Source organism: Coregonus clupeaformis, chromosome 3, assembly GCF_020615455.1.
Source record: "Coregonus clupeaformis isolate EN_2021a chromosome 3, ASM2061545v1, whole genome shotgun sequence".
NCBI classification, from domain to species: Eukaryota; Metazoa; Chordata; class Actinopteri; order Salmoniformes; family Salmonidae; genus Coregonus; species Coregonus clupeaformis.
In genome coordinates this window covers 30154749-30403357 of record NC_059194.1, presented here as the reverse complement: position 1 = coordinate 30403357, position 248609 = coordinate 30154749, and the positions used below count along the sequence as shown (strand labels likewise).

At 44.1% G+C, this 248609-nt stretch overlaps 11 protein-coding genes and 1 long non-coding RNA gene across 18 annotated transcripts; 5 read left to right on the top strand and 7 right to left on the bottom strand.

Annotated features, from left to right (window-relative positions):
- Positions 1 to 1443: 1443 nt before the first annotated feature.
- On the bottom strand, positions 1444 to 18495 carry LOC121546842. Of its 2 annotated transcripts, XR_005996442.2 has the most exons (6): positions 18389 to 18495; positions 18143 to 18172; positions 2923 to 3034; positions 2670 to 2747; positions 2503 to 2553; positions 1444 to 2335 (listed from the first exon to the last, which is right to left on the bottom strand). It is a non-coding gene; the product is annotated as an uncharacterized LOC121546842 (long non-coding RNA). The 2 variants fall into 2 exon arrangements; XR_005996437.2 differs by lacking the exon at positions 18143 to 18172.
- Positions 18496 to 19239: 744 nt separating this feature from the next.
- On the bottom strand, positions 19240 to 46201 carry LOC121544661 (regulator of G-protein signaling 14). 2 transcript variants are annotated; one of them, XM_041854698.2, is made up of 15 exons: positions 46116 to 46201; positions 44876 to 44897; positions 44532 to 44680; positions 44302 to 44394; positions 43957 to 44100; positions 29204 to 29383; positions 28497 to 28536; positions 28265 to 28359; positions 24860 to 25078; positions 24650 to 24726; positions 22057 to 22183; positions 21803 to 21884; positions 20747 to 20787; positions 20538 to 20631; positions 19240 to 20364 (listed from the first exon to the last, which is right to left on the bottom strand). In XM_041854698.2, exons 1-15 carry the CDS (start codon positions 46161 to 46163, stop codon positions 20093 to 20095), a joined length of 1683 nt encoding a protein of 560 aa, XP_041710632.1. In that variant the 5' UTR covers positions 46164 to 46201; the 3' UTR covers positions 19240 to 20092. The 2 variants fall into 2 exon arrangements, with proteins under 2 accessions (XP_041710632.1, XP_041710641.1); XM_041854707.2 differs by having other exon boundaries at positions 28265 to 28356.
- Positions 46202 to 64376: 18175 nt separating this feature from the next.
- LOC121546834 (ADP-ribosylation factor-like protein 3) lies at positions 64377 to 68863 on the top strand. The gene is made up of 6 exons (XM_041858080.2): positions 64377 to 64617; positions 65851 to 65997; positions 67295 to 67411; positions 67646 to 67696; positions 67922 to 68107; positions 68323 to 68863. Exons 1-6 carry the CDS (start codon positions 64600 to 64602, stop codon positions 68368 to 68370), a joined length of 567 nt encoding a protein of 188 aa, XP_041714014.1. The 5' UTR covers positions 64377 to 64599; the 3' UTR covers positions 68371 to 68863.
- A 509-nt stretch (positions 68864 to 69372) lies between these two features.
- LOC121546826 (profilin-3) lies at positions 69373 to 69994 on the bottom strand. Its single transcript, XM_041858072.1, has one exon. The coding sequence runs from the start codon at positions 69876 to 69878 to the stop codon at positions 69459 to 69461; it is 420 nt and encodes a 139-aa protein (XP_041714006.1). The 5' UTR covers positions 69879 to 69994; the 3' UTR covers positions 69373 to 69458.
- Positions 69995 to 79214: 9220 nt separating this feature from the next.
- LOC121544647 (soluble guanylate cyclase 88E) lies at positions 79215 to 87072 on the bottom strand. Of its 4 annotated transcripts, none has more exons than XM_041854657.2 (19): positions 87011 to 87072; positions 86546 to 86768; positions 86116 to 86256; positions 85838 to 85977; positions 85407 to 85541; positions 84867 to 84990; positions 84553 to 84672; positions 84337 to 84421; positions 84035 to 84175; positions 83559 to 83676; positions 83330 to 83459; positions 82978 to 83124; positions 82616 to 82762; positions 82386 to 82542; positions 82153 to 82262; positions 81797 to 81886; positions 80774 to 80932; positions 80231 to 80380; positions 79215 to 80025 (listed from the first exon to the last, which is right to left on the bottom strand). In XM_041854657.2, the coding sequence occupies exons 2-19, from the start codon at positions 86666 to 86668 to the stop codon at positions 79864 to 79866; spliced, it is 2379 nt and encodes a 792-aa protein (XP_041710591.1). In that variant the 5' UTR covers positions 86669 to 86768; positions 87011 to 87072; the 3' UTR covers positions 79215 to 79863. The 4 variants fall into 4 exon arrangements, with proteins under 4 accessions (XP_041710591.1, XP_041710599.1, XP_041710610.1 ...); XM_041854665.2 differs by having other exon boundaries at positions 86546 to 86701; positions 87011 to 87044; XM_041854676.2 differs by lacking the exon at positions 87011 to 87072 and having other exon boundaries at positions 80240 to 80380.
- Positions 87073 to 89865: 2793 nt separating this feature from the next.
- LOC121544639 (myozenin-2) lies at positions 89866 to 98261 on the top strand. 2 transcript variants are annotated; one of them, XM_041854639.2, is made up of 6 exons: positions 89866 to 90083; positions 90666 to 90750; positions 94485 to 94642; positions 95487 to 95637; positions 96158 to 96341; positions 97365 to 98261. In XM_041854639.2, exons 2-6 carry the CDS (start codon positions 90672 to 90674, stop codon positions 97549 to 97551), a joined length of 759 nt encoding a protein of 252 aa, XP_041710573.1. In that variant the 5' UTR covers positions 89866 to 90083; positions 90666 to 90671; the 3' UTR covers positions 97552 to 98261. The 2 variants fall into 2 exon arrangements, with proteins under 2 accessions (XP_041710573.1, XP_041710583.1); XM_041854649.2 differs by having other exon boundaries at positions 90617 to 90750.
- LOC121544633 (pre-mRNA-splicing factor RBM22) lies at positions 98162 to 121587 on the bottom strand. Its single transcript, XM_041854626.1, has 11 exons — positions 121482 to 121587; positions 115385 to 115438; positions 115256 to 115285; positions 114345 to 114477; positions 102029 to 102129; positions 101742 to 101914; positions 99770 to 99970; positions 99446 to 99610; positions 99214 to 99302; positions 99017 to 99145; positions 98162 to 98897 (listed from the first exon to the last, which is right to left on the bottom strand). The coding sequence occupies exons 1-11, from the start codon at positions 121533 to 121535 to the stop codon at positions 98761 to 98763; spliced, it is 1266 nt and encodes a 421-aa protein (XP_041710560.1). The 5' UTR covers positions 121536 to 121587; the 3' UTR covers positions 98162 to 98760.
- A 2032-nt stretch (positions 121588 to 123619) lies between these two features.
- LOC121544624 (bifunctional heparan sulfate N-deacetylase/N-sulfotransferase 1) lies at positions 123620 to 208521 on the top strand. Its single transcript, XM_041854613.2, has 14 exons — positions 123620 to 123754; positions 195708 to 196753; positions 197337 to 197819; positions 201103 to 201190; positions 201462 to 201616; positions 201977 to 202162; positions 203056 to 203184; positions 203321 to 203503; positions 203944 to 204040; positions 204579 to 204702; positions 205070 to 205244; positions 205506 to 205786; positions 205918 to 206020; positions 206300 to 208521. The coding sequence occupies exons 2-14, from the start codon at positions 196199 to 196201 to the stop codon at positions 206417 to 206419; spliced, it is 2679 nt and encodes an 892-aa protein (XP_041710547.2). The 5' UTR covers positions 123620 to 123754; positions 195708 to 196198; the 3' UTR covers positions 206420 to 208521.
- A 1473-nt stretch (positions 208522 to 209994) lies between these two features.
- Positions 209995 to 214723, top strand: LOC121544615 (HLA class II histocompatibility antigen gamma chain). The gene is made up of 9 exons (XM_041854602.2): positions 209995 to 210222; positions 211142 to 211311; positions 211564 to 211661; positions 211898 to 211954; positions 212086 to 212169; positions 213032 to 213113; positions 213358 to 213558; positions 213750 to 213803; positions 214094 to 214723. Exons 1-9 carry the CDS (start codon positions 210137 to 210139, stop codon positions 214099 to 214101), a joined length of 840 nt encoding a protein of 279 aa, XP_041710536.1. The 5' UTR covers positions 209995 to 210136; the 3' UTR covers positions 214102 to 214723.
- A 4943-nt stretch (positions 214724 to 219666) lies between these two features.
- On the top strand, positions 219667 to 226501 carry si:dkey-201i24.3 (trichohyalin). Its single transcript, XM_041854577.2, has 7 exons — positions 219667 to 219777; positions 219892 to 220033; positions 224920 to 225044; positions 225134 to 225253; positions 225360 to 225527; positions 225752 to 225902; positions 226084 to 226501. Exons 1-7 carry the CDS (start codon positions 219712 to 219714, stop codon positions 226149 to 226151), a joined length of 840 nt encoding a protein of 279 aa, XP_041710511.1. The 5' UTR covers positions 219667 to 219711; the 3' UTR covers positions 226152 to 226501.
- On the bottom strand, positions 226244 to 227853 carry slc35a4 (solute carrier family 35 member A4). Its single transcript, XM_041854564.2, has one exon. It carries the CDS (start codon positions 227838 to 227840, stop codon positions 226869 to 226871), a length of 972 nt encoding a protein of 323 aa, XP_041710498.1. The 5' UTR covers positions 227841 to 227853; the 3' UTR covers positions 226244 to 226868.
- Positions 227854 to 228460: 607 nt separating this feature from the next.
- LOC121544608 (SLC35A4 upstream open reading frame protein-like) lies at positions 228461 to 232707 on the bottom strand. The gene is made up of 3 exons (XM_041854589.2): positions 232526 to 232707; positions 228881 to 228979; positions 228461 to 228661 (listed from the first exon to the last, which is right to left on the bottom strand). Exons 1-3 carry the CDS (start codon positions 232538 to 232540, stop codon positions 228464 to 228466), a joined length of 312 nt encoding a protein of 103 aa, XP_041710523.1. The 5' UTR covers positions 232541 to 232707; the 3' UTR covers positions 228461 to 228463.
- Between the last annotated feature and the right edge of the window lie 15902 nt (positions 232708 to 248609).

Sequence of the window (248609 nt, the reverse complement as noted above, 5' to 3'; positions counted from 1 at the left end):
AGGTTTTCTCCACATTATGAATATAGGAGGCACAATGCCCATCATGTATTACTCACACACAGTATTGTTGACCAGAGAAGACTATGCTTTAATCAGAAATGGAATAGGTACGCCTACTGAAGATGCTCTGAACACACACACACACACACACACACACACACACAGTGTCACACACAAACAGAGAGAGAGAGTGAGTGAGTGGGGAGAGAGAGAGAGAGAGAGAGAGAGAGAGAGAGAGAGAGAGAGAGAGAGAGAGAGAGAGAGAGAGAGAGAGAGAGAAAATGTGAATGAGTGAGTAAGTGAGTGAGTGAGAGAGAGAGAGCGAGAGAGAGAGAAAGAGTGAGTGAGAGAGAGAGAGAGAGAGAGAGAGAGAGAGAGAGAGAGAGAGAGAGAGAGAGAGAGAGAGAGAGAGAGAGAGAGAGAGAGAGAGGGAGAGAGAGAGAACACTCAGGACCACCCGTAAGTCTTGTAAGTAAATGCCTTCAGACAGAGGGTAGTCGAAAGTTAATTATTACTCTTTGCACAGAACTTTCGTGTCAGCAGTATTTTCACCCAGATCTGCTGAACCAAGACAAATAACCCCTGACAAACAAGCAACTGAGTTCAGTGATCGCATTCCTCCTCCTTGGACCACCTGGGAAATACCACCTGGTAAGGACCACCTGGGAAGATGCAGGAACAGAGTCATGATACAGTATTTGTACTTCTTCAGCTGGTGTGGAATATAGATGAACATGGAGGTAATAGCAGGTGGGAGACCAATCCTGGATTTTAGCACCACACACACCTGCACGCACACACAGACACGCAGGCACGCGCTCACGCGCACACATACACACACTGAGAGAGGCTGTCTGGCAAAGGTCCAGGATCCCCTGGTGGACTTCAGGTAGTAGCAGTACCAGCACCAGGGCATTGTCTCTGCTGCCACTACTGCTGCCAGTGCTGCCCAGCGTGGCACAGGGATAAACAACATAGAGCACCAGAAACACTGGGCCAGCCATAATGCATGCCAGCTCATCGCGCTCTAGCGACTCCTTGTGGCTGGCTGGGTGCCTGCAGGCTGACTTCGGCTGAACGGTGTTTCCTCTGACACATTGGTGCAGCTGGCTTCCGGGTTAAGCGGGCGGGTGTTAAGAATCGCGGTTTGGCGGGTCATGTTTCAGAGGACGCATGATTTGACCTTCACCTCTCCTGAGCCTGTCGGGGAGTTGCAGCGATGAAACAAGATCGTAATTGGATCGCAATTGGATATCACGATATTGGAGAGAAAAAGGGGGGTAAAAAAACATTCCCTCCCTCCTCGTAAACCATGATGTTGACAGCCACATATTCTCCCTCAGAAATGTCCACGTCCCAGTTCCTACTGTAAATCACATCAACATTTGAATGATATATATTCTCAGTATTTTGAACAATTCCAAGGGAAGATATAGAGATGGGTCCACTCAACAGCATTGCTTTATTGTGAAGCATGCACATTCAGTTTGGTATGAAAACTCACAGTACAATGATACAGCATCATCACAGCCCCTTTCTTGTGTGATTGTCATTATGTGTGTGTCTGTGTGTCTGTGTGTCTGTGTGTGTGTGTAGGCAGATCGCTCAAGATTGATTTCAAAATTTGAGGACGTCGGGAAATGCCTTCAAAACTGACCACTAGGGGCAACAGTGCGCAATTACTATCAAGTAGGCTTGGGTTTTGCTAGGGCGGTGTGGACCGGGGTGGTGGATGGACATAATCCCATTACTCTGAATCCGAAGGTCACGTTAAATCCCAGTGGTAGAGACAGATTTTTAATTTTTTGTTTTAACCCTATCCCAAACCCTAACCCTTAACTTAACCATTGAAAATGAATGCCTAAACGTAATATTGTAACCCTAACCCTTACCTTAAATTTGATGTTTGGAGAAACTGAACGATACTGAACAGGAGTCAACCCATGGTGTCAAAAACACTTCGAAAGTTGACGTTTGGAGCAACGTCGAAATTTGATGTTTTGAGAAACGTGGATAAATGTCAGAATCTGAAGTCAAATTGGTAAAACCATGAGATCTTGTTGGTGTGTGTGTGTGTGTGCGTGTGTGTTTCTGTCTAACTGATCACATTACTTTCCACCAAATCAGTTTATCAGTTCAGTTTTTGCATTTAAACAAATGTGTAAGTGTGTGTAGGTATGTGACTGTGTGTGTATGTGAGTCTATGTGTGTGTATGTGTTCATGTTTAATGAGCAGGTGGAAGGTTCATGGCCTTATTTCCCTGAGGGACCCCAGCCGTCATCACTTCAGCTCCTCTGTGGAGGACGAGAGCGTCTCGGAACCTTCTGGGCCCTCCTGAAAGGTGCACACAGAGTTTGTGACATAGCAGTGAAAAGCAACTTACACACACAAAATTCACTGTGTATTAGCTACTATTAATTCTGATAATCCTATTAGTGGAAATAAGGAGTCCAAAGCACGCACACATGCACACGCACAAACACACACACACACAGACACACCTTGACTTTGTCCAGATCCGGCCCACCGGGAAGGGATTTCTGTGATGAAAGCTGTGAGGAGAAATTTGGAATGGAGAGATTAGGCTAAAGATGAGTCACAGGAAGAAGTACAGAATGATGAAAAAGTGAATACAGGTAACGTAAGGCACGGCGAGGTGGCTGCTCACCCTTTTGGTGTGCTGGATCTCATCGGTGGATTTGGACCTGCTCTTCATCTGTTTCTGGGAGGAGGTGGTGGTGGGGCACTGGACACAAAACACAGAGAGATGGTGTCAATCACAGTTACATCAGACAACGTCACCTAGGGGCAATGGTTCTTCTGGAAAGGGGATTTGGATGGTATGTTTTCAAATCCTGGATGGTTTGTGCTTGTACTGCTGTTTTGCCACCACTAGCTAAGATGCTACATATGGGACTCACATCATTGATTTTCTGATCCATGGTTGGGCTGTCCTTACTGAGGTTCACAGTTATGACAACGCTGGGGTTGAGGTTGCAGCTGTACACAAAGGATCACACTCTTTTTGTCAATCTGAGGAGGATAAGAGAAGAGTAGCTCATTAGTTCATAGTTCATGCAGTGATCGTCAAAGTCCAGCAGGTGGCGACACTGACCAAGGGAGAGCATTACACGTTCAGTCTGCTCCTTTGCACCAAATTTGTTTTTATCTGATTGCTTGTTAGAGTGACAAGTGATTGGCCCCCTTGAAGTATAAAAAAATATACACCAAAATTATTTGATGAAAAAAATGTGTTTGGCCTTACTGCTATTAGCCCATACAAACGCATTGAATAAAATATTAACTACATGGAACAACAGATAGTCCCACTCAAAAAACTCTAAAGGAAGTTTGTTCTGAAATGTCTGTCCTACAGCTGAGAGATATAAGAAAGATGAGGAAACGTTTGTTATTTTTTAAATATGTATTCAACCCCTTATTTTTGGCACTAAACAGTCGCCATATATACAGTACTTCCATTCATTTTTTTTCAACTGGACCTTCAAATGAGTCTTGTGAGGCCTGTAGGCATTCTAGTGCAACCGCGGAATGAGGAAGAGCTCAGATTTGTTGTTTTGAAAAGTTTGTTGTTTTGAAAGTGTATTGGGAAGTTCTCAGTTGCTGGGATTGCTAATCTTTGTCCAGTGATCCTGCCGACCAAGGACGGGTCTGAGGAGCTATTTGGCGTTGCTGCTAGCTAGCAGCATATCAAGCTAGCTGGGTTTTCTTGAGGGCTTGAACGCAGCCTGCGACGCGGTTAGCCATTGTGGCTGGGACCGCAGATTGTCCCGGGTTTGTGGCTGTCTAGAACCCTGCTGTTTGTTGCTTTCAACGGGAGTACCGTTGTCGAGGACGGTGGTGTCTCTATATCACACGTGAAGGATCTTTTAAATGAACAGAAAGAGTTCTACAACCAGTTGTTCCAACAACAAGAAAACAGCTTCAAGTCCTTTGTCCATATACTGGTGGATTCGACTAATAAAAGAATGGACCTGACCAGAGAGGTCCTGGACCTAAAGAACAGTTTGCAGTTCTCCCAGGGTCAGCTTGATGAGTTAAAACAGGAGAACGGCAAGATTACAGCAATCTGTAAGTCATTGAGAGAGGACATTAGTTCTGTGTGTGAATCCATGATAACAATGATGGATAAATCAGACAATCAAGGCGTAACAACATGGTTGTGGACAGAATTGCAGAACCTCCACATGAGACCTGGACGGAGTCTGAGGACAAAGTGAGGGAAATTATCTCTGAGAAATTGAAGATGGACCACAGGAAGATTGAGGTGGAGCGCGCCCTCAGGACTCGAAAACCCACCACCGGCCCAGGTGACAGGCCCAGGCCGATAGTGGTCAAGTTCCTGAGGTTCAAGGACAAAGAAGCTGTTCTGGAAAGAGCCAAGAACTTGAGAGGAACGTATATCTTTCTCAATGAGGACTATCCTGAAGCTGTGCACCAGAAGAGGAAAGAACTTATCCCAGCCATGAAAGCTGCCAGAGCGCATGGGGACGTTGCTTACATCCGCTATGACAGGCTCATTGTCCATCCTCCCTCCCAGAAGCCTGGAAGGGATGAGAGAGCCAAGCCTATGGGTTCGTAACTTCAACCCCGCAGCACACACACACACACACACACATACACCAATTGATTAATGGACTGCTGAATGTATCTTTTTTTTCTCTTGCTTTGTTTGCTCTTTTCAATATTATGTCTATCTCTGATAAGCTACCCAGGAAAGGGCTGAAAATAGCCCATATTAATATATGTAGCCTTAGAAATAAGGTTAATGAAATCAATAACTTGCTAACATCAGATAACATTCATATATTAGCAATTTCTGAGACTCACTTAGATAATTCATTTGATGATACAGCAGTAGCAATACAAGAATATAACATCTATAGAAGAGACAGAAATGCTTATGGGGGAGGTGTTGCTGTATATATTCAGAGCCATATCCCTGTAATGCTTAGAGAAGATCTTATGTCAAGTGTTATTGAAGTTTTGTGGTTGCAGGTTCACTTGCAACATCTAAAGCCTTTTCTTTTGGGGTGTTGCTATAGACCACCAAGTGCGAACAGTCAGTATCTAAATAATATGATACTTGTTAGTGTATGTGATGTACTTTCTTGGGGACCAGAATATTGACTGGTTTTCATCAAGCTGTCTGCTCAAGAGGAAGCTTCTTACTGTAACCAGTGCCTGTAATAATATAATAATAATAATAATAATATAATATAATAATATAATAATATAATATAAATAATAACAATAAAATATGCCATTTAGCAGACGCTTTTATCCAAAGCGACTTACAGTCATGCGTGCATACATTTTTGTGTATGGGTGGTCCCGGGGATCGAACCCACTACCTTGGCGTTACAAGCGCCGTGCTCTACCAGCTGAGCTACAGAGGAGTAATCTGGTTCAGGTTATTAATCAACCTACCAGGGTGTTTACACACACTACAGGAACAAGAGCATCCATGTGTATCGATCACATTTTTACTAATACTGTAGAACTTTGTTCTAAAGCTGTATCCGTACCCATTGGATGCAGTGATCACAATATATTGGCTATATCCAGGAAAGCCAAAGTTCCAACAGCTGGGCCTAAAATAGTGTATAAGATTTTGCTGTGACTCATATGTGGATGATGTAAAAAATATGTGTTGGTCTAATGTGATTAATAAGGAGCATCCAGACGCTGCACTTGATTCATTTATGAAATTGCTTCTTCCAATTATTGATAAACATGCACCTGTTAGGAAACTGACCGTTAGAACTGTTAAGACTCCATGGATTGATGAGGAATTGAAAAACTGTATGGTTGAAAGAGATGGGGCAAAAGGAGTGGCTAATAAGTCTGGCTGCACATCTGACTGGTTGACTTACTGCAAATTGAGAAATTATGTGACTAAACTCAACAAAAAGAAGAAGAAACTGTATTATAAAGCCAAGATCAGTAATATAAAGAATTATGAAAAAAAACTTTGGAGTACTTTTTAATGGAATTATGGGCAAAAAGACAAATTCAATTATTTTAATGATTACTTCATTGGCAAAGTGGGCAAACTTAGGCAGGAAATGCCAACAATGAACAGTGAGACATCGTATTCATGCATAAAAAAACAAATAATGAAAGAAAAGCATTGCAAGTTTGAAATGTGTAAAGTTAGTGTAGGAGAGGTGGGAAAATTATTGTTATTGATCAATAATGACAAACCTCCTGGCATTGACAACATAGATGGAAAGCTACTGAGGATGGTAGCTGACTCTGTAGCCATTCCTATCTGTCATATCTTTAATCTGAGCCTAGAGGAAAGTCTTTGTCCTCAGGCCTGGAGGGAAGCCAAAGTCATTCCGCTACCCAAGAATGGTTCTAACAGCAGACCTATAAGCTTGCTGCCAGCTCTTAGCAAACTGTTGGAAAGAATTGTGTTTGACCAAATACAATGCTATTTCTCAGTAAACAAATTAACAACAGACCTTCAGCTTGCTTATTGGGAAGGGCACTCAACATGTACTGAACTGACACAAATGACTGATGATTGGTTGAAAGAAATTGATAATAAGAAGATTGTGGGAGCTGTACTGTTAGATTTCAGTGCAGCCTTTGATATTATTGACCATAACCTGTTGTTGAAAAAACTTACTGTATGTGTTATGGCTTTTCAATCTCTGCCATATCGTGGATTCAGAGCTATCTATCTAATAGAACTCAAAGGGTTTTCTTTAATGGAGGCTTCTCTAATGTCAAACATGTAAAGTGTGGTGTACCACAGGGCAGCTCTCTAGGACCTCTACTCTTTTCTATTTTTACCAATGACCTGCCACTGGCATTAAACAAAGCATGTGTGTCCATGTATGCTGATGATTCAACCATATACGCATCAGCAACCACAGCTAATGAAGTCACTGAAACCCTTAACAAAGAGTTGCAGTCTGTTTTGGAATGAGTGACCACGAATAAACTGGTCCTGAACATCTCTAAAACTAAGAGCATTGTATTTGGTACAAATCATTCCTTAAGTTTTAGACCTCGGCTGAATCTGGTAATGAATGGTGTGGCTGTTGAACAAGTTGAGGAGACTAAATCAACTTAGATAGTAAACGATCATGGTCAAAACATATAGATTCAATGGTTGTAAAGATGGGGAGAGGTCTGTCCGTAATAAAGAGATGCTCTGCTTTTTTGACACCACACTCCAAAAGCAAGTTCTACAGGCTCTAGTTTTGTTTAATCTTGATTATTGTCCAGTCGTGTGGTCCAGTGCTGCAAGGAAATACCTAGTTAAGCTGCAGCTGGCCCAAAACAGAGCGGCACGTCTTGCTCTTCATTGTAATCAGAGGGCTGATATAAATACTATGCATGCCAGTCTCTCTTGGCTAAGAGTTGAGGAGAGACTGACTGCATCACTTCTTTTTATAAGAAACATTAATGTGTTGAAAATCCCTAATTGTTTGCGTAGACACACACACTTACCCCACCAGACATGTCACAGGGGTCTTTTCACAGTCCCCAAATCCAGAACAAATTCAAGAAAGCGTACATTATTATATAGAGCCATTGTTGCATGGAACTCCGTTCCATCTCATATTGCTCAAATAAACAACAAACCTGGTTTAAAAAAAATTTAAAGCAACAACTCACGGCACAACGCCTCTCCCCTATTTGACCTAGATAGTTTGTGTGTATGTATTGATATGTAGGCTACGTGTGCCTTTAAAACATTTTTTATGTAGTTCTGTCCTTGAGCTGTTCTTGTCTATAAATGTTCTGTATTATGTAATGTTTCATGTTTTGAGTGGACCCCAGGAAGAGTAGCTGCTGCTTTTGCAACAGCTAATGGGGATCCTAATAAAATACCAATACCAAAACCGACATGTACGTGTTCGTGAGAGTCACACCTTTCCACAGAGGGGTCATATTAGTGTGTAGCCCAAACTGTTCGGACGCTACAGACATAAGTTGGCAGATCAGCTGTACCGACTTCAGACGAGTTCCAAGGGTCGTAGAGCAAAACGGAGAACACCATCGTGTTCGTGAGAGTCTCATCTTTCCATAGAGGGGTCATAATAGCCAAACCGTTTGGACGCTACAGACAGTTTTATGAGAAGATAGATTTTTGGGATCTCATGGTCTGATAAACACCGCTCTAGCTCTGTCACCTTTCACCGCAGATGCAGAAGTGCGACATCGGTGGATGCGGTTGATTGAGATGCATCCACCGCAAAAAAAAAAAGATATCTCTAGCTTAAACTTAATGGGAATTATTGTATTATGCTAATTATATTCCCGGAGGCGCGGACATCGACTCTAGGGGTTTTGATAGACCCTGAGTTTAAAAGTAATCCAGAACACTGAATATAAATGTCCTCCAAAAGAGGAACAATGTATAACAACAGCATATATCATATTGTATGTACAGTACATTTCAACACTATATTGCAAAACTGAATCCCTGGTAAAAGCATCTCTCCCTCACCAGGACTGAGTGTTCTGTGGTAGTCAGTCACTCTCTGAGGGAAATGACCTAGATGTTGTTGATTTGAGGCCTGGCTGACTGGACTCTCCCTCTCCTCTCCTCCTCATTCCTCCATTCCAGGGCCTATCTCTCTATAAGGGAATAATTTGTTCCCTGTGTTATAGGAGTGCTATTCTAAACAAGGGCCTGTATAATAAGGGTCTGTAGACTGGAGTGTCTCCTGTGTTGCCACAATGGAACACCCTGTGGCTCAGAGAAAACACTTCCCATCGATTAGTCCACATGACTGACTCAACGACAGCCAAGGTGACACATCCAAATAGGACACTTTGATGTGTTTATTACCCACACACATAATCATGGACACATACACACACACATACACTACTAAAAAAAATAAAGGGAACACTTAAACAACACAATGTAACTCCAAGTCAATCACACTTCTGTGAAATCAAACTGTCCACTTAGGAAGCAACACTGATTGACAATACATTTCACATGCTGTTGTGCAAATGGAATAGACAACAGGTGGAAATTATAGGCAATTAGCAAGACACCCCCAATAAAGAAGTGGTTCTGCAGGTGGTGACCACAGACCACTTCTCAGTTCCTATGCTTCCTGGCTGATGTTTTGGTCACTTTTGAATGCTGGCGGTGCTTTCACTCTAGTGGTAGCATGAGACGGAGTCTACAACCCACACAAGTGGCTCAGGTAGTGCAGCTCATCCAGGATGGCACATCAATGCGAGCTGTGGCAAGAAGGTTTGCTGTGTCTGTCAGCGTAGTGTCCAGAGCATGGAGGCGCTACCAGGAGACAGGCCAGTACATCAGGAGACGTGGAGGAGGCCGTAGGAGGGCAACAACCCAGCAGCAGGACCGCTACCTCCGCCTTTGTGCAAGGAGGAGCAGGAGGAGCACTGCCAGAGCCCTGCAAAATGACCTCCAGCAGGCCACAAATGTGCATGTGTCTGCTCAAACGGTCAGAAACAGACTCCATGAGGGTGGTATGAGGGCCCGACAACCACAGGTGGGGGTTGTGCTTACAGCCCAACACCGTGCAGGACGTTTGGCATTTGCCAGAGAACACCAAGATTGGCAAATTCGCCACTGGCGCCCTGTGCTCTTCACAGATGAAAGCAGGTTCACACTGATCACATGTGACAGACGTGACAGAGTCTGGAGACGCCGTGGAGAACATTCTGCTGCCTGCAACATCCTCCAGCATGACCGGTTTGGCGGTGGGTCAGTCATGGTGTGGGGTGGCATTTCTTTGGGGGGCCGCACAGCCCTCCATGTGCTCGCCAGAGGTAGCCTGACTGCCATTAGGTACCGAGATGAGATCCTCAGACCCCTTGTGAGACCATATGCTGGTGCGGTTGGCCCTGGGTTCCTCCTAATGCAAGACAATGCTAGACCTCATGTGGCTGGAGTGTGTCAGCAGTTCCTGCAAGAGGAAGGCATTGATGCTATGGACTGGCCCGCCCGTTCCCCAGACCTGAATCCAATTGAGCACATCTGGGACATCATGTCTCGCTCCATCCACCAACGCCACGTTGCACCACAGACTGTCCAGGAGTTGGCGGATGCCTTAGTCCAGGTCTGGGAGGAGATCCCTCAGGAGACCATCCGCCACCTCATCAGGAGCATGCCCAGGCGTTGTAGGGAGGTCATACAGGCACGTGGAGGCCACACACACTACTGAGCCTCATTTTGACTTGTTTTAAGGACATTACATCAATGTTGGATCAGCCTGTAGTGTGGTTTTCCACTTTAATTTTGAGGGTGACTCCAAATCCAGACCTCCATGGGTTGATACATTTGATTTCCATTGATAATTGTTGTGTGATTTTGTTGTCAGCACATTCAACTATGTAAAGAAAAAAGTATTTAATAAGAATATTTCATTCATTCAGATCTAGGATGTGTTGTTTAGGTGTTCCCTTTATTTTTTTGAGCAGTGTATATAGCAGGACAATATAGCAGGACACATACACACATAGCATAACTCACATAAGCACAAAAACACACACACACACACAGCAAGAGGAATGTCCCCTTACACAGACTTCTGCAATGGTAGGAAAAATCACCCTGGCAGCAACTCAAGTCTCTCTTTTTCTCTCCTTTCACTATCCTTGTTTCATCCCTCCATCATAATGATTTAGAGACTGGAAGAACGGGTAGCTCTCACAGAATAGGGTTTAAAAGCAGTAGTAATGAGGATTAATAATCCCTGTGTGAGTTATGATGTGAACAGGTTATGATGTGAACAGGTGTGTTATGTAATGTTTGAGTCTCCCAGTAAGAGGCCAACACCTGCTTTTGCTGGGTGACCGAGTTTTGCAGGCTTAAAATGTATGGTCTCCATATGTAATTAACTTTCTCACTGAGAGTAGAACGTGATAAGATGCTCTGTGTGATGAGAGAGAAAGCCAGAGAGAAAAAGAGAGAGAGACTGAGAAAGAGAGAATACAACCTCCTATGGGGTGGCATTTGCTTACAGTAGCGGAGTGTTAGAGTGGGTAGAAAACCCCACAGTTCTGTCTCCGACTGTCACTCATGTGGTTCCAAACACCTATTAAGTGTTTCCCACATTTAATGGACAACTCATACCCTATAAACAGGCAGAAACTTGGAGGGCGGAGTGAAGCCTAGCCACCTAACTAGCATATGTGCTGGTGACAATTATTTTAGAGAGGAGAGGTAGGAAACATACACCGGTGGCGGTCGGTGCCGTTTAAGATGAGGGAGGACAATATTTTTTTAAATGAGAATGGCCTTATTTATTTTACAGCATATTGGATGACTGTCATTTATAGTCCATTCACCCAGCTCAATGTAACATCGATAGGTTTAGGCTACTACATGATACTAAAATGTTCCCTATACCCATCATGAGGTTGCTACAACCTAGCCTATGAATGAAAGTTTACAATGTAGGTGCACAGGTCGAAAAATGTGAGTTATCAATGTGACAGACAGTGACACATTCAATACCACCTTAAACACTCTTGCCTGCATCTAGCTCAGGGGTGTCAAACTCATTTTAGCTCAGGGGCCACATGGAGGAAAATCTATTCCCAAGTGGGCCGGACCGGAAAAATCATGGTATACTGTATATAACTTAAAAACAACAACTTCAGATTGTTTTCTTTGTTTTAATACGATCAACATACAACATAAAGCTGGAGCCTGAGGACAGTGTGTCCAAAATAGTACAAGCACAACATCACTATTAATCATAAAACACGTCAAGTTTATTTGAAAATTCTAAAGAAAAAGAACACACAAACACACAATGCCTCAGTGATTAACAGAACTGTTTCACAGATCACAGAACTATATCAGGGTGTCATTTCTCAGGCAGAAATGTAGATAAAAATAATGAAATCCTGTTCCCCAAACAAGTGCAAGAACCACAGAGTCAAGAATAGGTTAAATATACAAATAAAATAAAAACAATTAAAAACAATAGCACATCAACATAAAAACATATAAACATAAAGCTGGAGCCTGAGGACAGTGTCCAAAAGCACAACATCACTATTAATCATAAAATACCTCAAGTTATTTGAAAGTTCTGAGGACAAAGAACACACAAACACACAATGCCTCAGTGATTCACAGAAGTATATCACAGATCACAGAACTATATCAGGGTGTCATTTCTCAGGCAGAAATGTAGATAAAAATAATGAAATCCTGTTCCCCAAACAAGTGCAAGAACCACAGAGTCAAGAATAGGTTAAATATACAAATAAAATAAAATCAATTAAAAACAATAGCACATCAACATAAAAACATATAAACATAAATCTGAAAGCGTTGCTCAAACTCCCGTAACAGTCCCGTTATTTTATCTTTGAACCGCTTCATGTCTGCCACATGTTGGGTCGCGCACACATTTTTCAGACAGGAGAAGTGAGCTGCATCACCACCGGCAAGTTGCGTCTCCCACAATGACAGCTTCAACTTGAAAGAGCGTATGCTGTCATAATACTGCGTGACAACTTTGTTGCGCCCTTGCAGCTGGTTTTTCAAGTTATTCAGGTGCTCTGTAACATCCACCATAAATGCAAGGTCCTGCATCCATTCTGCAGAATGAAATTCTAACACTGGTTTGCCCTTTTCTTCCATGAACTGTTCAATTTATTCTCATAAATCAAAGAAACGCCTCAGCACAGCACCTCGGCTTAACCATCTTACCTCAGTGTGGTATGGCAGGCCATAGATGTGGTCTTTCTCTCTGAGAAGGCTGTCAAACTGACGGTGATTCAGGCTTCTGGATCGGATGAAATTAACAGTTTGGATGACCACCTTCATGACGTTATCCATCTTTAATGACTTGCAACACAAAGCCTCCTGGTGCAAAATACAGTGAAAAGTCAAAAATCACGTCCTCCATTTGCAGATTGCACTTTCTCTCTGAACTTTGTCACAACGCCTGCTTTTTTCCCCGATCATTGAGGGCGCACCATCTGTAGCCAGGCTGACAGCGCGGGACCAGTCCACTCCGACCCTGTCCAGCGCGCCGACGAGTGCAGAAAAATATCAGCTGCTGTCGTTGTATCTGTCATCGGCACCAACTCCACGAACTCCTCGGTGACGGTCAATGTGTCATCAACTCCGCGGATGAAAATGGCCAGTTGTGCAACATCTGTAATGTCTGTGCTTTCATCAATTGCAACCGAAAACGCAATAAATGACTTTACTTTTTGCTTCAACTGGCTGTCCAAATCCACTGAAAGATCGGAAATCCTGTCTGCAACTGTGTTTCTTGTCAGGCTGATATTTGCAAAAGCCTGCCGCTTTTCAGGGCACACAATCTCCGCTGCCTTCATCATGCATGTTTTTACAAATTCACCCTCACTAAATGGTTTTGAAGCCACTGCGATTTCATTAGCAATGAGGTAGCTAGCTTTCACTGCAGCGTCACTGATGTCTCGGCTGTGAGTAAACACAGACTGCTGTTTCTTCAGACCCGCCAACAGTTCATTCACCTTCTCTCATCTCCGCTGTCCTTGAAAGTTGTCATATTTGTCGGCATGAAGACTCACATAGTGGCGACGAAGGTTATATTCTTTCAGCACTGCAACATGCTCTGAACACACCAAACATACAGCTTTCCCATTCAATTCCGTGAATAAATAGAAGGATGACAATTTTTCTTGGAACACTCTGCGTCCACTTTTCTCCTTTTTGACAGAGACATATTGGGGCAATGAGAGTGCCAAAGCACATAATGTTAAAAGTAGAAGCCGTAATAAATATCGCGGGCAAAACAAAGTAGCTCATTGGCTGCACGTGCTTGACCTACTTGCTCTGCCCCGGTATAAACAGTTTGCTTGCTTAACACAATTGCTATTGCGCCATCCAGTGGACGCAATTGGAACAGCAGTTTATTTTATAGAAGAATTGCAGCGCATTTTTATACTTGACAAAATTAGAATATTTTTTTTTTTTTTTTTTTTTTATAAATAAAATAAAAATCATCTCGCGGGCCGGATTAAACCCGTTTGCGGGCCTGATCCGGCCCGCGGGCCGGACGTTTGACACCCCTGATCTAGCTGATCTAGGGTGTAATCATTAGTCCAACAGTTGCAAACTAGAGTTTATATTGGACACATTCAGATATGTCTATCCCCGTTTCGTTCCGTTTGCTTCCGTTTAAGACACGTTTTTCAACAGAATCGGCGGAATGAGTATAACACCCAAACGCAATTCACTTTTTAGTGAGTTATCAATGTGACAGACAGTGACACATTCAATACCGCCTTGTACACTCTTGCCTGCATCTAGCTACACTCTTGCCTGCATCTAACCTTCCGAATCGGTGAGGGAATATGTGGCTGAGTTGAGAAAACTAGCACTGGACCTGTGGGAATACATTATCGCAAATGCTACATGATCGGCTGGTGTGTGGGATTAATGATGACAGGATACAAATACACTTGTTATCAGAGCCTAATCTCACCTTTGAGAATGCACTCAAACTGGCCCAGGCCATGGAGTCTGCGAATAGAAATGCACTGGATTTGCAGGCAAGGGGCGCAACTGCTTGCCATACAGTAAAAGAGAGCTGCTCTGAGCGCGCTGAGTTTCAAAGAAGGGAAAGCCGCTGGGCAGCAGCCAATAGAGACTGTTATCGTTGCACAGGCAAACACGTAGCGTTTGACTGTAAATTCAAACATGAAAAGTGTTATGCATGTGGGATAATAGGACACATTGCGAGGGCGTGCCGCAATAAGAAAAAACAAGGGGCTAAAGAAAACCGAATACCTCACGACGCTCTAACTACCGCTCAAATCAAGCAATAGAAAGTGAAAGTGAGTACACAGAGCAAGCGCTCTCAATGTACAGTGTACAGGGGGCGAATATGAAAAAGGTGAAGCCTTTCATTGTGGAAATGGGAATAAATTGACTTAAGGTAAGGTTTGAAATAGACACAGGATGTAGCGTCAAACTGATGAACAGGTCCCAATTCAATGAGAAGTAGAAAAAGGTGAAGTGCCTAAACTGAGAGACACCCCCATTAAACTCAAAATGTACATGGAGGAAATCACTGTGATTGGAGTTGCTGATGTGGAATATCAAGGACAAAATAAAAGTCTGCCTCTCTTAGTAGTGGAAGGTACTGGCCCCAGTTTACTAGGGAGATGGTGGTTGGCGGAAATAAAATTGAACTGGGATGAAATCAAACATGTCACCACAGAGACATTGACACTGCAGCAGGTGCTTTCAAAGCACGAGTGTGTTTTCAAAGAAGAGCTAGGGACATTAAAAGGGGTCCAAGCTACCATTCATGCTGCTGCAGATGCTACTCCCAGATTCTATAGGCCAAGATCAGTTCCATATGCCATGAAGCCTAACGACAGACAGACTCTTAGCAGAGGATATCATTATTCCTGTCAAGTTCTCTGAGTGGGCAGCACCAGTTGTTCCCATACTCAAACCAGATGGTTCAATCAGATTATGCGGTGACTACAAACTGACTGTAAATAGAGTTTAGTCACTGGAGCAGTACCCCATACCCAAAGTGGAGGATTTGCTTGGAACGTTAACCGGAGGGCAACAGTTCACAAAACTGGAAATAAGTCAAGCATATCAGCAAGTGCTAATGGATGAAGCTTCACAGAAGTACCTGACCATAAACACCCACAGTGGGATGTTTACCTACAAATGCTTACATTTCGGGGTGTCCTCCGCACCAGCTATCTTCCAAAGAACAATGGAGGGAGTTCTGCAGGGGATACCCAAGGTAGCGGTTAACCTCAACGACATTCTTGTGAAAGGAGTCATGAAGGAGGAGCATCTCAGAAACTTGGGTGAAGTTTTGAGGAGGATGGAAGAGGCCGGTCTCCGGCTGAAGAGGAGCAAGTGTACACTGTTAGCTGATGAAGTGCAGTACTTGGGTCACAAGGTGGACGGCAAGGGGTTACACACTGTCAAAGCTAAAGTGAGGGTTGTTGTGGAAGCTCCAGCTCCGACAAGCATTACAGAGCTGAAAGCCTATCTAGGCTTACTGAACTATTACAATCGATTCCTCCCTAACCTCTCTACCTTCTTAGCTCCACTGCATCAACTGTTAAGGAAGGATGTGGCCTGGAAATGGTCAGAAAGACAGGAAGAAGCTTTGACAAAGTCAAAGGAGTTACTGAAATCAACAGAAGTGCTGGTGCACTACTCAGCATACAGAGACCTCATCTTATCGTGTGACGCCTCATCGTATGGTGTGGGGGCAGTTCTATCACATCAGATGGAGAATGTCGCAGAGAAACCTATCGGGTTCATGTCAAGAACATTGTTGCCAGCAGAGAAAAAATACTCCCAGCTGGACAAGGAAGGACTGGCTGTCATATTCGGAATACAGAGATTCCACAAGTACTTTATATGGGAGAACATTCACTATTGTGATTGTGATCTCTCTGTTCCATGAACAAAAGCCAGTACCACAAATGGTCTCTCCAAGAGTTAAATGTTGGGCTGTGTGGCTCAGGGCCTATGAGTACAGAATAGTCTACAAGCTAGGTAGATACCATGGGAATACTGATGCTCTGAGTAGGCTGCCTGTTCCAGAAACCATTGCTCAGGAAGGAGAAAATGACCAAGTCTTGATGATCGATGTGTTGGATGATGCACCGGTGAACACAGCACAAATCAGGCAATGGACGCTATCACAACTTCACTTATTTATCCTGAAAGGATGGCCTACAGTGACAGAGCCTTAGATCATGCTTACTACGCTCGCCGCTTGGCCTTAAGTGTTCGAGATGGGTGTGTTCTGTGGGGTTCAAGAGTAGTTATACCACCACAAGAGCGGGTATGCTACTGAAGTTGTTGCACCAGTCGCATCCAGATATGTCGAGAATGAAAGGCCTAGCGAGGTCATACGTCTGGTGGCCAAAGATGGACCAGGATGTGGAAAATTAGGTTAGCCTGTGTGTAGATTGTCAGAGTAACAGGAAGTCACCCCCCACCGCGCCATTACATCCATGGGAATGGCCCGGAAAAACCATGGACACGACTACTGTTCCTTGTGCTGATTGATTCTCATTAAAAGTGGATGGATGTTTACCCCATGAACACGTCAACATCGCATGCTATGATTGAGAAGTTGAGACAAAGTTTTAGTGTCATGGGATTGCCTCAAATGTTGGTTAGCGACAATGCTACTTGTTTTACAAGCACTCCTAGGTTTTGTACTGAAGTCAATGTACCCAGAGGAGGACGTAAACTAGCTATGTACCCAGAGGAGGACGTAAACTGCCTGTCCTCCGGCTACACCATGGTGCTACCCTACAGAGTGCTGTTGAGGCCACTGTAGACCTTCATTGCAAAACAGTGTGTTTTAATCAATTATTTGGTGATCTGAATATATTTAGTATTGTTTTATCAAAAAATTATAACTTTTTAATGTTTCACTATTTTAATTAAATTCACTGAGGAGGATGGTCCTCCCCTTCCTCCTCTGACGAGCCTCCACTGACATACGCACACGAAAAAAATAGATGAAACCAAGAAAGATACAGGTGAACATGAGACGACAAGAATAGAATAATCACACAACGTCACACTGAATAACACACCGATTCCAAGGACGTGACCTATACAGTACACAACCACTGGCCATCAGCTTTCCCACACTCAGCCATATCCACTGTCTCTACCGTCTACTAATCCTGAAACAGTTGCCATTGCTGCGGCACTCTCCCTGGCATTGTCACAGCTCAGCCAAGCACATCTCACCTGATCCCGAATCAGTTCCTTACATTATGCTTCCCACCATCTCGCTCATTTCAGTTTTACCATACAGAACACATCCTCTTTGCCCTTCACTGGCTAAGCACACTCCCTATAGTGATTCACTCACCAAGCGTTTTACAAGCACTTCTTATCTAATGGATGGGTACAGCTTTACACAACCCATGCATTCTAATGCATAGCCTAATGCCTGCTGGCAAAATGAGTATCTCAGCACCCATTAACAAAGGATCGAGTTCAGAAGATATAGAACAAATGTGATATTCTACCTCCATACAAATAGGCCGGGATAATGTTCCGTAAGAGCTCGAATTTGGATCACATTTTAACCACAATAGGTATTGTTTTCAAATTACTAAATCTCTCACACGCACACACATTAAGCTTACCTTTTCACTTGCCTCGTTCTATGGCGCCACCTGAATATTACATATATGAGGGTCTGAATGAGGATATAAGACAATTTGGTCTAGATCCTCAATAGCTCACAGCATTAAATACAGCTAAGCATTTCATCCCAGAGAGGGAGAGATAGAGAGAAACAGACAGAGTGAGAATGAAAATAACTGAACACATCCAGAAATCACAAGAAAATGACAGATTATTGCAAAACCGAGGGACAAAATGATACACACCTGTTCCTTATTTCTCCTTCCTTTATTCTCTCTCTCTCTCTCTCTCTCTCTCTCTCTCTCAGTGGAGATGTGCTGGTAGGGAGATAGTGCTCCTCATTTCACTGGTGTACTGCTGCCTCTGACAGTGCACACCCCTCTCAGCCCATTCATAGTTCCACTGACGCACCAGGCATGCATGGACGCACACACACACACCACACCATAACACGTTTCTATTTCAAATTGTTTTGCAAGCATTTACATACATGATTGATAACAAAGAGTTACATTGTGTGTGCAGTCAAAGCATGACAATCCTTTAGTACCAGGAATGTCAGAGTTGATCGTTTACCGTTCCTTTATTTATATTACACACACACACACACACACTCACACAAACACACACATCAGACTTCCCAGACTACATCCTTCAATCAATCAGTCTGGGAAGTCTGGCATTTACATGCCCTTCACTGTATGTAAATACTTGCAAAACTATTTCATTAGAGTGTAAAAGTGTTATGATGCAGGTGTTTTCCAGCTAACCAGCCATAGACTGCCTCGCATTGTAATGTCAGCTTGTCGGTGTAGTCTAGTGAAAGATTCTATCATAATCATTTAATCTCTGATTGACAGATACGTAACCCCCAAAACCTGCCCCCATCCGAGAGAAGCATCTTCAAAGAGGGAGCACCTTCCAGCAACAACTTTATGGAGGTGAAGGACAGTCAGAGCCAATCAGAGTGTAGCCCCATTGACATGTTCAATTCGGATGACAACACTGCTATTAATCTCCGAGACCATTAACTAAAATCTTGCGTAATAGCATCAGATTACTCTGCAATGGATGTGAGAGAGTAAACAGTCAGCTACCGAGGTAAATTAGATCAATAACACCTAATTTATTAATGTACTGTACAATACATGAGAACATTATAGGTTAATACTGAAGTTTGACCCTGAGTAGCACTCTGAGAACACAGTGAAAAAAGGATTAACAGTCACAGAAGACCTGGCATTCAAAGTGCAAATACAGCAAAGAAATAAAATGTGCTCATAAGTATTAAATGTCAACTAATCAATTAAATTAAATATCAAACTTTCACAAGAGAGAAAAGTACTCAAAATGCAAAATATCAAACACCTTAGTTAAATATCAAATCACACACTAAAGAAAATTGACTAAAAGTACTATTAGTTACAAAGAAATATGAAAGACCCTTTTGAAAGTCATTCCTCCATTGAAAAACAGAACTGTGTTTTTTATAAATCAGACTTCGGGGGAGGAATTGGAAGCTATTACAGATTCTTCATATCATAACATTTCATGACATATTGTACCTTTGACATTGGGGATTAAAACAAACAATAGAGTTAATAAAGTTTCGTACCAGAGACAGTGATAACACATTGGTCGCTGACCTTATTCAGACAATCATAAGCAAAAGTGCTTGACTAGGTCTCTTAATAGTTGTGGTCTTCCTGTGCACAACTTGTGCTAGACAACATACTTCAACACACTCTAGGAGCAAAAGACAGTGTTGTCTTTTGTAGTAGTTATATAATCTTTGATAATCAATCTTTAAACAGGATGAATTGCTACATGTGTCAACATCCCTTTGACCAAACCTGACCTCAGCATGTTGACACACACACTCTCGCACTTACACCAGGCACACAAAGTAAAAGTTACACTTATAAAAGCGTTCTCTCTCAGACACTTGTTTATTGTGAGCCTATGTGTTTGGAACCTGATGAGTCTGTTACACACTCTCCTGACTCTGCTTCTCCAACAGGGGTGGGAGTGGAGGAGGTGGTGGGTTGGTTATCTGACTCCTTCTTAGTGTCTGTGGGCGCTCCATCCCCCTGTTGGGTCTCCTGGTCCTGGGTAGGGGGTTTCAGGAGGAACTGGGGCAGCTCTAGGTGTTCCTTGGTCAGCAGGCCTCTCTGGTCATCCACCCTACAGGCCTGAGCTCTGGACAACAGCTCTATCATCGCTGAGAGAGAGACAGAGGGATTGGAAAAGGGGAGAGAGAAAGTATTCAGTTTGTCTCAGACTAGGGCTAAGGTGAGACTAAATGGTTATTGTTACAGCTATTAGGAAGTCTATGGGGTTTAGTCTTAGACAGGTGCAGTAAATAAGCCATGACCCCATTGTTCTGACTCGTACCATCCATCTCTTGGTTCTTCTTGACCCTGGGCTTGGGGTTGGCTGCCTGAGGGGACACACGGACCTCTGGGCCTACTGGAGATGTAGCTCGCTCCTGGAAATGTTTCAGAAGAACACACAAATACTTCACATGCTAAGCTCTGGACACATGAGTAGGGCCAGGAGTTTTTCCTTACCATGCAAACTGGCCATCACCATGCAGGACTCACCTGTGTGACTGGAGTTGAGCCACTGACCCTGGAACTGCTAACTGTAAAGACAACACAACAACAATAGTCAGTTATAGGCAGGCTAGTGTACATGTTATGGAGTTTGACATAAGGCAAAACCCTGACATCAGTCACCTAAAAGGCACTTTTCCCAGAAGAAGCTAGATAAAAAAAGCCCCCCCCCTTCCCCCAGTCCCTTTCTCCTCAGTATATCCTAGTCCCTCTCTCTCAGTAATGAGTAGGCCTCAGGGAGTGACCACTTATCCAACGTGAAGGCAGTTCTGGTCCCAGAGCAGTAGAGAGAGAAGATGAGTGAACTCACAGTGACACAGCACTCAACAAGCCAAATGTACTCAGACATCTACTAGAGAGAGAGTGCGAGAGAGAGAGCGTAGAGAGAGAGAGAGAGAGAGAGAGAGAGAGAGAGAGAGCATGGGGGGGAGTGCATAATAGTGTACGGGCAGGCAGAATAGAAAGAGCCAGAGAAGGATGTCTTCTCCATTAGAGAAACAGAGAATGAAATAAAACGCTGATAATATAACACTTGAAATGTCTATCTTAAAAAATAAATAAAGGATATTTTCAGTTAAATTCTAAACGTTTTTTGTTGATGTTGTTTTGTGTCTTCTCACTTTTGTTTATTTAACTTGCTTTGGCAATGTAAACATGTTTCCCATGCCAATAAAGCCCCTTTGAATTGAATTGAAATAGAGAGAGAGAGAGAGAGAGAGAGAGAGAGAGAGAGAGAGAGAGAGAGAGAGAGAGAGAGAGAGAGAGAGAGAGAGAGAGAGAGAGAGAGAGAGAGAGAGAGAGAGAGAGAGAGAGAAGAGAAGAGAAGAGAAGAGAAGAGAAGAGAAGAGAAGAGAGAGAGAGAGAGAGAGAGAGAGAGAGAGAGAGAGAGAGAGAGAGGTAGTAGTGTGAGGGTTCATGGACTGGAACACCAGTGAGGTTACACAACCCCAGCACTACAATGCCCTGAATCCTGTCCATTATTATTATTTTCATCATGGGACAAAGCACTAGTTAACATGTGTGGGCTAATCACTATGTATTCACCTTTGACCTTGTAGAGCTGCAGCTTCTTATTGGCCAGTTTGAACACGTTGGTGCTCATGCTCAGTGGCACATCACTCCCACTCTGCAAAACAGGACATATGATCACACACAGACACTCTCTCACACACACACTTTCTCTCACACACACACACATATTCACTCAGAATTTCTAGAACACACACACATTCCCTCAAGACGTTCTATAACACACACACACACACGCACACGCACACACACACAGACACAGTCCTCACCATTGTGACCATGGCCTCGTGTGTTCTGAGTTGGTGTTTCTGTAGTACCACAGAGAGGGCATCTTGCAGAGTCTTACTGGACTTCACCATGATGCCCACTGTCTTACCAGTGAACACCACCTCCAACCTGAAACACACACACAGCAATATACAATACATATTCACACAAAGTACACAAATCAAATCAAATGTTATTGGTCGCATACACATATTTAGCAGATGTTATTGCAGGTGTAGCAAAATGCTTGTGTTCCTAGCTCCAGCAGGCAGTAATATCTAACAATTCACAACAATACACACAGATCTAAAAGTAAAATAATGGAATTAAGAAATATATAAATATTAGGACGAGCAATGTCGGAGTCCGGAGTATAAATATATATATATGATGGGATGTATAGACATTATGGACAGTATGTGGATAGAGTATTTAGTATATATGTAGAATACGCAGGATATAATTGTATATATATATACAGCAATAGTTTAATAGGATGGCATTGACTAGAATACAGTATATACATATGAAGTGGGTAAAACATCATGTAAACATTATTAGACCGCACCACCCCCTGAAGAGCCCTGCGGTTGCAAGCAGTGCAGTTGCCGTACCAGGCGGTGATACAGCCCGACAGGATGCTCTCAATGGTACATCTGTAAAAGTTTGTGAGGGTCTTAGGGGCCAAGCCACATTTCTTCAGACTCCTGAGGTTGAAGAGGCACTGTTGCGCCTTCTTCACCACAATGTCTGTGTGGGTGGACCATTTCAGATTGTCAGTGATGAGTACGCAGAGGAACTTTTCACCTTCTCCACTGCAGCCCCGTCGATGTGGATGGGGGGTGTGCTCCCTCTGCTGTCTCCTGAAGTCCACGATCAACTCCTTCGTTTTGTTGACGTTGAGGGAGGGGTTATTTTCCTGGCACCACTCCGCCAGGGCCCTCACCTCCTCCCTGTAGGCTGTCTTGTCATTGTTGGTAATCAGGCCTACTACTGTTGTGTCGTCTGCAAACTTGATGGTTGAGTTGGAGGCGTGCGTGGCCACGCAGTCATGGGTGAACAGGGAGTATAGGAGGGGGCTGAGCACGCACCCTTGTGGGGCCCCTGTGTTGAGGATCAGCATAATGGAAGTGTTGTTTCCAGGTATTGCTCTTGTCCAGATGGGATGGGGCAGTGTGCAGTGCGATGGCGATTGCATCATCTGTGGATCTATTGGGGTAGTATGCAAATGGAAGTGAATCTAACTAGGCTCTCAAAGCACGTCATGATGACAGAAGTGAGTGCTACGGGGCGATAGTCATTTAGTTCAGTTACCTTTGCTTTCTTGGGTACAGGAACAATGGTGGACATCTTGAAGCAAGTGGGGACAGCAGAATGGGATAGGGGAGAGATTGAATATATCCATAAACACTCTAGCCAGCTGGTCTGCGCATGCTCTGAGGACGGGGCTAGGAATGCCGTCTGGGCCGGGAGCCTTGCGAGGTTTAACACGCTTAAATGTCTTACTCACATCGGCCACGGAGAACGAGAGCCCACAGTCCTTGGGAGCGGCCCGCATCGGTGGCAATGTGTTATCCTCAAAGTGGGCAAAGAAGGTGTTTAGCTTGTCCGGGAGCAAGACATCGGTGTCCGCGGCATGGCTGGTTTTCTTTTTGAAATCCGTCTCGAGTCCCTGCCACATACGTCTCGTGTCTGAGGCGTTGAATTGCGACTCCACATTGTCTCTGTACTGACATTTTGCCTGTTTGATTGACTTACGGAGGGCATAACTGCAATGAACGTATTCAACCATATTCCCAGTCACCTTGCCGTGGTTAAATGTGGGGGTTCGTGCTTTCAGTTTTGCGCGAATGCTGCCATCTAGCCACGTTTTTGGTTTGGGTAGGTTTTAATAGTCACAGTGATTCCGTGAAAGAGAGGATGTTACAGTCCCTGATGTCTCTTTGGAAGGAGATCCTCGCCCTGAGCTCGTCTACTTTATTGTCCAGGGACTGAACATTAGCGAGTAATATAGTCGGAACTGGTGGATGGTGTGCACACCTCCTGATCGGACTAGAAGTCCACTCCGAATACCTCTTCTCCGCCGGGGGCGTCTTGGAGCAGCCTCTGGGATAAGTTTAGCCCTGTGTAGCTCAGTTGGTAGAGCATAGTGCTTGCAATGCCAGGGTTGTGGGTTCGATTCCCACGGGGGGCCAGTATGAAAAACAACGACAAAAAAACAATGTATGCACTCACTAACTGTAAGTTGCTCTGGATAAGAGCGTCTGCTAAATTACTAAAATGTAAATGTGAATAAGTTAAATTGCCTTGGGCGGGTACGAACAAAGGACCCAATTCAGGAAAGTCGTATTTCTGGTCGGAATGCTGGTGAGTTACCGTCACTCTGATATCCAAAAGTTATTTCCGGCTTTATGTAATAACACCAAAACATTTTTTGGGGTATTAATTAAAGAAATAACACCTAAAAAAAATATACTGCAAAGTTGCTTAGGAACTAGAAGCAGAGTGCCATCTTACTTATTCATCACACACATACATACCCTGGGTACATTAACACATAAACCCACAAACACATTGAGGCTGAGTGAGACTTACGCGAACGTCACCCTCAGCTCCAGCGAGAGCTGCTGGTCCCTCAGTACTGAACAGTCCTGCTCCAGAGATAGTGGCTGCTGTAGGGAGAGCAGATACACTGACAATAGGTAACGTCACTATAGAATAGAATAGAACTTTAAAAACAGAGCTCAGTCCCTGAAATGGGGTGATAAAGTGGGACTTGAGCTGAAAGTGCAGGCCTGGGCTCACCCTGTCATTGCTGTGAAGGTAGATGAGGATGTCTTTGAGGGGGAAGCCTCTCTTCTCACAGAGGCCTGACAGCATTTCTCTGAGGGGGAGGCTGGGCCGTGTAGGGGCCAGAGAGGCACTACCGTCAGGCAGGTAGACACAGCAGTAACCCCCCTCCACACTACCACCACCTCCATCACCCTGCCCCTGGTCTGAGGGACGGGGACTGGAGCGACCGTTCTGGACCAGAGAGGGAGGGAGAGAAGGGAGAGAGAGTGGGAGTGGGGGAGCGCAAAAGAGGGAGAGAGGGAAGGAAAGAGATGGGAGCAGGAGGAGAGGAAGTAAATAAGTGAATACACTTAATCATACAAGTCTATATTTTTCTACATACAACATATGGTATGCCACCTTATTCTCCTCCCACAGCCCAGATGACCGAGTCAAGCCCAGTATGATGCATTTATCAGCATTATCAGAAAGCACAGGATTGATTTTTACTGCTATGCAGACGATACACAACTTCATATTTCTGTGTCATCAGAGGATTTTAGCTCCACGGATAAATTATTAGAGTGTATTAGTGATTTAACTACTTGGATGGCTCACAACTTCCTCCAGCTACAGATGAAGTCGGAAGTTTATTTACACTTAGGTTGGAGTCTTTAAAACTCGATTTTTTCAAACACTCCACAAATTTCTTGTTAACAAACTATAGTTTTGGCAGGTCGGTTAGGACATCTACTTTGTGCATGACACAAGTAATTTTTCCAACAATTGTTTACAGACAGATTATTTCACTTATAATTCACTGTATCACAATTCCAGTGGGTCAGAGGTTTACATACACTAAGTTGACTGTGCCTTTAAACAGCTTGGAAAATTCCAGAAAATGATGACATGGCTTTAGAAGCTTCTGATAGGCTAATTGACATAATTTGAGTCAATTGGAGGTGTTCCTGTGGATGTATTTCAAGGGCTACCTTCAAACTCAGTCCCTCTTTGCTTGACATCATGGGAAAATCAAAAGAAATCAGCCAAGACCTCAGAAAAATAATTGTAGACCTCCACAAGTCTGGTTCATCCTTGGGAGCAATTTCCAAACGCCTGAAGGTACCATGTTCATCTGTACAAACAATAGTACGCAAGTATAAACACCATGGGACCACGCAGCCGTCATACCGCTCAGGAAGGAGACGCGTTCTGTCTCCTAGAGATTAACGTACTTTGGTGCAAAAAGTGCAACTCAATCCCAGAACAACAGCAAAGGACCTTGTGAAGATGCTGGAGGAAACAGGTACAAAAGTATCAATATCCACAGTAAAACGAGTCCTATATCGACATAACCTGAAAGGCCGCTCAGCAAGGAAGAAGCCACTGCTCCAAAACCGCCATAAAAAAGCCAGACTACGGTTTGCAACTGCACATGGGGACAAAGATCGTACTTTTTGGAGAAATGGACTCTGGTCTGATGAAACAAAAATATTACTGTTTGGCCATAATGACCATCGTTATGTTTGGAGGAAAAAGGGGGTTGCTTGCAAGCCGAAGAACACCATCCCAACCGTGAAGCACGGGGGTGGCAGCATCATGCTGTGGGGGTGCTTTGCTGCAGGAGGGACTGGTGCACTTCACAAAATAGATGGCATCATGAGGAAGGAAAATGATGTGGATATATTGAAGCAACATATCAAGACATCAGTCAGGAAGTTAAAGCTTGGTCGCAAATGGGTCTTCCAAATGAACAATGACCCCAAGCATACTTCCAAAGTTGTGGCAAAATGGCTTAAGGACAACAAAGTCAAGGTATTGGAGTGGCCATCACAAAGCCCTGACCTCAATCCTATAGAAAATGTGTGGGCAGAACTGAAAAAGCGTGTGTGAGCAAGGAGGCCTACAAACCTGACTCAGTTACACCAGCTCTGTCAGGAGGAATGGGCCAAAATTCACCCAACTTATTGTGGGAAGCTTTTGGAAGGCTACCCGAAACGTTTGACCCAAGTTAAACAATTTAAAGGCAATGCTACCAAATACTAATTGAGTGTATGTAAACTTCTGACCCACTGGGAATGTGATGAAATAAATAAAAGCTGAAATAAATAATTATCTCTATTATTCTGACATTTCAAATTCTTAAAACAAAGTGGTGATCCTAACTGACCTAAAACAGGGAATTTTTACTAGGATTAAATGTCAGGAATTGTGGAAAAAAAACTGAGTTGAAACGTATTTTGCTAAGGTGTATGTAAACTTCTGACTTCAACTGTAAATCAAAACAAGACCGAGGTACTTATTGTTGGAGCCAAACCACAGAGAGAGAATATGGCAGCACATTTTAATTCACGGTAAATAAAGATAAGACACCAGGTAAAAAAACTAGGTGTCATTTTAGATTCTGAACTCAATTTCGAATCACACATTAGGAATGTGACTAAAATAGCTTTTTACCACCTGAGGAACATTGCGAAGGTGCGGACGATTCTCTCTCAGGCTGATACAGAGAGACTCATCCATAACTTTATTACAAGCAGGCTTGACTACTGTAATGCTCTCCTGTCTGGTCTACCCAACAAAGCCATTGGTCAACTGTATAACTTACAGAATGCTGCAGCTGGGTACTGACCAAGACCAGACGGAGAGCACACATTACACCGGTTTTAAGGTCTCTGCCCTGGCTGCCTGTGAGTTTTAGAATTAATTTTAAGATTCTTCGATTCGTTTTTAAATCAATGCACGGTTGTGCACCCCAATACATGTCATTAAAAAAAATTTACAACATTTTTTAGTCATTTAGCAGACTCTCTTATCCAGAGTGACTTACTGGCCCCCCGTGGGAAACAAACCCACATCCCTGCCGGCCAAACCCTCCCCTACCTTGGACGACGCTGGACCAATTGTGCGCCGCCCATGGGTCTCCCGGTTGCGGCCGGCTGCGACAGAGCCTGGACTCGAACCAGGACCTCTAGTGGCACAGCTAGCACTGCGATGCAGTGCCTTAGACCACTGCGCATGTCAGACATGCTTTTAAGTTATGTACCCAGTAGGTCCCTCAGGTCCTCTGGTACTGGCCTTTTAACTATCCCAAAGCCTAGGACCAAGAGGCATGGAGATGCAGCCTTTAGTTATTATGCCCCCAGCCTCTGGAATAGCCTGCCAGAGAATCTGAGGGGGGCCAAAACTGTGGACATTTAAAATAAATCTTAAAACACACCTTTTTAGCTTTGCTTTTCCTTAGGGTGCTTTTTAATCATTCAGTTTTTATTGATATTCTTTTGTTTTTTATCCTCTTATGTTTGTTCTGTAGTAAATATTTCAGTTTTAATTTTCATTGTTTTCTATTAGTTTTTTTCCTGTGAAGCACATTGCATTGCACTACATGTCTGAAATGTGCTGTATAAATAAAGCTACATTTGATTTGATCTGATTTACCTCTATCTGCCTGTAGAAGGAGCCCAACTCCACACTGCTGTTGGATATCTGAGACTCCTTACGAGACACATTCAGCTTGGGGTACGTCACCTCTACTGAGAAGGGAGGGGAGGAGAGAGAAAGGGAGGGAGAAAGGATGAGGGAGAAACAGACAAGAGTGTGTGGAGTGGTAAACATTTACCAGAGAATACCATGGGAAGAGAATAGGTATTACAGATGAGCGGAAGCCTACCTCCCCATGATCCCCTCTTCTCCCGTTGCTTGTCCTTCTTCTGCTGAACACAGGTTACAAGCTATTACTCATACCCATGCAATGGATTACACCAGAGATAGTGGATATAATGACGAGATGCTTTTGTCTCCACCCTAACAATGGGTTTCGTTGTCCACAGAGCGGAACAGCGGGCTGTCAAGCTCCCGCCTATTCCTCTCTTTGGATTGGTGGATACATCTCATTATTTTAATACTTTTTGGAATATTCATTGATGTTGAATTTAACCACCTGTATTCAATGGAGAGTGAGATGCTATGCTAGCCTCATGAATATGCATATACAGTCTCAAAAGTCAACAGGGACAACTCCGATATAAAGTGTTTCTTCTCAAAGTTGCCGGGATGTCACATGCATCACACTTATATCAGTACACTCATAACAACCTAAGCATTATGAAACTTCTATTAGATCAAATAAGCCTCACGTATCAAAATACAGTAGCAATTCATTTTTATCTTTACTAAATTCGACAGTCTCTCATACCAAAACGATTCACTTGCTTAATAATGAATGATCTGCTTAATGTGGACAGATTTTGGGGCGGAGTAAACCCTGTTGCTTCGCCTTTTCCTCTGTGATTACACACATCCAAATAGAAACATTTCAACAATCTTCAACAATGATCAAAACATTACTTCCATAGTTATTATTAAAACACATCCCACCTTCTTGCTGTCGTTGAGGGAGGGGCTGGCGGTGGCCATGTTCTCCCATGATCCTGTGCTGGTGGGCTCAGGGGCGATTCTGGGTAGTGGCGTGCCTTCCACGCTGGCCAGGGTACACTTCTGGTAGAGAGGGGAGCGGACGAAACGCCTGTAGCTGTCCATCTTCATCAGCTTAAAGATCTGACCCAGGGGAGGAAGCGGGACAAACAGACACAGACACGTAGACACACCAGATCAGGTCATGGCACTGCATAGGCCTCACTTTTACACCTGTGTTGGTAATGAGTTTGAGTTGCTCTACTTTCTTGCTTTAAAGAGAAATTTCACCGCTGCTCTTTCACTGTATATGTCCATTAATATGTTATTAACATATAATGCATCGTTACAATTGAGAATTTCCCCACTACACGCAAATATGTGTATTTCTGCATCTCACCGGAAGAAACGGGCCATCTACATTTCCTGGTTGTAAGCAAACCACAATATCCGGAATTCATAGGGATTTCAGGATGTAGTACTACCCCGGGCGAGGTGGATTCAGTTGAGAATGGGCATCAACAGATATCTAACGTTATTCACTAGACCAGCCACTCGTTCATAGAACATCAGATTTGTTTTTATTTTTGTGTCAACAACAATTGTAAAGTTTAGTCATGGTGTGGTGCTCAGTACCTGTAGCTCAGTTGGTAGAGCATGGCACTTGCAACACCAGGGTTGTGGGTTCGATTCCCACGGGGGACCAGTATGAAAATGTATGCACTCACTAACTGTAAGTCGCTCTGGATAAGAGCGTCTGCTAAATGACTAAAATGTAAATGTAATGTGCAAACTACAAGCAAGCACAGGCTGCTGGGGTAACATTTCAGCGCTTACCTACCAGAGATATTCCTCGGAGCCAACAGTGGCTGGCGGCAATAAAGAATGCTGCCTATGATGTGAATACTCCTGTGGAGAAATATCCAAATGTCTGTGGCACTTTCAGCCAGAGGATTTTGAAACGAACCTGAAGTCTCAACTGATGGGGTTGCCAGGTTGTCGAAAGTTGAAAAGGGAAGCTATTCCAAGGATTTTCCCCTTCACTTCAAAGAAGGAAGCATCCAATCAGCCAACATCAGCGCAGCAGAAAATAAGTTGAGCAGAGGTAATGTAGCTAACTTAGCTAACTAGCTAGCGAACTACATTTGTTAATCTAAACCAAAATCTAGTTTGTTAGCTTTCATAATACGCTGGCTAGACATTCCAAAGCAAATTAATGTTATTAGCCAGCTGCTATCTTGCAATGTGATTTGTAGCTTTTAAAGCTAACGTTAGGTTAGCTACAGCCTATCAGACCACATCTAACACAGAGGCTAACATTTTTGTCATTTAGCATACGCTCTTATGCAGAGCAACTAGGGTTAAGTGCTTTGCTCAAGGGAACATCGACAGATTTTTCACCTAGTCAGCTTGGGGATTCAAACCAGCAACCTGTCGGTTATTGGCCGAACCTCTTAACCGCTAGGCTACCTGCCGCCGTAACGTGACTGGCCTATGTGTTCTATTTACATAGTCCGATACCATCAACATCTGCAGCGCCATCAACATCAAGCTCAGCACCAGGAACTAGTGTAAGTCACCTTTGCTAAATATTTCCATGACCATGATGAGCAAATAAATATACTGGAGCTAGGCATAAACTTGGTCCATGTCTTGTTGTCATAATTGGCATGTTTATAAGTCGTTTTTTTCTCTGTGTTCTGGAGGCTTAATTGATTGCTTATGCAAAGCTTGAAGTCTAAATTGAAGAAAAGCAGAGGTATTAGTAAGGAGGAGATGATGTAGGTGAATGATTGGTGTCTGTTGGTATTGGGTATTGTGTGTGAAGGTTAGTATTCATGATCTATTGACACGAGGGGGATGGGTGGGTATTGTACCTTGTTTGAGTGTGCATTGATTGGGACAAAGTAGTAAAATGTTGGCTAATCACTGACTAGTGTGGGTCCTACAGACTAATCCTGCTGCAGACACATCTTGCTATCCTGGAGCCAGGACAGCCAAAGGTATTGAAAGCACAATCCCCTCTTGAGAAAACAAAATCACCAATACACAAGCCGAGTGCTCCTCAAAATGTTCACACCCGGGGCCTCCCGAGTGGCGCAGCTGTCTAATGCACTGCATCGCAGTGCTTGAGGTGTCACTACAGACCTGGGTTCTATCCCAGGCTATGTCGTGACCGGGAGTCCCATAGGGCGGCGCACAATTGGCCGAGCGTTGTCCGGGTTAGGGGGCACCTGTAGGCTGACTTCGGTCGTCAGTTGAACGGTGTTTCCTCCAACACATTGTTTAAGCGGGCGGATGTTAGCCTCTCCTGATCCCATCCAATTGCAATGAGACTGGATCGCAATTGGATATCACGAAATTGGTGGTAAAATACCAACAACAAAAAAATCACACCCTTGCAGTCAGTTCTTTGGCATGGGGGAGAGGGACTGTTAGTATCCTATTCACTATTGTTGGCAGTGCTTGTCTACTCAACAGCACAGCTGTAGGTGCTCATACACGACTAGACTGTCTACAAGTCAAGCCACCACTCAAACATTTCACACCTTTGCTAACAGACCATTTCAATGCCCCATCAATGACTCTGAGTGTAACAAAACGCGTACCAGTCTACCGTACCCTTTTTTGTTTACAGATGAACATGGTTCTTGTACGATTACACATCCTCATGATCAGTCTTCATATCTATCCAGGAGACTTGCAGTACAACCAAATCTTCTGCAAGAGGTTGAAGCAGTCGGTGGTGAAGAATGTGATACGAGCCCAGACCCTACCACTTCAGGGAGAAGCTTGTCCACCTGGCTGTGGAGCACAGAAAGGACAAGACAGTGGTCTACAAGTAGCCAGAGTCACAGCTCCCCAAACCCAACATCCCTGCCAACATCACCTAAGCCTGCTAAACCAGCTGCCATTGCCCAGCACAATACGAGGTTCATCAGCTGAAGAACATTCAGGACCCTGCCTGGAACATTCAGCTAACACAACATCCATATTCAGTTAGACTGATGTTTCAATATAATATAGAAAACCTAGTATGCTAACAACTGCATTGTTGTATAGATATAGCTGGAGTTTGATCAAATGTTTTATATAATATTTTTTACAAGTGTACTGACAAGTGACTCAATTATTCCAGCTGCACCAGAAACCAATAAAGTGTTGACCTCAACTTCTCGATTAATTCATTGTGACATTCATGAAATGTATTTGGAAGTAACTAGCTACAATCTTAATGCTAAAACAAATGATGCAGGGACTTGGTGTATCATTTCAACTTTCATTTGTTGGCAAGTAAACGTTTCAATGAAACAGTAAATTAGTCTATTTGCTCTGGAGACCGTGAGTATACACAGCAGTATGCAGGAACAGTTATGGCAATGTATGACATATATACTGTAGAAGAAAAATATACTACTAACGCCTATAATAAATACTAAAGTCAATACTTAAGATAAGTGAGGTGTTCGGAGTCACTTTGATACAAGGGGAGATTGTTGTTATGGGACCTTTCACAAATCCTCCTGAGAGTCATCAACTTCTTTGTATCCAACATACTGTCCATTGTGTCAGGAATAAATTACTCGAATGGCCCCAACAACACACACAGGCAAGGGGATTCGGTGTCCTGTGTCTAGCTTCTCCCAACAAATAACAAACTCCAAAAATAATCTATAGGCCACCAAGCGGTATGGTCAACTGTTGTGTACTGTCTGTATTTCTACTGTAGCAGCAGGATACAGAATATTACACACCTCACAGACACACGTTAGCTAGCTACAACACAAGTGTAGTTACTCAAAGATTACTGTGAGTCATAAAGCCAAAGTCATTCCTTTACTCTTCGTCATCATCATCAAACATTTTTTTGCTCCTAATGACATGCATTTTTGCTCCAGTTTTGCTCCTAATGACATGCACTGAGCTAGTTATAACAATAGGCTACAGTACATTTTGGGTACATTTTGGGTATAGTAAACAAAGCTAGCTAGCTAAACTTAGTGGTACTAGCATGCCCCGTTATGGCCAAATCGATCGTGTAATTGTGCTGTACTGAACAACACTGCCTTGTGTAAAAAGATAGCTTATATTGCTAGTTATTTACCAACAGCAAAACCAAAAACGTCTCCAGCACCCCTCTATCCATATGTGTGTCGAAACTTCGATGGTCTGTCACACACACACACGATCCATGGGGTGTGCAGTGACCCTCTCCAGTAAGAACTGTCTGCAATCGAATTCGCTGCAGCACAGACATTCCTCTTCTGTCGACATACCTGGACAGCACCCACATAGGCACCACCAGTCTTAGTCTGACCGTGGCTCTCCAGGATCAGGATCAGGAGTGGCGGAGGTGGCTGCAGTGGCCACTGCTTGCTGGTCTCACAATTTTAGTTGTCGCTGTCTCAACTCCTCTTCAGTGTATTGAGAATGCAATTAGTTTAATTAGCTAAGTTTGCTAGGGATGGGGAAAAAGTGTGACACCACTCCGGCCCCCGAGGACTGGAGTTGCCCATCCCTGCTTTAAATGTATCTCCATCAAACAGAGAACTGAATTCCAAGTGTATTATACAGGGTTGTGGTCAATTTCAATTTAATTTGAAATTCCAATTTGTCGTAGTAAATATTAAAATGTTATAGCTTGGTCTGACTAAAATCTTGTGCATGACCCATTTTAATGTTAGGAGCTTGTTTTCAATCAATGCTGTTCCTATGCAAGAACAATGGACAGAGCCAATATCTTCTCAAGGACAACTCCCACGCCACAGGCCACAATCTGGTTGCTCCCCACGAGACTTTCCTTTGAGAACATACACACATTCACACACACATCTCCATGCATACGCACACTCATCCTCATGCCTCACGAGTTACGCACACACACACACTGCACTTTTTCTACTGGTCGGGTGCCTAGGGCAGAGGACTCTGCCCTGCACAAAATGGGGCTTCTACTCTGGACAGAGCAGACCCGCCTCCTACGCCTCCGGAACCAATCAAGGGACTAGAAGAAGGACCCCTTCCTTTGTGTTGCATTGTATAAAGTAATGCTGAAAACTCTGTTTTTGATCCCTTCTCAACTGTCTCCATAAGAGGCAACTGAAATGGGTCCATGCATTGGGCCCATGCATGTAGCTTGAGCAGTACCAGCTATCTCTGTGTTTAATAAACTGCCTTTTGCTTAAATATATTCCTCTCCGTCTAGCGTCGTTGGTTCTGAACTTCCTCTCCTGTATGGTTTCACCAACAAAAATGGTAGCAGAGGATGGTTTTTAATTCGATCTAAAAAGTTGGTGCGAGAGGAAAAGGCAAATCATCGATCTAAAAACAGACGGAAGAGTGACCTGAAAATCCAGGAGACATCAACTATTCTGTCTTGCCTCAGGAAACCTGATCAGAGCGCTCATCTAAAAAGGTATGCAGAGCCTGTTAAAACGAAATCTTGCATATTGTATTATAGACCAATACCAAATTTTGATCAGAAGTACTGAGTGTGAGTATGAATACTTGTTAAATAATTTTCCATCCTAATGAATTAAGGCATACATGAGATATCTGGTACTGTGTTTTATACTAAGGAATTAAGGAATAAGGAATAAGGAATAAGGAATAAAGATAAACGTATCCAGAATGTGTCAAACTACGGATTGACGCATTGGTGGATAAGATTTGACCCATAATCTAGATTCCTAAAGGGACCCAGTTTGAACTGAGACCTTATGCATGTTAAACTGTGGCAGAGTTCTAGACATTAGGTGGGGGAGAATCAACGAAATTGACCAGAGGTACTGAATTCCCATTCCCGGGGGTGCCAGTTATTTCTGTAATTTCACATTTAAAACGTTCCATTTAAATGGTTGTGTGAAAGGTGCAGTTAAACTGAAGACACGAGTCTCTGAGTGATCAGTTGGCTTCTGTTGAACTGAGACTATGTTTTAGGACGCTCTGGTAACCTACATTTTTTAAGGTATTGAATTCTAATTGGCAGTTTTGTTTTGCTGTGTTTATATTTTAACGTGTCTGTGTTTTTATGTATTATAACGTGTGATGGAGGATGGAAAGTTATAGTGAGACTTATGAAACTGAATACTAATCTGTGGAATTGAGTAAATTTGACCTAGGGTTTCAGGAACCAGGGACTGGGGGGGCTGATATTGAAATTGTGCATGATTCTAGAACAAGTGTGAGATAACTAAGGCGTGGTGTGTGCTGTGGGTGGAAATTACTGCATTGGTATATGTGACTGGAATTCTGATTTTTATGATAATGATTGCATTACACATAATATAAAAACAATCAGCCTCTTTATATACAAGGGTGTCTACATGAGATACGTCTGTATTGAGGCAAAACATAACCAAACCCAAATTTAATGAATACTTAGAACAATGAATGACAGACAGAGCAAGGGGAAAAGTACAGTATAGGAAAGTTTTTAAAAAGTGGCGTTAGAGAGCAGGAGGGTGCAACCAAAGAAATCAGATGTGTGTGTGGCCACTGAAGCAGCTTCCCCAGAGGCCAGTACCAGCACCACTCCTGGCCCCACCTCACTATACAGCCTAAAAGGCACCATGACTTTTGGCCCACAACCACAACCATGGCCTCAGCAAGGCACTCCACCAGGTCCTCCTAGAAGAGGGAACTACCTGTGCTACCATTGTGGAAGAACTGGACACTTCAAGCGTGATTGCTGGGATCTGCAGAAATCTAACCATCAACACCCAGGGGAGGGGAAGAGACAGTGGTAAACCACAATGGAGAGGTAGAGGAAGGGGTGGACCCCCACAACAACCATAAACCCACCAGTCTGAACTCCAGGTGCCGAAGGCGTGATCCTCATCCGATACCACCGACATTACAGACTGAACTCAACCAAGGCGATATAGCAGAAGGAAACTATGAACATTCAGTCTGGGCCCAGGAGGGGGCGGCAGAGGACAGGAAGAACTCTGGAGGTGCCAGGATGGAAGACTATTTGCACCAGCTAGACTCTGCCCTGAACTGTTGAGTTTGAGACCCTCCAAAAGGTTTCACACATCTGGTGGCACCCTCGCATGACAGAAACTGTAGACAGGTTTTCAAAATGGGTAGAGGAAATTCCTACAGAAAACTACAGAATTAGAGGATGATAGGTCAGTTATTAAGTGGCTACAAACTGAATTAATATCCAGGTACGGTATACCAAGGCAGATGAGATCTGACAACCACACATTTTAGCAAAAAAAACACCTGAAAAAGGTGGAGGTAAGATTCGGAATCATGCACAGATTCGGTTCAGTGTACATTCCTCAGTCCTAGGGACTCGTGGAACGCGCCAACCTAGTCAAGGGAGGGAGGTCATATGCCCGCCCTTGATGTACAACAGATAGAAATGACTGATTATGATATGAAATTGACTGAGTTTTCTGCAGCACTCTCTTCTCAGGTGCGGAAGGCCAAAGAGGGGGAGCTGACAGGAAACACGCTGCCACTAAAGGTAAAAGTGGGGGACTGGGTGAGGGTGAAGGTCCACAAGAGAAAGTGGCTGGAACCCAGGTGGACTGGACCGTACGAAGTGAAGGAGGTTACTTCACACTCAGTCCAGGTCAGAGGTAAATCAGGCGCACCCTGGCACCATCTAACTCATTGTACACCAGCCCCCACTCCTTCTAGATCACTGACAGAAGTCAGGGCTGATTTGAGCAGCCAAAACCAAAATTTGACACCAAAATGAAGATGAAATAGAATTTGAACAACAGCTTTGATGTATTTAATCGTGCACTAGAGGGGGACTAACATTGTTTAATTAACTGCCCATATAATTTGTATGCTAGAGGGGGATTGAATGTTTTTTACCATTGCATTATGCGTTATCATGTTTTGTTTTCTTTCCTGCATTATTGTTTTTCTTTTAAGACTGATTCAACTATGCTTCATGCCACCATGATTAATGGGTCACGTCTCTTGTGAGACGTGAAGAGGGGGAATGTAAAACTTTATCTTCTGATAAAGTTTTCCCTATTTTGCCAATTACACTGTTAGCTTGTGTCACGTCTCAAGTTTTCCTTCTTTACTGTTACTTGGTCACGTCTCTGGGGAGACGTGAAGAGGGGGTTTGTCGTAGTAAATATTAAAATGTTATAGCTTGGTCTGACTAAAATCTTGTGCATGACCCATTTTAATGTTAGGAGCTTGTTTTCAATCAATGCTGTTCCTATGCAAGAACAATGGACAGAGCCAATATCTTCTCAAGGACAACTCCCACGCCACAGGCCACAATCTGGTTGCTCCCCACGAGACTTTCCTTTGAGAACATACACACATTCACACACACATCTCCATGCATACGCACACTCATCCTCATGCCTCACGAGTTACGCACACACACACACTGCACTTTTTTCTACTGGTCGGGTGCCTAGGGCAGAGGACTCTGCCCTGCACAAAATGGGGCTTCTACTCTGGACAGAGCAGACCCGCCTCCTACGCCTCCGGAACCAATCAAGGGACTAGAAGAAGGACCCCTTCCTTTGTGTTGCATTGTATAAAGTAATGCTGAAAACTCTGTTTTTGATCCCTTCTCAACTGTCTCCATAAGAGGCAACTGAAATGGGTCCATGCATTGGGCCCATGCATGTAGCTTGAGCAGTACCAGCTATCTCTGTGTTTAATAAACTGCCTTTTGCTTAAATATATTCCTCTCCGTCTAGCGTCGTTGGTTCTGAACTTCCTCTCCTCATAAATTGGAGAATTACGTTGAATAAAATTCTAATGTTTAAAATCTTCAAGTTATGGAATTGGAAATTGAAATTGAATTAGATTGTTGGGACTTTTTGAATTGGAATTATAAAAAAGTTTAATCTTTGGAATTGAATTGAATTGGAATGAAATATTTTTACATTTCCCAGTTAATGGAATTAATGCACATAGTATACTAAATTGGCTGTAGGATTTGTTTAAAAAAAATTCTACCTGTGTTTCCATATTTTCAATATAGCTAGTGTAACGATCCCGGCAGTCTGAGTCGGGTCCTGTCTGGTGACTAGTTTTTCCTGTTCGTGATCTCCAGTTTCCCGAGGGTTCGGGAACGCTCCGGGGAGCTCTCTTGTTTTCCGCACCTGCATCCCATCAGCAATCTGCACACCTGGTCCTGATCATCACCCCTTCTTAGGCTCTGGCCAAACATCCAGTTCCTGCCGGATCGTTAGCCATGAACAGTATGTTTGTCAGCGTTTCAGCCTTGAGTTCTAGCGTTAGTTTTTGTTGTTTTGCACCTTGTTGAATTGCTGTGTACTCACCTCCGTTTTGTTCTGTCTGCAGTCTCTCACCCGGAACCTTCACCCAACCTCTGCCTGATGGTGGCGGCTGCCGAGCCATGTCTGGACCTACCCCTGCACCCTCAACAACCCATCCACGCCACCCGCTCTGTCCCTGGATTATTCAGCCTACTCGGGAGTCAATTAATAAACACTCACCTTTTCCTCTAAGTACCTTGTCCTGGTCTGCTTCGGGTTCTGGCGTAGTATACCGTGACAGAACGATCCGGCCAGTATGAACCCAGCGGACCTGGACTCTGTTCCGGCCATGCCATTACCCATCAGGAGAAGATGTTGGGCCATCATAGCACGGTACTACAGGAGATCGCGTTGTCAGTTCGGAACCTTTCTACCTGTCTGACGGAGGTCCAGAACCAACGCAAGTTTCGGTGGAGGATCCACTACCGGTTTCCCCCATCTCGCCTGCCGCCGGGAGCTGTGTCCTTCCGTGAGCCCGAGGTTCCGACGCCGGATAGATATGAGGGGGAGCTGGGAAGATGCCGTTCCTTCCTTATGCAGTGTGGATTAGTGTTCGATCTACAGCCCTACTCTTATGCCACAGACAAGGCTAGGATAGCCTTTGTGATTGCGTTGCTGCGTGGTCGAGCGCTGGAGTGGGCTTCAGCCGTTTGGGAACGACAAGACCCCTGCATGGCTTCATACCAGGGGTTCACGGCCGAGATGAGGAAGCTCTTCGACCATTCCGTCCGAGGGAGGGACGCAGCTAGGCGCCTGTTTTCGCTTCACCAAGGAACTCGCAGCGTGGCCGACTCGTGATCGAGTTCAAGACGTTGGCTGTGGAGAGTGGGTGGAACGAGGAGTCTCTGCAAGCGGCCTTTTACCAGGGTCTGTCGGAGCAGCTCAAGGATGAGTTGATCTCCTATCGGAGCCTAGTGACCTGGACAGCTTGGTAGCCTTGTCTATTCGGGTGGATAATCGAGTCCGAGAGCGAAGGAGGGAGAAGCAATGGGGTCCGTCCAATCGATCAGCTTCTCAGTTCCCAGTCGGGTCGGGTGGTGGACCAGAACACGCCGAATCATTCTCCTCCACAATGGATTAGTGGAGAGGTCCTCTCTCCCGATTCTGAACCCATGCAAGTGGGGGCGGCACGGGTTAACCAAGGAGGAGCGTCAACATAGACGTCAGACCAACTGCTGCCTCTACTGTGGTAGCTCGGGACATTACATCTCCACCTGTTCCCCGGCGGTCGTCAAACTGCCCGGCTCGCTAAAGTTGGGAGGACTTTTAGCGAGCCAGTTTCAACCTCTCAGTACCTCTGTCAGACCCCCGTTTTCGGCTACCCTTGTGAACAGGAATCAGAGCTTAGCGCTTAACGCTTTTATCGATTCAGGTGCCGATGGAAGCTTTCTTTGATGCCGAGTTGGTGGAACAGCTGGGGCTTTCCAAGGAGCAATTGCCGGAAGCCATTGAAGCGACCACTCTGAACGGCAGTAGTCTGGCACGTATCACGATGAGGACTGAACCGGTTAAGATGCGGTTGTCGGGGAATCATTCTGAGATGATTTCATTCTTCATTCTGCCGTCTTCCCATGTTCCTCTGGTCCTTGGATACCCTGGCTGAAGGAACACAATCCCACGTCTGATTGGGTGACGGGCAAGGTAACGAGTTGGAGCCTTGATTGTCATGCTAACTGTCTCAAGACTGCCTGCCCCCATTCGGTTCCCAGTCAGGTGATTGAGGCTAAACCCCCAGATTTGTCCCTGGTTCCCGAGACATATCACGATTTGGGGGAAGTTTTCAGTAAGCAGAAGGCTCTGTCACTCCCTCCCCACCGACCATATGATTGTGCCATCAACCTGGTCCCTGGAGCTGTCTACCCCAAGGGAAGGTTATACAGTATCTCCCGACCTGAACGTGAGGCGTTGGAGACCTACATCAAGGAGTCCCTAGCTGCTGGTCTCGTTCGCCCCTCGTCATCACCCCTGGGGGCAGGATTCTTCTTTGTGGGTAAGAAGGATGGCTCTCTTCGACCGTGTATTGATTATCGGGGGTTGAATGACATCACGATCAAGAACAAGTATCCCCTGCCCTTGATGAGTTCTGCCTTCGACTCCTTACAGGGTGCTACGGTGTTCACTAAGCTAGACCTACGCAATGCGTATCACCTGGTCCGGATCAGAGAGGGGGACGAGTGGTTGACGGGTTTCAATACACCGATGGGTCACTTCGAGTATCAGGTGATGCCGTTTGGACTGACCAATGCTCCAGCGGTATTCCAGAGTATGGTGAACGACGTCCTGAGAGATATGATCGGTCTCTTTGTGTTTGTTTACCTGGATGACATTCTGATCTTCTCGAAGGAACCTTCCGACCACGTCCAGCATGTCCGGCAGGTTCTGCAGCGATTGTTGGAGAATCGCCTGTTCGTGAAGGCCGAGAAGTGCGAGTTTCACGCCCACACGACATCCTTTCTCGGGTACATCATCTCCAGGGGAGAGATTAGGATGGACCAGGAGAAGGTTAGAGCGGTTCTGGAATGGGTCCAGCCCGGTACGAGATTGCAGCTCCAGAGATTTTTGGGGTTTGCGAATTTCTACCGCAGATTCATCCGGGATTACAGCCGTGTGGCCGCCTCGTTAACTGCCTTGACTTCCAGTATCAGGACCCTTCAAGTGGAATCCGAGGCGGATCGAGCGTTTCTGGATTTGAAGAGGCGATTCACCAACGCACCGATTCTCTCTCAACCGGACACGGCCCGCCAGTTCGCTGCTGAAGTGGACGCGTCTGATGTGGGAGTTGGCGCCATCCTGTCGCAGCGATGCTCCACGGACAGTAAACTCCATCCCTGCGCCTACTACTCTCACTGCCTTCGCCTGCGGAGAGGAATTACGATGTGGGTAACCGGGAGCTTCTCGCGGTGAAACTTGCCTTGGAGGAGTGGCGCCACTGGTTGGAGGGGCGGAGCAACCGTTTATTGTCTGGACTGACCACAAGAATCTTGCTTACGTGCAATCGGCTAAACGTCTCAACTCCCGCCAGGCCAGGTGGGCGTTGTTTTTCGGACGATTCAAGTTTGCCCTGACGTTCCGACCTGGATCTAAGAACGGCAAGGCGGACGCCTTGTCCCGGATGTTCTCCAAGACGGAGGAGAGTGGGTCCAAGACCGAGACAATCCTCCCCGGAACTGCGTCGTGGGAGCAGTTATGCGGAAGATTGAGGAGGAGGTGCTGGCGGCCCTTCGGACTCAGCCCGGTCCCGGTAACGGTCCACCCGGTCGGTTGTTTGTGCCTGAGTCGGTTCGTCCTGCTGTCCTCAAATGGTCCCACGCCAGCAAGATGGCTTGTCACCCTGGCGTGGCTCGGACAATGGCGTTTCTTCGAGACGCTTTTGGTGGCCTGCCATGGCCGAGGATACTCGGGGTTTTGTTGCTGCCTGTCCAGTGTGTGCGCAGAATAAGAGTACCAATCGGCCCAGCTCTGGACTACTTCACCCCCTTCCTATTCCCCGCGACCATGGTCGCATCTGGCCCTGGACTTCGTCACTGGGTTGCCCGCTTCTGAGGGGGAACACGGTCGTTCTGACGATCGTGGACAGATTCAGCAAGTTCGCCCACTTTGTGCCTATTGCCAAGCTTCCTCTGCCTCGGAGACGTCCGAGATCCTGGTTAGGGAGGTTTTCAGGTCCACGGGTTGCCCAGTGATATCGTTTCCGACCGTGGCCCTCAGTTTACCTCTGCTGTCTGGAAGTCCTTCTGTTTGGCCATTGAGCTACAGTCAGTCTCACATCTGGTTTTCACCCCCAATCCAATGGTCAGGCGGAGAGAGCCAACCAGAAGATGGAATCCACGCCACGCTGTCTGGTCTCTTCCAACCCCACCTCCTGGGTCTCTCAGTTGCCTTGGGTTGAGTATGCCTCACAATACTCTCCCTACATCTGCCACTGGGATGTCTCCCTTCCAGTGCCTGTATGGCTACCAACCTCCCTTGTTCCCTTCTCAGGAGAAGGAGCTCTCAGTGCCTTCTGTTCAGGCCCATATTCGTCGTTGCCACCGGACCTGGCATCGGGCCAGAAAGGCACTCTTAGAGTTTCGGACCGGTATCAGCTCCAGGCGATCGTCGCCGGATCCCCGCTCCCACCTACACCATCGGAGATAGGGTCTGGTTGGCCACACGGGATCTTCCTTTACGGACTGAGTCTAGGAAGTTGTTACCGAAGTTCATTGGTCCGTTTGTGGTGGAGAAGGTGATCAATCCAGTGGCAGTTCGACTCAAACTACCGAGGACGCTCAGAGTCCATCCCACCTTTCATGTCTCCTGCCTCAAGCCTGTCTTCCTCAGTCCTCTGTTGCCTCCTCCGCCTCCTCCTCCTCCTCCTCGGATGATCGGAGGTGGTCCTGCCTACACGGTGCGTCGCATCATGGATTCCAGACGGCGGGGCCGGGGTTTCCAGTATCTCGTGGACTGGGAGGGGTATGGTCCTGAAGAGAGGAGTTGGATTCCGCGGCGACAGGTCCTAGATGCTGACCTCATCAGTGATTTCACCGCCTCCATCCTGGCGCTCCGGGAGGTCCGCCCCGGTGGCGTTCGGCCGGAGGGGGGTACTGTAACGATCCCGGCAGTCTGAGTCGGGTCCTGTCTGGTGACTAGTTTTTCCTGTTCGTGATCTCCAGTTTCCCGAGGGTTCGGGAACGCTCCGGGGAGCTCTCTTGTTTTCCGCACCTGCATCCCATCAGCAATCTGCACACCTGGTCCTGATCATCACCCTTCTTAGGCTCTGGCCAAACATCCAGTTCCTGCCGGATCGTTAGCCATGAACAGTATGTTTGTCAGCGTTTCAGCCTTGAGTTCTAGCGTTAGTTTTTGTTGTTTTGCACCTTGTTGAATTGCTGTGTACTCACCTCCGTTTTGTTCTGTCTGCAGTCTCTCACCCGGAACCTTCACCCAACCTCTGCCTGATGGTCGGCGGCTGCCGAGCCATGTCTGGACCTACCCCTGCACCCTCAACAACCCATCCACGCCACCCGCTCTGTCCCTGGATTATTCAGCCTCACTCGGGAGTCAATTAATAAACACTCACCTTTTCCTCTAAGTACCTTGTCCTGGTCTGCTTCTGGGTTCTGGCGTAGTATACCGTGACAGCTAGGCTGTCTGAACAGTGACATGAACAGCCTGAAAGCCTAAGGGAATTGAATTTGAATTTGAATTTGTGGAATTGTTGGGGATAATATTGAATTCTAAATGGAATTATTGGAATTTACCTAACATTGCAATTCAGAGGAATTTAATTATATTTGAATTCAATGACTGACCTGGAATTTTAATTGAATTCAATGGAATTTACAGGGAGAGAGAATTGAATTAGAATTGAATTTGTGGTATTATATGAGGTACAGTAGCCTGGTGTAGCTGGTCTGTGTGAGATGTGTGTGTATGCGGAAGGCAGGTGGCAGCAAAGCAGACCTGTGTCTGGGCCTTGTCGAACATTTCAGCTGTAGGTTTCTGCAGGTCCTTCTCCTCTATGCGAGCTGTGTCATCGATGTTCACAGAGTAGGGAGCGTGGTCAGACAGGTACGTCTGGAAGATGGAGCGAGCCTCCTCAGCAAACTACAGGACCAGAATCAAACACAGTCATCAGACCACCTGTAACCTCAGCTCCATCAATCTACCCTAACTCCACACACTCATTCAGGTAGAAGTTGTCTCATAGCACATAGATAACAGTCAACATGGAAAATGTATACCACAAATACAGTCAAACACATAGCTAGGATTCATTAAAGAGAAGACAGAGGAATCCCACCATACCTCTTTCATCCTGCTGGGAGGAATCTTCCGGAACTTCTCACAGGCCTGATAGAACAGGATGTTCTCCGCACTCACCTCTGACCTCAGGAAGGCCTGCATGACACAACACAGAGCATACCTGATAAACAGATCACCTACAATACAGCTCCCATCAGACCTGATCAGCAGAGTGTGTGTGTGTGTGTGTGTGTGTGTGTGTGTGTGTTTGTGTGTGTGCATATATGGCTCACTGTGAAGTAGCGTATTCCCATGGGATCTTCCAGCAGCTTCTCAAAGCACACGGCCCAGCTGACGACACCGCTGGCCTGGGCATCTCCCCCCTGGACCCCTGGTAGACTTGTACGACTGCCCCCACAGCCACGACCAGACATGTTCAGCTCTGAAAAATCACACACACATGAACTATTAACGCCCCATGTACACACCCTAAAGCCTCAGGGTAGCAAACAAGCGCTACTGCCCACACAGGCATGTTCAGCTCTGAGAAACAGCCTTCAGACAGACACACACGTGCGAGTGAGCGAGTGAACACACACACACACACACACACACACACACACCATCAATGACTTACCTCCATCTGACACTGCCTGGCTCTGCAGAGACAAGTAAGGGGAATGTGTGTCAGTCTCAGTTAAGTACAATATCACATGATGCATACCATACAGATCACAGTTATACAGACATTAAAATACATTCTAATCTGAAGTCAGAAACAAACATAAGTGCAGACCAACTTTACAAATCAGAATACCATACAAAACAGGAAAGATCATACAATCATCCAACCAGATCTCTCAGGCAGTGAGTGAATGAAGGATGCTTTCAAAAACACAACAACACAGCATCAGGAAGTGGAGAGTAAAGAGAACAGCTGCATAGCTTTGTTGTTCTGACAGCTCTCCTCTACGTTAAAGCACTCAAGCAGGCAAGGCCCAAGCTCACACAGGAAGAGGATGTCACTCTACTGCTCTCGTTCTCTCTCTCATTCATCTTTCAAGACAGAGAATGTTTTTTATTCAGCTCTAGTGAAGCTTAGCCTTCACCTCTGTGGTGAGAGTAGTAATAGTTAATGTTCCTTCACAAGGAAACGTGAAGTCGGTTCAAGAATGTGCATGCTGTATTCAATGCAAACACAAAGACAGACACAGGCACACATATTCTTGTTTTTAGAGCGCACATGAGACAGACCCAAGTAAAGCCTACGGCCTCACGCATACAGTGCATGCTAACTGCTAAGATGAGAATCTGATGAAACGTTTTATGCAACTCTGTGATTCCACTGACTGTACTTAGGTTCTGATGAATGATAAAACCCTTAGAACTCACTGTCGTTTAAAACAGCGATGACAATGACACCTCAAATTATGACACTTCCATGACGCCAACATATGCGTGTATTGCTTTGAGCATTGGGGACTCCACTCACACCACAGGAGGCATCCTGGGAATCCAGTCACCATGACAACCATGGGGAAGAGGGACAGAACTTTTACTCTATCCGTGGTTCATTCCTTGTATCTACACTGACTCGCTTTAAAGATTTCTCAACAGCCTCCTCTGAGGACATGAGGCACATCACCCAACACACACTGTAATATGACTCAATGCACCACATAGAAGACAGGGCATCAACACATGATGCTATAGATTAGTGACAGGATGTAGCAGCTTACCAAGGGGTGGTGGAGGGCATCTGTAGGCCTATACTGAGAACATCTGTATACTAACTGTATATTTGCACATACATTTTATTCACACGTCTAGTAACTCACTGAATTCAACCCAAGTCTACAGAGAAACCGACAACTTACCATGTGACCAACACCAGGAACACTCAGAGTCTTCATATTCTTCGACATGGCCGAAGCACCGGTGGGAATGCGAAACGATGCTCACACACTGGATGGTCACAGCAAAGTGATCCGCCCTGCACTGACACACACACTTGGGTCCTCCTCATTTAGGACTTCCTGTCTGAAAGGGAAGTGTCGCTGTGGCAACAGTCCGCAAAAGGGGAAATGTGGTTACAGTGATCACACTGCTCTTGTGTTGCCTCCAGAGAAACTCTCTTATGTGGATGCTTGGGTTGTGTGTTTCTGCCCTACTGTAATTCTTGAACAGACTAGGCAGTGTAGGCTGTAAGGCATATGAGGATGAAAACACACACCTGGCCTGAAAGGATGCAGGTGAAAACTCATCCAAGCAAATAAGGCTACTGTACTTGATGTACAGTAGCACCAACCACAAGAGCTGTGGCTCGGCTTCCCACCCCATCAGAGATAGGGCTGGTGAAAACACTGTAGGCCTATGTATGATTTTCAATGTTTCATAGGCTACTCAAGATAGACAAACATTTCTGAAAGAAATGTATTTATTTGAGTTGGTGGGCGGGTATGGTTGTAGGTGCTCGGTTTCCCAAACTTGTACTGGGGGTCCCCTTCACCATGAGGGAGAAACTTTGGAAGAGCCCGCTGAAAGCCCCCATTCTCCTGGAGAAAAGCTTTTGGGACGGAATTAAATGTTGTTTTTACGTAGTGCTAGAGGAGAGAAAAGAGAAGAGTTTGATAACAAAGCAGCGGTTTAAAGTGAACGCTAAGCTACTCCTTGAAGAGTCAGTGAATTTGAAGATACAAAATGCATTTGAAGACATGCGATTTGGAAACGCAAGCATAACAATAAATTGTATAATACAAATGTAGACCTATATCTACAATTACATTTTGGTATCCTCAACTTCTTTCACCTTGCCTCTTGCCTGTCAAAGTCGTGGGCGGGGTGTGAGACTTTGCATGCTCAAAACAAAGAATATAGCCATGGTAATTTGTACCAGTTTGTCTTTTTGCTTACCAAACCAAAGTTTACAGAACAAATGCGGCAGTTTTATGCCCTTATACGGTATCAAACACCAGTGCCATAATCTCTCAGGCCAGTGAAATGCCATTCCATCAGCAGAGGAGAGCAGAGCAAGCAGTGCTTAATTTGAGCCGGATCCTGCCGGAACAGGATCTGGGCACCTATTTGCCCGGATCTGGTACCTCTCGCGGCATGATTTATTGATTGTTTCACTGTTCGCACTGTAGACATTCTAATAAAAGCGATCAGCGTTAAATCAAGTTGCCTCCTCGTTATTTCTCCCACCCCCCTGAAAGACCATCATGTAAAAGCACAGTGATCCTTCTGTGTAATCATCCTATCCTGCCACACTGATTCCAGACCTGCTCTCTTATTTGTACATAGAGGTTATGGGGAGGGCCGGTGGAGTAAGTAACTGATCTTGACACAGGTCTTGGTAGCGGTGGTCAGCTAGTGAAGAGGTCCCTACGTATTGACATCACGTAGCCTAGGCTAGTCGTCTCCCTACTGAATTTGAATCGTGGGAAAACCAAATAAAAAATGAATAAGAAAAGGCAATCGAGTTTGATTCCATTTTTCAAGTCCAAAAATCCAGAGAAAGATGGTGAATCGAACCCAGAACGAGCCAGAGAACTGTCAGTGCCGGAGGAGAGGAGTGAGGGGCAAACTGTTACTGATGGTGATGCCTTAGCTAGCAGCGCTGCTAATCTCTCCAGTTCAGCATCACCACCGGCACCTCCACTAGCTAGTAGGCCTACTAGCGAGTCAGACTCAGCGGGAGAGGGAGATGGGGATCAGTGCATCCACCGACGAAGTGCCCGGAGCAGGTGCAATTTGCAGGCCTGGCCTGCTGAGGAGTGACGGACTCCATCCTAGCTGGAGGGGTGCTCTCATCTTATCTATCAACATAGACAGGGCTCTAACTCCTCTAGCTCCACAATGAGATAGGGTGCAGGCCAGGCAGCAGGCTGTTAGCCAGCTTGCCAGCTTAGTGGAGTCTGCCACTAGCACAGTCAATGTAGTCAGCTCAGCAATTCCCATTGAGACCGTGTCTGTGCCTCGATGTAGATTGAGCAAAACTAAACATAGCGGTGTTCGCCTTAGCAAGCACACTGGAATAAAGACCTCCTCCATTCCTGTCATTATTGAAAGAGATTGTGATATCTCACATCTCAAAATAGGGATACTTAATGTTAGATCCCTGACTTCCAAGGCAGTCATAGTCAATGAACTAATCACTGATCATAATCTTGATGTGATTGGCCTGACTGAAACATGGCTCAAGTGTGATGAATTTACTTTGTTAAATGAGGCCTCTCCTCCTGGTTACACTAGTGACCATATCCCCTGCGCATCCCGCAAAGGCGGAGGTGTTGCTAACATTTACGACAGCAACATTTTAAAAATGACTGCTTTTCTTGTCTTTTGAGCTTCTAGTCATGAAATCTGTGCAGCCTGCTTAATCACTCTTTATAGCTACTGTTTACAGGCCTACTGCACCGTATACAGTGTTCCTCACTGAGTTCCCTGAATTCCTATCGAACCTGGCAGATAATATTGTAATTTTTGGTGACGTTAATATTCAGATGGAAAAGTCCACAGACCCACTCCAAAAGGCTTTCAGAGCCATCATCAACTCAGTGGGTTTTGTCCAGCATGTCTCCGGACCTACTCATTGCCACAGTCATACCCTGGAACTAGTTTTGTCCCGTGGAATAAATATTGTGGATCTAAATGATCCTTGGTCGGACCAGCATCTTATTACGTTTGCAATCGCAACAAATATTCTGCTCAGACCCCAACCAAGGATCATCAAAAGCCGTGCTATAGATTCTAGGACAACCAAAAGATTCCTAGATGCCCTTCCAGACTCCTTCCACCTACCCAAGGATGTCGGAGTACAAAAGTTGGTTAACCACCTAACTGAGGATCAAAATTGTACCTTGCGTAATACCCTAGATGCAGTCGCACGCCTAAAAACAAAAAACATTTGTCACAATAACTTTGCTCCCTGGTATATAGAAAATACCCGAGCCCTGAAGCAAGCTTCCAGAAAATTGGAATGGAAATGGTGCTCCACCAAACTGGAAGTCTTCCGACTAGTTTGGAAAGACAGTACCGTGCAATATCGAAGAGCCCTCACTGCTGCTCGATCATCTTATTTTTCCAACGTCATTGAAGACAATAAGAACAATCCAACTTTTATTTTTGATACTGTTGCAAAGTTAACTAAAAAACAGCATTCCCCAAGAGATGATGACTTTCACTTCAGCAGTGATGAATTCATGAACTTCTTCAATGAAAATATTATGATCATAAGAAAGCAAATTACGGACTCCTCTTTGAATCTGTGTATTTCTCCAAAACTCAGTTGTCCAGAATCTGCACAGAACTGCCAGGACCTAGGATCAATGGAGACACTCAAGTTTTTTTATCCTGTATCTCTTGACACATTCGTGGAAATAGTCATGGCCTCTAAAACTTCAAGCTGCATCTCTCGGCCTACAGTATATCGAATCTCCAATTCCTCTCAAAATGTTTAGAAAAAGCTGTTGTGCAGCAACTCACTGCCATCCTGAAGACAAATAATGTATACGAAAAGCTTCAGTCTGGTTTTAGACCCCATCATAGCACTGAGACTACACTCGTGAAGGTTGTAAATTACCTTTTAATGGCGTCAGATCAAGGCTCTGCATCTGTCCTCATGCTCCTAGACCTTAGTTCTGCGTTTGACACCATCGATCACCACATTCTTTTGGAGAGATTGGAAACCCTAATTGGTCTACATGGACAAGTTCTTGCCTGGTTTAGATCTTATCTGTTGGAAAGATATCAGTTCGGCTCTGTGGATGGTTTGTCCTCTGACAAATCAATTGTAATTTTCGGCATTCCTCAAGGTTACGTTTTAGGACCACTATTGTTTTCACTATATATTCTACCTCTTGGTGATGTAATTCAGAAACACAATGTCAACTTTCATTGCTATGTGGACTACACACAGCTGTATATTTCAATGAAACATGGTGAAGCCCAACATTGCCTAACCTGGAAGCCTGTGTTTCAGACATAAGGAGGTGGATGACGGCAAATGTTTTACTTTTAAACTCTGACAAAACAGAGATGCTAGTTCTAGGTCCAAAGAAACAAAGAAATCTGCTGTTGGATCTGACAATTAATCTTGATGGTTGTACAGTAGTCTCAAATAAAACTGTGAAGGACTTGGCATTACTCTGGACCCTGATCTCTCTTTTGACAAACACATCAATTATATTTTCCATCTTCGTAACATTGCAAAAATCAGAAACCTTTTGTCCAACAATGATGCAGAAAAGCTAATCCATGCTTTTGTCACTTCTAGATTAGACTACTGCAATGCTCTACTCCCCAGCTACCCGGGAAAAGCACTAAATTAACTTCAGTTAGTGCTAAACAAGCCTGCTAGAATCTTGACTAGATTACTTCAGTGCTAGCATCTCTACACTGGCTTCCTGTTAAGGCTAGGGCTGATTTCAAGGTTTTACTGCTAACCTACAAAGCATTACATGGGCTTGCTCCTACCTATCTCTCCGATTTGGTCCTGCCATACATACCTACATGTACGCTATGGTCACAAGACGCAGGCCTCCTTATTGTCCCTAGAATTTCTAAGCAAACAGCTGGAGGCAGGGCTTTCTCCTATAGAGCTAAATTTTTATGGAATGGTCTGCCTATCCATGTGATAGACGCAGACTCGGTCTCGACCTTTAAGTCTTTACTGAAGACTCATCAATCGTAGGTCCTACAATTGAGTGTAGTCTGGCCCAGGGGTGCGAAGGTGAACGGCAAGGCACTGTAGTGACGAACCGCTCTTGCTGACTCTGCCTGGCCAGCTCCCTTCTCTCCACTGGGATTCTCTGCCTTTGACCCTATTACGGGGGCTGAGTCACTGGCTTACTAGTGCTCTTCCATGCTGTCCCTAGTAGGGGTGGGTTGAGTCACAGACATGATCTTCCTGTCCAGTTGTGCGTCCCCTCGGGCTTGTGCGGTAGAGGAGATCTTCGTGGGCTATACTCAGCCTTGTCTCAGAGTAATACGTTGGTGGTCTGTTGACATCCCTCTAGTGGTGTGGGGGCTGTGCTTTGGCAAAGTGGGTGGGGTTATATCCTGCCTGGTTGGCCCTGTCCGGGAATATCGTCGCACAGGGCCACAGTGTCCCCCGATTTGATTGATGAAGACACAGTGATTGAATAAATTCAACCACACATTTGTTTCATCACAAAGCCGGAGAGCAACCTCTGTCTGGTGAAGTCCACAAAGCATATTGCATGTAACAAACAGTTACATGACCTACAGCATGGTCAAGCAAGTTAATGTTTCTGACATTTTTGGACTACTAAACAACTATTGATTTAGAACCACGGAGAGTTATCTCAAGTTGCAACGTAAGCTTAATATGATGTGGCTGTTCATGGTTCTGATTTGTGTGTGTGTGTGTGTGCGTTCGTTCGTGCAAGTAGAACACATGTTGACTCACCCTACTTGTAGAGAAACACCAATGCCATCCTCCTCTTTCATGTTGATGAAACGGTCTATCACTGTTCTACAGTACACGCTTTAATTTGTTGTTGTCCTAGGCTACCTGGCTAAAATGCTTGCTCGCTAGCCTAACTTCCTTTCATGGGCAACCTTAGGTATTTTACATTAGCCTTCTACATCTAGCTACATATTGAACTTCCATCCTCTCATGCCAGGGGCACAATGTATGAATTTATGGTTGGATCAGAATCGCCATTATAATCATTGGCCAGTACGGAGAATTAAGTAAAACCACAAGTCCAAATCTCTATCCATGGCTAATTTAGGAAAGGGCCAATTTTAGCTAACTAACTAGCCACCGGTGGACAACAACACAACGAGATTCAACAATTCAAGTTGTTTCTGTCAATGACGTATTTATTTTAATGCAATGTGATCAGAGTGAAGCCAAATCCAACTGACTTCCCTTGACACTTTATTTTGGTGCGCCAGGACCATTCACAGTTGAGATGACTCAGTTTAGCGCAATGCTGATTGGCTATTATGTTAAACTTTTTTTCATCAAGGGAGGCCAAATGCTCGCTGGCTTCCCTTGCATTCAATGCTACGGGCAGCAACAATGTCATACTCTTTATTACCAGACAGCATCAGATAGATGGCCTACACATTATTTTTTTCTAGGTACATGTTTTGAGGAAGCCTGGCTTCCCTTGGCATCCATGAATACACTCCACTGCCTTTTATTCTCCTGCCCAGAGACTAATAGGAATTGATTTGTTTGAGCTCTTTGAGAGGAGAAAAATTACAGTTTATCCTCATTTAGGCAGGCCTGAATCAATGAGGTGAAAGCACTGCAAGCTAAATGGCATAGAGGGAGAAAGTAATTAAAGGAGAGAGAGAGAGAGAGAGAGAGAGAGAGAGAGAGAGAGAGAGAGAGAGAGAGAGAGAGAGAGAGAGAGAGAGAGAGAGAGAGAGAGAGAGAGAGGAAAAAAAGTGTGGTACTGTGTTAGTATATTTGTTTGATCAACAGCACTATCTGGTGGCCATAGAGGAAGTGAAGCTGAAGACTTCAGAGAACGGACCTGAATGGCTTCAGAGTCAGACTGGCAGGTAGTTGGGAAAGATTAACTTCATATCCCATGATGCATTGTACTGTACTTTTGTACTGCTCCTCATGTTTTAAATGTGCCGTCTGTGGAAAAAGTGCTCCTGATACTTTGGAAGTCAACACACAATTTGCATGGGTCAACTTTGATGTCTGTAATTCATTCTGATAACAGGTGCATTGACGCCACAGTCATTTCTGAGTCAGTGCCAGCGTGCATGTGCACATATATGTTTGAGGTAGATATGAAGCCAAAATATTAAATATTATAGCCAAGTCCAGGTTTGACCATTTGACCACTGGCATTTTGTTCTGACCAACTCAGTGGCCTTGTTGTTTGAGTGTCCGCCCTGAGATTGGAAGGTTGGGAGTTAGATGCCCTACCGAGTCATACCAAAGACTTTAAAAATGGGACCCAATGCGGCTCTGCTTGGCACTCAGCATTAAGGAGATTGGGGCTAAGGCCCTTCGATACACTAGCGTGCAGGGGGTCCATCAAGCTGCCTCATGCTACTGTTCCTATGAGCTGTTCCAGCTTGCACACGCCAAGGCTTGTGCAAGGTTAATGACTAATTACGTACTGATTGTGTTCTGAATCCTGTTAAATAGCACCAAGGACAGTCTTAGTGCACCAATTCAGTAACAAACTCCAGGCACCAAGTAGTGCGCAAACACGGTCTTGTGTTACTTGCGTATTTTTTTTGTTATTGTCTAGGAACTGTGGGTGATGAGGTGAATTGCATTGATATCAGTCCTTCTCCAGAAACAAAGGTAATTCTATATGTTAGGCAAAGTAAAGACGGTCACTCACTCCTCGCCCATGGAACTCAGTGCATGACCAGAGAGACTCAGCACAAGAGGTAAAATACTTTATTCAATTCAATAATGTAATGTTATAGGCTAATGTATTTCATTATACTAACAACAGGTTAAACAAGTGTTATTAAATGCTTTGAGTAAAGTTTCTAGGTTTTTGACAATATTGAGAATGCCCTGAAGTAAATATTGTTTTTAGGTTTCCTTTACATTTGAACCCATTTCGATTAACCTTTTTGATTAATAGAAACTGAATGACGTCTCTTGTCTCTTTGTCAGATGGTACCTCTGAAAACGATGACAGGGACAGGCCTGTCTTCGCTCGCTTACCTTCTCATGATCAGTAAGGAACAATCCTATTTCCATTTAAAAAAATCAAGTTGTTTGATATTACCCCCTGTTGAATGCTCTATCTATACCTCTCTCTCTTTCCCTTTATTCCGGCTCTCACTCTTCCATCCCTCTTTCTCTCCTCACCCTCCACACTCCCTCTCCCTCTCCCTCTATCCGCCTCACTCTTCTCTCTCTATCTCTCTCTCCTTTCGCTCTCTCTCACTTAAGGTAGTGTCTGTTCTACCTGTGTTCCTTTGGAGTGTCTGAGGTGTGACATAATCCCCTCACCTGAAGTGTCTGGGAATCACACATCAGATGAGGGTAAACCCTTCACTTTATATATTATCCTGACTTTTTATCTTTCACTTCAGACCATTTCAGTATTCTAGTTTAGTGTTCCTGTGTTAACTTGATCTTTCTTGAAACTCCAACAAACTCTAACTATGGCTGCTCTGAAAATATCCCATTTTTTTTCTATCTCTCCCTCAGCCATCTGTGAGCACCTGTGCTCAAACACTACCCAATGCCTCAATACCACTGGTCAGTATTAATTTAATATCAGTCAGTATACTCACTACCTCCAATACATAGTTGAGTTCTCCATTTTGATATGGTGGTTGTAGAAATGTTAATTGAATATGAGTGTATATATATACACTACCAGTCAAAAGTTTGGACACCTACTCATTCAAGGGTTTTTCTATATTTTCTACTATTTTCTACAATGTAGAAAAATAGTGAAGACATCAAAACTATGAAATAACACATATGGAATCATGTAGTAACCAGAAAATGGTTAAACAAATCAAAATATATTTTATATTTGAGATTCTTCAAATAGCCACCCTTTGCCTTGATGACAGCTTTGCACACTATTGGCATTCTCTCAACCAGCTTCATGTGGTAGTCACCTGGAATGCATTTCCATTAACAGGTGTGCCTTCTTAAAAGTTAATTTGTGGAATTTCTTTCCTTCTTAATGCGTTTGAGCCAATCAGTTGTGTTGTGACTAGGAAGGGGGGGTATACAGAAGATAGCCTATTTGGTAACATACCAAGTCCATATTATGGCAAGAACAGCTCAAATAAGCAAAGAGAAAGGACAGTCCATTATTACTTTAAGACATGAAGGTCAGTCAATACGGAAAATGTCAAGAACTTTGAAACGTTTCTTCAAGTGCAGTCGCAAAAACCATCAAGCACTATGATGAAACTGGCTCTCATGAGGACCGCCACATCAATGGGCAACCCAGAGTTACCTCTGCTGCATAGGATACGTTCATTAGAGTTACCAGCCTCAGAAATTGCAGCCCAAATAAATGCTTCACAGAGTTCAAGTAACAGACACATCTCAACATCAACTGTTCAGAGGGGACTGTGTGAATCAGGCTTTCATGGTCGAATTGCTGCAAAGAAACCACTACTAAAGGACAACAATAATAAGAAGAGACCTGCTTGGGCCAAGAAACACGAGCAATGGACATTAGAGAGAGTACTGTATTTCTGTCTCTCTCTGACCATATGTCTCTGAGATAACATTTAGGAGGAGATGAAGAGGATGTATTGTACAACAGAGACAGGGACTCTGTGCTGTCCTGATTTGTTTCTCTCTGATATTCTCTCCTTCCTTTTTTGCCTCTTTCAGATGTAGAGAATTGCATAAAAGGTATTGTATAGAAAGTGACCTGGTGGAATGAGACAACCAAAAAATCACAAAACTCTGGGCCCTATCTATGACATACAATATCTGTATTTTGTCCAACTCTTTTTAACCCATCTTTAACCTGTCTTCGACTCAACAGATTTTGAAGTGTTTCTGAACACCAGTTATGGGTTCGAAGTGGAGGAGGGTGATGACCTCACAATGGAGTGTGCCCACGACCTACCGGTGAGAGATCACGACCTGCTGGTGTTTGTCTGGCTGAAGGATGGGCTTCCCCTGGAGGGCGAGAACAATAGCACGCTCACCTTGGAGAGGATAGGCATAGATACCCCTTCCAAGGGGAAATACACCTGCACCATCCAGAGTCCCTGTGGCAACTTCACTTCAGATCCAGAAGAACTTGAATTTAAAGGTAGACACACTCGCTGGTCATGTTTGAGACTTGAGAAGTTTATACTCATAACTGGATCAGGCGATGTCAAGGTATTTCTTTTTAGTTACTACTCAGCAAATGAGCCTATTGTGTGAAAGGGACAAAAAAAATCTCCAACCAATTACATGTTCAATAGAATTCCTGAATTGGAATAACACCCTGTGTTACTTCCTCTGTCTCCCACTGGGCTTTCGCTCTGTCTGTCCCTCTGTGCGGTCCCTCTGCCTGTCAGACCTGACAGTGGTGATCATTGTGATCTGTGGTGTGTCTGCTGTGGTGCTGGTCCTGGGCATGGGCCTCAAGATCATGCTGAAGAAGAACTTTGGTGAGTGATTCACAATAAGAGAAACAAGGAATAAAACAACAGTAAATGTGTAACTTTCCATGTGACGTAAGCTCCTTTGCTCTCGATCCATCTCTCTCTCTCTCTCTCTCTCTCTCTCTCTCTCTCTCTCTCTCTCTCTCTCTCTCTCTCTCTCTCTCTCTCTCTCACACTCTATATTTCTCTTTCTCTCTCTACAGTGAAGACCAAGACCAGGATGCAGCAGAATACTCCAAACCTACGGAGCACCGCCACCACAACAGAGTAGGGTTTCATTTTTTTTTTTAAACTACCCATTTTCCTTCCCAAGAAAATTGCAAGCTCTTCCCGGACATCCATGTATTCCCATTCAAACCGGAAATGCTATTTAAAAGCATATAATATCAGCAAAGAAAATCGGATTCACTGTAAATGGAGAAACATACACATGTATCTAATGGTTTCTTGTTCTTTTTGTTGCAATTTAAAGGTCCAATGCAGCCATTTTTATCTCAATATCAAATCAGTTCTGGGTAAGAATTAAGTACCTTACTGTGATTACTTTCAATTAAAATGGTCAAAAAGAAACAAAAATAGCTTCTTAGCAAAGAGGAATTTTGCTAGGACTGTCTTGGAGTGGTATGAGTTGTGAGGGGAAAATGGAAAATTTGCTGTTATTGGTGATGTCACCAGGCAGGCCAAAACTCCATCCCTAAAAAACTGGCTGAAATTTCACGTGGTCCTTTGAAACAGCTCTTACACTAAAAGGGAATTATCATAATTTTCACAAATTCACAGTATTATTCCAACCTCTTGGTGTGGAAATATATTTAAAACACAGGAAAATCACGTTTTTGACAGCACTGGGCCTTCAATCAACATAAAGTTCTCTCAAAGTCACCACACTATTTTGTTGATATTGTCTACTTTTAATGTAGGTCTATGAAGCACTGTTGGCCAACTGGTAAAATGTTGTTACAGCCTAGTGAAAATTATGTTAACACTTTATTTGACACCCAGCCTCATAACACGTTATGTCACGGTCATAAACATGTCAAAATATATCATAATAGCTGACATGACTTGTCATACCCTGTTATAATATGGTCATAACACTGTCATGACACATATATTTAGACCTGTTGTGACATATATTGCGTTATTTTATGGCTGGTTATGACACCTACAAAAGAGTGTCAAAACCCACAAAATCTACCACACAAGGCAAAACATTCCATTGCACCATAGCCTACATGTCAACAGTATGTTTATGTTATATTTTTGTTGTTGAAATAGACCATATTAAGTTATCATTATAATTACACACACATTGATGTCAAGACATACACCTACCCCAATGCTCTGTTGTTGATGACTGGGATGAATGCAGGAGCAGATTTCAGGAACAGGACACGACACCCTCTTTTTGACTGATGATATAAGGGCATGTACGTGATAGGCCTATCTGGCTTATCTTTGATATTTGGTATTTATTAGGATCCCCATTAGCCACTGCAAAAGCAGCAGCTACTCTTCCTGGGATCCACATGAAACATGACATAATACATAGTACAGAACATTATTAGTCAAGGACTTAACTACATACATTTTAAACATCACACATAGCCTACATATCAGTACATACACACAATATCTAGGTCTAATACATAATACGGTGCAAATTACATTACAACATATATAAAATGGCTGTGTCTCTTCACAGTACCCTTTGTGTAGTAAGGTGTTCTTTTATCTGTTTTTTTTTAATCAGTTTTTATTGCTAGCTTGAGCTATATGATTAAGATGGTCATAATGCTTCTTGACAGAGTCATACATTATTATTATTATTTAATTTTTTTAAGGGGGTATATCAGCTTTAATACTGCAGATAGATTGTAGCTTCCATCAATGTAATTGTCTGCATCATTTCCAATACCCCATATACATTTTTTTTTTTAAATATAAAGTGTATTTTCTTAGTCCAAGTAAAGTGACACAGGATGGTCATAATATAAGTTATTTAAAATATTATGAAAAAAACATGACTGTAACAAATTCATTATAACAAAAACAAACAACAAACAAACTTTCAAATGAAAGGAAACTTCTTGGCAGGGAAAAAACTAATTTGAATAAATTTGTGTTTTAACATTTACATTTACATTTTAGTCATTTAGCAGACGCTCTTATCCAGAGCGACTTACAGTTAGTGAATACATATATATATATATATGATTATTTTTTATACTGGCCCCCCGTGGGAAACGAACCCACAACCCTGGCGTTGCAAACGCCATGCTCTATCAACTGAGCTACATCCCTGCCGGCCATTCCCTCCCCTACCCTGGACGACGCTGGGTCAATTGTGCGCCGCCCATGAGTCTCCCGGTCGCTGCCGGCTGCGACAGAGCCTGGATTCGAACCAGGATCTCTAGTGGCACAGTTAGCACTGCGATGCAGTGCCTTAGACCACTGCGACACTCAGGAGTATGACACTTGGTGTCATAACCAGCCATATAATAACGCAATATATGTCACAACAGCTGTAAATATATGGATCATGACAGTGTTATGACCTCATTATGACAAGTAATGACAAGTTATGTCAGCTGTTATGACATATTATGACATGGTTATGTCCGTGTCATAACGTGTTATGACACTGGGTGTCAAGTAAAGTGTTACCAAAATTGCATTAGTCTTAGCCTACCTTTGACTGAAAGATGTCAGCCAGCTTTTTGGGACGGTTGTGGCTGTTTGCACTTTATGATACCTTTGGCACAACATATCCAATTCTCCGCTAAACAAACAAGGATTCAGAACCATGGATAGCAAACAAAAATTTCCTTGAGCGCTTTTGTGGACACAATGTAGAGTTATCAGCTGTTTTGTGAGTACCCACAATTTATATTTTCAGCCTCTGCCAGTGCCACACAGCTAATTCGAAGATTAGCCCTATAAATAATATGCCAAATTCATGATATTAGGCTAATAATAAACATTTACATTTGGATATTGTCTTTTGTATGTAATGAATGTGGCCGAAATTACTTTAACTGGGTCAATGTGTCGCGTGTAGCCTACACATGTTAGTCAGCATTTACATTTATAGAAGCCATGCAAGTAAGTGATGTTTTCTATTGGGGACTTTACAGTATTTTCAGTAGCCTAAACATGGTAGGCTAGCTAGCATTGTGGTGACTTGTCAATGTAGCCTATGAATCAAGCCAGATTGCAGCTATTCGCACGTGCATATTTTGTATTTTTGCATTAGTGCGGCATAAAAGTTATATATTATTGGTCCCGAGTTCCCCTTTTGAGCTTGGTCGGGAAATCTCATGATATTGGTTACCGGTATTAAACCCTACAACAGAGGTATTTGGCTACGGACCAGGCCCAGAGAAACATACATACCCATTCAGTTTTCACTTGTTTATGCATCTGTATCTGCGCATGTAGTAGACTGTACCTTGAGCCAAAAAGTCCTCAAACGAACCTGGATATTTATATCTGTTTGTCCCATTCCAGACTTTCAAAGTACTTTAAAAAAGGAATAACAATGTTTATTTTCTTGTAAATGTATTAAATTCCAGAATAGTTTATTTTCACCATCCACAACGATCTCTAATATGTGTGTTTGTTCCATCACTGTAGTATGGACTGTGAGAAATTGCATTCCATTTAATAAATAAGTAAAGATTTGGAAAGATGACTATCAGAGTTTTCTAAGTAAGTGTGTCTGTGTGTGTGTGTGTGTGTGTGTGTGTGTGTGTGTGTGTGTGTATGTGTGTGTGTGTGTGTGTGTGTATAAGAGGCCAGGCCTGTCATGAGCCCTCTCACTCCACCGGGTTACCACCTTAATTGGTTTCCACTATCTTCCACTCTGCTCACCTCCCTCTCTCTACTCAGCCTAACTAGCTCCACCTGTCCCTGCTCTGCTCGGCTCTAATTACTCTGCCAGCTGCGCTGCATTACCCACTAACCTCTCCCAGTATTTTAGGCCCTGTCTTTCAGCTCTCCGGTGTCAGATCGTCTGCAAAGCTCACACCCGGAACCTGTTTGCTCGCGCTTCTGGCTCACCCTGGTTTTGTGACCCCCGGACCTGCCTGGTTTTTGGATACTCTTCTGCCTCAGGAGATCCAGACCTGCTTCTGCCATTACGACTCCTGACTACTCTTCAATCCCGGTAACTCTGACCAGCCTTCTGCCTTGCTACTACGTATTTTGGATTTCCCTTGAACTGTACTGCTGCCTGGTTTCATTTCGCCCCGTTGTGTCTGTGTTTCCTCCCCCAGGACTTCTGGACCACCAACCACCGGGCGTCATCGGACGTTATCGCTGCCACTGGGGGAGGCACAGACCCAGCACATCGGACGGGATAACCCCTGGAGCCTTCACTCACTCCCTACATCCCTTTCCCCTTAAGTTTAAATAAACTTTCTGGTGTGACGCAATTGTGGTCCTCTTGTCGTCTGTCTGAACCGTGACAGTACGATCTGACCATCATGGACTCAGCGCACACTTCCCCGACATGGAAACCGAAGAGCCTGAGCAACCCACCGCCATGCTACGCCTGGAACACACTGAGAGAGAGCTAGGCCGCATGAGCGGGCGTCATCTCCTCTCTGCTTCAGGTCGGCCACCAACAGCATCAGCAGTTCCAGCAGCACCAGCAGCAGTCCCAGCAGCAGCAACAACAACTCGCCATGATCATTCAACTCCTCACCAACCTGACCCCAGCCAGTCTGCCCACCAGCCCTGCCCCCGGAGTTACCTGCCCCGGTCATTGCAGCCGCTGCTCCGGGAACCCAAGATTGGAAACCCCGAGCGGTTCAACGGGCGATTCAACCCAGGTCCGGCCATTCCTGACTAGCTGCCGACTTCAGTTCTCCTTGCAGCCAAGGACCTTCGCCACGGAGGGGGCTAAAGTTGGGTATGCCATCACTCACCTGACGGGCCGGGCTCGACTCTGGGGAACAGCAGAGTTCGAACGTCAAACCCCCGCATGTGCAACCTTCGACCTGTTTGCTGAGGAGATGCTGGAAGGTGTTTGACCTGGATTCCCCCAACCGCAGAGGCGTCTCGTGAACTGTTCAGTATTCGACAAGGCAGACGATACAGTCGCAGACCATTCCATCGACTTCCGAACCCTGGCTAGACGAAGTTCTTGGAACACACCATCGTTGGTGGACGCGTTCTTCCATAGTTTGGCTGACTATATCAAGGGGACGAGTTGGTCTCCCATGAACTGCCTTCCACTCTTGATGAAGCCATCGCACTGACTGTCAGGATCGACAGAGGGATACAGACCCGTCGTCGTGAGAGGGGGCGCCAAGGTCCACCTACTACCGGCATTCGGAGAGATCCGACTGGGCTCCTGTCATCTACTGCCACTCACCCAGGTCAGCTTGATCAGTCTGAGCCTATGGAGATTGGGCGAGCCTCTCTCACTCCTGCAGAGCGCCAGCGACAGCTCACCTCAAACCTCTGTCTCTATTGTGGAGGTGACGGACATCGTGTGGTAACCTGCCCTTTAAAGGGCCGAAGCTCACCCGGGCATAGGGGAGTCCGGTTGAGTTCAATGACCATCCAGTCCTCCGACCGCAAAACCCCTGCTGCAAGTTCACCTCCGCCTCTCTGACTCAACTCACACCCTGGCTGCTCTGGTGGATTCTGGCGCGAAGCCAACATAATGGACATCAAGCTGGCACGCCAACTGGGACTGGAGAACCTCCGTTTGACACCTCCTATTCCTGCCCGGGCACTGGACGGACACTTCTCGGATCGGTCACTCATGTCACGGCCCCGGTCTCGATGGGTCTGTCCGGAAACCATCAAGAAACTATCCAGTTTCACCTGCTCCCCTCTCCAGGCCAACCCTCATCCTGGGTTACCCATGGCTCCGCCCGGCACAACCCTCAGCTCGACTGGGTGACCGGGGGTGATCAGGGAGTGGGGAGAGGACTGCCACCGAACCTGCCTGCTTGCCGCGCACTGCACCCTCGGCCAGTACCTACTAACTCCGCTCTGACCCTCCAAGGACCCTGTGTCGATTCTGCCAAGTCCCTGCATCGTTGCAGCTCTGACCTGGGCTGTTGAGGAACAGGTGCTGGGAGGCTCTCCGTAACCAGCCAGGTCCCAGCACTTGCCCAGCTGACCGCCTTTTTGTCCCCGAAGACCTGAGGTCCCAGGTCGTTCAGTGGGGACATGACTCCCGCCTAGCTTGTCACCCTGGCTCCACCCGCACCCACAACCTGCTCGCCCAGAGGTTCTGGTGGCCCTCTCTGAGGAAGGATGTACGGGAGTCGTCCAAGCCTGCCCCATCTGCAACCAACACAAGTCGTCCTGCCAGCCCCCAGCCGGATTGCTGCAGCCCCTGCCTGTGCCCAGGAGTCCGCTGGTCCCTGCTGCGCCTTGTCCTCCTCCTCCACGGCTCAGTCGATGGTGGTCTGGTTACACCGTCCGCCGCCTGCTTCGGTCCAGACGGAGGGGTAGGGGTCTCCAGTACCTCATTGACTGGGAGGGCTATGGACCTGAGGAAAGGACCTGGGTGCCAGCTAGTCGGATTGTGGATAGGACTCTCATCACCGCTTTCCATGCGGCATCCTGATCAACCTGCAATCCGTAGGGCCGCCCCAGAGGGTCCCTAACCGTCCGGCCCGCTCGGCTTCCTGTCCTGTGCCGATCCTGTCTCCGGACCTGTCCCATCTCCCGACCACGGCCCTCCGGCTTCCTCCGAGGATGAGGGACGTTCACTCGGACCGTTCGGAGGGAGTTCCTAGCCCTCCTCCGGCTCCCTCCTCCCGCCCGGCGTGGTGTTGCTCTTGGGACTTCTGGGGCCGTCCCTTGGGGGTTCTGTCATGAGCCCTCTCACTCCACCGGGTTACCACCTTAATTGGTTTCACTATCTTCCACTCTGCTCACCTCCCTCTCTCTACTCAGCCTAACTAGCTCCACCTGTCCCTGCTCTGCTCGGCTCTAATTACTCTGCCAGCTGCGCTGCATTACCCACTAACCTCTCCCAGTATTTTAGGCCCTGTCTTTCAGCTCTCCGGTGTCAGATCGTCTGCAAAGCTCACACCCCGGAACCTGTTTGCTCGCGCTTCTGGCTCACCTGGTTTTGTGACCCCGGACCTGCCTGGTTTTTGGATACTCTTCTGCCTCAGGAGATCCAGACCTGCTTCTGCCATTACGACTCCTGACTACTCTTCAATCCCGGTAACTCTGACCAGCCTTCTGCCTTGCTACTACGTATTTTGGATTTCCCTTGAACTGTACTGCTGCCTGGTTTCATTTGCCCCCGTTGTGTCTGTGTTTCCTCCCCCAGGACTTCTGGACCACCAACCACCGGCGTCATCGGACGCATCGCTGCCACTGGGGGAGGCACAGACCCAGCACATCGGACGGGATAACCCCTGGAGCCTTCACTCACTCCCTCTCCCTTTCCCCTTAAGTTTAAATAAACTTTCTGGTGGGGAGCAATGGGGGCCCTCTGGGTGTCTGTCGGAGTCGTGAAAGGCCAGGGTGGCTCTATTGTGTAACCAGGCGACAGGCTCTTAGAAACCAGATTAGCCACTCCTACTGCACAGCGTCTCCATTCAGTGGAGTAAAAGCACCAGGAAATGCTGTAATCCTCGCTCGGGCCTACTCCATGTAATCCTACTGCCTGAATAAAGGGACACTGTGTGTGCTCTCTTTATTTATATGGGTGTTGGTGTGAGTGTGTATACTGTATGTGTTTGTGTGCGGGAACAGAGGGAACAGTGGGTTTGTGTTTGCAGTACCATATGGTAGTGTCAGGCTTAATTTCGAAATGTGTGTGTGGTGTTATGTGTGTGTGTGTGTGTGTGTGTGTGTGTGATGGAGTGTCAGTAAGGCTGTTTCTTCAGTTTCCTTACTAGCAGGTGGCTCAGAGATAATCCAAGTAAAGCTCCAAGTGGGGATGGAGGGATGGACGGAGGGAGGGAGGGAGAGGGGGTTGAGGGTGACTGTGGACAGAAGACGAGGGCTAATTCTGGTCTCATAATCCTAGTCCCAACCCCCTCTCCCTCTTTGACTTTTCTTCTTCGCCTACCCAACAGTTGTGAGCAAGCTAACGTAGGGAGACAACACTCAGTCATACACACAGGTTTTTTTAAGAGGAAGAGGTAAAAGCAGGTACCTTGTTTTCACCCTAACTAACAGGTGACCTGTCCTGGATAGCAGTTAGCGTACCTGTTGGGTTTAGCAGAGAATGTAGCTGCAGCCTTTTGGCTACACCACACAACACACGCCACCATGGGAGAAGCTACAAAGGTATGTGGCTTAATATGGAGGCTTCTATGGCTCATCATGTGTTTGTGTGACCGATGGGAAATAATTGGAGTCTTCACTTGATAGGAGTGAGCTCCACAAGTTATTTTTTAAAGAATGTTTTATCTCATCTGTATGTACAACTCAACAAATTGGGCTCTGGTTGGTAAAAATGTCACTGGTTGAATAAGTGGAACCTTAACTGTACATTTCATTGTATATGTAATGTTACAAGTAAAAGCGCTGGTTGTCAGGAAATAATCTCTTACTAGTAATATTGGTAAACATTCTTTGTGTGTGGTTGTCCTTGTTGTGTATGTTTTTTTATATGTGCATATTTGTGATATTCTTTTCAGTAGTCAGAGAGTGTGTTTGTGCAACATGCATTAATCTTATTATATTAATCAGTAGGCTATTACATGAATGAGGCCGAAATAAACGCTACTGCTTTTCTAAATGAAGTGGCAGATTAAAGCTTACACAAGAGAGATAGGGAAAGAGAGGGACGAAGAGAGAGAGAGAGAGACATTGTGAGAGCAAGCAAGAGGGATAGATAGAAAGGGAGGGCGAGAAAGGGTCATCGTGTCATCGTGCTGTAAGTCAACTGTTTCAAAGAGACAAGGCTTTGACAACATGCCCTCGTTTCTTAGGTCAGGGGCTTACTAAGGTTCTAAACATAAAGTTAGTGTGTGTCATAACAAGGTGTTTATTATACTGTACCCTACTGGGAAATAACTGTGCAATTTGGTTTCTGTTGGTTGGCTCATAAACCACACAGCATGTCATTAAGTGAATGGAAATGATCTGAATGGAAATGAGGCAAGTCATTCCCTCCATCCATACTTCCTGTTTTCTCTCTCTGATGATTATGTAAATGATGTGGGACATAATCTACTTGGGGCCACTAGAAAGGGGGCTACTAGGGCCTACCCATGAGATCAGAATGGACCTACCTACACTCTGGGCACAAAACCTGTGGCTGGAAGCTTTTGTCATCAGCTACCAATCAGATGGATGGATGGATGGATGGATGCATGCATACCTTTCATTCAACACCTTGAAATTGATTTGATCACATTATAGTAAATAGTAACTTTTCCAAGCTTATAGCTTCACTATAGGCCTGATGACCATAGTCAAGTGTGTTGGGATTGTTATGTTATGGTAAATGAACTATCGTGTCAAGCAGTAATAAAATGGACGGAATTTTACTGAATTGTAATATGTCTTCCTCAGGGCTTGCTCTCGGTCCTTCAGAAGTTGAAGGGGACCACAGAGAGTGTGGAGCTGAGGATAGTTTTACTGGGTCTGGATAATGCAGGCAAGACCACCCTACTGAAGAGCCTCGCCTCAGAAGATATCAACACTATCACACCCACACAGGTCAGAGGGCATCACACACAGACATACACACAGACATACAATACACACACAACTATGTCTTACTATACTTGTGAGGACTTTCTGGGGACCAAACATTTATTCCCATTCAAAATCCAATTTTCCCTAACCCTAACCATAACCTTAACCCTAATTCTAACCCTAACCCTAAACCTAACCCCTAAGCCTAAAATAGCCTTTTTACAAGTGAGGAGCAGTAAAATGTCCTCACTTCTCTGAATTTTTGTTGGTTTACTATTCTTGTGAGGACTCTGCTACTCACAAGTATAGTAAAACGTGTACACACACACACATACACTCTCTCTCCCTCTCTCTCGCTCTCTCGCTCTCTCGCTCTCTCGCTCTCACAGCATGTAAGACACCATCACATTCACACCTATACATAGCTATAGTATTACACCACACTTGCACCTGACTTTTCCTACTAGCACTGACTTTGCTGATAGCTTCTTTATTGAGGAAAAATGTAACTACTATGTGGTTGTCTCACTTAGCTATCTTAAGATGAATGTATTACCTGTAAGTCGCTCTGGATAAGAGTGTCTGCTAAATGACTCAAATGTAATGTAAATGTACTATCAACAATCAGGTGAAGGAACATAACATCACGTCACCCTGACACAGACAAAACAAAATGACTCCAATGTAGACGTAGCCGTAACCTCTGGGTTAGGGTTGCAAAATTCTGGGAACTTTCAATAAATTCCCTGGTTTTCCAGAAATCCTGGTTGGAGGACTCTGGATGTCCCTCCTGACTCCAGCAATCCTCCAACCGGGATTTTGAGAAAACCAGGGAATTTATTGAAAGTTCCCGGAATTTTGCAACCTTATTCAGGGTTAGAAATAAGGTAAAGGAAAGGTGAAAGGGCAGGGCGGACTTCAGTGAGAAAGCAGGATGGTAAGGATTGGCTCAGCAAGTAGCATGCAGGTAGCATGAGGCTGAGGCCTATCTCTACTGAGGGATCATGTTGTTACACAACCTCTCACTGCTGAGCCAGATAGAGACAGTGTTATGAAAAAGGCTGCGGCCCATGTCAGGACAACACTTCCTCTTAGACATGAAAAGCACAACCCTGGTTGAGCAAAGTTGTTGTTGTTGTCCCATGTTCATAGGAATATGTTTAACTGTAAGTCTTAAGTGTCATTCAGATTTTTTTGGTTGAGATCACAGTGATGAATGGTGGGCTTGACTTGACTTTATTTAATCATTTTAGCTGCTGGCTCTCTAATGAAATGCCCTGACATAGAGTACTAACCCATGGTTTGTGTTTGACACCAGGGCTTTAACATTAAGAGTGTGGCTTCACATGGCATGAAGCTGAATGTATGGGATATCGGAGGACAGAGGAAGATCCGTCCCTTCTGGAAGAAATACCTTGAAAATACAGATTTACTGGTGAGCACCTAACAGGGTCATTCAGATCCGCTGCATTCTGTCATATGATATGTTTAGATCCATAGTAGCTCATTAAGGTAAGGAGAACAACTATGCCCAACAATCCTATGATATGAATGTTGTGGGCCTAGAGGATGATATTGCATGTAGTAAATATGGCAAAATAATACTTTTGACAACTATATGGATCCTGGATCTTTTAGATGTTTATAGTTCATTATTTTCGATTTCCAGATCTATGTCATAGACAGTGCAGACAAGAAGCGGTTTGAGGAGACGGGACTGGTAAGGATGGCACACCTCAGATCTGTCTGTAATAGCTATCTAGCAGATGTGATCTGTATCTGTGCGTTGAGTTCTCTCTCTCTCTCTCTCTCTCTCTCTCTCTCTCTCTCTCTCTCTCTCTCTCTCTCTCTCTCTCTCTCTCTCTCTCTCTCTCTCTCTCTCTCTCTCTCTCTCTCTCTCTCTCTCTCTCTCTCTCTCTCTCTCTCTCTCTCTCTCTCTCTTTAGGAGCTGGAAGAACTGATCGATGAGGAGAACTTAAAGGGTGTGCCAGTGCTCATCTTTGCCAATAAGCAGGACCTGGCCACGGCCTCGCCCGCCAGTGAGATCGCTGAGGGACTCAACCTGCACACGTACCGGGACCGCCAGTGGCAGATCCAGGCCTGCTCAGCAGTGTCCGGGGAGGGAGTACAGGTCAGTACTGTTAAACTGGAATTAGACCAAATGATTGACTGGTTGAGGTGCACTTTAGTTAGAATCAGGAAATCAATACATTCTTCCTGATGGTTTAGGTAGCACTAATCAGAATGGCCTAAAACACCTGAACATGTACCAAAATGTCCTTGTTGATGAGATTTGAATTTGACCCTATTTTCCTCCTCACTCTGCTCCATTTTCGATCACCCCAGGATGGCATGAACTGGATTTGCAACAACATTGTAAATAAGAAGAAATAAACTACCAGCCCTACTGTACCAATCCTCCTTTTTACCAGAGAGAAACATACCCACCTCTTGAATTTTTACACTGTCTGGTTATTTTATTACTGCAATGTGTATGTGAGATACCTTATTTTAAATGGTGCTCCAATGAAAGAATAATATTGGCCCTAGAAATTGAAGGAATGTTTTGTTTTTTATATTTACAAATATGCCCTATGTGAATATGTTGTAATAAAATGATCTAATTTAATTAAATTAGCATTATGTCCATATCCTGTAATTTATGTTTTACCCCGTATCTGGAAGCTTCCAATGGCAAGTCTCTGTGTTTTCTTATTTATAATATTTAAAAAATGAGAGAATTGACATAAACATATAGTCATATTGTTTGAGTCAGTCAGTCAGTTCGGTAAACACCAGAGTAGGTTATGTGTAAAGTATCTGTGTAATGTAAAAGTATTTGTGTTTTGAGATTTTGAGATTTTTTACATTAAAAGTGTTAGTCATATTTGCTTCTCAGTCTGTTTGGTTTTAAACCCTCGGTCAAGTGGTAAAAGCATCAAAATCATATTCATATCATATTCTGCTCATGGAACACCTCCGTTTTTAAAGGCCCAGTGCAGTCAAAAGCATGATTTCCCTGTGTTTAATATTTCCCACACTATGACGTTGGAATAATACTGTGAAATTGTTCGAATTATGATAACACCATTTTAGTGTAAGAACTGCTTGAAAAGACCGCCTGAAATTTCATCCTGTTTTGGTGGGATGGAGTTTTGGCCTGCCTGGTGAAGAACGGGTTCTTCGAATAACTTATAGGGGTTCCCCCACAGTTTCAATTTGAAGAACCCCTAAAGGATACTCCAGGAACCTTTTCTTTTTAGAGTGTAGCTAAATTCTTGCTTTGCTAAGAAGCTATTTTTGTTTCTTTTTGACCATTTTAATCGAAAACAATCAAAGTAAGGTATTAAATTGTTACCCAGAAATGATTTGATATTGCGATAAAAACGGCTGCGTTGGACCTTTAATGAAGGATATTTTGAAGGCAGGAAAATCCATCCACTGCCCCCTGATATACTGGTCCAGTATTTGGATGGAGGTCATCACACACCCCTCTCATGGAGGTACTTGGCCATGTCACACACCTTCTTGTTGACTATCCCGCCATGCACCCCTCGTTTGCCCATCACAAACACCAGAGCCTTGGTCATCATGGCAACCGTGAGAGCCAAACTCTCGCTGCCTTTGGTCCGGAGGTCAATGAATAGGATCTCTGTCTCAGGGCCTGTCATGTGGTCTCGTATCACTGCCACCTTCCGACCTCCAACGGTGACCCCCTCCTGCAGGAGACTTCCTCTGTCTTTGCCCACCAGAGCCTCCACTTCCTGTGGGCAGATGGCAGCCAGGACACCCCCAGGCTTGGAGGCCCACACGGCCTTGTTGTCGTACAGGCCAACGATGGCTACGTCCTCCACAAACTTCTCCTTCAGAGTGGCTTTAATATAGTCCCTCCACTCTGCCATCTTTGTTCAATCAAGCAGCAGACAGATGGATTGTTTGCTGACAGTTGTTTTGACTGTTCAGCTGTATTTGGCTTTGTCGTGTTGACCAGCTACACTAAGTACAAAGCAAAGCTTGATTGCTAGCAAAACGGCTAATTCTGTGTTACCATAGCAATAGAATCTTTTGATCAAGGAATTTCCATAGCAACCTGTATGCAGATCAAAGCCTACAGCTAACGAAAGATGCTGTGGCTGACTAATATCTATTTCTGCAACAACAACATCATCCTTGGCCAACAGATAGCATTATTGGAGAGGATGAAAATAAAGTCATGCTATCAGAACCTGTGATTTGAACCATTGATATGCAGGGAGAGACTTTGGTTGTGACACATAATCACAAACTGAACCATCACAAGATTAGCCTCTTAAATCACGCATGAAGCTTGGCTAGCCTTCATGGTGATGACTCTGTAGGAGATGAGTCAATACAAAAATATCTTAACACCTTTTCCCTACCCTACACAGTCCTCTAGTCTAAGCCTCATCCCATATCAATTGATTGAACAGTCCATTCTACTATATGAACGTGGGTTTGACTTAATTGGAAGGGAAATGGGTAGAACTTTATTTCCAGTCTGTCTTCTCCAAATTTAGGTGATTGTGTCGGCAGGATGATTTTTCCCAACATGTGTTCGAATGGTGGTGATGTCACGCCGCTTAGCGAGGAATGGCTGTCATGGTAACCTTCCCTGTTGGCCCCTTCACTTCATCTGCCTCCTTCTTTCTATCCCCCATCCCCATCCCCACCTCCCCTTATCTTATTTTTCATCTTTCTTTTTCTTTTTTTGCTCCACACATGAAAACAAAACAGTACTAGCCTCCCACACAAAGAGATTGGACTCCTCTGCAGACGAGCCCATGATGTGAAGTGGACATGCTGGTAAGAACAGAGGGAGACAGAGAGAGAGATAATTATTGTGAATGTAAGGGCGTGTCTTTTCTCTGTCCATTGAGAAAAGTGAATCCCCCCTGCTAGAGGAGAGAGATGGCAGAGTGCATCAGGTACTTCAGGGATTCTTGTTTTATGTCTGCTTCTATATTTAGGGCTGGATTCAATCTGTATCACGGAAGGTCCGCGTGAAAATGTAAAGGTAATTACGATTGAGCCGACATATGCAGCATTTACCGTGAATACAGTTTCCGCGAAAGCAGGAGCATTGCCTTTACATTTAAATTGAGCTATAACGCGGATCTTTCGCGATACTCCTGCGACACAGAGTGAATCCAGCCCTTAGTCCAGATATAGTGTGCAGTACAGTACTTTTCCACAGTTCACACCTGTTGCTGATTCTGAATTGCATTAGAGATCTTTCTAAAAATGGATGGCATTGATATTTGCTCATCATCGTCATCTGTTGTAGAACATTAAAGAGGTAGAAGGGATGAGCCTCCTGTAGCTCAGTTGGTAGAGCATGGTGCTTGCAACGCCAAGGTTGTGGGTTTGATTCCCACGGGGGGCCAGTATGAAACATTTATGCACTCACTAACTGTAAGTCACTCTGGATAAGAGTGTCTGTAAAATGTAAATGTAATGAGTGTGGCTCAACAGGCTGAAGCGCTAACTGTTGAGATGTTTGAAGCCACAGATGCATGTAGAATAGCAAACACTCTCTCCCTCAGGTGGCAATAGCTGCGTTATCATTGACACTGTAACTCTGACAGCCAAGACACACTGTTCAAATGAAGTGCTTTGTAACACCAAAACGAGTGGCAACTGAGCTGCCACCAACGCAAAGGAGACTAAACTTTGCTGGAGTATAGAAACATCATCCTGAGATGTTTTGAAACATTACATGGTGTGTTGTAACACCACTTAATCAAGTGTTCTGCAACACCTTGCCAGGGACTGGGAGCACTACCAGAAAAGGTTGAAAACACTATTTTAATGTTTCGAGTTCTGTTTACGGCAGAATTAGGTACCTTCACTTTCGGTGTCGTTTCCTTTCTCTAAAGCTTCTAAACACTATGATGGTGTTTCACATCCTGTCTAGTGCAGAATTAGATCACTTCTTCAGGAGTATTTTCATATTTAACACTGATTTATGTATCTGATCATTTGCCAGTTTAACCCGTTTTGGCAGGCATTGTTGAGCACAGTGCTCAATCCACCATCAGATATTTTATAGCCAGCATTGCAGGATCCTGTATTTGCCTCTACCATTAAAAGTTGGATATGTGGGAATGGGTCATCTCATCATTGAACGTCATTTTGCCTGACTGTTTTGATATCCATTCAACATGATCCATTACACCTCATGACAACCCACTGGGCTCATCACATCATTTCAACATGGATAATTGGGTAATATTTGGTTGAGACGTTGATCAATGAGATTACAACTTAAATTCACCAACTCAAAAAGACACCCAAAAGTTAATTGAATGTCCAATGTGTTATCACTATCAACCATCTAAAAGCAAAACCAAATTCCAATGATTTTTGGTTTAGTTGTCACGCAAATGTCTTCTCACTGTGCTTTCAACCATTTAAAAGCTAATCAAAGTTGAAATGGGAATACAATTTCAGATATTTAGTTTCTTTATACAACAGATTCATGTTTGATCACTGTGTTTCATCAAATAGCAGAACCAAATGTCCTGAATTGCAGTTGAAATTACATTCAAAGTACATTGGTGCAAGTGATCAATGCCATTTGAGATTCAGCTCAGACGTGAATCCAACATATCAATTATTAATTTGTATACAAACTGAATTAAAGCCAGATTAAGTCAGTGGCACAGATGAAACTATCCAAGCAGAAGATGCATTTCCTTCAAATGTTGATATTTGGTTGCGTTGACAACCAAACACAATTCAATATTACTAAATATCATTACAATTTAAATCAACCAGAGCTTGAAACCCTAGGCCTATGTAGGCCTATGGTGTACTTTTAGTTGAATCCTGGGTTGAATTGAAACAATGGCTGTTTTTTTACTTTGCAAATGCTATATAGGCCTTAATAGCATCATTAATGATATATGCATGATAAAGAATGGCCATATTTCATTTGCTCTGTTAAACCTACCCTTTGGAATGACTTTGACAGCAACAGTGAATCCATTTCGTTTTTAATTGGAGATATCTCAAACTGTCACGACTTCCGCCGAGGCTGAGTTGTATTTCTCCAGCATCAGGCCGGCGACCCGGGAGCGGGAAAAGGTATCCCGTCCTCGTTTCCTGCCTTTGTGGGAGAGCCCTGGAGTGGGCCAACGTGGTGTGGAACGAGGGAGGTACCGCATTGGAGGACTACGGGGAGTTTGCTCGCCTCTTTCGGGCCGGTTTTGATCACCCGTCTGAGGGTCGAGAGGCGGGCGAACGACTGGTTAATCTGAGGCAGGGGACGAGGACCGCTCAGGACTACGCGCTGGAGTTCCGGACGCTGGCAGCGGGTTCCGGGTGGAACGAGCGGGCCCTGATCGGCCATTTCCGGTGCCACCTAAGGGAGGACGTCCGACGGGAGCTAGCCTGTCGGGATGCCATGCTATTGTTCTCCCAACTGGTGGACATGGCCATCCGGCTGGACAATCTGCTAGTAGCCAGAGGACATCCTGGTAGGGGTCTGCCCGTTCCCACTCCGGACGTCTCTGACCCCGAGCAGATGGAGTGGGGGGAGCCGCTGGTCGAGAGAGCGCAGGAGGACAGCGACAGTGCCACTCTGGTGGCACGAAGGGACAATCCACCTCACGTCGCAGTCAACGTTCTTTTGGGTCTGGAGGCGGTAGGCAGACCCAAAGACTGCTTACCCTGTAGTCTTGGGTATCCCGTGGTTAGCCCTTCACAACCCCAATTTCTCATGGCCGCAGAGGGTTCTTACGGGGTGGTCGCGTGAGTGTCCGGGTAGGTGTCTAGGTGTTTCCGTTGGTGTGACCACGGTGGAAAGTCCAGACGGTACTCCCACCGTGCGCATTCCCCCTGAATACCATGATCTGGCGCTCGCGTTTTCCAAGACGCAAGCGACTAAATTACCACCTCATCGGGAGGGGGATTGCGCGATAAACCTTCGGGTAGATGCTGTACCTCCCAGGAGTCATGTGTATCCCCTGTCGCAGGCTGAAACGGAGGCTATGGAAACATACGTCACCGAGTCCCTGCGCCAGGGGAATATACGTCCCTCCACTTCACTTGTCTCCTCGAGTTTCTTCTTTGTGAAGAAGAAAGATGGCGGATTAGCCCGTGCATTGATTATCGACCACTGAATAATGTGACGGTACGATTTAGTTATCCTCTTCCCCTCATTCCTTTAGTGATTGAGTCAATGCATGGGGCCCGCTGTTTCACCAAATTAGACCTCAGGAGTGCCTACAACCTGGTGCATATTCGGGAAGGGGATGAGTGGAAAACAGCATTCAGCACAACCTCGGGGCATTATGAATACCTGGTGATGCCCTACGGTTGATGAATGCTCCATCCGTTTTCCAGTCCTTTCTGAACGAGGTGTTTCGGGACATGCTCGGTCGCGGTGTGGTGGTCTACATCGATGACATCCTGGTGTATTCCGCTACGTGCGCCGAGCATGTGTACCTGGTTCGCAAGGTACTGGTCCAACTGCTGGAAAATGATCTTTATGCCAAGGCAGAGATGTGTGAGTTTTTCCAGCAGTCAATCTCCTTCCTCGGATATCGCATTACCACCACAGGTGTGGAGATGGAGGGAGACCGCATTGCAGCCGTGCGTAGTTGGCTGACTCCAACCACGGTAAAGGAGGTGCAGCGCTTCCTTGGCTTTGCCAACTACTATCGAAGGTTTATTCGGGGCATTGGCAAGGTCGCAGCTCCCATTACCTCCTTGTTGAAGGGTGTGCCATCCCGGCTCCGCTGGTCTGCTGAGGCTGATTTGGCCTTCAGTAGATTGCGGGGTCTGTTCACCTCAGCCCCGGTACTGGCTCACCCTGATCCATCACTACCATTCGTAGTGGAGGTGGATGCGTCCGAGGTAGGGATAGGAGCTGTCTTATCCCAACACTCGGGCACCCCACTCAAGCTCCGCCCCTGTGCCTTCTTTTCTAAGAAGCTCAGCTCGGCGGAGCAGAACTGCGGCGTTGGTGATCGGGAGCTGCTGGCTGTTGTACGAGCTTTGACGGTGTGGAGACATTGGCTCAAAGGGGCGAAACACCCTTTCCTCGTCTGGACAGACCACCATAACCTGGAGTACATTCGGGCAGCGAGGAGGCTGAATCCTCGCCAGGCCAGGTGGGCCCTCTTCTTCACCCGGTTTGATTTCACACTCTCATACATTCCGGGTACGAAGAACGTGAAGGCAGATGCACTGTCTCGGCTGTATGACACAGATGAGAGGCCCAGAGACAACACCCCCATACTCCCGGCCTCATGCATTGTGGCGCCGGTAGTATGGGCGATGGACGCAGATATAGTGCAGGCATTACGCACAGATCCATCTCCACCGCAGTGTCCAGCTGGGCTGCAGAATGTGCCTGCACTTATCCGTGATCGTCTGATCTACTGGGCACACACATCACCCTCCTCTGGTCATCCAGGTATCGGTCGTACAATGCGCTGCCTGACCGAGAAGTACTGGTGGCCTACCTTGGCTAAGGACGTGAGGGTGTATGTTTCCTCATGCTCAGTGTGCGCCCAGAGTAAGGCACCTAGGCACCTCCCAGTGGGTAAGCTACAACCTTTACCAGTTCCACAACGACCATGGTCTCAACTGAGTATTGATTTTCTCACTGATCTTCCCCCCTCCCAAGGTAACACCACTATCCTGGTCATTGTGGACCGCTTTTCAAAGTCCTGCCGCCTCCTTCCTCTGCCCGGTGTCCCCACGGCCCTACAAACTGCGGAGGCTCTGTTTACTCACGTCTTCCGGCACTACGGGGTACCAGAGGATATAGTGTCTGACCGAGGTCCCCAGTTCACGTCTAGAGTCTGGAAGGCGTTCATGGAACGTCTGGGGGTCTTGGTCAGCCTGACCTCTGGATTTCACCCCAAGAGTAATGGGCAGGTGGAAAGGGTGAATCAAGATGTGGGTAGGTTTCTGCGGACCTATAGTCAGGACCGGCCGGGGGAGTGGTCGGTGTTCCTGCCATGGGCAGAATATGCTCAGAACTCTCTCCGCTACTCCTCCACTATCCTAACACCCTTCCAATGTGTTTTAGGTTACCAACCGGTCCTGGCACCGTGGCACCAGAGCCAGACCGAGGCTCCTGCGGTGAATGACTGGTTTTGGTGTGTGGAGGAGACTTGGGCCGCTGCCCACGTTCGCCTCCAGCGCGCTGTGCGTCGTCAGAAGGCCAACGCTGAACACCACCGCAGGGAGGCCCCGGTGTTCGTACCGGGGGATCGGGTCTGGCTCTCGACCCGGAATCTGCCCCTCCGCCTGCCCTACCGGAAGCTGAGCCCGCGGTTTGTGGGGCCGTTTAAAGTCCTGAGGAGAATAAACGAGGTGACATACAGGTTGTTACTCCCCCCTGATTACCGTATTAACCCCTCGATTCATGTGTCTCTCCTCAAGCCGGTGGTAGCTGGTCCGCTCCAGGAGTTTGAGGTGCGGGAGGTTCCTCCACCTCCTCTGGACATTGAGGGGCCCCGGCGTACTTGGTCCGTTCCATCCTGGATTCGAGGCGTCGGGTGGGGGGCCTTCAGTATCTCGTGGAGTGGGAGGGGTACGGTCCGGAGGAACGGTGCTGGGTCCCAAGGCGGGACATCCTCGATCCCTCCCTGTTGAGGGATTTCCACCGTCGCCATCCGACTCGCCCTGCTCCGCGTCCTCCTGGCCAGGATCGGCGCACTGCTGGAGCTGCGCGTCGGGGGGTACTGTTACGACTTCCGCCGAGGCTGCCCCCCCCCTCCTGGTTCGGGCAGGCTTCGGCGTTCGTCGTCACCGGAGTACTAGCTACTGCCGATCCCATTCTCATCACTCCACTTGTCATGTTTTGTCAAATGTCAATCACACACACCTGGTGCTCATTCCCCTAATTAGTATGTGTATAAGTGTTCCCTCTGTTCCCCTTGTCTTTGTGAGTGATTGTTTGTTGTGAGAGCGTGTAGCTCGGTTGAGCTACTATTCACTGTGTTTATGCCAAGGTGGATGTTTTCCCTTGTAATAGTTTCGTTTGACGCTTTGGGCGTTTGATTTATACAAACGGATTAAACTCTAGACTTCAGTATTTTACCTCCTGCGCCTGAATCCTTCATTCACACCTCGTCACACAAACAATAATTCTTACGATAGCACATTAGTAAGTCAGTGACAAATGTCATAGCTAAGCAAGGCTTGGTTAAAGGCCTGGATGGGAGACCAAATTGTAGCTGTAGATAGATTCATTCTCCAGTAGGACTGAAGCCCAGCCTATTGTATTTTTTCTGATAGTGGATATAACATTGACGTTGTTTTAAAGGTACCAATTCAACATATTTATACAAGGTTTGTCTATGTTGACATTTGGTTACCATGATGACATTATCCTGCAGTTGAAATGTCACCCTCAAAACAACTTTTTTCAAATCCAATGTATTTTCCACATAGATTCCACGTCACAATACATTGACAAATTACATTGAAACATTGTTGATTCAGCCAGTGTGTGCCCAGTGGGAAGCTGCTTAATACTAATATGCAGTAAAAGTATACTTTTTTAAAACATGCATACAACATTGTGTAAAATTCTAAAAATGTTGAATTACCCACAATCCTCTAAAAACAGAGCCATGTGGCAAAATAGCAAGTGCAACTAGCTTAAAACCAGACTTCCAATGAGTTCAAGCACAATATTTTCTTAATCTTTGGTTATCCTCATTAAAGATACTTACAATTTGAGCAACATATTAAGTTGGATTTAATCTGAATTATTTTGTTAATTTGAAATGAACAAATCATTGAAACGGCTTGCATTCATTTTTAGTAAGTATATGTTGGTTGTTTATTTTTAGTCAATTTCAATTCACAACAGAATAATTATTTTAGAGTGTGGCTGTGTGGTTGAGTGTGTAAAATTCCAATGAAATGCCAATTAAATGTACCATCTTACTGCCCCAGAAGTCGGGGGTTCAATTCCTGCTTCTGCCTGTCACACTTTCACTTCTTCTCTGTCTCCTCCTGTTTCTAATCTGTTTTAATAAAGCACTGAAAAAATCTAGGTGGAATTCCACCCCAAAATAATATTCTCTATAGGCCCTTATCATCAATATTTAGGCTATAAACTATTTGCATTTCTTAACCATTTGATTGTGAGAGACAGTCTGCAAAAAAAAATTGTTTTCTTTGTTTTGATGTTGCCTTTTACATGCACTGAAACCCCAAAAGGTATTCTCACGAGACTCTCTTAGAAACACCAACATTGAGATTGAAGAACCCCTTTGGGTGTTTCAGAGTACTTCTATTCTGTTTTAAAACACTTTATGTGTATCATAACGCTTACATTGGGTTTACATTCAAACTCCCTCCAAACGCCTGATCTCAGGTTAGGTGCACTACTTTTCATGGATTCATTACAAAATCATGGTGTTTTGAGTCTTTCTACTTTTACAGTGCAACAAACCGACCAATCAGCCATGACAGCCGTCCCCTACCTCACTTCCAGCGACCCTCGGCCACCTGCCATGACCTCTAACCCCGACTTGACCCCGGCAATGCCCGCGACCCTGACCCCTTACCACTGGTTTGAGGAGGAGCACATGCAGCTGATCATCATCTTCTGCGTGGTCTACTTCCTGCTCCTGGTGGCCTACTTCTACACTTTTTGCTCCCGCTGCGGCCTGGAGCTGTCCCCCAAGGACTCCCGGCCCGCACACGGCTGCAGTCTGGATCGCGACGCCACCTTCTGTGGCGCTCCTCCGACTGCCAGTCGGTTGGGAACGTGGTCTGAATGGAGGCAAGGACATGAGAGAACTAGAGAGGCATGCAGACAGGAGAGGAAGGCAACAAGTCCTCTCTCACTTTCTATGATGTTTCCATGCTTCTATATTAATTTCTCGTATTATGCTACCCAGCATGCAACAGTGTTCAGGAAGTATGGAAGGCATAGACCTGTTTGGGCGTGTCATGGAGGAGCAGTAGGATGTTACACTACTGTGCATAACTTTTGAGTGCATGCGCACAGGACTCCCTGACGTGAATAAATGAATGTATATACCATACACATTGTATTGCCCTTATCTGGGAATCTGTCTGTCATGTGTTGTGTGTTCTTTATGTTACCATTTCATGAATAATATAATGCAGAACAAATGGACTGTTCATCTATATTGACTTGTCTGTTCTGTGCGTTCCAATTCCATGGATTATGCAACTATTTCCACTAAAGCACACACACACACAGATACACACACATACTCAGTGTATGTTTGACCTTTATTGACTTGCCTGTAAGTGGTCTCTATTGTAACCCAAATGCCAATGCAGTATATGTGTGCATGTCAATGAAAACAAGCTCCATTAGACTTGCTCTAGCTATGCTGTCACCTTGTTTTATTTCCACAGTGTTGACATGGTGTTCTGTTCTGTTAGTGCAGTAGGCTATGCGTGAGAAAGGCTGACACAGCGGAGTGGACTCAGTCATGCAGCGGGAGCTAACAGTGAAAGGCAGAATACAGTTAGTATGTGTTACGAAGTAACTATGTGTTACAAAGTAACTATATGTGCTCTATTCAATGTGTAGGAATATATTATTAAACATATATGACTAATCTTTATACAGATAAAACATTTCTGGTGTTATCACACGTTGGCCTGGACTACTTTAATCGTACATAGATTGCCATAACATGGACACATTGGACAAATAAGGCACAACAGCGCTCTGTAATAAAACAATGTTCATGGTTAAATGTTACCCGAGCTTTCAGCGTTTTGTAACGAATGAAACAAATATATAAAAGCATGTTTTTTTCAATAAAGTTATTATAGTGTAACTTTCATTATTATCAGCCACAGCTTGAGCCTTCGCCCTAAGTGGCCTATATCGCCATGGTGACTAAGGGTTCACGACACGGAGCACATGGCGCTCTTCTCTGAGCAGTGGGAGTCAATGGAGCCGTCTGGAGATGCCATGATGGAATCATGCACGTCAAACTCTGGAGAGTCCAGCTCAATGTGACTGTCCTGTAGACCGTTGTTATGGTGGAGGGCATCCTTATAGTGAGACTGGGAGAGAGGGGGGAGAGGGAGAAAGAGAAAGGAGGACAGAAGGAAAGAGGGGAGTGAGAGGCGAGAGGACAAAAAGAGAGGAATAGGTGAAAAAAGCAGAGAGAGAGAGAGAGAGAGAGACGAAATGTGTCAGAGTAAAATCTGAACTCTATCCTTCAGTCTAAGTGAACTCCATAGGTAACAATCCAGCAGTGTGTCTCACCCTTCTCACCTTGCTGACAGACATTTCCTCAGCACGACATTCCTCCAGAGACTCCACCAGGGAGTGATGGCCCGAAATATCCATCTTGATACGGTGGGAACGTATGGACTTCATATCATCCTCATCCTCCCTTGCCACCGACGGGAACACCTGGTTCAAGGAGAGAGGGATAGAGCCATGATACCATGATGAGGGATAAATCGACGATATGAAAATAAAGATTCTCAAGATTTAGCAAGGCATTTGAGGTAACAGTTAAGCTAAGCCATGAGCAGTCCAGGCACAAAGCTCATTTCATAAGATTTTGATATGGGCTGAGAGTGGAAATATTATTATATTGACTATCTGCTACAAGGAGTTGTGTTGTTTCATTTGATTTCTTCACAACAAAACTGTTACCATTTAAAATCCAATTAATTAATATGTGCCCTCAGGGCAGCCAATCACAATATATCTCCTCATTCTGCCCTGGGGGCATCTCTTTCCTTAGAGCAGAGTTATTGACAGAAAGCACCAGACCAGAGATACAGTAGGTTACATTACCAGTCTGTCTTGGTCTCCGCTGGCTTCAGGGGCTGAGATAGTAGCCTTACTGATGGCCTTGCTGATGGTCTGGGTCTCAAACTGGGGACAGGCAGCCTGGGCATTCCCGTCCTTATCCCTCTTTCCCTTCAGCCAGTATGTCTCTATCTCTACATTACCCTGGGAGGGAGGTTTCAGTTAAGATTTCATTTAAGAAAGAGGATGACACATCACAAAAATACAGGCACAGCTCATATACACACAGGATGCATAAGCATGCATACAGACACACACACATACACATACACACACACACACACACACACGCTGTGTGAGTAAGTGATAAGGAGGGTCGGGTTTAATGGACAGCTGTGATGTTGATCATTAAAGTTGCAGGGAGCAGACGGGCAGAGAGCCTTTGATGACAAAGTGAGTCACTGCTACCTCCTGATAATCAGCTGGCTGGCTCACAAACCTTTAGCATTTCTTTAGACTCAAAGACAGACCCAGTGATGGCATTTAGACCCCCAACACCAAGCTATGGTTTGCGAATACCAGTATAGGGTGATGTTGATTGTTTAAAATAGTTTACACACTCATAATAAAACAGTTGGTCTCTCGTTCTCAGATTCTCCCAGAATGCTTTAAAAACAGCTTGGAGCAACAGCAGGGAGAATTATGTTATACAAACATCTGATTACAGAACAGCTGTTTCTGAGGGCGAAAATGAGAATGTTTTGATGACATCGATTGGGAAACAATAGCATACATTTCAGTAATTATGAACTTAGCCCTCCAGCTGTGTTGTAAGTGAGAGGGCCATAACATAGAAATATAATCATTGTAATGATATGGGTCATAATTACTTCTATTCTTGAATGGGAAGACTGAGAGTCCATGCTGGCTTCAAATTTCAAAAGACCTCATGCTGCGGACATGATGACCAGTTGGTCTCTCGCTGCGGAGATGATGACCAACCTTACCGACCCCCGTATAGTTACGGAGGTCGGTAAGGTTGCCATTGTGACATTGGTGACCCCTGACCTTGATGGTGATAGTGCCTCTCCTCTCGAATATGAAGTGGCTTCCCTTCAGGTGCTCATAGGTGGCGCTGCTGAGCTGGATGTGCATCTCCTGAACGGGACAGAGAGAGAGAGAGAGAGAGAGAGAGAGAGAGAGAGAGAGAGAGAGAGAGAGAGAGAGAGAGAGAGAGAGAGAGAAGAGTCAGATATGTCATATCATGATCAGCCATATCAGTCATAGAACACCTGGCTCAATAGAAGCTGTTAGAAATGTATCTTCATTTATCTTCTCCTCTCATCACCCTTCCTTTTCTTTGACTTTCTTGCTCTCTCTCTCACACACACTCTCACACTCTCACACTCTCACACTCTCCTTACCTTGCCGTTGCTCTCCATGGCTGATGCGGTGTGGACTGTGTCGCCATGAAGACCGTAGCGTGGCATCTTATGGCCCACCACCCCGGCCACCACCATGCCAGAGTGGATCCCTGCAACACAAACCTGTTTCTGACCCAACTAAACACACATCTGCTTCACCAACATGTGTATACGCACAGCACACAGACACTGAGATTCAGTATGAGAGTGGTTCCCATTGCGTCTCCACTCACCCACTCTGATCTGTATGTTGTTGCCATTGGAGGGGTCTTTGAGGTGGTCTATGGAGCGCACCATGTCCAGGGCCATGTCGCAGATGTTGTGGGCGTGGTATTTAGTCTTCTCTGGGGCCCCCGCCACCACCATGTACGCATCACCTATGGTCTCAACCTAGGAGGAGAGCATTGGGTTAACGTATTACACACACACGCCAGACGATCAGTTGTCTCACACACACACACACCTTGAAGACACGATGCTTCTCGCTGAGTGTGTCGAAGAGTGTGTACATGGTGTTGAGCATGGAGACCACCTGCATGGGCGTGATGTGGCTGCAGATACGGGTGAAGCCCACCACATCACTGAACAGGATGGTCACGTCTGGAAACACCTGCAGGTGACACGGGGAGACAGGTTGGACAGGGAGACAGGTGAGACAGGTTGGCCAGGGAGACAGGTGGGAAAGGTTGGACAGGGAGACAGGTGGGACAGGTTAGACAGGGAGACAGGTGGGACAGGTTGGACAGGGAGACAGGGAGAGGTGGGACAGGTGAGACAGGTACACACACCACCCCACCCTTGGCCATGCTATCAGTTAGTCCTGACCTCACAGGTGTTGACGGCAGGCTCTCCCTTGCGTAGTCTCTTGGCCACAGGTTTAGGGATCATCCTGTAGAGCAGATCATCTGTCTTCTTCATCTCATAGTCTAGCATCTTCATACTCTCCTCCAGTTTACTGGACTTCTTCTGTTCCTGCACTCACCACAGGGCGGCGATAGAGAGGTGTCACAGCACTGAGTCAATCTGATCATAGACATGTTGCATCCCAAATAGCACCCTATTCCCTTTATAGTGCACTCTGGTTAAAGGTAGTGCACAATAGAGGTAATAGGGTGCTATTAGGGACGCTTCAGCACAAATCAGTAACTACAGACAAACAGTATCATATGATACATACCTGTATGAGAGCTCTCTTGAGTTCCTCCGACTGCTGGGTTCCTGCCAGTACCAGGTCTCTACTGGAGTCATGCATACTCAGGTCGTTGATATAGAGACCGGTTTTAAACATGGCACTCAGACTCTCCATCCTGTAGAAACACACACACACAAGCACACACATAATGCTATTCAACAGAACAGGACAAACCACCAATGAGTGCGTGTGTGTGTGTGTGTGTGTGTCTTACACAGGGGTTCCCAGAAAGATGATGGACTCCCACTCAGGCATGTATCTCATCTGTCCTTTCAGTTTCAGACAGCGACTGCCATCACCCCAGCTCTCCATAGCATTAGCACTGTTGCCATCTGAGAGGGGAGAAAAAGAGCGTCAAACACACACACACACGCACGCACGCAATCATGCGCACGCACGCACACACACACGCACGCACACACACACACACACACACACACACACAAACACACACACACACACACACACAGACACACACACACACACACAGACAGACAGACAGTGGTCAGGTCAGTGTTGGTGTGAGGGTTCTAAAGCAGTGTATCTCAATCCTGGTGCCGGGGACCCAAAGGGGTGTACATTTTTGTTTTTGCCCTAGCACTAACACAGTCGATTCAACTAATCAACTCATCATCAGGCATTTTATTTGAATCATGTGTGTAGTGCTAGGGCAAAAACAAAAATGTGCACCCCTTTGGATCCCTGGGACCAGGATTGAGAAACACCGTTCTAAAGGATCTTGACCTTTGTAGTCATCGCCAATGATGGACTGGAAGGCCATGAGCTCTACGTCTACGTCAGCTGTACGGTTAGCATTCTCATAGTCCGAATCTGAGGGAGAGAGAACATACAGCTCTGTCAATCTTCGAAAACCCTACGAGTTGGAGGGGATAGAAGGTACCATCAGAAAAAAAAGAACAAAGACATCCATTTCAAGTTTTTCCCACACACACAGTTATGTGTTGCCCCTTTTAAATGGGTCCCTCTCTTACTCTGGACTCTGTTATGAAGGTTCCTCTCTCTCTTCACTGGCTCCTTGGACATGATCTCAAACAGGTTGTTGGGGTGGGAGATGATCTGTGTGGATTTAAACCAGATAATACGTTCAATGTCAGTACGTGACATTGAAAAGAAGAAGTGAATAGTAAATCTGTGTGATGTGTTAAGGGGTAGGAACTACAATTGTATGGGAACAGAAGAGGTCTCACCATGTTCCAGGTGAACTCCACCAGGGGGCGCGCCAGCAGGAAGGCATCATTTATCTTTTTCCCATCCAGGTCAGGGAAGACTGTGGCCAGGCCAGAGCCCACGTTGTGCACCACCATGTCCTACATAGAGCACAGAGAAGATTCATGAAAAATTGTATGTCTGGATTGCTACGTTTTTAGTGTGGATTTAGCACACTTATACAGCTTCACATGTTCCTTTCCTTTGCTGAAGCAATGTTGATGATAACGAATATCCAGATGATATCAGAGTGGTCTTCATGGGAGGAGGAGAAGTGGAGAGACTGATGGTTTACCTGTCTGAAAACGATGTTGAAGGGGAAGACTTCGAAGAAGAAGTCGCTGGTGATGGGCAGAATCTCCTGCTCCTCCTCGTCCTCCTTCATGATGTAACGGTAGGCAGAGTTGTCAAAGTTCAGCCTGCAGAAAACAGAAAACGCAGGCAACACAGAGAGGCCATTTTGAAAACCTCACATTAGCTAACTTACACCACTTACTGATGCACTGTATACATGACTTCTACATGGTGGATAAGGTTACCCCACCCCCTTCCCAAACAATGTAAACAATGAGACTTTCTGAAAAGCTGTACATAGATACACTCCATGATTATCCATTTTATCATGACTTCAGTGCTATTAAGCAAACGTTTCAGAGTCTAATGCACATGATACAAATGGAGGTTGATTTGTTTAGAGAGTGCTGAGTCCAAATAGCATTCTATTTTACTGCACTACTTTTGACCAGAGCACTATGGGCCCTGGTCAAAAGTAATGCACAATGAGAATAGGGTGCCATTTGGGACGCAGGGAGTGTTCGTGTAGTCTGACTCTGACCTCATGGTGACGTGTGAGTAATCTCCCACCAGTTGTTCAGACAGCACCTCCACGTGGATGTCTGTGTCGTAGAACTGTTTCCCCATCTGTCTCAACTGGCCCATGGCATAGTGCAGGTAACCCTTACGCTTACTCCTACAGGACACAGAGGGGAGGGAGGAGAGTGTCTTTGGTGAATGGGTGGTGGAGTTATTCATCTCTCCCTCTCTCTCTCTCTCTCTCTCTCTCTCTCTCTCTCTCTCTCTCTCTCTCTCTCTCTCTCTCTCTCTCTCTCTCTCTCTCTCTCTCTCTCTCTCTCTCTCTCTCTCTCTCTCTCTCTCTCTCTCTCTCTCTCTCTCTCTCTCTCTCTCTCTCTCTCTCTCTCTCTCTCTCTCTCTATATATATATATATATATATATTTATCTCTCTCTCTCATCCTCTCCTCTCAGACCTGTAGTGGAGGGTGACTCCGGTAGCTGATTCCTCCTGACAGAAGAAGGTAGGGGGCTGGACCTTGGGGTAGCTGAAGCGCAGGTACTCATGGAGGTTATCCAGCCCATTCACAAAGTCACGCACATGACGACCCAACACCTGGGACACGCAGACACCGAAACAAGAGCTCAACACAGACACAATACAGATAAATAATGCTGAAAAGCAATAATCAAACCATCAATCAAAAACACAATAACATGTTTATGACAATTCCAGTGTAAGCGCTAGTCCCACCTTGAGGATCCTGTCGTAACCGTACTTCCCTACGAAGCCCAGGAAATAGACCCCCCAGGAGTTCATGAGCTCGTTGTAGGGGGTTCCTGTCACTCCGCTTGCTGCCTTAGCAATACGCGGGATGACACTCTCACTGTACACCTGCAAACACACACAGGTATTCACAGACAGAACTACAGACACTTTCACTGTACACCTTCAGAGAGACACATATACTGACAGAGATCATCCACAGCAACAGACAGAGCTACAGACACTTTCACTGTAGACCTGCAGAGAGACATCTCTACTGATGGCAATCTATAGAGCTCAAGGTAGAAACAGAACTACATACACACATTTCTAAATACTGTATCAATTGGCATATCAGGACCCCTTGGAACATAAATACACAACGGTTTTATTTTGTGAACAACATGTCCAAATCTACCTGGTGGGTGACAAAGGAGTGTAGCCTGACATCTGCCCTCTCTCTGACCAGTTTCCACACATCATCTCCATACGACTCCTTGATGAAGTCATGCAGAGACTCACACAGCAGTCCGTACATCATTCACCCTGCTTCAGTCTGTACTGGGACCAAGACCTAGGAACAGAACAGGCTCAGCCCACAGAAACACAGTAGGGAAAAAGAGATTCAGTGGTCCAAGCACCTGCAACACAAGAGCCAATGAGATGGAGGTTAGCCAAAGCCGAGCTCAAAGCCTGTGTTCCTCATACGGTTCGGTCCATTTGACTGATGACTTGTTCAAACTAAAATCCTTAGTTGAATCCTTGTTACCAAGGTCTAAAAGCCACAGTGTGTGTGTGGCGCTGCTCTGTATGGCTTTCTACTGCATTTGCCAGAAAGCCACGGCACTGTCTAATTCTCTTTCGAATGATCCTATAAGACTACCTTGTGTTAAGGACAGCTAGATTCCTTCCTTCCCTCCTTCTAGCCACTGTCTTATCTGCAGGTCCTCTAGACAATCAGTTTTAAAGGAACCTTCATTACAAAAACCCTTAGCTTCAATGGGCTCGTATTGTCCTGTTGTCAGCTGTCACTACCTGGTGGTCCTGCAGCCTGCTCCACATGACAGCAACACACTGTATATGAGGCCAGAGGGCCAGCTCTCACTAGCAGATGACACCAGTCAAGTGGGTCTCCCCCTCCCCCTCTATGTTCCGTGCTAAAGAGTTTGATACCAAATGGTGTCTCACTGTCCTATTTTTCAGGGAAGATGATAGTTATCTGATGAAAAACATCAAAATGTGTCACTTTATACATTCAGTGGTGCTAAATTAGCAGGTACAGGGTAACTACACTGCGCAAAAAAATAAGCGCAACGTGCAACAATTTTAAGGATTTTACTAAGTTACATTTATATAAGGAAATCACTCAATTTCAATAAATTCATTAGGCCCTAATATATGGATTTCACATGACTGGTAATACAGAAAAGCATCTGTTGGTCACAGATACCTTTTAAAAAAGGTAAGGGCGTGGACCAGAAAACCAGTCAGTATCTGGTGTGACCACCATTTGCCTCATGCAGCAACACATTTCCTTTGTATAGAGTGAATCAGGCTGTTGATTGTGGCCTGTAGAATGTTGCCCCACTCCTCTTCAATGGCTGTGCGAAGTTGTCGAACATGGTGTCGTACACGTCGAACACAGAGCAACCCAAACATGCTCAATGGGTGACATGTCTGGTGTGTATGCATGCCATGGAAGAACTGGGACATTTACAACTTCCAGGAATTGTGCACAAATCCTGGGGCCGTGCATTATCATGATAAAACATGAGGTGATGGTAGTGGATGAATGGTCGACAATGGGCCTCAGGATCTCGTCACGGTATCTCTGTGCATTCAAATTGCCATCGATAAAATGCAAATGTGTTCGTTGTCCGTAGCTTATGCCTGCCCCTTCCATAACCCCACAGCCACCATGGGGCACTCTGTTCACAACATTGACATCAGCAAACCACCTGCCCACACGTTGACATCTGCCCGGTACAGTTGAAACTGGGATTCATCCGTGAAGAGCACACTTCTCCAGCGTGCCAGTGGCCATTGAACGTGAGCATTTGCCCACTGAAGTCGATTACGATGCCGAACTGCAGTCAGGTCAAGACCCTGGTGAGGACAACGAGGACTTTGGTGAGCTTCCCTGAGATGGTTTCTGACAGTTTGTGCAGAAATTCTTCGGTTGAAACCTACAGTTTCATCAGTTGTCCGGGTGGCTGGTCTCAGATGATCCCGCAGGTGAAGAAGCAGGATGTGGAGGTCCAGGGCTGGCGTCGTTACACGTGGTCTGCGGTTGTGAGGCCGGTTGGACATACTGGCAAATTCTTTAAAATGACGTTGGAGGCGGCTTATGGTGGAGAAATTAACATTAAATTATCTGGCAACAGCTCTGGTGGACATTCCTGCAGTCAGCATGCAATTTGCACACTCCCTCAAAACTTGGGACATTTGTGGCATTGTGTTGTGTGACAAAACTGCACATTTTAGAGTGGCCTTTTATTGTCCCCAGCACAAGGTGCACCTGTGTGTAATGATCATGCTGTTTAATCAGCTTCTTGATATGCCACATCTGTCATATGGATGGATTATCTTGGCAAAGGATAAATGCTAACTAACAGGGATCTAAACAAATTTGTGCACAAAATTTGAGAGAAATAAGCTTTTGTGTGAATGGAAAGTTTCTGGGATCTTTTATTTCAGCTCATGAAACATGGGACCAACACTTTACATGTTGTGTTCATATTTTTGTTCAGAATACATTGTTTAACATTGTTACATAAACTCTAGATTTTGTATGATTTATTAGGACAGACTGTCTGGCCTCTATGAGTCAGGATGACTGGGCTGTTTTCTGACAGGACAGAGAAGGGACTATAGAGCCTTTTGAATGATGAGAAAATCGATACGCAATCTCAGCTGTGATGAGAAAACATCCTTATCAGATAAAAACTCTGATATTGATCAGTCTCTAAACAGCCTTTGGATTACATAGTTTATGGCTTTAAAAAAAAAATGGGATAACATAATGAGTCAAACGTTTTGATTTTGTTTTATAAAACAATAAGCAAGCATTTCACGGTTACCTCAATGGTGGTGATCAGCTAGACAAGAAAAATTAAATTAATTCCTGAGCAATTATTGCTCACTACAGTGAATGGAACAACACTAAAAGTAAATCAGTATGAAAGCACAAGCTCTACAATGCCTCAATGGTCTTCTGTAAATGTAAAGTGGGGCCCCAGAAAGCAAGAGCAGCACAGAGAATGTGTCCGGGCATATCTCACAGATGTAAAAATAAAACTCTGCCAGGCGCTGACCCCTAACCCTTGAACCCGCCTACGCCCTCTCCACCCCAATGACCTCAACTCTTTGACTAGCACTTCACGCATTCTGTGAAACACAGGTGGGCATCCTGATGATGTCATCCTGTGTGTGTGTGTGTGTGTGTGTGTGTGTGTGTGTGTGTGTGTGTGTGTGTCTGTGTGTGTGTGTCTATCCGTTCATCATGCCAAGGAGCAGCTAAATGCTTGGCCTCTGCGTCTGAGGGCTCAGTGTCACTGTCTGGACGGAGTCAGCAGCTGTTCTGTCAGAACACACACACACAGAGGGGATCAGATTTTTATTATCAGGGACACAGGAGGGCAGGGATGTAAATCCTTACACCCCTACACCCCCCTCCCAACCAGCCCTCTCAATTTACCCCCTTGCCCCCTCACCCCCTAGCTCTCTCACTCCTCGTCTCTGCTAAAATAACCCTGTGAGGTAAGCACCCAGAGCATCCAGGGATCACTGGTATACAAACTGTTCCCTTGCAGATGAGAAGCATCAGAGTGGGATAGGGTGGCATCCCAGATTCAGAGAGGATAACTCACACAGCGATATACTCACCTCATATCCCCTCATTTCACCTCACGTCACCTCTACTGCTGAACCTGTCAGAGGAGAGACAAGAGAGACAGGTAAGACTGAATAACAGGCAGGATCTGGGGTTGAGCTAGGAAACCTACAAGATCTTACTCTAACTTGGCTATTGTCCAGCACAGTGCAGTGTGAATATGTCAACAGATGTGTGTGAAGATGGAATCTACAGGTCTTACAGGAGGAAACACAGATCTAACTTTCTGTTTATACATGCTATTGGTTATCCATCTGCCAGCCATGCTGATGGGGCTACAGCATATGTCTGGAGGACTCATCTTATTGTAGTGTTCAGAGTTAATGATAGCATACAGACAAAAGCTCATCTCTAAGGGACTTTCTAAATAAGATCGAGAGAATATATTACTCTCAAACAACACATTCATGAGTTATATTCATGTTTACATACACAACAGATTATTTGTGTAGAACTGTTAAAATGATACTATGATTAATTCATATCTATGTGCATGTTTTTGGTGGGGTGCTGTTTAAGTGACACACTGTAGCCAACTACTGTAGCCATCTTGTAAAAGATCTGAAAGGTGTATTTGAGCGTGTATTTCCAAACCAGAGCCTAACGTGAGCGCTCTTCATCCATTCACCTCATCCGCCCCCACCAGAGGAAGATGATGCAATCAGTGTATGATAACCTGTCCAAGCAGAGGATGCAGCAGGCCAAGGCTCTGCGTACAGAGGCCAGGGGAGGTAAGACCATAGAGATACAGTTGAAGTTGGAAGTTTACATACACCTTAGCCAAATACATTTAAACTCAGTTTTTCACAATTCCTGACATTTAATCCTAGTAACAAATCCCTGTCTTAGGTCAGTTAGGATCACCACTTTATTTTAAGAATGTGAAATGTCAGAATAATAGTAGAGAGAATGATTTATTTCAGCTTTTATTTCTTTCATCACATTCCCAGTGGGTCAGAAGTTTACATACACAGTATTTGGTAGCATTGCCTTTAAATTGTTTAACTTGGGTCAAACGTTTCGGGTAGCCTTCCACAAGCTTCCCACAATAAGTTGGGTGAATTTTGGCCCATTCCTCCTGACAGAGCTGGTGTAACTGAGTCAAGTTTGTAGGCCTCCTTGCTCGCACACGCTTTTTCAGTTCTGCCCACAAATGTTCTATAGGATTGAGGTCAGGGCTTTGTGATGGCCACTCAAATACCTTGACTTTGTTGTCCTTAAGCCATTTTGCCACAACTTTGGAAGTATGCTTAGGGTCATTGTCCATTTGGAAGACCCATTTGCGACCAAGCTTTAACTTCCTGACTGATGTCTTGAGATGTTGCTTCAATATATACACATAATTTTCCTTCCTCATGATGCCATCTATTTTGTGAAGTGCACCAGTCCCTCCTGCAGCAAAGCACCCCCACAGCATGAAGCTGCCACCCACGTGCTTCACGGTTGGGATGGTGTTCTTCGGCTTGCAAGCAACCCCCTTTTTCCTCCAAACATAATGATTGTCATTATGGCCAAACAGTTCTATTTTTGTTTCATCAGACCAGAGGACATTTCTCCAAAATGTACGATCTTTGTCCCCATGTGCAGTTGCAAACTGTAGTCTGGCTTTTTTATGGCGGTTTTGGAGCAGTGGCTTCTTCCTTGCTGAGCGGCCTTTCAGGTTATGTCGATATAGGACTTGTTTTACTGTGAATATAGATACTTTTGTACCTGTTTCCTCCAGCATCTTCACATGGTCCTTTGCTGTTGTTCTGGGATTGATTTGCACTTTTCGCACCAAAGTACGTTCATCTCTAGGAGGCAGAACGCGTCTCCTTCCTGAGCGGTATGACGACTGCGCGGTCCCATGGTGTTTATACTTGCGTACTATTGTTTGTACAGATTAACGTGGTACCTTCAGGCGTTTGGAAATTGCTCCCAAGGATGAACCAGACTTGGAGGTCTACAATTATTTTTCTGAGGTCTTGGCTGATTTCTTTAGATTTTCCCATGATGTCAAGCAAAGAGGCACTGAGTTTGTCCAACTGTCTGTAAACAATTGTTGGAAAAATTACTTGTGTCATTCACAAACTAGATGTCCTAACCGACTTGCCAAAACTATAGTTTGTTAAAAATATATTTTGTGGAGTGGTTGAAAAACGAGTTTTAATGACTCCAACCTAAGTGTATGTAAACTTCCGACTTCAACTGTATATTCAATTACTATTCCATTTAATTCTATGGTTACATTCAACTGAATATACTTTATTGATCTCCCGAGGGGGAAATCAGCTCTGAGAACAGCAGAGTTCAAATCTGTCAGCCTAGAGATGGAATTGAATAAACTTGACTAAACTCCAGAGCGGGGACATTAGGTTTGACTTAGACAGCAGTAGCAAACAGTTCAGACTCACAGGCATAGGCTACAGAGTACAGTTATTAATCACACATAGCAACACATTAGTACTCACAACCGTAGATATATGTTAATGGATTAAAGGTTAAAGGTAGTGCACAACAGAGGTAATAGGGTGCTATTAGGGACGCTTCAGCACAAATCAGTAACTACAGACAAACAGTATCATATGATACATACCTGTATGAGAGCTCTCTTGAGTTCCTCCGACTGCTGGGTTCCTGCCAGTACCAGGTCTCTACTGGAGTCATGCATACTCAGGTTGTTGATATAGAGACCGGTTTTAATCATGGCACTCAGACTCTCCATCCTGTAGAAACACACACACACAAGCACACACATAATGCTATTCAACCGAACAATGAGTGTGTGCTTGCGTGTGCGTGTGCGTGTGTGTGTGCGTGTGTGCGTGCAAGTGTGTGTATGTGTCTTACACAGGGGTGTTAGACACACACTTACATATGTTACTTACTTATGTTAACAAGTTAAGATGTTATTACTCACTTACTCATACCTATAAGTATATGGATAATATAGGCCAGAAACGGCTCTGTCATCACAGCTCAGCTCTTCATCAGTAATACAGCCAAGCATCAAAGCATTCTCCTCAGCTAAGAGCACGTGGGGGGGAAAGCCCTAAACCCAGGGGATTTAGAATTCTCAGCGGGCCGAACAATACAGTACTCAGGAGGCATTCCGTGTGGTTCTGTTTGTTTGTTTTCCGATGGTCTCAGCCAGCAGCAGGTGCTGGCATCAGGCCCATCTGACTCAGCATAATGTGACCTCCCAGTTGGTGCGTTTTAAACAGGCACGTCAAAAGGCAAGTCCTGTCGACAATGCAACTGGCATAAGGCAGGAATTCACATAAACCATTACTGAGAGAGAGAGCGAGAAAGAGAGAGAGGAGAGAGAGAGAGAGAGAGAGAGAGAGAGAGAGAGAGAGAGAGAGAGAGAGAGAGAGTAATGTTTACTGTTAATATTTATTGTTTATTTCACTTTTGTTTATTATCTACTTCACTTGCTTTGGCAATGTTAACATATGTTTCCCATGCCAATAAAGCCCTTAAATTGAATTGAATTGAATTGAGAGAGAGTGAGCGAGCGAGAGAGAGACAGAGAGAGAGACAGAGAGAGAGAGACAGAGTTCCTATAAGAGCTACTTCTTCCAAACATCATATTTATACACCCAGTTACCCATGCAACACTGCACCTCAACAAACATTACAAACCCTCAGCCTGCATCTCTCAGGGCTATTCCAAAATTATAGTGTAATGCTACAATCTGGTGGCAATGCATGGGGCCACATTGTAAACTCAACACTAGGCTTTGTGGATTACTGATGATATGATAGTTGAGTTTATGGGTTATGGGTCAGGTCAGTTGATCCTCAGTAAATAGTTGGGAGCTGAGAGGAGCCAGAGACCTTAATCTCCTACATACTGAAAAAGAACACTTCAGGGGGCATGAGTCATGAGGCAACCCCTGTTGCTGGGGGAACCCGGGTTCTCTCTTTGTGTTTCATCATTCACTGGGTTTCTCTGACTGACACAGGCCAGCAGATATAGATGCTACTGTGCAAGTCAAAGACTTAGATATAGTAAATCAGATTCTATCCTCAGATCTGAGTCCCTGTCACTGTCACTGTCTTGGTCTCTGTAAGTATCTGTCTGTTTGTGTCTGCAGTTCATGTCTTTCCCTGCTTACTTGTCTTAGTTTTTAAAATTGTTTAATTACATTTACATTTACATTTTAGTCATTTAGCAGACGCTCTTACCCAGAGCGACTTACAGTTAGTGAATACATATTTTTTTATACTGGCCCCCCGTGGGAATCGAACCCACAACCCTGGCGTTGCAAACGCCATGCTCTATCAACTGAGCTACATCCCTGCCGGCCATTCCCTCCCCTACCCTGGACGACGCTGGGCCAATTGTGCGCCGCCCATGATTACTTCTACTTAGTGGAAAATGGAGTGACTTACCCCCATATAATGGAAAGCACTTTGAGACCTAGTGAAAGACAAATATAATACTTTCTATTTATTCTGTGCTTTTGTTTGTGTGTGCCAGGAGGTCTGAACTTGGGGAAGAAAATCAGTGTTCCCAAGGATGTGATGATGGAGGAATTGAACCTTCCGTCAAACCGCGGCTCCCGCATGTTCCAGGAGAGACTGAGACGGGTGGAGAGATTCACACTGGAGAACCAAGTCCATGACCATTACAGCAATGTAAGAACACACACGCATGTATGCACGAACGCACGCACACACACACAGACATTCTCACACACACACATTTTCACATTTCAAACACACACACCCCGGCTCTCTCCGCTACAGATGCCATGACATTTCAATGCAGAACAGAATGCTCAATTAATGTTAAAAGACATTCTGTTTCTATGGAAACACAATAAGGCAATACTGTACGTATACAGACATATCCACTGAGCTATCCACACTGTTAGACCCACGGACTTGTCATCCTGATGTGCAGTATTGCGCAAGCAGCTTGTTAGCCTGTTGGATTTATGGCAGAGCTGTTTGATGAGGCAATGAAACCTTGGCCGTCCCCTCTCACTTTCTGCTTTGCTGTACTCTGTTCCACTGGAGCACGAGAACTTGGCCAAGGTTATTGGTAGAAATAAGAGGGCCACACTTTAGAAAAAAAGGTTCCAAAGGGGCTATTCGGCTGTCCCCATAAAATAACCATTTTTGGTTCCAGGTAGAACTCTTTTTGGTTCCAGGTAGAACTTTTTTGTGGAAGGGGTTCTACATGGAACGCAAAAGGGTTCTACCTGGAACCCAAAAGGGTTCTTCAAAGGGTTATCCTATGGGGACAGCCGAAGAACCCTTTTAGGTTCTAGATAGCATCTGTCAGGTGGTAACATGGAAATTCTAGGCGAAATCTACTGTAATGAGTGGATATCATTGGCATGTAGGATGGAGAGATGGAGGCAGTGTAACTGTCCACAAAATTGGTTGTTATTCCATGGTGGTTATTTCCCCATGATAATGCACACAACTGAGTTTGCATGGAGCTAATCCAGAATGTTATTGTGTCCCTGCCCAGGGCCTTCCAGAGCCCATGCCCCCCCAGACTATAGAGGAGCCCCAGGGGGGTAAAGAGAACCAGGCATACCTGATGCCTGGCAAACACAGCCTGATCACCACCCTACAGAAGACTGTGGCCAAGAAGGGCAGCCCTAACGTCATCGCCCCAGGTAGCTGGTAACACAGGAGGGATTAGCACACATGGTTTAAAGGGATAGGTCACCCCTAAATTCAGAGGTTGGAATATTGGCTCAGCTTTACTTCAGATTACTTTTGAGCTATGGAAATGACAAACTTTGATTTTGGGATGAACTATCCATTTGAGTATGCTGTTATGACAAAAGGGGGCTTTACCACCCATTTTGGTAACGTTACATTTTGGAAGGATAAGGTGAAACAAAACACTACTGAATGACAGTTTGTTTTTAAGGCTGTGCTTGAGAACAGCTGATGACACTCTGGATGCTAGTGTGTTGAGTGTATCAGTGTCCTGACCTGACAGTAGGTTCGTTTTTGAGTCTGAGTGACAGCCAGCTAAGCCTTGTTTATTGTGCTGGAGTTACACCAAGTTTAACACTTTCTATTGTAGCCAGGACTGACATCAGATCAAACAATCTGCTCTAAATGTGTAAGCACTAAAAGCTTTCAGGGACTGTCTGAGTCTGGGACTTAACTGACCTTTGACCCCAGGCTACGGGGGACCCCTGAAGGAGATCCCCTGTGAGAAGTTCAACCTGACAACCAGGTCCTACTGTTCCCCTTGGAGGGAAGCCCTGGGTGACAGTGACAACCTCCTGTCCTCCCTCAGCGCCCAGCTCCCCCAGCCCCCACAGAGGGCCACACTACTGCCTGCCAACTACAGGTGCTTCAACAGGTGAGGAACTGACATCACATTGAATCCTGACAGGTGAAGCCAGGTCACAAACAAAGAGGCCCTCTAACTAGAAGACCTCTGAGGACTTCACAGTACAAAGGCAGGACCATATTATGCATGATGTTTTGGAAAGACAACAAATTCAAGACCCCACTCATCAAAGTAAGCGAACACGGCTCAGGCTGAGGCTTAAAGCACATATAGCGATCGCTCATCTCACCCATCATCAAATAGAGCCGCAGATGACCAAAGCATGCTATCAAATTAAGATCACAATTATCTCTTAAATTAGCTTCCCACGGCACCGTGCATGTTTCCACTCCGTTTGAAAAGCAATCCCACCTCTGGCTCACATCTCCTTGGACTGTGGCCGTCAGGCGGGCGGCTATTTTAACACAGGCTCTAGAAAAATGATACTCCGGGGGGTTATGCGTGCCTTTCAGCCCCTTAAAGACTGATGGCGCACGAAGGGGCTCATTTAACCTGGCACACGCAACGTTGCGTCACACCGATGAAGCAACTGCCAGAACAAAGGCTAAACTTGGTCTGAGCGACTCTCCTCTCCACACAACTTTATTAGTCCACTGTCAGTCATTTTGGTGCCAATCATTCAGTAACTGACGCACACATGGATGCATTGGTTTACTCCTTTAATTAACAAGGTATGTGGGGTTAATTAAGTCTAAGTTTAAAGTGAGGCAATCAAACTGTGTGGGGCAACTGGGAAGAAGCTCCATCTGTAGTCAGATGATTCCTTAAGGTTTCTTCCTGAATTCCCAACGGATGTTGATTATTTCTGACCTAAAAGGTTGTTAAAACAGGCCAGGCAGGGTCATTAGTGGAGAGCTCTGTGTGGGTGACTGGGTATCACATAACATCTAAAAGCTTCTTCTTTCTACCCACCTGTTGAGTGAGAAAGATTTGATACCCAGAGAATGTATTTGGTGTTATGTAAGGTTGGATATACTGAGTCATTCTCTTCCTCAAATATACACTTCTAACACATGCATCCCTCTCCCTCAGAGTGGCCATGCCATTCGGAGGCCCACAGCAGAAGAGTAAGAGGGTGATCCCAGTGATGGGGTTGGAGCTGTTGGACTCCCAGCGCCTCCCTGGTACGACCCTGGACCGCATGTGTAAACGGCCCAACTTCAACAGAGCACCACGGGGATGGGGTCACGACTACTCCCCTGAATCCACCGACCTGTGAGAGGACCTCCACTCACCTATGACCTTCAAACTTCCTGTGACCTTTGTGAAATCACAGCCTGAAAGACTGAAGCATTGATTTGCTCTTATTACCCTTCCTCGTCCCTCTCGATTCAAAGATGACCCCCTCTGGAGTAGGTAGAAGTTGACCCAAACTATTTTTACATTAAGATGCTTTAATCTATTTAATGGTTATATTAGGATAAGGGCAGATCTGTGGTTAGGGGCGACTTCTACCTTGATCCCTCTGTTATTCAGTCAGTGCCATAGGGAAAAGACTGAATGATAAGATTGTTTCCTGATGAGAGCTCTGTGGATAGGCCTGTGTGGAGGCCAACTGAGGACTTCTGAATCAATCAACAGTTCATTATGAGAGCGGAGCCCAGGCCAACGAAGGCCAGTTGAGGGGAGAGGTGATTTGTCACTCTTCTTTCCGCCTCTAACAAAACGCCCTCTTCCTTAACCCCCCCCATTTCTCTCATTTCTCCCATCACTACATGACCTTTCCTTTGGCTCCCTTCCCTCTCTCCTAACATCACACTTCCCTCCCTCCGTCTGACTTCCCCTCTGTTCATAAAGGATTGATAGTGAGATATTGATTGCTTTAAATGTAAATGAGAGTACTTGTTTTAATGGCAGAAGTGGACAAAACATTACAATAATAAACCAAATCATTTTGTGGAAAATGAACATTGTATCAAAAAACAAATCCATAATATGAATGAAAATCAACAGGTCTAAAAATTGTCCTTTCAAGAAGCTGCTCTGCAGGATGCTTTGTACATTTAAACAATTCCTCCATTATGACGTTGTAAATCTCGAATACACTGATCCATGACAGGTGCGTCTACAGATTATATTATGCACCACCAAACACAAAACACAGAAGCCCTTAAAACTCATAAGAATCCTCTTATGATACTAAATTCCCAGATTTCACATCTTTAGTCATTTACCGTTAACTCAGGTCCACTGCTGAGAGATGCTTAAACTGAGAAAGAGGCAGCCATTTTCTAACACCCTGGTGAAACTCAAAAAGTAAGATGACGTTGCCCCTGATGCAAGGTCAGTTTTGCATTCCCCCCCTAATTACTATGGTGAGGATTGTGGGAGGGTAAGCTGATCCTAGACCTGTGCCTAAGGAAAACGTCTGCCCAGAGCAATTCTCTCGACCACAGATGTTTGGCATAGCGAAGTATCGCCATGGCAACTAGTCGCCATGACGGGCAGCGTGGGCACCCATGCGCTGGGGGTCCTGGGACGGGTAGTGGATGTGTCCTGGGGGTCTCATGCCCATGGGAGGAGGGGGACCCATCGAACCCATGTGGAACATAGGAGCTCCAAAACCTGAAGGTAAGAAAAACACACAACATAAATGAATGAGGCACACACGTGTGAGCGTTAGCTCAGCGACATACTATAAGTATGGCCAGCATTTTTCCATGGGACAAAGCTAAGACTGGTACCTGGAGGTGGTGGGTTGATGCCAGGCGGCGGGGGCAGGGAGATGTTCATGACATTAGGAGATGTACCAGGGTCCAGATTGAAGTAGTTAATAGGAGCATCCTCTTCCAGAGCAGGGGGTGGGGGGAGAGCTGTTGGAGAAAGAAGACAGTCAGGCTCACAAACACAGTCTTTCAAAGCCTCCATCAGACAGACTCACCTCCAGGCAGTCCTGGTACAGGGTCTAATCTGGTTCCCATCTCACTGACCCCATCCTTGATGGCCTCCTTCCCCCTGGCTGCCTGGGACCTGGACAGTCACAACACATTAAGGTACACAGTGAATAGGGTGCACAGTTACATGGTAACTGGTTGTCACCATCTGACTAGAAAGGAAGGACTTACAATACATTATCCTCCTTTCCTCATAACTGGTTAGCTTTGACCTCTTACCTGCCCCACTTGACGGTGAGCCTGCGTCCGTTGATGATGAGCTTGTTGAAGGACTTCTCTGCAGCAAGCTCAGCCGCCTGCCGTGTGGCAAACTGGATGAAGGCACACTGCTGCCTCTGGACGATGGTGGTGGTCCGGATCTCCCCAAACTGATAGAAGTGATTCCTGTAGAAACAGACAGACAACGATTTAGGGTACAAATTCCCAATTATGTGTCACAGATAGTTCAAACTGACAAAAATAATTCGCTATCCTGGTATGATATTTTGGAGAAGCAAAAAACAACAACAATTCAATTCAACGGACACTATATCAGACCCCTACCTCAGCTCTGCATCGGAGATGGTATCTCCCATCCCCCCTACATAGAGTGTGGTGATGGTCTTGTCCTCAGGCGTGTCCAGTCTGGGCATGGTGGAGGCCCGTTTCAGCAGCTTGTCAGCCACAGGGTCATTGATACCATAGTAACGGTCCTTAATGTTCTGGTCTGCCAGGGGATCGTCTGGGTCTGTGGGCTTCTCGTGCCTGATGGTGTGGAGAGAGAGTGTGCATGAGAAGGAATAGTTGTCCCCAGTCAATGTAGGTTGATTTCTTGCTCAACAGCACCACCAAGTGAAATATCATTACAAATCAACAGACAGGAGGGGCTGTATCTACAGTCGTGGTCAAAAGTTTTGAGAATGACACAAATACTATTTTTCACAAAGTCTGCTGCCTCAGTTTAGATGACGGCAATTTGCATATACTCCAGAATGTCATGAAGAGTGATCAGATTAATTGCAAAGTCCCTCTTTGCCATGAAAATGAACTTAATCCCCAAAAAACATTTCCACTGCATTTCAGCCCTGTCACAAAAGGACTGCTGACATCATGTCCGTGATTCTCTCGTTAACACAGGTGGGAGTGTTGACGAGGACAAGGCTGGAGATCACTCTGTCATGCTGATTGAGTTAGAATAACAGACTAGAAACTTTAAAAGGAGGGTGGTGCTTGAAATCATTGTTCTTCCTCTGTTAACCATGGTTACCTGCAAGGAAACACGTGCAGTCATCATTGCTTTGCACAAAAAGGGCTTCACAGGCAAGGATATTGCTGCTAGTAAGATTGCACCTAAATCAACCATTTATCGGATCTTCAAGAACTTCAAGGAGAGAGGTTCAATTGTTGTGAAGAAGGCGTCAGGGCGCCCAAGAAAGTCCAGCAAGCGCCAGGACCGTCTCCTAAAGTTGATTCAAAAAGGGATCGGGGCACCACCAGTGCAGAGCTTGCTCAGGAATGGCAGCAGGCAGGTGTGAGTGCATCTGCACGCACAGTGAGGCAAATACTTTTGGAGGATGGCCTGGTGTCAAGAAGGGCAGCAAAGAAGCCACTTCTCTCCAGGAAAAACATCAGGGACAGACTGATATTCTGCAAAAGGTACAGGGATTGGACTGCTGAGGACTGGGGTAAAGACATTTTCTCTGATTAATCCCCTTTCCGATTGTTTGGGGCATCCGGAAAACACCTTGTCCGGAGAAGACAAGGTGAGCGCTACCATCAGTCCTGTGTCATGCCAACAGTAAAGCATCCTGAGACCATTCATGTGTGGGGTTGCTTCTCAGCCAAGGGAGTGGGCTCACTCACAATTTTGCCTAAGAACACAGGCATGAATAAAGAATGGTACCAACACTTCCTCCGAGAGCAACTTCTCCCAACCATCTAAGAACAGTTTGGTGACGACCAATGCCTTTTCCAGCACGATGGAGCACCTTGCAATAAGGCAAAAGTGATAACTAAGTGGCTCGGGGAACAAAACATCGACATTTTGGGTCCATGGCCAGGAAACTCCCCAGACCTTAATCCCATTGAGAACTTGTGGTCGATCCTCAAGAGGCGGGTGGACAAACAAAACCCCACAAATTCTGACAAACTCCAAGCATTGATTGGCAAGAATGGGCTGCCATCAGTCAGGATGTGGCCCAGAAGTTAATTGACAGCATGCCAGGGCAGATTGCAGAGGTATTGAAAAAGAAGGGTCAACACTGCAAATATTGACTCTTTGCATAAACTTAATGTAAATTGTCAATAAAAGCCTTTGACACTTATGGAATGCTGGTAATTATACTTCAGTATACCATAGTAACATCTGACAAAATATATCATAACACTGAAACAGCAAACTTTGTGAAGACCAATACTTGTGTCATTCTCAAAACGTTTGACCACGACCGTATATAGTCATTGGACTGTACAAACACGGCCCAACTGTAGCCCTTATAAAAGAGATAAAGAGCTATCTTTTAGATTGCGTTCTCACCTATAAGGACACTCCTCTCCTCTCTTGCACTCTCCCTTCACCCAGAAGGAGCAGATGTGGGGTCGGTTCCTCTTGTAGTACGGCGTGGTGCGGGCCAGCTTCAGCAGCATCTCACTGGAGCTGGGGGCCTTACCCAGCAGACCCACTGGCCGTGTCCCGTCAGAGTTCCCTATCTGAGGACACAGGGAGTCGGGTAGATGGGGGGGGTTAACAGGGGGAAAACACTGGAAGTTGAATTTGTGAACACAGAAATACTAGGGATGCAGCCTCCTCCTCTCCACACATACCTCTCTCTCCGCGTTCTGTGTGTAGTACTCCTTGTTCACGTCTGACTTCGGGACGTCATCCTTGATGTCCAGCCCAGTGTCTCTGACCTGGATTGGCAAACCTGTCGATCACAGAGGTGTAAACGTCTTGGCTTAGGTACTGAATGGGGACTTTAATAGGGGTTTTCCACCTGGATACTGAACAATACTGGTTCACTTATGGGTTCAGTTCTGTTCTGATTCGGCACGCTTTCGTTTTCCATTTCAAAAAGAACCGATGTAGGTTTGAACATTGTTACAGAATGTTGCTGTGGCTCAGGGTTTCCAAAATTCGGTCCTGGGGCCCCCGCTGGGTGCACGTTTTGGTTTTTGACCTAGCACTACACAGCCGATTCAAATAACCAACTCATCATCAAGCTTTGATTATTTTAATCAGCTGTTTAGTGCTAGAGCAAAAACCAACATGTGCACTCTGGGGGGGGAATGCCCAGGACCGAGTTTGGGCAACCCTGCTGTAGCTGACAAATGCGGAAGCGTAACTAGGCAACAACTCAGACCAGAGCATAAACAGGAAGAATAGCTAGCTAAAATTATTACATCCTGTATCATACATACTGTATCGGGCAAGCTCACTCCCCCTGCCTGTTTCATTACATTACGCTGTGACATTGATTTAATAAATGTGCAACTACAAGGAAATAAAAATGCGGTGGCTACCTCCTGCAAAAATTATGTGCGACCACGTCAGTCACCATGACCTGATCAGCTGTTTAGACAACTTGTTGTAGCCAACGTTATCTAAATACCAAACCTAGATAGCTAGCTAGCTCTACCTCTTCAGACAAACATATTGCTTAGTTTGTTTCAATTACCCTGACGTCGTAGACATGCTGCCCCAAATAAGAGGGACTGTTATCAGAAATCAGTATGTTTCTCCGTGATCGCTATTTTGGGTCAGCTGCTTCTTCAAAACTCATAATGTTAGCTAGCTACTAACTTTGCTAGCATTGGTGGAATAATTAAATTAGCTAGTTATCAGTATCTTTGTCAACATTGTGTGTGCAGCACTGGGTAGCTGGTTACCTGCATCCCTTTCATTTCATATATATACATTTCAAGTATGACTGGCTGGCTCAGCTAGCAAGCTAATGTTGGACAAATTTAAAGATGCACTATGCATAAATTGCTCCACCATTTCCTGCTTGCCTAATTTCAGTTTATGTGACAAAACAAAAAGGAAAATTGTAGAGAACCATTGTACCATCTAAAACGCTGTGAAATATTTCCCTTAAATCAAAAATATTGTATTTTCAGCTGTTTGAAGTTGGTGTACAAAACCGAAAGTAAACTAAACTTAAAACGGGAAACATAGAAATAGTGCACATAGAACATATCTACTGTTTCTTAGACTTGCTTTCAATGATAATGCCAGATCTATAACTCCCATTTCTATGTGAATTTTATCCGGTCGTCTAAAAAGTTACATATTGCAGCTTTAAGATAACATTAGTGCACATTGTCAAACATCAGAAATATTTCTCATTGATGCACAAAACACCTTAGCTAGACGTAAAATGGAGTGACTTCCTCATCAAAAGAATGTCAATATTATTTTTTATTTTATTTTTTCTGGGGGTAGATCAGCTTAATATTGCAGATAGATTGTAACTTCCATCAATGTAATTGTCTGCATCACTTCCAATACCCCATGTTATATATATATATATATATATATATATATATATATATATATATATATATATATATATATATATATATATACACACACATCCTTAAAAAATATATATATTCCCCTTTATTACTTTCCAACCCCGCCACCCTTTCCCTAATTGGAGTAAACTAGTGAACAACAATGCTTAGGCCTCTACTTCCAGCTTATACTTACTATCTATATTTTTTGGACACAGCCAATTTTACAATAATTATATTTTGTTTGTTTTTACTACTGAACTTCCTCTACCCTCAACCTCCGATCATTTTCATGATGTCCATCCGGTTTGCTTCTATATGCCATATCTTTCTAACTGTGCTCCTTCACAAAAGCTCCCAACCTACAACCTATGGGGAGAAAAAGTATTTGATAACCTGCAAAATCGGCAGTGTTTCTTACTTACAAAGCATGTAGAGGTCTGTAATTTTTATCATAGGTACACTTCAACTGCGAGAGACGGAATCTAAAACAAAAATCCAGAAAATCACACGACCCATCTTCAATGCTCTTACTGAGGGAAGGAGGTTGTTGGCCAAGATCTCGCGATACATGGCCCCATCCATCCTCCCCTCAATACGGTGCAGTCGTCCTGTCCCCTTTGCAGAAAAGCATCCCCAAAGAATGATGTTTCCACCTCCATGCTTCACGGTTGGGATGGTGTTCTTGGGGTTGTACTCATCCTTCTTCTTCCTCCAAACACGGCGAGTGGAGTTTAGACCAAAAAGCTCTATTTTTGTCTCATCAGACCACATGACCTTCTCCCATTCCTCCTCTGGATCATCCAGATGGTCATTGGCAAACTTCAGACGGGCCTGGACATGCGCTGGCTTGAGCAGGGGGACCTTGCGTGCGCTGCAGGATTTTAATCCATGACGGCGTAGTGTGTTACTAATGGTTTTCTTTGAGACTGTGGTCCCAGCTCTCTTCGGGTCATTGACCAGGTCCTGCCGTGTAGTTCTGGGCTGATCCCTCACCTTCCTCATGATCATTGATGCCCCACGAGGTGAGATCTTGCATGGAGCCCCAGACCGAGGGTGATTGACCGTCATCTTGAACTTCTTCCATTTTCTAATAATTGCGCCAACCGTTGTTGCCTTCTCACCAAGCTGCTTGCCTATTGTCCTGTAGCCCATCCCAGCCTTGTGCAGGTCTACTATTTTATCCCTGATGTCCTTACACAGCTCTCTGGTCTTGGCCATTGTGGAGAGGTTGGAGTCTGTTTGATTGAGTGTGTGGACAGGTGTCTTTTATACAGGTAACGAGTTCAAACAGGTGCAGTTAATACAGGTAATGAGTGGAGAACAGGAGGGCTTCTTAAAGAAAAACTAACAGGTCTGTGAGAGCCGGAATTCTTACTGGTTGGTAGGTGATCAAATACTTATGTCATGCAATAAAATGCCAATGAATTACTTAAGAATCATACAATGTGATTTTCTGGATTTTTGTTTTAGATTCCGTCTCTCACAGTTGAAGTGTACCTATGATAGAAATTACAGACCTCTACATGCTTTGTAAGTAGGAAAACCTGCAAAATCGGCAGTGTATCAAATACTTGTTCTCTCCACTGTACTTATTATGGACACAGCGTGCTTACATTATTAGTAATCTTGTTATTGTTTGTTGTTAGTTGTTATTAGTCCCATCCTTCAATTCCATTCAACACCTCCCATTTATATTTTAACACCATCCATATAGGTTTCTATTTGCCATATATATTTCAACTGTACTGTGATATCTTACAAAAGTTCTGAACCTTTCTATTCTCATTGTTTCTACAGATTGTGAATTGAAAATAAAAAAATTTGCTAATAGTATTATTATGTTATTGATCGATTGACTATGACTTTTTAGATCACCCAGTAGTGCTATCTGCAGGGTTAGCTCCAGGGAATAAATGCAATCCTTTAGCCATTCCTGGACCTGTGTCCAAAAACAAGCTACAAATGGACAGTACCAAAACAAATGATTCTGTCTCTTCGCAGCAAAATCTGCAGAGCTGGGAAGATTGTATCCCCCATATAAATAACATTATATTGGTAGCAAGAATTGTATATAATAATTTAAATTGAAAGATTCAAAGTTTTGAATCCGGTGTCGTTTTGCGTATCAGTTCATAAACACTATGCCATGAGATCGGTACGTCAAAGATCTCTTCCCAACTATTTTGCAATCTATATGGGTCGGCTGTCAATCCTTTGGTCCTTAAATGAAACTGATATACTTTTTTATTTATCAGTTTTCCTAAACCAACTATGTTCTTTAATGCAAGGCCGACAGACAAGTTCCTTACTTTCTCCCCCTTCCACTTTCCTCTTCCATTTTTGCGGTAAGGCTGCAATTATTTGGTTGTAATTTTGGGTAGAGCAGACATTTCCATATGTTTTTGTTAGCTGCATGTGCGACATAACTCCACCAGTCCTACCGATTATATCATTTACGAAGACTATACCTTTTTAAAAACATTTTGTCAACAAAGAAAATCGTTTTGTCAATTAGTATATTTGAGTTTAACCACAATATTTGTTGCATTATTTGTTCTGTCGTTTCTGGAGGATTAAATTGAAATTGCAACCAACTTTCTATGGCTTGTTTTAGAAATAGTGATATCTGGGAGATGATTTCCTTTTCAAATAACTGAAAGTGAGTGGTTGTAATCTGAATAAAGGGAAAAAGGCCATTCTTGAACATTGTCTCACCCAATCTTACTAATTTGCTAGAGAACCAGTTCGGATTTAAGTATAACTTTTGTATGACTGAAGCTTTTAGTGATAGGTCTAATGCTTTAATATTTAATAATTTCTGTCCTCCTAATTAATATTCAATATATAAATAGGCCTGTTTAATTTTGTCTGGCTTGCCGTTCCAAATAAAACTGAATATTTTTTTCTGATATAATTTTTAAAAACTGTTCGCTAGGCGTAGGCAAGACCATAAGCAAATAGGTAAACTGGGTTAATACTAAAGAGTTAATCAGGGTGATATTTCCACAAATTGACAGGTATTTACCTTTCCATGGTAGTAAGATCTTATCTATTTTTGCTAACTTTCTATTAAAATGTTTTGGAGTGAAATCATTTATTTCCTTTGGGATATGTATTCCGAGTATATCCACATCACCATCAGACCATTTTATTGGTAAACTACATGGTAATGTAAAAATTGTATTTTTTAGTGATCCAATACGTAATATAGTACATTTGTCATAATTTGGTTGTAATCCAGAGAGGTTAGAAGATGTATCTAGATCCTCTATGAGGCTGTGGAGTGATTCTAGTTGTGGATTTAAAAGAAAACATGAATCATCAGCGTACAATGACACCTTTGTTTTTAAGCCCTGGATTTCTAATCCCCTGATATTATTGTTGGATCTGATTTTAATAGCTAACATCTCGATGGCCACAATAAATAGATATGCCGATAGTGGACAACCTTGTTTCACTCCTCTTGACAGTTTAAAACTCAGAGAACTAGCCATTATTTATAATAATAATAACAATAATAATATCCAAAGCGACTTACAGTCAGTCATGTGTACATACATTTTTGCGTATGGGTGGTCCCGGGGATCGAACTCACTACCCTGGCGTTACAAGCGCCATGCTCTACCAATTGAGCTACAGAGGACCATTTATTATTTTACACCTAGGGTTACTATACATGATTTTGACCCATTTTATAAGAGATTCACCAAAATGGAAATGCTCCAGGCATTTATACACTGCTCAAAAAAATAAAGGGAACACTTAAACAACACATCCTAGATCTGAATGAATGAAATAATTTTATTAAATACTTTTTTCTTTACATAGTTGAATGTGCTGACAACAAAATCACACAAAAATGATCAATGGAAATCAAATTTATCAACCCATGGAGGTCTGGATTTGGAGTCACCCTCAAAATTAAAGTGGAAAACCACACTACAGGCTGATCCAACTATGATGTAATGTCCTTAAAACAAGTCAAAATTAGACTCAGTAGTGTGTGTGGCCTCCACGTGCCTGTATGACCTCCCTACAACGCCTGGGTATGCTCCTGATGAGGTGGCGGATGGTCTCCTGAGGGATCTCCTCCCAGACCTGGACTAAAGCATCCGCCAACTCCTGGACAGTCTGTGGTGCAACGTGGCGTTGGTGGATGGAGCGAGACATGATGTCCCAGATGTGCTCAATTGGATTCAGGTCTGGGGAACGGGCTGACACACTCCAGCCACATGAGGTCTAGCATTGTCTTGCATTAGGAGGAACCAAGGGCTAACCGCACCAGCATATGGTCTCACAAGGGGTCTGAGGATCTCATCTCGGTACCTAATGGCAGTCAGGCTACCTCTGGCGAGCACATGGAGGGCTGTGCGGCCCCCCAAAGAAATGCCACCCCACACCATGACTGACCCACCGCCAAACCAGTCATGCTGGAGGATGTTGCAGGCAGCAGAACGTTCTCCACGGCGTCTCCAGACTCTGTCACATGTGCTCAGTGTGAACCTGCTTTCATCTGTGAAGAGCACAGGGCGCCAGTGGCGAATGCCAAACGTCCTGCACGGTGTTGGGCTGTAAGCACAACCCCCACCTGTGGACGTCGGGCCCTCATACCACCCTCATGGAGTCTGTTTCTGACCGTTTGAGCAGACACATGCACATTTGTGGCCTGCTGGAGGTCATTTTGCAGGGATCTGGCAGTGCTCCTCCTGCTCCTCCTTGCACAAAGGCGGAGGTAGCGGTCCTGCTGCTGGGTTGTTGCCATCCTACGGCCTCCTCCACGTCTCCTGATGTCTCCTGGTAGCGCCTCCATGCTCTGGACACTACGCTGACAGACACAGCAAACCTTCTTGCCACAGCTCGCATTGATGTGCCATTCTGGATGAGCTGCACTACCTGAGCCACTTGTGTGGGTTGTAGACTCCGTCTCATGCTACCACTAGAGTGAAAGCACCGCCAGCATTCAAAAGTGACCAAAACATCAGCCAGGAAGCATAGGAACTGAGAAGTGGTCTGTGGTCACCACCTGCAGAACTACTTCTTTATTGGGGGTGTCTTGCTAATTGCCTATAATTTCCACCTGTTGTCTATTCCATTTGCACAACAGCATGTGAAATGTATTGTCAATCAGTGTTGCTTCCTAAGTGGACAGTTTCATTTCACAGAAGTGTGATTGACTTGGAGTTACATTGTGTTGTTTAAGTGTTCCCTTTATTTTTTTGAGCAGTGTATATAAACCCCAGTCGTACTTCATCAAATGCCTTTTCGAAGTCTGCTATGAATAGCAGGCCTGGTTTCTCCGATTTTCCATAATGTTCTATTGTTTCCAATACTTGCCTTATATTATCTCCAATGTATCTTCCATATAAAAAACCTGTCTGATTAGAATGAATAATATCCGACAATACCTTTTTAATTCTATGCGCTATACATTTTGCATCACAACACTGAAGTGTAAGGGGCCTCCAATTGTTTTAATGGACTGGATCTTTATATTTTCCACTTGTATCCTGTTTCAGTAATAATGAGATCAGACCTTCTTCTTGAGTGTCAGATAATCTACCATTAACATAGGAGTTGTTAAAACATGCTAATAACGGTCCCCTTTGGTATACCTCGACTGGTATGCCATCCAACCCTGGAGTTTTCCCGGACTTAAAAGTATTTAATTGCATCCAGAAGTTCCACCTCTAATTTCACCTTCACATGAGTCTTTCTGTGTGGCTGTTAATTTGACATTATCAATAGAAAAAAAATCTCTACAATTAGCTTCAGTTAGAGGAGATGGAGGCGACTGAAAAGAAAACATATGCTTAAAGTACTTTGTTTCTTCCTTCAAAATATCATTTGGTGAATTATGGGGTACTCCGTCAATTGTAACCAGTTTCATTAAGTTCTTTTTGGTAGCATTCCTATGTTGAAGATTAAAAAAGAATTTTGTGCATTTTTCCCCATATTCCATCCAGTTTGCTTTATTTTAATAATATATTACACTTGATCTTTCTTGAATAAGTTTCTCCATTTCTTTTTGTTTTTCCTCTAATTTATTCTGAGCCTCTATGTTACAGTTTTTATTGCCATCTATCTGTTCTGTTAGACTTTCTATTTCCTTTCTTAGTATAAACTCTTTTGACCTAAATTGCTTTTGTTTTCGAGATGAGTACTGAATTGCATGGCCTCTAAAGGCACATTTAAAGGTGTCCCATACAATAAGGGGATTCGCTGTACCTATGTTATGTTGGAAAAAGTCAGTTATAAATTCCTTTGTTCTAATTATAAATAAATTATCATCCAATAGGCTTTGATAAAATTTCCAATATCCTCGCCCACATGGAAATTCAGTGAGAGTAATGTATATGCCTATTATATGATGGTCCGACCGCATTCTGTCCCCTATAAACACTTTTTTACTTTTGGTGCCAACGAGAATGAGATAAGAAAGAAGTCAAGACGACTAGCTTGATTCAGTCTCCGCCATGTATATCTAACTAGATCAGTATATTTAAGCCTCCATATATCTACTAATTCTAAAGTATCCATGACATTCACAATTTCCTTAAGAGCATGTAGGTGATTGTTTGTGGTGTGATTTCCTTTACGGTCCATTGAGCTATTTAAAACAGTATTATAATCCCCCACCATAAAAATATTGTCTTGAATTGCTTGCAGGCTTGATAATGTATTATATATATAGTCAAAGAATTGTGGATCATCATTATTTGGTCCGTAAAGGTTAATGAGCCATATCTGTTTATGGTCCAATAACATATTTAAAATAATCCATCTACCTTGCGTATCTGTTTTGACAATTTGCACATTCGGATCGAATTTACCCTTTTGAATTTCTTTGCCCATGGGAGAAGTATATCCCCCCCATTCTTTTTTCCACGCTACTTCATCTCGAATTGTTGAATGAGTTTCCTGTATACAATAGATATTATATTCCTTCTCTTTGAGCCATGTAAATATTGTTCTTCTTTTGTTATTATCAGCTAAGCCATTACAATTATAACTGGCTATACTTATTTCACCATAATGAGATACAAGTTAAGTCTATTTATCATTATATATGTTTGTAAATTTACCAATAAAAAAATACCGTAATGATTGAGTGTCCATATAGCTGTACCGTGATATTTGCATTGCTACGGAGTAACCCTTCAATTGTTCTCCACTAATTCCCACGCTAAAGCCCCTCCCCATCCCAAGTTGAGCCGTCATCCCAGTGATCAGCATCCCACCCACGTCCCTCCGGATCCCTAAGGCCCCGAGAGGCCAGGACCCATCCATCGAAAACAGCACACAGTGCCACCCACAAAACAGAAGCAGATTAACCGCCAAAAGCATTTCCAATGCTTTCACCTCTCTCTCTCTCTCTCTCATATATATATATATATATCTATTTTAAAAAAATTATGCATATCCTATTTTCCATCATTATCAATTAATATGCGTAATAATGTCAGCAGTTCACGCGTAGGATTCTAACATATAACCCGGATTGCCATTGTATTACATTTAATTAATTGACAAGCAATTATTATCCTAGCAAATAATTCCTGTGGTCCATCCCATACCCCGCCCTCCCCCACAACATCCCCACCCCCCCACAACAGATGCCAGACAAGCACACACGCACATACTCACATACTCCAACACACTCAACCCCCCTCCTCCACAATCCACCATAAAATCAGATACTCAACGGCTGTTATATCCCAGAGCCCAACTCGAGAAATAACTTGATTTACGAGTCCACATACAGTTAAAGCTGATTGAGAAAGCATGCAGATTGAGCAGAAATTGATAACAATGTGAGATTTGATTAATCTACTTAATCTATGTCAAGTCCTAGGTGATGGAGATCAGATCCACCCTCTTCACCTGAGACAAACACTCTGATCCCCTGTTGTAACCATTTTCCCAAGCATCTCCGTGCGGTCAGACCTTTGATTATTTTGTGCCACCTGGGCCACAATGATAAACCCCCTCTCTGATTGTCAGAGTGTGACCCCCTCCCCATGGGTTACTGCAGCCAGTGTTGCCAGCACTGCCACTGCCTGGGTGGGCGTACCCCACCGGAATCCCCACCGGCTAGGTAAAAGGTCGTCAAGGTTCTCATTAGCAGCTTTGAGAATTTCCTTGTATATTATGCTCTCCCTTCAGGGGGCTCTGGCTTTGTAGGACCAACCCTGCCAGGCAGGCTCAGAATCTTGAGGGGGCGGTGCTGCTCAAGTAGGTCTCTGACCGCATATATTTCTCTGTTTAGGCTGCATACTCACAGCAGGTCCATAAAAGTGATGGGAACTTCTCTTTGGTGTATGGGTCGCTCAGGTGGGTGTCCAGGTTATAGGGTTAGGGATCTTTCCATCATGATAGGACAATGAAAAATTAGATTAGATGTATACTATATTTAAAAATGTATATCCCTCATCTACACAAAATTGAAAGCTCTCTCTCACTACCCCTGCTCATAGACCCCCGGTCGGCTCTGGGATATGCAACCATTTCCCCTCTCACTCACTTAACGCTGCACCTTTTCAAACACAAAAATGCACACCACATGGTTGACTGCGGAAGAAATGGGCCGAGCGTGCAAACGCACCCGCATCCACATCTGCCGCAAGGGGGAAAGGACGCCAGAGAGAACACAGAACCAACCACAACAACCATCTGCCAAAACAACAACCTCCCGCCAAAAAAGCCATGTTCTAATTATTTGTATTTAAAGATGAATTATTCTGTTTGTTATGTCGTTTTATCCTTTTATAAAATAATATACTTACTATAAATGTTATTTAATATTACAATCCCTATCGTTGCTAGTATCAGGTGCTCCAATATTCGACTCCTCTATTACAACTTTCAGAAAGCCATGGAGTAGTCTTTGTGTCTCTGAACATTTGGTTGTCAATATATAGTTTATCCACCACGAGTGCAACACGTTTCCCTTTTAATCTGTTTTCCTTGAAGATTGGATACAGAACTTTGCGCCTTTCTACAATCTCCCTCGGGAACTGATCATTCATGCCTATTTTTGTGCCAGCAAGTATTTTTCCTAGGCTTTTCACCATAGCTTTATCCTTAAAAAAAGCAAATTTGGCAAGGATTGGGCGCTCATATTTCTGTCCTCTTTTTCCGAAACGGTGTACACGTTCGAGTTGGATTTTATCGACAGCCTCGAGTGGGATTTGTAGCGCTGTATGCAGGAAGTCCTTCATAATATTCTCTTTTATTTCTCCCTCCTTTTCCTGAATACCCGTAAGTACTAGATTTTCCCTCATCGATCTAGTTTGGATGTCTAGTAAGGCTTCTCTCAGAAGGTTGTTCTCCTTTTTTAGTTCCGTAACGTCCGTTTCCATTTTAGAGACAGTCACTTTTAATTCTTTGGTTTCTTTCTCCATTACCAAAGCTTTTTCGTCACTCATTTGAAGAATCGCTTTCAACTCTTTTACGTCTTTACTGACCAATTCTAGTATGCCCAATTTGTCATTTATCGACTTCAACAGGTCGCTTTCCACACTTACCATACCCAGTGGTGAAAAGCATATATCATCTGTATCAGTCGATGAGTCGCGTTTCCTTTTGGGGATCGGCTCGCCACGCTTGTCTTCAGTCATGTTTGGGTGTTGCGTGTTGTTGTAATATTTGTCGATATATTTCTCTAGCCTTATGATCTGTTTTGTGTTATTATCCAGATTGAATTATATTAACTGCGAATATATGAAATGCTAATATTTAGTCTAACTTACTGATTTTGAATATTTAGTTTTTATCTTGAGGTGTTTTGTACCGCTTTCTATTCAATACGCCATCTTGTCTACGCGTCTAGGTTTCCCTTCCTAGGATGTCAGGGCTTGCTCGGCACTGACTCTAAAATGAGTGACTCGTCTCGTCAGTCAGTGTAAACTACTGAATCGCATCGGTGAGAGAGCCATTCATTTGGCTCTTTAATTTGCATAGGCTACTGGTATGCCTTTTTGGTGATTATCTGCAGATAAATTATGAAACATTCGATGAAGATGGTGAATCATCACTGCAGGAACAACAGGTAGTGGAGAATTTCATTCTGGTCCAAATATGATAATTAAGGCACTCACGGAATCCAGGCATTAAAACGGAAATCAACAATATTCAAAAATGTATTGACCTTAGTAGGGAATCAACTAAATGTATTGAAAATTAATTAATATACCCAAGTTTATCATAAGACATGAACAGAATGCATCAGTGATTGGTATTTCCTGTAACGAGAATGCCCCCGTCTGTGTGGTGTGCGCGTCTACCACTTTGTGTAGGCGTTAGCGATGATGCTAATGAAAACAGTCTTCTGGTAGATGGAAAGCCTTTCCAAAAAACCTTCTCAACTAAACATTAACTACAAATTGTAAAGTCATGTCTTTCTGCACAATACATTTTTCCAATCTGGGAGGTAAACTTGATAAAGTACTCAATAATTTCGCAGTGTATTTCAGATGGAATTAAGGCATTAGAATGTACCAGAGGCCACCAAAATTGAGCTTGGCTGGCTACCTTTTCTATTGGGCTGGCTACTCTACTCTATGTACTTGTGGAAAACACTGAGTAAGGTGGTACAGGTAAGGCATCTATGAATTGTATGACATACCGTACTCCAGGTCAAGCAGACAGGTCTGACAGACGTTCTTCATCTTGCTGCAGGTCTGACACACCTCTGTCTTCTTGAAGCGCATCCTCGTTCCTGGACACCAGCGGAACACAGTGAAGGGACGTGCACAGATCTGAGAGGAGGAGAAGTGGCGAGCACAGAGTTCAGTGTTTCTGCTGCAGTCATTTAGCTGTGGCGCTGCGCCACGGCAAAATCATTGCGGACACGCCCAAAAAATATGGAACATGACAAAATATTTCTGCCACGGTGCACTTTGAAGATGCTAGAACAGTCCACATGTACTTTCTCTGAAAATAAAACAAGTAATGAATAGAAAAATCGGACAACTCCATAGTAGAATAGTTTCTTATTACCTAGTCTGCTTGTTGTTGTATGTTCAATGCGAGATAAATATTCCTCTCGAGATGCAAGTAAGTTACGATGGCCATAGGGAGGGAAACATGCATTCATACACGAAGTCAATGCACAGTTTTAATGACCTTTGTTAAAAAGACAGGGATCCCAGCATGTCCTTTTAAAAAGTCACCAGAACTGAGTTTCAGTTCTTCTACATAATAATTCTGTCTCATGGTCTGACAACCACAGCTCTAGCTCTGCCATCTTCCACCGCAGATGTGGAAGTGCGACATCGGCGGATGATTGAAACGCATCCAATGCAAAAAAAAACATCTCTATCTTAAACTGATGGATTCTGATGTGGATTTTTTATTATTATGCTAAGTAGATTTCCTTGGGGCTGTGGAAATAGACTCTAGGGGGTTAAACATGGCCATTGAACATAGTGGCAGGGCCCAATGCAATATTTCTAGATATGCAGAACATTTTATTCACTGAATAATGTGCTTCCATATTGCATAAGAGGACTGAACTGGAATAACGAATTATATTACCTTGCATTCTTTCCCATACTTCTCTTTGCTCTGTTAATGAAACATGAGTATAAAATTGAGAATTCTGCAGCAAAAGTTAGAATTTCAAATAACAAGTGTAAACATAAACTGCAAAGATAAACAACTCACCATGCGGATGTATGGATTTTCCCCCAAACATGTCTGACACAGAATTGGAAAATCCTGGAGGAAAATACAAAAAGGTTCAACAAAACATAAATGCATCCAACACACAGCAATACTGGTTTATCATCATAACAGCGCCGCGTGGTTTCTCTGGTCACAAGCTACACATTCTCACACCTTTCTTGCTTGACGAAACAGTGTGTACTCTGGCCCTATGCTGCGTGTGAATGCTACGATTGCTGGACTCACTAGCACCTACTTCACCATCTGTTGGAAGATGTGTTTTCAGTCCAACTTCTAACCTTTACGGTCTTCAATATCAACCACCTCATTAGAAAGTCTAAATATAGTGAGGGAAAAAAAGTATTTGATCCCCTGCTGATTTTGTACGTTTGCCCACTGACAAAGACATGATCAGTCTATAATTTTAATGGTAGGTTTATTTGAACAGTGAGAAAAAGAATAACAACAAAAAAATCCAGAAAAACACATGTCAAAAATGTTATAAATTGATTTGCATTTTAATGAGGGAAATAAGTATTTGACCCCTCTGCAAAACACGATTTAGTACTTGGTGGCAAAACCCTTGTTGGCAATCACAGAGGTCAGATGTTTCTTGTAGTTGGCCACCAGGTTTGCACACATCTCAGGAGGGATTTTGTCCCACTCCTCTTTGCAGATCTTCTCCAAGTCATTAAGGTTTTCGAGGCTGACGTTTGGCAACTCGAACCTTCAGCTCCCTCCACATATTTTCTATGGGATTAAGGTCTGGAGACTGGCTAGGCCACTCCAGGACCTTAATATACTTCTTCTTGAGCCACTCCTTTATTGCCTTGGCAATGTGTTTTGGGTCATTGTCATGCTGGAATACCCATCCACGACCCATTTTCAATGCCCTGGCTGAGGGAAGGAGGTTCTCACCCAAGATTTGACGGTACATGGCCCCGTCCATCGTCCCTTTGATGCAGTGAATTTGTCCTGTCCCCTTAGCAGAAAAACACCCCCAAAGCATGTTTCCACCTCCATGTTTGATGGTGGGTATGGTGTTCTTGGGGTCATAGGCAGCATTCCTCCTCCTCCAAACATGGCGAGTTGAGTTGATGCCAAAAGAGCTCGATTTTGGTCTCATCTGACCACAACACTTTCACCCAGTTCTCCTCTTAATCATTCAGATGTTCATTGGCAAACTTCAGACGGGCCTGTATATGTGCTTTCTTGAGCAGGGGGACCTTGTGGGCGCTGCAGGATTTCAGTCCTTCACGGCGTAGTGTGTTACCAATTGTTTTCTTGGTGACTATGGTCCCAGCTGCCTTGAGATCATTGACAAGATCCTCCCGTGTAGTTCTGGGCTGATTCCTCACCGTTCTCATGATCATTGCAACTCCACGAGGTGAGATCTTGCATGGCGCCCCAGGGTGAGGGAGATTGACAGTTATTTTGTGTTTCTTCCATTTGCGAATAATCGCACCAACTGTTGTCACCTTCTCACCAAGCTGCTTGGTGATGGTCTTGTAGCCCATTCCAGCCTTGTGTACGCCTACAATCTTGTCCCTGACATCCTTGGAGAGCTCTTTGGTCTTGGCCATGGTGGAGAGTTTGGAATCTGATTGATTGATTGCTTCTGTGGACAGGTGACTTTTATACAGGTAACAAGCTGAGATTAGGAGCACTCCCTTTAAGAGTGTGCTCCTAATCTCAGCTCGTTACCTGTATAAAAGACACCTGGGAGCCAGAAATATTTCTGATTGAGAGGGGGTCAAATACTTATTTCCCTCATTAAAATGCAACTCAATTTATAACATTTTTGACATGCGTTTTTCTGGATTTTGTTGTTGTTATTCTGTCTCTCACTGTTCAAATAAACCTACCATTAAAATTAGACTGATCATTTCTTTGTCAGTGGGCAAACTTACAAAATCAGCAGGGGATCAAATACTTTTTTCCCCTCACTGTATAAGCAGCTCCTGAAGTTTTGGGTTGCAGGGTTCACACCCAAGAGTGAGTGAGGTGAGTGTTTGTGTACAAGTGTGTTTTGGGTTAGAATCAAAACACTAAAGCAATTGGCTAACATTTCTGGAGGCTTTACCATGACAAGAGTTATCATACAAAGTTAAGTCTGATGTATGCGGGCATGACCTATTAGGCCTATCTGGGAACTGGAGGCACATAAAGAGAAGTTGGGAAAAGAGAGGATTGTCCTCCAAAGTCAACCCAGAATACCATCTGTGCAACCTGACAGTAGTTCCCATGGCTGGGTGATGAGAAGTGCTGTCAGGTTGCTGTCGCGTAACCGGTTGTAACTGAACCCATAAAAGACAGGGGTCAACATCCGTACAATTCATACACTGCCAGTTCACATGAGCCTGTGCTATTCTGACTATGTGATGGTTATTCTTGAGGGACCCGTTTCCTCTGACTGTCCAAGACGCGTGTACATATTAGTTGCCATAACTTATCTCCAGTGTCTCTAAACTGATGTGCCCAATGGGACAAACAAGCTAAACTTGCAAAAGGGTTTTCTAATGATCAATTAGCCTTTTAAAATGATCAACTTGGATTAGCAAACACAACGTGCCATTGGAACACAGGACAGATGGTTGCTGATAATGGGCCTCTGTACACCTACGTAGATATTCCATTAAAAATCAGCCGTTTCGAGCTACAATAGCCATTTAGAACCTTAAAAATGTCTACACTGTATTTCTGATCAATTTGATGTTATTTTACTGGACCAAAAAAAGTGCTTTTCTTTTAAAAACAAGGACATTTCTAAGTGACCCCAAAGTTTTGAACAGTAGTGTGTATATATATTTTTTTCTTCTTTTTAACAGCACTTATTTAATGCAAACAATACTGCTGGTATTGTTTGCATTAAATATTCATTACTATAACGAATTATTATACTGTATAATATAGATATATTTGAATTGGAGCCAAATATGTAAATGTTATGTCCGCTTGGGGGAAAAAATAATTTAGTCAGCCACCAATTGTGCAAGTTCTCCCACGTAAAAAGATGAGAGAGGCCTGTAATTTTCATCATAGGTACACGTCAACTATGACAGACAAATTGAGAAAAAAAAATCCAGAAAATCACATTGTAGGATTTATGAATTTATTTGCAAATTATGGTGGAAAATATGTATTTGATCACCTACAAACAAGCATGATTTCTGGCTCTCACAGATCTGTAACTTCTTCTTTAAGAGGCTCCTCTGTCTTCCACTCGTTACCTGTATTAATGGCACCTGTTTGAACTTGTTATCAGTATAAAAGACACCTGTCCACAACCTCAAACAGTCACACTCCAAACTCCACTATGGCCAAGACCAAAGAGCTGTCAAAGGACACCAGAAGCAAAATTGTAGACCTGCACCAGGCTGGGAAGACTGAATCTGCAATAGGTAAGCAGCTTGGTTTGAAGAAATCAACTGTGGGAGCAATTATTAGGAAATGGAAGACATACAAGACCACTGATAATCTCCCTCAATCTGGGGCTCCACGCAAGATCTCACCCCGTGGGGTCAAAATTATCACAAGAGCAAAAAATCCCAGAACCACACGGGGGGACCTAGTGAATGACCTGCAGAGAGCTGGGACCAAAGTAACAAAGCCTACCATCAGTAACACACTACGCCGCCAGGGACTCAAATCCTGCAGTGCCAGACGTGTCCCCCTGCTTAAGCCAGTACATGTCCAGGCCCGTCTGAAGTTTGCTAGAGTGCATTTGGATGATCCAGAAGAGGATTGGGAGAATGTCATATGGTCAGATGAAACCAAAATATAACTTTTTGGTAAAAACTCAACTCATTGTGTTTGGAGGACAAAGAATGCTGAGTTGCATCCAAAGAACACCATACCTACTGTGAAGCATGGGGGTGAAAACATCATGCTTTGGGGCTGTTTTTCTGCAAAGGGACCAGGACGACTGATCCGTGTAAAGGAAAGAATGAATGGGGCCATGTATCGTGAGATTGAGTGAAAACCTCCTTCCATCAGCAAGGGCATTGAAGATGAAACGTGGCTGGGTCTTTCAGCATGACAATGATCCTAAACACACCGCCCGGGCAATGAAGGAGTGGCTTCGTAAGAAGCATTTCAAGGAACTGGAGTGGCCTAGCCAGTCTCCAGATCTCAACCCCGTAGAAAATCTTTGGAGGGAGTTGAAAGTCTGTGTTGCCCAGCGACAGCCCCAAAACATCACTGCTCTAGAGGAGATCTGCATGGAGGAATGGGCCAAAATACCAGCAACAGTGAGTGAAAACCTAGTGAAGACATACAGAAAACGTTTGACGTGTGTCATTGCCAACAAAGGGTATATAACAAAGTATTGAGAAACTTTTGTTTTTGACCAAATATTTATTTTCCACCATAATTTGCAAATAAATTCATAAAAAATCCTACAATGTGATTTTCTGGATATTTTTTTCTCATTTTGTCTGTCATAGTTGACGTGTACCTATGATGAAAATTACAGGCCTCTCATCTTTTTAAGTGGGAGAACTTGCACAATTGGTGGCTGACTAAATACTTTTTTCCCCCACTGCATACACACACATTTGCAAAAAAAATCTAAAAACATGTTTTTCGCTTTGTCATTATGGGGTATTGTGTGTAGATTGAGGGGGAAAAAACTATTTAATCCATTTTAGAATAAGGCTGTAACATAACAAAATGTGGAAAAAAATCAAGGAGTCTGAATACTTTCCGAATACACTGTATCCTCCAAACACTGGCTTCACAGGCATTATCACTTGCATACCACAACCCCACCGAGGTGCCTTATTGCTATTATAAAACTATACCATGACTTTCAGACAATCAGCATTCAGGGCTCGAAACACCCAGTTTACAGTGGCTTCTATTCATGGATGCCAAGGGAAGCCAGGCTACCCCACCAAAAAAAAAAAGGTGTATCTTATGTCTCTCTGTGATTCATAATTTTCCTTCAATTCGCAAGAGGCTGAATGTATCTCACAGGAGAACGCATCCGTGCAAGCAAAACAGCGGCCCTCTCTCTCTCTATGTGTAGGCCATCTATCTGATGCTGTGTAGGCCATCTATCTGATGCTGTCTGGTCCAAACGAGTTTGCCACCTGTAGCATTGAAGGCAAGGGAAGACAGTGGCCTCCTTTCACAGAATTTTTTTTTTTTTTATAAAGAATTAGCCAATCAGCGTTGAGCTAACCTGAGCGAGCTCAAATGTGAATGGTCCTGGCGCACCCAAAAAAAAGTGTCAAGGGAAGCCAGCTTGGATTTGGCGTCACTCCTATCAAATCCCATTGAGAGCATTTGCCATTGACAGAAAAACTTGGAATTGTTGCATCTCGTTGTGATGTTGTCCTCAGGTGGCTAGCTAGCCAACTAGCTAAAATTGGCCCTTGACAAAATTAGCCATGGATGGAGATAGGGATTTGGACTGGTTTTACCTAATTCTCCGTACTTGCCAATGATTATAATGGCTATTCTGATCCAACCATTAATTCATACATTGTTGTGCCCCTGGCCTGAGAGGATGGACGTTGAACATGTAGCTAGATGTAGAAGGCTAATGTTAACTAGCTAACGTTGCCCATGAATGGAAGTTAGGCTAGCGAGTAAGCATTTTAGCCAGGTAGCCTAGGACAACAAAATATTTAAATAAAAAAAAGTGTGTACTGTATGACAGTGATATACTGTTTCGTCAACATGAAAGAGGAGGATGGCATTGGCGTTTCTCTACAAATAGGGTGAGTCAACATGTGTTGTACTTGCACGAAGACGCCACACACAGAGAATGCATAGTTTGTAATATTGGGAGGGGGAGTTATTTTACCCACACACCGCTACTGCCAGTTTAGAATAATTTTAAATAGGCTAAGCCAAAGACAATAAATTACCTCTTTCACCTGTGCAGCTAAACCGCTTCTAGTTGGCAAGTTAACTAGCTAACTTGCGACACAGCCACGCTTGCGCTACTAACGTTCGTTCGCTAGCTGACGTTAGCCTTTCCTAGTAAATCATGATCCATATATTGAAGGGAATTACGCCGTTAGTTTATAGTTTTATATACCCTTCTTTTCCAGGTTATAACACATTATTTGGACGATTTAATACGTACCGCGTCTTCCCAATTCTGTCTGTTGTATGTGTTAGCTCCTAGGGACGTCGCCATTTTTGCTTGTGGCAGTAAAACACAATCCTACTGCGCATGCACCGCCACGACAATGAATTCACATCCCACAATGCAACACGGCGCATGCTTCTTTTCATTACATTTACCTCCTCAGGGTGGCGTTTTATTTCAATAAATAGAGTATAAATATGAAAACAATACTCATTCATCATTATGCAACTCTATTAATGAATATCTGGAATTCATTGAAGAATTGTGTGTGTATTTATTCTGATCAGATCAGATCTCTTGCGAAGTATGTAATGTAATGGTTTACTCTGCATGTTATTAGCAGCAGGGCCCTGTGCGCTTGCCTGTCGAAAACCCCAGTTAGCACGTTGGAGCTGTGGTTGGAGGATGTTTCAGATTAGGGATGAACACTAATAGAGGCGTAAAACCCTAATGTTTATTTAAGGTCGTGGAGGAGGCTCTCTGTTGAGACACCACTTACAGGGATTAGAATAAATCTACAAGCCTGGAGGCTGGAGCCGTCTGCTTGGCAGTGCCACACTTACCTCTAGCACAACAGGCAGGAGGTTGGGCTGAGACCGAGATGGGGTCAACTCCGTTACAACCCCAGCCTGTTAAATTAAGGAAATATGTTGTTTGAAGTTCATGAAATTGTGAACTTTTTCATAAGAGATTATGGGACATTATTTTGATTAGTTTAAATTTCCCAAACTGAATTGAGTAGTTGACCTTGGTTGATCTAAACTCTGGATGTGGACGTTGTCCAGATAAAGGCAGTCATGTTCTCTCCTGCCGTGAACTGGCTCACCTAGCATTGGGTACAGCAGTCTCCTGTGTTTTCACATGGCACAGGACAGAGACTCATGCCAGACAGCCACTGTCCATCCCTCAGAACACATCAATATAGTTTTTAATGATGTGCTCATCAGACTACCTCGGTTTATTGATCGATTGTCCCTGTGGCCAGGGCAGATGAATAGAGGGGGTGGGGTTAAATGCCTGATATACTCCCCCATTTAGCCACATGACATACAGAGTATTGACTGAGGACTGTGTCTGCTTCATGTTGGGTAAGAATAAGACAATAAAGTTAACTCTCTCAGTGTTGGCTTCCTTGTCGGTCTTGGACGCTAAATGAGTTGTGTGATGTTACCCCCCTTGCCCCCCGTCATGAGATCTTGGTGAGACAGGCAAATCTGTTTGAAGGAAGGCTTTGTCCCGGGTTTAGCCCCTCCGAAATCAAATCACAGACCGCATGTGTCACAAGGTCAGAGGACAGACGTGAGGTGACTTTATTCCCATGACAACTGATCCTGAATCAGTTTTGCATTATTTGCTTGTTGAGGGGGAGAAACGGTTTGGAATGAGACATCAGTTTTGAGACGGACACTTGTTGTTAGCCCCTCTCTGTTTTAGAGAAAAATAAGAAAGGTGAAACCATGGAAACATACAGTGTTTCCAGCTATTTATTTGCTAAACCTTGAACTTCAAGTCTCCAATTGAAGTGGTCCACATTAACTCTTGTACACAAGCAGTATGTTTGTTTTTTGGTCTAGTCTGTCAATGTGTTGTTCACAACCTTGACAGAGATAAGCAATACATGTCCACATAAAACATGATTAAAATGGCAGTCTACTTATACTTATTATTACAGATTACATGTTCATCATAGGTCTGCCATGATGAATATTGAATAATGTTTGGATGAATGCCTCTTCTGTTGGGGTCTTCAATGGTCTGGAGAGACTCTTGAAAGTAGTGGGGTGACAATGGTTTGAATTGTGTGATTACTATTTCAATGCAGCCATAATCTCAGTACTTACTTGGCAAACAGTACTTGAATGAATGTACAGTATATCACACATTTTCAACCAATGTATAAATTAATGAACAGGTAGGAACTATTTATGAACTATTTTTCATCCGTATTACTAAATAAACAAATTAAAATATTGGGTGGACTACTGGACAGACTGTCCAGAAGATGAGCTAAATGTGTAATTTAACTATTCATTTAATGAGATAACGCTGTAATCTAATTAGGGACAATTGATGCCGTGTTGGTGCCCCCTGTCGACCATTGTGGGGCAGTGTTGTATAGCTCTGCAGAAAGAGCGACATTCTAACATTTGTCTCATCAGACAAGTCTGCAAAAACGGGAGAACGGAGCCACCGGGAAAGCGAGACGAAGCGCCGGTATTGCTTTATTTGAATCCAAGTATTAATTCTACCAGATGCCGATTGACAAGGTGAGTGTGACAAAGTACATCGTTTTCTGGTGCAAATGTTTGGGTCAAAACGAGCTGATCGCTGCTCAATCGTTCAACTACTAGCCTAGACTGGTTTGCTATCAACCACACGCATTGGCGCAGACTGAAAATGCAGCCACAGTTTTGGCCTGAATTTCCCATGGATCGAGAAGGAAGCCCGGGTAAAGAGTTGAATCTCACCGCAGTTTTTGGCTACTCAATAGTGGTAGTAAGGAAGGCCATTTGTGTGAATTCTTGTCGAAGTTTACCGCCTTGAATTATGTCCAGGTGTTTGAATCTCTGCATCAAGCAAGCGAATTCCAGTGATAAAACTTAGCACGAGCAAGAAATTAACTTGTTATTGTAAGTTTGTGGCCTGTCAGTATCGTTAGGCTTGATTATAACTGTTCAGTAAGTCTATTTACCATTCTGAATGAGTGTATAGACACAATCTGAAAACACTGCCAAGTCGGAAAACAACCTGCTGTTGTCTTCATCTTTTGCAATGTTGCCGAGTGGAATTATGCGAGAAAAAGTTTACATATATTTTCCTTATTTTTATACCTAAAGATGGAGCACTATGGAACACATTTTTTTTCTGACTGCACCCAACAAGTCATTTTTTATTCAATAACGTTTCACGTGACAGTGGAAAGTTGGTTATGTAGGCCATGTTCCGCTAGGACTGACTGACTGATGTTGAGGGAAGGCAGTAGTGATTAGGCTACATCGTTTGTCTAGAAGACCCTACCTTCAAAGTAGGGGGGGCAACCCAGAACCCAGAACCCAGTCTATAGAATAAGAGTGGAATCAATACATTAGGGCCACTGACCCAGCACAGGACTGCTTGCGGCACCCATAGACATGCAGTGGCTGTTCCATAGTACTTCACCCTATGACTTCTCCCTCTCTACCAGAGTTTGTCCCCTGTACGCTCTTTGGCCAATTTATTGTAAGGGATGCATTCATTAGATGTTTATATAGGATATTTATTCAGATTAGCCTAATGCTGACAAAGTCCAATATGTTAAAATGGGATTTCTTGGAAAATATAAACAACATTTTAAAGTCTTACTGTCCATGTCTACTTCATTTCGGGGTGGCATTCAGTACTGACTGGGAGAGTGTGGTAGAAGTAAACACATTGGACAGTACTACTACAGCACAACACAGTATTAGTGATTCAACAGTTGGCATCAGTAAACCTAGAGGAAAACTTTTAAGAGTTGTTTTCAATAGAAAAGGCAGAGGTGGGACCAGGTCACTATTATTCGAGTCACAAGCAAGTTTCAAGTCACAAGGTCAGAGTCTCAAGTCGAGTCCCAAGTAGAACGGGTCAAGTCCAAGTTGTGCATTCTAAGAGTAAGTCGAGTCAAAAGTTCAAATGAAGTTAAAAAAACATCTATACATGCAATGTCTTGTTCAACTACAAATCTTTGTCTATTTATTGAGGCTACCAGACAGCCTTTTTCATTATTTTGTCTAGAACACTTTTTGATTATGTAATAATACATTTTAACAACAAATTCCAAATGCAAGCTTCATAAGTAAATTATCAATTTCAAGAAATTGACATACCAAAAGTCCAGTAGGCCTATGCTAATAATTGTTGCTTTCACCTATTGCTGGTAAGCTTGCAAAGTAAACCGTTAATATTCTTGATCACCCCAAAAAATGTCAGCGGCATATTTATTTATGGCAATCCTCTCTCCCTACAATTTGACGTTTGCATCCGATCCTACAGTGAAAAAAATAAAGGTTCTTCCTCAGCTCTTAAATGGATACTGGGGAAGTAGATAAAGTGCGGCCCTTTATCTACTTCCCCAGAGTCAGATGAACTCGTGAATACCATTTTTATGCCTCTGTGTCCAGTATGAAGGAAGTTAGAGGTAGTTTCGTGAGCCAATGCTAACTAGCATAAGCGCTAACACTATTTAGCAATTGCACTAGTTCTAGTTAGCATCTTCCTTCAAACTGCATGCAGAGACATAAAAATGGTATCCACAAGTTAATCTGACGCTGGGGAAGTAGATAAAGGGCCTCATTGCCAACATTACGAAGTATCCCTTTAAGTTCCTTTGGAGAACTCTTGCTCGATAAATAACTTTTGAATTAAGTGTGGGGTTCTTGACATCAACGGATCTTCAGAATTCTAAAAGGTTCTTGAAATGTATGGAAGCCTGCAGATGTGTCCCTTTCATAGCACACAGCAAATTGGCCAGTGTTTACTTGTAGATTTTTTTGTTGTTGTGTGTAATATTTCTGGTGTTGATTCATGAGTTAAATTAACACTCAGTGGTTTAAAATAACCCCAGTGTTGGTGTTAATAACCAGAGTTGAACCAAAACCACGGCTATCATATTTCCCAGCATGCTTTATTGCAGGTCGATTTTTAGAATTGTTTGTTTCAATATCTGTGTTTTTGCATGTACGCACATTGATTGATTAATTAATCTTATGCTACTCAAAGAAAAATAACATACATTTTTCTAAACTATTCCAATCTGCTACTTGGACTTATTGCACATGCTACTGAAATGGTTGTTCCAGTTTAAATGTTTAAGGTAGCCTCATATGTTAGTCTTCCTAACCCTGGCAGTCATTCTGAATGCAGGTTGCGGGTGAATAAAAGTTCCAAATGTTGGATATCCCCACTCTGGCTGGATTCCAATAGGAATTACACATCACTTTGCAAGCCAGCATATATAAGACATGCAGGTCTGATGTGGCATGTAAACTATGCGTTTCAGGCTACTGTATTAGTAGTATTAGTGGTAATCGAAATTGTTAAACGTTTTTTTAAACAATTTAAATAAATGCAACAGTTGGTTTTTATTTTATTTTTATTTCACCTTTATTTAACCAGGTAAACCAGTTGAGAACAAGTTCTCATTTACAACTGCGACCTGGCCAAGATAAAGCAAAGCAGTGCGATAAAAACAACAACACAGAGTTACATATGGGGTAAAACAAAACAAAGTCAAAAATACAACAGAAATACATATAATATACAGTGTGCAAATTTAGCAAGTTATGGAGGTAAGGCAATAAAATAGGCTATAGTGCAAAATAATTACAATTAGTATTAACACTGGAATGATAGATGTGCAAGAGATGATGTGCAAATAGAGATACTGGGGTACAAATGAGCAAAATAAATAACAATATAGGGATGAGGTAGTTGGGCGGGCTAATTTCAGATGGGCTGTGTACAGGTGCAGTGATCGGTATGGTGCTCTGACAACTGATGCTTAAAGTTAGTGAGGGAGATAAGTGTCTCCAGCTTCAGAGATTTTTGCAATTTGTTCCAGTCATTGGCAGCAGAGAACTGGAAGGAATTGCGGCCAAAGGAGGTGTTGGCTTTGGGGATGACCAGTGAGATATACTCGCTGGAGCGCAGACTACGGGTGGGTGTTGCTATGGTGACTAATGAGCTAAGATAAGGCGGGGATTTGCCTAGCAGTGATTTATAGATGGCCTGGAGCCAGTGGGTTTGGCGACGAATATGTAGTGAGGACCAGCCAACAAGAGCGTACAGGTCACAGTGGTGGGTATTATATGGGGCTTTGGAGACAAAACGGATGGCACTGTGATAGACAACATCCAATTTGCTGAGTAGAGTGTTGGAGGCTATTTTGTAAATGACATCGCCGAAGTCAAGGATCGGTAGGATAGTCAGTTTTACGAGGGCATGTTTGGCAGCATGAGTGAAGGAGGCTTTGTTTGCGAAATAGGAAACCGATTCTAGATTTAACTTTGGATTGGAGATTCTTAATGTGAGTCTGGAAGGAGAGTTTACAGTCTAACCAGACACCTAGATATTTGTAGTTGTCCACATACTCTAGGTCAGACCCGTCAAGAGTAGTGATTCTAGTCGGGTGGGCGGGTGCAAGCAGCGTTCGGTTGAAGAGCATGCATTTAGTTTTACTAGTGTTTAAGAGCAGTTGGAGGCTACTGAAGGAGTGTTGTATGGCATTGAAGCTCGTTTGGAGGTTTGTTAACACAATGTCCAATGAAGGGCCAGATGTATACAAAATGGTGTCGTCTGCGTAGAGGTGGATCTGAGAGTCACCAGCAGCAAGAGCGACGTCATTGATATACACAGAGAAAAGAGTCGGCCCAAGAATTGAACCCTGTGGCACCCCCATAGAGACTGCCATAGGTCCAGACAACAGGCCCTCCGATTTGACACATTGAACTCTATCTGAGAAGTAGTTGGTGAACCAGGCGAGGCAGTCATTTGAGAAACCAAGGCTATTTAGTCTGCCAATAAGAATGCGGTGGTTGACAGAGTCGAAAGCCTTGGCCAGGTCAATGAAAACGGCTGCACAGTACTGTCTATTATCGATCGCGGTTATAATATCGTTTAGGACCTTGAGCGTGGCTGAAGTGCACCCATGACCAGCTCGGAAACCGGATTGCATAGCGGAGAAGGTACGGTGGGATTCGAAATGGTCGGTGATCTGTTTGTTGACTTGGCTTTCAAAAACTTTTGAAGGGCAGGATGGATATGGGTCTGTAAAAGTTTGGATCTAGAGTGTCACCCCCTTTGAAGAGGGGGATGACCGCAGCAGCTTTCCAATCTCTGGGGATCTCAGACGTTACGAAAGAGGGATTGAACAGGCTAGTAATAGGGGTTGCGACAATTTCGGCGGCTAGTTTTAGAAAGAAAGGGTCCAGATTGTCTAGCCCAGATGATTTGTAGGGTTCCAGATTTTGCAGCTCTTTCAGAACATCAGCTGTCTGGATTTGTGTGAAGGAGAAGCGGGGGGCATGGGCAAGTTGCAGCGGAGGGTGCAGAGCTGGTGGTCGGGGTTGTGGTAGCCAGGTGGAAAGCATGGCCAGCCGTAGCAAAATGCTTGTTGAAATTCTCGATTATTGTAGATTTATCGGTGGTGATAGTGTTTCCTAGCCTCAGTGCAGTGGGCAGCTGGGAGGAAGTGCTCTTATTTTCCATGGACTTTACAGTGTCCCAAAACTTTTTGGAGTTAGTGCTACAGGATGCAAATTTCTGTTTGAAAAAGTTAGCCTTTGCTTTCCTAACTGCTTGTGTATATTGGTTCCTAACTTCCCTGAAAAGTTGCATATCGCGGGGGCTATTTGATGCTAATGCAGTACGCCACAGGATGTTTTTGTGCTGGTCAAGGGCAGTCAAGTCTGAGGAGAACCAGGGGCTATATCTGTTCTTAGTTCTGTATTTTTTGAATGGGGCATGTTTATTTAAGATTGAGAGGAAATTACTTTTAAAGAACAACTAGGCATCCTCTACTGACGGAATGAGATCTATATCCATCCAGGATACCTGGGCCAGGTCAATTAGGAAGGCCTAAAGTGTTTTTGGGAGCGTTTGACAGTGATGAGGGGTGGTCGTTTGACCGCGGACCCGTTACGGACGCAGGCAATAAGGCAGTGATCGCTGAGATCCTGGTTGAAGACAGCGGAGGTGTATTTAGAGGGTAAGTTAGTCAGGATGATATCTATGAGGGTACCCATGTTTACGGATTTAGGGTTGTACCTTGTAGGTTCGTTGATCATTTGTGTGAGATTGAGGGCATCTAGTTTAGATTGTAGGATGGCCGGGGTGTTAAGCATATCCCAATTTAGGTCACCAAGCAGTACGAACTCTGAGGATAGATGGGGGGCAATCAATTCACATATGGTGTCCAGGGCACAGCTGGGGGCTGAGGGGGGTCTGTAGCAAGCGGCAACAGTGAGAGATTTATTTCTGGAAAGGTGGATTTTTAGAAGTAGAAGCTCAAACTGTTTGGGCACAGACCTGGATAGTATGATGGAGCTCTGCAGGCTATCTCTACAGTAGATTGCAACTCCACCCCCTTTGGCAGTTCTATCTAGACGGAAAATGTTATAGTTGGGGATGGAAATTTCAGAATTGTTGGTGGCCTTCCTAAGCCAGGATTCAGACACTGCTAGAACATCAGGGTTCTGGTGAATGGATGAAGATACTCCAAACTTTTTGAATTTTCATAATCCATCAGATATTGACTGTATTATAGCACATAAAACATTTTACTGGCATAAACATGGAGTTCAGGGATTCAATCTATTGTCAAATGTAAAAAAAAAAAAAAAATCTTAGAATGCACTCATATCTATATACAGTGAGGGGAAAAAAGTATTTGATCCCCTGCTGATGCTGATTATGTATGTTTGCCCACTGACAAAGACATGATCAGTCTTTAATTTTAATGGTAGGTTTATTTGAACAGTGAGAGACAGAATAACAACAAAAAAATCCAGAAAAACGCATGTCAAAAATGTTATAAATTGATTTGCATTTTAATGAGGGAAATAAGTATTTGACCCCGCTGCAAAACATGACTTAGTACTTGGTGGCAAAACCCTTGTTGGCAATCACAGAGGTCAGATGTTTCTTGTAGTTGTCCACCAAGTTTGCACACATCTCAGGAGGGATTTTGTTCCACTCCTCTTTGCAGATCTTCTCCAAGTCATTAAGGTTTTCGAGGCTGACGTTTGGCAACTCGAACCTTCAGCTCCCTCCACAGATTTTCTATGGGATTAAGGTCTGGAGACTTGATAAGCTACTCCAGGACCTTAATGTGCTTCTTCTTGAGCCACTCCTTTGTTGCCTTGGCCGTGTGTTTTGGGACATTGTCATGCTGGAATACCCATCCACGACCCATTTTCAATGCCCTGGCTGAGGGAAGGAGGTTCTCACCCAAGATTTGACGGTACATGGCCCCATCCATCTTCCATTTGATGCGGTGTAGTTGTCCTGTCCCTTTATCAGAAAAACACCCCCAAAGCATAATGTTTCCACCTCCATGTTTGACGGTGGGGATGGTTTTCTTGGGGTCATAGGCAGCATTCCTCTTCCTCCAAACACGGCGAGTTGAGTTGATGCCAAAGAGCTCGATTTTGGTCTCATCTGACCACAACACTTTCACCCAGTTCTCCTCTTAATCATTCAGATGTTCATTGGCAAACTTCAGACGGCCCTGTATATGTGCTTTCTTGAGCAGGGAGACCTTGCGGGCGCTGCAGGATTTCAGTCCTTCAAAGCGTAGTGTGTTACCAATTGTTTTCTTGGTGACTATGGTCCCAGCTGCCTTGAGATCATTGACAAGATCCTCCCGTGTAGTTCTGGGCTGATTCCTCACCGTTCTCATGATCATTGCAACTCCACGAGGTGAGATCTTGCATGGAGCCCCAGGCCGAGGGAGATTGACAGTTATTTTGTGTTTCTTCCATTTGTGAATAATCGCACCAACTGTTGTCACCTTCTCACCAAGCTGCTTGGCGATGGTCTTGTAGCCCATTCCAGCCTTGTGTAGGTCTACAATCTTGTCCCTGACATCCTTTTAGAGCTCTTTGGTCTTGGCCATGGTGGAGAGTTTGGAATCTGATTGATTGATTGCTTCTGTGGACAGGTGTCTTTTATACAGGTAACAAACTGAGATTAGGAGCGCTCCCTTTAAGAATGTGCTCCTAATCTCAGCTCGTTACCTGTATAAAAGACACCTGGGAGCCAGAAATCTTTCTGATTGAGAGGGGGTGAAGTACTTATTTCCCTCATTAAAATGCAAATCAATTCATAACATTTTTGACATGCGTTTTTCTGGATTTTTTTGTTGTTATTCTGTCTCTCACTGTTCAAATAAACCTACCATTAAAATTATAGACTGATCATTTCTTTGTCAGTGGGCAAACATACAAAATCAGCAGGGGATCAAATACTTTTTTCCCTCACTGTGTGTGTGTATATATACACATATATATGTGGTCCTCTGTAGCTCAGCTGGTAGAGCACGGCGCTTGTAACGCCAGGGTAGTGGGTTCGATCCCCGGGACCACCCATACACACAAATGTATGCACGCATGACTGTAAGTCGCTTTGGATGAAAGCGTCTGCTAAATGGCATATTATTATATATATATATATACAGTGGGGAAAAAAGTATTTAGTAAGCCACCAATTGTGCAAGTTCTCCCACTTAAAAAGATGAGAGAGGCCTGTAATTTATCATAGGTACACATCAACTATGACAGACAAAATGAGATTTTTTTTCTCCAGAAAATCACATTGTAGGATTTTTAATGAATTTGTTTGCAAATTATGGTGGAAAATAAGTATTTGGTCAATAACAAACGTTTCTCAATACTTTGTTATATACCCTTTGTTGGCAATGACACAGGTCAAACGTTTTCTGTAAGTCTTCACAAGGTTTTCACACACTGTTGCTGGTATTTTGGCCCATTCCTCCATGCAGATCTCCTCTAGAGCAGTGATGTTTTGGGGCTGTCGCTGGGCAACACAGACTTTCAACTCCCTCCAAAGATTTTCTATGGGGTTGAGATCTGGAGACTGGCTAGGCCACTCCAGGACCTTGAAATGCTTCTTACGAAGCCACTCCTTCGTTGCCCGGGCGGTGTGTTTGGGATCATTGTCATGCTGAAAGACCCAGCCACGTTTCATCTTCAATGCCCTTGCTGATGGAAGGAGGTTTTCACTCAAAATCTCACGATACATGGCCCCATTCATTCTTTCCTTTACACGGATCAGTCGTCCTGGTCCCTTTGCAGAAAAACAGCCCCAAAGCATGATGTTTCCACCCCCATGCTTAACAGTAGGTATGGTGTTCTTTGGATGCAACTCAGCATTCTTTGTCCTCCAAACACGACGAGTTTAGTTTTTACCAAAAAATTATATTTAAAGGATGACATATGACCATATGACATTCTCCCAATCCTCTTCTAGATCATCCAAATGCACTCTAGCAAACTTCAGACGGGCCTGGACATGTACTGGCTTAAGCAGGGGGACACGTCTGGCACTGCAGGATTTGAGTCACTGGCGGCGTAGTGTGTTACTGATGGTAGGCTTTGTTACTTTGGTCCCAGCTCTCTGCAGGTCATTCACTAGGTCCCCCCGTGTGGTTCTGGGATTTTTGCTCACCGTTCTTGTGATCATTTTGACCCCACGGGATGAGATCTTGCGTGGAGCCGCAGATCGAGGGAGATTATCAGTGGTCTTGTATGTCTTCCATTTCCTAATAATTGCTCCCACAGTTGATTTCTTCAAACCAAGCTGCTTACCTATTGCAGATTCAGTCTTCCCAGCCTGGTGCAGGTCTACAATTTTGTTTCTGGTGTCCTTTGACAGCTCTTTGGTCTTGGCCATAGTGGAGTTTGGAGTGTGACTGTTTGAGGTTGTGGACAGGTGTCTTTTATACTGATAACAAGTTCAAACAGGTGCCATTAATACAGGTAACGAGTGGAGGACAGAGGAGCCTCTTAAAAAAGAAGTTACAGGTCTGTGAGAGCCAGAAATCTTGCTTGTTTGTAGGTGACCAAATACTTATTTTCCACCATAATTAGCAAATAAATTCATAAAAAATCCTACAATGTGATTTTCTGGATATTTCTATGTCATTTTGTCTGTCATAGTTGACGTGTACCTATGATGAAAATTACAGACCTCTCTCATCTTTTTAAGTGGGAGAACTTGCACAATTGGTGGCTGACTAAATACTTTTTTCCCCCACTGTATATATATATACAGCTGTGGAAAAAATTAAGAGACCACTGCAAAATTATCAGTTTCTCTGGTTTTACTATTTATAGGTATGTGTTTGGGTAAAAATAACATTCATGTTTTATTCTATAAACTACTGACAACATTTCTCCCAAATTCCAAATAAAAATATTGTCATTTAGAGCATTTATTTGCAGAAAATGACAACTGGTCAAAAGAACAAAAAAGATGCGGTGTTGTCAGACCTCGAATAATGCAAAGAAAATAAGTTCATGTTCATTTTTAAACAACACAATACTAATGTTTTAACTTAGGAAGAGTTCAGAAATCAATATTTGGTGTAATAACCCTGATTTTCAATCACAGCTTTAATGCGTCTTGGCATGCTCTCCACCAGTCTTTCACATTGATGTTGGGTGACTTTTATGCCACTTCTGGTGCAAAAATTCAAGCAGCTCGGCTTTGTTTGATGGCTTGTGACCATCCATCTTCCTCTTGATCACATTCCAGAAATGTCCAATGGGGTTCATGTCTGGAGATTTGGCTGGCCATGACAGGGTCTTGATCTGGTGGTCCTCCATCCACACCTTGATTGACCTGGCTGTGTGGCATGGCGCATTGTCCTGCTGGAAAAAACAATCCTCAGAGTTGGGGAACAATGTCAGAGCAAAAGGAAGCAAGTTTTCTTCCAGGACAACCTTGTACGTGGCTTGATTCATGCGTCCTTCACAAAGACAAGTCTGCCCGATTCCAGCCTTGCTGAAGCACCCCCAGATCATCACAGATCCTCCACCAAATTTCACAGTGGGTGCGAGACACTGTGGCTTGTAGGCCTCTCCAGGTCTCCGTCTAACCATTAGACGACCAGGTGTTGGGCAAAGCTGAAAATTGGACTCATCAGAGAAGTTGACCTTACTCCAGTCCATACGGTCAAATCCTTATGGTCTTTTGCAAACCTCAGCCTGGCTCTTCTTTGCTTCTCATTGATGAAGGGCTTTTTTCTAGCTTTGCACGACTTCAGCCCTGCCCCTAGGAGCCTGTTTCGAACCGTCCTCGCCGTGCACTTCACCCCAGCTGCCATTTGCCATTTTTTTGTAGGTCACTTGATGTCATCCTACGGTTGTTGAGTGACATTCAAATTAGTTGGCGGTCATCCTGGTCAGTAGAGAGTCGTTTTCGCCCTCTGCCGGTCTGTAGCTTTGTTGTCCCCAATGTCTGCTGCTTGACCTTGTTCTTATGAACCACCGTCTTTGACATTTTAAGGATGGAAGCAACCTGACGCTCCCTGTATCCCTCTGCCAGCAAAGCCAGAATTGAACCCTTCTTTTCCTCACTCAAAACTTTCCTTTTCAACTCTTTCCTTTTCAATTATTTTTTGGCATGGTCAATAGTTATTTTTTGATTAATATTACTGTTGAGGTACTATTAGCACTGTTTTTGCCTTCCAGCTGGTCCTATTGCAAGAGGATAGTGATGACCACAGCAGTGGTTTTTATACTTTTCCTTGTTAAATAAGATTTGGTTCAGGTGATCACCTAATCAGTACCTAATTCAGTAGAATGAGGTGTGCCTGTGTTGGAATTCAACAGACACTGGAATGGAATGGCTGTCATACATGTAGAGATGCTGATTTAAGAAAAATTTGCAGTTGTCTCTTAATTTTTACCAGAGCTGTATGTATATATGTATATATACACACAGTGGGGAGAACAAGTATTTGATACACTGCCGATTTTGCAAGTTTTCCTACTTACAAAGCATGTAGAGGTCTGTAATTTTTATCATAGGTGCACTTCAACTGTGAGATACGGAATCTAAAACAAAAATCCAGAAAATCACATTGTATGATTTTTAAGTAATTAATTTGCATTTTATTGCATGACATAAGTATTTGATCACCTACCAACCAGTAAGAATTGTGGCTCTCACAGACCTGCTAGTTTTTCTTTAAGAAGCCCTCCTGTTCTCCACTCATTACCTGTATTAACTGCACCTGTTTGAACTCGTTACCTGTATAAAAGACGCCTGTCCACACACTCAATCAAACAGACTCCAACCTCTCCACAATGGCCAAGACCAGAGAGCTGTGTAAGGATGTCAGGGATAAAATTGTAGACCTGCACAAGGCTGGGATGGGCTACAGGACAATAGGCAAGCAGCTTGGTGAGAAGGCAACAACTGTTGGCGCAATTATTAGAAAATGGAAGAAGTTCAAGATGACGGTCAATCACCCTCGGTTTTTGGCTCCATGCAAGATCTCACCTCGTGGGGCATCAATGATCATGAGGAAGGTGAGGGATCAGCCCAGAACTACACGGCAGGACCTGGTCAATGACCTGAAGAGAGCTGGGACCACAGTCTCAAAGAAAACCATTAGTAACACACTACGCCGTCATGGATTAAAATCCTGCAGCGCACGCAAGGTCCCCCTGCTCAAGCCAGCGCATGTCCAGGCCCGTCTGAAGTTTGCCAATGTCCATCTGGATGATCCAGAGGAGGAATGGGAGAAGGTCATGTGGTCTGATGAGACAAAAATAGAGCTTTTTGGTCTAAACTCCACTCGCTGTGTTTTGAGGAAGAAGAAGGATGAGTACAACCCCAAGAACACCATCCCAACCGTGAAGCATGGAGGTGGAAACATCATTCTTTGGGGATGCTTTTCTGCAAAGGGGAAAGGGCGACTGCACCGTATTGAGGGGAGGATGGATGGGGCCATGTATCGCGAGATCTTGGCCAACAACCTCCTTCCCTCAGTAAGAGCATTGAAGATGGGTCGTGGCTGGGTCTTCCAGCATGACAATGACCTGAAACACACAGCCAGGGCAACTAAGGAGTGGCTCCGTAAGAAGCATCTCAAGGTCCTGGAGTGGCCTAGCCAGTCTCCAGACCTGAACCCAATAGAAAATCTTTGGAGGGAGCTGAAATTCCGTATTGCCCAGCGACAGCCCCGAAACCTGAAGGATCTGGAGAAGGTCTGTATGGAGGAGTGGGCCAAAATCCCTGCTGCAGTGTGTGCAAAGCTGGTCAAGACCTACAGGAAACGTATGATCTCTGTAATTGCAAACAAAGGTTTCTGTACCAAATATTAAGTTCTGCTTTTCTGATGTATCAAATACTAATGTCATGCAATAAAATGCAAATTAATTACTTAAAAATCATACAATTTGATTTTCTGGATTTTTGTTTTAGATTCCGTCTCTCACAGTTGAAGTGTACCTATGATAAAAATTACAGACCTCTACATGCTTTGTAAGTAGGAAAACCTGCAGAATCGGCAGTGTATCAAATACTTGTTCTCCCCACTATATATATATATATATATATATACAGTGGGGAAAAAAAGTATTTAGTCAGCCACCAATTGTGCATGTTCTCCCACTTAAAAAGATGAGAGAGGCCTGTAATTTTCATCATAGGTACACGTCAACTATGACAGACAAATTGAGGAAAAAAAATCCAGAAAATCACATTGTAGGATTTTTAATGAATTTATTTGCAAATTATGGTGGAAAATAAGTATTTGGTCACCTACAAACAAGCAAGATTTCTGGCTCTCACAGACCTGTAACTTCTCCTTTAAGAGGCTCCTCTGTCCTCCACTCATTACCTGTATTAATGGCACCTGTTTGAACTTGTTATCAGTATAAAAGACACCTGTCCACAACCTCAAACAGTCACACTCCAAACTCCACTATGGCCAAGACCAAAGAGCTGTCAAAGGACACCAGAAACAAAATTGTAGACCTGCACCAGGCTGGGAAGACTGCATCTGCAATAGGTAAGCAGCTTGGTTTGAAGAAATCAACTGTGGGAGCAATTATTAGGAAATGGAAGACATACAAGACCACTGATAATCTCCCTCGATCTGGGGCTCCACGCAAGATCTCACCCTGTGGGGTCAAAATGATCACAAGAACGGTGAGCAAAAATCCCAGAACCACATGGAGGGACCTAGTGAATGACCTGCAGAGAGCTGGGACCAAAGTAACAAAGCCTACCATCAGTAACACACTACGCCGCCAGGGACTCAAATCCTGCAGTGCCAGACGTGTCCCCCTGCTTAAGCCAGTACATGTCTAGGCCCGTCTGAAGTTTGCTAGAGTGCATTTGGATGATCCAGAAGAGGATTGGGAGAATGTCATATGGTCAGATGAAACCAAAATAGAACTTTTTGGTAAAAACTCAACTCGTCGTGTTTGGAGGACAAAGAATGCTGAGTTGCATCCAAAGAACACCATACCTACTGTGAAGCATGGGGGTGGAAACATCATGCTTTGGGGGCTGTTTTTCTGCAAAGGGACCAGGACGACTGATCCATGTAAAGGAAAGAATGAATGGGGCCATGTATCGTGATATTTTGAGTGAAAACCTCCTTCCATCAGCAAGGGCATTGAAGATGAAACGTGGCTGGGTCTTTCAGCATGACAATGATCCCAAACACACCGCCCGGGCAACGAAGGAGTGGCTTCGTAAGAAGCATTTCAAGGTCCTGGAGTGGCCTAGCCAGTCTCCAGATCTCAACCCCATAGAAAATCTTTGGAGGGAGTTGAAAGTCCGTGTTGCCCAGCGACAGCCCCAAAACATCACTGCTCTAGAGGAGATATGCATGGAGGAATGGGCCAAAATACCAGCACCAGTGTGTGAAAACCTTGTGAAGACTTACAGAAAACGTTTGACCTGTGTCATTGCCAACAAAGGGTATAAAACAAAGTATTGAGAAACTTTTGTTATTGACCAAATACTTATTTTCCACCTTAATTTGCAAATAAATTCATTACAAATCCTACAATGTGATTTTCTGGATTTTTTTTTCTCATTTTGTCTGTCATAGTTGACGTGTACCTATGATGAAAATTACAGGCCTCTCTCATCTTTTTAAGTGGGAGAACTTGCACAATTGGTGGCTGACTAAATACTTTTTTCCCCCACTGTGTTATATATATATATATATATATATACAGTCAGGGAAAAAAGTATTTGATCCCCTGCTGATTTTGTACGTTTGCCCACTGACAAAGACATGATCAGTCTATAATTTTAATGGTAGGTTTATTTGAACAGTGAGAGACAGAATAACAACAAAAAAATCCAGAAAACGCATGTCAAAAATGTTATAAATTGATTTGAATTTTATTGAGGGAAGTAAGTATTTGACCCCCTCTCAATCAGAAAGATTTCTGGCTCCCAGGTGTCTTTTATACAGGGAACGAGCTGAGATTAGGAGCACATTCTTAAAGGGAGTGCTCCTAATCTCAGCTTGTTACCTGTATAAAAGACACCTGTCCACAGAAGCAATCAATCAATCAGATTCCAAACTCTCCACCATGGCCAAGACCAAAGAGCTCTCCAAGGATGTCAGGGACAAGATTGTAGACCTACACAAGGCTAGAATGGGCTACAAGACCATCGCCAAGCAGCTTGGTGAGAAGGTGACAACAGTTGGTGCGATTATTCGCAAATGGAAGAAACACAAAATAACTGTCAATCTCCCTCGGCCTGGGGCTCCATGCAAGTTATCACCTTGTGGAGTTGCAATGATCATGAGAAAATCCCTCCTGAGATGTGTGCAAACCTGGTGGCCAACTACCGTAATTTTCGGACTATAAGCCGCGACTTTTTTCCAATTTTTCAACCCTGCGGCTTATATAACGGTGCGGCTAATCTATGGATTTTTACAGCTAACAGCCACTAGAAGACCTCCTAAATCTATGGATTTTACAGGTTACAGTCCACCAACTTTAACTCTATGGGCTTTATGACCGGTCCGCGCCCTCCACCTTTAGCGCCGGGGCTCCAGCAGGAAAGCTGGAGGCCGGAAAAGAGTGAGACAGGTAGCGGCAAAAGTAAAAGTGGAACCGAGAGTGGTACGAGAGACAGAACGAGAGACAGAACGGAGAGCGAGACAGTTTGTGCAAAGGGGAAGTTTTTGCACAAACCCTCATTATGGAAAACAAACGTAGAAATGCATATGATGCAGCTTTTAAGTTAAAGGCAGTCAATCTGGCTGTCAAAACATCCACGATCATTAACGGGTTCGAAAGGCTGGACTTTCGTGATGAAGAGGAGGACGCCGCCACAGCTGAGGCCCTTCAGAGGCTGTTCGATTCCGACAGTGACTGAAGAGGAGTTCGTTGGTTTTGAGAGGCGACAACGAAGGAGAGAGGAGAGTGGCTGGCCGAAGCCACCCTGAGCCTGTTTGTTTCCGACACTGAAGATGAGGACTTTGGTGGTTTTAGTACGCAGGAAGAAGACGGAGATGAGGATTAATGACTTGACTTTTCTGGTTACAGCCGTGTACTGCACCTTAGCCTAAAAGATGAAGACGAGGATTGATGACTTTTCTGGTAGGCTGATTACCGTATATTTTAAACAGCCGTGTTGCTGCAACTTTAGGCTTACTGCGCTTACTGTCGTGTTACAGGCACTTTATTTTGCACTTTAAAAAAAACACATTTAATTTAGCCATTGATATTGCCTCGTCAAGCGCTGTAAGCTTTGTTTTTGTTATGGTACTACTGTAGGCTATAATGTAGATAAATATTCAAAGATGTGCACACTTTTTCAAGGTTTTTCAAAAAAAAAAAAAAAAGTTAAGTGGTTAAATGATTGTGACGCTATTAACTAATTTTGCTGGGGAACCCCTAGCACTCCCTCAAGGACCACTGGTTGAAAACCACTGCTGTAGATCACTGCCGGTATAGCGCTGGGAGCGCACCGTTTAAGTTTGAAAGTTGAAAAGTTTGTGTGTCTGAAACGCTATGTGATACAGTACAGTTTACACAGCACAGTATATGTTCTGTAGCTACTATTGCACTAAATGGTAACACTTGAATACGTTATGCAAATATGCAACTTGTTTGTTGAAATGTTAATAAATGGGAGCTTCCTCAAGCAGCCATCTCTTTCCCGACAATCCCCTCTGTGCACTGAACCCTTACATATGGTAATTAAACATTAAAACACCTGCGGCTTATAGTCCAGTGCGGCTTATATATGTACACATCATTCAATATCATTCAATTTAGCTGCTGCGGCTTATACTCCGGTGCGCCTTATAGTGCGGAAAATACGGTACAAGAAACGTCTGACCTCTGTGATTGCCAACAAGAGTTTTGCCACCAAGTACTAAGTCATGTTTTGCAGAGGGGTCAAATACTTATTTCCCTCATTAAAATGCAAAACAATTTATGACATTTTTAACATGTGTTTTTCTGGACTTTTTTGTTGTTATTCTGTCTCTCACTGTTCAAATAAACCTACCATTAAACTTATAGACTGATCATGTCTTTGTCAGTGTGCAAACATACAAAATCAGCAGGGGTTGAAATACTTTTTTCCCCTCACTGTACATACATACATATACAGTGGGGAGAACAAGTATTTGATACACTGCCGATTTTGCAGGTTTTCCTACTTACAAAGCATGTAGAGGTCTGTAATTTTTATCAGAGGTACACTTCAACTGTGAGAGACGGAATCAAAAAAAAACAACAACAAAAATCCTGAATATCACATTGTATTATTTTTAAGTAATTAATTTGCATTTTATTGCATGACATAAGTATTTGATCACCTACCAACCAGTAAGAATTCCGGCTCTCACAGACCTGTTAGTTTTTCTTTAAGAAGCCCTCCTGTTCTCCACTCATTACCTGTATTAACTGCAACTGTTTGAACTCGTTACCTGTATAAAAGACACCTGTCCACACACTCAATTAAACAGACTCCAACCTCTCCACAATGGCCAAAACCAGAGAGCTGTGTAAGGACATCAGGGATAAAATTGTAGACCTGCACAAGGCTGGGATGGGCTACAGGACAATAGGCAAGCAGCTTGGTGAGAAGGCAACAACTGTTGGCGCAATTATTAGAAAATGGAAGAAGTTCAAGATGACGGTCAATCACCCTCGGTCTGGGGCTCCATGCAAGATCTCACCTCGTGGGGCATCAATGATCACTAGGAAGGTGAGGGATCAGCCCAGAACTACACGGCATGTCCTGGTCAATGACCTGAAGAGAGCTGGGACCACAGTCTCAAAGAAAACAATTAGTAACACACTACGCCGTCATGGATTAAAATCCTGCAGCGCACGCATGGTCCAACCGCTCAAGCCAGCGCATGTCCAAGCCCGTCTGAAGTTTGCCAATGACCATCTGGATGATCCAGAGGAGGAATGGGAGAAGGTCATGTGGTCTGATGAGACAAAAATAGAGCTTTTTGGTCTAAACTCCACTCGACGTGTTTGGAGGAAGAAGATGGATGAGTACAATCAGGCTGGGGCTGATTTGGGGTGTGGGAGACTGGGAGTGGAAGTGAATCTTGGCCAACAACCTCCTTCCCTCAGTAAGAGCATTGAAGATGGGTCGTGGCTGGGTCTTCCATCATGACAACGACCCGAAACACACAGCCAGGGCAACTAAGGAGTGGCTCCGTAAGAAGCATCTCAAGGTCCTGGAGTGGCCTAGCCAGTCTCCAGACCTGAACCCAATAGAAAATCTTTGGAGGAGCTGAAAGTCCGTATTGCCCAGCGACAGCCCCAGAAACCTGAAGGATCTGGAGAAGGTCTGTATGGAGGAGTGGGCCAAAATCCCTGCTGCAGTGTGTGCAAACCTGGTCAAGACATACAGGAAACGTATGATCTCTGTAATTGCAAACAAAGGTTTCTGTACCAAATATTAAGTTCTGCTTTTCTGATGTATCAAATACTTATGTCATGCAATAAATGCAAATTAATTACTTAAAAAATCATACAATGTGATTTCCTGGATTTTGTTTTAGATTCCGTCTCTCACAGTTGGAGTGTACCTATGATAAAAATTACAGACCTCTACATGCTTTGTAAGTAGGAAAACCTGCAAAATCGGCAGTGTATCAAATACTTGTTCTCCCCACTGTGTGTGTGTATGTATGTATGTGATATATATATATATATATATATATATATATATATATGGGGATTGAAATGATGCAGACAATTACATTGTTGGAAGCTGCAATATTAAAGCTGATCTACCCCCTACAAAAAAATCAAAATCAAAAAGCCTAAATAAGTTCAGGAGTAAAAATGTGCTTAACAAATCACATAATAAGTTGCATGTACTCATTCAGTGTTCAATAATAATGGTTGATATGATTTTTGAATAACTACCCCATCTCTGTACCCCACACATACAATTATCTGTAAGGTCCCTCAATCGAGTAGTGAGTTTCAAGCTCGAATTCAAGCACAAACACCAGGAAGGTTTTTCAATGCCTCGCAAAGAAGGACACCGATTGGTAGATGTGTAAAAATTATGGATGGTGTATCAATACACCCAGTCACTACAAAGATACAGACATCTTTCCAGAGTGAAAAGAAGGAAGCCTGTACAGAATAAAAAATTCCAAAACATGTGTCCTGTTTGCAACAAGGCACTTAAGTAATACTGCAAAGAAATTAACTTTTTGTCCTGAATAAAAGGCATTATGTTTGGGGCAAATCCAACACAACACATCACTGAGTACAACTCTTCATATTTTCAAGTATGGTGGTGGCTGCATCATGTTATGGGTATGCTTGTCATCGGCAAGGACTAGGGAGTTTTTTTAGGAGAAATAAAAATGGAATGGAGCTAAGCACAGGCAAAATCCTAGAGAAAAACCTGGTTCTGTCTGCTTTCCAACACACTGGGAGATGAATTCACCTTTCAGCAGGACAATAACCCTAAACACAAGGCCACATCTACACTGGAGTTGCTTACCAAGACGACATTGAATGTTCCTGAGTGGCCTAGTTACAGTTTTGACCTAAATCAGCTTGAAAATCTGTGGCAAGACAGATTGTTGGCAGTCATGGGGGTGTCCGTTTGTGTGCGTGGCAATGTGTGTGCGTGTGTGGCTGTGTGCGTATGGCTGCCTATGTTTGTGTCTGAATGCTCCAGTATGCGGTGGTGGTGGGTGGATCAGATTACTGAACGATTAGCCACAGCCTCCTCTCCCCCAGCAGCCCAGGCCCAGGGAAAGGATTTTCCACTGTAATAATTCCCCCACTGAATTATCCTGGCCAGTGACTCATACACACACCTTATAGGCCTAGTTAGTAGTTACTGTGGTGATGGCACTCACTCAGGAAAAGGGAGATCGATGAGATGAGGTAAGCCCCTGGTGATGGCCATGACTCATGCTCGGAAGGACGCAATTGACTATATTGTGAGAATTCCTGAGCACAGTACATGAGTAATGTATTCTTAATCAATGGTTAGGGTAGTAGTTTCATTCCCAGGATGGCTGGTGTGTTAGGGACTAGTGATAAGGTTAGGCCTAGGTTTAGTGGGAAAAAAAATTATGATTTGTGGTCAGAAAGTGCCGTACTTCGGGTTCTAATATAGCTAGGAGACAAGCCCCCTGATGAGGTGTTGATGACCCAGTAGGATGTCCCCTCAGGCTGGGGCTGATTTGGGGTGTGGGAGACTGGGAGTGGAAGTGAATGTGGCTGAACTGAAGAGACGAGAAGTCCCAGAAACAGAATAGCTTTGAAACCCAACCCGCCGTTGTGTCCACATCTCGTCATCACGCTGCCGCCAGGAACACATGTCACAGGCCGTCCGCCGAGCCTCTGGAGGAATTCCGCTCGTTGGAAAGTTAGGAGGGAGGAGGGGAGCTCAGGCGGGCAAGGGAGCGATGGGGAGAGAGAGAGAGAGGGGGGGAGGCGGAGGTGAGTTTCCAAGGTGCTGCTCCTCTGGGCTGGAATTGGATACATTCTAGAGACTCCTATAGCCGAAGATAATGGAGGTATGGGGTGTAGCGTTACACCACATTGCACATGATTGGATGGTGAGGGCTGGGAAAGTGAGAGGAGAGCAATGTCATCCTCATAGTTCTAGGTAGCTCTATGTAGCTCCAGTTTCCTATAAGGGACGAGGAGACCTTCCAAATAGACAGTAGGCCTAATGGGTACAATTACAGGAGACCTATATGTTGCGTTCTCCTGTTTCTGATTCAACATGCTTTACAGTTTATACATTTTACATTTACGTCATTTAGCAGATGCTCTTATCCAGAGTGACTTACAGGTAGTGCATCCAAATTATTATTATTTTTCATACTAGATCTTTCCACTGTCATAGAGTAGGCAAATTAAATTGTTCTAGAAGTATAAGATACATTTGATGTAAAGTGTAACCGAATAAGATATTCTGATTCATTATACCGGTGTCAACATCGCTATGATTACATGTTCATGTTTGCGTCTGTTTTGCCTATATAGGCTATATGACATCTGCATATTTAAGGCAGGGGTTATTTTTTTCTTTGACCTTTTATTTAACTAGGAAAGTCAGTTAAGAACAAATTCTTATTTACAATGACGGCCTAGTTCCTATACGTTTCTCAAGCGTTCCTTGACAAACAGGCTGTGTAAAAGCACTTTTCCACACATGAAACGAAGAAGAGATGAATAATAGATCGATAAAGAACTGACAGTCATGTAGACTGGCCTATATTACCGGTGTTCAACCCCCAGCTGCCTGTTGTCTCTCTCTCTCTCTCTCTCTCTCTCTCTCTCTCTCTCTCTCTCTCTCTCTCTCTCTCTCTCTCTCTCTCTCTCTCTCTCTCTCTCTCTCTCTCTCTCTCTCTCTCTCTCTCTCTCTCTCTCTCTCTCTCTCTCTCTCTCTCTCTCTCTCTCTCTCTCTCTCTCTCTCTCTCTCTCTCTCTCTCTCTCTCTCTCTCTCTCTCTCTCTCTCTCTCTCTCTCTCTCTCTCTCTCTCTCTCCTCTCTCTCTCTCTCTCTCTCTCTCTCTCTCTCTCTCTCTCTCTCTCTCTCTCTCTCTCTCTCTCTCTCTCTCTCTCTCTCTCTCTCTCTCTCTCTCTCTCTCTCTCTCTCTCTCTCTCTCTCTCTCTCTCTCTGTGCTATGAAAGGTTATTATACGTGAGATGTAAAATGTTGCCTGTTTTATTTAGTGGTTTAAAAACAAGCTGGCTGGATGTTAATGGGCTTCACATCAGTGTTTGCCACTTGCCCTAGGGGCAAGGTTACATTCACACAGCATGGGAGCAGCACTCCAGAGCTAGCAGCGCTACGATAGCTGTTAGTGAAGGAATTTCAGAGTACGAGAGAGAGTCTGGTAATGGGAATGAGCCACTTCAAGTGCTATCAGTTACCAGATCTGATGAGTTATGGTTTGTGGATAAATTTAGCCATTATTTGTTTGTTTGTGTGTGTTGTGTACCTCGTCGGTGTGTGTCTGTAGGTACGGGGGTTTGAGCCTCAGGGTTTGAGATATAGGCTAATGGTTAGTGTGCGTATGTAGGGGGACAGGTGGAGGGTAGATGGGACTCCTCAGCTCTTCTCTGTTTACCCAGGTGGCCCCTGCACATTGATACTTCACACACACACCCAGCTAGGCCTCACGCTTGGAGCTGTAGAACTGTCCACTGGCAAACCACCATGGCCATAAAACGCGTTCCTATCTGAATCTTCTCTGGTTTGTGGTTCATGTTCCTCTCTCTCTCTCTGTCTCTTTCCCTCCCTCGGTCTCTGCTCTATGAGTGTATAGGTTAAACATGGTCAGAGTGACTGCTTCATAAGGAAGTGCTTTGGTGATGTTGTCCACACAGTGAAAGTTTGCTGCTTTCCCAACCAAAAACCCAGGATTAACACAGAGTTATGTGCCAAGCTAAAGAACAGGGTCGACGCACATGAGGCTATAGTAGCTAACCCTGAGGCTATGAACGCATACAAGAAGTCCGATACGACCTCTGCAGAGCCACCGAACATGCGAAAAGACAGTACAGGAATAAGGTGGGATCCAACTACATCAGATCCGACGCTCATCGCATGTGGCAACGACTACAGTCTATTACGGATTATAAAAGAGGACCTAGCAGTGAGCTACCCAATGATGCCTCTCTACCAGACGATTTGAATGCTTTTTATGCACGCTTCGACAAAAACAACACAGAGCCTTGCATGAGGGCCCCCGCTGATCCGGAGGACTGGGTGATCTCGTCTTTCGAGGCTGACGTGAGTAAGGCTTTTAAACGGGTCAACACTTGTAAGGTCGCAGGGCCAGACTGTATTCCAGGTTGCGTCCTCAGGGCATGGGCAGACCAGCTGGCAGGCATCTTCACAAACATTTTCAACCTCTCCTTGTCCAAGTCTGTAATCCCCACATGTTTCAAGCTGACTACCATCATTCCTGTTCCCAAAAACTCTAAGACACCCTGCCACTATGACTACCGCCCTGTAGCACTCACATCTGTAATCATGAAGTGCTTAGAAAGGCTGGTTATGACACACATCAACTCCATCATCCCAGACACCCAGTTTCCATACCGCCCCAACAGATCCACAGATGGATCCACTGCCCTTTTCCACCTAGAACAGTGGAATACATTTGTGAGAAATGCTGTTCATCAACTACAGCTCAGCATTCAACACTTGGTGCCCTCCAAGCTCGTCACCAAGTTTAGGACCCTGGGACTGAACATCTCCCATCAGCAATGGATCCTGGACTTCCTGACGGGCCTCCGCCACACTAACCCTCAACATGTCAACCCTCCAGGGGTGTTTGCTTAGTAGAGTTGAATATTTTCCCGGTATTTTACAAATGTTCCATCCCAAGAATAAATGACTTTTCTCCTGGGTAACCTGGTATTTCCCACAAGCCAGGGGGGCTTTACTTGGCTCATCGCGCCCTAGCGACTCCTTGTGGCGGGCCGGGTTCCTGCAGGCTGACCCCAGTCGCCAGTTGAACAGTGTTTCTTCCGACACATTGGTGCGGCTGGCTTCCGGGTTAAGCTGGCGGGTGTTAAGGAGCGCGGTTAGGCAGGTCATGTTTCGGAGGACGCATGACTCCACCTTCGCCTCTCCCGAGCCCGTTGGGGAGTTGCAGCGATGAGACAATGGGTGGCAAGGAATAAGTTAGTCCTAAATATTTCAGAATCTAAAAGCATTGTATTTGGGACAAATCATTCCCTAAACCTCAACTAAGTATTGTAATGAATAATATGTAAATGGAGCAAGTTGAGGAGACTAAATTGCTTGGAGTAACCCTGGATTGTAAACTGTCATGGTCAAAACATATTGATACAACAGTAGCTAGGATGGGGTGAAGTCTGTCTATAATAAAGTGCTGCTCTGCATTCTTAACAGCACTTTCAACAAGGCAGGTCCTACAGACCCTAGTTTTATCGCACCTGGACTAATGTTCAGTCGTGTGGTCAGGTGCCACAAAGAGGGATTGCAATTGGCTCAGAACAGGGCAGCACAGCTGGCCCTTGGATGTACACAGAGAGCTAACATTAATAATATGCATGTCAATCTCTCCTGGCTCAAAGTGGAGGAGAGATTGACTTCATCACTACTTGTATTTGTGAGAGGTATTGACACCCATGCATACCCCACAAGACATGCCACCAGAGGTCTCTTCACAGTTGGCACAATTGGACCAGCGTCGTCCAGGTTTGGCCGGTGTAGGCCGTCATTGTAAATAATAATTTGTTCTTAACTGACTTGACTAGTTAAATAAAGGTAAAATACAAAAGAAACAGTCCCCAAGTCAAGAACAGTACTACATAGAGCCATGACTACATGGAACGCTATTCCACATCAAGTAACTCATGCCAGCAGTAAATTTAGATTTAAAAAAAAAACAGATAAAAATACACCTTATGGAACAGCGGGGACTGTGAAGCAACACAAACATAGACACATGCATACAAACACACGATAACATACAGTGGGGAAAAAAAGTATTTAGTCAGCCACCAATTGTGCAAGTTCTCCCACTTAAAAAGATGAGAGAGGCCTGTAATTTTCATCATAGGTACACGTCAACTATGACAGACAAAATGAGAAAAAAGAATCCAGAAAATCTCATTGTAGGATTTGTAATGAATTTATTTGCAAATTATGGTGGAAAATAAGTATTTGGTCAATAACAAAAGTTTCTCAATACTTTGTTATATACCCTTTGTTGGCAATGACACAGGTCAAACGTTTTCTGTAAGTCTTCACAAGGTTTTCACACACTGTTGCTGGTATTTTGGCCCATTCCTCCATGCAGATCTCCTCTAGAGCAGTGATGTTTTGGGGCTGTCGCTGGGCAACACGGACTTTCAACTCCCTCCAAAGATTTTCTATGGGGTTGAGATCTGGAGACTGGCTAGGCCACTCCAGGACCTTGAAATGCTTCTTACGAAGCCACTCCTTCGTTGCCCGGGCGGTGTGTTTGGGATCATTGTCATGCTGAAAGACCCAGCCACGTTTCATCTTCAATGCCCTTGCTGATGGAAGGAGGTTTTCACTCAAAATCTCACGATACATGGCCCCATTCATTCTTTCCTTTACACGGATCAGTCGTCCTGGTCCCTTTGCAGAAAAACAGCCCCAAAGCATGATGTTTCCACCCCCATGCTTAACAGTAGGTATGGTGTTCTTTGGATGCAACTCAGCATTCTTTGTCCTCCAAACACGACGAGTTGAATTTTTACCAAAAATCTATTTTGGTTTCATCTGACCATATGACATTCTCCCAATCCTCTTCTGGATCATCCAAATGCACTCTAGCAAACTTCAGACGGGCCTGGACATGTACTGGCTTAAGCAGGGGGACACGTCTGGCACTGCAGGATTTGAGTCCCTGGCGGCGTAGTGTGTTACTGATGGTAGGCTTTGTTACTTTGGTCCCAGCTCTCTGCAGGTCATTCATTTGCTCACCGTTCTTTTGATCATTTTGACCCCACGGGGTGAGATCTTGCGTGGAGCCCCAGATCGAGGGAGATTATCAGTGGTCTTGTATGTCTTCCATTTCCTAATAATTGCTCCCACAGTTGATTTCTTCAAACCAAGTTGCTTACCTATTGCAGATGCAGTCTTCCCAGCCTGGTGCAGATCTACAATTTTGTTTCTGGTGTCCTTTGACAGCTCTTTGGTCTTGGCCATAGTGGAGTTTGGAGTGTAACTGTTTGAGGTTGTGGACAGGTGTCTTTTATACTGATAACAAGTTCAAACAGGTGCCATTAATACAGGTAACGAGTGGAGGACAGAGGAGCCTCTTAAAGAAGAAGTTACAGGTCTGTGAGAGCCAGAAATCTTGCTTGTTTGTAGGTGACCAAATACTTATTTTCCACCATAATTTGCAAATAAATTCATAAAAAATCCTACAATGTGATTTTCTGGAGAAAAAAATTCTCAATTTGTCTGTCATAGTTGACGTGTACCTATGATGAAAATGACAGGCCTCTCTCATCTTTTTAAGTGGGAGAACTTGCACAATTGGTGGCTGACAAAATACTTTTTTTTCCCCACTGTACATGGATTTTGTGTTATAGATATGTGGTAGTAGAGTATAGGCCTGAGGGCACACACTTAATATGTTGTGAAATATATTGTGAATGTATTGTAATGTTTAAAAAATGTATAACTGCCTTAATTTTGCTGGACCCCAGGAAGAGTAGCTGCTGCCTTCGCATCAGCTAATGGGGATCCATAATACATACAAATACAGGAAAGGGGGGTAAAATACAATTTCAAGGTTAATGCCGAAAGCCAGATGGAAATAAGTAAATTAGACGCACATTCTGTCTGTATATTACTGTAGCGTAGGCTATAGTGCAGCAAATGTAGGCCTACCTGTCACAAGAAAAAAAGTGACCATGAGATAGTAGGTCTACATGCATTATGAACTGTGCTCCATACTGAGATGGGCTGTCTGTCCCCACCCTGAGTGTTGATTCATCATGCAGAGGCCGTAGAGAAGCCAGATTTAGACATTGCATATAATTTAACAATTCCATTTCATGCCATAATTCATAATTTACCGGTTCCTCGCAGTTATTTATCCCTGGAAAAGGGAGTGGTTTTGGGCGGTAAATCCCAGTTAATCTCGGTAACCGAGTTTCCGCCATTCAATCCTAGTGCTTAGCCCCCTCCTGTACTCCCTGTTCACCCATGACTCCAACTCCATCATCAGTTTGCTGACGACACAATGGTGGTTGGCCTGGTCACTGACGGCGATGAGACGCTCTACTTTTATAAAAGTGTCCGCTGTCTCTTTAACCAGTAATGACGTCATTCACGAGGCAGGCAGTTCGCTGAGGCAATAGATCATCTTTTGGAGGGACGTGAGCGAGAGACCGAATAAGTGAATGAATAAAGTTTTTGGTGGCAATCAGCTTTGACATTTTTTGCTTGTTTTTTTTGCTATGGTTTTCATATTATTACAAACAAGGTACTACGGTAGAGAATTGATGTTAGCTTTAGAAGTCAGCAAGGAAAGTTGGCCTACTACTACCGGTATCTTCCTCAATTGTAAAGTGAACAGTAATTAACAGTTTGAACATTTATACATGTCGTGTCACATTATTCAAGTGTGTTAACTGGGGAGCTAACATGATGCAACCCAGACTCCCAGTGCAGGCTAGCAATGAGTAAGTGGACCAGGCACGGTGCGCGCTATAATAAGGGTTCGGCTGCGCTGATAGACAGGCTTGATCCGTGAGACACATTTGACAGAGGTACCCAAAAGTAACACAAATTCTAGTACCCAACCATTTTCATGTTCTAATATTGAAAAGGTACCGAAATTTCAGTATACCGTGCAACATTAGCAAACGGCACATACGCTGCTGCCATAAGTGATTGATTATAGTGATTAATATTATCATTTGATACTGCTATATTGTTTATTACTATTTATATTACCAGAAGTATTTATTCTGCTTCCAGCTAGAGCTGGGCGATATGGACAAAAATCCATGTCGCGATAAATTGCATGAATTGATGCAATAACGATAAATAGAACGATACATTTATAACATTAATGTGTACCACTTTTTATTTATTTATTATCCTTTAACTACTACTTTGATGGTTGTAGTCATCAATTGTCCCATTAACAATCACACATATTAGCAAACTTATTTCATTTAAAACACATTTCTCTAGTATAGGCTACTTATCGTAATGAATGATATCAGCAAAATGCCTGCGATAAGTGATCAGTATGGTCGGTGTCGATAATTTATCGTCCAAGCTCCACTACCAGCCAGTATTGGTCTTCACAAAGTTCGCTGCTTCAGTGTTATGAGATATTTTTGTCAGATGTTACTATGGTATACTGAAGTATAATTACAAGCATTCCAAAAGTGTCAAGGGCTTTTATTGACAATTACATTAAGTTTATGCAAAGAGTCAATATTTGCAGTGTTGACCCTTCTTTTTCAAGACCTCTGCAATCCGCCCTGGCATGCTGTCAATTAACTTCTGGGCCACATCCTGACTGATGGCAGCCCATTCTTGCATAATCAATGCTTGGAGTTTGTTAGAATGTGTGGGTTTTTCTTTGTCCACCCGCCTCTTGAGGATCGACCACAAGTTCTCAATGGGATTAAGGTCTGGGGAGTTTCCTGGCCATGGACCCAAAATGTCGATGTTTTGTTCCCCGAGCCACTTAATATCACTTTTGCCTTATGGCAAAGTGCTCCATCATGCTGGAAAAGGCATTGTTCGTCACCAAACTGTTCTTGGATGGTTGGGAGAAGTTGCTCTCGGAGGATGTGTTGGTACCATTCTTTATTCATGGCTGTGTTCTTAGGCAAAATTGTGAGTGAGCCCACTCCCTTGGCTGAGAAGCAACCCCACACATGAATGGTCTCAGGATGCTTTACTGTTGGCATGACACAGGACTGATGGTAGCGCTCACCTTGTCTTCTCCGGACAAGCTTTTTTCCGGATGCCCCAAACAATCGGAAAGGGGATTCATCAGAGGAAATGACTTTATACCAGTCCTCAGCAGTCCAATCCCTGTACCTTTTGCACAATATCAGTCTGTCCCTGATGTTTTTCCTGGAGAGAAGTGGCTTCCTCGCTGCCCTTCTTGACACAAGGCCATCCTCCAAAAGTCTTCGCCTCACTGTGCGTGCAGATGCACTCACACCTGCCTGCTGCTATTCCTGAGCAAGCTCTGCACTGGTGGTGCCCCGATCCCGCAGCTGAATCAACTTTAGGAGACGGTCCTGGCGCTTGCTGGACTTTCTTGGGTGCCCTGAAGCCTTCTTCACAACAATTGAACCTCCTTTCCTTGAAGTTCTTGAAGATCCGATAAATGGTTGATTTAGGTGCAATCTTACTAGCAGCAATATCCTTGCCTGTGAAGCCCTTTTTGTGCAAAGCAATGATGACGGCATGTGTTTCCTTGCAGGTAACCATGGTTAACAGAGGAAGAACAATGATTTCAAGCACCACCCTCCTTTTAAAGCTTCCAGTCTGTTATTCTAACTCAATCAGCATGACAGAGTGATCTCCAGCCTTGTCCTCGTCAACACTCTCACCTGTGTTAACGAGAGAATCACTGACATGATGGCAGCTGGTCCTTTTGTGGCAGGGTTGAAATGCAGTGGAAATGTTTTTTTCTGATTAAGTTTATTTTCATGACAAATAGGGACTTTGCAATTAATTTCAATTCATCTGATCACTCTTCATAACATTCTGGAGTATATGCAAATTGCCATCATAAAAACTGAGGCAGCAGACTTTGTGAAAATTAATATTTGTGTCATTTTCAAAACTTTTGACCACGACTGTACATTCCTTCCTCAATCACTCCAGTACCCGTGCATATTGTAATAACGGTACTGTCAATGCACTGACCTGTATACTGCATAAGACCTGTATATAACTGCAGTTTCTTTTCTTTTTATGTCTCTGGGATTTCACATTTTATTTGTTATCTATATTACTACCTTTATTGTGCATTGTTTGGAAAGAGCTTGCAAGTTAAGCATTTTACATCCTGTGCTGTATCCTGTGCATGTGACAATAAAACTTGAAACGTGCTACTCTCTTGGCTCTGGCTCTGCTCTGTGTTTACCACCAGGCCAGGTGACTGAGGAATGACTGGCCACACAGGGTCAATGGGAGGCTGTCAGCCAGTGTGTTAGCCAGCTAGAGCAACGTGGTAGCCTAGTTACAACCTAATCACAACACTACACCATCAGCAGCATCTGTTGCACCCCAAAAGCTCATCTTCTCCCCCCTCCCTGTGTGAGAGCAGAGCAGCAGACCACCCTTTCAGACCCCAGCCATCAGCTGGGCATCTGGTGTCCAAGCGGCTCCATCTGCAGGGGCATGTGGCCTCACTGTCAACAACACAGTGCTATGTGTGTATGCTAAAGCTAACGGCCCACATCTAAACAGGTCAGCCTCGTAGTCTGTGGAGAGATACTGTGCACGGATAGAGAGAGAGTGTGTGTGTTGGGTTGGTTAGGGTAATTTCCATTCCATTTCCAAGTCAAGAGTTGTGTATCGGCCACTGAAAGATTTACCATAGCCAATTTCCCTCAACAAATGGTGTGTTTTCTCCATTTAAATTGCAGAATTGGAGTGAGTTGAAATGGCTTGACCCCCATCTCCTCTGCCAGCATGGACTGTGCCCCTCCACTGATCCGTGCCATCTGTTCGCCTGCTGTCCATCTGTGTCTGCCCATCCTGGGTGGCACGGAGACAGGTCTGTGGGACAGGTGTTGGCATGACCAGTCGTCAGTACCGAAACACAGCTGTGGCACCTATACACGCCACGGATCCCACGGGCTGCAAACAATATGATGATGGTTGGGTTTGGGGGTTCAGGGGGGCTGTTTATTCATGGGGTCTTGATTAGAATGGGATATCTTGTTTGAAACAATATCAGGTGCAACCAGGGCTCTAAATTCACATTTTTCATTGGTAGCACTAGTGCTCCCAACTTTAAAAAGGAGCACCAAAACATACAATCTTTTAAATTGATTGAGATACAGCCTATATTGGGCCTATATGAATGAAATGTTGTGCCCTAGAAACTAATATGTAACACAGTAAAGACATCGTTTATTATAAAAGGTAAAAGGTTAAGACGAATACCTGTCATTGAAATTAGTCATTTGTGGAATATAAAGTTTCTACATTGTGTTAGCATTGTTTTCCTATTGAGATGTATTACATAAAAAATGGTACACTGTCACTTTAAAAACGTCTTGCGATGACAACATACAAGAAATCTTTCATTCATTCATTGCTATGATCATTGATCTCTTGCTATGATCATTGATCCCTTTTCCTTTCTTTCTGCGCCCACAAATGTTTGGATATACAGTGGCTTGCGAAAGTATTCACCCCCCTTGGCATTTTTCCTATTTTGTTGCCTTACAACCTGGAATTAAAATTGATTTTTTGGGGGGTTTGTATCATTTGATTTACACAACATGCCTACCACTTTGAAGATGAAAAATATTTTGTATTGTGAAACAAACAAGAAATAAGACAAAAAAACTGAAAACTTGAGCGTGCATAACTATTCACTCCCCAAAAGTCAATACTTTGTAGAGCCACCTTTTGCAGCAATTACAGCTGTAAGTCTCTTGGGGTATGTCTCTATAAGCTTGGCACATCTAGCCACTGGGATTTTTGCCCATTATTCAAGGCAAAACTGCTCCAGCTCCTTCAAGTTGGATGGGTTCCGCTGGTGTACAGCAATCTTTAAGTCATACCACAGATTCTCAATTGGATTGAGGTCTGGGCTTTGACTAGGCCATTCCAAGACCTTTAAATGTTTCCCCTTAAACCACTCAAGTGATACTTTAGCAGTATGCTTAGGGTCATTGTCCTGCTGGAAGGTGAACCTCCGTCCCAGTCTCAAATCTCTGGAAGACTGAAACAGGGTTCTCTCAAGAATTTCCCTGTATTTAGCGCCATCCATCCATTCCTTCAATTCTGACCAGTTTCCCAATCCCTGCCGATGAAAAACATCCCCACAGCATGATGCTGCCACCACCATGCTTCACTGTGGGGATGGTGTTCTCGGGGTGATGAGAGGTGTTGGGTTTGTGCCAGACATAGCGTTTTCCTTGATGGCCAAAAAGCTCAATTTTAGTCTCATCTGATCGGAGTACCTTCTACCATATGTTTGAGGAGTCTCCCACATGGCTTTTGGCGAACACCAAACGTGTTTGCTTATTTTTTTCTTTAAGCAATGGCTTTTTTCTGGCCACTCTTCCATAAAGCCCAGCTCTGTGGAGTGTACGGCTTAAAGTGGTCCTATGGACAGATACTCCAATTTCTGCTGTGGAGCTTTGCAGCTCCTTCAGGGTTATCTTTGGTCTCTTTGTTGCCTCTCTGATTAATGCCCTCCTTTCCTGATCCGTGAGTTTTGGTGGGCTGTCCTCTCTTGTCAGGTTTGTTGTGGTGCCATATTCTTTCCATTTAAAAAAAATGGATTTAATGGTGCTCCGTGGGATGTCCAACGTTTCGGATATTTGTTTATAACCAGACCCTGATCTGTAGTTCACAACTTTGTCCCTGACCTGTTTGGAGAGCTCCTTGGTCTTCATGGTGCCTCTTGCTTGGTGGTGCCCCTTGCTTAGTGGTGTTGCAGACCAGCAGCTAAAGGAGGAATACAACGTGTAAGTAGTTTTAGAACAGCCCACAACATGGTTTATGGATGTAAAATGCGGTCCCATCCATATTTCTGATTTCTGGGCCTAAAAATGAGCACTGGACAGGACAGGAGTGATTTTTATCGATACGGGACAGGAATGTTCTGGGGTTATAGAACTATTGCAGGATCAGGACAGTACAGCAAAACATTTGACAGGACCGGAAAGGAATGGGCGGCAGGTAGCCTAGCTGTTAAGACTGTTGGGCCAGTAACCGAAAGGTTGCTGGTTCGAAGCCTCGAGCCGAGTAGGTGAAAAATCTGTTGATGTGCCCTTGAGAAAGGCACTTAACCCCAATTGCTCCTGTACGTCGCTTTGGATAAGAGCATCTGCTAAATGACTAAAATGTAAATGTTAAATGAATGAATTTTCACTCCCACGTCAACCTCTATTCTGAGCATCACAGGGAAGACATACTTACAGTGCATTATGAAAATATTCAGACCCCTTCACTTTTTCCACATTTTGTTACGTTACAGCCTTATTCTAGAATAGATTAAATAGTTTTTTCCCCTCATCAATCTTATTATATTATTTTTTATTTAACCTTTATTTATCTAGGCAAGTCAGTTAAGAACAAATTCTTATTTACAATGTGCACAACAGACAATACCCCATAATGACAAAACAAAACAGGTTTTTAGAAATGTTTGCATATCACATTTACATAGGTATTCAGACCCTTTACTCGTTACTTTGTTGAAGCACCTTTGGCAGCGATTACAGCCTCAAGTCTTCTTTGGTATGATGCTACAAGCTTGGTACACCTGTCATAATAATGGCGCCGGAGAAGATAGCTGCCATTTTACAGCCCTCTAAGCAATTGTACTATTGTGTGTTTTTCCGAGTTATTTGAAATTTATTTTGTACATAATGTTTCTGCCATCGTCTCTTATAACCAAAAAGAGCTTCTGGATATCAGGACAGCGATTACTCACCTCGTATTGGACGAAGATTTGTTCTTCATCGAGGCGGCCGCGAAGGATATCCTACAGACATCCGACAAGGCCCAAATCCCCGTCATTCGCATGAGGAAGAGACGGAGATATCGTGGACGTAGGTCGGGGTGCCTTGTAAGGATCCGACGGCGAGCAATTAAACTGCCACTCCCATCAATCATATTAGCCAATCTTCAATCATTTGAGAATAAATTGGATGACCTAAGATTACAGTTATCCTACCAACAGGACATTAAAAACTGTAATATCTTATGTTTCACCGAATCGTGGCTGAACGATGACATGGACAACATACAGCTAGCGGGCTATACGCTACATCGGCAGGATAGAACGGCTGACTCCGGTAAGACAAGGGGTGGCGGTCTGTGTATATTTGTAAACAACAGCTGGTGCACAAAATCAAATACTAAGGAAGTCTCGAGGTTTTGCTCGCCTGAGGTAGAGTATCTTATGATAAGCTGTAGACCACACTATTTACCAAGAGTGTTTTCATCTATACTTTTCATAGCTGTCTATTTACCACCACAAACCAATGCTGGCATTAAGATTGCACTGAATGAGCTGTATAAGGCCATAAGTCAACAGGAAAACGCTCATCCAGAGGCAGCGCTCCTAGTGGCCGGGGACTTTAATGCAGGGAAACTTAAATCCGTTCTACCTAATTTCTACCAGCATGTTAAATGTGCAACCAGAGGAAAAACAACTCTAGACCACCTTTACTCCACACACAGAAACGCATACAAAGCTCTCCCTCGCCCTCCATTTGGCAAATCTGACCATAACTCTATCCTCCTGATTCCTGCTTATAAGCAAAAACTAAAGCAGGAAGCACCAGTGACTCGGTTAATAAAAAAGTGGTCAGATGACGCAGATGCTAAGCTACAGGACTGTTTTGCTAGCACAGACTGGAACATGTTCCGGGATTCTTCAGATAGCATTGAGGAGTACACCACATTAGTCACTGGCTTCATCAATAAGTGCATCGATGATGTCGTCCCCACAGTGACCGTACGTACATACCCCAACCAGAAGCCATGGATTACAGGAAACATCCGTACTGAGCTAAAGGGTAGAGCTGCCGCTTTCAAGGAGCGGGACTCTAACCGGGACGCTTATAAGAAATCCCGCTATGCCCTCCGACGAACCATCAAACAGGCAAAGAGTCAATACAGGACTAAGATTGAATCGTACTACACCGGCTCTGACGCTCGTCGGATGTGGCAGGGCTTGAAAACTATTACAGACTACAAAGGGAAGCACAGCCGCGAGCTGCCCAGTGACACAATACTTCCAGATGAGCTAAATCACTTCTATGCTCGCTTCGAGGCAAGCAACACTGAATAATGCATGAGAGCACCAGCTGTTCCGGATGACTTTGTGATCACGCTCTCCGTAGCCGATGTGAGTAAGACTTTTAAGCAGGTCAACATTCACAAGGCCGCAGGGCCAGACGGATTACCAGGACGTGTACTCCGAGCATGTGCTGACCAACTGGCAAGTGTCTTCACTGACATTTTCAACATGTCCCTGACTGAGTCTGTAATACCAACATGTTTCAAGGAGACCACCATAGTCCCCGTGCCCAAGATAACCTGCCTAAATGACTACCGACCCGTAGCACTGACGTCTGTAGCCATGAAGTGCTTTGAAAGGCTGGTCATGGCTCACATCAACACCATTATCCCAGAAACCCTAGACCCACTCCAATTTGTATACCGCCCCAACAGATCCACAGATGATGCAATCTCTATTGCACTCCACACTGCCCTTTCCCACCTAGACAAGAGGAACACCTACGTGAGAATGCTATTCATTAACTACAACTCAGCATTCAACACCATAGTGCCCTCAAAGCTCATCACGAAGCTAAGGATCCTGGGACTAAACACCTCCCTCTGCAACTGGATCCTGGACTTCCTGACAGGCTGCCCCCAGGTGGTAAGGGTAGGTAACAACACATCTGCCACACTGATCCTCAACACGGGGGCCCCTCAGGGGTGCGTGCTCAGTCCCCTCCTGTATTCCCTGTTCACCCATGACTGCATGGCCAGGCACGACTCCAACACCATCATTAAGTTTGCTGACGACACTACAGTGGTAGGCCTGATCACCGACAACGATGAGACAGCCTATAGGGAGGACGTCAGAGACCTGGCTGTGTGGTGCCAGGATAACAACCTCTCCCTCAACGTGACCTAGACAAAGGAGATGATTGTGGACTACAGGGAAAAAAAAGAGGACTGAGCACGCCCCCATTCTCATTGACGGGGCTGTAGTGGAACAGGTTGAGAGCTTCAAGTTCCTTGGTGTCCACATCACCAACAAACTATCATGGTCCAAACACACCAAGTCAGTCGTGAAGAGGGCACGACAAAGCCTATTCCCCCTCAGGAGACTGAAAAGATTTGGCATGGGTCCTCAGATCCTCAAAAAATTATACAGCTGCACCATCGAGAGCATCCTGGCTGGTTGCATCACCGCCTGGTATGACAACTGCTTGGCCACCGACCGCAAGGCACTACAGAGGGTAGTGCGTACGGCCCAGTACATCACTGGGGCCAAGCTTCCTGCCATCCAGGACCTCTATACCAGGCGGTGTGAGAGGAAGGCCCTCAAAATTGTCAAAGACTCCAGCCACCCTAGTCATAGACTGTTCTCTCTGCTACCGCACGGCAAGCGGTACCGGAGTGCCAAGTCTAGGTCCAAAAGACTTCTCAACAGCTTCTACCCCCAAGCCATAAGACTCCTGAACAGCTTATCATGGCTACCCGGACTATTTGCACTGCCCCCCCACCCCATCTATTTACGCTGCTGCTACTCTGTTAACTATTTATGCATAGTCACTTTAACTCTACCCACATGTACATGTTACTTCAACTACCTCAACTAGCCGGTGCCCACGCACATTGACTCTGCACCGGTACCCCCTGTATATATAGCCTCCCTACTGTTATTTTATTTTACTTCTGCTTTTTTTTTTCTAAACACTTTTTTTGTTTTATTCTACTTTTCTATTAAAAATAAATACACTGTTGGTTAAGGGCTGTAAGTAAGCATTTCACTGTAATGTCTGCACCTGTTGTATTCAGCGCATGTGGCCAATAACATTTGATTTGATTTGATATTTGGGGAGTTTCTCCCATTCTTCTCTGCGGATCCTCTCAAGCTCTGTCAGGTTGGATGGGGAGCGTCGCTGCACAGCTATTTTCAGGTCTCCAGATATGGTCGATCGGGTTCAAGTCCGAGCTCTGGCTGGGCCACTCAAGGACATTCAGAGACTTGTCCCGAAGCCACTCCGGCGTTGTCTTGGCTGTGTGCGTAGGGTCGTTGTCCTGTTGGAAGGTGAACCTTCGCCCCAGTCTGAGGTCCTGATCGATCTAGAGCAGGTTTTCATCAAGGATCTCTCTGTACTTTGCTCCGTTCATCTTTCCCTCGATCCTGACTAGTCTCCCAGTCCCTGCCTAAAAACCTGTTTTCACTTTGTCATTATGGACTATTGTGTATAGATTGATGAGGGGGAAAAAAATTATTTAATGCATTTTAGAATAAGGCTGTAATGTAACAAAATGTGGAAAAAGTCAAGGGGTCTGAATACTTTTCAAATCAAAATAAAATGTTATTGGTCACATACACATATTTAGCAGATGTTATTGCGGGTGTAGCGAAATACACACACATACACACGTTTTATAAGTTTGAGACCCATACTTAGGAAAGTAAATGAAGGGTCATGGTGGAAAAATAACGGAAAATTGTTTTTTAGTGATTTCAAACTCTGTTACGGGTCAAATTGACCTGGAATATAAGGGAAGGGTTAAGGCCCCAGGTTGCTCGTGACCGTTGGAGAGGGTTCAGGGGTTATTTGGGTGTTGGGACTGACTGACTGACAGAGGGAATGGGGTCTGCTCTGGTCCACAAACAAAAACAGCTTCCCTTCCCCCCTCTTGAGTGTTAAGTGGCCAGATATTTCTCCTGAATGGGACACGTTTGTGTGTGTGTGTGTGTGCTAAGCCCAGGGTGTGTTTGTTTCTCTTCTTAATGACCTGCAGAGGCCTGCTCAGTGGCTCTCAATGGGCCGTAGGTCTCTCCATCCTGGCCTAGCCTGCAGTGTGAGGAGTGATGGGTGGAGAAGGGCTTGGCTAATGATAAAGAATGAGTGGTTTTTAAAACAGACTTAAGACCGACGTAAACACGCTCCAAAGAGGTTTCTGGATTCTTCAGTCATGATGAGGTTTGATAATCACACTAACCTCACTCTCCTCTCTCACCCATCCCCTCTTCCCCTCCACCTTCCCTTACTCCATTCCTTTGAAGGCCTATGCTGGTCTGTGTTTGGAGCAGTGCTTCTCAAACGTGTTGTGACACGCCTAACGCCATTCAGACATTCCAACATTGAGATTTACTTATGACCCACCTACCAAGAACATGTTTCTAGCCTCAACTCAGACTTATTGCCCAAGAGGGACTGGCCACAACCCACCACCACCATGTGGGAAACACTGCTGTAAAAGTATTGTGTGATGAGAAGAGTAGGGCTGTTGTAATGCGACTCTTGGTGTCCTCTCCGCCCCCCTATCACCCTCCTCTAGCCCCCTGCCCAAAGGCCCAAGGAACCAGGGGTCATCCAGTGTTTTCCATTAGCGCCGGCTGTCGGTTAATCAGCCGGTTACAGACTCATTTTAAGCTACATTTTCCACTTCATATTAACTAGGCTACATTTCATTTTCAAAGTTAAAATTTGCTAGTCCGTCAAGCCCTCTCTCGCTAGAATGAACGATATGTATCTTCTAGTGATCTATTGATAGGATAGGCGACTGTCAGTCACAATGCAAGCGATGACAGGAAACGCAGCAGAGAGGAAGAGGCGAAGCCAAAATCTGTCCAAAATGAGCCCAATGCATTTCTATCTGCTTATTTTGGACCTTAGCTTGTAGCCTGCCTTCCTGGCTTTGGGACAACGACTCCCATTGTTAGGTCGGAGACATGAGTATCTCGTCAATATATACAGATCTCTGGTTGCAGTCAAATTTCTTTACATGGAGGAGGGAGAGAGAGCATGATGCTTGTGAATTTGCACGTCCCATGTAATGTAAGTGGTGACTTAGCCTAATAAAAAATGTCTGACACATTCTTTTCTTTCTTGTGTTTCACATAGCCAGCCACCATTCGTGGCTATTTACTGTGCATTGATTGACAACTGAACAGCGTATGTTGACTAGTTATAAAGGGTGTCGAACTGACTGAATGAAGTCGATCTCGTATATCCCTTTGCCATTCATAAATCATGCAACGTTGTTAGATGTCCATGGTATCGCATTGGGACAAGTAAACCAAAGGATTTCCTAGGTTTCCTTTCCTAGGATGTCGGGGCTTGCCAGACAGTGACGCTAAAGTGAGTGTAGCTTACTGAATCGCATCAGGGAAAGAGTAATTCATTTGGCTCCATAATTTGCATATGCTTCTGATAGGCCTAGGCCTTTTGGCGACTATCTGCAGATAAATTATGAAAACATTCGATGAAGATGGTGAATCATCACTGCAAGAACAATAGGTAGTGAAGAGCCTCATTCTGGTCTAAATATGATATATAATTAGGGCCCTCACGGAATCCAGGCATTAAAACGGAATACAACAATATTATAAAATTGATTGACCTTAGTAGGGAATCAGCTAAATGTATTGAAAATTAATTAATTTGCCCAAGTTTATCATAAGACATGAACAGAATGCATCAGGGATTCGTATTTCCTGCAACTTTCTGAAGAGGCAATGAGAATGCCCCTGTCTGTGTGAGTGCAGTACGTGCGTCTACCACGTTGTGTAGCCGTTAGCAATGATGCTAATGGAAACAATATTCTGTTAGATTGAAAGGTAGCCTAAGCTTACCTGGTAGAATTATATAATGATTCTTTTAATCAATCCAGTGGGTATTTGTTTTGCAAACTCTACTAAACAACAGCCTTTTGTTAGGGGCGCACTTGAAATAAAGAGGAACTACACCCAAAAATATAAATGGTTTCCTGACGTGGTTTAAGCATTGTTGTGGACTAAGTGTGATTTTGAGAGCGAAAAACTGAAACCTGATTTTTCAAGATAATGTGGGCTATTTACCAAATATTTATGTTTGAATAAAATACATAATTTGATGAACAAACATCATTTGTGGCAATTCATATATTGCAGTAAAACTGTACATAAGACTTTAATCTCAAGAGAACACAGGTTAAATGTCAAAAAAGGTTGAACGTTCTCTTATTAAGAAAATAGTCCTGATCATAGACCTAAGCCTAGACCAACACAATATCCAAAACAACTAACAATACAATGAATTCATACATTTTCAGTAATAAAAATTGTCAAGTCATGTCTTTCTTACACAATACCACAACACATTTTGTTTAACTCGATAAACTCGATAAAGTATTAAATAATTTCACTGTGTATTTCAGATGGAATCAAGGCATTAGAATGTACCAGAGGCCACCAAAATAGAGCTCCTTCAGCAAAAAATGTAGAACCCAGGCAAGACCCCCCCGGCCCAGGGACGCCTGGCTGGCTACTTTTTCTATTTGGCTGGCTAAACTGATCATCTTGTCTGTGTGGTGACGTCACCATCCCTCCGGTGTTGAGTAACGACACGTAGGTGTGCTCTGGGGATGCACACACACACACCCTGAAAACGCTATCTCCTCTTGGAGAGGGGTGAGGTTAGGGTGAGGTAATGGATCGTTGAACCCCCGGTAACCCTCCATGTTTGAGTGTCTCTCTGTTAGTAGTAGCTGATATCTCCCTTCTGATCTTATCGTGTGTGAGTAACCCTGTGAACTCTACAGATGTTGAAGCTCCTGGCCTGTATATTAGAACCATACAGTTGATCTAGACAGCCTATATAAAACCTGCCTTGTTTCCCTCCCCTCTCTTCTTCTCCCTCCCCACCCTCCCACCCACCTATGTACTCCCCTTCCCTCTCTACCCCCCCCAGCCCCAAAGCACTGCTCTCATTTCTCTCTACCTCCCCCTGTGCTTTTGTCTCCAGCACCTTCTCCTGGTCTGTCGCTCGCTCTCCTTTTTTATTTATTTAAGTAATCTTTTTAAATTCCAGAATCCATTTATTCTGCCCCTTGGCGCTTTCCCGGCGATGGCTGGAGACTGTGTGTAAAATGAAATTTGGTCTCCCGCTCTCTCTCCCAGGACTCACGCAGGCTAGCCGGAATGACTGGATACGGGAGAGAGAGAAAGAGGGAGAGAGAATTAGAAATAGGCGGCAGATAGCCTGGCGGTTAAGACCATTGGGCCAGTAACCAAAAGGTCGCTGGTTCGAATCCCCTAGGTGACGAGCGTCTGCTGGATACGAGCGTCTGCTAAATGACAAAAATGTAAATGAAAAAGCCAATTTCTCCTGCATTACTGTCTCTATCCTCAGGGTTTTTAATGTAGTAACACCCTCCCACTCTCCCTCGTTCTCTCTCCTGCTGTTCTTACTATCACGGTCTTGATCTAGCCTATAAGGAACTAAGCTGCTACTACTAGAGTCCTTTATCGGGTCGGTTCCCCGCGGTTGATCCACAAAGAAATCAGCTGGCGGGTGGAATGAAAACGTTCTTTCAACCCGTGGCTCGGCTCACGGTTCAGAACAATTATATTGCTGGTCGGAAACGTTTTAAATCATGATTTTTTGGTTCATTTTACAAACCCAGGAGCTTGTTGTGTTGTGAATTCCATTCTGTGAGCGGTGAGGCAGACGTACACTACCAGCCACCCATGCAGTGGATCAGGGAACTGTCCATTATTTGTGTGGTGCTTGAAACTTATGTTTTATCCCCCCACGTAAGAATATGTTGACACGTTTACATTCCCTGGCTAGCCTAGGTCCTGAAAATGGCTAACATAACCGGAGAAATAAAAAGAAAGGTTATCAAGTGTAATATGTTATACAAATAAAGCGAACTAGATGGAATATGGGGAAATATGCACCAAATTAGTTTTTTATCTTCAACATAAAAATGCTACTAAAAATAATTTATAGAAACTTGTTACGAATGACTGAGTCATCCATGATTCACAAAATTATATTTTGAAAGAGGAAGCAAAATACTTTAATCAGATGTTTTCATTTCAGTGTCCTCCAGCTCCACTAACTGAAGTTAATTGTATGTTTTTTTTCTTCTAATAATAGTGTAAAAAAAACAGCCCTACAGAAAGACTCGTGTGAAGGCCAAATGACAGAGGAGGAACTTATTGATGCAATTAAAGCCTTTAAGTCTGGAAATACTCCAGGGCTCAAACCTTTTTCAATGTACTCAGAGGTCCGTTATTAGCCTGTTTTTAACCGCTCCTATCAAAATGGTAGATTATCAGATACTCAGCAAGAAGGTCTGATTTCACAATTACTGAAGCAGGACCCAGGTGGAAAATATAAAGATCCATTCCACCTAAATAACTGGAGGCCCCTTACACTTCTGTGTTGTGATGCAAAAATTCTAGGAAAATGCATAACTCATTGAATTAAAAAGTATTGTTGGATATTATTCATCCTAATCAGACAGGTTTTTTACATGGACGATACATTGGAGATCATATAAGACAAGTACTGGAAACAATAGAACACTATGAAAAATCGGGGAAACTGATTTTGAAAAGGCCTTTGATAAAGTATGACTATAATTTGTATGTAAATGCCTTGACTATGTTATTTTTTGGAGAATCTCTTATTCAATGGGTTAAAGGTATGTATAGTAACCCCAGGTGTAAATAATGCCTACTTCTCAGAAAATATTAAACTGTCAAGGAGTAGAACAAGGTTGTCCACTTTCAGCATATCTATTCATTATGGCCATCAAAATGTTAGCTATTAAAATCAGATCCAACAATAATATCATGGAGCTAGAAATCCAATGCTTAAAAACAAAGGTCTCATTGTACGCCGATGACTCATGTTTTCTTTTAAATCCATGATCTGGATCCCTGCGCAGTCTCATAGATCTAGATAATTTCTCGAACCTCTCTGGATTAAAACTGAACTATGATAAGTGTGCCATATTACGTGTGCCGAATACAGCTTTTACATTACTGTGTAGTTTACCAATAAAATGGTCTGACGGTGAAGTGGACATACTCGGTATTCATGTCCCAAAATAAATAAATAATCTCACTACAATACATTTTAATAGAAAGTTAGCAAAAATAGATAATATTTTGCTACCATGGAAAGGTAAATATCTGTGTCTTTGTGGGAAAATCACCCTGATTAATTATTTAGTCATATCCCAGAGTACCTATTTACTCATGGCCCTGCCTACACCGAACGACTTGATTTTAAAATTATATGAGCAAAAATATTTTACTTTATTTGGAACAGCAAGCCAGTCAAAATTAAATGGGCCTATTTATATAATGAATATGAATTAGGAGGGTTAAAATTATTCAATATTAAAGCATTGAACCTCTCACTAAAGGCTTCAGTCATACAAAAGTTATACTTAAATCCAAACTGGTTCTCCAGCAGATTAGTTAGAATGGCTCACCCCGTGTAAAAAAAATGTGTGCCTTTTTCCCTGGATCCAGATTACAACCTCTCACTTTCAGTTATTTGAAAATGAAATCATCTCCAAAACCAGTCAAAAGTTTGGACACACCTAATTATTCATTTGTACTATTGTTTTTACATTGTAGAATAATAGTGAAGACATCAAAACTATGAAATAACACATATGGAATCATGTAGTAACCAAAAAAGTGTTAAACAAAAAACAAAGGTGCAGGATTCTACTACTAGGCTTCTGTCGGATCATTAATATGGGGGACATCTAGCTTGCTGTACCATAATGACTCCTTGTGGCATTGGTTGTCAGTGTGTCCGTTATACGTTTCTTTATTGAGCATGTCTTGTTCTGCACATTTATTGTTTATCCGACAAAGCAGGCCTATACATTTAATAGGTGTGCATGGCACTGTAATATGTAATTATGTCAGTGCACTGAATGCAAATTAGTCTTGTGGGATGGCAGGAGCTGAATAGCTGTGGTTTAGGGGTGGGGAGGGAAGAGTGGGATAGTGGTGGCAGAGGAGAGACGGAGGAGGAGTGTGAGAGGGGAGGAGTGTGGGGGGGGTGTATGAAAAATGTATGCACTCACTTAACTGTAAGTCGCTCTGGAGAAGAGTGTCTGCTAAATGACTCAAATGTAAAATGTGTAGGTCCTAGTCATCGCCTGAGCCCATTCATCATGCAATGCCTGCTGGGATACACGGGGGTTAGCCGCACACAATCACAGCCTGTTCTGCTCTGTTCTGGCTATGACTGTTCTCTTGTGCTCTGCTCTGTTGTGTTCTGTGGTCCTCTGTTCTCTTGTTTTCTCCTCTTATTCTCATGTTTTGTTTGGATTGTGTTGTCTTCTTGTCTTCTCCCGTTTTTCTTGTCGTGCTCTGTTGGTGATGTTTACCCCCTTCCCTCCTCTGTCTGTCTGACAGCTCTCTACCAGAACAAATATGTTCTCCAGAAAAAAACATAATTGCATTGTTTGTATGTCAGTGTTGTAATGAACAAACATCAAGGTTGGGCCTGGTGTGATGCTATGTTATGAGAGCAGTATACTGTTTGTATCAGTCTGTCTGTCTGTCCAAGTGTCCATCCTCCATACAGGCCGTGGCCTAGTGCTGTCAAGTATAAACCATCTAAACAGACCTCAAAGGGCAAAATGCCTTCACATAAGCTTAGGACTAGTCCTATTCCTAGCTCTAACTCTTGCAACATTGTAATGTATGCCTACTCATGTCTCACACCTGTGTTTTAATCTGCGGTATCACCAAGTCATCTACTGTGTTTTCTAATGAAGCTGGGGAGATGTGATGACAAGTCATGCATCTAATTTCCTGCTTAATTGTGTTGATGTTGTGGCTGATGCGCTGGCTCCTATTGGTGTTGCTGTAGTTAATCTCCCACTTCGACAGGAAACCGTGGAGTCACTGGGGGATACAGGGGATATGGCATCACTAATTACATTTGTCTATGCTACCTTCCCTGTGTGAGCAGAGGGATGGGGGATAGCGAGAGATTGAGACGGGGTGATGGAGGGAGGGAGAGCTGAGTGAGATCATTTTTTGATTTTCTATTGATTGATGTACAGAAATCTTGAGAAGTTCTGGATGTTCTGCAAAGTTACTTTGTTTTGCACAACAACTAATGTCTCTCAGACTTTGTCATGCAACTAATTAAAACATACAAAAACAAACATTCTTCCTGCACAGCAAAACATCATGTTTGAATTCATATGTGGTGGAGTTTATTTTATGTCACTCTGTAAACACTTTTGAGTACATTAACCTACATGAGTCGCAACATGCACAGGGATTTTTCTGCCATTGTAATCCTTGGGCGGGCCACATAAGCTTTCTTCGGGTCGCTTAAGTCCAAACAGTGTAAACTTAAATGACTAAAACCAGATATAAAGTATATAGAAAAAATTATAGACATCTTTTTTTCAATAATGTAATCTTTGAGTACTAACAATGACCATAATAAAAGCTAGACAGTCAGGGAGAATTTAAAATGTAAAAAATAGCAGTATGTTTCAGCAAAAGTACACCGCATTAGCCATGGAAAAAGAATAACACCTGTGATTGTTTATTTTGCTCATTTGCATATAATTGCAGGAAACTAGCTTTAAAACAAAACAACAAAAATAATCAGCTCCATGGCAGAATATATATAATTGCAGAAATGTAGCTTTACAACTGCAACATTTTCTCTCCTTCTCTCCGCTACATGGAAAAATGTGTAGTATTGCAGGAAATGTGCTTTAAAACTGCAAAAAACTATCTCAGCTCCATGGAGATATTTGTAGAATTGCAGGAAATTGCCTTAAAAGTTCAAATATTTCTCTACACTGCCAAGATGGGGGGCCTCTAAAATGTTCTCTACAATTTAGCCGAACCCACAGGCCGACCGCACTTATTGCCACACCCCCTGCCACGCCCACCACCTAAGCCCCTTTTTTATCCAGAAAAAACCCTGCATGCATAAGCCTGTTTTCAGCAGAAGAACAATGTTTGTGACTAGCCTATTTCTCCCAGATCCAGGGCTTGATTGATTAGGGCCTTAAGCCCACTTGCTGTTAATTAGGGGGAAGATAAAGCTGCACTGTAACGTTGCTGCCTGCCTGGGAAATAAGTAATGAATTAGTGATAAGGCTCTTAGACAACACAATTACAATGGCATCTGTTTGCTTTAGATGGACCGGTTGGATCTTGCCATTTGCACAGTGGGTGATCGGAGCTAAACTACTGACTTTCCGTTTTTTCTCTTTCCCAGTCCGTCTGTTTCTCGTTCTCTTTGTGTCACCCCATCTATCTCTTTCTATTGCTTCTATCGTTCTCTCGCTCTCCCTTTCTCTCTCTATCTCGCTCTCTGTTTATCTCACTCTCTATCACCCCATATCTCTTTCTTCCTATCACCTCATCCCGCTTGTCTTCTATCTCCCAGCCGAGTCATTCCATGTCATTCTAGCAAGCCAGGACACCAACCATCTTAGATTGTTCTGAAATCTTTTCTGTAGTTAAAAACAGATAAGATTAGCATTCCTCCAACATTCTTTTGTTGAAATGTAATTTGATCTCTGAGAAATTAAGCTAATTGATTGAACCCACATTGGCTGTTACATTTTTTAGGATTCACATAATTTCAATAAATATAGTACCCAACATTCGATTTGAACCAAACTTTTTCTTACCTTTGAGTAAGAGATGAGCAATCCAATAAAATGGTCAAAAGCCACCCACGGACCCCCCACACAAATCTCACCTCACCAACCAGTATACAGTATTTGTTCTCTATGTCTTGTGGCTTGGAATATTGCTTCTTCATCCAATGTAATGTATTCCCTGTTCATCTTTTTTTCTCCTGTTCAGAGAAACTTGCCATTGATATTGCTTGCATTATTTACCATATGTCACTGTGAAAGTACCAGGTTTCGTCCATGAAAGCAATTCAGTTTGTCCTTCTCCTAGCAACCCTAATGCTTCAACCCAACTCTACTTTAATAGTCAAACAAATGGCAGCTTTCTGAGAGGGCTATCCCTATTGTGCAATTCTCATATGAAGACTTTTCCTAAAAGCCCAAAACTTTGATGGAGAAATGAGCTAGTGGCTAAAACTGTTGCGACAACCCTAATAAAATAATACAATTATAAACCATTGCATGGCAGTCATATTTTTTTCGAAAACATCTCTATATGTGTGATTAGTGACATTTACCATTAAACCCAACCCAATATCATTACAAAACACTATACAGTGTGTATTTGGGACTTTTCCCATTGTTAGGTACTATATTTCTTGACGATTATATGAATCCAATAAATAAAAATGGCCAATTTGGGTGCAATCAATTAGCTTAATTTTTCAGAGATCAAATTATATTTCAGTAGAAATAATGTTTCTGGAATGATAATCTTATCTGTTTCTAACTACAGAAACAATTTCAGCCCAATCTGAGATGGTGGGTGTCAAAATCCTCTTTCTTGTGCTTTTTGAGGTGGAACGACCCAGCAGTCTTTCTCTCCTTCCCTCAGGCACTACTGACAGTGACACTAACCTCTTCTCCCCTCTGCTGTTCCTGCGTGACCTGGAAGCATTAGCAGTTGGAGCTGGAGCTGCCACTGTCACTACCTGCTAATATACTATGGCTATGGATTAGACTCCTAGCTCCTAACTGCCCTGTATGAGAGCTCTAATACGGCAAAGCATACCCCCCGCTAATATCAGCAACAACAACAAAAATATGTTTTATTTTCACATACACCTGATAGGTACAGTGAAATGTATTGTTTTACAGGGTCAGCCATAGTAGTACGGTGCGCATGGAGCAAAACAGGGTTAAGTGCCTTGCTCAAGGGCACATATTTTCACCTTGTCAGCTCAGGTATTCGAATCGGCGACCTTTCGATTACTGGCCCAACGCTCTAACCACTAGGCTACCTGTCACCCTGGCAATTACTATTCACTCATGCATATCACTTTAGTTCAGCACCTCTATTGACAACCTCTCTGACCCAGTATCCCCACCACATTACTGGGATAATCTCCTTCCGTTCCACTCTAACCCTCCGTTTTTCTAACCATCATGGGATAGACAGGGGGAAGGGGCTGAGTTGTCACCTGATGGATATATGGTGGAACCCCCCTCCCCACACGCATACACACTAGGGTTGGGCGATATTACGATAGCATCGTCTTATCGACGATGATTGACAGCTATCGTTGATGGTGACGACGTCATGATGTGACAGACGATGCTTTAACATATTTGAACTTGATTGGCACCGCGCAGTAAAGAACGGAGTCGGGCAGCACATGAGTGACGTTTGAGTAATTTGCCTATTTCTGTTTGCTATAGCCTATTTCAATAAATATGTTAAATACAGAACGCAAGAGTGGAATTTAGGCTAGACAGAGCAGATAATTCTACCAAAGCATGGCAAAATGTCCAGTCAGAAAATATTGTTTTTCCCCACCGCCTATTTCGCAAACATTCGAATAGCCTGAGAAGGAGTTGTCCTAAAGTTGCCGCTTTCAAAAATAACAAGAATGAAAGTCGGACTCTATAGGCCTAGGCATACACCAATCACAGCTTTATGAGAGCTTGAACAAACAATGTTAAGAGAGGAGGATGAGGCAAAGCAATTATTATCCAGTTCTAAAGACCGTAGACTGCTTCTATCCAGCCCATGATTTATAGCATAACTCTACGGCAAGACAGCCCGTTCCTCATCAGTTGACTGTCACTTTGGTTCGTCATGTGTGCCCCACACAGTCACAGACAGACACACACAAACCTGTTCCATGCAGAAGCCAGAAAGGAATATTAGAAATGATTTTCCAGCACTTACCCTCTGCCCAGGCTTTCAACAACAGTATCTTTCGTCATGATTCGACCAGTTGTAGCATGCGATTTCGCACTATAGCCCAACGGTAGGCCAATAGGGGGGCGATACCATCATATACTGTATCACAATGTTCTATGAGTAAATAATCATGATAGGACAAAGGTTGACATCACCCAACCGTAATACACACACACACACACACTCCCTAGCACCTACCACCCTTTACAAACTCCTGTTATGCCATTGAGCAGGATTCAGTCCAAGGTTTAGTCTCTCGGTGACAGTGAGAGATCAGAGTGTGATAGAACTATAATTAACATCACCCACCATGTCTCCTAGAGGTCACCATCATTCCGGAGCTCTACTCCTCCTCTCCTCAACCTCTCCCCTCCCCTCCGCGCCTCTGACACATTCACATGATACACAACCTCTCGGTTGACATCACCCTTTCATAATGACTTCAAGAGGCTTCCTCTCACCAATCTTCCCTTCCCTCCTTCTGTCCTTCCTCTCGTCAATCGCTCCAGCTAATTAAATTAGGGTGATTTCAATAAAGCTACCATCGTCCACCTCACTCCATTAGTTCGATTAACACCCAGTGGTTCTGGGTTCCTCTATGCCCCGGTCGTCATCCCTCTCCTCTCCTCCTCCTGGTCTCACTAGACAATAGGTGGTTCTGCCTTTCATGAATCCTTGTAACCTAGTTACTGGTGCTCAGCAGGGGAGAGACAATAATTTAAGGAAGTGGCTTGCTGAGGCAGTGCTGGTAGACAGTGGGACTACTACGAAACACAGGAGCCCTCGCAAACGAGGTTTTCACTCATACCATTTTTCATCTGATGGATGTATTTTTGTTTGGTTGTTTTTCTTCTTTAGAAGTGAAATTATAAGGAGGCCTGTTTTCGGGTTAGTCGGCTACCTGTTGGGAGCCATTGGAGGACATTTCGCAGCCATCTTGTTTTGGGTAGGTATGAGCTCTGCCTCCTTAAGTACAGATCTAGGGTCATCTTACCCTCTAAAAATCCTCATTGTCAGGATTCTCAGATTGACTAGAATAGAATGAGGTCATTCTGAGAACGAATGCATTATATATGTGGTCAGAGGTTAAGCATCCATACACTGCTGCTCTGACACCTGGGAATGGGCTAACAGCTGTGGTTTACCTTACCTTCTTTCCCACCCACTCTCCATTCTCTTCAATTTCCCTGTTTTATCTCTTTCATTCCTCTCTCCTATTTCAGGGTTTTACATCAGTTTCTCTCATTCCTCTCTTTTTATTGGAATTAGCCATCTCTCTCCTCCTATCGTCATTCTCTCTCATCTTTCATTCTGTCCATCCTTCCGCCTCTTGATGCTAGCCTTCTGTCTCATCTTTCATTCTGTCCATCCTTTCACCTCTTGATGCTAGCCTTCTGTCTCATCTTTCATTCTGTCCATCCTTTCACCTCTTGATGCTAGCCTTCTGTCTCATCTTTCATTCTGTCCATCCTTTCACCTCTTGATGCTAGCCTTCTGTCTCATCTTTCATTCTGTCCATCCTTTCGCCTCTTGATGCTAGCCTTCTGTCTCATCTTTCATTCTGTCCATTCTTTCGCCTCTTGATGCTAGCCTGTCTCTTTTTGCATAATCTCTCTCCATCCTATACTCTCTCTCATCCCTTTCTCTCTTTCCCTCCATCCATCCATCCATTCCTCCCTCTTACTCTCCTTCTCCCCCCTCCCCGTTTCTCTCCATGGCTGCTGTTAGGGCCTGTTGAATAATGAAAGCCTGGAAGGGCCATAGGCCAGAGCACCAGTTAACCCTTTGATCTCAGATCAAACCTGACAGAATGACAAGGGCATCCGCCTCATCCTCCCTACCTCTACCTAAATGTACCCACAATACATCCTGTCTTATTGGTGGGGTTTTGAACCAGCAGGAAGTTGTTAAGTAAAAAATAGAAAATAGAAAAATAGTAAATAATTAAAGAGCAGCAGTAAAATAACAGTAGCGAGACTATATACAGGGGGTACCGGTACAGAGTCAATGTGCGGGGGCACAGGTTAGTCGAGGTAATTGAGGTAATATGTACATGTAGGAAGGGGTAAAGTGACAATGCATAGATAATAAACAGAGAGTAGCAGCAGCGTAAAAAGAGGGGGTGGGAACAATGCAAATTGTCCAGGTAGCCATTTGATTAGCTGTTCAGGAGTCTTATGGCTTGGGGGTAGAAGCTGTTAAGAAGCCTTTTGGACCTAGACTTGGCGCTCCGGTACCGCTTGCCGTACGGTAGCAGAGAGAACAGTCTATGACTAGGGTGGCTGTAGTCTTTGGTAATTATTAGGGCCTTCCTCTGACACACTGCCTGATATAGAGGTCCTGGATGGCAGGAAGCTTGGCCCGAGTGATGTACTGGACCGTACACATTACCCTCTGTAGTGCCTTGCGGTCGGAGGCCGAGCAGTTGCCATACCAGGCAGTGATGCAACCAGTGGTGCAGCTGTATAACTTTTTGAGGATCTGAGGACACATGCCAAATCTTTTCAGTCTTCTGAGGGGGAATAGGCTTTGTCATGCCCTCTTCACGACTGTCTTGGTGTGTTTGGACCATGATAGTTTGTTGGTGATGTGGACAACCAAGAACTTGAAGCTCTCAACCTGCTCCACTACAGCCCCGTCGATGAGAATGAGGGCGTGCTCGGTCCTCCTTTTCCTGTAGTCCACAATCATCTCCTTTGTCTTGATCACATTGAGGGAGAGGATGTTATCCTGGCACCACACGGCCAGGTCTCTGAATCATAGTAATAGAATGCATTATATTAAGAAGCAAACTGTTCCAAACAAGAACGATGCTGCTTTACGATCTGTTGACTGCATTTGACCTAACAGAACAGCGGGGAGGAGGAACTGTGCTGCTTGAGTGACAGGGTGCGAGGCTTTGTGTGTGTGGGAAGCAGCCGAGAGAGAGAAGGAGACGATAGAGTAAACTATAAAAATGGGCGTTACATGAGGCTGAGTGACATTTAAAGCTGTTGCGATATGGAGATCTTTTGCGATATTGTACATGTCAGTATTGCGATTTCGATGTGAATTTGATTAATTCTGCAGCCCTACAATAGGTGTCATGACATTCTCATCCCCTATTCCGTTCTTCTATTAACAACTAAAAAGTATGTTTTAAGTGAGAAATAGGCATTGGTCTGAAGCTGAAAAAGAAAAAGAAAGGAAATTCACATGAGCATTACAATGCCTACTCCACCCATGCTCTATCAAAAAAACTGCATTGTTGGTTAAGTAAGTAAGTATTTCAGTGTTGTATTCGGCGCATGTGGCAAATAAAATTTGATTTGATTTGATTTTCCCCCCCCAAAAATGATAAAATGTTGGACACACTCATATATATTTCACATTTACATTTTACAGACGCTCTTATCCAGAGCGACTTACAGGAGCAATTAGGGTTAAGTGCCTTGCTCAAGGGCACATCGACAGATTTTTCACCTAGTCGGCTCGGGGATTAGAACCAGCGACCTTTCGGTTACTGGCACAACGCTCTTAACCACTAAGGTACCTGCCGCCTATAGAGGTCTATAGAGTCAGTCTGCATTCCTGATTTCTGTAACCGTTAGCTTACCTGTGAAATATTGACATAAGCTCAGAAATACTTGTTTTGCAAGCATGGTCAGGTGTTATCAATTGCTATGCTGATCAATGGGAATACTGGAACTGAACACAAGCGACACTATTTTGAACCCCACAGAGCATCTGTAATCCTAAGGTTAGCAATGCTAACAATTACATATACAATATACAAAACTAGCTAGCTCGCACACCAGTAGACAGTGTACTTCGCCCCCGCCTGTTGGTCACTGTTTTCCCACAGTTAGCTAGCACCCAGTGTCCTTCGCTAACGCCTGCCGAACACCTGCCCTCGCCGTCGTTAACAGAATTGTGGGAAAACGGTGACCAACAGGCGGGGGCGAAGTACACTTGTCTACCGGTGTGCGAGCTAGCTACCTATCCCACCTGCTGTGTACCGGAGTCCTAGTTAGCTAGCTAGGACTCCGGTTCACAGCAGGCGGGACCGGTAGCTAGCTAGCTAACGATAGCTAGGGCACAGGTAGACTGTGTCCGTCGCCCTAGTCTGTCGTGCACTGGTTTCCCGCAGTTCTATTAACAATGCAGGAACCAATGGGATGCTCGAATCCCACATTATTGGCAAGACGTATGCAGTAGTACACACAACTTTCCCTGTCCATTGCCACTCAACGATGCTCTTTTAAGAGCCACCTAATAATTGAAAATAAGGTGTGCGGGGCGGTGTGTGTGTCTCGGGACTGGGGGGGTGCGGGGGGGTCTCAAATATACATTTACATTTTTAGCAGTTATTGTTTTCTGCTCGTCAGATTGGTCTTGATGTCTTATTAGGAAGGGCAGACACCATTAAGCCTGTAAACATGCACCATCACAAATATTTGCATTTATTATTCAGTAAAATAAAACTTTTTGTTGCTTACTGTACATCTGACACGTGTATCAATTAATCAATCATGTAATACACAACCCAATCACCCAATGTTAGGCACTCTGCCGGGTCTTATTAACCCTTGATAATCAATATTCATTCCCTTTCTTCTTAAGTGCTAGTCGTTAGCTTTAGAGACCCAGCTACATAGGCACAGAGGCCAGGACGTATTGATCGTTTGCTCTGATTGGAAGCTTCCCATCAGGAGTGGGGGAAGAGTGGGGGAGGTGGTAGTCAGGGTCACAGACTGGGTAAATCATCTTACCTTTCTCTCTTCCTCTCTACCTCTCTCTCTCTTTCTCCCTCTCTGTTCTGTTACCACAGCTGTCCCAGGCAGCAGGAGGCCGTGTGGCGGAACAAATGGGAAATGTTACATTGGGTTTACAGTGGCCATTTGTGGCTGAACTGACTTTGGCAGCTGGTTGAAATGTTGTGCATGTGATGCCAGAGACAGGTTTCACATTTTACACAGCCAACACACCGCTCTGCTGCAGTGTGTGTTTGTGTGGTTTGATGCCCATAACTCCCCCTCCTAACACACACACATACTCCTAACACACACACATCCACGCTCCATTAAACTGTCAAACGGGTGTGTATACACTGCTGCACACTGGCATTTAATCCATAACTGTCCCGTTTCCCCAGAATGGACAGTGAAAAGCACAGCAACCTACACACACACACACACACACACACACACACACACACAGAGACAGACAGACACAGACGGTGAGCTGGGGGGGTGGAATGGAGGAAGGCAGGGTAACAGACAGAGCCCAGATAGAACTGCCATCTTCCTGACATCCCACATGTCTTACCTGATGCTGGCTGGGGATGGCAGTGCTGGCTGGCTGGGGGACTGGGAGGGTGGAGTGTTTTGGAACAGAAGCTGTAGCTGGGGCTGGGAAGGTAGGAGAGCTGGCTGAAGCTGTGGGGGAATGGCAAGTCTAGGTAGGTTTGTATTCCATAAAGTAGTGAGTAAAATCATATCATTCACCGTCATGAGGGCACAGTGTTCTGTCTTTTGTTTGTTTATGCAAACCGTGACTGTCTATATAGATTGTTATTCTGCATCCAGCCAAGCCTATCTGCTGTTGTTGATTAAACTGTGAAAGCACGCTGATGATGATTCTGAATACGTCCCACTCCCCATCCTCATCAGCCAGTGGAAAATGCTATCTGTTTCATCTGGCTGAGCCAAAATATGGGCAGCACAGCACAACATAATCTCTTCCTCTCTTTTGTCAGCTATTCTTCCTTACCGCGGTATTCCCACGGGAACCCCTCTTCGTTGCCGGAATCACAGGCAAATCTGTATGGCCTGCTCTGCTTTCTCTTATCTGGACATGAAAGAGGGAGAGAGGGAAGAGAGAGGGGGGAGAGAAAGAGGATGGAGGGAGAGAGAAGGGGAGAGAAAGAAAGAGGGACGAGTCGTGTTCCCATGAGAGTGATAATGTTCTGGTACCTGACAAGTAGCCAGGCAGGCTCTTAAATCCATCTCATCATCATTTCATGAGGAGGTATTGTAGTGCTGCATATCACTGTCTGATCAGCCATCAGAGCCAGTGTTTTCCCCCTCGGCCCAAAGATCGATTGGGCCAGATTTGAGGAGGAGGCCGGGAGGGCAATGGTGGCTGTTTGTCCTGCTGGGGATTGTGTTTCAGAAGCCTTGTTTTGGGTTTGGCTCACCCTCTGTGGTTTGTATTGTGTTACTGGCAGGTTGGCGTGTGTATTTTTGTTGTTTCACCTTATATATTATATATGGGTTATATAGAGTGGCGGACAAATATATTGGCACTCTTGCACCTTTCTTAAATAATTCCCTATTTCTTAGAAAATAAGTTACAATTGAAAAAACTTTTGGTCTCCCAGGTAGTTATTGGATTGTCAACATTGCAGAACCCATTTGAGAAAAAAAAGGGTTCTGAAATGTTGGCAATCCAATAACTACATGTAATGTTGACAATCCAATAACTACGTGTAATGTTGACAATCCAATAACTACGTGAGGAGACCAAAATAGTTTTTCAATTGCAACTTATTTTTTAAGAAATAGGGAATTATTTGTTATATTATATTTTGTCTGTGTACAGTAGTGTTGAGTTGGTTTGTATTGTGTTTATATATTGTGTTGTATATTGTCTATTACGGCATGTCTTCTATAAGAGTTCACCTTGTATTGTTTCTTCACAGTAGTATTTTGCTACCGTGAATCTATATGATCTATAGTCCATAGGAGAGATTTATCGCTTGGTCTTGTTCAGCAAATCCATAACATCTGTTTAGCAAAAGAATAGCTACATATCCTATATTTGTCTTCGAGTCGGATGCAAGAGGTTACAGATAAAACATCTGCTAGTATTTCATCTTTTATGTAGATATTTTTTCTAATGCACGATTTGTTAGAGAACAGAGGGATATCAAGCTATTTGGCTGGCTTCTCTGACATCCCGCAGCATATTACAGTTGTGTATGTGCACTAAGCTCGTACTTCTCTTTGACCTATCAACAGTCTGACTTTCACCTCTGAAAGATCTCTGCTGTATTGCAAACACAAGGAGAGCACATTAACAATGCTCTCTCTTTCTCTCTCTCCCAATGGAGATGATTTGTGCTGCTGCTGGCCCAGTGTCCTTCAGTGTTGTGTCCTGAGGTGGCAGAGGATAAACAAACACTCCTCCCACTCACATTGATCCCAAGGTCTCTCTCTCTCCCCCTCTCTCTCTCTCTCCCTCTCTCTCTCTCCCCCTCTCCCTCCCTTTCCTCCCAGCTGGACACCACCACATTGATTCCACCTGCACTGAATTTATATGAAAGCCACCCCTCACCCCTTCTCTCCCTCCAACCCTGTCGAAAAATGATAAATTACCACCATTGCTCCAACCATTGTGAGGTTGTCTCAGGGACTACAATCCTATTTATATCCTTAGAAAATCCAAGTAAACCACCACTGGGTGTTTGTGTCTTATTCATTGCCCCAGGCTCTCTTGATTTCCACACATAAACTTGTCCGCCATCTTATTCCAGCGCTGCAGGACATCCATATGCATGACATAACGTGGAGGAATGGAGAGATTTAATCTATATACAGTATACACCGTAGGATGCAGCCTCCTGTGGCCCCTAGCTAATAGCCTCCGCTGTCACTCAACTTACTGAGAAAATGGCTGGAAATATGGGAAATCATTCAGTGCAGTAAATTATCCTTTCTCCTTGATTGCTTAATCATAACTCAATATCCAACCTACTGGAATGAAATTGAAATGAGTTAGAGCCGACATTGAGTTAGGACGGTGAGATTGGCTATGAAGAAGCTCAGACCACATTTGGTCCCTTCATCAGATGTTGTAATCTTTAAGTGGTTTCACTGTCCCCCTTAATGGATTCTTGTCTTGTCTGGCAAATATACAGTGTGGTCCGTAATTATTGGCACCCTTGATAAAGATGAGCAAAAAATAAGTACCTCATACCTACTGTAAAATATGGTGGTGGATCTTTGATGTTATGGGGCTAGTTTGTTTCCACTGGTCCTGGGGCCCTTGTTAAGGTTAACGGCATCATGAACTTGACCAAGTACCAGGACATTTTTGCCAAAAAACTGGTTGTCTCTGCCAGGAGGCTGACACTTGGCCGCAAGTGGATCTTCCAGCAAGACAATAACCCCAAGCACTAATCAAAATCCACAAAGAAATTGTTAATTGACCACAAAATTAACATTTTGCAATGGTCATCAGTCTCCGGACTTGAATGAACCCCATTGCAAACCTGTGGTTTGAATTGAAGAGGGCACTCCATAAGTGCAGACGAAGGATATCAAGAATCTGGAAAGATGATGTATGGAGGAATGGTCTAAAATCCCTCGTGTTCTCCAATCTCATATAATTTTTTGAAAAAGGCTCAGTGTCGTTATCCTTGCAAAGGGAGGGTGCTAAAGTATTGAAAACGGGTGACAATACTTTTGACACCTATCTTTAAAAAAATGTATACAAATACTTGTTAAACAAAATGTATTTCTCTGAACAATTGTATTAGTATAAAATAATATAGTTTCCCACATTTCTTTAGCATGCAATATAGCTAAGCATTTGTATTGTTTATTTTATAATGTATTTTGTTGCTCATCTTTATCAAAGGTGTCAATAATGATGGACCACACTGTTTTTACACTACTGTTATACTGCTACTGTTATCGCTCTGTCCTGTACCAGCCAATTTAAAGATGGGACCCAGTGCGTCTCTGCTTGGCACTCTGCATTAAGGAGATAGATTGGGGGCCTGCGATAGACTAGCATCCTGTCCAGGGGGTGTACTTGTACATCAAGTACGCTACAGAGACATAGGAGAGCTCCTCCTAAAGCTTGTGCAATGCTACTTACTTGGTGATCTGTCTTATACCAGTGGGGGGGGTTGTTGTTTGCGATAAAGGCGTTCATTTTCCTCCGGTTTTGGGGGGATAGTCTGTGTGTGTGAGAGCTGTCTGATGTGTGTTCATTCATCTCTATAATGGGGGAAGGGGGTGTGTTGAGTTGATGAAGGTGTATGTTCCTCTCTCTCCACTGTGCAGGGGCGAGAATCCTAGGGATACTACTTTACTGCTACACTATCCCCTAATGAATGTGTGTGTGTTTGCGTGTGCACAGGGATGTGACCAGATGTGTGCATATGTTGGTACCGTGTGTGTGTCTCCCTGCCTCTACCATATTATTCCCATGGCGTCGCTATTTCTAATACCATCCTGGCTGCTTTCCCCAGAGTATGGTAATCCATTTCACACGTTTTCCAATTCCCTCAGATCCTCCATAACTCCAGTGAGGCGCGGCTGTATCAGAGATCCCAGATTCTCAGTGTGGCGAAGCTGCTTTTAGAGGCCATCTGAGCTTTTAGAGGACATACATATTTAACCTTCTCTCCCCGTGTTTTTATTCATCTCAGCACTAATCGGCTCTCCACATTCTGAATGTGTAATCATACTATTATACTGTGCCTGCTGCAGTTAGCTTCAAGCTGGGGATCTCTGGGCTAGATACCATCAGATACAATCACATCAGATGAGCTAATGTGGTTACATTATCAGGGCTAGAAACTATTCAATATAATTAAATGTGAAAATGTTGTTGACAAAATTTCCCAGAGACAGCCATGTGGTCATTAATGCATAGATTTTAAAATCAAACAATAAATATGACTTTGTTTTTACCATCTTACTAGCTAGTGTGCCAGCTAGCTAGTGTGCATGTAGTGACATAATGCTAGTAGTGACGTAATGCTAGTGGGCGCGGCATGTAGTGACGTAAGCTAATAGGCATCGTACTGTTACAAGTACCCTAAATGGCAGTGGCCGTGGTATGTAGTGGGCGCGGCGTGTAGTTATTGCAGTCTGCAGATAGATATTGGACTGGTCACTCTCAAGACACTCGTCCTCTCTCACATGCAACAGTTCGTCAAGAAAGAGAACGACCAGTCATTTAACCCAGTGAACGTTTTTGGAGACAATCAACTTGCTTTTTGTTATGTTTTGCATATTCTAACAAATCACGTTTTAGGGTAGTGAGCTGACGTTGGCTTCAGCTGTATGCTATCTAGCAATGTTAGCTTTCTCTGACTGAATGTAAGCTATTTTCCAAGCTACCTCGCTAGCTAACTAGTTAACTAGGCTAGCTAACTAGTTAGCTAGCTACCGGTATCTTGTTTTGTAAAGTGCTGTAGCCTGTTAAGGACGTTGTTTTGTCGAACAGTAAATTAATGAATACTTTCAATTAGGGATATAACAATTTACTGATATGCATCGTTCCCCGATTCTAATGTTTAAGATACAAGTGCATCGGTCCACGGACCTCAAATCGATCCAAATGTAGCATGCATCGGTCAGAAAACGATTCAAACGTTACGAATCACCAATTCACTCATGTTTTGCTCATATTACATTCTTTCTACCTTCCGAAAAGATTTCTCATCTTTTGTGACAACTGATGCATCCTCTCCCTCAGTGTCGAACTGCATGTAACTGTGTTGACAGTCATTGATCTACAAGTCATTTTGCATGCCGAACAACCCCAGGCAATATCAGTAGCCTAGTCAAACTGCACACTGTGCCCAGCTTCACGCCTGGTCCTGACCATACACATCTGCATGGAACCTTCAGCAAAGTTTCAAACAGTCAAAACTATTCGATTTTGAGATGGGGTGAAATTCAAACTTGTGCTATATAAATTAATTGGCTATGTCATAGCTAATTTGTAAGCCTATAAATAAAGATACATTACTAGCTCAAACACTTAATCTGCAAAAATGACAATTTAATTAGTGGGTGATGGTGATTTCAGAACTCCCCCAAAAAAAACAGGCTACATTGACCCCCCTAATCTGATAGTGGTAGTTTGGTGGTAGATGCCGAGTCTCCCTTATGGCTCAGCTCAGGTGCCTACATATTACATACACCATAGCCATACATAATTTACACACACACATATATGAGTCACCTCAGACAGATCCAGCTCAGAAGCCCAGCTCATGAGCTCCATCAGCAGCAGATTTTAATTTAGAATGGAAAATGAATGTGTTTATGCAACAAATGTTAGCACATCGAATCGTATCACATCGAGCTGAATCCCATCGATTCGTTCTCTAATCAAACCGAATCGCATCGAATTGTTTCAAACTAAAACGTATCGTTCCTGTCTTGTATCTAGATACGTAACGAATCGTCTTGAAAGGGAAAGATCTCTTCATTCAATATTTCTACATGCCGTATGTCTTTATTCATTGATTGCCCCCCATCTATCCTCAGAGTTCGTACTGCTTGGTGACCTAAATTGGGATATGCTTAACACCCCGGCCATCCTACAATCTAAACTAGATGCCCTCAATCTCACACAAATTATCAACGAACCTACCAGGTACAACCCTAAATCCGTAAACATGGGTACCCTCATAGATATCATCCTGACTAACTTACCCTCTAAATACACCTCCGCTGTCTTCAACCAGGATCTCAGCGATCACTGCCTTATTGCCTGCGTCCCGTAACGGGTCCGCGGTCAAACGACCACCCCTCATCACTGTCAAACGCTCCCAAAAACACTTCAGCGAGCAGGCCTTCCTAATTGACCTGGCCCAGGTATCCTGGATGGATATAGATCTCATTCCGTCAGTAGAGGATGCCTAGTTGTTCTTTAAAAGTAATTTCCTCTCAATCTTAAATAAACATGCCCCATTCAAAAAATACAGAACTAAGAACAGATATAGCCCCTGGTTCTCCTCAGACTTGACTGCCCTTGACCAGCACAAAAACATCCTGTGGCGTACTGCATTAGCATCAAATAGCCCCCGCGATATGCAACTTTTCAGGGAAGTTAGGAACCAATATACACAAGCAGTTAGGAAAGCAAAGGCTAACTTTTTCAAACAGAAATTTGCATCCTGTAGCACTAACTCCAAAAAGTTTTGGGACACTGTAAAGTCCATGGAAAATAAGAGCACTTCCTCCCAGCTGCCCACTGCACTGAGGCTAGGAAACACTATCACCACCGATAAATCTACAATAATCGAGAATTTCAACAAGCATTTTGCTACGGCTGGCCATGCTTTCCACCTGGCTACCACAACCCCGGCCACCAGCTCTGCACCCTCCGCTGCAACTTGCCCATGCCCCCCTGCTTCTCCTTCACACAAATCCAGACAGCTGATGTTCTGAAAGAGCTGCAAAATCTGGAACCCTACAAATCATCTGGGCTAGACAATCTGGACCCTTTCTTTCTAAAACTAGCCTGAAATTGTCGCAACCCCCTATTACTAGCCTGTTCAATCCCTCTTTCGTAACGTCTGAGATCCCCAGAGATTGGAAAGCTGCTGCGGTCATCCCCCTCTTCAAAGGGGGTGACACTCTAGATCCAAACTTTTACAGACCCATATCCATCCTGCCCTTCAAAAAGTTTTTTGAAAGCCAAGTCAACAAACAGATCACCGACCATTTCGAATCCCACCGTACCTTCTCCGCTATGCAATCCGGTTTCCGAGCTGGTCGTGGGTGCACTTCAGCCACGCTCAAGGTCCTAAACGATATTATAACCGCGATCGATAATAGACAGTACTGTGCAGCCGTTTTCATTGACCTGGCCAAGGCTTTCGACTCTGTCAACCACCGCATTCTTATTGGCAGACTAAATAGCCTTGGTTTCTCAAATGACTGCCTCGCCTGGTTCACCAACTACTTCTCAGATAGAGTTCAATGTGTCAAATCGGAGGGCCTGTTGTCTGGACCTATGGCAGTCTCTATGGGGGTGCCACAGGGTTCAATTCTTGGGCCGACTCTTTTCTCTGTGTATATCAATGACGTCGCTCTTGCTGCTGGTGACTCTCAGATCCACCTCTACGCAGACGACACCATTTTGTATACATCTGGCCCTTCATTGGACACTGTGTTAACAAACCTCCAAACGAGCTTCAATGCCATACAACACTCCTTCAGTAGCCTCCAACTGCTCTTAAACACTAGTAAAACTAAATGCATGCTCTTCAACCGAACACTGCTTGCACCCGCCCACCCGACTAGAATCACTACTCTCGACGGGTCTGACCTAGAGTATGTGGACAACTACACATATCTAGGTGTCTGGTTAGACTGTAAACTCTCCTTCCAGACTCACATTAAGAATCTCCAATCCAAAGTTAAATCTAGAATCGGTTTCCTATTTCGCAACAAAGCCTCCTTCACTCATGCTGCCAAACATGCCCTCGTAAAACTGACTATCTTACCGATCCTTGACTTCGGCGATGTCATTTACAAAATAGCCTCCAACACTCTACTCAGCAAATTGGATGTAGTCTATCACAGTGCCATCCGTTTTGTCTCCAAAGCCCCATATACAGTGGGGAAAAAAAGTATTTAGTCAGCCACCAATTGTGCAAGTTCTCCCACTTAAAAAGATGAGAGGCCTGTAATTTTCATCATAGGTACACGTCAACTATGACAGACAAAATGAGAAAAAAAAATCCAGAAAATCACATTGTAGGATTTTTAATGAATTTATTTGCAAATTATGGTGGAAAATAAGTATTTGGTCAATAACAAAAGTTTCTCAATACTTTGTTATATACCCTTTGTTGGCAATGACACAGGTCAAACATTTTCTGTAAGTCTTCACAAGGTTTTCACACACTGTTGCTGGTATTTTGGCCCATTCCTCCATGCAGATCTCCTCTAGAGCAGTGATGTTTTGGGGCTGTCGCTGGGCAACACGGACTTTCAACTCCTCCAAAGATTTTCTATGGGGTTGAGATCAGGAGACTGGCTAGGCCACTCCAGGACCTTGAAATGCTTCTTACGAAGCCACTCCTTCATTGCCCGGGCGGTGTGTTTGGGATCATTGTCATGCTGAAAGACCCAGCCACGTTTCATCTTCAATGCCCTTGCTGATGGAAGGAGGTTTTCACTCAAAATCTCACGATACATGGCCCCATTCATTCGTTTCCTTTACACAGATCAGTCGTCCTGGTCCCTTTGCAGAAAAACAGCCCCAAAGCATGATGTTTCCACCCCCATACTTCACAGTAGGTATGGTGTTCTTTGGATGCAACTCAGCATTCTTTGTCCTCCAAACACGACGAGTTGAGTTTTTACCAAAAAGTTATATTTTGGTTTCATCTGACCATATGACATTCTCCCAATCCTCTTCTGGATCATCCAAATGCACTCTAGCAAACTTCAGACAGGCCTGGACATGTACTGGCTTAAGCAGGCGGACACGTCTTTCACTGCAGGATTTGAGTCCCTGGCGGCGTAGTGTGTTACTGATGGTAGGCTTTGTTACTTTGGTCCCAGCTCTCTGCAGGTCATTCACTAGGTCCCCCCGTGTGGTTCTGGGATTTTTGCTCACCGTTCTTGTGATCATTTTGACCCTACGGGGTGAGATCTTGCGTGGAGCCCCAGATCGAGGGAGATTATCAGTGGTCTTGTATGTCTTCCATTTCCTAATAATTGCTCCCACAGTTGATTTCTTCAAACTAAGCTGCTTACCTATTACAGATTCAGTCTTCCCAGCCTGGTGCAGGTCTACAATTTTGTTTCTGGTGTCCTTTGTCAGCTCTTTGGTCTTGGCCATAGTGGAGTTTGGAGTGTGACTGTTTGAGGTTGTGGACAGGTGTCTTTTATACTGATAACAAGTTCAAACAGATGCCATTAATATAGGTAACGAGTGGAGGACAGAGGAGCCTCTTAAAGAAGAAGTTACAGGTCTGTGAGAGCCAGAAATCTTGCTTGTTTGTAGGTGACCAAATACTTATTTTCCACCATAATTTGCAAATAAATTCATAAAAAATCCTACAATGTGATTTTCTGGATTTTTTTCCTCAATTTGTCTTTCATAGTTGACGTGTACCTATGATGAAAATTACAGGCCTCTCTCATCTTTTTAAGTGGGAGAACTTGCACAAATAGTGGCTGACTAAATACTTTTTTTCCCCACTGTACTACCCACCACTGTGACCTGTACACTCTTGTTGGCTGGTCCTCAATACATATTCGTCGCCAAACCCACTGGCTCCAGGCCATCTATAAATCACTGCTAGGCAAATCCCCGCCTTATCTTAGCTCATTGGTCACCATAGCAACACCCACCCGGGTATATCTCACTGGTCATCCCCAAAGCCAACACCTCCTTTGGCCGCCATTCCTTCCAGTTCTCTGCTGCCAATGACTGGAACAAATTGCAAAAATCTCTGAAGCTGGAGACACTTATCTCCCTCACTAACTTTAAGCATCAGTTGTCAGAGCACCTTACCGATCACTGCACCTGTACACAGCCCATCTGAAATTAGCCCGCCCAACTACCTCAGCCCTATATTGTTATTTATTTTGCTCATTTGTACCCCAGTATCTCTATTTGCACATCATCTCTTGCACATCTATCATTCCAGTGTTAATACTAATTGTAATTATTTTGCACTATAGCCTATTTATTGCCTTACCTCCATAACTTGCTACATTTGCACACACTGTATATATATATGTATTTCTGTTGTATTTTTGACTTTGTTTTGTTTTACCCCATATGTAACTCTGTGTTGTTTTTATCGCACTGCTTTGCTTTATCTTAGCCAGGTCGCAGTTGTAAATGAGAACTTGTTCTCAACTGGTTTACCTGGTTAAATAAAGGTAAAATAAAAAAATAAAATCAGGTGTGCTTAAACTAATCTATATGCACCATGAGTGGGTAGCTAACAAGACGAAGTCCAGCCAGAGGTTCCTCGCCAGCTTGCAAAAGTTTTAACACAAGTGCACTCGCGCTACATAGGGGCCGATAGACTAGGAAAGGCTAATGTCGGCCAAAAATATTGGCCCGATCGATTATTTGTTGTTCTCTAAACATAATAATTTCAACTTCCACTTGGCCCACGGAGGCCCACGGACCATTTAAGGAATTGTTCTATATTTAAAAAAAAGCCTTGGTGAAATCACCTCAGTCTTGGACATAAATTGAGGTGCTGAAGAAGGGTCATAATTCAGTGGCCGTTCAATTAATATGAGGTGTAGATAGAGGAGAAACAGTCTGAAAGTCACTTTCCTCGAGAATTAGAACCACGGTACAAAACTACATTTTGTTCCGTTCCAGCTTCGACACCTCCATCCTTCACTAATCTCGGTTAACTCAGAACTAAAGTCTTGCGTAATTGGTCAGATACTCGATTAAGTTTATGGGTAAATACGTGTTAAGAGAAGAGATAAAACGAGGATCGGAACTGGAATGAATAGCTCCACCCTTTTCTCTTTGCAAGTTACGGGCAAGTCTATGGGCCAAATGTCCCCTTCCGAAATTCGAAGAATGCTAACACCTGCGAAATCATGATTTTTCCAAAGAACCAGTGACGCAAAACCCAAGCACTGGATCTAATGCTGCTGATCTCACGCATCCCGTTGTATCATGACAGATCTACATTACCATTTATGTTTACTTAGTCTGTCCATGAGAGATTAGTTCTTCACAGGCGTTAAATGAATTGATTTGAAAGAGGGAAGTCAGTGTAAATGTTTGCACTGCGGCTAAAAGGGATGCCGCCCGCTTTGTGCATTCCGATGGGCAAAAAAGAGAGAAGAGCAGGAGAGAGAGAGAAACCTTGACCGCGCTTCTTCTTCACACTTTTTCACAGCCTAAGCTTTTAATCGCGACAGCCACAATGGATGTATGAAAAGGATTTTGAATTTCAGATCGATTTGATTCTTTATTGATGGATGCCAAGGGTGGCTTAGGCCCAACGGAGGGAACTGTCACTGCCTTTGAAATACAACCTGTCAAAAAACAATTGTTTCCGCTTGCATTTCCATGTATGCATGTTATTTGTAGCTTTAAATGCAGCACAGCAAAAGGACATTTTCCTTTTCTTTTGATGTCCTTAATGTCCATCAGGTTAGAAAGGACAGGATGAATGCAAATGCTGAGATTTAGTTAAGCTGTAAAAAGGACCTCTACTTTCTTTATGATGGTGAAATCCAAAGCTGTACACTTTCAAAAGCCATTATTATCATACGAAGTGTAGCCTTCCTACATGTGCATATTACAAGTGCAGGTTGTTGTGTGCTCTACCCATAACTGCAGAGTCCCCGTTCAAGTCCTGGTCAGGCTGTTCCCCCTTCAATCGCTACAAGTAGGCTGGTAATTGATAGTCTTCATGGAAGGAGTCCATAGTAAATCCAGATTAGGGTTGCAACGCTACCGGTTATTTACCAAAGTTACTGAAATCTTCAATAATTTAGGTAATTAATTGAAAATGTGTGGCAATCTATCGTAACTTTGGTCATTTATACTTGAATAACTTTAAGTTGCACAATGCAGAAATCGCACCGCCATTTCCTGGTTGCTAAAACGAATAGTTCGCCTAATTTCAGTTTATGTGACAAAATAAGATAGTATTGTGTAGAGAATCATTGTACCATCTAAACCTCTGTGAAATATATTTTCCATAACCAAAAATATTGTTATTTCAGCTGTTTGAAGCTGGTGTACAAAACCGAAAGTAAAAGACGCAAAAACAAAACTTAAGAACGGGAAGCATAGAAATAGTGCACATAGAATATATCTACCGCTTGTTAGGCTTGCTTTCAAGTAGAATGATAGATCTATAACTCACATTTCTATGTGAATTTGGTCGGGTCGCCAAAAAGTTACATATTGCCACTTTAATTTTATATTATTTTTTATATAATATAATTTTTTTATATCCTTGTCCATATTTTCCATGAGTTTCTAGTAGATAGACCATATGGTTCAAGAGAAAATAGACTAATTAATGAAAAAATAATCTAATCAACAATTTCAATATTTTCAATTACCTCTGCAACTCATCCAACTATTGACATTTTTCACAACTGCCAGTATTAAAATAAATAAAAGTGTAATTTTGGGGGGGATATTTCATGCTGAAACCCAACTATTAAACACCAATGGTATTCACTATGTTTTTCTTATTTTTTTATTTTTTTGTCATTTAGCAGACGCTCTTATCCAGAGCGACTTACAGGAGCAATTAGGGTTAAGTGCTTTGCTCAAGTGCACATCGACAGATTTTTTACCTAGTCGGCTCGGGGATTAGAACCAGCGACCTTTCGGTTAATGGCACAACGCTCTTAACCACTAAGCTACCTGCCGCCCAAGTTGGTTTATATTTAGGATGTTTTACTGCTTTATCATTCAAGTTTTTATTTTAAAATCTTATTATTTAATGATTTAATATATTTTACATGTATTTTACATGTGATAAGGCCAGAGAGAGGGCCAGAGATAATTATAGACACGTGATAATCTGAAGTACCCTAAAGGGCCACCACATCTCTTGTGATAGATCACATAAAATCCTTGAAAGATACCAGAATTCTGGTAGTTTAGTGGTAAACTTCTAAAGTTTCCAGTAATATACCCTCCGTTTGCAACCTTAGTCCAGTTTAACTGGATAACACATTAGGGATTACACCGCCCTGACCTTGACCCTGACCCTGACCCCTGGCTCTGACCCTGGCACTGACCTGTCCAGCTGGATGGACGTACTGTACTGCTGCTCTGCTTTTTCTTTTAGCCTTTCTTTTCTTTTTCCACATTTTGTTTTGTTACGAAGTTGGATTAAAATATATTTAATTGTAATTTTTTGTCAACAATCTACACCAAATAGTCTGTCAAAGTGGAAAAAAATTCTAACATTTGTAAAAAATATATTTAAAAAACTAGATTTTTTTTTTTTATATATATATATATATATATCTTCATTAGATAAGTATTCAACCCCCTGAGGCAATACACGTTAGAATCACCTTTGGCAGCGATTACAGCAGAGTCTTTCTAGGTAAATCTACGAGCTTTACACAGCTGGATTGTACAATATTTGCAGATTATTCTTTTTAAAATTCTTCAAGCTCTGTCAAGTTGGTTGTTGATCATTGCTAGAGAGACATTTTCAAGTCTTACCATAGATTTTCAAGCTGAGTTAAGTCAAAACTGTAACTAAGCCACTCAGGAACATTCAAGGTAATCTTGGTAAGATACTCCCTTCCTTTTTATCCTAAAAAAAAATACTCCCTAGTTCTTTTGACAACAAGCATACCCATAACATGATGCAGCCACCACCATGCTTGAAAATATGAAGAGTGGTACTCAGTGTTGTGTTGTGTTGGATTTGCCCCAAACATAATGCTTTGTATTCAGGACATAGTTCATTTCTTTGCCACATTTTTTGCAGATTTTATTTAGTGCCTTATTGCAAACAGGATGCATGTTTTGGAATATTTTTATTTTGTACAGGGTTCCTTCTTTTCACTCTGTAATTTAGGTTAGTATTGTGGAGTAACTACAAGGTTGTTGATCCATCCTCAGTTTTCTCCTATCACAGCCATTAAACACTGTCTGTAACTCTTTTAAAGTCTTTTAAAGTCACCATTGGCCTCATGGTGAAGTCCCTGACCAGTATTCTTCCTCTCCGGCAACTGAGTTAGGAAGGACACCTGTAGGGACTGGGTGTATTGAGACACCATCCAAAGTGTAATTAATAGCTTCACCATGCTCAAATGGATATTCAATGTCTGCTTTTTTTTTTTACCCATCTACCAATAGGTGGCCTTCTTTGCGAAGCATTGGAAAACCTTCCTGGTCGTTGTGGTTAAATCTGTGTTTGAAATTCACTGCTCGACTGAGGGACCTTACAGATAATTGTATGTGTGGGTTACAGAGATGAGGTAGTCATTAAAAAATCATGTTAAACACTATTATTGCACACACAGTGAGTCCATGCAACTTATTATGTGACTTGTTAAGCATATTTTTATTCCTGAACTGATTTGGGCTTGCCATAACAAAGGTGTTGGATACTTATTGACTCAAGACATTTCAGCTTTTCATTTTTTATTAATTTGTAAAAATGTCTAAAAACATAATTCCACTTTGACATTATGGGGTATTGTGTGTAGGCCAGTAACGCACAATCTCAAATTCAGGCTGTACCACAACAAAATGTGGAAAAGGTCAAGGTGTGTGAATACTTTCTGAAGGCACTGTACTGTATGTGTGTGGTTTTGCCGAAAATGACTCTGTGCCATGTGTGTCATTTTAGCAGTGCCTTCCAGATTATCACATTCTTCTGATGCATTAGTTTATACTGTTTGAAACAACAACATTATTGAAATGGCATTGGCGACCGAGGAAAAACGAATGAATACAATTGAAGGCAAACAATAATGCAGGCACTAGGGATGGGGGTGTGAGCATGCAGTTCTGGGCAGATTAAATGCAGTCGTTGTTTGTGTGCGTCTGTAAGTTGTTGTTCGTATGTATACGTTTGTATATGGAGTGAATTATTATAATTTATTTTTTGAGATTTTTTTTTAACAACAACACCAATCTCCATCTGATCTCAAAGTCCCCCTCAGTCTCATGAGCACACAGTAACACACACCTCATTCCCTTCAGAACAGAGGGAATGCTGTCGCCACAGAAGGAGAACACTGCCGTAACTCAGGCGTTACCATGGAGAGTGTGCGGTTGCCAAGGCACTTGGAGACAGAACAGGGAGGGTCATCATTTATTCCTGTCAGCGGCACCGCGGGAGGTGAGGGGTGTAAGAAGGGGGAGGTAGGGAGGTAAGCAGGGGGAGGTAGGGAGGTAAGAAGGGGGAGGTAGGGGGGCATTAAGGCCCTGAGGGGCAGAGAGGAGAGAGACAATTTTATTTGTCAAAAAGGGGCACCTCTGGCTAGTTCGCCCCTCAGGACTGACCACCTACCCAGAGGCTAAAGACCACTCACTCTCACACACACAAATGTAGGAACATGTGTAGACACAGCTTTGTTTTCGTGAATTTTCAGGATTTTTTGGGCAGTAAAAATGTATTCCCATTCAAAATCCTATTAAACTTAACTCTACTGACTTTTCAAAACTGTTGTTTTCCTACCTTGTCAGGACATTCTGGTGACTTGTCAGCACATTGTGGTCATGATAATATAGGAAAACATGGACGCACACACACTACTCAGCGCTGCTGTCATCTGCTATTGTTTAAATACATGCACCCACTTTATTCTGTCCCTACAATTAATCCCACGCTAATAATGGGGGAAATATGTTAATTGCTGTTTTGAACACTTTGTAAATTCCAGATTGATTGCTGCATCTGACAATTTTGTTGCTAATTTCTTTCGCTCTGTCCCTCTCCCTATTTTTTTCTCTTTTTATCGCCTCGTCTTTCTTTCCCTCTTCCCACTTTTTTCTCTCTCCCTCTCTCTCTCTTTCCCCATCTGTCTGTGTCTGTTGCCTCGTTTAGTAGCTCCCTCCATCCACACAGGCAATTACAGCCCTCATATTCACTCTGAGCTCTTCCCGTCAGAGAGCTTGGAAAGGTTAGCTATCAAATAGACATTAGTCTCAGTCTGTCTACCTCTCTACCTCTCCTCTCTATGCGTGAGTAAGGAGAGGAGAGACTGATTCCTTCTTTACTCTGTTCTGTTCAGCAGCAGACTGGGATGGATGGAGAGAGAGAGACACTCTCCACCGCTCTCTACCTTGCTGATACATTGGCCCCACGTCCCATCAGGTTACTCAGGACATCAAATATTCATGCTTGTTCTCTCTTCTTTCTTTTTGCCACTATTTTCCATGTCTTTAATTATTTGTTCGGGGAAGGGTTGTGGGAGGCTTAGAGGCTTAAAGTCTCCTTTGAAGGCCAAGAGATTGAGTAAGAGATAGAGAGGGTTAGATCTAAACATCCATTAGCCTGCGTTTTCCACTGCAGCTCTAGTGTACCTAGCTACCTATTTATTCCCACTACATTACAGTCTAATGCTCTCTTCTCTGCTCTCTCCTCTCTCTCCCCTGGCACACCTAATCTTGCTACAAGGCCTAGGCTCATACCCAAGGCCTCCATCTCTCTCTTGCTCACGCGCTCTCTTTCTCTACCTCCCCTCTCTCTCCCCCTTTCTCGCTCTCTCCCTCCCTCCCTCTCTCCCTCCCTCCCTCTCCCCCCCCCACCCCTCTCTCCCCCCCACCCCTCTCTCCCCCTCTCTCTGATCATGTGTAATTGTAGTCCTTTGTGGCCCAGGCTGAAGGTCAACATTGGGGGCCAGTCATAACTGGTGAGTGTTGGTCAAGACGCACCATAGATAGTTGGCTCTCTTTCCTTCTCTTCCCACCTCTCCTCTGCTTATCCTGCTGTTAACCTGTGCCCACCAACCCCTGTCACCACCAATGCCATCAGTGTCACGGTAGCCTTTGTGTCCCCTCAGACCTTTGGCTTCAGATAACATTCTATCATTAGTGTGATTATCAAGAGAAAATTACTTTTAAAGTCCTTTTTCTAAAAATAAGAGGACTTGACTTCTCAAACCCACAACTGTGGTTGAGTAATATCTGGAACCTTCTCTCAAAGCAGGGTAACCACCCACCTGAGAAAACGTTACTATCGGCGCAACTCGTCCTCTGCTCTCTTAAGCGGCCTCTGCGCTGTGCCGTAGTGGCTAATCTTATTTTGATATGCCGTGGCATGGACCTGGCTCCTCACAGAAGGAATGGGAATCTTCAGCATAGCAGGGCTGTGTGTTTTGGTCTGCTCTAGAGAGATACTTTCTCTGCACACCCAAGTCCTTTTCACAGCCTCTCTTTACGTTAAAAAACTCTTGTCCTCGGAAGGGAAATCTGGAAGCGTCTCAGTGAAAGTGTGATATATTTTCCTCCGCCGCAGCAGCGCGGCTCAGGAGGGCGATTTGGGCGTCTTTCAAGAATGTGACTGATGCAGAAAGACCAGAGGGACTTAGCTATACCAGAATGTACAGTTCTCACACAGTTGATTGTTTTGTATGGAGAGATCTTTGGCTTTCCTCCATGGTATTCCACAAGGAATGCTATATGGAATGATATTGAGCTCTCCTTCATGGAATATCATGAGGAATTATATATAGAACTATGGAATATCAGGTTTTTCCCTCATCAAGCTAATCTAGTCAGAAATCAATAACTCATTAAATGCAGTCCGTGTCAGAGATCTACTGTTTTGTAAAATGTCAGGCTTGGTGGGCCCACACAGAGCACTCTGCTCTCTCTCCCTGTACGGTAATAAACCTTTGATAATGCCCTTCCTTTAAGAAGACCTTTTGATTGCGTTAGGTAATCCATTTTTGATTAGAAGGTCTTAATGAGTCCTTATGGGTAGAATGGTGGTCATTAATGAATGGTTGAGATTGAGAGGGTGATGGTCTATCTTGCTCTCATGTGGCGTGTGTGGTTGGATAACAGAAAAAACACTCAATGCTTTTTTTATTGAACCGTTATTTAACTAGGCATGTCAGTTAAGAACAAATTCTTATTTACAATGACGGCCTACCCAAGCCAAACCCTCCCCTAACCTGGACGACGATGGGCCAATTGTGCGCCGCCCAATGGGACACCCGATCACGGCCGGTTGTGATACAGCCTGGGATCGAACCCGGGTCTGTAGTGACGCCTCTAGCACTGGGATGAGGTGCCTCAGACCGTTGCGCCACTCGGCCCACCATACTTAACAATACAGTTGTCTCATTTCTCAAGTAGTTCTCCTTAATGAGAGATGAGAATGGTTGAATGTGTGTTTTAGGGGAAAAGGAGGCTAGTGGCCATGGCTTCACTTTACATGCGGTCACAGAGCCCTGCCTGGACAGACTGCCTCAGCGGCTCACATCTAGGCTTTGCTCTCTCTCGCTCTCTCGCTCTCTCTCTCTCTCTCTCTCTCTCTCTCTCTCTCTCTCTCTCTCTCTCTCTCTCTCTCTCTCTCTCTCTCTCTCTGCCTCTCTCTCTCTCTCTCTCTCTCTCTGCCTCTCTCTCTCTCTGCCTCTCTCTCTCTCTGCCTCTCTCTCTCTCTCTCTCTCTCTCTGCCTCTCTATTTTCTCTCTCTCTCTGCCTGTCTCTCTCTCTCTGCCTGCCTGTCTGTTTGTCTATTGATTGTATGTGAGGGCTGAGGGTAGAGCTGATGGGAAGTGTGTAGGTGAATGCAAGAACTACTTTTAAAATGTACTTTCAGAGGAGCTGGCACCGGCACTGTAGCCTACACCTTTCCCACACACGTAAACAAACAACAAATATGTCTGTGAGTTACGTAGAGGCAATGTTCTCTCTGTGGATTTTTTATGTTCCATTTCTTTCTTTCCAGATCATCATCAGATATCGTCCAGGAGGATGCTGCTATTGGGATGACATATGTGACCTCACCTTTTCCCACCCCTGGAAAGATCAACCACCAAGAACAACAGCCTACATGGATGTGGTTGGAGGTTCCAGTGATGGACAGGTGACCAGCCTGCCCTCTAGTCGCCCTCTCCTACTGTGACTCCCCTCCCCCTCCCTCCCAGACGTGCAGCGTGCACCCCCGGTCGGAGACCCCCAACATCTCTGCCATGGTGACATAATCAGCAGCACAACATGTGGGAGAGCCAACATCATAAAACCGTCTCATTTCTATCTCCAGTAGCTGCTGCTGAAGCTGCTGCTGCTTCTCTAGCCTGTGGATTACCAACTACAACACTCAAAATAACAAGACGGACTTTGGACTGATTTACTTTCACTCTCCACCTAGTAGCCCTCGAGAGTGTTTTCTGGCTGTTACGGTTGGACGGTCAGTGAGGTCAGTCGTTGTGCGTGACGATGCTGGGATGCGTGTCCCGCTTGCGTCGGCTGGTCCGTCTCATCCGCCACCTCCCCCTCCAGACCTCCCTGCTCCTCCTCTTCCTCTTCTGCACCGTCAGCGTCTTCGTCTCCGCCTACTTCCTGTACGGCGTCAAACAGGAGCTCGAGCCCTCAGGAGAGGGCGTGGCCGGCGTCGAGGGGGCGTCGGCCATCTACGATGACCTGCGGGCGAGCCCGTCACGGCTACTCACGGTGCGGGCGGTGTCGGGGGGGCCTGCTGGGGTCAGAGGAGGGGCGAGGACAAACCCCGTGGTGCTGGTGTTTGTAGAGAGCCAGTACTCTCAGCTGGGCCAGGAGATAGTCGCCATCCTGGAGTCTGGACGTTTCCACTACCGGACAGAGATCTCTCCGGGTAAAGGGGACATGCCCACATTAACGGATAAAGAGCGCGGGCGCTTCTTGCTAGTCATCTATGAGAACATCCTGAAATATGTAAACCTGGATGCCTGGAACCGAGAGCTGCTGGACAAGTACTGTGTGGAGTATGGAGTGGGCATCATCGGCTTCTTTAAGGTTAGAAACACCCTACTGGCTGTCTTTCACTCTATCTCCACCTCTCCAGCTGTCCATCTCTCTTTATCTATCCGTCTTCCCTAAGGAAATAGATCTCACTGTACTGGAGAGAATGTGAAAGAGCAGAGGTGGAGTGAGGAGTGGTACATGTAGGTAGGCAGGTAAGTGGGGTTGGGGATCAGCCTATCGGGGAGAGAGCGAGAGTTCATCTCAATGAAATCTCATCTGAAGAGATAGTCAGCTCCATCATCAATGTTGAACAGGAATGTGTGTTAATACCTCAGCGGGCATTGAGATAAATATTTTATTTTGTGTGGGCACATCCTCAGTGTGTGTGGGTGAGTGTTAACTTAATAACATTGTGTTTTCTCAGACGCCCACATGAGGGAGGGAGGGAGGGAGGGAGGGAGGGAGGGGGAGAGCGAGAGCTAACAAGATTCTATGCCACATGATTGGAGGTTTTGCCTATTAAATGCAATACAACACATTTCCAACTGCAACGTTATGAATAGAATTGACTGGAATGGAATTGAAGTTGTAACGCTTTCCCCTCTTGATGTTGTCATTGATTTCCCTCCTGTAGGCCAATGAGAACAGCCTGCTGAGTGCCCAGCTCAAAGGATTCCCCCTCTTCCTCCACTCCAACCTGGGCCTGAAGGACTGCACTGTCAATCCCAAATCCCCCCTCCTCTTCATCACGCGCTCCGGCCAGCCCCTCCCCGGCCCACTGCCCGGGGACGACTGGACTGTCTTCCAGTCCAACCACTCCACCTACGAGCCCGTGCTCCTGGCCAAGACCCAGTCCGCCGAGAGTGTCCCCTCGCTGGGTACGACGGCCACGCTGCTCCCCTCCGTTGTGCAGGACCTGGGGCTCCACGACGGCATCCAGAGGGTTCTGTTTGGGAACAACCTCAACTTCTGGCTGCACAAGCTGGTGTTTGTGGACGCCGTGGGCTTCCTGTCGGGGAAGAGGCTGTCTCTCTCCCTGGAGCGACACCTACTGGTCGATATAGATGACATCTTTGTGGGGAAGGAGGGGACCAGGATGAAGGTGAAGGATGTCAAGGTGATACATACTTGGAAAATTGAAAATTTCAATTTCCAATGTTTCGGACTTCGAGACCTTGTAATTATGTTACATAATATGTTTTTAATGAAGCATTATTCACTAGACAGTTGGGTTGGTACAGCACACGAAAGGCATCTTGCCATTCCTAGTATTATATTGAACTTCACATTTTTTTACCTCTCAGTATGCTGACTCAGATGACAGATAATTGGTTAAAATAAATGGATAATAGGATGATAGATGTAATTGTGTTGTTAGATTTCAGTGCAGCCTTTGATATTATTGATCATAAATTGTTATTGAAGAAACTCACTTGCTATGGCTTTACATCACCTACCATCACATGGTTGGAGAGTTATTTATCCAATAGAACCCAGAGAGTGTTCTTCAAGGGAAGCTTTTCTCACATCAGATACAGTGCAGTGTCCCTCAAGGCAGTTGCGTGGGCCGTTACTCTTCTCAATTTGCACAAATGATTTGCCACAGGTCTTACATAAAGCTAGAATGACTATGTATGCTGATGATTCCACACTCTACATGTCAGCACCCAAAGCCAGTGAGCTCACTGAAATGTTAAATAAGGAGTTACAGTCAGTATCAGAATGGCTGATCAATAATAAACTGGTCTTAAATACACCTAAAACTAAAAGCATTGTATTTGGTTCCAAACATTCTCTAAGACCTAAACCTCAACTGGAGATGTGTATAAAGGGTGACCATTGAGGAAGTTAAGGAAGTGAATCTCCTAGGTATAACAGATCGCATGGAACTCCCTTCCATCTTCAATTACTCAAGCAAACATTTAAACTTACCTTAAAAAAAATATTGAACAACATCTCATGGAACGGCGGGGACTGTGAGGGGACACACACACAAACAAACACGCACACACACACACTAAAGGTGTCAGCATGCTTCAGTTCGGCTGGCGCCTAGCCGAACTTGGCGAGCCGAACCGAATGCGCTAGAAAAATGATAAAAAAGCGGCAATAGTACTGTTTGTCCATTTTGAAACGCTGTAGCTAGTATTCACTTTCTCAAAATAGTCAGAATTAATCTAAGATAACTCAAGAAGACGTTCTTGCGGAGGAGATCTTAGTCGCGCAATTTGACATCTAACTAAGCTGTTTGGTGTAGTACACTACATTACCAAAAGTATGTGGACACCTGCTCGTCGAACATCTCATTCCAAAATCATTGGCATTAACATGGAGTTGGTCCTCCCTTTGCTGCTATAACAGCATCCACTCTTCTGGGAAGGCTTTCCACTAGATGTTGGAACATTGCTGCGGGGACTTGCTTCCATTCAGCCACGAGCATTAGTGAGATCGGGCACTGATGTTGGGCGATTAGGCCTGGCTCGCAGTCGGCGTTCCAATTCATCCTAAAGGTGTTCGATGGGGTTGAGGTCAGGGCTCTGTGCAGGCCAGTCAAGTTCTTCCACACCGATCTCGACATACCATTTCTGTATGGACCTTGCTTTGTGCACGGGGGCATTGTCATGCTGAAACAGTAAAGGGCCTTCCCCAAACTGTTGCCACAAAGTTGGAAGCACAGAATCGTCTAGAATGTCATTGTATGCTGTAGCGTTAAGATTTTTCTTCACTGGAACTAAGGGGCCTAGCCCGAATCATGAAAAACAGCCCCAGACCATTATCCCTCCTCCACCAAACTTAACAGTTGGCACTATGCATCCGGGCAGGTAGTGTTCTCTTGGCATCCGCCAAACCCAGATTCGTCCATCAGACTGCCAGATGGTGAAGCGAGATTCATTACTCCAGAGAATGCGTTTCCACTGCTCCAATGGCGGCAAGCTTTACACCACTCCAGCCGACGCTTGGCATTGCGCATGGTGATCTTAGGCTTGAGGCGGGCTGCTCGGTCATGGAAACCCATTTCATGAAGCTCCAGACGAACAGTTATTGTGCTGATGTTGCTTCCAGAGGCAGTTTGGAACTCGGTAGTGAGTGTTGCAAACGAGGACAGATTTTTATCCACTACGTGCTTCAGCACTCAGCGGTCCCGTTCTGTGAGCTTGTGTGGCCTACCTACCACTTTGCGGCTGAGCCGTTGTTGCTCCTAGACGTTTCCACTTCACAATAACAGCACTTACAGTTGACCGGGGCAGCTCTAGCAGGTCAGCAATTTGACGAACTGACTTGTTGGAAAGGTGGCATCCTATGACGGTGACATGTTGAAAGTCACTGAGCTCTTCAGGCCATTCTACTGCCGATGTTTGTCTATGGAGATTGCATGGCAGTGTGCTTAATTGTATACACCTGTTCCGCAACGGGTGTGGCTGAAATAGCCGAATCCACTAATTTGAAGGGGTGTCCACATACTTTTGTATATATTGTGTATTTCTTAATGAAAAAAAGTGCATGAAGAAGAGTCGTCTCCCGTTGAATGACAACAAAGACTTTATTGAATAATCCGTACTGTTGTCCAATCACCGACGAAGGGGCATAGACTTTGGCTTAGTTCCAGAAAAGATGTTGTGCACGAACAGCGGAAAAAACGTCACCGAAGCCCAAAACGAACAAAAACTTCACAAAACGTTGTCATAATATATGCACAAACTCTTCCGAACTGTTTAGGCTGGGAAGCATTTGAATGCCTGTACACACACATAATGTTTTGTTGTTGTATTGTTTGTATTATTATTTTTTTTTTTATATATCGTTGTATTTTAAATTTGTGTGACTGTCCTTGTCTATCAGTGTTTTGTTACTTGTCATGTTTTGTGTTTTTTTGTGGACCCAAGGTAGAATAGCTGCTGCCTCTGCAGAAGCTAATGGGCATCCAAATAAACAAACAAATAGAGTTGACAGCGTTCCGATAGAGAAACACACACACACTCTCAAGAGCCATAGCCATGAATATTTCCATACATACAGAATAGCAGGACCTTTTCGTTTATCTGTATCTTTCTGTGTGTGTCCCATCAGAGTTGGGCTGCTTCCTGACATGAGCTGGGGTAGAGAAGTATATCAAAGTGTTGAGAATAAATCACGCTCTGACAAGGCAGGAGAGACAGAGGGAGACGGGGAGAAAGCGAGAGAGGGAGATGTGAGTGGATTCATATACAGTCCGGAGGTCAAATGAAACAAACACTCAAATCAGAGGAGAGCTAGAACGAAGGAGAGAAAAGGCAACCGGGGGTGGATGAGGATGTATAAACTCAGCTGTGTGTGTGTGCCTGTGTGTGTGTGTGTGTGCTTGCATGCGCGCATGCGGGTGTGTATTGCCCTGCTCACCTTCCCTCTCCTCTCTGAGTCAGGCCCTGTTGGAGACGCAGAGAGCGCTGCGTAACAATGTTCCCAACTTCACCTTCAACCTGGGCTTCTCAGGGAAGTTTTTCCATGCAGGTAATTCGGATCGGAGAACACAGCATCACACTCATACAGTACCTGCTTTGTGTACTGAAGCTTATTACTGATAGCATCACAGTTTATACTCCAGTACTCCTTGGATTATCACCAGAAATCATCGTTAACCTACCCTTGTCCATTCCCTGCCAACCTCCTTTCTTTGCCCATTTCGTTTTTCCTATTCTCTCTGTGCTCCACTGTCCTCCTCCTGTCCTCTCCTTCTTCTACTATTCCTGTTCTCCCTCCCCCCTCCTCCCTTCGTCTCCAGGGTCAGATGAGGAGGACCTGGGGGATGACCTGCTCCTCTCCTACGTCAAGGAGTTCTGGTGGTTCCCCCACATGTGGAGCCACATGCAGCCCCACCTTTTCCACAACCAGTCAGTGCTAGCTGAACAGATGCTGCTCAACAAGAGGTTCGCTATGGTGAGTCTGTCTGTCTGGAGGCTAGCAGTGGGATGCTAGCAATTAGCCCACCTCACTGTGTTGCTCCTAATTAGAAATGCTAACTTTAGCTTAACACAGCTAGTGCCACTGATTTTTATTGTTATTCCTTCTTCTCCCTACCTACCTCATATTTCTCTCTCTCTCTCTCTCTCTCTCTCTCTCTCTCTCTCTCTCTCTCTCTCTCTCTCTCTCTCTCTCTCTCTCTCTCTCTCTCTCTCTCTCTCTCTCTCTCTCTCTCTCTCTCTCTCTCTCTCTCTCTCTCTCTCTCTCTCTCTCTCTCTCTCCTCTCCTCTTCACACTCACCCCCCTCCATCTCCCCCTCCCTCCCTCTCTCTCTAGGAGCACGGTATCCCCACTAACATGGGCTATGCAGTAGCCCCCCACCACTCGGGTGTGTACCCAGTCCACCTCCAGCTGTACGATGCCTGGAAGAAGGTGTGGGGCATCAAGGTGACCAGCACGGAGGAGTACCCCCACCTCAAACCTGCCCGCTTCAGACGGGGATTCATACACAGCGGTATCAGCGTGAGTCACAGAACCCTTACCGACGGTTACACTCTCTCTCTCTCTCTCTCTCTCTCTCTCTCTCTCTCTCTCTCTCTCTCTCTCTCTCTCTCTCTCTCTCTCTCTCTCTCATTCTCCTCTTTACTCTTTCTTGCCTCTACCTCTTCTGTGTTTGCAGATCTAAAGGATTGAATAGATGTAAACAATATGGTGATGGCCTATCCTCCTTTTCTACCTCCTTCTGCCTCAGCATCTCTCCTCTGCTTCTCTCTGTTCCCACCTCTATCAACATCTTTCCATCTCTTCCTCCACTTGTGTTTGAGGAATCCCTCTACAGCAGGAGGTCATACTGGACTGTAGCCATCCCAACCACTCTGACTGGCCCCCAAACACTACCTCCTGGATACACCTTAACAATATAACAACACCAACCACGAGAATGACAGTAACACTGGCTTAATAACAGAACAACAGCAACACTGTTACCCCCCTCCATAGCATAAACACTAACATACATCACCAAAACACAACATAATCCAGTCCAGTGTCTACAGTATGTTGTGCTGCCAGTAGTTTGGCCTACTCCTCCTCTCTGTATCTCTCTCTTTTTGTCTGTCCTTGAGAAGCAGCTCTGAGTGGTCCAGTCTTTCTGCTCAGCTCATACAATACATTAGATGATTGATATTCAGATCCCCAGACACTCTCTCTCGCTGCATGTGTATTTGAATGAATTTCCATATAGACTCAGAGTGAATGAGGTTTGCTTTGCCCAAATGAGAAATAATAATATGAAGATTATTGAACACAAAAGTGGTGATACAGCCTGATATGTTTTGCATTGACTAGACCAGTGGGGCTGGCGTGTGTGTGTGCTTGTGTGTGTCATTGTCTTAGAAGTGTGTGTATGTTTGCAGGTCTTGCCCAGACAGACGTGTGGTCTGTTCACACACACCATCTTCTATAAGGAGTACCCAGGCGGTCCCAACGAGCTGGACAAACTCATCAACGGGGGAGAGCTGTTCCTCACTGTCCTACTCAACCCAGTGAGTTAACACACACACGAACTCTCTTTCTCTCTCCATACATTCAATCACTACTCACACAATCAGAGTGAATTTAAGTTAACCTGTCTGTCTTTCTCTCTCCCTTTTCCCTCATCCATCTCTCCTCCTCCTCCAGATCAGTATCTTCATGACCCACCTGTCTAACTACGGTAACGACCGGCTGGGCCTTTACACCTTCAAGAGCCTGGTGGCCTTCCTGCAGACGTGGACCAATCTGCGGCTACAGACCCTGCCTCCCATCCAGCTTGCTCACAGATACTATACCCTCTTCCCTAACGAGAAAGACCCACTCTGGCAGGTCAGTCTGTGGGGGAGAGAGAGAGAGAGACTGGCTGGAACTGGATGTGTGCATTGACTAATACTGGGATGTTAAAGGGGTGTTCCACTCAAAATACAACCTAACATGATAACTGTCATAGGGAATCAGCTACATCCAAGGTAAGTAGGAATATCATGTTAGGTTGTATTTTGCATGGATCATCCCTTGATGAATTTATTCAGGTTAGTCTCATTTAGATATAATTTATTTAACAAGAGTCCTGGTTGGACCCTTGTCCTGTACACCACAATCTGTTGCCAATAATTGTTTGTGTGTTCAAAGGGCATCTCCATTGATCGTTCCAATATGTAGCCATATGTCCTCAGGATGTTGTATGGATGGATTTGTTCAGGGTTCATTCAGCAACTGGATACATTTTCTACAATTTCTAATGATCTTCATAAACCCTGGTCCTACAGGATCCCTGCGAGGACAAAAGGCACAAGGACATCTGGTCAAAGGAGAAAACATGTGACCACTTCCCCAAGCTGCTTGTCATTGGGCCTCAGAAAACAGGTGAGAGAGACGGAACCCCAGCACCCCCCAGTGGGCATCACCAGCAATGACTCTCAGTCCACAATCTTACTTTGCTTTATTTCACCTAGTTTCTGATTCATTTCCTTACATTTACAATAGTTAGAGTTGAGAGGTCTTTGGTCTGGTCTGTAGGAGGGAGGTTTCGAGACTTTGGGCTGAAGAGGAGGTGTCGTTCTTTCAGTGTTACACACTCTCAGTACAGAACAGACTAACAGGAACTGGCCTGTCACAGATGACCGACTGACTCTCTCTCCTCCACAGAGAAAGCAGAAGGAAGTTTATGAGGAACGCACACTCACAGACACTAATGGGAATGGGACACTAACAAGACAATTTATTAGATTATTAGTCGTTATGGCTGCAGCAAGGTGCTTCAAAGTCAATTTGTCAATGCCTCAAAATAGATTCTCACTTCCCTTCCTCCCCCTCCCTCCCTCCCCCTCCCTCCCTCCCTCCCACCCTCCCTCGCTCTCTCTCTCTCCCTCTCTCTCTCTCTCTCCCTCCCTCCTCTCCACAGGTTCTACAGCCCTCTATCTGTTCCTGGGCATGCACCCTGACCTGACCAGTAACTACCCCAACAAGGAGACCTTTGAGGAGATCCAGTTCTTCAATGGACACAACTACCACAGAGGCATCGACTGGTACGACTGACACAGAGAATGAGCTCTGGGCCCGTATTCATAAAGCATGCTAATCTAAGATCAGGTCCCCACGGTCCATGTAATTGTATTCATTATGATCTAAAAGGCAAAACTGATCCTAGCTCAGCACTCTTTATGAATATGGGCCCTGTTCTGTTCTAGCTGCACAGACAGAATTACAATAAGCAGGATTATCGCGAAGTGAATGACAATTTAGAGGCGGTTGCACAGACCCAGACAATGTCTAGAGACTTCCCATTAAACATGCTTTCTAGTCCAGGAGTTGGCTTAATATGTGTTTCTGTCAGTATACTGTCAGTGTATAATTTAGTTAGTGTATCTGTTTTCTCTTTTGGTGACCACACAGGTACATGGAGTACTTCCCCCTGCCCTCCAACACCAGCTCAGACTACTACTTTGAGAAAAGTGCCAGCTACTTTGACTCAGAGGTGGCAGCGGAGCGGGCGGCCGCCCTCCTGCCCAAGGCCAAGATCATCACCATCCTCATCAACCCAGCCGACCGCGCTTACTCCTGGTACCAGGTTGGTTATAACTCTTTATAATGTATGAGACATAACTATTCCTCCTTATTTACCATGTAATATCCAATCCTGTTACCAAGCCTTAGAACTGCTTATAACTGTTATAATTGATAGTAATATATGAGTAGTTAGGCCTTGTTGCTCTTGTTATTACTGTGTTATAACCACTCTTGTTACGAGGTCAGTTATACCTCATCGGGCACCATATTACTGAGGACCATATTCACACAACACCATTTCTTTCTCTGCTTCCCCTTAAAGCACCAGCGTGCCCATGACGACCCAGTGGCTCTGAAGTACTCCTTCCATGATGTCATCACGGCTACCCATGATTCCCCGGTAAACCTACGTGTGCTCCAGAACCGCTGTCTGGTGCCAGGCTGGTATGCCATCCACATGGAGCGCTGGCTCAACCACTACCACTCCAACCAGGTCCTGGTTCTGGACGGGCAGCAGCTGAAGACTGAGCCGGCCTCAGTCATGGACAGGATCCAGAAGTTTCTGGGCCTGGTCAACATCGTCAACTACCACAATATCCTAGCGTGAGTTTTCAAGTTCTCTCCAGCAACACATAGCAGCTACCTAACCATTCATAAAAATCATTCAGTAACTGATTCCAAGAGACCCAGCTGTACATTTAGGTACGTTTACAAAATGTTCTGATTTTCTTCAGGTTTGACCCCAAGAAAGGTTTCTGGTGTCAGCTACTGGTGGGAGGGAAGACCAAGTGTCTGGGGAAGAGCAAGGGGCGTAGGTACCCTGACATGGACCCAGAGGTAAGAGTTGTCATTTGCCAATACAAGTTGTTCACTGATATTTGCTTAATGAAGATACATGTTTGTAAACTACCCCTAGGGTTATTCTGCTTGTAACTGATAAGGGGTGTTTATTGATTGAATATTGGCTGTGGTGGTAATTATCCTACCTTCTCTCTCCCTAAATCACTTCTATTGCTCACTGTTTCTCTCTCTCTCTCTCTCTCTCTCTCTCTCTCTCTCTCTCTCGCTCTCGCTCTCGCTCTCGCTCTCGCTCTCTCTCTTCTCCCTCTTCTCCAGTCCCAGTCGTTCCTCAGGGAGCACTACAGGGGTCACAACATAGAGCTGTCTAAACTGCTGTACAGGATGGGCCAGCCCCTGCCCAGCTGGCTCCGAGAGCAACTGATCCATACCAGGTAGAAGTACCAGCGGGGGGGGGACAGCTCAGCGGACTGTCAGCACAGCTCAACCATCCCCCTGACAAAATACCATATGGAGGAGTATGATTCTATCCCCTTAGCGGATTATTTTAATCCCTTAAAGAATCCATAAGGGTTAAGTACTCACCCTTGACGAGGCTCAGAAGGGGTGTGTTTTCTGATCACCTGTCAAAATGAAGATTAGGATGCACAAGCCTCCTTCTCAGGGTGCCCTTCATAAGAGCGAAGGACATGGAGGAAGGGAGAGCAGGGATGGTGATTTACGAGTGGGCAGTGAGTCTACAATGGCCTGCCGCCTAAGTGCTCTCCTCTCGCTCCCCAAGTTGTACCTCCCCATGAAACACCACCACCGTCACTTGGTACGGTCTAGGAACAGAGATCCCCAACAGGACTACACCACCTCTTACGGGGGTTTAAGGTGCCGATGGAGACGAGGGGGTGGTCAACCCTTTTCCGCTCATCCTTTGACTATCCCCTGCCTTACTCACATGGACTCAGACCTTACTCTTAGGAGGATGAGGAGGATGAAGAGGAAAATTGAGACTTGTCTAGCCTGTACAGTACCAGTCGTTAAGGCTGGGCGGAAATGAACAGTGTCAGCTTGCGTCAGTCAACACTCTACTCCCATCTATTGAAAGACACAACCAACTGCCATCCTAGAAATTAGAAGATGAATTAATAAAGTAATGACGAAACAATGGCAGATATTACAAAAGAGTAGAGATCAATTAGTACTTGAATGAATGAAAAATGAATGGCATTAGTTGAAAATGCCTGTGGTCTCTGTCTAAAAACCATGGGAGGGATATGTTGTGTATTGACTCAGGCTACAGGTGTGATGTAGTCTTATTCACTAGGCCTTTGTAGACACTAGACATTAACACATTTACCAGTGTCAGGACAGAATCAGCACCACTACATTGCATGGCCTATTGACAGTTCTTATTTTTTTAAGATTGTGACTATTATTTATTTTTTACCCCTTTTTGTTAATTTTTTTTTACTTTGGAGACACGTTATTGTAGAATTGACCAGAAAGACATTTTGCCACTCTCCGTTTCGGATGGAGTCGATTGCACAGCACAGGGAGTGCCAGGCTGCACATGTTAAAAGCACAATATGCAAAGTGGTACATCTCATAAATATACTGATTATTTACAGATACACACAGGTTCTTATTAACCCCTATGAGCAAAACACGTTGAAAATAAGTATTTTTGGTTGAAAAGATGTTGAAAATATGTATTTTTAACATCTTACGCTCACTGGGATAGGTTGTCTGAAAGCACAGTCATAAAACCTATACTACAGCATTTGAAGTTGGACATAAGCTATGTTTAAATGCACTCATGGAGATAGAGAATGAGAAAAGAGGAACAATATTTTTATTGAGGATGTCGTCAAAGCTGTGTATATTTTTGTCCTTTTGTTCTATTTCATTTGTTATTAGCAGTTGTTCATAGTATTTCTGCATTGCATCAGGGAGGATATAAAATATTCACATCTAACATAGTCAGTATGAGCCTATAGGTACAGTTTAGTTTAGTTTAGGTTTTACCACTGCAAGCATAGATAACAAAAAGCTGCTCTTACTGTCTGCAATTGTTTTGTACAATGTTGTCAGTCGTAATAACAATGCACATTCATTTCCTGACTCTGTAATGGAATAGACATAAGATATTGCATGTGATTGAGGTGACATTCTTTCAGCCCCCTCTCACAATGCAAGGAGAGAGGTATTCAGTGGGGGAGAATCGGCCAGGTAGTATTGAAATATCACTACAATGGGTCACAATATAGTGCCATCTGCTAAAGTTCAAACAGCTCTCCTTCTTTCTATCTGTTCATACAATCATCTCTCCCTTCTCATCTATCCTCACACTGTTGTACAGAGCTCCTTGATTTCTTTATATAAAGTATTATTGACATGTTAATAACGCATAACAACAGCAATGATGGTACTAATCTCCCTGAACTGTACGATAAAGAATTGTTGTCAATAATTTTTACAGTGTAACTAATATTGTCGATGCTTTTTAATTTGCAAATAAAACACCACTGTATTTTTGTCTCATTGGTAAATTTGCTCGTCTTTCCCTTCTGAGTCCCCAATCTCTGTCTCTGAATGTTTGATACTGAAGGGTTGTTTTCAGATAACAACTCTATCATTTGGAAAGGAGAAGCAGATTACAGCTCAAACAAAGTATGTCTTGGTATTTGAGAAGACCGAGATTAGAACAGTCTCATGAGGGCAAGTATGAGGAAATTAACAATGAGGAAACTCACTAGTAGGACCTGGTGGTTTTTCAGTATGTTCACATTTATTCCCTGCTTATTTTACATTTTACATTTACATTTTAGTCATTTAGCAGACGCTCTTATCCAGAGCGACTTACAGGAGCAATTAGGGTTAAGTGCCTTGCTCAAGGGCACATCGACAGATTTTTCACCTAGTCGGCTCGGGGATTAGAACCAGCGACCTTTCGGTTACTGGCACAACGCTCTTAACCACTAAGCTACCTGCCGCCCCATTTTATAAACATAATCTTATAAAGGTTTCAGTTTTATAGTATTAGTTTTCTGGTTTCAGTTTGTAGCTGTGTATAAAATCAGTACAGATATCCAGCGCCAGACTGACTGAGTCTAAACTGGCTGTATTGAGCCTTTTTTGTCCTCACATGATGATCTGATTTATCTTGACAGCATCTTCTGTGGTGGTGGGGTGGGGGTGGGGGGGGTGTTCTTAAATTTTTCAGCATTTATCTCATCACTGCTTCCTTAAAAGGAAAATCCCTGATCCACAGTTCTATGGAATGGCCTATGATCAGTTTACAGAAGGAGAAAAAAAGCCTTCAAGCCATCCAATGAGAATATCACTTTATAAGATGACAATGTTGTCTCTGGGGTGAAAGGTTTCAAACATATTGTGTCATTAGCACTTTATAAGATGACAATGTTGTCTCTGGGGTGAAAGGTTTCAAACATATTGTGTCATTATCAACTTTAAGATCATAAATGTCCACTAACCTTTCCTTTTGCAATACTGCAGCTTCAAAAGTATCTCTATCCTATTTCAGGATAGAATCAAGGATAAAAGACAGATGTTATTTTTTTATATCTATATATTATTTCCTCCTGAAAATAAGAGAAGCAAAATATTGCACTGGTGCAAACCTCTGTCCATAAGTATTCTTTCTATTCAATATTTTAGCAAATAAATCCCATATAATTATTGGGACAGTTTAAGTACAGGGCTAGATAAACACTGGAGTATCCAGTTTAAATTTAGGACCCATTCCAGAATGAATTATGATCTGAAGACCATTTATGACCATTTCAAATGGGATGTTAATTTGAATTTTAAAATATGAGGGATTTTCTATCAACTATTAATGCTGTGGGAAATTCAACTACTTTCTTTTCATCCGTTCAGATTTGTCTGCCTCCATCAACAAGTGATGCAGGGCAGGTTGACCAATCAAGGCTTAGAATAAACTCCTCAACAATGTAATTGAACCTGCCCATCACCTTCTTGACTCGGGGCTTTCCATTTAATACCAGACTAGACCATCGTTCTATTCATTTCAGCCCGATACTTTCTCCGAATAGATCCCTTCCTCTTTTTTACTATACTATTAAATCGTTGCGTTTGTCGGACACAGACTAGATTTGATTTGAGAGAACTTGGACGCAGAGAATGGAGGAGCAACAGCAACATGCAGATGCGCTCCTTGAGCGCTCGGGGAGCCAGGATGTGATCCTCCCAATGACAGCCACAAGAGGGTGAGACACATTTATTGTGATTTTACTAAATAAATGAGATTTTATAGATTTTGCAGTTAAACCGGTAAACGTTCCTTTTACCTATAGGGTCAGTGTTTCTTTATCTCCCAAATTAAGATTCAAGTATGTGTCAACTCAAATTATTTTATTATGATAAATATATATAAAAAAGTATATATACTAAATAATATTTGGAAAATCTTTAAACAGGTGTAATATTTTATGTTAAAGGTTACAACTGGTAGGCTATGTTATGCTATTCTGAACTCACATCATTATTGAAAGTATGCACAAATGATATTGAACATGCAGTAACGACATGTGATTTCATGTCTTTTTCAGCATTACATTCCCAAAGTTTTGATCATAGTCATTGTTGAGGAACTATAATAAAACATTTGAGTTATCTGATTAGGGTGACTGTCCCCATACTTTCACACTTATCTATACACTCAGATAAAGCCTCAGCCTAGCAACTAGTGATGTCACACAAATCTGCATTAATCATTGGCTCAGGAATGAAGAACAGAAAACGGTGTTGAATATTTTCATTCTAAAAAGGGGGGGTACTTCTTTGTTGAATAACAACTGGTTTAGGATTCGTTTTTGACTCTGGACCAGGGCTCTGATTAGTTGTTTTTTGGAGGAGCAGGGATCTCACATAAAACCAGGGCAAACCCAAAAACGTCAGAACTGCAATTATGGACATCCTCATACCGCTTTGAAAATAGCATTGATTAGTTGTTTTTTGGAGGAGCAGGGATCTCACATAAAACCAGGGCAAACCCAAAAACGTCAGAACTGTAATTATGGACATCCTCATACCGCTTTGAAAATAGCATTGAACATTTTTAATCCAGTCCCCATGAGTCAAGGTGTAATCTCTCTATATCTCTCTTTCCCTCCCGCCCTCCTGCAGGGCTTCTAACAGCCGTGCCTTTAAGATCGCAGGGTTCACGGTGTTGGCCTGTCTTCTCCTGGCTGGCCAGGCCCTCACTGCCTACATGGTCTTCAACCAGAGGGGCCAGATCCACGACATGGAGAAGACCAATGACAACATGCGCAAGCAGCTGAGAAACAGACCTCCAGGTATGGGAGGGGGGAAGGAAAGGGGAGGAGAGGTAGGAACAAGGAAGGAAGGAGTGGTGTTGATGTAGGTCGAGTGGGTGGTCAAAGGAGAGGGAAGTGAGATATACTTATTTAGGAAGAGAGACTGGGGGGACTGGATAGAAAAGAGGAATAGAGGTACGTGGTTTATTCCACTGAAGTTCTGGAGGAGCTAGCTTTCTCCCAATTTGAAGTGTGCACTCATTGGTCTCTGTCACCCCCCTTTTGCTCCAGCTGTAGCCCCTGTCCAGATGCACATGCCCTTGTTCAACATGCCCCGGCTGATAGACTTCACTGAGGAGGACGCCAAGACAGAAAAGACTCCCATGACGGTATGACTCTCCTGTTTCCCAATTGCTTCTTCTTAGAGGCTTCTATAAACTATGGAAAAGCAGTCACTAAGCTCACTTGCAACTGTCAACTTGTGTTTAACTCCAATGAAATTGCATTGTAGATCTACCCCCTTAGGACTAAGCTCCCTCTTCCTGCTCCTTTGGGAAAAAAAAGAAAAAAATATATGCGTATGATGAGTATTTATTGTCTGTCTGTCTCTCTGCTCTCCCATCAGAAACTGGAGGCCACTGCCATTGTGAGCCTGGAGAAGCAGGTGAAGGATCTGCTGCAGGTAAATTAATAAATACATGTTAATTAATTACTCCACTCTTTGCATTGAAGTCACCTCTACAAAAGACAGAGAAAGGTCAAATATTGACCATTGGTTGATTGATCAATCATTTGATTGTCTGTTTTTATTAGAACCCCCAGCTGCCCCAGTTCAACGAGACGTTCCTGGCCAACCTGCAGAGCCTGAAGAGACAGATGGAGGAGGCAGAGTGGAAGGTGAGACTGAATCTATGTGTCCCAAATGGCACCCTATTCTCTCTGTAGTGCACTCCTTTTGACCAGGGCCACAAGGCTCCGGTCAAAAGTTGTGCACTACCTGTTTATAGGGGCTAGGGCGCCATTTGGGACGTAACCTGAGAACATACACTTATAATAGGCAGGACAAACATATTTTGACGATTTCACATATATCATCAAAATCAATCAATTATAGCAAGGTTTTTTGGCTCATTCAGTAGTTTGACCTAATTAAGTAGATTCATGTTGAAAAATAATGTGAAAATAATAATTTATATTCCTAAAACATAAGTTGAAAATGATACTGTTGCTGCTTCCTGTTGTCATCGATTTTAAATGTATAGCCTAGTGTCAAAACATCGGTTTTAGATAATCAATGTGTTGAAATAAATTGTGATATGTTGAAGACGATACGTAAAAATTACTCCGTACATACACACTATTCACACTTGTGTTCAGATAACTTGTATTCTGCTAAATTAGTACCTTATAAACTGCTCATGCACCAATATTTACCAGGCGGTTACTCTAGACTGGAATTGATTAGTACTAAACCAAAGATATTTATCTGGTACAAGTACCGAATTTGTAAGATCGTGATGAATATAAACTTTCATACTAGCACCACCAATCTTAGGTAAAAAGGTTTAAAAATGCTCCTAACCACAATTTAACCAGGCGCTCTAGACTAGAGCTTACAAAGTGACTGTGCAGCAGGCTGAATGTTTGATGTCTTTCCTTATAATATCCCATGAATATATATATATATATATATAACCCACACTTAGGCCTATCTTATTTGAACTTTAACCCCTAACTCCTGCCACTGTGTTTTCTGCAGGGTTTTGAGACTTGGGCACGTTATTGGCTGCTCTTCCAGATGGCCCAGGAGAAGCCCCCTGCACCCCCCACACCTCAGCCAGGTGAGTTTACCACAACCCCCACCATCACCACCACTAACTCCTCCTTACCCCCACCATCACCACCACTAACTCCTCCTTACCCCCACCACTACCCACCAACCTTCACACCACCTTACGAATGCACAACTTCCTCTGTCTTGTCTCCCTCTCTCTTATTTCATCCACCACCTGAACCAAGTATTGAATAAAACTATTTTCTCTCCTCTTTTCTTTTGTCTTTCCCTCTCTTCTCTCTGTTCCTCAGCTGCCGGCCTGCAGACCAAGTGTAACCTGGACAAGTCGTCCCACAGCCGTAAGCTTGGTGCCTACCTCCCTCAGTGTGACCAGCAGGGCAACTACCTGCCCATGCAGTGCTGGCACGCCACCGGCTTCTGCTGGTGTGTGGACAAGAACGGCACACCCATCGAGGGCACCAGCATGCGCGGCAGAGTCTCCTGTGACGGAGGTAGGAACTAGGCAGACAGTCTATACAGCATTAATGACCTCCGTGTCCATTCAATAGCTTTTTTGTGCATTCTGCAGTCTATAACAAAGCTCATTTGCTCACTATTACACATGCCATGGTATATCTATGCAGTTGTATGTACATATAGATAGTGACTATTTTTGTCTCATGCTACTGTTTGTTCCCCACAGTCCCCAGACAGATGTTAGCTTTACCCAGGATGATGCAGCTGAAGAAGAACACGGGTGAGTGTTTCACAAACAAACAGAAAGAGAGGGAAAGAAAGAAAGAAAGAAAGAAAGAAAGAAAGAAAGAAAGAAAGAAAGAAAGAAAGAAAGAAAGAAAGAAAGAGAGAAAGAAAGAAAGAAAGAAAGTCAATAACAAACGGACCGAGAGATACATAGACAACACTTTTGATTACATGGAATTAAAAGTGTTGTCTCTCTGTTTTATCTTTACACTGTGTACTGTTCATCTGAATAAATTGCAAGATGGTTTCGTACATAAGGTTGATTCTATTCTCTATATTTTGCAGATGAGTAAAACCACAGCTCCACCAGAGCACCAGATGGCCTGCTCTCTCCTCATCTCACTGTCAGATCCCCCCCCTCCCCTGTTTCCTACTAATGGCTATTTCACTCTTCCTCTATCATGATGAAGGTCAATTACCTGGAATACAAAACAATGAAATACTCTCTTTTGATTTATGGATAATTATATTTTTCTTTGGACAGTATAAATGCTATTAACATTATTAACAGCTTTTTTGGCTTATTAACTCAACACAGCTATGTAAAGTATTAACACACATATATATATATATATATAAGATGTGTGTTACATTTTAAAACATGCACAACACCCAGACTTTTCCATCCCCTGACCCCCTGACCCCACTCCTGTCAACTTTGACCCCTAGTGCCTTACTCTGGCCCTCAAATCATATCCCTCTGATGGGGGCTAGCCCCACCCTGTTTCCCTGGTCTGTCTCTCCCCATAGACTGCCATAGGGCTTCGTTGATAAGCTTCTGTCTAGAGTTTCTAACATAGATGTAACGTTTTACACCTGTATAACCATGGATAAGCATACTTGGACTTTAATGAATGTAGGGAGAAGTGAACCAGAAAAAAATTAATAAAGTGTGCCGTTTCCTACTAAAATGTGCTTTTTTGTAACTCTCTTATTGTGCATTAATCTCTTGAGGACAGACTACTTAAACGGTACCATCTGACCAGAGATTTTAGTTATGAGATTAATTGTACATAGAATCTACCCACCACAAAATAACAACTAGTGTAAAATGAATCACCATAACAAGACTGCAGATCAGGGGTTATGATATTGGTTAGGAGTAGGCTACAGTATGATGAAATTAACTCTGATGACACATCATCAGTTTTGCTTTTCCCTCCATTAATGGTAAAGTTAGGTTTGAGGGAGGGTAAGCTGATCCTAGATCTGTGTGCAGAACATCTATACTAAGATGGTGGTTACTGAAGAACATTACTTTGTAAAGCACAACATTTTGCTGTAGGGTGGCATGCCTCTATGTATGATGATGACGGTAATACAATGTGCTCCTTGGCAGAGGGTGTATAATTCTTTGTAAATGACATACACTACATGACCAAAAGTATGTGGACACCTGCTCGTCGAACATCTCATTCCAAAATCATTGGCATGAATATGGAGTTGGTCCCCCCTTTGCTGCTATAACAACCTCCACTCTTCTGGGAAGGCTTTCCACTAGATGTTGGAACATCGCTGTGGGGACTTGCTTCCATTCAGCCAAGAGCATTAGTGAGGTTGGGCACTGATGTTGGGGGATTAGGCCTGGCTCACAGTCGGCGTTCCAATTCATCCTAAAGGTGTTTGATGGGGTTGAGGTCAGGGCTCTGTGCAGACCAGTCAATTTCTTCCACACAGATCTCGACAAACCATTTCTGTATGCACCTCGCTTCGTGCACAGGGGCATTGTCATGCTGAAACAGGAAAGGGCCTTCCCCAAAATGTTGCCACAAAGTTGGATTCACAGAAGCGTCTAGAATGTCATTGTATGCTTTAGCGTTAGGATTTCCCTTCACTGGAACTAAGGGGCCTAGCCCAAACCATGAAAAACAGCCCCAGACCATTATTCCTCCTCCACCAAACGTTACAGTTGGCACTATGCATTCGGGCAGGTAGCGTTCTCCTGGCATCTGCCAAACCCATATTCTTCCATCGGACTGCCAGATGGTGAAGCGTGATTCATCACTCTAGAGAATGTGTTTCCACTGCTCCAGAGTCCAATGGCAGCGAGCTTTACACCACTCCAGCCGACGCTTGGCATTGCACATGGTGATCTTAGGCTTGTGTGCGGCTGCTTGGCCATGGGTCGGCTGGAGTGGTCGGCATTTCATGAAGCTCCCGACGAACAGTTCTTGTGCTGATGTTGCTTCCAGAGGCAGCTCGGAACTCGGTAGTGTTGCAACCGAGGACAGACAATTTTTACGCGCTACGCGCTTCAGCACTCGGCGGTCCTGTTCTATGAGCTTGTGTGGCCTACCACTTCGCAGCTGAGCCATTGTTGCACCTAGACGTTTCCACTTCACAATAACAGCACAGTTGACCTGGGAAGCTCTAGCAGGTCAGACATTTGATGAACTGACTTGTTGGAAAAGTGGCATCCTATGACGGTGCCATGTTGAAAGTCATTGAGCTCTTCAGTAAGGCCATTCTACTACCATTGTTTGTCTATGGAGATTGCATGGCTGTGTGCTCAATTTTATAAACCTGTTTGAAGGGGTGTCCACATACTTTTGTATATATAGTGTATTGGCATTCAAGGTGCTTTATTCTATACTCCAGTCCTGATAGGGCTTAATATGGAAGATGAATAGAACATATGGGAAGAGCAACCACATCCTTAATATCTTATCTGCACCACTATTATCACTGTCATTCACATATGTGTTTAGTTGCCATAAATTAAAAAGAGGATGTTTTCCTGTTTACCTTTGACATTTGTAGATTTTAGGTGAAAGCGGACCTTTAGTAAAATGGAAATGGAAGTTAAACTATCCCAAACTAACATGGTCCAAACACACCAAGACAGTTGTGAACAGGGCACGACAAAGCCTATTCCCCCTCAGGAGACTGAAAATATTTGGCATGGGTCCTCAGATCCTCAAAAAGTTCTACAGCTGCACCATCAAGAGCATCCTGACTGGTTGCATCACTGCCTGGTATGGCAACTGCTCGGCCTCCAACCACAAGGCACTACAGAGGGTAGTGCGTACGGCCAAGTGCATCACTTGGGCCAAGCTTCCTGCCATCCAGGACCTCTATACCAGGCGGTGTCAGAGGAAGGCCCTAAAAATTGAAGGCCCTAAAGACTCCAGTCACCCTAGTCATAGACTGTTCTCTCTACTACCGCACGACAAGCGGTACCGGTGCGCCAAGTCTAGGTCCAAAAGGCTTCTTAACAGTTTCTACCCCCAAGCCGTGAGACTCCTGAACAGCTAATCATGGCTACCTGGACTACTTGCATTGTCGTCCCCCCCCTTTTAAGCTGCTGCTACTCTCTGTTTATTAACTATGCATAGTCACTTTAACTATGCCTACATGTACATATTACCTCAATTACCTCGACTAACCTGTGCCCCCACACATTGACTCTGTACCGATACCCCCTGTATATAGCCTAGCTACTGTTATTTTACTGCTGCTCTTTAATTATCATTATTATTTATTTTTACTTATCTATTTTTTACTTAACACATATTTTTCTTAAAACTGCATTGTTGGTTAAGGGCTTGTAAGTAAGCATTTCACTGTAAGGTCTACACCTGTTGTATTCGGCGCATGTGGCAAATACAATTTGATTTGATTTTACTAAAGCAGAAGTAGGGAATGTTTAAGAGTGGGGTTGACTTTTCTGGAAATCAGAACATGTTTTAGGACTTATTACAGACATGCAACTTCCACAATCAAGAGGGTGAGTAAATAATTTAAAGATGTAATATTTTTCTCTAAATGAGGGAGCTTTATATGTTACAGGTCAATGGAATTCTGGAATGTATTACTATACAGTATGTCTGGAAATGGTAAAAATAATGCCATGCATAGAAGGGATTCAGATTTATATGAATCAACTCACAGTTTGTGCAGTGCCCTATAATGAAAATGGTTCCTTCTCTATCGTCCCTGTCCCATGGCTCTTTAGGAGAGCCACCATGATAGCGAGTCAGCTGTACTTGTGTGTGATTCTGCTGTGGGGACAGACCATGGGGGTTGCAGGTTCCTGTGATCTGGACAAGACGTTAGTCCGCTGACGTTATCAACAATCCTATGAGATTGATGACTTGTTTCAAAGCTGGAGAACTAGAGCTGCATAATGATGATCTGAGTGGTGTACCTTCTGACCTGAGCTAAGCTCTGAAGAATCTACCCTCACCTAGAGGCACATAAACTAATCTTCAGCAGCGTCACTGTCTCCTCTGCTTTCCTCGCCGCGCTGATCAACGTCCTACCCCGCTCCAAAGTGGATGAGATTGAAATCACAGAGTCAACTCTGGAGGGTCTACAATACTTTAATTCAGCTGTCACGGCCATGTGGCTGGATAATGTTACAGTTCCCTCCTCTCTCCTCCAGCCCTCCATCCAGTCCCTCCACCACTGGCTACTAGGCCCACTTCAGAGCCTGGGGCTTGCCTGCTCAGTCCTGGCTGAGATCCCATGCTACTTCGCTGAGCTGCTGCGAAGCCTGACCCACCTGGACCTGTCTGAGAACCAGCTATCTGAGACCAGCTTCCGAGGGCTCACTCAATGCAATATGACCTGGAACTTGACCTCCATTAATCTGAGTCACAACCTCTTCAGCTCCTTCCAGATCATGTGTGTACTGCTGAAATTTGCCCCATGCCACCCAGATCTCAGTGCTTCCAGGAGTGGAAGAGCCTCCGGCGGCTGAACCTATCCCACACCTGCATCACGAGGCTGGCCCTTGGCTGCCGACCACCCTGGAGGTGCTGGATCTGAGCGGTAATGCTCTGGAGCAGTTTGACAGACCTCCCCAGGGCCTGAAGGAGCTCTACCTCTCACACAACAGTCTCCTCAGTCTCCCCTCTCTGGAGAAGCTGGCCGGGCTACAGGTCTTAAGGGTGGACTGGACCAGCCTCCTGAATGGGACTGGTACTGAGGTGAACCAGGGGATCCTGGAGAAGCTCAATGTCATCCACGCAGGAGAGAACCCCTATCAGTGTGACTGCAGTCTGAGAGAGACTCTAGAGTTCCTGAAAGCACACACTGAGGCGGTGGATTCAGTGGAGGATTGGCCCGAAGGGTTTGTGTGTGACACCCTACTGTCTCTCCAGGGGACTCTGCTGAACAACGTTTCCTTTCCTGAGAGTTGCAAGGACTCTAAGGGAGGTAGTGTTTCATCCCTGTCCTATGAGATACATATTTGTTTTCTGTCCTGCCTCATTGTATGGCTGTCATGTTTCCTTCCTTAGATAGATTGATGTATATAGGTCATATTGGTCACGTCCTTATTTCTCTCACTTCAACATAAGGGATTCATTAACTAGTGACACAGTGACAGTTATGAAGTTCACCAGCCAACTATCACCTAATACCCCCATTGTATTATTATACCCATCTGCAATACACTGTTTTTAACATACTAAAATGTTTTTTTTTTGCCTCTGAGTGATTACAGTCATAATAAAATGAATCTAAACATTCAATTCAGACTGCTGTGAGTTGTATTTTTTCGGAGACAACCATCCTAGGCTAGAGAACAGACAACTTCTTTATTGGAAAAGTCTATATGAAGGTGACCTCTGTTTTGAACTCATACCCGCATCCTGAGTAACTGTACACCCCATTACCTTGACCAGTGAAAGTGGAGTCTGGGCCATAAATATTTCAGGCCAGTGTAATCAAACCCAGATGAACTCGCGGATTCTGGACGGTATGGCTTCAAACTGCTTTCTCTGAGGACATGAACGCACCTGTAAGTACCTCGCTACTGTCCAATGTATGTGTTATAAAGGGGAAATTAGTGTTAATGATCGATCTCTTTCATAATGTTGTGTTTCATGGAACGATGGTGTCCAAAGGTAACCAAGCATGAGATCCGGGACAGTATTCAGGAGTTTCGAACAAAAATTATGTCACAAGGGGACCATCGAGAGGAGGATGTCCATAGGCTGGCAGAACTAACCCAGAATCTAAAGGTGAGATACAGTCTCTTTCCTGTAGAGAACAGCATATCTAGCTGTATCTGAAACAACAAATAAACTATGCCTCAATCTCTGCAATGTGTATTTAGAGTTGTGTTGATTTGGCAGGGACTGCATTCCCCAAAGACCCTAATACATATTGATAATAGTGACCACAACACTGACCACAACACGGACCACAGTGTGACCGTAGAGAGAAGGAAAGACCTGCAGGACCAGCTGAGACAGGAGGTGGACGAGCACATCAAAGGTAGTGTGTATGCAATGTGAGGACTGTAATAAGTACACAAGTGTGCTGTTGGGAGCTGTAGTTGTAAATATACTAGGATGAGCTGTAGTTCTAAATATGACCACCGAAATAGACTACATTTAAAAATAAACAAATATTTTACCTTTATTTAACTAGGCAAGTCAGTTAAGAACAAATTCTTATTTACAATGACGGCCTACACCGGCCAAACCCGGGCGATGCTGGGCCAATTGTGCCCCGCCCTATGGGACTCCCAATCACAGCCGGTTGTGATACAGCCTGGAATCGAACCAGGGGGTCTTTAGTGACACCTCAAGCACTGAGATGCAGTGCCTTAGACCGCTGCGCCACTCGGGAGCCCATGAAGCCTGCATGATGAATGTTACAAATCCCGTTTTCCCTCATCAGTATTTGAAGTCTCTGTGATGTGACAACCACTACACTAGTCTCAGTGGAGGCTGGTGGGAGGAGCTATAGGAGGATGGGCTCATTGTAATGGCTGGAATGGAGTCAAACGTGGTTTCCATATGTTTGATACCGTTCCATTTATTCCATTCCAGCCATTACAATGACCCTGTCCTCCTATAACTCCTCCCATAAGCCTCCACTGGCTAGTCTACATCATTCACCCTCCCCATCTGGGGTCAAAGCACATAAGGACCAATAAACAACCAGTTTGCCTTTGTAAGCTATGCCTTTAATGAAAGTAATGAAATAATAACAATTCAAATAATAAGTGTGTGGGGTAGGTTTAGGGGTGTGTGGGGTAGGTTTAGGGGTGTGTGGGGTAGGTTTAGGGGTGTGTGGGGTAGGTTTAGGGGTGTGTGGGGTAGGTTTAGGGGTGTGGGGGTAGGTTTAGGGGTGTGTGGGGTAGGTTTAGGGGGTGTGTGGGGTAGGTTTAGGGGTGTGTGGGGTAGGTTTAGGGGTGTGTGGGGTAGGTTTAGGGGTGTGTGGGGTAGGTTTAGGGGTGTGTGGGGTAGGTTTAGGGGTGTGTGGGGGTAGGGTTTAGGGGTGTGTGGGGTAGGTTTAGGGGTGTGTGGGGTAGGTTTAGGGGTGTGTGGGGTAGGTTTAGGGGTGTGTGGGGTAGGTTTAGGGGTGGGGTATCAGGGGCTAATTTAGGCGAGCTGTACTACTTTTTGTTCTTACCCATCTCCAATTTGATATTCTCTATTTCCTCCTTGTGTTTCTGGTTAATTTCATTCATCAATTTCTCCACCTCATGCCTTCCATTCTCCTCCATATCCAATGTTACTTGCTTCACCACCTCTTTTAGCACCACTCTCATTTGCTGCAATTCCTCCTTCATCTCCATCTTGATTTTTTTCTTTTCATCCTTGTGTTTGTGCTCAATGTCCATCTTTGTTTTCTGCAACTCCTCCCCTTTCAGCACCTCAATCTCCATCTTGATCTTTACCATTTCATCCATATGTCTTTGCTCCATTTTCCGCAGCTCCTTTCTTCCCTTCTCCTCCATCTCAGTTTTCACTTGCTCCATCTCATTTTCACACATCTCGATGACAGTTCCTGCTCTGTTGATCTCCTTCCTCATCGCCTCCATATCTTCTTTTAACCTATTCACCATCTCCTTCTTCTTCTCCAACATCTCTCTCTCCTTTTCAAACTCTTTCTTTGTCATTTCCACCATCTCTCTATTCTTCTCCACCTCTTTATCCTGCTTCTTCACTCTGTGGCTTTCCTTCTCCACACTGTCTCTCAACTTCGCCACCTCAAAAAAAGAATGTAAAAAATCTACTTTTATTTGTCACATGCGCCGAATACAGCGGGTGTAGACTTTACGGCGTGAAATGCTTGCTTACTAGCCCTTCCCAACGATGCAGAGTTAAAAAGAGGAATAAAATACATGAGGATAAAGTACCAGTACCAGATCAGTGTGCAGGGGTATGAGGTATTTGAGGTACATGAAGGCAGGGTAAAGTGACTAGGCATCCGGATAAATAATAGTAAGAGTAAAATAAAGAACAGAGTAGCAGCAGTATATGATGTGTTTAAAAGTGTGTATGTGTGTGTGTGTGTGTGTGTGTGTGTGTGTTTGTGTTGTGTCAGTATGTGTGTATGTAGCAGAGTAAACAGTATTATGTCTTGATTGGCTGGAGTCAGTGGCAATTTTTACCTCCTTTTCCATCCTCTCTACTTCCTCCCAACTCTTTTCTATTTCTTCCTTCTCGCTTTCTACTCCTTTCTACTCCTTTCTACTCCTTTCTGCAACTTTATCTCCTTCATCTCCACTTTCTCTTTCTCTTTTTGTATGTTGTCAACGAGCCCCAACAACATACCCCGGGTGTCTCCCTGTGCCTCCACAGGCACAGCCAGGCATACTCTCCACCTCCCTCTCTATATCTGTCCTACAGCTGTGTTGCTCCATTTTGAGGAGCTGTCTGGGAAAGGATTGTGTTAAAGAGATTATCTGGTATACTTTTGTATACTTTTTAGCAAGTAGTTCTGAAAGTAGCACTCACCAGCCAAAAGTGGTCCCTGAAAATGGTGTACTACAGGGTTCTTAAATTCCGGTCCTGGAGGGCCGAAACACCTCTGTTTTTCATCCTCTCCTTCTAATCAGGGGCTAATTCAGACCTGAGACACCAGGTGAGTGCAATTAACTACCAGGTAGAAATAAAAAACAGAACTGTTTCGGCCCTCCAGGACCGGAATTGAAGAACCCTGGTGTACTACATCACACATGTGCAGATATGTGCACCATGTCATTGCTCTCTCTTTCGCTCTGCTGAGTGTGCATCTTGCTAGCTATCACTCAAATGGTGAGGGGCTGAAACTCATTGGCTAGAACTTGAATTGCTATGGGGCTGGGCCACATGGAGGAAAGTTTCGGGAAAATGGTGCCGCACAGCTTCAGAAAACAGTCGCTTTCAAACTAGGGATTTCGTGGCTAATTGAGGTAAGACAGTAATTCTGCTCATTGATTATGCATGTATGAACTACACATTGACACATCCAGCCCAAAGCGGGGGGTTTAAGAAATACGTAGTAGTCGCCAAAGTTCCGGAGCATGTCTTTAATAGAAGGTCAGGTTGTGGTTCAGTTGGTACACATTCCCAGACCATAGGATTACTAGAATGGACATACATGGACCGGTGGCCATTTTGGGTGTACCACAGGAATTATGTGTTTAGTATTCAATACAACTTTATCAAGAACCAACTCAATTGACATTGGAATGTTCAATGATGTTCAATTTTGCTTATTTAAAGGCACAGAGTTCTCTTGTGCCACCCATAGAATTCGAAGTATTATTGCAATCCCATCGTAAATTGCCATGATCTGAGAGAATATGTCCATTCTAGTTGTTCTTATTGTATGCTCCAGGGATGGGCAACTTTGATGGGGGCCACAAAAAAAACTGAATGGCCTTTTTCTCATCATGAGGGGCTGCAGTGGCTCGTGGGTCTGCATACCCACATCCAAACACCAAGTTTGCTGCAATTCTACACATTTGGCGCAGAGAGAAGATTTATAACTTTTATAACTCATTTCATGCTATTTTACTCATTTTGCCATGGGGCGGAGAGAAAAATGAGCAGTTTTAGAGCTAATTTCCTGCAATTTCTACACATTTTGCCATAACATGGAGGCAAATGTTTGCAATTTTTATATGATAACTGATGATCAATAGGCCCCACCCCGATCGGTAATTCGACCTTGCTTACTAAAAGTTTAGATAGCAGGCTGCTAGACTAATTTACCAATCTATACAAATTTAGCTGACATGGACTAATTGAGTGACTTTTGATGCACAACCAAATTTCGAAATTGCACCTTGTGCATTCTATTATTCTAACTCTCAACAGTAAATTGAGACCCCGGCTGAGTTCCTTAAGGGATGGGCCGCCAGATGCCAATCCCTCTTCCAGACCATGGATTTTTAGGTGGTCGCCTGCTACACAGTAGTTGACATGGTAATTGATTGTTACATGCATATAATTAGAATTGTATTTCTGTGGTAGCAAGTTGATGGAATTATGGCAGTTACCATGGCAATTCATCAAACATTCCAAAAGGGCCTACAAAATATGGCCAAACGTGTTTGCTTATGTTTTTCTATTAGCAATGGCTTTTGACTTTGTAAAATAATGCTGTTTTCTCGATATTGGAAGTTGATATCTCACCAAGTGTCCAGCAGCAAATGTGATCAAGAAACGGAACTCATTTGTGCAACATTTGGATTGTTAGGTATGTTGGCATGGCAACGGAATTATGATGGGGAATTATGACCCAGAGTTCTGAATCTCAGAATTCTAGTAAATCCTGACAAAAATGGTGCCCTTCTTTTTCTCCACAATGACATTGATGGAGATACTAAAGCATTAACTACTGTTGGCTTAATTGCTAAATGTTCCAAAATAACGGCTCATAATAATGGCCGGAACGGAGCAAATGGAATAGCATCAAACATTTGAAAACAATGATACCATTCCACTGATTCTGCTCCAGTCATTACATGAGTCCATTCTCCCCAATGAAGGTGCCACCAACCTCCTGTGCTGTACATACATGCTAAATGAACACAACTAGCCTACATAATGAACAGCCATTGAACCTACACTATACCAGTTTTGCTCAGGATTTGTACCTGATTCATCTAATCTTCTCGATTGATGATTGTGATCCGTTATATTGGGCGTTAAGCCTACAGAATAGAATAGTGTAGAGATAATAATAATATGCCATTTAGCAGACGCTTTTATCCAAAGCGACTTACAGTCATGCGTGCATACATTTTTTGTGTGTATGGGTGGTCCCGGGGATCGAACCCACTACCTTGGCGTTACAAGCGCCGTGCTCTACCAGCTGAGCTACAGAGGACCACAGGCCTATGTCGCTATGAACTGTGTGTCTTTCCTTTTTCACAGAGGGGAGAGTAAGTGTGGAGAAGATGCAGGAGAGAGTGGGTACGATCCGGCAGCTAAAGGAAGCCCTGAGAGAGGAGAAGGAGGAGAAACAGGAGAGCAGTGAGAAATCTGACCACTCAGAACAGGTACCAGGAATACTATACTGTTCTGTGAGGTTGAGAAGAACAAAGTGATCTGTCACTAATGTGCAAATATCTTCCTATGACAACTTGAGGACTGGTACCAGGTGCAGTACAACAGAGCACAGGAGCGGAGGAGGAAGATCAAAGAGGATCATGGGAGAGTGATACAGGAGGAGGTGGAGAAGATGGAAAGAGAGCTGGGAAAGGAGCAGGTGACTGGTTTTAACACTTGAGATTGATTTAATCATGATATTCCTCACATCTTAGACACTCAAACGGTAAAATGTCCTGCCTCCATAAATCTACCCCTATGATCAGACTGAGGGCACCCAGAGGGAGCTGTTGGTCCTGGGCAGAGAGAGACAGGTCCTGGTTCTACAGATGGAGGCCCTGCGCACTGAGGCCTTGGAGGCCGAGAGAGACCTGGAGACCCAGTACCACAGACACCAGCATGAGCTGTACTCTCTTAGGGAGGAGAGTCTGCAGGTAGAGCCTTTATCTGGAGGGTCATCTGGGTAGCTATAGATTCAGAAAACCAAAGCAGTTGCAGTGCATGCTTGCTCTGTCTTCATCCAGCCACCCTGTATTTGTTGTTACATTCAGCACTGCCATTCGTTGAACCAACCCTGCCTATCTTACCCATTTTTGCCAGTATCACACCTTTCACCACCATGCTAAACTCTGTCTCCCCACCCTCAATCCCTTATTAGGTGTTCCGGGTTTTCCGCCAGGTGAGTGAGGAGCAGAGGAGGGTGTCAGAGGGCAGGTACAGGACTCTCCTGCTAGAGGCCATACAGGACGCAGTCTACCTGTCCTCTCAGAACCAACAGCTCCAAGCAGACAACAAACAGCTCCGCAAAGGTGAGTTACACACCTGGATAACACTTATATAACATAACTGTAACATATTTCTGTCTTAGTATAGGTAGTTTAGATCCTACTTTGTTGAGAAAAAACGATTTTAAATCACTTGAAATAATGGTGTATTTCATTGCTATTGCATACCTTGAATCAGATTTTTCTTTCTCTCCTTCCTCCATAGCATTGGCAGAGCTAAAGGACATTCTGTGTGTGCGGGGTGACCTCAAGGGACAAAGGGTATCCCAGTAACAGTGAGAGAATGGGGAAATATGTTTATCTTATGAATTTATGGCATTTTATTTCAGATAGAAAACACCAAAGAAATTAAATAGAAACAACGATTTTGAAATATTTCACTTTATTATATAGTATTGCATAAACACTTTCTGTACCATACTGTACCCTTTGACGTTGGCAGAGGTAATGATAAATGCTAATAAAATGACCATACTGACAATCATAGCACCACTCTTAAGAAGTGTTGTGTAACCATGTAGAAATAATGGAGACTTATTACTCAAACCCAACTACCCATGATATATTGAAGAAAAGGCTTGAATGAATATGGCAGAATTGATTGACCTGGAAATCAAAGGCAAGTGAAAAGAAGGCAGTACATTACGCGTAACAGATAAACCAGTGACGGTGTGATGAAGGGCTCTGTAAGTCTCAGCTAAAGTGCAGCTTCGATTGCTTAATCAACGATCAAATTAGAAACTTCAAATAACTCAAACTAAATGGACCATTTGGGACATTAAATGAAAAATACTGTATATGAATCACTAAAATAAAAATGCATTTCAAAAGGGAAAAGAAAACACACTCCAACCAAAAAACGTTCCAACCTTAATGTCAACGCATCATCTGGTAAACAGTGCTGCCAGAGATTGTGGTGTTGCGGTGGAATGGGAGTCAGTTAGCAGGGGTCCACTGTACCCAATACAGGTAGGTATAGGCAGAATTCTGCTACCTGTAGTACAGATAGGCTGCCAGGCCAATCATAGAGGTAGGTAACAGGAAGAGGGGGGTGAGCTGCAGGCCCAGCAGGGCCCAGGAGAGCAGAGCATTGACCAGCATAGAGCAAGAGATGACAAACAGCCTGGTGATGCCGCTGCCATGCTTTAGCACTATTGACATCAGCAGCCCGTTAGCTGCCTGCCCCGCCACAATGGCCCACACCGCCCCTGAGTAACCCTCCAGGAAACCCTGTTCTCCCCCCATGCTGGAGAGGTGGGAGACCAAGTTGATGGCCACTCCAAACACGTACAGGTACACGTTCTGCAGGCTGAGGGGTAGTCGCTGGCTCTTCAGCACCCGTTCTGTGTAGACGGCCGCCAGCCCTGAGATGAAGCAGTAAACCAGCACTAGAACTAGGCCCCAGGCTGTAATGTGAAGCCTGGAACTCGCCTGGTCCTCAGTTTGCCCTGAGTCCTCCAGATCCAGGCTGCTGTAGCTGTGACACACCCCGGCCCCCATGAGGATCCCCAGGGCCAGCCACTGGGCGGACCGCAGCCTCTTCCCCAGGCAGGAGGTGTAGAGCAGGGCCGTGGAGGCGATCTTCAGGTTGCTGAGGACCTGGAAGGAGCTGGGGTCCATGTAGACCTGCATGAGGACCACCAGGTTGTTGTTGAAGGCGTAGAGTAAGGCTGGGACTGCGTAGGGGGCCACGAGGGCCAGGGGTGCGTGCAGGGCAGACAGGTCCCCAGTCAGGAGCAGAGTGGCCAGGGACACCAAAAGCTTGGTTAACTCTATCAGAACCACACAGGAGGAGGAGCTGAAGGGAACCTGCCCATCCACCTTGGTGAGGGCGATAAGGGGGGCATGGGAGCCATAGATCAGGACCATCAGTCCTAGGAGGACACCCCACCGGACCCCCTTCATGCACCGCCTCCTGTGACGGGATGGGGACCCGGACCCCACGGCATGGATCACAATCATTCTCAATACTGCATGTTATTCACACCCCGAAATAACTAGCATATGTAAATGTACAAATACAAACAACCTCTAAATGCGCAACAAAAATGTTTTTAAAATCCCCCAAATTAGGCATAATCTATTCAACCATAAGATAATATTCTCAAGATATGTTCGTATTCTAAGCTGGTAAAAGTTATGTGTTTAAAAAACATAAAAGCGCCAATGTCTTGCTGTGAACGTACTTGATTCAAAATCAATTAGATGGCTGCTACACCAGGCAACTTTACTAAGGCAAGCAGTCAAATATCCCTGCAATGTAACCTTACACTCAAAGTACGGAACCTTATCACCTTTTACACACTTTATAATCCGATTCAGTGATCAGCAGAGAGAGAATAACAGATGTTCCCAGGGCACTGAATGTAGATTTACCCTTTAACCTTTGCACAAAACCCAAAGCAAACCCAGGCTTTCACACTGACTCCCAATGGACACGTCAAAATCCAGTTAAATCCTAATATTCTTTGTGCTGTATTCACAAGAGAGGTTTGAGCCTCTGAAAAGAGAGCATCCACAGAAGTGGTGGTTGTGTCCTTAACCTCAGGCAGTTAGAAGATGAAGCCTAGGCCTGGTTCTTCCCATTACTTTGGTCCTTTTCTAAACGAACTCATATAGTCTTTCAGAGTGCTTTCAATGTTGGGCACCTGATAGCTCTGTGCAGCGTAGATGCCTGTGAATGTTCCTAGTAGCACTCCTATGATAGCTGAGGAGCGGAGCTTGGCCACCATATACCCAGCCAGGAAACCCTTCAAAAAGGGAGATGCCAGCACAGAGCCCCCCTGGGAGAGAACAGGAAACACCAGTCAGGACAAAGTACGCACACAATAAACAGAATATATGGCATGCTTTTATGACTCTCGTTTAATAAGCAATCATTAGTTGATTCTTCTATGACTGACTGTTTCAGGACTGACTTGAGGTTCATGGTTTGTCTGCTGTCCTGTTTCATAAGGTGACATTTCACCTACTTTCTAGCATTGGATAACAACATACTGTACCTGTGGAATTCCTGTTGCAAATTCGGTCTCCACACGTTTCTGGATCTCTTCCAGTTGATTCTTGAGCTGGTTGAGATCCTTCATCTGCTTGAAAGGATCCTAAAACAAATGCAAGTCAGTTACACTGACTGGCAATCAATGAGCTTAGGTAACACTTCCTGAGGAGCCTGTCGATTTCTGTCACTGCCACTTTCTGTCAGTTAACGCATTCTATTCAGTCTATGCATGCATATGACTGTGACCAGGGGTGTATTCATTACGCCGATTATGTTGCAAAACGTTTTGTAACAGAAACCGTTTACTCCAAGAGTTTCTATTGGACAAATTCAGGTAGGTCCCTCCCCGTTTCGTTCCGTTTGGTTCTTAAACTTCTTCTTCGATTGGGTTTACCGGCAGTTGGCATCCAATGTTAATGGTGCATTACCGCCACCAGCTGGACAGGGTATTGAATAAGAAACTAAAAAACCATTCCGGGAAGGGGGGAAAACGACATCATACAAAATGAAACACGTCAACTAACAAAACCCATCCCACTTCTTCAATCACAGTCCACTCCAAAATACATCCTTACACAGGCTCAGGGGCCTGCGATGGCGGAACATTCACCGACCCAAAAAACTTTCAGCTGCATTCACAATGATTCCAATCTTGTTAGACTTCTTCTCTGCTTGTGCTGTACAGTTTATGACCATTGCAATAAATAATACAAAGTCCACATTTTAACAAGTAGCATTCCACTATCCCTGGGTTGATGAGAAATCTTCACTGGTCGTTGTGGCTCTACTCCCATTGTTTAATCACTGCCTCCAGATAGGAGACATGCTGGACACTCCTTACCCTTGCCACCCCATTCTCCTTCACCCTAACAGGGCACTCCTGGAATTCAGGAGCATGTCCACCTCCACAGTTGCAGAATTTCACTTCATCTGGCATACGATACTCTTCCCTTCTGCACACACTTGACACATGACCAAATCTTTTACATTTATGACACTGAAGGGGCTTGTGCACAAAAGCTCTTACTTTATATGAGAATGGAGAGACTTCATCAAAGAACAGTAGCATGGATTAAGTTAATTTATTTTCTTCATCCACCATACAGGTCAGTTGACGTGCACCAACCACTTCATCTATGTCTTCATTAATGTTCCCTGCCTTTATTTCTTGCGCCACCCCAGAAATAACCCCCTTGATAGTAGTGGTGCACGACTCCAGGATTTTTGGGACTCTTGGACTCTTGCTTACTCTTGGACTCTTGCTTACTCAGGACTCTTGCTTGACTCCCAAAACGGACGAGCACACACATACACACCACCTCATTATTGCAGAATCCTACTAGGAAGAATAGCTTTGTGTTCTAGAGGACTGACATGAGCATGATGCTGCCCATTTGCCTATAAAGGCCTATTTTGTTTGAATATAGAAGGTGATGTGTAGGAACTATAATATTTCAGTGATATTTCTGCTGTGTGCAGCCTTGATTGATCCCATGGGATGATGCGGCACACTACGCTGATAAACCTATTATTTTCCATGTTATAGCCCTTTTCGGATGGGTATTACTAGGGATGATGGTTGTCATTATTATCCAAGCATGTGCGTTATTCCAGATGACAATTCACACAGGATTCGTTTTTTTCCAAATTGCCCCCTGTAATTTTTAATTTCTTCAAATTGAATGGACTCTTATAATATAATAATATGCCATTTAGCAGACGCTTTTATCTAAAGCGACTTAGTCATGTGTGCATAATTCTTTTTAAACGTATGAGTGGTCCCGGGGATCGAACCCACTACCCTGGCGTTACAAGCGCCATGCTCTACCAATTGAGCTACAGAGGACCTTATGATGGAAGCCTGGACGTTTTTATTGTAGGCGTGAAGATATTTCAATGTCATGTCTAGACGATAACAGGCTACACTGATAACTCATGCTTGGCTCACAAATACATAGGTCTTCCCATAATATTTAAATTGATGAAGTGTGATCATAACCATTATTTTAACGTCCTTCCTAATAACAATGCCCCCCATCCTGCTGATTTGAGCTACTGAACCGTATTTGCAGTTGACTGTGTTTATGGATGAGAAAGTGAACTTGCCATTTCCAAAATGTTTAGCTGGGATGCTGCTTTACGATCTATTGCCTAAAACAGGGCTCTCCAACCCTGTTCGTTGAGCGCTACCATCCTGTAGGTTTACACTCCAACCCTAATCTAGCGTATCTGATTCAATAATTAGCTGGTTGATAAAGTGAATCAGGTTAGCTGCAACTGGGGTTGGAGCGAAAACCTACAGGAAGTTAGCTCTCCAGGAACATCATCAACAGCCAGTCAGGGTTTCATTAAATAAGCTATAGGCAATACTTGGTATTGCACATTTAGGCCTAATTAAACTGATGCATTTGGCTTTGTTCAACTTCAATTCACTGGTACTATGAAGAATAGCCATACTCATTGATAGCCTAATATATACTTTAATATACTTTTGGTGAATTTCCGAGGCATTGCTAGATACAGATTACCAAGATATAGCCTGTGCGCACGGTTCTGACTGTCTCTGCCTGCCCCGATCCTCTCTCTCCCTCGACTGCTCCTCTTTCTCTTCGCTATGAAAAACACTAGTGTGTGTTTGGTCTGTTGCGTGTAGAATAGCTCAGCCTACTCATTGATAGCCCCTACTTTAGTGAACTTATTCAAGACATTGCAAGCCGCGAAATACAGCATTGCGATAGCCTATTACTGATGCACAGTTCTGACTGTCTGCCTGGTGGCCGAGGCTGTGCCTCTCCCATCTCTCCCTCTTTCTTTTAATTTATTTTACCCTTATTTTACCAGGTAAATTGACTGAGAACACATTCTCAATTACAGCAACGACCTGGGGAATAGCTTCAGGGAAGAGGAGGGGGGATGAATGAGCCAATTGGAAGCTGGGGATGATTAGGGGGCCATGATGGTATGAGGGCCAGATTGGGAATTTAGCCAGTGAAAGATGCGAGAGTTTGTGTTCTCGAAGTAGACTACGGAAAATAGTTTCCTCCACTGCAAAAATACTGAAGCTTTGGAGTCGAGTCCTGGCGGAATCTAAGCTTGACACCCAGAAATGGAGTCGACTCCCCACCACTACTTGATAGGCCCCCTGCTACGAAAATCCACACAGGAAACATTCCACCGATATCTTTGAGTCTTAAAATACGCATCTTCTGCCCCGCAGACACACACAAAATGTAAACAACACCACTTATTGTGACTCACCAACTCCACACTTTCCTCTCGAGACTAAACGGATTTCCAAAGTAGCATTGATCCAAAAACTTAACTCCGACTAAAAACGAGTCTAGTGGTTTCCTAACAGTTTTACATCTATTGTTTCCCTGTTTCTTCGCCACTGTAACCCACTCACTTTCTTTAGGATTAGCTTCATCCGACTCACTAGCAGTCTCACACAAAACCTCAGTTTACGCCATCTTCTCCTTGGTTCTTAAACGGTTTCCGTAATGAATAACGTTACAACAAACCGTGCCTGTCTGGTTTTAAGTTAAAGCGAATTGTTTTAGAGAAGATGACGAGATCATGCTATTCTTATATAGCTAGTTTTCTGATATAACACGTTAAAAAAAGATTGAAGCAAAAATAGACTACTCACCTTGTCACCCGCCATTTTTGTTTAAGTGAATGTGATCTACTCGTACGCCTAGGATGCACCGCCACCTCAGAACGATTACTTTAGCCTGGAAGACAATTTGCTTTTGGGTAAAGTTGCACTGATTGCAAGTCAGTTAGCTGTTTACCTCTCAATCATCAAGGCGGGATATGGAAAGGGACACTGATCCTAGATCTGTGCTTATGGAAATGTCTTCTGCTTCCGGTTTGCTTTCACGTGTCTAAAACGTCCTCTCTGATTGGCCCTTGTTTGCTCATTCCTTCACTGGGTTGGTTGACAACCATTGTAACAGAGCGCTAGGACAAATCGAGTGCTTTTCTGGGCCCTTTGACAAAAAATGTTGCATTGATTTCAGGCAGAATATAGAAAAGTAGACAAATCCTAGGCAATATCGATTTTGACAGTTCTTCTGGGCAACAGAGGTAAGGTTTCAGCAAGGAGGCTTCTCTTTGGATAATGGGGGGGCAGTGCAAATAGTCAGGGTAGCCATGATTAGCTGTTCAGGAGTCTTATGTCTTGGGGGTAGAAGCTGTTGAGAAGCCTTCTGGACCTAGACTAGGCGCTCCGGTACCGCTTGCCGTGCGGTAGTAGAGAGAACAGTCTATGACTAGGGTGGCTGGAGTCTTTGACAATTTTGAGGGCCTTCCTCTGACACCGCCTGGTATAGAGGTCCTGGATGGCAGGAAGCTTGGCCCCAATGATGTACTGGGCCGTACGCACTACCCTCTGTAGAGCCTTGCGGTCGGAGGCCGAGCAGTTGCCATACCAGGCGGTGATGCAACCAGTCAGGATGCTCTCTATGGTGCAGCTGTATAACTTTTTGAGGATCTGATGACCCATTACAAATCTTTTCAGTCTCCTGAGGGGGAATAGGCTTTGTCGTGCCCTCTTCACGACTGTCTTGGTGTGTTTGGGCCATGATAGTTTGTTGGTGATGTGGACGCCAAGGAACTTGAAGCTCTCAACCTGTTCCACTACAGCCCCGTCGATGAGAATGGGGGCGTGCTCAGTCCAATTTTTTTTCCTGTAGCCAACAATTATCTCCTTTGTCTTGGTCACGTTGAGGGAGAGGTTGTTATCCTGGCACCACACGGCCAGGTCTTTGACCTCCTCCCTATAGGCTGTCTCATTGTTGTCAGTGATCAGGCCTACCACTGTTGTGTCGTCGTCAAACTTAATGATGGTGTTGGAGTCGTGCCTGGCCATGCAGTCATGGGTGAACAGGGAGTACAGGAGGGGACTGAGCACGCACCCCTGAGGGGCCCCCGTGTTGAAGATCAGCGTGGCAGATGTGTTGTTACCTACCCTTACCACCTGGGGGCACCCCGTCAGGAAGTCCAGGATCCAGTTGCAGAGGGAGGTGTTTAGTCCCAGGATCCTTAGCTTAGTGATGAGCTTTGAGGGCACTATGGTGTTGAACGCTGAGCTGTAGTCAATTAATAGCATTCTCACGTAGGTGTTCCTCTTGTCCAGGTGGGAAAGGGCAGTGTGGAGTGCAATAGCGATTGCATCATCTGTGGATCTGTTGGGGCGGTATGCAAATTGGAGTGGGTCTAGGGTTTCTGGGATAGTGGTGTTGATGTGAGCCATGACCAGCCTTTCAAAGCACTTCATGGCTACAGATGTCAGTGCTACGGGTCGGTAGTCATTTAGGCAGGTTATCATAGTGTCCTTGGGCACGGGGACTATGGTGGTCTGCTTGAAACACTGGCCACTTTAAGAAATAGAACACTAGTCACTTTAATAATGTTTACATATCTTGCACTACTCATCTCATATGTATATACTGTATTCTATTCTATAATATTCTACTGTATCTTAGTCCATGCCACTCTGTCATTGCTTGTCCATATATGTATATATTCTTAAATTCCATTCCTTATTAGATTTGTGTGTATTGGGTATATGTTATGAATTTGTTAGATATTACTGCACTGTCGGAGCTAGAAGCACAAGCATTTCGCTACACCCGCAATAACATCTGCTAAACACGTGTATGTGACAAATAAAATTTGATTTGATTTCATTAGTGGAAACCGTAGTTTGCGCCTTCTTCTTCTTCTATGATATAATGACGGTCCGCAAAACCAAAGTTAAAGGTGCATGCCGCCACCTACTGTGCTGGAATGTGTGGTCAATCACGGTTTACACAATTTTAAATGTAAATTTACATCATTTAGCAGACGCTCTTATCCAGAGCCACTTACAAATTGGTGCATTCAATTTATGATCGCCAGTGGGACAACCACCTTTTTTTTAATGGGGGGTGGGGGAAGAAGGATTACTTTATACTATTCCAGGTATTCCTTAAAGAGGTAGGGTTTCAAGTGTCTCCGGAAGGTGGTCAGTGACTCCGCTGTCCTGGCATCGTGGGGGAGCTTGTTCCACCATTGGGGTGCCAGAGCAGCGAATAGCTTTGACTGGGCTGAGTGGGAACTCTGCTTCCGTAGAGGTAGGGGAGCTAGCAGGCCAGAGGTGGATGAACGTAGTGCCCTCGTTTGGGTGTAGGGTCTGATCAGAGCCTGAAGGTAAGGAGGTGCCGTTCCCCTCACAGCTCCGTAGGCAAGCACCATGGTCTTGTAGTAGATGCGAGCCTCAACTGGAAGCCAGTGGAGTGTGCGGAGGAGCCGGGTGACATGAGAGAACTTGGGAAGGTTGAACACCAGACGGGCTGCAGTGTTCTGGATAAGTTGAAGGGGTTTAATGGCACAGGCAGGGAGCCCAGCCAACAGCGAGTTGCAGTAATCCAGACGGGAGATGACAAGTGCCTGGATTATGACCTGTGCCGCTTTCTGGGTAAGGTAGGGTCGTACTCTGCGAATGTTGTAGAGCATGAACCTGCAGGATCAGGTCACCGCTTTGATGTTAGCGGAGAACGACAGGGTCACGCCAAGGTTCTTTGCACTCTGGGAGGAGGACACAATGGAGTTGTCAACCGTGATGGCGAGATCATGGAGCGGGCAGTCCTTCCCCGGGAGGAAAAGCAGCTCCGTCTTGCCGAGGTTCAGCTTGAGGTGGTGATCCGACATCCACACTGATACCACCTGGTTATCAGAAGGGGGAAAGGAGAAAATTAATTGTGTGTTGTCTGCGTAGCAATGATAGGAGAGACCATGTGAGGATATGACAGAGCAAAGTGACTTGGTGTATAGAGAGAATAGGAGAGGGCCTAGAACTGAGCCCTGGGGGACACCAGTGGTGAGAGCACGTGGTGCGGAGACAGATTCTCGCCACGCCACCTGGTAGGAGCGACCTGTCAAGTAGGACGCAATCCAAGAGTGAGCAGCGCCGGAGATGCCCAACTCGGAGAGGGTGGAGAGGAGGATCTGATGGTTCACAGTATCAAAGGCAGCGGATAGGTCTAGAAGGATAAGAGCAGAGGAGAGAGAGTTAGCTTTAGCAGTGCGGAGAGCCTCTGTGACACAGAGAAGAGCAGTCTCAGTTGAATGACCAGTCTTGAAACCTGATTGGTTTGGATCAAGAAGGTAATTCTGATTGAGATAGCAGGGGAGTTGGCTAGAGACGGCACGCTCAAGAGTCTTGGAGAGAAAAGAAAGAAGGGATACTGGTCTGTAGTTGTTGACATCGGAGGGATCGAGTGTAGGTTTTTTGAGGAGGGGTGCAACTCTCGCTCTCTTGAAGACGGAAGTGGCCAGCGGTCAAGGATGAGTTGATGAGCGAGGTGAGGTAAGGGAGAATGTCTCCGGAAATGGTCTGGAGAAGAGAGGAGGGGATAGGGTCAAACGGGTAGGTTGTTGGGCGGCCGGCCGTCACAAGTCGGCCGGCCGCCCAACATTTCATCTGGAGAGAGGGGAGAAAGAAGTCAAAGCATATGGTAGGGCAGTGTGAGCAGGACCAGCGGTGTCCTTTGACTTAATAAATGAGGATCGGATGTCGTCAACCTTCTTTTCAAAATGGTTGACGAAGTCATCCACAGAGAGGGATGAGGGAGGGGGAGGAGGAGGGGGATTCAGCAGGGAGGAGAAGGTGGCAAAGAGCTTCCTAGGGTTAGAGGCAGAGGCAGAGGCTTGAAATTTAGAGTGGTAGAAATTGGCTATAGCAGCGGAAACAGAGGAAGAGAATGTAGAGAGGAGGGAGTGAAAAGATGACAGGACCGCAGGGAGTCTAGTTTTCCTCCATTTCCGCTCGACTGCCCGGAGCCCTCTTCTGTGAGCTCGCAATGAGTCGTCAAGCCACGGAGCAGGAGGGGAGGACCGTGCCGCCCGGGAGGATAGGGGACATAGAGAGTCAAAATATGCAAAAAGGGAGGAGAGGAGGGTTGAGGAGGCAGAATGAGGAGATCGGAGGGAGAAGGATTTAGCAGAGGGAAGAGATGATAGGATGGAAGAGGAGAGAGTAGCGGGAGAGAGAGAGCGACGGTTGCGACGGCACATTACCATCGGAGTAGGGGCAGAGTGAGTAGTGTTGGAGGAGAGCGAGAGAGAAAAGGATACAAAGTAGTGGTCGGAGACTTGGAGGGGAGTTGCAGTGAGATTAGTAGAAGAACAGCATCTAGTAAAGATGAGGTCAAGCGTATTGCCTGCCTTGTGAGTAGGGGGGGGGATGGTGAGAGGGTGAGGTCAAAAGAGGAAAGGAGTGGAAAGAAGGAGGCAGAGAGAAATGAGTCAAAGGCAGACGTAGGGAGGTTAAAGTCACCCAGAACTGTGAGGGGTGAGCCATCCTCAGGAAAGGAACTTATCAAGGCGTCAAGCTCATTGATGAACTCTCCAAGGGAACCTGGAGTGCGATAAATGACAAGGATGTTAAGCTTGAATGGGCTAGTGACTGTGACAGCATGGAATTCAAATGAGGAGATGGGTCAGGGGTCAGGGGAAAAAGAGAGAATGTCCACTTGGGAGAGATGAGGATTCCTGTGCCACCGCCGTGCTGACCAGATGCTCTCGGGTATGCGAGAACACATGGTCAGACGAGGAATGAGCAGTAGGAGTAGCAGTGTTTTCTGTGGTAATCCACAGTGTGGTAAATCCTCCTACTAACTTCTAATAGACCCTCCTCCATCCCCAAAATCCATTCCCTTCCTCACCCGAATGTGCTGGGACCCAGCAGAATCTCACTAATACACCCATTCTCTCAATTCTCCATAATAACATTAATACCTCCAATAGTAGGTCACTCCTATTAGATTTACCAGATGCTAAACTATTCAATACAGATAGAGAATCTGAGCATACTATAATTCTAACAGGTTGTACGTCCTCCACCCACTGGAAGGCAACTATTATCGCCAACAGTTCAACTGAGTATACTGAAAGTTAATCTGTTTTTTAATTTTAATTTTAATTTTAGAGGGAAGATCAGCTTTAATATTGCAGATAGATTGTAACTTCCATCAATGTAATTGTCTGCATCACTTCCAACCCCCATATGTTTGTTTCTCTCGCATATATATATATATATATATATATATATATATATATATATATATATATATATATATATATATATATATATATATATATATATACACACATTGTGGCGTACAGCAGGTCAGCCACCAGGGGGAGACTCGTTGAGGCCTGGTAACAGATGGAGTATGCATCACAAGGCGGTGGCTCCATCTGCTGGACGTGCCAGGTCTCGACAGGCTCCCCGGACAGGACTAATTGGGGCTGATTGGGAGCTGGTGAGTAATTAAGGGAGGATTGCTCACCAGCTGTGCAAGGCCCATAAAGCTGCCAGAAGGGCAGCACATGAGAGAGGACTGTGTGAAATAAGGTAACTTCCATGTAGTTGGAGACGGTATCCTGGAGAGGGTCTCATGGGGGAGACCTAACCTTTTCTTTTGATTAAACACCCTTGAAACCTAGCTAATCATACTCTGTCCGTGTCTGATCTGTGTAAACGTCTTGACCCAACCCCCTGATCTGCCACAACATACATACATATGTGTGTATATATATATATATATATATATACACACACATTTACACATGAATACATACATATACATGCATATATACATACATACATACATACATACATACATACATATATACATATACATATCCTTAAAAAATATATATTTCCTTTTATTACTTTCCAACCCCACCACCCCTTCTCTAATTGGAGTAAACTAGTGAAAGTTCATCAGTTAGTCTTCTACATATCTGCACATCAAATTCAGGAACGTAAACGCCTGCTCCTGTGTGCCCACTATCTGGGTCCTTGGATCCATCTTTGAAAAGCTGTAAAAATGGTCATCCAGTTTCCCTATATCACTGACTTCTGACCAATCTTTCCTTTTCTCTACCAAGGTTAGATCAATAACAGGATCTGGGAGTAACCATGGAGGAACATCCTCTATGACCACAGAAGGGTCCCTCAAACCACTCTCATCAGCTTTCTAACTGTCCAACCAAAACCACTTCCTTGTCTACTAGTATATTCCCAACAGTCATCTAGAACAGTAGCAGTGGGATGCTCAACCTCACAGCATTTCAACCTAACCCAATAAGCTAATGACCATTTTTTACACCATATATCCCAAGGCATCTCACCTGCCTCCACTAGTAAGGCACATACTGATGTTGATTTAAATGCACCAATACATATCCTTCAAGCTATATACTAGATTCTGTCCAGCTTCTGAAGCCAAGTCTTTGCCACTATACACCCGTAAACAATTGTCGTCCTGATCAAAGCTCTATAAATATCCATCAACGATTGTCTGTCAGCACCCCATTCATAACCAGAGACCAAGCGCATATGATTCACCACCTTCCTACACTTTGTTTCAACATTTATGACATGATCTTTCCATGTGTATTGCTCATTGAACCATAGACCCAGATATTTGTACTTAGAAACCCTCCCCATAGGCTGTCCATACAGAAACAACTGTATATTATCAGCAACTTTTTTCTTCGAGAATAATTTACAAGACTTCGCCACTGACAATTTAAAACCCCAGTCAATCGACCATCTTTCAATATCCACTATAGCTTGTTGAATAGATTTGATCAGATGAGAGACATTCCTTCCCCTCATCCAAATAGCCCCATCATCAGCATATAGGGAATCCCGAATACCCCTACCTACATTCGAAAACATATTGTTAATCATAATGTTGAACAAAATAGGACTAAACACACTGCCTTGAGGAATACCATTGTCAACCCCATAGGCATCAGATAAAATGGATCCTATTTTAACTCGAAAGAGCGATTAAATAAGAAGGCCAAAACCCAGTTATATAATATCCACCAATACCAAGTCTTTCCATCTTAATCAGTAGGCCTTCTCTCCACATAGTGTCATAAGCCTTTTCAATGTCAAAAAAAGACAGTAGCCATTACTTCTTTCATGACCAGAGTTTTTTTCAACTTCAATGCTCACCTTTACTAATGCATCCAAAGTAGATCTACCTTTACGGAATCCACTTTGACTCAATAAACCTCTATGTTCCAGAAAATATGACAATCTATTGACTATCATCTTTTCCATCAGTTTACACAAGGTAGAGGTCAGTGCTATTGGTCTATAACTATCAGCACATGAAGGGTCCTTACCAGGCTTTACAAAAGGTCATATTACTGCACGTTTCCAACCAGAAGGTATAAACCCCACACTCCAAATCGTTTTAAATAATCCCAGGAGAACATGTATGACCTCATCAGGTAGATGCTTAAACATTACATAGCACAACTGATCATGACCTGGGGCTGTATATCCACAGCCTGGTAAAATCAGCATCCAAAGAAGAGTCAACAGTATCCCTTTTCTTATACACATTAACATGAGCATTTAAAATCTCACACCTGCGTTGCTTATATACTTCATCCAAAGTAACCCCACTATGCACCCTAGAAAATGTCTTCCCCAACAAGTCAGCTTTTTCTTTATCAGTTACGGCCATTTTTCGACCCAAAACTGGAATTCGAGTGTACTTCCTTCTTCCAGTCATCTTCTTCAACATAGACCATACATCCCCCAGCTCAGTACCCCTGCCTATTGTAGAGCAGAACTGTCTCCATGCATTTCTTTTGACAGACTTAATGACCCTACCTACGTACGAAAGCTCTCTTCCTTTGGAAATCTACTAGATTCTCAGGAGTCATATTCCTACGCAACAGTCTATAAGTCCTACAGTGAGGGAAAAAAGTATTTGATCCCCTGCTGATTTTATACGTTTGCCCACTGACAAAGACATGATCAGTCTATAATTTTAATGGTAGGTTTATTTGAACAGTGAGAGACAGAATAACAACAAAAAAATCCAGAAAAACGCATGTCAAAATTTTATAAATTGATTTGCATTTTAATGAGGGAAATAAGTATTTGACCCCCTCTCAATCAGAAAGATTTCTGGCTCCCAGGTGTCTTTTATACAGGTAACGAACTGAGATTAGGAGCACTCTCTTAAAGGGAGCGCTCCTAATCTCAGTTTGTTACCTGTATAAAAGACACCTGTCCACAGAAGCAATCAATCAATCAGATTCCAAACTCTCCACCATGGCCAAGACCAAAGAGCTCTCCAAGGATGTCAGGGACAAGATTGTAGACCTACACAAGGCTGGAATGGGCTACAAGACCATCGCCAAGCAGCTTGGTGAGAAGGTGACAACAGTTGGTGTGATTATTCGCAAATGGAAGAAACACAAAATAACTGTCAATCTCCCTTGGCCTGGGGCTCCATGCAAGATCTCACCTCGTGGAGTTGCAATGATCATGAGAACGGTGAGGAATCAGCCCAGAACTACACAGGAGGATCTTGTCAATGATCTCAAGGCAGCTGGGACCATAGTCACCAAGAAAACAATTGGTAACACACTACGCCGTGAAGGACTGAAATCCTGCAGCGCCCGCAAGGTCCCCCTGCTCAAGAAAGCACATATACAGGGCCGTCTGAAGTTTGCCAATGAACATCTGAATGATTCAGAGGTGAACTGGGTGAAAGTGTTGTGGTGAGATGAGACCAAAATCAAGCTCTTTGCCATCAACTCAACTCACCGTGTTTGGAGGAGGAGGAATGCTGCCTATGACCCCCAAGAACACCATCCCCACCATCAAACATGGAGGTGGAAACATTATGCTTTGGTGGTGTTTTTCTGCTAAGGGGACAGGACAACTTCACCGCATCAAAGGGACGATGGAAGGGGCCATGTACCGTCAAATCTTGGATGAGAACCTCCTTCCCTCAGCCAGGGCATTGAAAATGGGTCGTGGATGGGTATTCCAGCATGACAATGACCCAAAACACACAGCCAAGGCAACAAAGGAGTGGCTCAAGAAGAAGCACATTAAGGTCCTGGAGTGGCCTAGACAGTCTCCAGACCTTAATCCCATAGAAAATCTGTGGAGGGAGCTGAAGGTTCGAGTTGCCAAACGTCAGCCTCAAAACCTTAATGACGGTGAAGATCTGCAAAGAGGAGTTGGACAAAATCTGTCCTGAGATGTGTGCAAACCTGGTGGCCAACGTCAAGAAACGTCTGACCTCTGTGATTGCCAACAAGGGTTTTGCCAAAAAGTACTAAGTCATGTTTTGCAGAGTGGTCAAATACTTACTTCCCTCATTAAAATGCAAATCAATTAATAACGTTCTGTCTCTCACTGTTCATATAAACCTACCATTAAAATTATCTCTGCAGCACTCCACCAATCAGGCCTTTATGGTAAAGTGGCCAGACAGAAGCAACTCTTAAGTAAAAGGCACATGACAGCCTGCTTGGAGTTTGCCAAAAGGCACCTAAAGACTCTCAGACCATGAGAAACAAGATTATCTGGTCTGATGAAACCAAGATTGAACTCTTTGGCCTGAATGCCAAGCGTCACGTCTGGAGGAAACTTGGCACCATCCCTACGGTGAAGCATGGTGGTGGCAACATCATGCTGTGGGGATGTTTTTCAGCGGCAGGGACTGGGAGACTAGTCAGGATAGAGGGAAAGATGAACAGAGCAAAGTACAGAGAGATCCTTGATGAAAACATGTTCCAGAGCGCTCAGGACCTCAGACTGGGGTGAAGGTTCACCTTCCAACAAGACAACGACCCTAAGCACACATCCAAGACAATGCAGGAGTGGCTTCGGGACAAGTCTCTGAATGTCCTTGAGTGGCCCAGCCAGAGCCCAGACTTGAACCCGATCGAACATCTCTGGAGAGACCTGAAAATAGCTGTACAGCAACGCTCCCCATCCAACCTGACAGAGCTTGAGAGCATCTGCAGAGAAGAATGGGAGGAACTCCCCAAATACAGGTGTGCCAAGCTTGTAGCGTCATACCCAAGAAGACTCGAGGCTGTAATTGCTGCCAAAAGTGCTTCAACAAAGTACTGAGTAAAGGGTTGGAATACTTATGTAAATGTAATATTTCAGTTTTCTATTTAAATAAATTAGCAAAAATGTTTAAAACCTGTTTTTGCTTTGTCATTATGGGGTATTGTGTGTAGATTGATGAGGGGGGAAAACAATTAAATCAATTTCAAAATAAGGCTGTAACGTAACAAAATGTGAAAAAATTCAAGGGGTCTGAATACTTTCTGAAGGCACTGTATTTCTTAAACTCCTGATCATTAGCAATAAGGCTTCTGGCATTCCACTGAAGGATAACAAAAACCATAACTCTAATTATCATCATACTGAGACATTCCATCATTAGTATCATTAGGAGTCAACATATCAACAATCATGGCGACAGTAACATCTGTTACTCCGTGCTGCTTCCGCAATGATCTTCAACTTGGCCATTCTTCTTTCCACAAACGCAGTCAGGTTGATAACCTTTCCAATGAAGCCTATCAAGTCAATCTGATTAACTATTAAGGTGTCATTTGAAACAACACATTTGTGAGAGCAAGATTTCTGAACAGGTCTCGTATCCGTGTCTGGACCAACATAATCAACATTTCCTACAGTAGTTCCACTTATTCCAGGAGTTATCTCCATTATTCTGCCTAATAGTTCCACCAATCTGCCATGCAGCCTTTCCACTCCGACACATCATTACTTTACTTTTTCTCTACCTTCACCCTCTTCACGTTCTCAACACTAGAAGTGCCACTGCTGTCAACAGCGCTTATAGCAGGGCCATTCTTTTCCCTTTTCACCACAGATCATCCAGGTCCATGACTTTCATCATCCCCACCCATACCATCAGAACTATCATCCATGTCGACCACAGTCCAGCACAGCTGTAGCTAAAACCGCCTACCACAATATAGAACGATGGATTCGATTTCGCTTCCTTGTTTGAAGTCGAACCTCACGCGTCCAAGCTTACGCAGATCTGCTCGATCCTCAACGTCCGCCTTGCACAGTTGTCAACTCGTCTTTGATTCAATGTATCTGGCCCGGGGTTGCCCTGGTGGGAGAGGTTTGGCCCGGGTGAAAATTGATTGCATTCGTTTTGGAACCTGGCTGCCTCCCGGGCGTGAGCCAGGTGCCCAGCTCTGGCCGACGGCTAAATCGGCTCAAAAAAAAGTTACATAGGTTAATCACGTGGTGACGTGGAGTAATGAGTAGGATTCTGCGCTTCACATGCAAACGTGATCGCTTTTGATAAAAATGGTTTATGAAAACCCAATGAAAACTACACTGAACAAAAATATAAACTTAACATGTGAAGTGTTGGGCCCATGTTTCATGAGCTGAAATAAAATAATTTGGCCGTACGTCCAACTGGCCTCACAACCGCAGACCATGTGTATGACGTCGTGCGGGTGAGCAGTTTGCTGATGTCAACGTTGTGAACAGTGTCCCATGGTGGCGGTGGGGTTATGGTATGGGCAGGCATAAGCTACGGACAACGAACACAATTGCATTTTATCGATGGCATTTTGAATGCACAGATATACAGTGGCGAGATCCTGAGACCCATTGTCGTGCCATTCATCCGCCTCCATCACCTCATGTTTCAGCATGATAATGCACAGCCCCATGTCGCAAGGATCTGTACATAATTCCTAGAAGCTGAAAATGTCCCAGTTCATATCTGTATTCCCAGTCATGTGAAATCCATAGATTAGGGCCTAATGAATGTATTTCAATTGACTGATTTCCTTATATGAACTATAACTCAGTAAAATGTTGTTGCATGTTGTGTTTTAAATTTTTGTTCAGTATAGTTTGAAATATATTTTATGCAAAAGAGATGCTGTATGTTTGTGAATGATACACCATGCTGCCTTGTTGAAAACATACCGAGCGGCGAAGATTACTGTTCGATTTGCGGAGGGCGCTCCTCCCTCACTGCCTTTGCACTTTCACGTCATGGGCCATAGACCGGTGCACTGCGGTTCAGGTTAATCGAACGCTGCCAAGGATTGCAATTTAGTTCACACAGTTACTATGACCTTTTATCTTTGGAGGTGTATGAGGAGACTAATGGAGGGTGACAGAGGAGGTGCAGAGTTGCTACACTCATGTAGGTCAAAACTCCAAAGAAAAGGAAGAAGAACAGGGCTCAGGAAGGGGAGATCACGGAGAAACCCCAAAAGCCCAGGTAGTCAAGACAAAAGAGATGATTGTGGACTACAGGAAAAAGAAGAGGACCGAGCACGCCCCCTTTCTCATCGACGGGGCTGTAGTGTCCACGTCACCAACAAATTATCTTGGTCCAAACACACCAAGACAGTCGTGAAGAGGGCACGACAAAGCCTATTCCCCCTCAGGAGACTGAAACGATTTGGCATGGGTCCTCAGATCCTCAGAAAGTTATACAGCTGCAACATCGAGAGCATCCTGACTGGTTGCATCACTGCCTGGTATGGCAACTGCTCAGCCTCCGACCGCAAGGCACTACAGAGGGTAGTGCGTACGGCCCAGTACATCACTGGGGCCAAGCTTCCTGCCATCCAGGACCTCTAAACCAGGCGGTGTCAGAGGAAGGCCCTAAAAATTGTCAAAGACTCCAGCCACCCTAGTCATAGACTGTTCTCTCTGCTACCGCACGGCAAGCGGTACCGGAGCGCCAAGTCTAGGACCAAAAGGATTCTTAACAGCTTCTACCCCCAAGCCATAAGACTCCTGAACAGCTAATCAAATGGCTTTTGTTTGGACCACATCTTGTTTTGGTGTGGCTGTATGTCTTGCTGTTGGCATCTGAATTCTTCCTTACTCTTCTCTAACCTCATCTCTCTGTTCTCATCCTCTCTTACTTCTTTTCCCTCTTTCCTCTTATACTTCTCCATCCCCCTGTCTCCTGTATCCCTCTCTCTCCCTCTATCCCTCCCTTTCCCTTTCCCCCTCCCGCATTCTTTATTTTACTCTCACTCTCTCTCCCTTACATCCCCCTATCCTCCTTCCCTCACTCTCCTCCCTCCATCCCTCTCTCTCTCTCAGGGTGGTTCAGTAGCTCTGTTAAACCCATACCAGACCCTGTCCCAAGCCCAGAGGGAGCTCCAGCGCCAGTCCACCCTGCAGCTGCAACACCAGGCCCTGCAGATCCCCGAGAGTGAGGCTGAGCTCCACGACACCCTGGCTCACATCCAGGAGCTCAACTCCACCCAGGTGGTCCTCACCACCACCCAGGCTGGGGACCAGGAGTTGGAGGAGGACCAGGGAGGCCTGGGGGAAGTGCAGGTCCAGTCATGCTGGCCACGGTTCTATGAGTCTGCAGCCACACACTGTGCTCTGTGTCACTGTCCCCTGTTTAAGGGAGGGCAGAGGTGAGAAGATTTGTTTGTGTAGTTTTGGTTTTGTTATAGCTCAATGGTTGGTCACTTTTTCAAATTTCTGGTGTTTTGTACAATAGTTTGGTTTAAAGCTGGAATCCTTAATGATGAAACAGACACGTCCGTTTGGGTTATAACAACAACAAAGAAGTTACTGCAAACAACAAACACTGTTTTTTTACCCTCTGACATCATCGCACACGCGATAGAAGAGTACAATATGAACTGCATTGTTTTTTTTTACCATGCTGGACGACGCTTCTCAGCTCTGCAACAAAAACAATAACAACGGTGGTGGGGCGACCAGTGGCACTGTTTCCCCCTACTGCAGATTCTATCTTTAAGGAAAGGTCTCTATCATGTGTCTCTGGTGTTCTGTAGCAAGGCAGGAGGACTGATGGCTGCTGACTGACACACTGATCCAGACAGCCTCTTTCCAGCTGAAGGTGTGTCTCAACCCCCAGTGTCTGGCCCTACACAGCGTCACCGACCTCCAAACTCACAGGTTCCTGGTGAGTTTGGATCTATTTTTTAAGATCTGGAGCCAGCTCAGACTGGGCCAGCATCCTAACCAGGCAGTCAGGACCATCCTGGACCACATCCACAACCACCCTGGTAAGACTCGCTTGGAGCAAATGACAGTTCAGATGATTTGGAGCTATTACTTTTGTTCATGTTCGCCTGTCTCTAACTTCATCTATTCTCTCTCTTTTCTTTCTCCTCTCTTCATCCAACCCTCTCTCTCTCTTATTTTTACTCATCCTCCATTCCTCTTTCCTCCTCTCACCCGTCCATCTGCTTTTCTCCCCCCTCTCCATCTCCTTCTCCCTGCATCGATCAGTCCACACTCTGAGGCTCCTGGGCCTTTGAGTGTCTGATGGTGAGGGTCTACAACGACATGATCTGTGGTGTGTGTGTCATCGCCCCCAAGATGGAGATCGCCCAGCGGTACACACACAACGTGCTGGAGCTCAGGAATGTGGAGGTGAGAGAGGATGGAGACTGGGAGGGCAGGGAGAGACTGCAAGGAGACTTGTGTATTTTAACATGCATTTGTGAATGTGTAGTTGTAAATGTGTATATTGTATCTCAATGTGTATTGTGTACACAGGGCTCACCTTCGTCTCAGTGTTAAAATAAAGGTTAAATAAAAAAATTAAAGAGCCACAGATCCTACAGCCATAAAAATAGAGACTCCAAGATTATCCAATTTATAGTATATGCCATTTAGTAAACCTTTTCATCCAAAGCGACTTAGTCATGTGTGCATAAATTTTTCGTATGGGTGGTCCCTGTGGTTTATTTAGTTAGTTTTAGCCTGCCTGTTTTCAAGACTTTAAACCTGTGTCTGCATGCATTGTGTTGTATTTATGTGGATACCTGTGTGTCTCCCTCTTCCCTCCCTCCTGTAGTTTACGTGGCCAGACTTCGGAGCTCCAGGTGAGGTGCATGTGGATGACTTCTGGCTGACCATGGAGAGTGAGGCCATCGAGCGGGTAGCGTTCCCCTGCAACGTCGCCATCACACGGGTCGACGCATCCATCATCGCCCCATTCATCCCCCCCACTGATGAGGGGCTCCACCGTCATCAACACAGAGAAGGACAAGGCCCTACTACAGCTCTCTGGCCAAATAGTAGATGGGTGACTGGATAGATGTGTGGGTGGGTGAAGTCATAGAAATTCATTCTGTATTTACTTTTTAAAATCTTGAAGATTGTTGATTCATTATCATTCACTGTTAATCCATAAAGTTACTAAAATGTTCATTCACATCAAGTAGAAAAAACACACTGTTGGACAATATCAGGGCATAAATAATGCGAGAGAGGAGAGAGGAGGACGAAGGTATGGAGGAGAAGAAGGAGGGCTCAAGGTCGAGGAGGCAGGAGTCATGGAAGGGTCAGAGGTCACTGAGACTGAGGAGGAGTGTTCCGAGGGTTCCGTGTCATCATTGCGGCGTCGAGCTTTGGCCTTTGACAACGTGGCCTACTACTACCTGTACAACCGTCTGCAAGACTTCCTCTCCAGCAGGGAGGTGGTGGGCCAGCAGATCAGCATGGTGCTGAAGGCCTGCTAGCCTGGGGAGGTGGTGATCAGGGACACCCTCTACAGGCTGGGGGTGGCACAGATCAACACCCAGGAAGAGGAGGACAATGGGGGGAGGGAGGGGGACATTTAGCAGACGCTCTTATCCAGAGCGACTTACAGTTAGTGAGTGCATACATTTTTCATACTGGAGGAAGTGGTGCTCTGAGGGTGTGGCTTTTTGGAGACTTATTTTGTGTTGTGACCCAACAAGGAAATAACAAATGTCAATATATGACACGAGGGGATAATGTTTCATATTATATACCATGATGAACATGATATTGCCCACTGTATTATGAGGTAGTCCTTAAAGAAATAAGGGAATATAGAGTATATCTGGAGAGAAGT

What these genes read in the sequence shown, in the direction of transcription:
- LOC121544661 (XM_041854698.2), bottom strand. Translation starts at nt 46,163, where the DNA reads ATGTCGAAGAATATGAAGACTCTGAGTGTTCCTGGTGTTGGTCACATG. An exon ending in TGGGAATACGCTACTTCACA is followed by an intron (nt 44,395 to 44,531) that starts GTGAGCCATATA and finishes TGTGTCATGCAG; the next exon opens with GCCTTCCTGAGGTCAGAGGT. An exon ending in GCAGCTCTACAAGGTCAAAG is followed by an intron (nt 20,788 to 21,802) that starts GTGAATACATAG and finishes TTGTCTTTACAG; the next exon opens with TTAGCAGTTCCAGGGTCAGT.
- LOC121546834 (XM_041858080.2), top strand. An exon ending in TTGAAAATACAGATTTACTG is followed by an intron (nt 67,412 to 67,645) that starts GTGAGCACCTAA and finishes TTCGATTTCCAG; the next exon opens with ATCTATGTCATAGACAGTGC. An exon ending in TGTCCGGGGAGGGAGTACAG is followed by an intron (nt 68,108 to 68,322) that starts GTCAGTACTGTT and finishes CGATCACCCCAG; the next exon opens with GATGGCATGAACTGGATTTG.
- LOC121546826 (XM_041858072.1), bottom strand. Translation starts at nt 69,878, where the DNA reads ATGGCAGAGTGGAGGGACTATATTAAAGCCACTCTGAAGGAGAAGTTT.
- LOC121544647 (XM_041854657.2), bottom strand. Translation starts at nt 86,668, where the DNA reads ATGATGTACGGACTGCTGTGTGAGTCTCTGCATGACTTCATCAAGGAG. An exon ending in TGGAGTTCACCTGGAACATG is followed by an intron (nt 84,422 to 84,552) that starts GTGAGACCTCTT and finishes AAATCCACACAG; the next exon opens with ATCATCTCCCACCCCAACAA. An exon ending in CAACATACAGATCAGAGTGG is followed by an intron (nt 82,263 to 82,385) that starts GTGAGTGGAGAC and finishes TTTGTGTTGCAG; the next exon opens with GGATCCACTCTGGCATGGTG.
- LOC121544639 (XM_041854639.2), top strand. Translation starts at nt 90,672, where the DNA reads ATGATGCAATCAGTGTATGATAACCTGTCCAAGCAGAGGATGCAGCAG. An exon ending in TCCATGACCATTACAGCAAT is followed by an intron (nt 94,643 to 95,486) that starts GTAAGAACACAC and finishes GTCCCTGCCCAG; the next exon opens with GGCCTTCCAGAGCCCATGCC. An exon ending in AACTACAGGTGCTTCAACAG is followed by an intron (nt 96,342 to 97,364) that starts GTGAGGAACTGA and finishes CCTCTCCCTCAG; the next exon opens with AGTGGCCATGCCATTCGGAG.
- LOC121544633 (XM_041854626.1), bottom strand. Translation starts at nt 121,535, where the DNA reads ATGGCGACGTCCCTAGGAGCTAACACATACAACAGACAGAATTGGGAA. An exon ending in ATCTCCGATGCAGAGCTGAG is followed by an intron (nt 99,611 to 99,769) that starts GTAGGGGTCTGA and finishes CTGTTTCTACAG; the next exon opens with GAATCACTTCTATCAGTTTG. An exon ending in TGTACCAGGACTGCCTGGAG is followed by an intron (nt 99,146 to 99,213) that starts GTGAGTCTGTCT and finishes TTTCTCCAACAG; the next exon opens with CTCTCCCCCCACCCCCTGCT.
- LOC121544624 (XM_041854613.2), top strand. Translation starts at nt 196,199, where the DNA reads ATGCTGGGATGCGTGTCCCGCTTGCGTCGGCTGGTCCGTCTCATCCGC. An exon ending in TCATACACAGCGGTATCAGC is followed by an intron (nt 202,163 to 203,055) that starts GTGAGTCACAGA and finishes GTATGTTTGCAG; the next exon opens with GTCTTGCCCAGACAGACGTG. An exon ending in AACTACCACAATATCCTAGC is followed by an intron (nt 205,787 to 205,917) that starts GTGAGTTTTCAA and finishes GATTTTCTTCAG; the next exon opens with GTTTGACCCCAAGAAAGGTT.
- LOC121544615 (XM_041854602.2), top strand. Translation starts at nt 210,137, where the DNA reads ATGGAGGAGCAACAGCAACATGCAGATGCGCTCCTTGAGCGCTCGGGG. An exon ending in AGGTGAAGGATCTGCTGCAG is followed by an intron (nt 211,955 to 212,085) that starts GTAAATTAATAA and finishes TGTTTTTATTAG; the next exon opens with AACCCCCAGCTGCCCCAGTT. An exon ending in CAGAGTCTCCTGTGACGGAG is followed by an intron (nt 213,559 to 213,749) that starts GTAGGAACTAGG and finishes TGTTCCCCACAG; the next exon opens with TCCCCAGACAGATGTTAGCT.
- si:dkey-201i24.3 (XM_041854577.2), top strand. Translation starts at nt 219,712, where the DNA reads ATGTCACAAGGGGACCATCGAGAGGAGGATGTCCATAGGCTGGCAGAA. An exon ending in AATCTGACCACTCAGAACAG is followed by an intron (nt 225,045 to 225,133) that starts GTACCAGGAATA and finishes TGACAACTTGAG; the next exon opens with GACTGGTACCAGGTGCAGTA. An exon ending in TTAGGGAGGAGAGTCTGCAG is followed by an intron (nt 225,528 to 225,751) that starts GTAGAGCCTTTA and finishes ATCCCTTATTAG; the next exon opens with GTGTTCCGGGTTTTCCGCCA.
- slc35a4 (XM_041854564.2), bottom strand. Translation starts at nt 227,840, where the DNA reads ATGATTGTGATCCATGCCGTGGGGTCCGGGTCCCCATCCCGTCACAGG.
- LOC121544608 (XM_041854589.2), bottom strand. An exon ending in TTGCAACAGGAATTCCACAG is followed by an intron (nt 228,662 to 228,880) that starts GTACAGTATGTT and finishes GTTCTCTCCCAG; the next exon opens with GGGGGCTCTGTGCTGGCATC.